Source organism: Xiphophorus couchianus, chromosome 12 (genome assembly GCF_001444195.1).
Source record: "Xiphophorus couchianus chromosome 12, X_couchianus-1.0, whole genome shotgun sequence".
NCBI lineage: Eukaryota > Metazoa > Chordata > Actinopteri > Cyprinodontiformes > Poeciliidae > Xiphophorus > Xiphophorus couchianus.
Genome location: NC_040239.1, coordinates 13,892,133 through 14,105,652, shown reverse-complemented (window position 1 = coordinate 14,105,652; position 213,520 = coordinate 13,892,133). Strand labels below are relative to the sequence as shown.

Genomic DNA, 213,520 nt, shown 5'->3' with positions numbered 1-213,520 from the left:
GGATTCTCTGAAGGAAAAAAGACTTTCACACTAAGACTCACACACTGAGATCCAGCAGACCCCGGCACACAGAGTCCCAGCCACAGGGATAGCAGTGTGTTTCTGAGCTTGTACACTGAATTACGTCTCTGCATGTATGTGTCAAAGCTGTTGGCACACACTGATATTTGTGCTGAGACAATATCAGCTCTCCTGGATACCAAACAAACATACTTGCTGTTTACGGTCTAGCATATAGGCAGTCTGTAGTTTCCCTTGCTTTAATGTATCTAACACACTTACTTCTGCATTTGGCTGTAATCTTGATGGACTGGCAAAGCTGCACCATAGATTACAAACCCTGATAGCTCTGGTCTCTTGGATCAAACTTGAGAAAGAGGAGTTATTTTTCCTGACTCGTCCAGGCTGCCGGTGCACAGAAACTTTTCAAAGGTAACACGTATTGAAGATTGTAGCTATTATTAAGCCAGGCTGGAACCCAAGCTTGAAAAAACATGGGAAGATATCTGTGGCAACATGGGAAAATGTAACCCCCTTTGATCCTGCTGTTCATGCCAGAAAATAGAAGTGAAATCCTTGTAAAGCCGAGGGACAGAGTTTCTTGCAGGTCCTTCGAGGTCTCTGATTGCATCTCTGTGAGGAATAGTTAAAGTCAGAATCAGAATATGTCTCTGATAATGATTCCTTTTCAGTGAGAAAAACCCCCCGTTACATAAGGTCAGATTTCTTCTGAATTTCAAGTTTTGCAGTCATGTTCAGTTGCCAGGTAAACGCCAAGTTTTGCATGTGAAATCACTGGACAAATTTACATCAACCGTTCTTGCAACATATGAGCTGAGATTTCATTGAAGTGAACACATCTGAGGCTGCAAGAGCAAACAGACTAACTATTTGGACTGTGTTAGACTCTTTTTTCCCCATTCAGAATGGCCATAACTCCTTGTGGTCTAGATTCAACAAGCTGTGAGAAAGAGACCTCTGAGATTTTGCCACCACTGCTTGTCAACATACCTTTTGACATGCAGTGGTGGTACAACACAATGACGCCCTGGGCCCGACTCTGCTTTTGCTGCCATCCTCCAACAGGTTAAAACTCATAAAATTATGTGTTTGTGTTGCAGGGAGGGACAAAATGCATGACAGTCCTACAGAGAAAACGATCTAGTCTCCCTATTCTTATCACCAAACAGGATGGATACTTACTCTGGATTAACTACATGTGCATAAAAGCAAGAAAACATGTTTAGGAGGAGATAACTAATTATCTGGTGGTTGTACACAGAATTTCTCTTTAACACTGAAGGATGTATTCATGCAAATTCCTGCTGAAATTGACTGACAGGACCAAGCACTGTATTTTTATAATTTTCGAAAGGCTGGGTTAGTTGTATCCTCAGTTTCCTTGTCTGCTCCCGGTGTGATTTTCTGCTGCTGGTTCAGTGTGCTGAACTCTTTGGTTGTAATGACTGATCACCACTACATGCCTCTGACCTCTGACATCAACAAGGCTTTCACACAAATGTTCGAGGTTAACGTCCTTCCGTCTTTTCCACAGATTTCAGCTTGGAAGATTGTGTAATATTGTACAATCTTTGAACTGTGAACGTTTCAATCCTTTCATCCCTCCTTTTATTTTCATCACTGTGGCTGGACTCAGAACCCAAGCACAGAGATTTGTGTGTGAATGTGCTTCACGAGCTGCTTGTAGATGGGATCTTCATAGGTTACGGTAACAATTTCACTGTCTACATGGTTTTGCTTCATCACATCATCTTTATTGTTTGAAGGTTTGTTTACTCATGTATAAACAAAGTCTGGTGAAATAAGAGAGTCCTACTGGTGGTCCTCCACCTGATGCAGGTCAAGATGCATCAGGAAAAATGGACTGCTTACTCTGCAGTCCGTTTTTCTTTTCCTCCTGAAGAGTTTGTGCAGAAACAACCAGCTGATTGGTCAATAAATAGTGTTTCATCTTGTGTGGGCAGAGGATGAATGGAAATAGGTAACGACCCGTGACTGTTCCATAACATCCTGTCGTTCAGGTGAGGTGGGGCTGGAAACACCTGGGCCCAGAGTTCTCACTCTACAAAAACACAGCTGCTCTTGTTGGCCCCACACAGCATGCAGCCCTGGGGTGGCTTTGATTTTTAATTTTAGTTTGGGCTTGATTTAGTTGGCCTTATTCCTGTTTTCTGCTTTACAACTCAGGAACTTTCAAGCCTGCGTAAAATTTCAATCCCTTTTGGTGATTTATTAAAGTTAATGCTAAATTTTCTTCTAAATTTTCCAACAGGCATCGGAAAAAATGCCTGTTAGAATAGCTATGACTTTATTTGTTTTTACCTGATGAGTCCAGATAATTTGTAAGAATGGCCCAGTCAAAGTCCAGACCTAAATCAGTCACTATTTTATCTCAGTGTAAATTGACAAAATTTAAATATCACTTTTGTCATTGAATCAATGATTTTTGATAAAATTTTAGTTGTTCAAAAGAACTCCTTTGGGACTTGGAGATGGTGTGTTCAGGTCAATGCATTACTAGTTTTCCTTCATATGTAACGTTTTGTATTTAGACCATAAAAATTCAACTTTGGTCTCTTTGAAGCACCTTTTATATTTATTATTTTAATAATTGGCATGGATTTTATTTATGGGTATAAGAGCAAAGCAGTTTCAGAAAGCGGTGGGTCGTATTTCTTACATTTGTGTCTTTCTCCTCTGCTTCCTCAAAATTTTTTGTTTCCCTTCGGATCCTTCCTAAAATAAAACGTCCAGTAGGATATTGTAATGCTTGTGTGCTGTTAATTAATATTTCTCTATTTGATTTTTGTCATTTGGGTATTTTGTTGAGGCAAGACCAAGCAAGCACAAGTATTAAGTTCATGGTGCAAAATCATCTCAGCCACTTTTTCAGCTGATGTTTGTTACTCAAGACATAGGATATATATTTTAAAAAGTAATACTTTATTGAGCTGATACCTATAAAACAACCCCTCCTGAGGCCATAATGGATTGGAAATATTTTCACACTGTTTCACCCATAAGCAACTTCACCAGCGAACAGCATGTAGCAGCAGTTTTTCCTGATTCAGTTTGACTCTGAGGTGCTTACAAATGTCCCAGTCATTTATTTTTCTAATCTTTGGGACATCAATCCAACAGCTTGGTTTCTGTTACCTATCAACAGCAACTCCTTATACTTTGAAATGCCCCACATCCTTGTTTCAGACTCAACGTGAAAAACATTTGTTGCTTTTCTGCTCTCTGACGTGCATTAAAAAAAAAACACAAAAAAACCCCTCAATGCCTCATTAGCAGAACTATTCTGGTCCTGTACTTTGTTTTTGCTGAAATAAGTTTTAGTGAGAACAAAATGAAGCCTTCTCATGAATGATCTTATCATTTATGGTGTTAATGAGGTGAGGCTCAGTGCCTCATTTCCTCCACATGTTGGGACCTGGAAGTATTTCTGTTCTTTACTTCAAAGTTTCTGAGGATTCTGCTTCAGCAGGTCTAAGTTTTGTTGAAATGTGAGGAATAGATTCTTTGGGGCCAGCAGAAAGACCTGACTGAGGGATTAGGACTTGATGGTCGTTGTAGAAAATTATTATTTATATCAACCAGGAAGAGATAAGTCTGTACTACACAGCTCTGCAGTAAAACAGGATTTTATTAATGTTTTAAAAAACACAGAATGATTACAAAGGCGACTTAACCGCCTTATATGAGCATTTTGCACAATTAGCATGAGTGGGATGGTTGAGTATATTTGATTTAAACATGTTTTATTCAAATAAAATACATTGTTTTTTATCAAGCCTACTGTGGGAAATGTTTAAATTTTTAAATGAAAGAACAACTTAGATTTTGTTTGCAGGCTTGAAACATGTTCTTCAATGAGAAATTCATTTTTTTTTAAAGAACATTATGTCAACACAGTAAGTGGTTTGCATATATTGCATTAAAAAACCTAGGTAAAATGACTACAGCTGACATTTTCTAATTATCTTTACAATTGAAATCATTGCTCAATTCTTTTGTATTTTTGTCCAATGTTATAAAGACCCAAAGTGGATGAACTAAAGAGCCCCATACTGTGTTGGAGCTGCTGGTTGCAGACCCCTGGTATAAGCTGAATCATCAGCTCTGGCCTCCAAACAAAGAGTTACACAGAGAAAGCAAAGGTTTTATTTAGCAGCAAATGTGTTCAAGAGACGCCTTTTATCTCAACACATCCAGCATCGATTTTCTTTTAGGCTTTGATCAGTTCCATTTATCTTGACATCATTTTTCCATTCCTACAAGAGGAACATAAAACAAGAGAAAAGGAGTTTTAACAAGTACAACATCAATGAGTGGTTGTTTTATCCCAGAAAGTCTGACTGAATCCTGAAGAAATAAAACTCCTAAACCAGGTGAGGTCTCAGAAGAACTGAAAATGCTTCTCTGTTCATGTCTGTGCATTATGTCACCAATACAATCTTCTCTTAGAAGTTCTTTAAAATGGGAAAGACAAGAGAACGTGGCATTAAACTAAGAGAGTCTTTCATAAATTCATAAATAAGGAAATTGCTAAAAAAAAGTTCAGCAAACAGAAAATGCTTCCAACTCTAATGTTACCAATCTACCAGATCAAAGTAATAAATTCAGTAGATAACAACCATAACGAAAAGCTTAACTTACATGATACCTAAACTAGTGATATATTTACGCCTGAAGCGCATTGCAGCCATGCTAATGATGCTGACATCTTGCTGCTTTATCAGGACCCTTCCTCTCTGCTGCTTTTAATATGCAGGTTTTGTTCATATTCCCCTTGAAATTCACCTTCACTCACCTCTGTTGCTTTGTTAACTGTGGAGCTGTTAACTCTGGCTTCTCAGTGTCACTTCCTCTCTCTACAAATCCCCACTATACACACTTTACACACCTTTGTCTCCACACTGCATATGTGCTCAAGTAGGTAAGACTCGTGGATGTTAGCTGCCTTCCACCTACAAACTTTGAGAAAAAGAATAAAATACAGTGTAACGTTGTTTTAAGGGTTTGTCCTAATTGGCACATCTAACGGGCCAGTTGGTGCTAATGTGAAGAAAATAATTCATCAGGAGAAATTATTTATAGGATTTATTTAGGACAATCTAGAGGTTGTCCAAAATTAAATGACCAAAGACGGATGAGGAATTGCCCAGAAAGAATTAGCGTTACTCTTAAACATTTTATCAATCTGTGGTTGAACTTTCCTTTTTCATTCTTCCTTCTTCTATGGAGACTCAAAGCCAAACAGTCTTCTTCTGAAATTTCTCTTTCTTGTTGAACCAAAGTCTTTCTAATTTAGCCTTATTTTTGTGAAGCTGCTTCTCACTGACAGTGGGAAACTTTTCACAAAATAAACTGGATATTTCTCTTCTTCTGGCTGTGGAATTGAAACGGTCACACACAATTCTGGTGGCGTTCGGTCTGCGCCAACTTTTCATTTCCAGCAGAGGAGCCACATCACAAATTCGCCACTGCTCTGTGTTTGTTTTCCATCTAAAATTATTATTCTGCCTTGAGTCCTAATAAGCCACCTGTGGTCAGTCTCTGTGCAAACAAATCCTCTGCAAATCATCAGTTTCTGCTGCTGTTCTAAATACAAATTCTTTCAATTATGCTCCTTTCTGTTTTAGCTCCTTCTATGTAATTATTTTTATGTTGTGTGTCTTGCCCGACAGACACTAAAACAAGATGTTCTCCCTGCATTCTTATGTAGCGGTTGCTGACTTTCTTGGAACCGATGCTCCCATTTTGTTAAATTAAACTGGGACACTGAGGTTTTCTCTGAAAATCATCACCTCTTCTTCCAGCGTTATTATCCTGGAGACACTCCTACAAATTTTCAAGCCCACTATCTGCTCTGCCAAGCTCTGAGCCCCACTTGACCCAGTAGTTTCCAGTTCCTGCACAGATAAAGACCCTTTAACCTCAGCCCTCCTTAAGCTCTTTTTCTCCTCTGTATCCTGAAAACCAAAATATTCCTCTGGGCAGAGGTTCTAACGGAGTGACTCCGTCTGCCTCTGTCCTCATTAGCCACTCTGTTCCTGACTCTTAACTATAAAAACACACGACACTAAGCTGCTTTGACATACACAGTTATGTCTTTTTATGAGCATTGTTTTATCTGTTTAAGATCTGCCAGCCTTACAAACCCATTTCTCTGAATTGTTGAATATGTCACCAGAATAAGTCATCATCTCCATTTGTGGATGTCTGCCTAACTTCCTGTGACATTTCGCTTTGTGCTGCTGTCATGTCTAAAATTAGTCCAGGTCTTTATTTCTGTGGGCCTCAGGAGCTTCTTCATGTTCAAGTTAGCGGTAGCAGGAAAGTTAAGACAAATGCTCAACAACGGAGTCATTGATAATAACATAAATCACCACGTTAATCAAATAGTAAAAAAACCTGCAAAACATGAATTCAGCATGCTGAAAGATATGTTTTTCTTTCAGAAGATATGTGAGAGAAAATCTTTAGCTACTTAACTTTAATCGAAATACTTTCTGTTTCTGCTTCACTTCTTTCCTGATTTATTTTTGAAGACATTGTATTTGGAAGCTAACTTACTTTCTGTTATTTTCATTCATTTCTGTACTGCTGAGAGTAAAATTGTTGGGTAAATTGTATTATTAGTATTATCAAATATTTGTTGTATTATGTAGCCTTGTAGTTACATTTAGATAATGTTTCTGTGTGTTCATTAATTCTGATTTCTTCCTAATCCCTCCTTGGAAGAGGGAGGTGACAGATATTCTCAGCAGGACTCCCTGTGAAGTGGAGGTGTTAGTTGTTCCTGGCTGAGTTTTACAACCCTAGAGGAAACTCTGCTTTGTTCTTTGTGATACAAAGCCGTTGCTTTGAAGCTATACAACGTGTCCCTTTCGACGCCGTGCCTGGAGCAAGAAGGATTTAGATTGTAGATACCATGTGTTTAGTTTAGTGATTGTCTTGTAGCACTGCAACTAAAATGCTTTGACCCCACCCCCTAGAGTTGCAGCGCCCCGTGTGGCAGGGTTCCTAAAATCAATAAAACAGAGGAGCGGGAGATGTGTTTTTCAGAGCGGTAGGAGATTTGTAACTGAAAGCACATCTCTGTCCGTTCTCCTCGCGAGAAACAAAGAATATAACTCTCTTGTCTTTCCTGTGTTTGTTAAAATTGTCTCTAATAGGTATTTAGACCTGACAAAAATAAAATCTCCTTGTTCTGGTAGTATTCCCACAACTTTAAACCTTTATGGTGATATATAAGCATTTTCCATACATTGGTTTGGAATTTAAGCAAATACTGGTTTATCTCTTGTACCGGTGAATCTTGATTCTCCCATTTGTGTTAATGTTTTGTTGATTTACTTTGCAGTAAATCACTCTGATTTCTTGTCCAGCTGCTTAGCATTCAAAAGCTTTGACATTTGCCGCTCCTCTCCCAAAGGCTGTTTGATCGCCTGCACTTGAAGGAAAATCTTTCTCCATCACAACTTTATTTAATTATGTATTTGAAATATGCAAGAAAAGAGAAATTACTGCTACTCATCCTATAGACATAAAGGCTCTTTGCAAACTGGATCGCTTCCAATTCTGTTGTTGGTGTTGACCAAATTACTGTACATCCAAATAATGCTGATTCTTCTTACTTTGTAATTTGTCAGTCTGAACTCATAGTAGCTGGACTCAAGTGGAGATATTCTTTTTTTTGTCAAATTGGTGGCTAAGCAAATTTCCTCTTGCCTTTTTATCAGCTTAAATGGTGCTTGTGTAATCATTTTTCATTTTTCAGCATCATACGCACTTCTTTAATCAGGGTCTTCTTTTGTCAGCTGTGCAAATGAATTTACAGATTTTTACTAAAACTTCAGTCTATGAAACTATGTGCATAGATTTTCAAATGGACATTATTCTGTTAGGGATATCAATGCATCCCTGTTTGGGTTCAAGGATTTTTCACTCCTTAGATTTCTGGCTGAAAAGTTAAAAAGCATTAATACCTTTAGAAACAAAATTTAAAGAATTTGTATCCCTTCACAAGTAGAAGCACTGACTAACTTTAATCAAGTTATAGAATTTAATGCTTAGAAACCATCAGTAAAGCTGCATGAGAATCTCTTTGTGAAACTGTTGGCAGGACAAATAAAACCTACTTGATAGTGAATAAATGATTACATTTTGTTTACTGCATAGTAAACACAACTGCTTTGTCAATTATTCTCACTGACCTGTTTTTTAAAAATAATTATTGTTAAAGACTCTTGGACTTTCTCAACTCTCAGCTTTTATTTTGTTAAAAATGTCCACTGAGTTTGTTGTCAAAACAACTCTGATCTTATTTTAGGTCCAAGCAGGCCATAAAATGAGCTGAAAGGAGAGAAACATCTGCCTTCAAATGTCAAGGTCACAGTTCTTTCCATGTTCTTTAGTTAGGACTGGAAAACAGAAGAGGGTACTTTTTGAGAACCAGTCCAAAGTGATTAAAAGTATACAGACTACGATAAATGTATACAGCCAGCCGTGGCTGAGATGTGGAGAGATGCTTCTGCTAACTTCTTACTAGAAAGCATAAAAAATGCTTCTTTGTTCAAAGGTAATTCCTCTGCTGTGCACATTTCTTAAACTAGATGCATTATTATCACTCTGAAACCCTAGTCTCTCTCCTCCTCCTTACTTTTCCAACTCTTAACTTTTGCAAACATTTCCAGCTGTGAACATTATGTCTTCCTCCTACTGTCATTTTTCTCTTCCGCTCTGCCACCGCTCTGCTTATCTGGCTGCTCAGTTGGCATTATGTATGGGCTCAGTCATTCAGCTTGTGCATCTCTGGTCCACTGGCCTAGGTGACAACTCTGGGCTTGCGGCCTAGACTGGCTCAGTGGAGTCTGGTTTCCATTATAGAGCCAATCGGGACCTGCCAGGCCTTACTCATGATTCACATCGTTTGCTTTCCCCTCATTCCCCCAGCATTACTTTAGTGAGTCATCTTTTTCATCTCGCTGCCAGCCGTGAAGCTTAGCCAGATGGGCAGATTTTCCAATAAACAAGTTGCCATTTTGATCTTGCAATATGATTTTGTGGAGTCGTCCTTGGCGCAGGCAAAGAGCACCTGGTCCAAGAAAAAGGAAGCTTGCTCTGTGGCATAAAATGTGTTTATTTTTTCACAGATTTGTTTTGATGTATTATTCTGTTTATACCGTTGGAGGTTAGAGCCACATGTTTGGGGAGGCTGCTCCAGTCAGTGAAAAAGAAAGTTAGATTCCTGATGTTCGCTTTGCTTTAATGGAGATAGTTTAAGCTGAGAGTCTAAACTTTTATTTTTGCTGTAGCTTTGCCTTGGCAGAGCGCTCCTCGCTTACAAACTAAAGCATTAAAATTTTTTGACTGACATCTCCTAGACATTATCAGCTCTCTTTCTTAACATGTGTTTCTAATAAGACTGGAAACCTGAAAATACTTTACTGAAATCTATTATCGGTTGTTCAGAAACCGCAATATTTCAGAATCGTTCAAGGTTATTTTACCATTGAAAGAGATTTTCGGCTCTGCATGTAGTTAGGGTTGGAATATGTGTTTTATTAGTTGTTATTTCTGTGGATATGCCAATTTGTGGCTGTAGCAAAGTTATGTACAGTCAGCACTTTTACCTCACAGCAAGAAGCTAAAATTCTGTCAAGAGAGAAGTTTCTGTGTTCGGACAGAAGGATGGATGGATAAATGGATGGACGGACGGACAGACGGACAGATGGACGGACGGATGGATGTCAAAGTTAAATGTATTCTTTAGAGTGAACTAATCGTCTCAACCCATTGATGTCAGACTTTATTAATTAATCATTTCATTATTTCTTAGTTTATTCCTTGGAGGAAGTTTAGTTAGGACTGATACGTTTGTTCTTCTCTGGAGAAAATTTAGACTCACTTTAGTCTCTTTTGTTACCCAACAAACTTGGATACAGATTTGACCCAGTGTGTGGTTGAAACTTTCCAGCTTCTGTCCCAACAAAACAAAACAAACAATTACCTTGAAAGAAATTGGCAAATTTATAAGAATATTTTGAAAAATACCTTTTATTTTAAATTCAAACTACATTTTTTCTTTTGCAGAGAGCAATAACTAAATAAGATTCCCAGTAATCATGTTTTAGGCACTGACACAGTATGACAAATTTAGTACTTTATTCATGTCATACTAAAACAGTATTTGGCCAAGTACTATCAGCAGGAGTCCGCTGCTATTGCTAACACCTTCTGAACTTATTTCTGATGAAACTGCTGTTGTGTATTATACAAGTTATTTGTCACAAATCCAGACTGGGAGGTTAGATTACAGTGAAAAAAACCCCCCTCACTGACACTCATGTATTTGCAAACCTTTAGTTTTAACAACTGGGCAACCAATGAATCCACTCATGTTTTATTGATAAACATATATTGTGGTCTAATTCAGCAAAAATAAACCCCCAACTCAACATGCTGCTCTGCTTCATTGTGCTTGTTAAGCTATGATTAGTCATTCACTGCCAGGGACGAGGGTTTTGGTAAAGGTCAGCTAATGGTAATTTTTGTATTTATTAAATTCTTTAGGGGAAACTTGTGCCTTTATCTTCCACCAACACAATTACCACCAGACTCTCAGTGGACGTTTGCTCTGTTCTGGTTCCACACAAACAGCTCCCATCCTGAGCTGCAGTGCTGGCCGAAGACGTCTCCAGACTCAGGCTGGCACCACCAAGACACAACAGCCCTGTCAACTCCTTGTGCTCATTCTTCACTTGTTCTCTCTGTTTTTCTCCCACTCGTTAGCATCTGTCCTCACAATCCTCATCTTGCCTTGTCTTGCCCTCTCCATCCACATGTGTGACATCATCTCTGTTTTTCTCTCTTGGCCGTCTCTCTCTTTGTTTTCTGCAGCTGTAGTGGACATTGTGGCTACTCTGCTTTCCTTTGCTCTTTATTTTTTTGTATCTGTTATATTTTGGGATTCTATGCTTAATGACAGAAGTCATTGACCCTCTGTGCCACTCTGGAAAATGATTCTGTAATTTCATCCCCTCTGCCATTTTTACAATTGTTTTTATGAATAAAAAATATATATCATATCTATCACTTTGAATTACAGCCCAGCAATAAGGTGATTCATCACATCATCAATCACATGAGGCGTTAAGAAAGATATGTTTCATCTAGAGGTTGAAAAACTGGATTTTAGATGAAGTGGCTGCAAAGAGTGACACAGAGAGAGGTTCAACACATCTGAATATATATATGACAAAAAACAACATGTTCTGTAAAACATATAAGTATTTAGTTGGGTTTATTTTTACCCAACACAGTTATAGAAATTTGATAGTGTAGAGTGTAAAGCTGCTGCTCTACTTGCTCCAAGACATTATAAAATAAACTGCATCTGTATTCCTGTAGCAAAAATAGTAATTTACCATGAATTGGTAGCTGTATATTATCATAATACATAATTTATGTCTATTCATTGTTTTTTCAATAATAAAAAATTATGGAAATTCAAATCTATTGTGTCAAATATTGCCACTTCATCAAAACCTAATAGCTCCAATTAAATAGTTACAAATCTCTAATTAATTTAATGTTTTGTTTTTTATTCTGTCCAGTTTTTAAAATTTTTAATTGCACTTTGCCAATAGTTTAAATCTCTTTAGGAGAGGCACAAAAGCTCTTTTTTTTTTTTTTTTTTTAAAAAGAGACATGGCGTTCATTCTTTAAGGTTCCCAAAACAGACAGCAGGAGAAAGTAGGAAGGCTGAAACAAGCACAGAAAGGTTATTCTATTTTATCTGTTGAAGATGTCAAGCTCTCTGTCATTGAAGTTGCTTTTTTTTGTGGAAATGTCAGCATCCGCTTTGAAATCTCAGAGTTAAAGTAATCTTCCTATGTTCTGTAGAAAATACACAGAGATTGCTGCTAATACTAAATGTGCTAATGACACTTGTTGGATTCACTCCTCCCATTCCGCTAGGGGGCTCTGTAGTTGTTTTGCATTGGTAGTGGAGGGGAGGTGAAACAGGAGAAGAAACTTACGGCAGGCCAGTAATACACTGAGACTGCCGTTAGCTGAAGCTAACAAGCTGACTCTACAATAAAATTACATCCTACTGGCGTTCATGAATGTTGCCCAACGTAGTGAGTTATATTAATGCTGTAAGCTGTGGGGAGATGAGTTTTGTTATCTGTTCTAAGCGTGAGCTTAGTGAATTTGCTAGAGCTAATTAGCAGAATGCTAGCTGTGTTTGCTGCACTGTGATATTTGAATGCAGATGTTTGTTATATTACGAAGTTTTCTAAGAGTAAAGTCAAGCCTAGCTAATAAATCTGTTTAAGTTTGTGTTTATTGAATACTGCAATACTAAGTATTGATGTTATTTTTTTACTTTATTTACAGTTTAACCAGATGGCACGTCCGTGTAAAGGCACTCGGCAATAAAATTAACAACAACAATAACGACTAACTTATGTTCTTTGTAACAACACTTCTCTGTTTTATGATGTATGACGTTTTAATGTTATCTGAAAACAGGTTGTTGTTGAAACTGAGAATGTGTTCTCAATCAACTTACCTGATGAATTAAAGGTTAAATAAAATTTTAAAAATTAACAACAAAAGTGCAACCTCCCTCAATCATTAATCATCTTTAGTTTAAAATATTAGTGGTGGCCTAGTTATGCAGGAGATATGAGGCTCAGAAAGTGAGACTGGAAATGTACCAAATGAATGCCAACACATGGGAACCTCAATTAAAATGTTTTAAATACTGATAATTAAATTTCTCATTCTATAGTATTTATTTATTTTACCATATCTTATCAGACTATCATTTTCATAGTTTTTCAATATTTAAGTTACTTCCTCAAATTTACATTGGTATCATCAGGTTAATTTTCTTAACTAGTACTACCTTACAACTAAAATCTTTCTTCATGCATTATGTAACCTGTTGTCATGTTTGTGGGCCCCTATGGACCTGGCCTTCAATTTGGGTTCACAAAATGTTTCTCATATGAGGAAAACCTTTCCTGATGTTCTTTCTATTCACATCTTTGTCTGCCCTCAAATGTGTGTTAGCAAAATTAACTTAAGATCTGCAACACATTTGGGACCCGTATGGGTCCCACGTTTTGCTACAGGTTCAATACCAATGTAGGTAACTGACATGGTTCCATTTTGTAACTTTGGTACAGTTCAGTCTGGATCCCATAGGTAGAAAAATGGGCCCAAAGAGCAAATGTTTATCGATTAAGATGCTAGTGTAATGTCTTTGAAAACAAATTTCCGCTATGAACATCTCCATTGTGGCATGCGTAAACTTTTTAAATTTTGTTTATCATTAGACATATGTCGTCATTTGTTATTCTTGCCTTCAGTGCTGGAATGTTTTTTGTTGCTGTTTTGATCGCTGTGGTAGGCGAAGCATGCAGTCGCCCTGCCCTCTCATGAAGTAGGTATGGTGGTATAACTGATGTGTCTGTGGGTCTAAAGCAGCTTTGTCTGTGTTACATAAACAGCTTCAGCTCAGAGGGAGTTTCATCATACCGCTACACTTGGCAGGTTCTCATATTACCATCCTGAGATATTCGTGTCTTATTTTCTCTGTTTTAAGTGTCTGTCATCGCTTCTCACTCACCGTATTTCCTCTTTCTTGCCCACTTGCTGCACCTGTCCCTCTCTGCCTTCATGTTAGCCTGCTTCCTCTCTATAGTGTTTGCATCCTGTCATGCTCATCTCCACTGTGAGTCACAAATCCCAATTGCTTCAAATTCTTTTGGAGCTTTAAATGTCATTCTCTTCCTCAGCCTAATGTGTTTATTATTATCCCATAGCTTTTCTCTAGAACTTGTAATTAGAGTACAATCTGACAAAATAAACAACAAGTTAAGTTATTTGGCTGAGAGCTATGCTTGTGATGAGTTTCTTATTCCTGAAGGAGTATCAAGATTCAAGCTCGATTAAAACATCAACCTTTCCTGTGATGCTGATGCTTTTTCTTTTTTTCTTTTCATTGATCATCTGTAAAATCATATTTTTATCTTTATTAACTAAATTTTCAGTTAAGCTATTAATACGTATGCCAACTTTGAATCAAAGGAAGCAGCTTCCAATGAAAAGAAGTGTTTTATTAGCAATAAAGGAAGTAAAATGAGGTAGACAGCTTAGTATTCATTATTCATTATATGCAGTTTTAGTAGATTACAATATTGTTCATACTCTGACTGAATTTTATCTGTAATTTTGCACAATTAATCTCCTCCGGGAAGGGTCGCGTCACACATTGCACCAACATTAAAGGCCAGAACATTCTCCACTAGAGTAAGGACATTTGTTCTTTTTCTAGACAGGACATTTAATGCTTCACAAGAACTTAGCCGCAGAACTCTTGGGAACTCGCACTGCAACATTTCCATAAAATAACTGCCGGATAGCATGCAAGAGCAATAGGTTTTGTCCTGATGATGTGTCAAGAACCAGCAACAAAAACTCTCAAACCACAGCTGAAAGAAGAGAGTGACATAATTTTGTTTTTGCATCCCTCTGAAAGATGATAAATGTCTCTGGTCTTGTGGAATATTTATAGGCTTTAATTATGGGTTTTCTCATAATTGGTCAGATAGTTGGTGAACTAATCTTTAAAAAACTTACTACATTTGCTGAGTTTCACATGACAATGAGTCATGAGTTCACTCAAATACTAAGTCATCCAAGCAGAGAAATCAAAATGAAAACGTCTTAAATACTGATAGTGATCACATGTTTTTGCATTGGGATTGTTTCATTAAATTTCTGCCATTCAGCCAGAACCAAATGGTTAAAATGATGCCGCTCTCCTGCTGTTGCTGTTAGATTTGGTGTGCAGTGCCATTCATCCCCAAACAGGGTTTGTGCATTTACATGTAAAGAGTTACTGTTCTCCCAGTATTTCACAGTCATTTCAAATATTATTACTTTATTCTATACTTGAAGTGCCACGTCATCTGCTAATTTAAGGTCTTTCTGAAGTTCTCTCTGAATTGTTCTCGACTTTTAGACAGCATTTCTGATTTTACTTTGACGCCTCTGTAAGTCATTTCAGTTTGAAATCTTCTGAGGAGCTGGTTATGAACAGGTTATAGTAAAAAAATGTCTTTTTTCTTCTAGATTATGGCCCTAAATGTGCTCAGAGGAGCATTCAGAAACTAAGAAACCCACCTGTATTGAAGCAATCATTTGAATGCTTTCCACCATTCAAATGATTCCTCAGGAGTGAGAAACATGTGTCATAGGTCATCGATGTGGGTGAAATCAGCTGTAATGAATTTGTGTTGATTGGGGAAAGAATTCACTTTTATGCATGAGTTCAATTTTTATTCCCTGTCATTCCCCTTTATTGCACATCTGTTCATTGAGTTTCTTTTTTATTTTAATTTCTTTGTGTTTGTGCATCACTTGGGCTGTTAGCAACATCTGGTCTGGTATTTTAAGTCCTGACAAGAATATAATTTATTTTCTGTGAAAAGTGTTGATGTGCTTGAAGCTAATTTTCCCTTCTGCTTGTTCCTTTCAAAATTAAATTCACATACTAAGGAAAGATGTTGTGAAGAAATAAATGCCGCATGTCTCACTTGCTTTCCATGTCCTCTTATATTAGTTATGAAAACCGACCACAACACGCAACAGAGGCATGGCACACAAAGCTGCAGATACATTTTTATCAGAAAAACATTTATTCAGTCAGCAGAACACATGAAGGAGATTATGTTCACAAACATAATGCATCTTAATGCAATATTATACTTTGAGTGATGTCATACAAGTCTCGTCTCATAATTTCCCTGATAAATTATTCGGATATACTTGATTATAAGATTAGTTATTACAAGATAATTTTTTTTGTCCTTTTGATGGCCTGTCGGAAAAAAAACCAACATTTTATTGTTAATCATAGGTCTCGTTTGGATGTTAATTATAACTATAATAGGTTTTTAATTCAAAATATTAAGAAAGGTTTTGCCTGTAAATGTAATTTAAACCCAGAACTCTTAACAGTCGCTCTTCTATCACATGCTTACATCTTAGAACTCTTTTAATTAGGAATATTTTTCTGCAGAGTTCTAAAAAATTAATTTACTGAAGGAAAGTTGTTTGTGCTGTGAAATGTGTTTTAGAGAAAGTTCATTTAAATGTGCTGCATTACCAGTTGAAATCTACATGATTACCCTTTTCATGCCTTGCGGGCCTTTGCTCTCAGAGCATTTATTAACTTTGCTGCACTTTCTGCTGTGACGAAGAAATAAAATAAGAAAGCAGGAAAATCAGAAACTGGTTCGTTTTTTCCAGCCTGATAACCAGGGATTCCTCTCTGCTCAGGTCATGTTTGGTTATTGTTTGTGCTTGTTAATGTATGCATCTTATTTTGCATATCAAACTACTCTGCATATAAAGCAGGAAGCGGATTTGCTAAATCCAAATCTCTCCCTTTTAGGTGCATTTCCTCGGACCTAACAATCCACCCAAGCCAGAATTTTCACCAGAATTTTCCCCAAATCTCATCTAATCAATTACACTTAAAAGCACTCAAACCCGTTTTCTGTGCTGCAGGAGCGAAACGAAGGGATGGAGTTAGAGAGTGGGAAGATATGAGAGGAGGAAGATAAAACGAGGGAAAGTAGGCCAGAGAGATGCCTGACTGGTACTTCCTCCTGGGTAGTTTGTAGCCAGGCTCATGTTGAACCTGATCTGCTCCCCGGTTCACTGAACACGATGTGTTACAAACCAATTCAGCACAAGTACTCTGAAGTTACGGCTGAAACTTCAAGTTTTCTGGCAAATTATTACTTATTAACCATCTAAAGAGTCTGATTTGATCGTAAAAATCATTTGTCTCAGTTTTAGTTATCGTGAAACAGAAACAAAATGGAGTTATTCTGCCTTCTGTAAACAGTCTGGGATAATTAAAACCAATAAAGCCAGAACAAATATGAGCTTTTCCTAATAATTGTTTCATAAAAAATGTGAATTATTCATAATCTACAAGGCCATTTTTCAGAGAATAAAGCAACAAACACACATTCGACCTTGTTTAGAGGTTCACCAAAGAGAATAAGGAATTCACAAAACAGAAAAATGGAATAAAGTTATGAAGAGTTTTGTTTATAGTCTCCGAAATACTTTAAAACATAAACTCCTTTCTAAAGTCAGCTATAAAGCCAAAAAGACCAGAAAGCATTTAAATCTTTAACTTAATCCTCTCTTACAATTTTTCGGCTGAAGGCAGATAACCTGACCTCTGAGTTGAGGTAACATATGTGAGGTTGCTGCTGTAAACAAACTTAGGAATCTATGTATTACTTTCTGTCAGTTCAGATTTGCCTTTTGCTGAGCAATGGTGCAGCTCTGCAACAATTACTAGGGGAAAGCAGAGATACAAGCAAAAGTAAAGCAGGGTTGATTCCAGGACATACGCACTAATCAGAGTAAGTTTTTATTTATTCGTGTCAGCCACCTTTTTCTTTTGGATGCATTTGTTAATCTGAAGCTACCTTGCAGTGAAATATTTTAGTATAAAATCCTTTTGATTGTGACAGTCTTCCTTAATAATGTAATAAACATATTTTTTGTTATTTCGAGGAATGAATTACTACTGTGTTTTATTAGGTTTTAGTCATAGAAAGAAATATGATGTTGTAGGGATGTTGTATTGTGCAAAGGTCCAAAGCTGGACATGTACCCTTCACCAACTGGAGAACAAAATCTTGGCCTCCTCTTTTGCTTGAATCTCAAACTTACGTTTTTGAGAATCACAATATTTATCCGCGCATCAATTTTTAGACATTTCACGACTTTTTAAAATTAATCTCTTCAGCATAATGACAGTTTTCACTCTTGGAAATACAAAGAAAAACATGTTCAACACTAATTCATAACACATTTAAGGAAAATGGATAGATTTTAATCAACATTCCTGGTCAGAAATAATACAAGTTTAACAGCTAAATGACACTTCAATTAAATAGTTAAACTAGCTTTTGAATGTACTAACTCAACAAAGTTAGTTGGATTTAAATATTTTATTTGAATACTTAATATTTTTACCATAGCTATTTAATTTTTCTGTCTTGTGCTGACTAAAACATTAGACACAACATACATTATCTGTACATTTATATGTGCATGGCATCTACAAAATGAACAGTTCATAGTTCTACCCAACAAACTCAATAAGTGTTTACATACATGTTGGTATTTGCACATCATTACTCATTCTGAATAACATGTCTGCTGACAGATCTCAGCTGTTAAGCTGAAAAATTAATAACACAACCCATAAACACATCAGCATCTTCTGGGCATCACACATGGCGAATGAGGAAATCTAACATGTGATGAATCGACATGTTGAGTTATATTTTAATCAAAATGTTTAGAGAGGACTTGGTATTAATTTAGAGCAGATCATTTCCCTACAAAATATCTGTTATTGAAATGTTAAATGGTTAATGTGCAATAATTCCTCTTTAGAAAGTGCAGTATTGGTAATTGACTTCAGTTTGCTGCTTTTTGTTTATATTTGAATATTTCCACAAACTACACTACTTGTGGTGAAGATTTCTTACCAAATATAATCATCTGCATGTATTTCATAATTAAAAAGGGGAGATCCTATAAGGTTATGTTAGAAAACAGTAAAAAAAAAAAACTGGTGAGAACACAAGAATGTTTTTGCAATAAGACAGAGCACAGGTGAGTAGAATAAGGTTTAAAAAACTGGAACAAGACAAGAAGTATTTATTGTTTTTATGCTGATGTAGACTTTATCTTAGTGAGGAAGGAGACCTTTACTCAAACTGACTGATCTTTCAAGAGCGTAAAATAGGACTGGATCACCAGTGTAGGATGGAGCTGAGCTATTTTTAGATTTAAATACAGTAAGACGGATGTTAAAATCAATTCTTCGACTTGCTGGAGGCCAGAGAAGAAAAAGGTAAAAATAAGTGATGTGCTTAAGCCTGTTGGTGCTGCTATTCTGGCAATTGGGTTCTGAATAAACTGACATTTCGAGCTGCAGATATGAAAGAATATATATAGGAAAAAAAAGTTGTTCTCCTGAAATGAACAATCAGTTATTCTTCTTCAGAAGAAATTCCCATCAGTCATGAGAGGTATAGTATACTCAGTCCATTGCATTGCCAACACTGAGAGACTCTCTCTCACTTGTAAGAATTGTTTTTATGGATGTTTTTCAACTTCTGGTTTCTGCAAAACTTTTGTCTATACCAGCATCCTTTTAAGGTGACTCATATTTCTCCTTAAGAATTGTAATATAAAAAACAATAAGAACAACATTCAAATTGTTGTTTCTAGTCTTCCTGCTGTGGGCAACCATTATGTTCTCGCATTAAAAGCAGAGGCAAAGTAAAACCTGTGTAAGATAGAGAAGTGCTGTAAGAGATAAAAGATTCCAGTTTTAAACTTAAAGTTTTCCATAATCTGGATGTTTTATAGGTCATGTGTGTGTGTCCTGAAAAACGTCTACTTGAGCTTTGACATTTCCAAGATGCTGCTAACGCCTCCAAATGCAGCATGATCCATGACGAACAGAGGTTAAAATCTCTTCTATAGAGGTCCTGGAGGGCCGGAGTCCTGCAACATTTGTTTGTGTTCTGGTTCAACACATCTGAATCAAACTGATGAATTACCTGCTGATTCAAATTCTCCAGAGTCCTGCTAATATTTGGCTCAGGTGTGTTGAAGCAGAGACGCATCTAAAAGTTGCAGGACATCAGCCCTCGATGTCTGGAGTTAAAAACCTCATGAATAAAACACTTTTTTAAAAATTTATTTCTCCCTACATATAGGAGGAAATAAACTGCTTCCTCTGAACCTTTATCCTGTTTGTCCAAAAGTGTTTCCTCTTTCTGTATGAACTTTTGTCATTAATGGTGACCTTTATGCCTCTCAAAATTGGTATTTTAATGTATCATAACATGGAGAACTGGAGTAAGAGGAACGTTCTTTGTTGTGTGGTGCTCACAAAGTACAGATGTGCTGTAATAAGAGGACTTGCCTTCCATCGCCAGCAGAGTGGTTTGGAGGCTTTTAGGAGAACACGTCAGGATGAGAAACGGAAGGTTTAAAAGATTCTGTTTGTGAGGCATTAAAATATGTTATTTCAGACTTCAATTATTATGTGCTTACTCATATATGTCTGATGAAAAGTACACGCTGTAGATTTCTTAAAAATGCATTACTTTGAGACTGAACATTTTTATACTTTTACTAAAGCATTAAAGTTGCTGGCTACATGTTGCAGTGAAATATAAAACTTACTTTTAAGTACAGTTGAAACGAGATTTTTATATTCACTGTGTAAAAATAAAAAGTAAACCCCTTCTTCCTCACTTTCTAACTTTAAATCAGACTAAAGTTTTCCCAAGTTTGGTCAGTTGGGATTGTGAAAAGTATTTATTTTTGCTTACTGCCAAAAAATAAAAAAGTCATAATATATATTTTTTTATGTTCTCTTATATTCTGACATTTACATACATTTATTAAGTATTTAAGCTACTTTTAAACTGTGTGTCTTGGATCAAACATTTTTGATTATCTTTCTATAAGCTTTTCACAATTGCTTAGGCTGCCATTTAAACTCTGCTCAGAAATGTTATTTGAGGCTGAATTTAATGTTTTGTGATGGACACTTATTGTCTTTTGACCTATTAGTAACTTTGCTTAGTCATTGTTCATTGCAAACACCCATTTGGGCTCTTTGACTTCAGGCCTGATTATTGGTTAATATTTGCACATAAGTAGCATCAAGGCTTAAGGTTGGGTGAAATAACAAATCCTTGATGTTAAAAATGAGTTCCAAGTCTGGAGTGATTTCATCAGGCTGAGTCTAAAATCAATACATTTGTGACTTGAGTCTAAGTCAGATGACTTGAGTTCAACCCGGAGATGCAACAGCAGCAGCACCGGGGCTGAGACACAAAAGCAGGCAAGTCTTTTAGATTAGATAGTCAGAGTTTAGGAATGTGTAGGACGGGCCTCAGCAAAACGCTGGTGTAATAAAATAAACAACCCATCTGACTCAAGAAGGCTTCGTTTCTTAACCCCATTGTGTTGGTTCTGATGCTTAACGACAAATGATCTTAAATTCATTCCCTCTTTTATTTTTGCTACCGTTTTAATGGAGAGATCAGGCTAAAATTTAGGTAGTAAAACCCCTTTTTCTTAGATCTCTGGAGATCGATAAAATCTTCATAAATGTGAGATCATAATTAAGTTTAGATAATATTTTAAACATCTGTCGTGTGTCTAGTCTGTTACTGTAGAGTAACATTAGTGTTGCAGAGTGTCATAAAAAGCTTCTATCCCTGTAAAGATTAATTTTGTTTTGTCACACTGAAATGTTTCAGATCATCAAACCCATTTTTTAATTGGAAAAGATCATTTGGGTTAATGAAAAAAAATCAGATTTTAAATTATGATTACATTCATAAAGAAAAAAACAATTATCTTAATCATTTTTGCAGTATGTAAAAATGTTTTTACATACTACATAAAAATGTAATTTCCTTTCATACCTAAGAATGGGTTGGGTCACCGTTTGTGGTGACGAATGTCAGAAAGTGTTTATAATAACTAGCAGTGAGTGTTTTAAATGTCTGTGGAGCCATTTTGACCTACTCTTCTTTGCTGAATTGTTTAAATTCTAGTGTTTGGAAGGTTTTCAAATGTGAATGGCCTGTTTAAGGCCACAACGCTGCATCTGCAATCCGCTGCATCTGCAGAGGATTGGTTTGGCGATCCTTTCCATGTTTTCTCCATTTCTGGTTAACGACTCTTATTGTGGTTTGTATGATGTCCAAGGACTTAGAAAAGGCTTTGTAATAGAAGTCAAAGACTTTTTTCATCTGTTCTTCAATTCTTTTATCCTTTATGTTGACAGACATCTACAGGTGTAGCTTCTGACATTGACCACAAAAGGTGTAGTTAATTAGTTTATTCGTCTTGAGAAGTGAGATGATTACTTCAGCTTGTTGTTCCTTAGTAAATAAAACCATAACTTTCAAAACTACTTTTCGCATTTACACAAGTTCTAAATCTATGATATAAAATCAATTTGATCTGAAATATTTAAATGTGACAAAAAGAAAAGAATTAGAAGTACATTATTGCACAACTACATCTGTGTTTGTGTGTTTGGTAAGTCAATTAATTATTAACACTCATTGATTTTTTAAAAAATGTTAATTGAGTTAATAAATGAAGTCAATCTTAATCCTGAGAATTTTAAAGAAATATTTTAGTTTCTTTTGCATTTGGTGAAGAGGCTGCTTCTGAGGTAATAAAGTGATCTACTTTATATAGATCGTAGAACTGATTGGTTTTAAACATTAAAGTCATTTAACACAACTTAGACTATAAATTCATTTAGGTTCCAGTGTGTCAATTAAACGGTGTAAAAGTTTACACACCTGCGGTTCTGACTTGCCTAATTCAAAAGCTGCAACATATCTTGAAACTCAACCAAAAGAAGACAAAGAGCAGCATTTCGCTGGTGGGACGTTTTTAATCCGTACCACTGCTGTTTTCCTGCCGGTCGCTCCAGATGCATGTAAACCTACAGCACAAGGGCGGACTCCTCTGAGCACGCTGCCCCATCACGTCCACATTATTACACAGCAGCTAATCCTGTTTTCCAAATCCCAGCACCTTGGACTCCATGGAGAAAATCCTATTGCTGCTGCACATTTCTCTATGCGATTCAGCATACAAGAATCCACTGCCCTCGAGACTTCCTTTGTCTCCTTCCAGCCGAAGTCACCCACTTAAATCCCTGCGCCGCATTCATAATCAGAAATGTCTCAAGTTTATAATTGAATGCATTGTTGTGCAGAGTATCTCAAGCAGGCACAAAAACCTACAGGAAAATGGGACACCCTCCATTTTTCTGTCTGTTGTTCTGCTCTAACTAAGTTAGTGGTTTATTTATTGCTGCGTTTGTTTGTTGATAAAGTTAAAGCCCCATTGTGACAAAGAAAGAGAGGAAGATGGATTCACTCATGTGTGCATGCCTCCCTGCAGTGCACAAGTAAAAGGATTGTCCATCTGTCCAAATATGCAGCATCTGACAGACATCTGCAGCAGGATGATACTTTCTTCATTGTGTGCAGAGCAGTAACCACCAGAAAGGATTAAGTTGTGTCCATGTTTTTTTTTTTTTTTATGAGCTGAGAGATTTGTGATGAATATCCACTGCTTTCACGTTAACTGAATACCTGTAAGTGCTTTAGTGGCATCATGGGATTTCAGTGCGGTTGCATGTTTTTGGATGTCTGCAGGCACCATCTGTCCCTCAGTGTGTGTGAGCTTCGGGTTGTTGAGGTTTTCATTCTGCATCTGTTAGTGAAGATATGTCAGTGGGGCTATTGGAGTAAAGAGGTGTGTGTTGGTCACACGCCTCTTTATGTCCTGTGACTGGCAAAAAGCCCATCTTGCCATGTTTCATCCACAAACTTCAAACTGTTTTCATGTGTCAGACTAACACAAAGTACTTATACTCATTCTAAAAGATGCTGTGGTATTTAAAATCACAGGCTCTAGTTGTTATATTAGCTCTACTTTACTGCAGAGAGATGAATATGAGTGGATATTGTAGGACAAATGCTGAGTTAGTCAAAAAAAAGGTCTGCATGTCTCCAGGTGAAATAAATACTTCATCCTCCATGAAAGCATGACTAAGCACAGCACTGAGACGTGTTTTAGCTGCACCAGGTTGTTACACATCTCAGGATGAATTTCTAAATCACTCCACTTGCAAAAGCTCTTTGCTAATCCCTGTGTTTTCTTGGCTGCTACTCAGCAGTTCAAAGCTTCAGCTCCCCCTTCAGCAGGGGTGTCTAAAGTGCAATTCAGGGGCAATTAGCTGCTTATGGAATAATTTTGAATCTGTTCTCTTTGGTGGGGAGGCTGGATTTGAAGAAATGCAGATTGGTATGCTTTACACTCATATTAGGAATAGACCAGGAGTGTGTGCAGTTAATAAAATGACTGATTTGTGCCCAACAGCCAGAATTCAAGTCGTGTTTTAGAGGATCAAGATATAAACAGCCTTTTCAGTTGTTCTAAAGCTCAGTGATGCCTTTTTCATTTTGTAGCTTAAAGAGTAAAATCTTCAAACATGTGTCTTGTGCATATCTGTGTTTCCTATCACCTTTCTGTCATTGAGCTAATATTTTCCTACCCCAGAAGGAAACCTCTCAACATGTGGGATGGGTTGAAACTAGAGTGTGGGTGGTTTTAGCGACAAAAGACATGTTAGCATCATCACATAGTGACGATGTGATGATGCTAACATGTCCAGCATGTAACAAAGTCTGGATATAATGGCTGCAAAACATGAAAAGATTTAAGAAGTGTGAACGTTTTCCCAAAACACTGTGGGACAATGCAGCTGCACAATAAAGTGGGAAAACACTTGGTTTAGTGCAGAATGTTTTATTTCCCCTACAGGGGAGAAAGTAACACCTCATGCCCAAAATGCTGGATAGTTTGATCTCATTGCTCCCTTTAAGAAGTCTTTAGAAGTAGTCATACTTATCCCTTGTCAGAGTTGCTTTAACAGTAAACCAAAAATACAAGCACCAATTTGCTGCTACCTTCAGTTACATGTAATTACTGCTGAACAGTTTCATATGATAGGAACAAATTGTACCAGAGTGTTCACACCAGTTTCTAATAAGTGCTGATCACCCAGGCTGCAGTCTTAATTTGATTTAGAGGTAATTGTAAGTCCAATTAATGGGATTTTATCTCTTCCACATTTCCTTGATTCCAGGAAAACTCAAAGATTGGTCATCAGATGCTCTTTTAGCAGGACCTTTAAAATTAAATTTTACATAAAACTTGTGAAATGATCTTAAGAGAAGACAGCATAAGATAGGATCCCAGATGAGAGTAAACCTTTATCCAACCCTGTGAGGGGTTGTGTGAGTAAAAGGCTTTCCACTCTACCCTTAATAAACTAACATCTGAAATATTAATCAGTTGGGTGTTTGGCTTCACTGGTGGTAAACTGATGAAGATAAATTACAGCTTGAAGTAAATTGTATTAGGCAGATTTAGCATCTCTATCAATGCAACACTTGCTGCTGTCAGCTATAATCGAGTCATCTTTTGACTCGTGTTTTGGTGGCAATGGATTTATCGCATGTGAAAGGATCATCCTGTGGTTTACGGCGCCGCGGCTGTATTTGTGTCTTTATCGAATGTGAGGTGTTTTACCCCATTCATCAGCGCTACCGTGCTACTGTCCTCTTTGCATACTTGTCACAACATTTAGATGATTATAAACTATGTGAGAAATGGTGAAAGCTGCTCAGTACTTTGTTGTTAATGAGCTTTACTCTCTGAGGTAAACAGAACCGAGCCTCTGTCTGCATGCGTGTGTGTATGTGTGCGTAATTGAATATTTCAGACAGAGCTGTTTGTTCTCTCAGACTCGGCAGATGTGTTGTGTGTAAGTAATACGGTGATGAGAAGCATTTCGCAACATGCATGATTACCACCCATTCACCCGGTGTGAACTGCTGTACTCGTGTGATCCACTGAATCATGAGCAGCAGCCGTGTGTGAATCTGAAAGACAAACAGATGCTCAGTACATAAACACTAAAAGTTATCATCAGATGAAAAATGGTATAGGCTTTTATTTAGAAGCTGTGTCAGAAAAGAGTAATGGTATTTGAGATAGATGGACTGGAAACACTTATAGAAATCATTGAAAGTCGCATCTCCACTCAGAATCAGCTGATGCTGGTTCCCATCATAGGGTAACGCTGTAAGAGAAGTCTATTGAGGAACAAAAAGACTTCCTGAACTCTAATCTTTGGCTGCTGACCCTGAACCATGTTGCTCCTTCGTGGCCTTGAGCCCAGAGGTTAAGTGAAAACTTTAAAACGGTTTCTTCCACTTCCTTCCTCTGCTTTACCACAGCTAACAGCTGCAGGAATTTACACCCTGTATAACATGAACATCCACAAAAATCGTCTTTTCATGTCAGACTCAAAACTAAACCAGTAGATTATTTGTTTACTTGGTAAAACATAAATATACAGAGCTGTGCAAAAGCTTTGAGTCATCTGTTATTTTTTTTTTTATTAATTGTGAGTCTTTCCTAGAGTGCCAGGACTCTCCTGGACTTCTATGGTTCCACACTCTATGGTATGTTGTTGCTGGAAGTTGTGTTTTTCCCAATTTTATCTGCGTACTTTAAGCAGAAACAATATCTTTCTCACTTAGATAATAAAATGACTTAATAATCCCTTTTACTTTTTTAGCAAAATACATCTTATAATAGAAATTTTTAAAGAAAGTATAAAACAACACATCAAGCAGATTCCAACTTGGAAATGGAAAGACTTTTTATTCTGGGAGACATGTCTTTTGCTCTGAGGAATATAAAATATAAGTGTTTGACCAAAGCAGAAAGGGAAAAGACTCTAAGCCTTATAACATTTCAAATTTGAAGTACTGCGGTGGCAGCATCATGCTGTGAGGGCGTTTTACTGCAGGAGGGATTTTTGCCTTTCCCAGAGTGGATGGCATCATCCATTTTGGGAAGATGCCAACCCTCTTCGCAAGATGGATGATGTCAACCCTCACATTGAAGCAGTGTGAGGGTTGACACAAACTTTATTGGTGTTGGTCAATAAAGTTTTATTGACCAAAGTTTTAATAAAGTTTTATTGACCAACAACAAACTAAGTTACAAAATGATCTATAGGCCAATGTCAGTGTTTTGGAGTGGCTGTCATAAAGCCCTGATCTCAGAGAAAGTGTTCGGATAGAGCAACAAAGCAAGCCGGCCTACAAACCCAACTCAGAATCATCACTTCTGACCGTGGGGTCAAACTAGTGTGAGAAGCTTGTTATTATTTAGGATACCTAAAATGTTTGACACAACCCTTGCAGTTTAAATGCAGCAAAGCTAAGAAAAATGTCTGACTATGAGGAAAATAATGGAAAATCCTGTCTCTCATTATCCTAGCATTTAGCAAATTTAAGTAATCATGGTAATCCTAAATGAACTAACAGGAATATTTTTTCTGACTTAATTAGAACAAATGTGTTTTCCTTATCCAGTGTATGTGAATATCTGGTGAATATCTAGTCTTCAGTGAAATGAAAGATCTGTCAATATCCACATTTGTGTAAGTATGTGCCCATTACTTGATGCCCATCTGAAAAACTACAGCAAAAGTATTCTGGAAATGTACATGTTTTCATTTTAGTTCTGATTTTGTTCAGAATGTTTTCAAAAATATCAAGAAACCTGTTTGTGTTTGTGTCAAAAGGGTTGTGTTACTGGCACAGCTGAACACCATTTGCAAGACCAAATTACCCATAAAGAGCCAGAATAGCTGCAGGATTGGCCTAATGAAACAACAGAATGCAACAACAGAGAAGGAGAAACTATTTTACATTTTTGAAACGAGTCCCATCTGAGGGAGACAAACATTTAGAAAGCTAATAAAAGTCCAAATTGCTCTAATCTTGACTGTATTTCACATCAATCTGCAACAGCCTGACTTTAAAAACTCTGAAGACAACAAAAACCTGCAGACCTCCAGGGTTCTGTGTTTCTGGATACTTTGGGTGTGATGTCTCCCTTGTCTCCTTCCTGTCACTCTTCTCTTACCGAAACCAGTGATGTCTCAGGACTGTTCTTCTTGTGACATGAAGTCTATTCCCTGGATGTAAATTTCTTTTCTTTTTTTTATTTACTGTAAAAAAACATCAGTAAAAAATGTTGGGATGATGACTTCTGTTTGACATAAAGTCAAACAGAAGTCATCATCCCATGTTTTATTCATTGCAACTTTGCAATTGTTTTCCCTTCCATTCCTGTTTTTTCTGAGAGCATTACATGCAGCATTTCATGCCAGTCACTTCTTTGTCCTGCACTATCTGCTGGTTCAGGGTGAGTGGAGGATGATCAGAAAGTCCAGATGGAGCAGCGGTTTCTTCCGGGGCTTGAGGGCTGCCTGTGGGCCACCCAGACCAAACAGGGTCGCCAAACGGCTACCCGAGATTGTCACAGAGCCTAAAACACACTCACAGATCATCATTTAGAGCAGGAGTGCCCAGTTCAGTCCTCGAGATGTATTGTCCTGCAAATTTTAGATCCTGTGTTTGAACTGGCCAGAGAATCGTTAAAAAAAAATCAGCTAGAGGTTTAAACTTTTCTATGAGGTGACTATCTAGTGTTATGAAATCTGTTCAGTAAGATAAAACATCTGATTTGAAATCTTTACATTTTGTTTCGTCCCACTTTAAATACCAACTCTTTGACATAAAGAGCCCTATAAAACCTGTTTAATTTGTCTCTGTTTTTCTAAGATATAACCATAGTTTTGCAAATCTAGGATCTCCAACCCTTTTCTTGGAGAAATACTGGACCAGGGTTGTATCGAAAACTTGCAGGTCAGTAGATCTGGAAAACGACGGTCGAAGAAATAGTTCCTGATGTTATGAAAAAAAACATCATGGAACAAAATAAAAGAAAATTTCACCTGGATGTGATTATGGATTATTTAAAGAAAACATGGTGAGCATCATTGTAAATGTAAAAAACAATCTGATTGGTTTGAAAGAACTTATTTGCATAAAAACTTTAACAAATTTCTAGGCACCCATGTTAAGCTTGTCTATAAAGAATTACTAAAAAATGTGGAAATTCCAGCATTAATTTAAATAAAGTCATGTTAGAAGATAATTGGTTTAAAAAAGCAATTGGAGCACAATTGCTGTTTGTATTTTTGAATCTTGAAATCTTTGATCAGTGTTATTCTTTCCGGTTTTAGTCTTGTTTCAACCTCTTTGTATTTATTATTCACCTTCAGACTGATAGTTTCCTCCCTTTCACAGATGTTTTCTATCATCTGATTCTCCTCTGGCTTCATTCTCCCTCAGCTGTTCCCATTTGCCTCTGATTAGTCCTTCTGGTTTAAAAGTATAAAACTTTCTCTTTGTTCCTTACTGGTTCCACTCATTTTTGTTCTTGGATTTATGCCGTCTGCCATGTGTGTTTCTTGCCTCAATTCAACCGCTAGTTACCTTGTGATTTCCCCATGTAAGTTTTCCTTTCTGTTTGTTATTAAAGAATCTGCTCTTTACCAAGAGCCTCTGGCTTTGCCTGCACTTGGCTCCCAACTTAACCGCGTCATGGCACAAACAAATCTAAGGAATGTCAGAAGCAGGAATTGGGCATCTCTGAATTTGTCAGTTATTCATGAAGCTGAAAATATATGCAAACACTCCTAATATTTTGTTAAATGTCCTCAGAGGGAGTTGCAGAGAAATGGCAGAATTTCTGTATTCAACTCTGAGCTTCTGGGATACTGTAACTGTGCTGCATGTTTGATTTGATCACTTTTTAAGATAATTTATTCAAACTTATTGGTTTCCTGGTACACACAGGACTTCCAAGCACAGGTCACGTATTTTCACAATTGTTTTGATGGGAGTCATTCCAGAAGCTTAATGTTATCCTGAAGATCACCGGATCCCAACTTAACGCCAGAAAGGCACAAGCAACTTTAATCATTTTTAGAAACAGGAATTTATTAATGTTTGTGTCAAGCTTTCTACCACCTGACCCAAATTATCAAATGGAAAGAAATTAGTCAAGATGTCCAAGAACAACCCAGAAACCACAAACTAGAAGCTGTTTTAACACCAGCTACACAGTGAAGCCAGATTTATATCAGCATCGACTGAGAATACACTCGTTCCAGTTTAACTGGATATGAAAATTTTATCTTCAGACAAGAGAAAGTTTCACTTTTTAGCCACAGTGGCAAGAAGCATATATTAAAACGGCAATATGAGTCTTTCTAACCTAATTAAACTGAACCAAGTGTCAAGTCTGGTGGTGCTAGCATCATGTTAAGACTTGGATTATATTCCAGTTGTAGCTAGTGGCCATTTTCCTTCGATTTAATTGCAAAAGATGGCCTCTTTGAGATTTTCTTTTGCCTTTATTCAGGGAACTTCCTGGGATTTTAAAGATCATTCATTTGACTGGAAGCAGATGTAAAAGGCTTCCTTCTCAGTGAAATGCTGGAGGAATTTTATGATTGTTCTGGGCAATAAAACATGCTCAGTTTCTGTGAAACACAATAATAAATCCTGTAAAGATTAATTGAATACAAAAACTACCTACAGTATGAGAGTCATGTTTGATATATATACTTGCCATATGTAAATTCATGATGTGTGATGAGATGTGCTGCCTGCAATGTATATCAGTGTGAAGAATTACAGGTAATCCTTATCTAATGTGAATGTGTGTTCAGGTGTGCTGGGTTTCTCGATAAATTAGCTTTTCCCTCACCATAAATCTATTTTCTCCAGATGTGTGTGTCTGCCTCCTCCTGACTATCTCACCTGGCCAGGAAGACGTTCAACATCTGGAGAGGACCCAAGTACACCGTGATAAAAGCCTCTGAGGACACTGTGAACACAAGGTGTGTTTCTGTTGCTTGTGTTTTTCTGTGTGTGCAATGGTTTTGTGAGTTCATCTCGATGGTGAGGGGTTTTTTTTGTTTTTTTTTTAGAAATATTCATAGATACAGACACACTAAAACAGATCAGAGGCTAAATAATAAATAGATAAATAAATAAAGGCACATTGCTTCTGTATGAATGGTTTTCTGGTACCCCAACCCGGTCACCTCCGGTGCTGTCAGCACATTAAATGGATGTGAGCCAGCAGGCAGGTAAATGGACGGACTAGATGAAAGGCAGGGGGGCGGATGAAGAGGTGAAATGTAGAAAAGGAGAGTAGAAGGTGAGCAGGAGGCAGCCAAGAAAAGCTGCAGAAATTGGGAGGGATGAAGGGAGAGGAGGTGACCCCTGGGAAGCCTCATCTCCCACATCAATTATGGAAGAAACGTGCATGTTCGTGTCTTTGTGTGTCCGTGTGGTTGGGGGTGGTTGTGCAAGAGCAAAGAAACACTTTAAGCTAGAAAACACTTTGTCCGATGGACAGGTCATGTCCATCTAGACCTCAAAACGGAGACACAAATTTAATCCTATAATCCTTCTTCTCTGGCACCTTTTTGGACCAGTCATAGTTACAGTCCCCCACTGCATTTACTGGCACCAGTGCAATTTGTGTATGCAATTTATATTTCAGTTTCTATGTTAATCGAAGTGTGTAAGAAATTTAAATTGGTAATCCAGAATTATCAACCTGTCTAAGACGATTTGAGCTTTGTGACATGGTGGATTAACCTGCTGGAATTAGCTGCTAGAAGATGAGTTACTGTGGTCACAGTGAGGTTGACATGGTCAGCAGCAATACTCAGGGTTGTGGTTCAATAGTTCCTATATTTTTTCAGATCAGTGCAAAATAAAGATGGTTTTGCTTTTATTAATGTGTACTGGAACAAAATGAGATGTGATGAGATACAGGTGACACGTGGCACTGTAAACATGTGGTTACTGACAAATGCATATTGCCTGATAATGTCAAATAAATCTTTTTCATTCTGAATGTCAGTCTGAACTTCACCAAGTCAAGTGATTGACTATTTGCGTTGATATGCATTTGACATGGTATACCTAATAAAGTGACCAGTAAGTCAAACGAGGTCGGCGCAGACATTGATTAAAAGTCTGTACATGAAGTTAAATTATGTTTTATGTTGCATTCAAGGTATCTGCAAGAAAATCTGTCACTTTTATTGATATTCATTTGCTTTGAGTTGACATGTCATTGGAAGTAGGTCTGAACAAGCCATAATAGCGGTCTGTGCACACAAGTAATAATTAAGCCCTGAATAGCAATGCAAAATAATGCTTTTAAGGCAAACATTTGAGCTGTGGGTGAAGCCAGACATTTGCGTCCATGTGTGGGCAACAAGTTAGTGTTTTTGTGCATTTCCATCCGTCTGCACCTTTTTCCGAAGAGCTGTCAACAACTCACACCGCCCTCACGGCTTCCAGGCTGCACGACCTGAACGGAGGTCAATGCAAAATGTCAAGTGTGACGGATACTCCCCTTCAAAGGATTCACGACCCCTGACCTCCTGTCTAAAAAGGCCGAGTCGGGATGGAACCCAGAATAACATTTAAAGCCCATCCCGAGCCAACGTGAATGCCTCTCATTACAGAACAATTGGTTTCTTGGTTCGATAATCTCAAATAGAGATTAGTACACACATTTGGGTAATTATTCAAATCTCCTCTCATGAATATTAAGCAAGAATCAGATGGAGGCTGTCGCTCCATTCATATTCATGCAGTAAGATTGAGAAGTACCGGCGAAGCTAGTCATTTGAATTTCATTAACATGTCAGACATTTTAGATTCAGGAATTAAAAAACCACGATGAAATGGTTCCCTATAAACTCATTTGACAGTTCATCCAGATCCCAGAGAATACATTTCCAGCCAGCTACGGAAACCATTGGTGACCTGCCACAAACCACGGGCTGATCCTTCACCTTTTCACTGCCCACTCTGAAATCATTCATTGGTTTCAGGATGATTAGTTTGAGTGTGTGTGCATAAGAGATAGAGAAACTGACGTTGGTGTGTGTGTGATGGGTTCGGTCTGGTATACACTATGTATTCCCATCTGGAGTGACAGGAAATCAATGTGGAAGTGCAGCTGTTTGTGCTTCAAACCTGGACACAGCTGAAGTGTAATCACCTCGCAGATGACCTTCAGGGCTTTGGAGAACATACCAACAATCCGCTCACTCACGTGCACACGCAGATTCCCATATGAACACAGCAGCTGGGACACATGCTACACACACGTCTACCCAATATGAGGGTACAACTACCAAAAGATACATAAAAATTACTGAAACATTGTCTCTCTGATGTTGTTATGGTATGTATGGTCTGCTTTTCAGGATTGATGGGTGGAAAAAAATACATTACTATAAAGAAGGAAAACATTTAAAAAAATCTGATGGGCACATCTAGAGATTTTTGGATACAATAACAACAAAAAATCCCATCAAAAATACTCTATTCATCACAAAAGGAAATTGAGCGTTGTTGTAACTCATTAATTCAAAATTCTTTAGAGTTATTGGGGATGGGTCCGTCTGCTGATGGTATTAAAATAAAACAGGTGATGGTGAACATCTGTTAACATACTTTTTCGCAGATTCTTGATTGGTTTTTGGTCTGTACTTTTCCCAACAGATTCAAATGCTTTGAGCTAATTAGGTTTCCTGTAGCTTTCCTGTGTATGTTTAGTGTTATTGTGCTAAGGTGAACCTCAAACCCCAGTCTCAAGTCTGTTGTAGCCCCTAACAAGTTTTTCTCCAGAATTGCTCTCTATGTTTGCTCTATTCATCATCCCATCAACTGACTCTCATTACTATTGCCCATTTAGTAATAGGCAATAGTTTTTTTATGCATCCTTTGAACAGAACTCCTTCTTCCACGTTTTCTGCATCTCTGAACTTCACCCGGCACTTTTTATGGTTTTTTTTCAACAATGGCTTCTTTCCTTTCACACTTCCACAAAGCTTAGATCTGTAGAGTGCCTGGCTAGCATTCAACAATAGATCTTCTGACATGAGGTGTGAATTTCTGGGCCTCTTTGCTGCTTCTCTGATTATTGCCCTTCTTGCTTGTCTGACAGTTTAGGTGTGTGGACATATCTTGGTGTTTGCAGCTGTGCTAACCTGTCTTTAAACGTCTCATCACCCATATTCCTGATCTGACTGGTATGTCCCTCTGTCTACTCAAAACCTCTGAGATGCATAACATGACACAAAATGGTCTTTAAATACACTGGCAGTTGTGATTTGTTATGTGACAAAAATGCTTGAAAAGTTGCATGAATACCTTTGGAAAGACATTTGAGCTGAACGTAAACTGAACATGTCCTTGCCGTATTTTAAATTCTGCCTTTTCCTTAAATTTTTGGATAAAAATCTCTAGGTCAACTACAGAAACGTACTGTATATGTCAACACAAGTCTGAACTGCTGCGGTGACATTTAAGGACAGCACTGGTTGCCTAACCTAGAGGAATTTGACAAATTGCATCATTGAATAAATAAGTAAAGCCGCAGTCTAAACTGTCTTTCTCCATGGTTTTACTTTCGATAATCACCCGAGGCACCTTGTCATTTTTTCTCAGCATATGAGGCAAATAAACTCGAGAAAACTCTATCCAATTTCGTGCAAAGGGCAAATACTGTGCACGCACGATAACTTCAGTTTCCATGAAAAGATCTGAGTAAAGACTGAACAAAAGTCTTAACAAATTGATGAATCTATCAATGTTACATGGAATGAGACGGGCTTTTGGCAGCAGAGAGCAAAAGGTAAAGCAGCTCCTGAATAAGCAAGGTTAGCTTATCAGGGCTGAAAAATGTAACAGCTGATGAAATTTGGATGTTCTCTACAAATAGTGAATGGAGACACTTTACTGTAAAAGATGTAAGATTTTGTATCTCTTTTTTTGTTTTAGTGCCTTACAGAAGCATTCACATCCTTTTAACTGTTTAACATAATGTCCCATTACAGCCACAATCATTAGTGATTTTCTATGATATGTGATAGATGGACATACAGTAAAAAAGTAGCTTTGAAGCAAAGGGAAATTATAAACATTAGATTCACAGGGGTAAGGGAGCACAACCACCGTGAAATCCACAAATACTTAAATACATTATAAGTCAGCGGTGTCTCGTTCTGCAGATTCACATATGTTGAGCCAAGGCAAAATCTAACACAGACAGGGAACCAGCACACCTTGCACATCACTAGTTTGAATCCAAACATATTCTTGAATGGCCCAGTCAAAGTCCAGACCTAAATCCAGTTGAGCAACTATGCCATGACACAAAAAATAAGATGTATGTCATCCGGTTTGATTGCGCTTGTGCTTATTTGCATAGAAGAATGGGAAAAAGTTTGTTTCGAGTCTAAAAACCAGTAGAGACGTATCCCAAAAGACCCAGATGCCAGTGTGTGCCGCTTAAGACAAATATACACCACATTTTTCACTTTTGCATTTGTAAATGATTTTTTTTCTTTTTATTTTTAAAGAAAACCTTAGATCCTTTTCCCTTTTGTTACATAGTGACACAGGAGTTTGTACATTTGAAATATTGTCATGTTTGGGAAACGTACACTTGAAACATTACCATGTTTCAAGTTCTTACTGTGTTTAAAGGTTTAAAGTGTGTTGATACTTTTGCAAGTAATTGCAACTGTAGCAAATCAGCTCAATTCAGCTCATATTACCAATTCACTGCTTTGTTTCACTGCAAACTTTGAACATTGTGCAACCATGGCATCAAAGCCGGTTTGCTTACATCCACATTATGATGCATCTTCATCTTTTGTCTTTTGTCTTAATGAGACAGATTTTATGGCCTTACCATTTTGAAAAAAACATGGAAATATTTTGGGGTCTTTTGATTTTAAGATTCAAGTTTTAGATAATTTCACAGATCACATCTCATCCACTTGTTAGAAATAATAAAATCTCCCCCCTCTGATTTAAAATCCAAACACAAACACATACAGTGGAAGCCCACATGCTGCCATCTCCTTTGAGAAATGACTGATCTCTGTAGCCCTCAGAGAAGAGTGCTCCGGACCTGCAGCTGAGACCTCACTGATTATAGTCCACAGAGGCAGCAGGGGGCAGTCACGTGTTTGCCAGTATGTGTGTGCGCTTGTCTTTGTGGGGATGTGTGCACTGAGGTCACACATATACTGCAGCTCCATCCAATGGCTGCCACTCCAGTGACGTGCTGGTGGCCGAGGTGATGGGCAGGAGGAGGTTTGGGCATTGGGGATGATGTTAGGGCGGAAGAACAAAGAGGAAGAAAGAATGGACAGAGATGCTGCTGAAGAATGAAGGGGGTAGAAAGATGAAATATGCGAACAGATACTTTCTGGGTTTCAGTACTTTCAGTTGGGGTGTCTCCTGCATGACACATTCATGCTGCTTTTTCTTTTTTACACTATAATATGTTTTATTTTTTTGTTTTATCATAATGAATGTGTTGCTTTGTGGTCTGGGTGAGTGTGTTGTTGCTTGGCCACACCCTTGCAGACCAGATGGCCCCTGCTCTACCTTCTCATTGTCAGACATTATTTAATTATGGCTCCTGGTACTCCACACAGTTAATATCAACCCTGAGTGGTACAGTCGGAAATAAATATAGAGGCTCAGCGTCATGTGCACCCTACCGAGGACCACACAACGTCAGCATGAGGTGGGATAAAGGTGAACCTGAGTACATGAGACTCTGTGCTGCTTTCATATGTAGAGCATGATTCAGTACTTATAGAAAAAGGAATCAGCTGCATCTGCATTCATAATATAGGCGTGTAAGAACAAGGTGAGAAATAATTAAGCAGAAGAATATTGCAAAAATAAAAGCTTGTTGTCTTCTGGTAGCAATCATCAGAGGAAAGAGGGAACATAATCTGCTCAGTTCTCTTTGATTAGTAAGGCTTACAGCAGCCGGCAGGCAGTTTATGCAGTGAAGGTCCTTACCTTGGGCAGGTTTTTTCTTTACATTTTAAGTTTTCTCTTGCAAAGACCACACCCAAAAATTAAGACAATTGCAGATGTTGAAGAAGAATGGCTTAAGCCAGACACAGTTTAAAGCCATTTCTCCAGATGCAGGTAAAGGTGGTGGGATTGAGGGAGATGGGGATAAAGCAGGTAATGATGCTGGGATGATGAATCAAATAAGTAAGGATGATCTATGAATGGAGTAAGCAATAAAGGTTGTAGAAATTAAGGATGGGTGGAGAGGAGGTTTATTGATAAGGGAGATGGAGAGATGAGGGATCAAAGATTTTCTGATGGAGATAGTGACATAGGAATGAGGACATAAGGAACGAAGGGAAAGGAGATAGGAATGAGAGATGAGGATAATGCAAGAAGGAATTATTAATACTGCGACAGACTGGCGACCTGTCCAGGGTGTACCCCGCCTCTCGCCCGGAACGTAGCTGGAGATGGGCACCAGCAACCCTCCCGACCCCATTAGGGACAAGGGTGAACAGAAAATGGATGGATGGATGGATGGAATTATTAATAATCATGTCTACAAAGTGGATGTATCGTTTAGCCAGAGTGTGGCCTGTATCCAACAGAGAACATGTGAAGAGGAAGCTGAAGATTAGGGTAGTGGCAAGGAGGCACTCCACCTTCCAAGATTTGAGTCATCATCACTTGAGGTCATCATCAACAATAAATCCTCAAGATAACTGGTGAAACATGCCAAAAGTGATAAGTTTGGAGCTGATCATTGATCAGGCTATTTTCAACATCTTAACAAAATGTGCATGTATAAAAAACATTTTTTAAATTATTCTTATTATATTTTCTTATTTCTTGGTGGAATAAAATAGCTATTCATCTAAATCTGCCAGGGATATGAATAACTTTTTTCTTAACTGTATATATTAGAAATGGATGAATACTGGAGTTGAGAGTCTGTCCTAAAGTGCAAAACTGTGAATAAAGAGACTGCCTGCTCTCAACTCTAACTCCTTTAAGTTTGTTAAGGACTGAGAAACCTTTTATATTTTTCTCCACAAAGAACTGCCAGTCTAGATTCTAGAAATGTATCCTAAATGCTACAGCAAATGTACGGTACCAGTGCTCTTGGGTTTTTCCAGCCTGTATAGAGGGACAGTTTTTCTTTCAGGCTGTGTTTGGTGTTCCTTTCTCTCTCTCTTTTTTTATCTTGAAGACAAAGGCACCAATAGTCCCCCAACCTCTTCCACAAAAAGTCTCAGCTGCTGAAGGTGCTTCAATTTGACGGACATTATGGCAGAAAAAAATCAATTTTGTTCAGACCGAGTGGAACTTCAAACTTGGCACAGAGCGGACAACAGACTGTGCTGAAATAGAAAATTGGGGAAAAGTCATATAAAATTGTTATTCTGTACCTTGTGCACTGACTTCACTACATGCACCAGTAAAACTGATAAATAAAACAATCAATAAAAACTCTGACTGCAAAGAGTAAGTTAACAGTGAACAATCCATGCTCCTGATAAAATTTCTAAAGTCACTTGTTTTCCAAAATTGTTTGCATGGAATTTAGCAGATATGACCAAAATGAATTTGTTTCTGGTTTGGTTTTGCCAAGTCAGCCCTCAGATATGCTGTGTTTGTCCTGAACCTGTCTGTGCCAGGACGGTCATCTGTGTGTGTGTTTGTGTGAGGCGACCTTGACCAACCAGCAGAGAGACAGTCCTGGATTTGTGCTGATAGATTGTTTACAGCTCTGACAGAGACAGACGGTAAACACAAACATCTGTACACACATAACCAGTCAGTAGACAACTGCAGTGCTTTGATGTTTTAGTCCTGCATTTGAAATCAAGATGTAAGTGATTATTAACATTTATTTTATAGACAGTGGTTAATAAAATTGATGTTTTTGCAGTTTTTCTGCCTCCTAACTTTCATGCATCTCAGAACAGGTTAATGACTGACTGCAGTAACTTGAATCCTCGGTATTTCCTTTCGCATTTTCATCTGTTAGGATTTGAAGCCAACGGCTTATGTTTGCTCCAAGACAGAAGAACTGACGCTAAAGCCGATAATCTGTTTAAAAAGAAAGATAGGAAAATAAATACATTAGGTCAAACAGTGGTACTAGTTCTAAAGGCAAATGATGGGGCTTAGAAATATACCCCTGACAGATTGACCATGAAAGAGGGGAAAAAATGCAGGTGAAGACAGAAAAATCCTTTGAGAGATGAAGAATAGTGAAGGACACAGCTGGTGACATCACTTCCCGTCTTTAGAGTGCAGCTGTGAAAACATCACAAAAACCAGACATCAGGTGTACCAGGAGAGTCCTCTGTTGGATTAAAAGGTTTTTTCAGCATAGAGACAGAAAATAAATGTGGTTAAATGTCCTCCTGGGGGAATGTAGGTGTTCTTTTATTGCTACTAGTCAAATATTTTTTGTGAAGCCATGAAATACCACCATAGAACATGTTGTTAATCATAGAACCACGTCATGGTCTGATTTCCCATTTGGTTTTCTAGTTAGTTGATTAATTTTTTTTAAATTTTTTTTTTTATGAGGATAGATTTAAATCGCACCACCTAAAAACGAGCTTTAACATTCAAATGACTGGTGACATCACATAAGGCAAACAGCAGCTGATGAAAATTACTTTGAATGGTGAAAACTAAACATCCTACTGTTTCACTGGGAAAATTTTCCTGCAGAGCTTCATATTCTGCTATTTCCCCAGAAAATAAACACCAGATAGACTTGAAATGAGTTCAGTTCTACCAGTTAGCCCCAAAATGCCTTGATATAGTGTGGCCTGTACCATTAACATCATTCCAGAGGAATACAGTTGTGAAAAAATCATCCCATATAATAAAAACTGGATTCTGAGTTGCTCCGGTTCTGCTGCAGCAAAGCATGCTAACTCCATGATACTTCCACCTCTGTACTTCATAGTTGATATGATATTCTTTTCTTGGAATGATAAATTTAGTCGAATCTAAACATATCCATCAATTTGTTTCCAAGTGATTTTATTTTAGATTTATTGAGGCATCTTGGTCGTTATCTATGTTATCGCCGCTACACTCTAATCTGGATTTTACTTCTTGCTTAAAGAATAATGATATCGCTAATGAAAATTTAACTTCCATAATCTATTTCAGATTGTACAGGCATTTACTTTCATATTCATATTTGCAAGATCCTGCTGTAGGTCCTGCAATGACATTTTAAAATATTTTTAAGACTTTGTATCTTGTGGTCTGTCTGTAGGGTGAATTAGCCGTCAGACGTTGTGAGACCGTCAAAATGTAGAACGCAGTATCATCTGCATTGTTGCAATCAAAATGTCTGTCCATCCTCTGCCCAATCCAAGCATTATGGACCAGACTGGAGTCTGTTCCATCTGCAACCGTGATGTAAAAAAAAAAAAAAAAAAAACAACTAAAAAGTTGGTGAAAAATGGCTTTATTTGACTGAGTCTCTGTAATACACTTCTCCTTACACTTAAGGTTTGCGTAAGAAGCAGCACGAGGACTATTTGTGACATGCAGGTATGATATTTTTACACACTTGCTCCCGCACCTACGCGAACACGTCTTTATCCCTAAATTTGTCCGTTTTCTGTCTTTAAATCATCTTCCAAAAACATTCGATGACTTTTCGCTCTATACAGTAAAGTAAGGGCGATTTCGTGGGCGCGTTTCATCATAACCTCAATCCGACAACGACTCTCCTTAAACTGTGTCAGAGCAAAAGATGTTACACAAGCATCCTTTCGTCCCACATACGGTACAATCTGCCTCACTCATGCTTCCTTTCTACTACACAGAGCTGGTGAACTACTTGTCTCTTCCATTAGCTCTAACTCCATTCAGATGTGCTAAAGAGATCACTTCAGCACCAATACCAAATCAAGAGATTTTGATCTCTACCACATTGGCTATTTTTTCTATCCAACTAAATGTAAAAGAAGAAATGTAGAGGTACATTTTGCCTTGATTTACCTTTGGCTGCACTGCAAGAAAAATAATTTTACAGATGATTTCTTCTTCTCCCAGTGTAAAGTGTGACCAAATACCAACAGATGATTCAGACAAGCCTTTTATGTTTTACCTCTAATACAGAAAATCAGAAATCTCTACAGAAAAATTTCTTCATGGAGTAAATTTAGACAATTCTTTCTTTTCAGTCCTTCCAAATGGTTTAAATACACTTTTCTCATTGGGAAACCAAAAACGTCTGATTAAAGAATAAAAACAGTGTTTCTTTTTCTTGAAGTTCTGACTGACCCCTTTCACTGTCAGGAGTAACTCAGCGGTGACGGAGCGTTCCTGCGATGTTGTGTTGTCAGTTTCGTGTTCTTGTTTCTAAAGCAAAAGCTGCTGAAAGAACGGTGCGATCACACTCACTGTGCAACATGTTTGTTCTGCTTTTGGTGTCAAACAAGCCCAGGCAGTCCGGACCATCAGCAGCAATCATCACAGCGCTGCGTGTTTCCAGTTAAAGTCCTGCATCAATGACCACCAAGTGAAATGGATGAGTGCATAAACCCTTAGGGTGAAAATGACATGTTATCTCTTCCAGTTGCAAGTCTGTCATTTGTCATTTTCTGTTGTTTTACTTAATTCCAGTCTCCAGATATAAGTCGCTGGTTCTGAAACTGATTGTTGATTTGACAGCAGAACCCGTCATGATACCACTGAGTAATTCAGGTGTTCAGAAACATCTTTGCGAAGAATTTCTCAAAATCCCCATTATCTTTAATAGCTAATAAAGTAAACAGCCTTGATTTAAATTAATCTTTTATTGGATTGCAAACATCCAACATTACCAGTACAGTCATTGATCAATCTATCCATCCGTCTTACATGAGTTTTTGCAGAAATAATTAAATTTCTATTTTTAGTTTGAAAATAAATAAAAGTATTGCAATTTTACAAAAGAATTACAGAAAAAATTACTACTTAGACATGTTAATATGTGTGGAAAATTATAGTTTCAAACCTAATAATGATTAAAAAAATTTTTAAATTACTGATAGTTTTAGTGCCATTCTGTTATAAAAGGTTGATGCAAATATTCAATGATGCGAAGCAGCAATCATCAAGAAAATAAGAAAATATCAAAGGAAAAATCTTAAAACCTATATTTATTATTACATCAATGTTTGAAAACATTGAGTGGTTCTCATTTTACCAAAATTTACTTTTAGGAGTAGTTTTACTACACTGTACTTGTATTTGAACTGTATTATGACTTATTGCTACTCAAACCATTACTTGAGTCACATTTCTAGATATTTCTAGATACTCTAGAAATGTACCTTGAATGAAAAACAAGGTTGTTTTAAGCAGAATATATGATAAAGTGAGACTCGTTCACAAGTTTTCTTGTCCTGATGTTTTCCATCTGCTGAGCCTTTTTGTGCTATGTGGAAATCGAGTGAACATGCAGTAAACAGTAGACACTGTCACTGGAAGTACTTTACCTTGTTCCAACAACACAACAATGGTTCAACAGATGTAAAAACAACCTCCGTACATGTCCAACTCAGTGCACAGGCCTACATCCTACAGCTGAAGAGAAGAGAGCATAAAAAGGGATCTGGGACTGTCCAAGGAGGAAACCAGATGTGAGGGAGGACTAAGTGTTCTCCTGTTGGCAAAAGCAGCTGAAACAACAGTTCTGTCAATAATGTTTTATTAAAAGACTATTTGTTATTGCAGATGCATAATCCCCCTTGCAGAATATAAATAACCAAATTTAAGGTTAGATTAAATTTTTTATTTATGCTTCTGCGGGGAAAGAATACTTAAAATTTTTTACACATCTTTACTAGGAGGTCAAAAAATGTTAAGGGGAATATTGCATTTGACTTACAATACATCTGAAATTTTAACTTTTCGACTTATTTTAAACAACTTTATTTACTAGTGGTAATATTTTTTTTTTGTGAAAACCACATTGGGAGCCAAACTCTGTTCACTGACCCCCATTTATACCTCCTCTGTGACAGGGCACTTTGGGAAAGGCGTGAAAGATAAATAATCTTGAATCTTCATTAAACTCTATTGCTGATGACACATTCATTAATTTTCAATGCTCTTGCTCTTCTGAAAGCCTCTTTAGAAGTTTTGTGATGCAACACTGCAGAAGAGAGAAGCATTTGCTAAATAAATATATATGATAAAAAGATTTGAGCATGAAGAGAAATGACAGAACTAAAATAAACCCTCGTCAGAGCGTCAAAAGAGCTGATGAAACTCAAATGTTGCAGTGTGGGATTTTCACAGGATGGGAGGAGAAAACAAATTGACAAACTCTATTCCCTCATTCAGTGTGGATGGATGAAACCCTGTAAGCAAATTAACAAGAATGTGACAGATTTCACACATGCAGTAGACTCCTTCGCTCCTGTCCTGGCCTACAGGGGATGGGAAACAAGTGAGACTTTCAGCAGAACACTCTCCTGACTTCCTCCTTGTTTTGATCACGGCCACACTTAGGGATGTTGCTTCTTAAGATGAAACTTAATACTAATATACATAAAAAATAGATTTGGGCTGTAGCTAAATTAGCAAATAAACAAGATTGTTGTCTTGAAATCAGTAAGAGATTTATTCTTCTTTTTGTCATAAAATTGCAACATGTTTCCAATGTTTTCTCTTTTTTTTTTTTTTTTTTTTTTTACAATTTGTTTGCATGTGGAATAATCCAATGTGAGAAAATCTTCCTTACCTTGTTTTCTTTGAGCGACTTCAGATAATGTTGGTATATTGTTCATGGCACTCTTGACAGTTTCAGCCAACATCTTCACAAGCATTTTTTGGGTTTGTTTTGGAGTTGAGACTTAAATCTCTGATGCACAAAAACCTGTCAACATTCTCATTATGTTCGTACTTGTACATAATTGTTTGATCAGATAAAAACGGCACCTTCAGACATTTGACATTGACCCTGAGGATGAACAGGAAATCCAAAATTGTCTTCCGCATATCTTGCCTAATTTCTGCTCATTTTCCATAATGTCTTAGAAGGCAGCAGTCCACAGATGTGTCACAAATATCTTTGTCCTTTAGTTCCCAAATTATTATATACTTTAGTCCACTGAAAATTTGGTTAAGAGAAGGTGTAGGATAGGGGATAGTGTTTTAGCAGATATGAAAAACTATCTGCTAAAACTGTAATGATTGTGATAATAACATGTCTAAAGGTGTGATTGTGTGCATGTACATATCTGAGGGCCCCGTGTTGAACTGCTGATCTGTCCAGAAAAGCAAGCCTTTCTCACTCTGCTGGAGAGAAAATGTGAATAGATGGTTAAAGGAAGTCAGTGTTTGGTTTATCTTAAGCTTGACACTGTATGTACATGAGGCCAATAAATCAATGATGTTCATAATCTGCTTATACTGTATTTGCACATATACTCCCCCCTATTTGTTTTCAGCATATTACAAATAAATGCTTGTTTGAGGAATGTGCAGACCAGCCCTACAGCAGGGATAATTATTGGTCCACCTGCTATATATGTGTGTTTGTCTAAATATAAAAATAGACGTGCATCAGCAATCAATATCTTCCTCTGCATGAGAGGCTTCAGAGACGTACCTGAAGGGAGGAGAGTGAACCTACAAGCTGGTTTAGTCTCAGTTTCGTCTAAATATCACCATGTTTTGTCTTTAAATGACATTCATGCAAAATTAATCAAACAGAAGTGCTGCACCTACAGGGTTGGGAGTCAAGACTCATATCCCATGTTTTTGACTCAAAGCAATTTGTGTTCAAAGGTTCTTTAAATGTGAATATGATGGTGAATCTGTTGAATGTGGTAAAGATTAGGGTGAAGGCAAGGAGTCCTTTCCAACTTCAAAAACTTGGAGGTCATAAAAATAAATTAAAATGTGAGGCTACGATTCAAAACATAGATTTCTGAGATAATTCTGATTACTTTAATCTTTAAATGTCGTGTTTAACATCAACATGCATCATAGCAAAGCAGTTTTCATCGAGCAGATATGTCATTCTACATAGATATGTTTATTTGGTCCTACAGAAAGAAAACCTACATGCAAAGTCATAAATCAAGTGCCACATCCTATTTCCGTTCATATCATTGTTGTGATTCTTTATTTGAGAGACAGATCACTTGTAAATTCAAACTTTTTCATCCTCTTTAATTTCCAGAAGCATATTCCATCTCGCTCCACCTGTCTTTTTATGTGTCAAGTCCCCATGCTAACACACATTACACCATTTGTTTCACACAATAAAATAAGCACATATCTGTCACAGCTTTGAACTTCTTGAGAATCCAAGCGGCATGAGCAGGAACGGACTGAAGCAGAAATGACTGGATGTAGCAGTGTAGCTGTTATTTCCTTCCTTATAGCTGCTGCATTTAGAAACCAGGTCACAGATTGCAGAGGCATGAACTTGACTGACATCTTCTCTCCTTACTTTTTTTTTTTCTCTTTTGGCCACTGAAAGTAAGTTTCTCCACGCATAAACAGTTTCATAGGATTACCCTTTTCACTTCTGGCAAAACCAGCCAGTTAGAACCTTGTGCGGTGTGTAACTGGGTGCATGTGCGCTTGTGAGTTTTAGTTTTCTTTCCTTCCGGCGTCCCCTGTTTTTTTCCTGGGTAATCTCTCTTTTTATGGCCGATATGCTCCCAGTGTCTGTGAATACAAGACATGTGCGCGACATCCAATGCTGCATATGGCCGGTGGATGAGGAGCAAGCTTCCCTCCAACATAACCCACAGGCTTTGTTTTCATCCCCATCCACAGCCATCTCCTAAGCCCCCATGCATCCTGTGCTCTGTGCTTGGTGTGTGTGCGTGTGCGGGGTCACAAGGATGAGTGCACAGTGCACCCTGAAGACTTTTCTGCTCCACATTTACACCGCCTTGCCCTTATTCCCACTGCCAATTTCTCTCCTGCATGCTCGTCAGTGTGTGCAGTGCAGGGCTTATAACGGCAGAACAAGGCTTGGCTCTTTTCCCCGCTCACTCTGCCATCAGAACTCCCAGAGGTATGCTCCTCTTACTGCTTCCTCACAGCCCAAGGCTTTTTTTTTCTCAAAGCACAAGAGACACTTCCTTTCACCCTTGTTTCTGTAAATTCTTACTTTGAATCTTCTGCTGGATTTTTGGAGACCTCTGAGAAGTTTGAGCTGCATCTTGAAGTTATTCCGGTATGCTAAGTATAATAAGGTCATGGGCTGTTACTCCCATGTTAGTGTTCATGATGCTTCCCATGATGTCAGAGAGTCTTTGTTTCTTTTTTTCTTTATGAGCCATCCACTCAAAAGACCCATTAGGAAAGGTTTTATTGCATTCCAGGTCAAAGTTTCTAAAATTAATTTAGGCTTGCTTCTAAAGGGATGCTGATCTTTTGCAGATAAAGATGCATAAATTTAAATGTTGAGTCATTTATTTCACAGTGATTGGCAGCGCTATTCAGCATGCTTTATTATACTTGGTGAAACAGGGAAATATCATAAATTAAGTCAGTGTTGTAATATCTTCCAGTTCCACATGTGCCTTCTTTCTCTGAGGCTGCCAGACTTTATGACACACAAGCTGCAGCAGCATATAGGCCTGTTTTTATTGTTTATGCTTCTCCATGCTTCACAACTAAACCCACTAAATGCCTTATAGGTACATTAAGTGCTCTTGAAGTGTTTGAGATTGTTTTATTTAGTTTATGGAGGCTCCTTTGGCAATGTGACATAGTGGAACAATGTCTAATATACTGATTCTGTACAAATACCTGACAGTAACTTTTATATCTGATTATATCCATACAAAACAAATACAGTTAATGTGTTGACTTAGGTTCAAGTGAAATTTCTTGCCAAGTTCAATCTATTCTGTTCTATAAATGGTTTTATTTTAACCCATTTATTTAACTAATCCATTCTTTTAATACCAGTCTTCCTTCTTTTCCATCTTTAAACCCCCTTTTTGGGTCACATCATTGTTTATGACACATTTTCATCCCGTTCTATAACTTGTCTTCATCCCTCTCATCTTCTTATTTTCTCTTAACTCATTCCTCTTGCAGGTCATTTTAATCACTCTTATCCTTCAAATTCACATTTACAGCCCCTCTTTATCCCTCTCATAATCCTTTTCTGTTTTTATCATGCTTAAGCTCCTCATCCCTCTGTGTCATCCATTCATCCCACTCATTTGCCTCATCAGTCTGTTGAACCCCTGCTTCCATATCTTTCTTCCTCCTGTCCATCATACTCCTCCTCATTATCATCATCCCACTCACTTTCTCTTCCCTCTCTTGACATATTTACACCTTTCATTTTTATTTATTCGTCCCGCATATACACTTCATCCCTCTTTATGACTCCTCTTCAACCCACTCATCCTCCTCATACCCATTTAAAATCCATATTTATCCCTGTCATCCTATTTATTCCTATTTAGGACGATCTTTATCCCATTCATCCTCCTCATTCCTGAATTTCCAAAGTGAGAAGCAATTAGGTCTTTTCTTTTGCCTTTTTCTTTTCTCTTGCAGGATTATATTTGTCCCTCTGATCCTCCCTTATCCCTCTTTATAACTTCTTTTCACCCCTCACATCCTTTGTCTGTCTTTGGCCCATCCTTTCATCCCACTCATCCCCATCATCCTTGGTTGAAACCTTTTCCATCACTTTATATGGCCCTTTTAAATTTGTTTCCTCTACATATTTCCAATATTTACTAACCAGTAACATCTGGCAATGTATGTCATTGAGACCTTTGAGAGTTTGTGTATTTCTACAATCTACAATAAAATACCCCTTGTATATTTTTAGCTGTTGAATAAAAATACACTCATTCTTACTCAAAGCCCCAAATTTCCTTAATGCCTATTGTATACAACATGAGTTTCCTCATTTGGTATGACCCCCATCAAACATAATCACATGGCGGTGACCATCATGAATCTAACAAGTACTTATGCGATGACGCATTAATGAGAGGCCAACCAACATGGCAAACAGCCATTAAGGGGCCTATTGACTCCCATTAATGGCTCATGGAGGACCATATTAATACCCAGGAGACACATCATTCAGGATTGTGATAATGTGTCTGTGTCTGTGAGAGACAGACGGAGCATAAATGTGCATGGCTGTCTGCCTTCCTGTCTATTTTGACTTCATTTAACTCTCTGCAGGCTTTTTGAAATCTGACAGATAATTATCCCCTCCACTGGCTGATCGGTCTGTCCTATTGTGTCTGTTTCTTTTGTGTCTGAGTCACCGGAGCAACCATATTTTGACAGAAACATGCATGAAAAATCGCCAGTATGTTAAGAGTCATTAAGAGCAGTGACGGATGCAGACAGTATCAGCGACGGGGATAATGATTGCTGGATGTGACAGCGTGGATTAGCTCGCAGATAAACTTGTTGTGACCACAGATTGAGGGGCACTCAAAATGAGTACTGCCAAGTCCAAAGCCAGCCAGGTGGATTAGAGTTATGAGGGACGGGTGGATACTGGGGCTTAATGGCTGAATGAACGACTAGATGGTTGACGTGAAAGGCTGGCTGGGAGGCTGAAAGCCTGGCTGACCAACATTTCTGTTGCTGCTGCTGTCAAGGAAAAGTGCCATAAGGCTGGCAGGTCATATTGCCAGATCATGAGCGATGTATGATTGATTTCTGCTGATTTACACAACAAGGATTTTCAGCACTTACAGCAATTACAGCTTAAAAAAATACATATTTACTTGATGCATTGTGTATCAGTGTCTATGAAGCACATGGGATTGTATTTTATATTACAGAATATTGAATAACAAGAAATATTCCATCATGCTGAATAAAATAGACAAGAAAATGATCAAAAGATTTTTAAAAAACACAAGGAAGTATATCAATGTGAAAACAACTCAAACTTGGTTAGATTGGATTTACAGTGTCTGCAAACATCAATTTTTAAGTGTTGCTATGACAAAACAAAACACCTCTTTTAGACACTCATGTATGTTAGCTTTATCCTTTACATGCATTCCTGTATGTCTTATTTGAAAACCTTTTGACCTCGAGTCGTGACCTTTTGAACACTCTGGCTGTTTCTGTAGCAGATACAGTAGTTACCTGTAGGTTCAAAGACTGAATGAAATAGACTTATCTGAATCTTGATCTCTGATTCATCACTTGCCCTGATGGGAGCTACACAATGCAGTATTGTAAACTCTGGCTGGCCTCATTATCTGAACCGTGCCGTGGTTATCTGATCGCCACACTGGCTGATTATAACTTATGACTCCACTCTGCGGTGTCAGAAACAAGTGATGAACAACTTGCTAAGCTTACAGGTTATGGCAATTCAGTGCCAACGATGTGCTAACATGAGAAACTAGAGACGGTAATCTGAAACGGGAACCAATCTGGCTGCTGTACGGGATGTGTTTTTTTTTTTCTTTACTTTAATGTCATTCTAACTTAAGTGAAAAATGTAGACGTACCTCTTGGCATGTTTTATTAGTATTTAAATCATGGAGATGAGAGGAATTTATTTTAAATTTTTGTACAGTTCTCTTTTCAATATGTAAAAAGATTAAATTCTTGAAGTCATTTCTAGATTGTTCTCAGGTATCTTGGTATTTGCACATTATTTCGTAACATCTTCATTCCACTGAAAAACTGCTTTTGCCCACCAGAAAAAAATCAGTCCAATGCTCTTCTGTATTAATCAGTACCTTGGTTCTTAGAAGTTAACCTTGTGCAATACAGAAGTCAAATTTTTATTTACCTATTTATTTGTTTGTTTATGTTTTAAAGACAGCTTTCTAATATGTGGACGTTTATGCACTTTTTTTTCATCAGTCTTATGCACCTCACATGGCTCACTAGATCAATTTCTTTGTTCTTGTATGTTGCAATTGTTTTGTTTGTAGGCACAATAGTAAAGTTTTTTGCTTGAATGTTAGAGACAGATCATTTATCAATATTTAAAATCACACTGGAAAATAATAAAACTAATTGAACATTTTAAAATTATTTTATTATTATATGACATAAATTGTGATATAATTAATTCTTTGCTAAACGATTGTTGCCATATAATAAGTGCAGTTCCTATAAAATAAATGCAGCTGAAGCATTCTCAAATGTTTTATTATATAAGTTGATCGGTGCATCGGGGAACATACAGTATGTCTGATAATTTGTCCTTTGCTTTCTGAGACAGAGGAACATTTATCTCAGTCCCTCATAAAAATGGGAAAGACAAGAAAACAAGATATTCAAGTTAGGCTGACGTTAGATAATCTTCAGTATGCAGTCAGAGGAATAATTAAAAAGTTTAAAATTTGAAAAACAGTGAGAAGGAAGCATGAATGAGGAGCCATGTTTATCTTTTCTCCATAAAAGTGACATGTAGGGGTGAAGGATTATAATAATTTACCCGCTGGACCATTAGCAGTGAAATGTGTGCAGTTTGTTCATGCCGGTTATCCCATCAAGCTATTTTTGGGGGTCTAGAAATAACAACTATTTGAGGAATAAAAGAGAAGAAACTTTTGCTGTTACGCAGTTGTCGTCATTGCACGACGTTCTGACAACACGGAACCACCAGTGGGGACATATTTTTGAAATGTAATTATAGAGTTTGATTGCCTGTGTGGACTAATGGTCCATGAGGCAGTGGTGGGTTGAAGGAGGGACTCTGGAGCAGACCACAACACAAAGGTCCTGTAAGCATAGAACATACAGTGCCAATGTATAATCATTTAAAAAATGATTTCAGCATTGTCACCAGCAGTGTAAACATCTTAGCTCACTGCCTTGGAGACTAATAGGACTTGTTGGGATTGTTTCATTCACTGACTGGTGAAAAACTAACTGCATGTCATCCCATTGCATGCGGTGCTGGTATTTGGTCTTCCTCCCAAGTCCATCTGAATGATGTAGCACATCACTGAAAATTTGATTCAGTAATTCAATTTATTTTGATTTGTCACACAGTGTGGTGTAATTCAAGCATTTATTTCTGCTGATGTCCTACACCTCATAAAAAGCTAAAATAATGTTTTTCAGTCAAATTTAATGTTAGAAAAGATCCATTTAAATAAAATAATCTTTAATAAAGAACGGTTGTCCCAGTCAAACATATCTCTTTTTACTGTAAAGCATAGTCTCTCAATACTATGATGGGCCCATTTTGAATAAATTAGTTTATTAATGCATTATAGCATTAAGGGGATCGACCTGAGGCTCTGCTCTTCAAGAAGCCAAGGTCGTTTTTCAGATTAAAGGTGCCTTTTAGCTGGTATTAATCATACTTTTCATTAAACCCACATTTCTGTATTAAAATGTTTTTTTTTATTGATTTAATGTAATATTCTAATCTTAAATGTTGTTTTCATTTGCTTTAAGCTAATGAAAACAAAGCAACTGTGAGTAATGTGTCCATATAATGTGTTTCACTTTGTCAACTGAGTTACTGAGATAGATACATTTTTTAATAATATGCAAATTTATTGAATTGGTCTGTAATAACGGCCTTCAGCTTATCTACATTACTGTCTCAGGTTCTTTCATCATCTTAGCACTGTCCCAGGGGTACAGTGGTATCGGTGTCTTTAGCAGTGTGGGCAGGTTCCAAGTACTGCTGGAGAATTAAATCAGTATCTCCATAAAACCTGTCTGCAGAAGGAAGCATGAAGGCTCTAAAACTTCCTTGTAGACAGTTGCAGATGACACAGCTTGTCAAATCATCAGTATCGGTGAGACGGTCCCACTGGATCTCAGGCAGCTTGAATTCAGACACTCTATTCTTCCTCCACCCTTTTTGATCTACAAAAGGTTCAACTAAAGAAATACAACAGTTGAAGTCCACTTTGTTGATGTATTTGTGTGTTGTGTTTCTTGAAGCTTTGATTCACCTTATCAGTCTCTCCAAAACTCTTACATAGGTTTTGGTTCTCAAGCTCTTTAGCGCTGCAGGTATTTTGTTATGTGTGCTCTTTTTGTCCTGCCACACTTTTTCCTTGCAGTAAACTTTCCATTAATATGCTTGAATACAATACTCTGAATATCTAGCCAATGACCTTTGATAACGACTGTCTGCATTGAGTAGACTTCCATGAGATTTGGTATGCCATAACTTTTTTTTATTTAGTAATTACTGTCTATATATTTTCTGGGTTTTCATAAGTTTTAAATGTAGATAAAAACTTAAAATATATTGGCGTGTGTGTAATGAAAACATTTTGAATTGAGCTACTGAAATAAATGATCTTTTCAATGATATTCTAATTTCCTAAGATGCATCTGTAGATTCAAAAAGCTTTAATCCACAAACTCGCTTTGTGTCTCAAGTTTAAGGAATGCTTCCTCAGATCTCATGAGATTTTCTCAAGGAGAGAAGAGCTGAAGGTCACAAAGTGAAATGTTTTTCTTACAATTATTCTCTAATGAGTTCAGATCCTGTATGAAGCAAGATTTTTATTTTTATGTCGCACAAAAGGTAAATGTTAGACAGCCTCCAGCAAAGAATCAAGCAAGACAGCAAGGACAAATCAAGTTTTCATGACAAGAATTTTATTTCCTTTTTTTTCATTACATTTTGCATTAAATTAAAGAGTTTTTTTTCTTTACAACATACATTAAGCTGTGAATCAGATGTTAAGGAAGTGGAGAGAGAGTAGGGAAAAAAACTTTGTGACGTCACAATATCTTACAAGCTTACAAAGTTCAAAAGTTTGAAAAGTCGATAAGAGTTGATTTGCATCTAACAGCAGTGAATTATAACAAGGGTGAAAGACAAAAAAGGCACACACTAAAGAACCTCACTGTCCACAGCGGCAGTCACAGTCAGTCCTAATCCAGCCTGTCGAAAACTCCTCCAGTCCTGCTGACATCGAAATGCTCGATGCTCAAAATAAACGCCCAGATTTATTCACGTGTCCACACAAGACGGTGGATGTTTAACCTTCTCACCCAGACAGGGGTGTTGTTCTCTGTCTGTGTGGACGTGATGATTCATGAATCAAAACGTTTACGAACAAGTTGTCAGTTTCATTCCAGGAAAACGTATTTGAAATATAGGCAGAAGGGATGGACTTGTGTGAAGGATGAAACCATGTTATTTTGGACTACGTATACCCATCCAATGGCACCGCTGATGGCATAGGAAAGGCTTCAAAATAAATTCATCTTTCTTTGTGGTAACATAACCTCACCCTGTAATTACAGAAACATCCAACCTTTAAATTGAGCACAATTATTTAGAAGCGGGGAGGAGGGAAACACTTTTAAGAGTGAATTGTTCTTAACAAAATCACCAGTGGCATAATTATTGGTATCTATTTTAAAAATATTTTTAAAATTTTTAAGTCATTTAATATGATTTTATAAAAATTTCCAGTTTCTGCCATGACAGCAATTATTTAAAAAGTTTAAAACAACTTGACTAGAACTAGACCAGAAGAAGATCCATATTTATCTTGCCATCATATCTGGGAGCAGAGTATTGTGGGTGGGCGTCTTTGGGGTCACTAAAACAACTTTTAAACATTATCTAGATGTTTGGAAATGCCAGCAAAAAGGCAAAATGTGGAATGTGCTGAAGTCTATTGGGATTTGAAGTAGGACTCTGTACTTTAGTCATGTCAGTCTCTGTGAGTTTGACATAAAACAACAAATGAGTGCAAAAAAGCCTCTCATGTCCACTGCTAGGATGTGTAATGCTGTGGGCTGGTTATATCTGAAAACTAGTTAATGTACTGGTGGAATATTCCTGGATGTGTTGAGCTTGATCATTTTGTGACAGCAGAAAGAGAAATGGTCAGGGATTCTGTCTCTGTTTTTGAACCAAACTTCTTAAATTGTGTAGAAGATCTTTGGTAAAAAGTGGTTGTCTTAACATTGGTGATTTGTATTTTTTTTTAAATTGAACAGATTTTTTCCAAATGTAGAAGTTGAATTTTTCAGGACTTTGCAGTGCGAGGTTATGCTTTTACAAATACTTTATATTTTATTGTAATTTTAGATTTCACACAGGTTTTAAAACAAAGGTGCCAAAAATTTTTCTTAATTGCTTGTTTTGTTGCTATTTGTAATTTTCTTTGTGTTATCAAAACAGTTCTATCTTTTAAATGAGATCTTGGATCTCATTGAGACACTCTGTATAAATAAAAGCTGCAAATAACAACAAAATATAAACAAACATAATCGACTGTATTTCCTGGAAAAACTGTTCAACATGTTTTAATAGAAAACCGTTGAGCCAACTCCTGCCTTGAGGATATTTTCGACCAAATCCTGTAAGCATATAGACAACACATGAAAACCAGAAACCCATTCACAGATCCTACATATCCCTCTTAGTTTAGCTGTGGATAGAGACATTTTGGCTTTCCTCCATTGAGAAACGAAAAAAAAAACAACTGCTGGACATGAAGAAAACTATGACCTATCTACACGTACAACAATAGATGAGTGCTCCACTGATTTAAGTGTTTTGGTGAGGGGTGATCGAAGGAAACATAAGAGGTCATATAAGTCAAACTCTCAGGCCTTAATAATAAGAGTCAGTGAAGCAAAAATAAACAAGCATCACTAATATTTTTCAAATAGTTTTCTTACAAAAAAAGGGGTTAAATAGAGAAACTTCTTTACTATTGTTTTAAAATCCCAGCTTTCTTCACAGGAACCAGCCTGTTTATGCAACTGCCTAAGAAATGAATGCTTATAAGTAGCAGTGAGCTCTTGTAGCTCACTGTGGGGCTATTGTATCTCATACTAATAGCTCGCTATGGTGCTGTTGTTGCAGTATTATTGCAATGCACCGGAAAGCTACCTTGTCCTTCTCAACTCGTAAGAAATCTTAACTGCTCTGGTTATCACACCAAACAACATAAATGAATAAAAACCAACATCAGAAACGTCTAGCTTGTATAAAAAAAAGAAATAATTGTGGACAATGCCAACACAACATGAACGGCTGCTCGAAGCGCGTTAATGGCACAGTCAGAAATGAACCACAAAGATGATAGAGTGAGTGTGTGTGCAGAAAGAGTAAAAAAGAAGAAAGTGATCGCTCCTTCCTCTCCTCCGTCTGACCTGTTAACTGTGTTAATGTCTAAGGGACCAGAATTACAACAATAACACCTACATTCTTTAACTGCATTTTTATCAAACAAGGGAAATATCATGACATAAGAAAATAAAACCAAAAAGGAATACAACAAGGACACAAAGTTAACAACTTTTAAAGAAAAACATTGTCACTACTTTAGGGTGTAAGGCACAAATTTACATGTGGAAAAATAACCAGACGATAAAAAGTTGTTTTTTTTTCTTTTTCTTATTGTTTCCATTTTTTTCTCCGCCTGCTTGTCCACGTGGCGCCGCGCTGGACCGGCGTCGCTCTGTCGCAACGTTTAGCTTAGTTTTGAGCACTGATTCCTGCACTGTTGCTGCGCCTCTTCCTTTTATGTGTAACATGCAACAGTGAGTTAATCAGGACGAATGTTTTGGACTCAGATGAAAAAAACCACAGTGCTGATTGGAGGGGAGGGTCAAGGGTTTGCCTGGTGGAGGAGTGAAAGGGGGAGATTTCTGAGATTTTTTTTTTTCTCTTTTTGCTCATCTTGATTGGTTGAAAACAATGGAAACTCTGGTCTGAAAAGGTAAAAGTCTGGTCTGGCACAGTTTAAATAAATATCTCCACCTCATCGTCGTATCTCAAGCTGCAGGTCCCACTGAGCACGCAGTAAGACCTTTTTTTAAAGTCTACAAGAAAAGTTCTACTGGCTCCAGTTTAATGACTTTAAATATTTTTTTCCTCACTTGATTAATTAATATTAAAAGACCTCTTCTTTGTCTCCTCTCTCTGTCCAAGCCTAGAAAGTCAGTTTTTCTTTTAAAGCACTTAATAAAAATAAATACAACAGGCTATTAGTATTAACAGTCACGTATTGTTCAGTACAGTAGGAGATTCTTCTGGCCGGGCCTCAGCAGAACCCGCCCAGGTGTTGATTGCTGTAACACTGAGACTCTTTTCACAGTTTCCAACAGGACTCAGTCTGAATCCAGTCTCTCTGAGTGCTTCTGTACATTGATTAATCTCCGTCTCCTGACCCCTGTACGCTCACTGTCCATCGGCACGATAATGTATGAAAAGTCAAGTCCAAGTGGCTGAAGACACTACAAACAGGAGAGCCACCGTCTTGAATGCTACAAGGTGCCGATATGTGAAATATCAGGACAGGCTTCACTTCCTCTCTCAGGAGTACATCTTCCTCTTTGTGTTAACAGACAAACTGGGAGCTGATCTGAGCTCAACAACAGACAACATCCATTGGATATTTACATATTTATATAAAAACAAATTATTTAAAAACAAAATCTGTGAATTTCCACCAAAAACAAACAAATGCACTAAAAGGAGATGCAAGTTGTACAGTAGTCCCTGTTTCTTCTGTCTGAAAACACCTTTAGCTTCTGTCTGTTCAGTCTGGGTTAATGGGGTTACGAACTGACTATGTGCCGGAGTCACTGGACTTTGCTTTTGTTGAGAGAGAGACTACGGAGGGTTTCGGGGGAACGTCGGGTTTGAGGTGTTTGCTGCCCGTTCGAGGCAACGAGCCGTAAGTGATCATCCCAGGCTGCCGAGACAGCGATATGCCCTGCGTTGTCATTTGTATGGAGTCCACCCTCTGGGGGGCGGGCGGCGGGGTCTCCACACGGAAGCTGTGATGTCTCGACAAGTGGGAGGAGTTGGATGAGTTGGTGTTGTGCTTCTTCAGTGCTGAGGATCCAGAAGCAGAAGAAGCCGATCCTTTCCGGAGGCCGTATACTGAAGAGTGGACCTCCAGACGTTTGCCCATCTGTGGGACGGCAGGAGGGACGGTGAGGGATGCCTCTCGCTGGGGAACGCGAGGTGGAAGCATCCCGTCTGGATCCATCATGTGGCTCTTTCCTGGTTTGTACTCCAAGGTAGCACCTTGGTCTTCCATGACGCCGTGGGCCATGCTCAGGTCACTGTGATGGGGCTGCTCCACATACTCGTGCTGGTAGGACTGCTGCAGGTGAGGCGGAAGCTGATGCTGATGCTGCGGCAAAGGCAAAACAACAACGCTGGGGATGTGACCAGGTGAAGCCCTCAGGGGCAGGTCCGTGGAGATGACAGGAGACCCGATAGGCGGCATGTCCTTGGTACAAGCGTTGATAAGGTTCTGATTTCTTTCCCACTCACGGCTTCCACGGCTTGGCTTGCGACGCGGCTGCATCGGCGTGGATTCAGGCGTTGGCAGAGCAGCGAGGTCCAGGTGGTGCTGGTCGGCTTTTATCAGCATCTTGGCATTTGGCGTCAGTCGCCCATTGTGCATCAAAGGGGTGAGAATCGCCTCCGGGCGACCATCTTTGGCCTGCGTCTCAAACAGACCGGTCAGCTTGGTCACGCTGTTCATCGACCCGCGGCGGGAGTGTAGGTGCAGGCTGTCCTTTTCCTTGCGACCTGTCAGGTCCAGATCTCGCCGCCGGTGGTCACAGACGCAATAGACGATGAGACCTGAGAAGATGGCGCCCATCGCAAAAGCCAAGATGACAGCTATGGCCAACAGGGTCACGGGAACCAGCTGGTCACGACCCTTCTGGTAGCTCTCACGGATCACACCTGCAGAGAGACACATTGACAAACAGAAGTCACTCAAAAGGGCAAAATGGCTGACTTTTTCAAAAAAAACAAAACCTAGAATTATAGATGATTTATATGTGTTTTCAGAAGACAGAGCAAGATTAAAAGGTCGAATCATTTTATGGAAAATATGCAAATGAAGGAAGATTTATCCTATTATTGCAAAAAACTATTTTTCATAATGACTGCAAATGGTAGCTTCAGGTGTGAAAATTCAATATTTCCCTAAGACACAATCTCAGACTGAGGATGTTTTTCAGAGGTGATTAGGATTCCCATTTTAAATCCCACATAAAACCTCCTGGTAAAATGAGAATGATTCGAGAGCAGATAAGGGAGCATGAAATACTCAAACCCCTTTTCTTTTCACGGCTGCAAATGTGAGACTTTTCATAAAGCTTGAAACCAATCTCGTGAATCCTAGAGAATACATTGAAAAGCCTCTGATTAGGCACTGAATCCAATGAGCTGTATCATTGGGGATTTGAATGATTCTCCAAGACTAAAATAGGAGATACATGAAAATAGATAATTTAATGGAAGCAGCTGTGAATTATTGTAACATTTGGAGAGTAGGATCAACGTGTTTCAGGATGTAAACCAGAATCAAAGATAACTTTGATTTCAGTACATAATGTATTGACAGGGGCCATAACAAGAGCAATATGACTCTCCACCCAGGGCACCATGAACTGGGGTCGCCTATTATATGCATATAAACATGCAAGTTTTCTATTGCTTATTTGATTTCCTACTCAAATATGAATGGGTACCCTTTGTGTTGTGCACCATTTAAGTATTGTAAGAAAATATGTCTGACAAGTGAAGTTTGTTTTTGTTTTAACTTCCTGGTTGATGCTAAATTAAAGAGCTATTTCTGTGCTTTTGAGGTGAATCAAACATCTCTATATGTCAATTCTGAAAATCTCACCTGAACAGACCTAAAATAAGTTAGCTGACTCAGAACATTTTAAAAAAAAAACTAAGAGGTATGAAACCTTGATTATATTTATGAACACACACAAAAAAAGCATTTTAAATGTCTTCATGTTCTCACAACCACTTCAGATTTGAAAACAAGGTGGAAATTAGAAAGACATTTCTACAGTGGCTGCATACTCATTATAGGACAGTCTGTGATTTGTTAAAGAATTACTCTGCAGGTTACCTATTCGCACCTATTTGTAACTCTAAAATATTTGTGGAAAAATTGCCTATTTGTATCTTTTCATAGACCATATCTAAAATATTTGAAACAAAATGCAGTTTGGAAAGTTGAGGTATCTAGATGCAATGCTACTTCGTGCAGTATTGACGGGCCTTTACAAAGCAGCCAGTCCAGAAACACTATTTATTTTCCTTACCACTAATTGGCTGAAAACCCAAGAACAGATATTAGCTTCTGTGGTAGAGCCAAGATGGTGCCCACTCTGCATGTTAATGCATATTAAGGTATAACATGTTTATTACTATTAGTACAAACAGTGGAAACCATTTAAGCACTACTGCCTTCTTATGTTCTTTGATTGTCTTCTGTCCATCATTTAAACGATTAAAGTTTTTCCTCTGATTCTAACTATGGACATGGTTAGGAGAGAAGCTATTTTCTTGTAGCTATTTTCTTAATTCTGAAGATCAACACACATGTTTGTCTTTTCTTTAAATGCTTGTTTTCCTGTTTTTCACATTTTTAGGAGTGGTTGGGAGACATTTTACCCCTGAGTCATGTCATATTTGTACAACCTATTCAAACTAAAAGACACACTGCTCAACTGAAAAATGTGTGCATAAAAAAGCCCTCAATTTTAAGCCGTAGTGACTTCTTTGAGTAAAATTATTTCTTAACATCAGTTTTTATGAATTACTATACTGTACTCAAATTAAAAGGTTGAGCCTTTCAGCATTTTTCAGTGGAATTTTTTTCTAAAAAGATTTATTTTAAGGTATTCTATCTATCTATCCATCCATCCATACCAAGGATACCATAAAATGTTCAGCGGCTTTATGCAAATGTATCCACTCAACAACTGTTCTCCAAGGAAACCCGAATCCTAAACAGTTTTGTGCCACTACTGCACCATAAACTGTGTTTCTTGTTGATGTAGAGGAGAGCTTCACGAAGAAAAGACAAAACAAACAGACGTTTTTGGTTTCCCCAGTAGCAGCGTGTTAGGGGAGTGCAGCCGGATCGTTCTTCAGTGCCAACAGAAAGCCGTGGAGACGGGTCTGGTTGAGCAGCACAAAACAACTCTAAGATTTTACTATTTTTAAGCTAGACCACTTTTTTTTTTTTTTACCTTTTTTAAAACAGGCACCAACAAAAAAAATTTTGGTGTAAATTTTTTTTCCAGTGCTGAAAATAGAACAGTTTTTAAAGACAGTGTCAATTAATTCTTAGGGGAATTTGTGCCTTTAAAAATGAGCTTTGTGTGTCTGCTGAGGTTGGAATATTTGAACTATTACATGCATTTTTTAGTAATTTTAGTAATTTTTTAGTAGCATTATCTAATACATACTGCGGTGATGCATCAATCAGTCCTTGATTGAAGTTGGCAAGTATTATCCAGCTCTTAAGGTAATTTGTTCAATAAAATCAATATTGTTGGAGAAAGTTTAGTCAGAAAAAAAAAAACATTTAGGAGTGCGAGTCCCAGGGAGCAGGACCTGGAGACACCGATACAGGCTTAGTTAAAGCTTTGGTATTTCCTGCAGCTTTCCAGGATGCAGTGATCTGCTTGAGAGATATATATGATGCTCAGAGGAGTTTGAGAAATCTGTTTTCACTCCACAGACAGTGATATATGCCGTACTATTGGACTAGAAGGGAAGTACACACCTGCATCAAGGCTATTGAATGTGCCGCGGCTGCTTTTTCTGTGATGAAGTCCACCTGCTCTGTCCTCTGTCCGCAGTAACCGATCTGTTCCTTCTGCCACTCAAGTGTGGACATGTCATAAATCTTTTGCATTGGACTTCGACATTTAACCCCAGATGTCTATGTTTATGATTAGACTGGAGTTTCTTTTCTGTAACTGATCAATCATCCATCTTCCAGATATTTTGAGATAAAGAAATTTTTTTTTATACATTTTCCCTTTATAATCTTTGTTTTCATAAAGACTGTGGACATAAAGACCTGGGTTTGGAACCGCAACTGCCCGTGAACAACTAAGATCAACAAATATGTAACATCCTCTCTAAAAAATTGTTTTAATGCATATTAAGGTATATTTGGTATTTGATCTATTAAGATAGGCAGTCAGGTATTTGTGTATTTTAGCTTTTTGCAGGTGGTTGTGGTTCCTAACCTATTTGAATATAACATTTTATGGCCCAGTCAAAGTCCTGCCTTGAATCTAATAGAAAATTTGCGGACAGAGCTAAAGATTAAGGTGATGTCAAGGAGGCTATCCAACTTCATAGACCTGAAGTTCATTACCCAAGGTAAATTGGTAGAATACTAGCAGAAATATGCAAAAAGCTGGTTAGCAATAATAATAGTTTTATTGATGTAATTTCAGTGACTTTTGAATAAGATGATGAATTTTTAAATTAAAAACATAAGTAGTTTTTGTTATGTTGTTGAGGGGAGACAATGGACTGTCTCATTCCTTTTTGTAAACATTACCTCTACCTCTAAATCTACTCCTGGGATGTACTTTTATAATTTTGACTTTGACTGTATATTAAAATATTTTTGAATAAAAGTTTAAAAAAGTGAGTGGAAAGGTAAATAAACACCCAATCCACACATATTTAAGTTGCATCTGTGATGCACATTAGACATTTTCAGTGTCTCTGCTAGTTTTTCTGTTGAAGTCGAAGGCAGGAGCTCCTGAAGAAGCTAATTAGTAAATACATCTCAAATGTTGACATCCGATAAACACCTAATTTCAGTAAATTTGCTTTGAGTGAGCATATTTTGCTTCGTTTAAACTGGAAAACGTTCTTCAAATATTTTCTCCTATGAATGTACAAATGCAATACAGTGTAATCTCTGCTTATGTGTGCATTTTTGTCTGTTGATTCTTCATGTTCTTGAGTTTTTTTTTTTAAGTCTTCATTGCTCAAGTTGTAGGAATTCACGTTGTAAAATGGCATTTAATGTTGAGTTAAATAGAATATATCTGAATTAATTAGGCTGGATCGTTGAGTTGATTAAAGGTTTCATCTGCTTTCATGAGCTTTTTTATCTGCCTATAGTACTTTTAATATCTGTACTATGAGTTTCAATATCAATTTAGCTTGAAGAAAAGTATTTCAAGCCAAACTGGATGCAGTAATGCTTTGAAACCCGAACGTGGTTGGGTAATTCTGTTTGTTGTTTTTTGCTTGGCTGTGTCAGAATATCTTCTGTGTCTCCTCAGCGAGACGCAACACAGACACACAGACACAGCCTGATAATCTGTTCTCATGAAACTGAAATCCAGACTCTGCTAAACCAACATCCATAATCCTCACTTACTGCAGACATACTTCATTAGTCCCCCAACGTGACTTTAAAAGCTGTTTTCAAGGCTGAAATCCATCACTGGGAAATACTTCAGTCTGTGTTTGAACTTTAAAGTTCAACCTGGATAAGTAAGAAAAAAGTTTTATCTGATTATCGTAAAACTAAAACTTCTGATTTATCAGGAGAAAGCCGACGACATGCAGATTTTCCATCTTTCATTTGGAGTCAAACTAAAGAGGTTAAAACTTCTTTTTTTGACAGAAGGGATGTTCCTGCTCTATGGATGGTGTGAGGAGTGATGAGCCTTATCTGCTGTGAGGCGTTGGGGTTTGACAAGTGTTACGCTGAGAACCCGTGTGACCAAATGGCCTGTCTGTGGGGTGAAACATCTGCTTCCCTTCTCATGCATTAACATCTGAGTCAGAAGAAGATACCTCTCTTCACTGCCATATCTCATTTTGTTGAGTTTCTGCTCTCATATCTTTTTATTATGGTTTTCAACAACGTTTGACTTCCTTGAGCTGTGAGACTGTTTTCTCTTGCAGTGCTAAGTTTCTGCATTGAAAGAGGGAAGGTTGTAATTACAACCATGTGGTCTTCGTGAGTTATCATCTTTTGGCAGAAAGGAAAGGATAGTGGTCACAGTGGTGATGGGCGCCTTATGAAAGCATTTGGGGTGAATATTTCTGCTAACAAAGAAGCGATGCAGGAAAAATTCAAGGCTCACTTGAGGCAAGAAACCTCGGAAATCTCCAGAAGCCAACTGGAAAATGAAAGTGGGAGCGTAAACATACAGCTTGGCCCAATCCATTAGGTCCTTTAATCCTTGTTAAAAGCAAATAGGTCATTCATCTCTGTCCTTCTCAGAATATTATTATTAAAGTTAATTGAGATGGGATCTTGGATTTTACTTTAAATGTTCTTTCAACAGCTCAAAAACATGCTAGTTGAGTTTAATGGAGACACTGAAATGCTGTTGGGCGTAAATGTGAATGAGTCTCATATAGTATTTTAATTGGTCGCAACCACAAATTTCAATTACTTTTATGTGATTGGCAAACACAACGTAGCTCAAAGCTTGAAGAAAATAGATTTCTGTTTGCAAATTTGTTTTCTGCAAATAAAAATGCAGAGTTGCATTTCTCTCGGGCCACTGAATTAAACTGCTGGCAGAAAAGTGTTTTCAGTATCTACCCAATATTTCGAAGGAGATGAAACTGGAATTCAACTTTTTGGACTACATGCCAAATGGTATGTACTCCATTTGGTAGTTAGTTGATATTGTGAACACACCATGAAACAAGGTGGTGGAAGCATCATGCTGTGGGGATGCTTTTCCTCCCCAGCAGAAACAACTGGTCAGATGATGGGAGGATAGTCAGCGCAAGAAATAATTTAATCCTGGAAGAAAACTGGTCACCTTCCAGTAGGACAATAACTCCAGAACATGACATGAAAGTTAAAGTTCGAAAGCGCCTTTTGTCTAATCTGACTGAGGATGAGTCATTTTTGCAAAAAGTAATGGGCAAAGATGCCAGCCTTTTTTTAAAATGTGTAAAGCTGGTAAAGACAAACTCCAAAGGACATGAAGTCATAATTGCAACATGAAAAAAAACAAAAAACATATTGACTGAGTGATGGTGAACACTAATGCATGTCAAACTTTTAAGATTTTATTTGTTAAGAAATTTGCAATACAGTACATTTATTTTGGTGGTTGGAAACTGACAAAATATTGAAAAATTTAAGTGGTATAAATAATTTTGCAGGGTCTGTGTTTCCTCTTAGAGGGACTGGTGACCTGTTAAAGGTATGCCCCACCCCTTGCACACTGACCACTGGAGAAATGGCCTCATCACCCTGCAAGGAGTACGAATGTATAGAAAAAGCAGAGACAGATTGGACAAGAAGTAATGCATCCTTTTAAACTTTAGACTTAAATATTTCTCATTAGTTTTTCATCTAACAAGCAAAGTCTTATTGATCCTGCCCAATACGTGGGACTCTGTTTAGAAAATCTGTACTTTGCTCTTGTTTTTACTTCTTTCTGCTCCTCTAATAATCCCGTACCTCTTCTGCAAGCTTACAGTAACACAAAAACACAATTTCAAGGCCTTGGGTAAAACAAAAATAAGAAAAAAAAGGTGAGACTTTAAAGGCTTCTATCCTTCTTGGGAGTTGTTTCTCTCACATCAAAGCCAGAAAAGTTGCTGCAGAAGACGCCTCAGCTGTCTCACTCAAATTGCATGACTTCGGGCTTTTGAATCTAGGTGGCAACACGTCTCTCTTTTCCCATTTGCACTCAGTGATGCTCGGAAAACTTTTCAAAACTGATACAACTTGACCTTCGAGTTTCAAAGTTCTGCTAAAACCCACAGAAACCCTCTAGCCTCATCCTGACCCACAATCTTCTGGTTTTAAAACTCGCTACTTCCCCCAAATGAATTGCAAAGCATGCGGCGGCTCGACGCTTCTCTGTGTGTGATTTAGTTTTAATTTCACTCTGCCTCGGGTCTCGAGATTCAGATATTAAACACACAGCTCTGATGCTCCGATACGTCTTCATGTCAAAACAGACTGGGTCCGCAGCTGTTGTAAATCAGAAAAATTGTAATCTGCTGTGACTGGAACATGCGAATCCTCTCTATCTCTGTCTGTCCAACACACACAGAGGAACGCGTACACTCTTTTGATCTCCTCACAGGCACTGTCTGCCGTAAGCCCACAGAGCCTGTCTTTGTGTTGGTGTTGGGGAAACTTCAAAGGCGGTTAAACATCACAGAGGGGTTTTGTAGCGGGCCCTAACCTTTTGACTACTGTGTGCAGCACAGAGACGCGGTATGAGGAATGATAGAACCTCTATCAAACTCAACTGGGCTCACTCATGTGTCATGTGCTGAAAAACAGTGCAGCAGACCCTAATTATGGGAGCAGACATCTTAAATTATAATCAGTGTTTTTGTTGCTGTTTGCAGCAGATTAGTAAAACAAAGGTATCTGACATAAAAAAGACCTTTGGAGCCATGTCACTCTTCCTTTATGGATGAGAATGCAGAGGCAGAGGACATTTTCATAAAATTGAAAGGAAGGAGTGAGTACTTTTTCTTTCCACAAAGATATTTTGTGCAACAAAAGTTGGTTGTATTTTTAAAAACAAATACGTGAAGAGGGAGGGCAGATTTAAAATCTTCCCACAAGGTGACAAAACATTTTTAATCTTGGCTATAAGAGACGGATCAACCCAGAGCTCAGGGATGAGATTGCAACAAAGTAGCAAACTTTAAGTGTTGTTTTTGAGCATAAAGTGTCTCAGGTAAGAAAATGTCTTTTAGATAGGTTTTTACTTTTTATTTGCCCTCTGAAAGGACAAATGTCTGCTGACATCTATGAATGGCTTTAGTACATCAGTAACTGCTACTACTCAGTGATGTGCGGTCAGGGGAGCCAGGTAAGGTTCTGCCTCACTTGTCGTCATGGAAGAATAATATAATGATAAGATACATTATATTGCTATTTTCACCCTGTGTTTTGTACTATAAAGTATTTAATTTTTATTTAGCTTATCCAATTTTGATTATTTTTTCTTCAAAATTGCTGAATTTTTGCATTATCCTACTCAAATGCTTGGAAGCGAAGCTGGTGAGGCAGCAGTGAGCTGAGCCTCACTTGGGATTGCGCAACCTCTGGCTAACTGCCATTCTATGACAGCATGTTCTTCCTGTCTGTAGATCGCCAGTAAAATGGTTAATAAACATTTTATCTATGAACTGATTTCTGTGTTGAACAGTGTTTGTTGTCATCAACTGTGTGTGTAACGTGTTTCGTGTGCTGAGGAGCGATCAGAAACGGCAGAGAACAGATTCGAGGTGAGGCAGGCAGTTCTCCTGCCTCATGGCAGGGGGCGCTCATGATCCCAGACATTGTGACTCCACAACTGCAGAGTAAGAGACAGCAAGCTAGCTATACAGTAAATAAGGGAAGCTACACGCAACGAGTCTACCGTACGTGTAGCTTGGCTGATACAGAGAGAGAGAAAAAGGTGGTTTGAGTTGTACTTCAACGGGTTTCTCCTTTGCTGTGCAGCATAACTCTAAATTAATAATATCTATATTTCCAAGTTTGGTTGAGTTAACGGAATTATTCTACCTTGGCAGCGCGGCTATGGATGGCATGTGAAAGTGTAGTTTTTTTGCCCTTCAATTTTGTCTGCATGCGCGAAATTTCCATATATAAACAATAACATGCAGGTGGTTTTATGATTTTGATTAAGTTGGTGCCTCACCAGCCATGAATCTCACCGCACATCACTGCTACTACTTACATGTAATACTTAGCTTCAGCTGGGACTTTTGATGTGAGCCAGATGGTTGATGGATTTTATGTCAATAACTTTACAGCTCTTCCAGCTACCACATGTATGACAATAGCTTTAAGTGACCAAATGTGTGCAACTATATCAACCACACATCATATGTATAAGTGAGACTTTTAGCTGCTCAAATGTTTTAAACAACCATTGGTAATATAGTACTCTGTTTTCAAGAATAGATGCAGGTTTGTGCATGTTGTTGACAATGCTGGTCAGAACTGGAGCACAAATTTCAGCATTGGGGTGAATAATCCTTTTTTTCAGCCTCCAAGCTTTTGCATTCATGCAGCATTTATCTTAATTTCCTTCTCACTGGATAAATCACCACTTACATTTCAACTTTATAAGCTCACAATTGATTTGAAACTTTCCTACTTTTGTTTTGGGTGGCATTGTGTTAATCATTGATGCTTCAATATGGTGTTCTATTTTCTCCACTTTAAAAATGGTAATTCGAACTAATGTGAGCTATAAGCTCCCTGCCAGATTTTGAAATTGATTATATATGCCTTTTAAGTGGTTCATGCTGCCTTTACTGAGGGGAGTTCTGCAGGAGAATTTTCTGTTTAGGACAAGTTTTGCTTTGCATGTCTTCCAAAAAAGACACTGGTCCTTATACGGTGACAGCATTTATGAAAATCTCTGTGATCCTCCTCACTGCTCGGATATTATCCCATTAAGTCTTGTGTATGTTTGTGTTCAAGAGGCACTTGCATTAATGGTATTATTCAATATTAAAGCCTTCATCAGACAATTCAGAGTTGCAGCACAGCATACTGATTAGCTCGTCAAGATATAATTAAATCTCTAATTATATCATTCTGCACCTCAGGTATTAAAAGTGATGTACTAACCTTGTAGCCAATTTCCTGCATGCAGACTGTGATATGTAATATTCACAGTACATCGGGGTAATTCAAATATCCATGGGAACAATCATAAGCTGCTGTTTGATTTCTTAAACTGACAATACTAAAGATTAAGGACTGAGTTGTTACAATATATGGCTTAGGATGGCATAAGTAAATAAAATTATAGAGCTAATTATTGCCACAGTGCAGGAATATCACATATTGGCATATTGAATATGGAGTTGGCAGAAATTGTTTTACTCAAACTACTGAATTCTTAAAACAATAAAAAAAATAGGTGAGAAAGTAATTAACATTGATTCCTGATGTTGACCTGCTTAGGTGTATTTTATTATGCCATAATTACAGAGTAATATTTTAATAAACAGGAAGAAAACCACCAGAGAACAAACAATGAGCTTGTATTTTATTGAGTGGTACGCTCTGATGAATATAATTAATATGAGTGTTACGTAAAACAAAAACTGACATCTTAATGTGGATGAGAAATTTGTGAAGTCAAAAGAATGACCAGTCTTGGTTTGACTGATTTTTCTTTTTTTTTTGCTTTCTTTGTGGGGTCCAGCAAAGGCAAAAGCTCTTCTGGTGCAACAAAAACATGAAAGCTGTAAATGTGTGTAGAAAACAGAGGCGGCCTTAGAGAACAATGAGCTAATCAGCCGAGGAAATTATGGCTTGTGGGTTGATGTCAGTCAAGGAAGTGCGTAAATGCTGCGGGAAAAAAACATACGGCCCATTGTCTTTATGACTCAAAATGAGCTGCAAATAATTTCTCGGCTGCACAAAAGCCTGAACACGCTTTAGCTGAAAGGAGACACAAAATAAAGCTCAAGTAACACAAAGGTGACTGTTTTAAAGTAGAAGGGATTTTAGTTTTACAGTTGGATCTTTTAACTCATTCTTGTTTCTTTGAAACACTGAATTTTATTTTTTTCTTTCTTAAAGGGACATTACACCAATCTTTAACTTAAGTCCCACCATGGCTTTTTATACAGGATTAGAGTAAATCCAATCATTCAGCTAGTGGGACATAACCCACTAGGCACAATATTGCTGAAAAGACAAAAAACTGACACTATCTAGCAAGGTATTTTCTGTTTTTGCTACCATTTTCTGTACCTTGGAAAATGGTAGACATTGCTCTAAACTAGCCTGTTTGGTGCTAGGGTTGAACTTGAGCACCACAGCTAAATCCAAATGAATTGACTTGCAGCCATGTGATTGGCTGATTCACAATTTGTGCTAACAAGCAGTTGAACAGGTGTAGAAATTAAAACATAGACTTCTACATCAGTTGGAAAATAAAATTAGATTTTGATTTCTTTGCTGTAGTGTTCCTTTACCAACTTAAACATTTTAACATTATATATTCACATTGCATCCTAAATGACAGTGGGGAAGTATTCTTTCAAATTCTGTTTCCCACAGAGTGAGATGAAGAGAAATCGGAGACACATTGACAAGAAAGAAAAAGAAAAAAGTGGTCCTTCGCCGTCTACACGAGGTCACAGTCCTGTTCTATCATTGCAGCCTCACGTTGGCACACAGGTGTCAGAGAGATACCTGCAGCTGAAAATAGCCCTTGCAGAGCAGCTGTCAGTTGACAGGTCGTATTACTGTGAAATACGAGTATGGAGGGAAATCATAAATTACATTAGCACTTGATAAGCACATCTGATCAAAAACATTGTGGTTTTTAGTAAATAAAAGCAAGAGTCTTTTCTGATTATATTTGCAGAATATAAATGGAAACATATACTGTCCAAGATCTTGTATTTTCTACATAAGCCTATATTTTCAGATATGCTTGTCTCACATGCTATCAGAAATAAATAGCTTAGTAGAATGGAAATCATTTAAAATTTTCAGGGGTATGAATAATTTTGAGTGTAACATTACATAAGGCAAATATCACTAAAAATCTTTCTTTCTCTAATTATCATAACTTAGAGATTAACTAATTTATAACCACCACAATGAATTAACTTTGAACTGATAACAGTAATCCAGTTTGTATGGCCTTTCCTTCAAAGGAGGGATGCACAATATTATCGGCATGGTATCGGTCGATATTAAGTGTAATATTTAATACCGGACATCGACCATTCCGTCAAAATAAGTATAAAAGATGTTGTTTTTATATGACAAACCAGCGACAATAATGCCTGTAGCACAGCGTCATAAGAAACTGTTGAGTATTAAAGCACGACTGATGTGCTTTTCACTTGTTGCTTGTGAACAGGTTGAGTTTAGTTTTGTGAAGATTTACAAATTTGCACTGTTTGAGAACATATGTCATAAATAGATTTGACAATAAACATAACTGGAAAGTGTTACATAATTTTCAGCCTCCCTTTTAGCATTTGCATTTGGTAGCAGGATAAATTGACAAAGATAATGCAGTATTTTTATTCCACAATAGAGAAAGCCATATAGTTTCATAAGTAGGTATAGAAAAAATAGAAATATTGGTATCACTTATCAGCCAAAAAATATCAATATTAGTAACACTTTAGTATATCGGCATATCAGATATCGACCAAAAATCCAATATCATGCATCTCTACTTCAAAAAAGATGGTTTTGAGGAGTACATTGTTTCTTTTATGTCATTACTTAATATTTAAGTAAAGATAGTCTAGGCTGACTCAAATTCTCTGTCACTACAGAAACAAAAGGAGAAACAGAGAAAAGCGATTGTCCACTCTGCAGCTGTAATATCTCAGCAGATTTTATATCACCTCAGATTCTCATCTCCTTTATTTCGTCTCCTTGTATCTCTTCCCCTTATCCTCCACATAACCTTCAGTGCAACATTATTGTTCTATTCTCTTTAATAAATCTTCATCACGTGACTCTCCATTCGTTCATCCCCAAAGTCTCTTTCCTTGAAGTCTCTTTCCATCCCCCTACTTTCCTTCCACCTCACCAATAATGAACACATAAATTGGAGCAACACAGCAGTGGTTACAGGTCGAGATTGGGGGTGGGGTAAAGGGTGGATGTAACAGAGGGGGAGGAAGAGAAGAACCAGGCTCGAGAAGAGGCGACAGGTATCTGAGAGGAAATGGAGCTAAGGAGAGGCAGGGAATGGATTCATTCCTGCAGATAGGAGAACTGATATGACATCAGCTGCCGAAGAGACAGACTGCAACGGGAAAAACAGTCGAGAAGGTGCCAAGATGGAGGAGAAAGACAGGGACAGGGCAATGAGGCTCTGTAAAATTGGTTTGGGAATTAATTTGCACTAGGTAAGGTATAGCCTTGGAACATGCCAGCCTAGTCAGATCAGAGGTCCTGTGGAAGGGAGACTGATCACAATGGCAGCAGATGGTGGAAGGAGGAAAAGGCTGCTGATGGCTTATGGGGGAGGTGATGGAAGGAAAGGCAAGATGTGTGCTACAGAATAACATATACAATCCCATGAGAAGTATTTGCCACCTTGCAGATGTCTTTTTTTCCCCTTTTGTATTCCACTTATATGTTTCCGATCATAAACAATATCAGACTTGGTTAAACTGATTAAATACAAAATGCAGATTTCAAATTATAATTTAGTTTTTAGAGCTAAAAGCCTTTCAAACCAACAATTTAAGAGTTTTCAACTTCAGGCAGTCATTAGGCCTGGATGTAGCTAGTAAAATTAATCAACATAACTCCTGACCAAGCCAGAGGTTGTCTTGGATAGATTTATTTCCCTAAAAGATGAAATCATCATTTGAAAAATGCATTTTCTTTGTCAAAATCTGTTCGATGATCTGAAACATACACGTGATAAAAAAGAAAAAACAGAAGAAATCTGTTAGGGGGTACTTACTTTTTCACAGAATCTTAGCAGAGAGAGATGAGGCCTGGACAGACAAAGCTCAAATGTACTGTGAAACACGAGCAACAACACTGGTACTGCAGTGGCCCCGCTGGAATGCCAAATAATGGTGCTGCTGGGTGTTGAATATAATCATTTGTCTGTGAATCATCACTTTGCAGCATTACTAATTACTACGGTGGTGTTGGACTAATACATATTGGCAGCTCTGTAATATTCATTAGCAGATAAGATTTCTGTCTCAACTGCAAATGAAAAATTTAAGGGGTAATTTTAATTTCTTTTACATCATAAACAAGCTTGCAAATGACTTTGGATATGAAATAATATATTTTAGCTGAAGCATAAACTCCAGATTGATGGTGCTGCTGAATGTTGATTCCTCATTTCTGCTGCATAAATTTATCCAAGTCATTACAATGTAGATGAAATGACTTATTTGCCTGGTTTCAGACTCTATAATCATTTCTCATATGTATATACCATTTTCCACTTTTAAGTTTTCACAGTACAGTTGACACCTGAAGCCAGCGATGCTTAAAAACATCAGGAAGGAAGAGGAGGCTGGATGGGTGGAGCGGGAAATGAGTACTGTTGGCTGTGGTGCTCAATTTGCCATGCTGAAAGAGCGTTAAGCTGTATGGAGGCAAAACTGTGCTTAATACCATCAAAGCAATCAACACAGTGGGGAAAAAAAGCGAATATATAAATAGCAAAAAGAGGTAGTCTCAAACCAAGCCATGCAAAAACATCAAGAACTGCTCACATAAAGAAAAATAAAAGTCAAATCTCATCAAAGCTGATTTTTAGAGAAAAAGGAAAAAGAAAAGTCTGCAGAGCTGAAATTGAACCAATAAACGGTGAAATAAGCTGCAAAGGTGCCCCATAAAAATAAAAGATAATAATAATAACAATGATAATACAGAAAAAACAGCAGAAAGCATTGTTTTGACATATGAAGCCACGTTGCCATTACCTGAGTGTAAAACTCCAACATTCCCCATTGAAATGAATCTAAACCCTTTCAGGTAATTTAGGTGTGAAATGGATTTTGGCTTTTGTTGAGCCAAGTAATTCTGCATCTGCTCAGGTAAAGGCAACTGGAGGCACGACAGCATGTTGTGATGCTGGCTGTAGGCATGCTGTCTGAAGTCTCTGCCACCATTGTGCTTGGATCTACCTACTGGTGCCTCTGCTGCTTCCAGCTGCCTCTGCTGTGTTTCCATAGACAGGAAAGGCAGAAATTCCTATCACAGAACCAAAGTAACGCTTTATAACTAGGAGATGGTGTGATTTATCTCTAGTCCTAGATTATCGCTCTCATGCGGAGAACCCTCACATCTGATTCGCATCGTCAAATACTTTTGAACTCGATGAGGGTATTTTTTTCTGCACAGGAACAATTGGCCTATCAGTCCCGCTTGTCAACAGTTGAATTCTTCAAAGACTCTTACAAGCTTGTGAATGAGATGGCTTCCTGTGTTCTCGCTCAGGTTGTATTCACTCCCCAGAAGGCTGCAGACGGCACAAATCTCTGTGTGAAACCAAAGCTTCCAGTCTGAGCTCAACAGCTGCTTTCTTATTGCTATGCCTGTTTTTACACTTACAGCATTTTCACTATTGAAGGAGCCACCTCTAATAAATAACATTACCTATTAATTAAAGTTTAAAGTTTTCAGAACCCTTCAACCTTTTCAGATTTTGTCAGGATTTGGAAGGAGTTTGTATAATGTATCAATGCTAATCAGTACATTTTGGTGAAGTTGAAAAAAAAGTGACATAGTTTTCAGAAAAAAAAAAAAAAACTCTGACCAAATTCCCTGACCAAATCTCCACAGCATGATTCTTCCACTATCATGTTTCACCACAGCTAATTTCCTACCAGATACGGCATTTTCCATACAAGCCAGAGAAATTCTGTTTGGTCTTGTCCTTTATCCACATGCTTGGTTTAACCCCTTCATCACTTCTCATGTCTTTCCTTCAATATTTTGCCGTGAGAGAATTATGAATAACTAAAAGTTGCTCTTTAGAGAGTCCTCAACCTGAGCTGTGGATGTGTTTAGCTCCTCCAGAGTCACAACAGGCCTCTAGGCTGCTTCTTTGATTGACGCTCTCCCTGCCCCGCCTGTCAGTTTATTGTCATGTATTGATAAGTTACTGAATTTATTTAGTAAATATTCAAAGCTGGGGATGTTGTTTTATAACCAAACCCTGTTTGAGCTGATCTGCAACATCATACATTGATTGCTGTTTGTTCACAGGACAGCTGAACTCAAACTGACATTAAATTATGCACAGCTGGGCTCTTATTTTCTAATTAAATGATTTATTGAGATAGTTGGTTGCACTTTTATTCATGGCTATCAAAGTAAAAGGCTAAAAACAATTGCGTAGTGTAGTTTCTATATGTATTTTTTAAGGTATAAAATAAAAAACTGCATTTTCCTCCATTTAACTGTAATGTTCTTTGACTTATGTTGGTCAATCACATAAAATCCATAAAAAATACATTGACTCTTGTCAAATGTTCAGTAGGTTTGAATAAGTTGGCAAGGGACTCTATTATTTTATTATCAATTAATTTTTATAGCCTATATTTTTAACAATGTTGAAGCTGGTTCTAATTGCAGAACCATAAACAAGTGACGTGTTGCTTTAATAGGGTGTGCTATACATCGGTCTGTCCCGTCATAATGAACTGGCGGCCCTCCAGAGACCTCTAAATTCCCTCCTTCGATTGGTCCCTAGTCTCTTCCTCCTCTATCCTTTTCTCTGTGACTCATTTATCCGGCGAGCTGCCCTTGAGGCGGCACAGCATTAGGCAGGTTGTTAACACAGGAGAAAAAAGGGCGTTCAATGTCATGTCACTGTGTCGCTAAGGATGGCACAGCCGGCGACCGAGGCATCTTCTCGAGGAAATAAATACATCGCCATCTTCCTTTTCAGAGTGTAATGGTCTGGATATTACATCTCCTCTGGGACATTACAGTCCACAGATAATAAATCCACACTACTGTGTGTGTGTGTGTGTGTGTGTATTTGAGTGTGCATCCTAATGAGCGCTGAGTGTCTAGGTGCACATGGGTGAATGTGTGTCATCTCGCTTGTTTGCTACTTTTCTGCAGCGGGTTTTTCGTGCACAGCATGAGGCAATTTGTCCCCTAGAGAGAAAACCATCCACCATCTATACACCGCGTCAGCTGGAAGCAGCAAGGCAGCCGTAAATCTCAATTACATAAACCTCCTCTACCCCCTTCTACTTTACATCCCCACCCTTCCCCCTCATTAGCCTGTTGCCACAGGCGACAATGGACCAAACTGACTGATTTCTGTTATGTTCCAAGGCTTACCAGTGGCTTCAGGTTGAGTCTGAGAGGGCACCGCCACGTAAGGGTCCTCCCCTTTGTCTGAACTCATAGGGGGGTCCTTCCGCCCCAGGGGCCCCTCGGCTGCCTCGGGGAGGGCCGAGGTGGGAAGTGAAAGGGTGTGGTGATGGTGATGGTGGCCTGTCGGACACAGCACAGGTTAACTTTTGCTCAGAGCAAACAAGCTCCAGTGCACAGGCACAGGCAGACCAGCTAGACTGCTCACAGACACACACACATATATATACAAGCACATTCACTCCTCACATGCATAAACACACACTCAGACAGCTGCTGGGCTGTGTGAGGGTTAACAAGGTGTTTCCCTCGAGACCCTCTGCAGCTCATTACCAATTACATGTGTGTTTCTAAGGATTGACACGTTTCCTCTTCCTGTCATTTCCCTGCGTCTCTGTCTTCCTCATTCTCCCCCCGTCTTGTTCTGATTGACATGTCAGATCTCTGCTGGGTCTGTCAGATGATAATTTCTCCACTGTAACCACAGGGTGCCCTGCTTTCATATGTAGGACAAAAGACAAACTTTCTCCTCACTGGTCCTGTTGAGGATTCTGCCTGTAACTGCTCTTTAACTACAAAGGAGCCTTTAACTCAGAACATTTTCACCCTGCTGTTTTTTGTATACTTTTGTTCATTTCAAGATTTTGACCAGTTTTGTAGCTGTGAAGTTAAATGTGCAGAACTACAAAACTGACCTGGAACTTGGAGTAAACTTCTTGAACTTGCAGAGTAACTCAGATTCAACGCTTTGCAAAAGCAATGACACCTCTTAAAGTGATATTTTTCCTATGTGTCTGGATTTTATGTGATAAATCGGCACAAAATATATTAAAATTGGGAATAATACATTGTCTTCAACTAAAAATAAAAATCTATAAAGGGTGGTCCACATTTATATTCAGCCCCCTGAAATTCAAGTGCAATCAATTCATATCTGTCAAGTTTTAGATTTAAAAATATGGGAAATTCCTAAGCCAGTGCTACCGTAGGAGCAGAGGATGATATACAGGAAATTTACAGGAAAATACTAATATGAGAGCATGGAGGGAAAGAGGGATAGTTTCTGGGCAAAACAGGAGACTTGACAGTTATTTCAATTGTCAAAACTTAACCACATTGGCCCATGAAAACCATATGTGTGCTGGAAAATTAACCTTGTACGTCCTCCTGATCAATCAATCACCTTTTGATGAAACATGGCATCATGACATGGGGATGCTTTTCTTGAGTAGAGAAGTGATATATTCAGAGTTGACGGGAAAATAGATGGAGCTAAATGAAGATTAATACTGGAAGAAAACTTGGTATGTCTTGATGCCTCCCTAGTTCAACTGATTCAAATTTCTAGATGACGGTCATAAAAGAAAAGGATCCAGGTAATAAACCCATCGTTTGTTCAAGGTGTGTTGAACATGCTGGAAACTGATCCTTGAAGACCAAAATTGGACAACTCTGGTTTAGATCGAAGCATGTTGGTGTGTTAGAATGGCCTAATCAAAGTACAAGCCAAAAGTAAATTGAAAATATGTAACAAAGCTTGAAATCTGCTGCTCACGGGTTCATCCAAACTGCCTGAACTTGAGCTACTTTACTAATATGAATGGGTGAACATGTTCATCTGTAAATGCAAATATATTTGTAATGAATGGTGGTTTCACAAAGCATTGAATCAGAGGAGGTGAATACAAATGCACTCCACATTTCAGATTTTACTTTGTCAAAAAGTTTGAAAACACTCACTCATTTTCCTTCCACTCTGCTCTACGTGTTTGTTCATCCCAACAAATCTCAGTGAAATAGAAATGTGAGATGTGGATATGAACCTCTTTACAAGGCACTGTGAGGTTTTCTGTGGGTGATGGATCATGCTTATCTCTCTCCTGTTTACATTCAGACATTGCTTACGCAGACAGTTTTCCTCCACCCCTCTTTCTTATGCTTCTCATTGTTCTTCATGAGCAGAATTTATGCATAAGCTTTGTTTGACTGTATTTTCGAACCGTGACAATCACATTACCATCCCACATGCTAACAGTTAAGCCTCCCTACACAGTTTTGCTCCTATAAATGGGATATACCATGATGTATTTAAGCCACACGGCAAGGAGAGAAAAAAAAAAGAGAGCCCTCGATTAAGAGCGACGACGCTTTTATCCACATCGGCTCTGCAGATCTCTTCCCCCAGTTACCGCTTTTGACAAGCCCTCTCCATGGAGGAGGTGACAGCATGGGAGTGTGTGTTTGTTTGAGGACGTGCACGTTCAATATGTGTTTACGCTTGTGTTTGAAGACGGGGAGGCGACGCCAGGAGACTGTTCACAACAGACCCCCCTCGCAGAACGCCACTCAAGGCCTCCTCCTCTTCTGTGTGGCGTGGCAATCATTAAAATGATTTATTTAACTATTGGCCCAAGGCTGAGAGATTAGTGTGACAGGCCTATTTTATAATTCATACCCCCACCAACAGGGGAAGTGCAATTCAGGCAGATGACACACATACAGGGAGCCCAGAGACTCTGCACTTCTTCCGAGATCAGGAGGGGGAAAAAAACTGCCAACGGATGCACATCCCTCTCTTTCTACAGATTAAAGAGAGGCGAGGGTGTCTCGTCTGGGGTAAAAAAGATGAGGTTTTAGAGGGTGCAATAATTTATCTTAAAATCCATATCAACCGCCAACAGATAGATAGAGGGTTTCGGGAAATGGCTGGGACCGAGTCTGGATGCAGTAAACTGGGTGTGAGTTTTTGTCTGTGCACCAAAACACACATCTCTAAGCATATTGCACACAAGGAGGGGGAACACACCAACACAGATGCTTTTTGGATGACCCTGGATCTCCAAAAAGAAGGGAAAATCACAGTGGGAGTACAGTCACATGGGGGTGAGTGAGAGGGCTTGCTGGAGAGACTTCAAAATATCTATTCTCGTCATTCTGCATGGATCTGACCGTTTTGATCTGGCAGCTGCGAGGCACTCTGTGTGTATGCGTGTGTTTGAGAGAGAGCGAGATGGAGCTGAGAGGGATTCACTAAAAAGAGCTAATTTGTCCTGTGATTAGATAAAGAATATCTTTGTAAGTTTACATGTAGATGAGAGTGGCTTTGCTTCAAGTATCAGCTACTCAGGGATGATTCTGATATCAGGGTCCCACACATTTTTAAAGCCCAAATTGCAGACGACTTTCTCATTTTTCATCCTGTAGATACAAAAATGAAAATGCCAAAGTTCACTACTAATACCTCCTGCAAAGGTGATAGATGTATTTATGAATAACCAGGTGTATAACTGTTTGGTGGATGGGTGAATAAATGAATGGATGAATGTCTTAAGACAACGCTGATAGACTGTGGTGGATAAGAAAAGCATAGGTATGAATAAAGCTGCGTGATGATGTTTGGTGTACATAAACACGCTCTCAACTGGCCGGGTTAACATCTCGCTCTCTATCGACACCCACCTAATGCACATAGCGAAGAACTTCCTCACCATCAAAGCCTTTAACCACTGACAACCAGATCCATCCAATTAACAAAGCAAAGGTCATAGCTAATCAATGCTGCAGCACAAGCGAAAGAGGAAGATAGAGCTACTAAACAAAGAGTGAGGGAGAAAAATGTCTAATAAACTAACGGAATCAGTATCAAAGATGAAAGACTTTGATCTCTTTCACCTTTAAACACCAAAAGGAACTACATAAAAGCGTTAAAGTGACTGACTTTCTATTACCTTCATAACCGGAAGGGATGTCTATCAAACAGAAAGGAATGAAATCAATTTGGTTAAAACCTCGAATCATTAATAATCTGTCTTTACACATGTGGGAGGAGTTTTTCATTTGCTTGAGAGGGCAAGACTGACTGAGCTGATGAAGAGGTGTGGCTGAAGTTAAAGATTTAGGGGGGTGAAAAATGGAGCTTCAAACTCTATTCTTTTTTAGTTTAATTGCCGTGAGGTGGATGAGGAACACTTACCATTCAGTGCCACAAATGTATCTGCAGAGAAAAAGAAGAAAAACGAAAGGAAACCTGTTATTGTGGGCAATAAAAGGGAGCTTATATGCTTTAACACGATGGAAAACCATGACTTTTAAAGTAATTCAGAGTTGGCTGGCCGCTCAATATTCTCTTTTCGTCCAATCAAAGGGAATTTTTCAGGGCTCTATGGCTGATGAAGGTATAATGCTCTGGGTTAGCTCATAAACGCACAAATGAAGGCAAAGGATAAAATTATAGCCTTTCTAGAGTTATTTACTTATTTGATTCAATATCAAACATGTTTTAAAGTTTCAGGAGATTATCAACGGGGGGAACCATGTTTGCAAGTGCTAACAGAGTGCATTTGGTCCTGAAAAGAACAAATATACTGTCTCAAAATGTGAAGAATAAAAGCCCACCTTTTAAGAATAGAGGCTGGCTTTGAATAGTCTTGTTTTTTACTTTCAATATAACAGTTCCTGTGACTTTTCACATCTACAAACTGAGTGTGCTGCTGAATTGTTTGTGTTTGTGAGGAAATTCTCAAAAGGAAACTCAGTGTTTGCCCAATGGGATACAGGACTCTATTGACTAGGAACAGGAGAAACAGCGGGGAAAGGACACAAGAGGACAAGAGCTGAAAGGGACAGATGGATGGAAGAAGCTTGAAAGAGGGAATTGTAGGGCCAGAACAGAAGGGAGAAGAAAAAGTTGACTGTAGCAAAGAAGGAATCGGCGGGCTGAGAGGTGAGCAGAGTTAGAGGTGGTGAGGGAGGTATGGAAAAGAGGAGGAAAGATAAGAGTGAAGAGGGTTTGCTTACTTTGGCAGTCTCCCAGGCCATCTGTGTTACCGTGCTCCACGTCCTGCTCGAAGGCTGATCTGCAGGGAACAGAGACATCATGGTCAGTGGCGGAAAACGGGGCATGCCACACCCAACAAAACTATGGGAAAGCTAACACAGAAACACATCAGAGATAGCATGAGCTGGAAACACAGATGCAGAAAGTCCTATGCTGTGCTGGAAGCAAAGAACACCTGGCAGGCACCCTGGAGACCTGAATCAGTGGTAATGCAGACACCAGACAGTGAAGTAAATATCTAGAACAAGAGCTGTTGCTTGGAGTGTTGAAAATAGTCTTTCTCTATGATTTATGTTGTTGGGCTTGTAAAATGACTAACACTTTGTAAGGTTGTATTTTTATGGCAGAGGAGGAGATAACACACAGCAACTTATAGCACATTCCATCTAACTTCAAGTCATGTAGAGGCAACGGTGGTAGGAGTTTGTCCCGTTACCAGTGGTTCCCGGTTTGGACTCCTGCTTCAGTCAGTGGTCAGAGGCTCCGGTGGCACCTTGCTTCTGTCAGACTACCCCAGGACAGCTGTGGCTACACCGTAGCTTACCACCATCAGCATATAAATGGATGTATGAAGAACACTTTATTAAGTGTTACAATTACAAGTCATTTACCATTTATAAGCTAGAATCTGAGAAATGCCTGAAATCAGTGTTTCAGCTGCAAGTTGGAAAACAAGTAGGGATTCTACTTCATGGTGCACAACAAGGTTATTTCTTCCACCCAGAGGCTGGATTTATGCTGTTTAGTCAGAAGGCAGTTTTAACCAAACGTTGGCAGATATTATTGCTTATTGCTTACTTATGCTAAGTAATTACCATTAGCTACATTCAGTTTTCACACTCTGACCAGACAACAGGACATATTATTAAAATAAACAGCCAACATTTAATGTAGTGCTATATGATTTTATTATGGCGCAGTAATGATGGAATATACCACTATCATCAGCTTAGCTTGGCATTAGTGGCTTGCTGAAAGCTCATTAACTTTCCTTTGGCATTTTTATCAAGTCAAAAAGAGTATAAACTCTTATTTATTTTAGATTACAACAATACATTGCTTATAAATGAAAGAGCCGATGGGTGAATGTATTATTTCTATATCTTTCACTATTTATGCTAAATTAAACAGGACAGTTCTGCTGCTTTTAGTTTCCTATCCAATCTATAAACATGAGGGCATGATCAATTTTCACATGTAACTCCTTGCAAGAAGAAAGAAAAAGTCAATTTCCCAATTTATTTTCATGAGTTCTTCACATTGTGCAATCTTTTCCCATCTATGCTCCATCTGACTTTATCTAGCTTGAGAAGTAATGTGAGTGTGTAGTACAATCACATGGGCTGAGAGGAGAGCAGTGGGGGGTAACCGTGCTTGAGAGCCATCATATGACAGAGTAAGAGAGATTGAGATTGGGATATGTTATTTTCTGATGCAGTCTGCACCGAGACATGCTTTATCCCTGAAAGACCACCAAGCAAGCTGTAAGGAGATTGGTGAAACAGAGCGAACCAACTGTCGACCAGGATCACGGTCACGCATGACAGTTTTTCACGGCCCACCTCGATTCCTTCCTCTGTACTACTCCTCCTCTGTCCGTCCACCCGTCTCTCATCTTCCTCACCCTCCACTGGTCACAATCATAGCATAAAGGAGATTATTTTCCAAAACACCGTCACCCTTCCCTTGTGTGGAAAAATGTAGACCTCACAAGCTCAGGTGATTTTTGTAAGACAAGTAGAGCTTTCCATCACTTTAAAGGAACTTGAAGCCACAACACTGAAACTTTACAAGAAGAATAACATGTTCTGGTATTTATGTAAATACCTCAGCCTTTACCGTCACCCTATAGGTAGCAGAATGAGACTGACAGTCATAGCTCACCCTGCAAAGGCTTTGAATGCTAAAGCATCACAAAAATGTCAAAACAAAGATGGAAAAACTATTTTGCTTTTAGAAAAGAAATCTGAAAAATGTTACATATATTCAGCTTCCTTGGGTCAGTTCTTTGTGGAAGTACCTTCTGATGCAATTAATGCGATTCCCTTGACTTCCACTGGGTCATTCTCACAATATTAATTTGCTTTAAACTAAATCATTCTGCTGTAGCTCTTCATACCTTGGATTTCGTTTTAGAACCTATAAAACATCTCCTCCACTTCCTCACTAACATGTTTGCTGTGCTCATTGGTCCTCATGATGGTCTTTGTTCACCAATGTTTAAAAAAACCTTTGAGACCTTCTCAAAAGCAGTTTTATTTCACAAAGTTGACCTATTATTAGGTGACTCCCAAAACCATGTGGCTGCACTGGATTTTATTTAAGGGTATCAGCATAAAGAATGGAGACATACATGCAAACCACTCAAATTTAAAACCATATATAAGTCCTTTCCAATTTACAATTTTGCAGTGAGAGTTATGTATGAATACAACTTATTAGTCTTCTATTAAATAGAATTTCTTCATTAACAAATTCCTTTTAAAATCCAGTACTCAACAATAAGAGTAGCGTCCTATTTTCGTATCTGAAACATCAGTTGATCTGTTGGTCTGATTTTCTTATCGTCCTCAGGCACAAAGCAGAGAGAGTGATAAAACTAACAGCACAAATAGTCAAAACACTCCTGATATCTGACGAATGCTCATCATAGGAATTTTATCTCTGTGCCTTGAAATGCTGTGTATTTCCAAGAGCCTTGTTGTCATGGTTCCCCATTTAGGTTGATTTTAACATTATCAACTGTGGTAAGATGAGGCTTACATGGTATAAATCCCACTTGATTTGAGATGAATTGAGTTTACAGATGTGGCGTCTGGGGTTTGCTTGGCACATAGAGTCAATGAACCTCAATATGATCCCTCAGTTAAGGAGGTCATCCTCATAGCGGCTGCATTACAGCTACTGAAATGCAGTGTGTCTGAATGCAGCACTGCAGGCAGTCCATTCAGGGTTAAGAGCCCACTGCAACAGTACGATGTAATACATATTTAAATCAGACTGGAGATGCGCTCTACAAATCTGGAGGGAACCAGGAATGGTGTTTATTATTTATCACCTAGCATCAGATATGATTATTATACTAGATGAGTGGTTGTATGAAGGGGACTTGGTTGCTGAAATGTGGGTCAGGCATAATGGTATCAATTATTCATATCAGAGGTAAACTGAAAAGCTGGGAATTTACTGTACGTACCGTATGATGCAAGTATGCAGATTGGTCCCATATAGCTGTCATTTACCTTTTTAATTTATAGCTTTCACTTCATTGGGTCTCAAACCAGCATATGGGCCCATAATATCTGCATCTGTTCATGATAGGCTGATTACAGCAACACAACCGTGCAGCTATTTCACAAAACACCAACCATTCAGAATCAGGTGCAATTATATGCATGAAAAAAGGGGGTGACTAGGGACCATATTGCAAAAGACTAGAGCACAAGCTGTTTGCAGGCAGTAGGTATGAGAGGCATAACTACACATGGGAAAGCTGGCATGCTACCATTGGGGCCAGATGGAAGAAGTAAAGGAGGGGAGGGTTGCAAGAGAGGAAGAGTGTGTTGGAGGAAAATAGAGGGATAAAAATAGATACACAGGCAGGAGTGGACATAAGCAGGTAAGACAAGTTATTTGGAAGAAAATATAAATCAAACCGCTTTAACAACAGACACCACCAGGATAAACACTATTTATCTCTCACTTTTAGATATTCTACTATATGAAGCAAGAGTGCAACAAGCGCTCAGTCCTAAAATGGATTATTCTACATTAAATAAGGAGTCTTTAAAATTATAAGTGAGATTCACGAAACACAAAAATGAAACCTTCTTAGTGTTTTTTTGGCATTAGGATCACCTTAGCATTAGACGAGTATAAAAACCGCTATATATTATTCTTATCTTTATTCTGCAATCATCAACTAGACTGAGGTTTCAACACTTTGTGTGTCTTCATCAGTCACAAGTGAACACTTCAACAGGGCGAGTGATTATAGACAACAGGATACAGGTGTGCATTATTCATTGGAAGTCTATAACAAGCAATGTTAGAAGCATATTGGTCAAAATAAGGGCAGAGCTTACTTGTCGAAACATTAGTTTCATAAATGTTGCACAATAGAGCTAATAAGTGATTGGTGAGATCCAATAATTCCTTCCTGTTGCAGCTGATTTGGCACCGTTTTGTTTGAGAAAATAGTCTTGAATTTATTTTCAAAACATAGTTTAAATGTATGAAACATTTAATTTGTCTATGAAAATCACAAAATGGGAATACTTTCCTTTTCTGAATTTGCTGCTAAAACCTTTGTCTTGTATCATCTCATGACCATCAATGCCTCTCTTAATGCACCTTTTTTTAAATCCTGCAGCACAGTGGAAACTGTCAGAATTGTCAGGGAATAATGACCGGATGGGAAGCATCTGTTGGTTTATGCGTGTTCTGTGTTTATGAGGCCTATTAGCATGCAAAACCAGTCAGTTTTGAAGGAGAAGAGTCAAACTCATTCATCGTCAAAAAGCCAGTGGAGCAGCGGTCCCTTTTCATGACTTCATCTGTTTAATGTTTTTTCCCACCACAGACCTTCTCATGCTGTTTATTCAGAAAGTATAATCTGGTTCTGTGTCATAAGTACAGCCACAAAATTATAGCTGCAGCGGCCATCAGACTTTCCCCAGCACTGTACCCAACCCGAGGCTTTGGGCAAACAACACTTTCCATCCATTCATCTTTCCAGAAACCCTGCCGCTGCAGGCAGCTGCATTTACACACCGTAAAATTAGACAAATTGACAGAGGAATGGCAAGTTGTACAAAAAAGAGTGGAATTTGACCAAGTCCAGAGGTCTGGAGTAGGTGAAACTGATGGTTTAGAGTAAAGCACTGACACTCATGAGCCCCAGTTGTTGTTTCAAGGGAGAAAAAAGAGGCCATGTACCTGAAGGATTAGGGGTAAATGTTTGTTCAGGTGGAATGAGGAGTAAGAAATTATTCAAAATACTGTTGATTAATCAATTAGTTTGTTTGAACCGATGTGAAAGATTGCATTGGACGCCTACTATTACTTCAATAAAGTTTGAAACTCTACTATGAAAATCAACATCATTTTATTTGATTGTAAATTGTGATAATTCATGTTGCATTAAAAAAATTATTTGGTGGAAAATAGGTGAATTTTTACATGAGGAAAGACATTTAAACTTTTTTTTAAAAAGCACTCCAATCACAATTTTTGAATAATTCCCTGGAAAGCTTCACAAAAAGCCACATTTTATTAAAGGTTCAGCAGCATGTCAGCAAGACAAAAATATGAGGGGCCAATGGTGTGGAAACGAAAGGAGCTCTTCCGATCATTCCTGTTTAGGTACTGTTTTGTCACTACAGTTGGCAATCAATGAGCAACATGTGTGTTAACCACAGGCGATGACTGACTAATTAGCCAGCTTATATCAGCTTGCTATATTCCCAATATTAAGCTATAAAAAGCAGAATGGAAAAATGTATAATATTCTGGGGAATAAGCATTTTTGGATAAAAATTACTACTTGTACAGGAAATATTAATAAAATACTAATAATTAGACATGCAAGAATCATGCTTTTCATGACTGATTCATAGTTTTTCTTCAGGCCCTACCTGCTGATTCTGATTATTTGACCTGCCAATCACCGGTTAGATAAAGGAGAAAATTGGCCCATGAATTGGGAGTGCGTCTTATTTTAGTTGCTGTAGTAATTCCTGTAATTAGATATTTAAATATCATAAAACTGTCATTTTACCTAATAACAGTTCTTCATAGAATGACGTTGTTCTAATAGTCCATCCCTAGTTTCTATAAGGCATTATAGATCTGAGGCCTGGTGATTTGACATATTTAACCTCTATAATGCCACTAATTTTTATGTGTTTTTCAAAATCTTTTGCACGTTGCATGTGATTTCACCTCTCTTTACTTACTTGGTGTTGGTAGTCACCTGTCGACAGGCACCTTCTGACACCCAACCACAGTACGGGTCCCTGGAGGCTATGCAGGATCTGAAGGACAGTCACATCAACCATTATTAACATCACATATTTTACAAACTGGAATTATTCACAATTTTTTTTCAACAAACAGCTATAAAGGGTGGAATTCCCACATACTTCTTGCATCTTCCATGCCTTTCACAGCGAGACAGCGGCACTTTGACCACACAGGAGGTGAAAGCCACCCACAGAGCGTTACTCTTGCTGTCGATCTGTATCCCGATGATGCGCTTGTCTTCCACACCTTCTATACTGCACCTACAAGAGCCAAAAGAGAGGGTCATATGTATTTAAGTGTTTGATTTATATTCTAGTGCAATGAAAAAGACCAAAGAAAGGTCAGGACAACACAATAAGATTAAGAGGAGATTTAAGAGTTGGTTTCAAGAACAAAATACGCAGATTAAGATGTAGCAGACAGACAAACTGTGGACTCAGCAAGAAAACGGATAATGCTAGCCAAGTGTACATGAGGTCAGGAGCAGAGTGGGAGATAAAGAGAGATAAGGAAAAGGGTGATACGGATACAACAGATAAACAGACAGATGGGCGCTGTGAGCAGTCAGCAGCACTTAAGTGTAAAATCCACCAACAGTAACTCAAGCCCATCCATCCCTTCCGCACGCGACCATTCCTCCACCCCTGTTAGCCGACTTTGTCTCCACAGCCCCGCAGGAGCACGCTCTAATCCCTCTGGGGTGTGTCGAGCCTCCTTCTATCCTGTCTCTCCCTCCGTCCTGCCATCCCGCTTCTGGGATTTAATCTCCTGTTCACAGAGCTCTGGTCCTGCATTATCGCTCGCAATTAGGGTTTAGAGTCGATCTACACTGGGTAATGCACAACAATCGGGTCTGCGCTGATCTAGCTGGCCAAGCAGGGAGGCAAAGTCACTTACTGTACGCGACTGAAGCCAGATGGCCAGCAGCCGGTGAATGCTCTGCTGCAGCCAGGAGGAGAGAGGAGGGAGAAGGAAGGGAACTAGTTGGGAGAGGAAGAGACATGGAAGCAAGGAAGGGACCTTCATCTCCTTCATAAAGCTTATCACATGGTCTCTGAATGCAAACGTGTTGACCTTTTTTTATCACTTACCTTTGTAACAAAATCAAAGTCTAGTGCATTTAATTGGGACTTGTGGAGCAGAACTGTGAAGTGGAGTAAAAGGTGGAAAGTGTTTTAAAAATGTGGATTTATCCCGTTTCCATATTGACTCATTTGAAGTACCACATAGAGCTCTAATAAAATCTGAAAGTCTTCCAGATTTGCACCACCAGACTGAAAGCTTAGCTCAAACTCATTGGAAACAATTTATATAAAAGTCAAGTCACTTAAGATTCCTAATTGTTTTTAGTATGCACTTTAATTGCGGCATTCTGGACCAAAATTTGTATTTTCTTCTCCTTCGACCAAACTTTGACCTGTATTTCTTATGACTTCCTTCATGTGACTTTAATAGTCACTCAGTCAAAACATTCTCCCACCTCAGCTGTGGATCTCTTTCAGATGTTCAAATTCAACTCAACAAAGTTCAATTCAATTCAGTTCAAAAACACTATATTGATCCCAAAAGTAAATTAAACCGATATGTTCAAAGCTTAGAATATTGTTTTCTAATTATAGAATAGAATAGAATTACTTTATTCATCCCAGCAGGGAAATTATTTTGCAGTTACAGCAGCCTAGAGACAAGACACACAACAACCACCACTGAGTAGCAATTGTAGACAAATAAAAATAAAAATAAAATATAACATGCTGTCAATATAAAAAGCAACTTAGAGCAGTCCTTGCAAAGATTCAAAAAATGCAGATACAGTATGTATATGTAAATATATGTATATGTAAATATAAGTGTGCCACGGTGCAGTTGTGCAAAATTGGACTGATTAACCATTGCTTCACTAACTTGTCTGCTCTATTCCTTAATATTCATGACACCATTTGCTGCACAAAATTTAGACAAATATTTTACCTAAATGCACTGAAATAATTTCAAAATGCTTGGCATTTTCCATGAACATCTTTCAAAAGGAGTCTATCTTCATCAACCGCCTGTGCTGACATAGAAAATTTATACCATTTTGAAATTGCAGTCGGGGTCCAGAAAAAATCTTTCCAACGGCCGCGAACAGCCCCATGGCTATAGTTTGGTACTTATTATGCTCTAACCCTTCAGTTTCTCGTCTTTGGTTTTCATGGCTGTTTTCTCTCTCCTTTATCCGTACTGCCACCCCCGTCTCATTCATTACCTCTCAACCAAATATTTGCTCTGGCAGGACTGCACTGCATCAGATTTATTTTTTTTCTATTGCACGACAGATCTCTGCTCACCGTTCTGAGTAAAGTTTAGGGTTAGAAAAGGCTCATCGGTACAACACAAACCTACAAAGATGTGATAAATTAGTGGGACATCCTATGCTGGCTCTGAAGACAAACGCAGCCCTGTGCCTGAGCATGTATGTGTGTGTTTCCTTTAATCAGCCGGCATTTTGGAAAGAACTCAGCTCCAATGCGGTTGGGAACCGCACTCCAATGCTATCCAGAGCTTTAGTGTCTGTGTCTTTAATTTAGAAGCTGTGGTTAGGCAAAGTGTAACTTGATAAAACTCCTTTAAATGATAGAGTAGCCATCTGGGTGACTGGCTTCACTTCAGAGCTTGGGTCGGGGGAACCGGCGGGTAGCGGTGGAACTAGTGGGTTGGCTGACTTGATCGATGGTAGAACAGCAGAATGAAACACTTCTGAATCACTTAACGCATACATACAGAGATTAGGAAAAAAAAAACCTGGCCCTCTTTTGTTTGTGGCAACTGTATCCATGTGTTCCCTCTATTGGACACACATGCTCACATAGTTACATACTTGTCCGGGTTGTAGACGTTGAGCTCCTCAAGGAACAGGCTGTCATTGAGGAAGCCTTTGTTCATTTTGGCCAGAAATTTCAGGATGATGCCCTTCTCGGATCCCAAGAACACGACCGTGTGGTTCCTGTGGGGGCCTGCCTCGTTGTCCACCACGATCCGCGTCAGGCGATACCTGGAAGTAGGATTACCGGGTAAAGTAAATCAACCAATCAGTTGATTAGTGCAATTTCCAAACACATATAACAATGTTTGAAAGAGCAATAAATGGTGACGCACATCAAGTAAATGTTTTGAAGCGAAGTCCAGATAATAACTGCAGAGCCAATCAGTTAATCACTTAATGGACTTTTTATTGTGTATATCAAGTGTCTAAAAAAGACAACAGAGCAGCAGGGGGCTGTTATCTTGTTAATTAAATGTTATTTTATATTCATCAGACTGTCATAATGCCTGTAGGGGGTTAAAGGGAGAACAAAAATATGACATCAAAGTGTCTCAAGCACCCGGAAACAAGCACACATTTATTTTCTGACTAATTGCTGAAGTTGAGACTACAGTATTTGACTCTGTACCTCTTCCTTTGAAACTGTTAAAGCAACAATACCAATTAACTCCTGCAAAATATATTTTCTTTTTATGAGTCAAATCTCAGTTTTTAAGTTCAGGGACAAATAAATATTCTCCTTAACAAAAAGGAGAATAATTGCACATTGGTTTATATATTTTAACTGTCTCCACATTGGAGTTTGCATCTATTGGATTGGATTTGTTATAGCAACAGGTGCCATTTTCAAAGGTTCTGCAATAAATGTGCTTTTTATTGCACTTCATTCTTGTTTGTGGTGTAGATGGTAATATTAATGACTTATTTTTTAGAAAAATAATTGCATTGTATTGTACTTATAATTGTACCAAGTGCGGTGACAACTCCAAAACAAAAATGAAAAATGTCTGTTCTACTGCTTCATGGTGTTTCACTGGTGGTAGCAGTGGGATTTCAACCCATTCCCTGTATTACAGTACCATTACTAAAGGGTAACAAGTTTACCAAAAACAGCCCAGACAGCTCAAAGTTTTTTTAATGAGATGTCAGTGAAGGTTCTGGAATGACTGAACATTTTTCTACATGTATAGGGCATACAGAAGCACACAACTCCCCTTCACAAAACTGTTGTTGTACACATTTGTCAGCTGCCAGAAATAGAGCTACTATTTCTGTAAGGGAAAAAAGAAATATGAATTTAGCTTTTCTGGCTGCTGAAAGCAACCACAGTACTGTTTTAACAGCCTTGGCGTTTTTGCATGCAGTGTTGGACGGACATCTCTTGAATGAGTTTATGAAAACTACTACTAAATGTATCAAAATATAAAAAAATAATTAACAAAATGTTTATTATTTTCAGATCACTTTCATAACACTAGTAATTACGTAGTATTAGTACATAGTTTATATGTTAAATGTAATATTAGAAGAAGAAGCTGTTGATCCGGAAGTAAAATAATTTGTTATACAGTACATTGTCTTAAATATTTCTGTAAAGACGATGATATTGCGTAACTGGGGTATTTTTACTCAAAAATGACTCAACCCATATATAAAAATTCAAAATTTTGTCACCTTTACTTTAATGTTGATCTGCTGGAATTCCTGCACCATTCACCTATAAATTTATTACCACGGCATACATCATTTGATAACCAGGCTGTTATAATTTTTGATGAGTCATTAAAAGATTTTGCTGCAACTTAAAGCCATTAATATTGCATATATAACCAACAGCTACTTGTCAAATATTACAGTGATGATTTAATAATAACTTCATTTATGTACTGTCGTGCAAATTCTCCGTTTACACTGAGGAAGATTCACTCACATCGAGATGCCAAAAGCTTGAAACTGAAAGAGAAGCTGACTGTGTATTAATTATAATTGCCATAAAGTCTTAAATTTGACTGACAATTATCATGGTAATATATGTCATTCTGACGCAGTTGATCACAACCTTATTCCCAACACACATGTTCTATCCAACTCTGCAATTGACACATATTCTTGAAAGATGTTAAAGTACTGGATGTTCTGCTAATTCCAGGTTATTTTCTTATATTTGTGTCTTGCATGCCACACATTTAAGACATGTGGAACATGTTTTTTTTAATATAGCAAGACATGTTTGTAAAGCACATGGAGTTTATCTGCTTAGATTGGGGCTTTTCAATTTAATTAAATCTATTTCAATCAGAAAGTACTGACACAGCTGAGTGTCGGTTTACACCCCTGCCTGATTAAAGTGTCAAGATATAAGATATGGAGGAAGCTTTGTGATTTAGCTTTACTGTATTTCAGGCCTCTTTGTGGCATCTTGTATCCATAAAGCCTGAGGTTGTTCCGTTTGTTCTCTAAAGTTAAGGGGTTGTTGCTAACTGGATTGGAGAATCTTTCAAGATGGAAGCTTCAAAAACACAGATTAAGGCTTTAGGGGTCAATAGAACTAGATTGGATTTAAAGATTACCAATGAAAGCTTATCCGGAAATCTAGGAAGTCCACTATTGCCGTCATTAATGTTGACTGAGTGTTCCTTGTGTAAAATCAGGTTAAAAGTGATGCACTAGTACGCAAATGTTCCTCTAAGGATATAGTTTACTTGAAAAAGCACTAACCTACTCCTGCTTGCTTAAAGTTTCCCCTAAAATGGTCAGTGTCAACAAAGACAAAAATACGAAGATATTATTAGGTTTTGATTAATTCAATCTTAACAGGAGCTCCAAAGGGTATGAAATTAGGGTTTTAACTCACTAAAATAATACAATCTCAGTGAATAAGGCAAGGTCTGTCTTTCCAATTTTGATCCAGATAACAAAAATCACAGTGAGTATAATTTTTCAGCGTGTGTCTTCCTCTTTGAAGTGATTGGCTGCGTCCAGCTAGCTGAGCTCCCTGCCAAAATGCTGCAAATCTCAAGATAAAAAAAAAAAAAAAGCGTCTTCATATTGAGCAAAAAGCCTGTACTTGATATTCGGGTGTCCTCTCTGGGGTGTGACAAGGATCAAATCCTATTACTGATTTCATTTCCAGTTGACTTCAGCTCAAAATAGTAATCCATGATAAAACCCCAACAGGGGTTTTATATCCACTCCACATGCCTTTGTGATACTTTTCAAGCTTAAATAATTCTTTCAGCAATTGGCCTGCATGTTAATCGACATGTTCTGCTGATTGGGTGATATTTCAAATCAGAAACATTAATGAGCTCTTTCATACTAAGCTGTTTATATTGTAACAGAGGCAACACAGCAACTCAGGTCTGGAACAAAAAAACCTTTTATCAAGGAATCTTTAAGTAGCGGCTTGATAAAAGAAGGTCCCGCCACTGGGCAGTCATGGATCTGCCCAGATCTGCTAACTTCAGAGCAGCTGTAGGTAAGAAGAAGAAATGTGAGAATATAATTATTTTAATTAGGAATATGTTGAAGTGCTTGAGTTCAGCTTAAATGTGTAAGGATTTTTCCACCTAACCAGTTCCAGACCTAAATGGAGGTCAGTGCACCACTAAAGTGTCGCTGCTTGCTTTGAAAATCCAGTGCTATCTTGGCACCATCTCTTAGCTGGACCTGAAGTAAAATCTGCCTTTATTGGGGCTGGAGAGCAAACTGCTGGAGACCAACAGTCTGCATGAGTTTTAAACATTACATTACATGTGAGGTAGTTTTTTTTTTATTTAGACCAGAACAATAAAAATACAGAGATTCTGTCCATTATCTGTCATCTTTATGGGGTTTTAGGTGGTTTTGAATAGTCTGGAATATCATTTAAACATTTTTCAGGTCTGGGTGAGTATGTATGGGAAAAGCCTGAAAGGAATATTTAGTTTTCCATGGTTTGTTCCTCTTCCCACTGTTTAAAAGATCCATCCATTCATACACATACATACAACACGACAGAGCTGTTTAAATGTTTCCTTATCGTTTAGTGTATTCTAGTTAGTATACCAGATGGACTTAGAAACACAAGCAATGTTTTTAACTGATTTTATAAATGCTGTTTGCAGCTTTTCAGGCTTATAACAATTAAAGATCTGAAATGCTGGTCTTTGTGGCAAAACAACGATAATCAGACTGTCACTTAAAACATCCATTTTTTTAGACTGATAACATTTAATGTTATCAGTCTAACATATAGACTGATAACATTATAGCAAACGGATGGGATGGATCATCCCATCCGTTTGCTGGGATGATGAGAAAAAACTGTCTCCCTGCAGGGCAGAGATATGAAGAAAATTCACATGAAGTGTTGATATAACTTTGTCATCTAAGAACAAATCAGTTCTTAACTGTTGATCTTACTATTAAGTTTAATGTTAAACACTTGAAATGTGGGTTTGATCAAATCTTTTGTGCATAGCTTAAAAAAATCACATACACCTTTAAGATCAAACAACAAACATGGTGCAATAGGTTTTAGAAAAGCTCCAGAGCACAGGGAAAAAGCCACATTAACTAAAAAGAAGTTTGCACTCCAGTATACTGTCTTGGGAAGTTTCAAGTCAAGAGAGGAAAAAAATGTCTTTAATAAGACCTTATAGATGTTTTCAATGAGCTAAGGATCAAGATAAACACCAGTGAGTATCTTAAATACTCACTCCAAAGATTACTACTCTGTTGTGTAAGGAAAAAAAGATAGTAAGGTCTGAATTAGTGTTTCCTCCACTCCAAGAAAAATAGGTCAGTGGCGGGTTTGTAATGGAGCACTACTGTCTTTTAATGAGTCTAACTCTCTGAGCAGCACTTCAGATAATTGCCGGCCTGAGCTGAAGAGGCTCACGGAGCTCTGACGACGGCGGGCTTTTTGGAGTGCAATGTACTCACCGCACCATGGTCTTGAGAAACCAGGGCCTGTGAGCGATAGAGGGCACAGCCTCGTCCATCAGGGGATGCATCTTGATGAAGTTCAGAGTGTCGTCAGGGAACTCATTGGATACCTTGTACCTCTCCATGGATGGAGTGCCGGCACAGCTGCCAGGTCTGCAAATGCAGTGGAGGGAGATGAAGACAACAAAATGTGAGAAACGGGGAAAGAAAAGTGTAATAAGGAGGAAAAGTTTAAATGAAAAAAAGCAGTTTATAACGAGAAGCCGCCAGAAGACAGAAAGTCTAATTCCCTTAAAAGCAATAAAAGTTAAGTCATAAATGGCCAAACACTTATTCCTAGAGCCTTCGGTCAAACAGGAGGACACATGATGTCTTCATTTCCGAGTTTGGGGTAATGCACTGAGACATTCTATCAGTGTGATCCGTTTACAGGAGCTGGTAAAAAAGAAGCTGCTTTTGATAGCATATCCTCTTTGCAGGCATGTCACCTCGGAGAGCTTGTAAAACCTCTTTACAGTGTGCTCTTTGATACCCTTTCACAGCACATAATACACACCAGGTCCCTGAAATGTCAGACAGCTGGCCTTGCACTGTAAATACGTAAGGACCAAGCCTTAAAATGCACGTTTGAGAGTCATCCAGAGAAATGTATATAGCTTTAAAATGTGCATATCTGGTGCTGCTGGTATAGACATTTCAGTCAGATTTGCTCCGTTTTCCCTTTTTTTTTCCACATTTGAGAACTGGAAGTAATTCTACGAAAGCATGTGGTTTGACTCGGATGATGAGGCCTCCTCCCAACATCCTGGGACGACCCTTCAAATGGGTTCAGAAAACTGGCTAAATCTGAGAGTTTTTAAATACAAACGAGATCCTGCAGAATGTGAGAGAGCTTATAGCTTGGTTTATAACAATAAACCAAGAATTGTTAATGTTAATGAATTGGCTGATTTTCAACTTTGTGGTCCTGATCAATCTGAAGCATTTTCCAATCTCATTAGGCAGTCAAGAGGAAGCACTAAAGGTGAAAAGATCTATGTGAAACATGTTTTTGCTATGGAGATATACCACCTCTTCAGGCTGGAACAACATAGTAGGACCTATAGCAAGATGGAAGAAGGCTAAATTTGCTTTGTTTTATCCTGTTGAGCTTTCAAACTTTGCCTGTCATAGTGAACATCCTGAATGATTTGGAAATATCACAGATTATCTGGTAAAGATCAACATTCCTTGAAGTGGTGGTTCAAGATGTTAAAGACAAGTGAAAATGTGCAGTCTTTTTTTAAGTATTTTTAAATGGTAAAATCTGCCTGATCAGCAACTTCTTTACAATATAAAAATACTTTGAATTCTTACATAAACATCAGCAGATTAAAGCCTTACAAGAACCAAATGTGGGAAACTGGCTACAAAACTCTGATCATTGACTTCCTGCTAAAAGAAAACACATTTAACTGTAAAATCTTTACCCTAAAGTGGATTCTCAAATCTATGAGGCTGCTGAAAGGGGCTACAGAATAATATCTGCTGTTAGTTTGCAGGGTATGCACACACACACACACACACACACATGCAAGCATATGGATGGCAGAACCGAAACAGACATGTATTAAATATGAAAATCTGTAAATGATTGGGTTTTGGGAGTCTAGCACATGGAGGAACAGACTGCCACAGGACCGGACCTTGGTGGCATTGTTGCAGCTCTCCATCTGCTTGCCTGTAGATAAAAAGGGTCTGAATGCAGCAGAGAGCATAAATTTAATCAATCCCATCAATTACTGCAGTAAGCAAATGTGAGCACATCTGCTTCTAGAAATGTCTGACCTCACTCAGGGTAAACAAGTCGTTACATATACTAATCAAGGTAAAAAGGGCGGGCTCACTCATATATATTTATTTATGCATTAAATTAGCAATGTAGCGCTTGTGTTTTGTAGAAGAATCAAATCCCCTGGCTTTAAGTGAGGACCTATACACCCACCAACAATTATCATAGCCCAAATCTTTGTAGTAAATCAGGTTTTTTCCCCTTCAGGATATACGAAAAACTCTCAGTGCTCTAATTAGTGAGAGATAGATGGGAGATTGATCAGGTCGGTACATTTGTGGAATTAGCCAGCCATATTTAAAATGATCTCATGCTTCATTTGCTGATGCTTATGAAACTGCGGGTGGGGAGCAGAGGAGCTAATGTGTGCAACTATGAAAAAAGATTTTGTTTATGTGATTGAGAGTGGATATTTGCACAGTATTTTGCAAAAGTTTTCATACCTCTTGGACTCTTTGTCAAATTACAAGCAGAAACATCAGTTTTTTTCAGGATTTTATGTGGTAGATCAACATAAAATGGCACCAAAAGGTAAACACAAACAGTCTTCAAGTAAAAGAAAATAAAAATATGTGGTGTAAATTATATTTAACCATCATTATTCTGATGCCCCAAAATAACGAACACTTCTGATTAACCTGAACACACCTTTCATCATGAAAGATGGTGGTGGCAAAAAATGCTTTTCTACTGCAGGGACAGGAAAAAAATATCACAGTAAGGGGCAGGATGGACAAAACCTAATTCTGGGGAAAACCTCAAAGACCTGAGACAAGATTGTTGTCCAGCAGGGCAGGACAACAAGCCTAAACATGGAGAGATTCTGTAGCAAGACCTGAAAAATTGATGTTGACAGCTGTTCTGCATCCAGCCTAACCCAGCTGGGTTGTTTTGCAAGGAAGGATGAGCAGAAAATGTCACTCTGGATGTGCAAAGCTGCTGGAGACGTTCCTCAAAAGGTTTTTCTACAAAGACTCAGGGGGCTGAATATACATGCACTCCATGGTTCTCAAACCTTTCTCAAAACTTTAAAAACCAGGAATCATTTTCCCCTTAATTCACAATTATGAACTACTCTTTGTTGGTCTATCACATAAAAATTATTCTTGTAACCTGAATGTGAAATGGTTGAAGCATTGGAATTGTAGATGATGTGCAGTGGATGTTTAAAAGATACCATTAAAATAACAGAAGTGCAAGTAGTTGATTAGATAAGTCATTTTCAGTTTTCTAAAGAAATGACTTGCATGTTTGAGAGGAGTGTTTGAGAATAATGACAGAAATAGAGTCGATTCTGTATTTAATGCATTTACCATGTGTGCAAGTATGCGTTTGGGCGTGTGTGTGTTGCTTGTGTCCGTACCTTGGCTTGGGAACCCTCTCTTCAGGAAAAGGCGTCCAGGTGGAGTCTGGGGATTTCTGCTCTTTGAAACGCCCAGTGAAGGCGCGGGCCACCTCCGCCATGTCGTAGGCACACACTGCTGAACCTGGAATACTGCCATAACACAAAAACACACATTAAAGTAAAGAAACAATGCATAAACAAGCCACTGACTGAACATTTCACAAGGAAACATCTTGCCAATTCTGGACTATCACTAAGAGACAGAAAAATGGATTTACAATCCATTTACAGAGGCATTTAAATCCCCTGGCTTGTTTAAATGTTGAAGGAGAACTTGTTGCATTTCTAAAAGCAATCATTTTTTATAGCATTTTGTACATAAAGTGGATGTAAAAAGTCTACATCCCACCAGTTAGCGCCAGTTTTGTATCATCTGAAAAAACTAGACCAATGTAAACCTTTTCAGATCCACCTTTAAGATTGATCCAAACCTGCCCAACATTTCCCTGGAATCCTTTAGATGAGAATAAAACAGCTGCATAATAAAATTATCCAATTTAAACAAATGTAGGGTAGAAATCTGACAAAACCCAAATGAAGTTTGGCTGACATTTTCTGACAACTTCTGGGTCACATCACAACAAAAACCATCAGAGACACTCCAAACCATACCACAGCTCTCTATCAAAGGTTTCAGTTAGGAGAAGGGTACAAAATAATTTCCAATGAATCAAAACCAATCGGAGAAAATTATGGCTTCTGTAAAAGTACATTTGGAGATTGAAAATCTGTGGTGTGAAAAATGTCTGAAAAGGTTTATCTTGGATATTGCACCATAGAGACCTGATATTTTAACATGTTTATGCTGCATTTTTAATAATCCTTATCTCCAATCTTTGGCCTTCAGACTGGGTTTCCCCAAACTCTTTCCTTATGACATCAAAGTTCATTACAAATCCACTATTGAGCTCCATACATGAACAACAAATAATTTTATTACTGCCTCTCTTTTTTAAATGGGGAAAAAAATCCTCATCCTCTAATAGCGGCGCGGCAGCCGCCTAGTGATCAGCTATCAACGCATAGCTGATCACTGACTCATTTCTCTATTTCTTTATCCAACTGTACTCAAAAGTATATAAAAAAAACTTGAGAGTATTCTTTTTTCTGTCATTTTTCCTGGTTGAATTTTCTCGGCGTTGCATCATGAACTAAACTTGTCTCGTAGACATCAGGGAGACGAGAATACACAAGGGCAGCATTATAGAGAGCAAGGTCAGAAAGCTGTTAATTCTCTGCTCAGCTACTAAATTACAGTAACTGCTGTCTCTATTGAATATGTACAGAAAGCGAGACCATTATACTCATGTTTTTACCAGACAGCTGACGAGGAGGAGAGACTGAGCACGAGGTGGGCAGACAGACAAACTCTGAGTCTTGTCTGCACACTAATTTCACTCCCCAACTATGAAACAGAAAATTAATGCTGGAACCTTACAGAAATTTTTCAGAGATGCTGCTTCATTGGGTGTCCATTAACCATGCTCAATTGCATTGTCACAAGTAATTGTCTTATCCGCTTAAAAAGCGGCCATAAAATAAAGAATTACAATATGTATGAGCTATCAGACGAGCTCTGTGCTTTTGTGGTAATTTTCAATTTAGATTAAAAACTCCCATGGCCCTCTAGAACAGTTACGAACATGAAACAGAAACGGAAAATAAGCTTTAAGGCCAGCAAGTCAAAAGGGCAGCGAGACTGTTTTGACAGGAGATGTAAATGTGGGCCCTGTAATGCTCAGAAACTGTGTCGCCGAGAGGCGCAGCAGCTCTACCAACGTTAATAAAGGTCAGGCTGTCAAAATGTTTTTAGAAAGTACTTCTAACTGAAAAAGATAACCAGGATAAGAGCTGGAACATGAAAATCAGCTTCTGGCATGTTCACACAGATCTGAAATGAACCTTCTAGTTATTCAAGATACCTGTTGTAAGGGGTGGAGAAAGTGGCCATCACCACATCCCGCCCGTTGATGTGAATGACGTCCGTCACAGCCTGCAGGATGTTGAAGTAGAAGTGGGAATCCCCGGGGATGGAGCAGTTCAGGCGGGACTTTAGGAATGACGTCCACTGCTTCTCCAGGACGCGAGGAGAACCTCCGCGGTCGTTCTTGCAAACCCTCGCCACCCGGGGAAACACCACCTGATGGAGTCATACATTTAAAACGCTGTGGCATCTTTGTCAGTCACATCTTAATTTCTAAGTGGTGTACATGGAGACTTGTAGTCATGTAAGAGTCATAATTGGTAGGTTTAAGTAAGAAGGAAACTTTAATTTGCGCTGCAGAGACACTCCAAATTTTATGAACAAACCAATGTTCATAACCATTGTTCAATAACCATTGAACAATGGTTATTGTTCAATGGCTACAATTGAATAATAACCATTCCTTGTTCAATAACAATAACCAATATTGGTTATTGTCCTATTTTGGATTGAAGCACAATCCAATTTCTTCTGCTTGTTCTCGTTCCACTAGTTGCAAAACTTGGTCTGCAGGTTTCTTAGCATGAATAAAATAAGCATTATGCTTCTATAATACATAGTTGATTGGATTTTACAGGAAGAAATAGAAAAAGATTTAAAATTAAGAAATTATGCAGTGTTTGTGCCACTTTATCCTTTTTTCTTGGTAAAACCTTTATAGCACACCCAGCTGAAGCTTCACATTGGATAACACTGGGAATAATTAGCTGTACTTTTCAGCTCCTCCTTAGCAGTTTCACAATACAATTAGATTTTGAGAAAAAACATTGTTAATACTTGATCCCATGTCAGATGACGCTCGGGTCAATGCTAGCATTCATTGAAAAAGAGTGAGATAAACTGGCAATGGTGGTTTCACAAATATTAACCCTTTTAAAGAATCTTTTGTCACAGATGAATAATTAGGTGCAGGATTAACTTTTACTGTATAGCCAAAATACTCACTCAGCCCTCTATCATTTAATTCAGATGTTCCAACCACTTCCACAGCTGCAGGTGTGTGAAATCCAGCACCTTGGCATGCAAACTGCTTCTCCAAACATTTGTGAATGGGGCTACTAATGCTACAGCAACATACTGGACGATTTCATGTCTGACTTTATGGGCAGAGTTCTAACAGGAACACCAGTGCACAAAGCAAAGTCCATGAGAATATGAACAAACGAGTCTAAGGTGGAGAAACTTGACAAGTCTACACAGAGTCCTGACCTCAACCATGACCGCACACTTTGGGATAAATTAGAGCAGAGACTCTGAGACCGGCCTTCTTGTCCACCATCAGTGTCAAAGCTGATGGTGGAGGAACAATCAAAATTCACCATAAACTGACTTATAAGCCTTATAAGCATCTGTCCTTGAAGAATTGTAGATGTTGTAACTGGTAAGGCGTTCCAACAACATATTAAAAATATTTGTACTAAAAACGGGATGTAATGAAAGTTTATACGTGTGTCAACGTAACCTAAAACTATTAGCAGTATAGTGTACTGCTAATAGTTATACTTTTCTTTATCTGTTGTGGTCCTTAAATCAAAACAGAAATGGAAAAATTTAACTAGAAAAGTATTTTTAATTTTCAACAAGACTATTTTAGAGATTCCTTCAGAAAAAATTGGCAAGATCAGGAATGTTGAACAAGGAAACAGCTTCGGCATAATTAGTCAGTGAAATTCAAGAGGCCCTCCAAAGCATTATTGTTATTGACATGACAGACAGCAATAGAAAATTCACTTAAGACACCAAGCACAAATATTTTTATGCTGTATTTGGTGCCACCCTGGTTGGTGAGCCATAAACCTATGAGTGTTGCTGTTTCTGCCCCTTAAAGAACTCAGTATACACCGTGATGAAAAATCTTCTAAGGATAGCCACGTCTTAACCTGGTGTTTTATTGCAGTAAATTTGTGCACCATATGTTTAGTTAGTCAGCACCTGGCAACAGAAAGTTTTAACCATACAGCATTAAATCAGAGCCAAAAACTGTAATTGGAACTGTACTGTTAGATTTGGTAGCCAGTGTTGTAATTAGCTGTTGTCACACTATAGTTAACAGCTATAACTCCAACCATGGCCCAAAATTGACAGTGTGAACGGGTGCAAACATGCATTTAAACCAGACCCTTAAACGCACACACCAGGCTAGGCACACACCAGAATACCCTGTTCTCACGTTGACCCACATACAGATATATAAATGAGAGATTTGGCCGTGCAGTGAGCCTCACCCACGGCAGCTTCAGCGGGTGGCAACAAAAAATGCTGAACAGGTGAGTGTCAAGCTGGAGGTTGAATTATTCCAGATTTACATCCTAATTTCTTCACCCCAAGCTAATATCTATGTTAAGAAATATATTTCCTTTTGTTTTACTTTTATTTTATTCCTCCACAGCAGATTTATCAGTTTGCCACGTTGCACAAGCAACTCCTTACATTGTCAGGGAAGGCCATTCTGTTGGGAAATAATGGGGAAATATCATCCACTGAATGTTAAATTGCTCTCTGCTCCATCAGATCTCCCACCACTTGCATAATTACACTGACGCTGCTTTCAAAACACCCAGCAGATTGAGAGGCTTGATCTGTATTCATGCTCTATATAACACATGGCTGTCGTTTCTGGCACTGAATCCATTACTTCTGTGTTTTGCATCGCCTCAGATCTGCTCTCATACCGTTCTCTCTTATATTCCCTTTAATTTATTTTGCAAAGTACATGCTCGTCTTCACTTCTACCTGCTGCTTCATTAAACTCTCTCATTGCTTGATCCAAAACTCAAATGAGATGATTAGAGAAGAAATTTCTCGTCCCGCTGGTGTAATACCCCGAGAAAAATCTTCTGCTGCCTCTTCTTGTCCTTCTCCAGCCTTTTCCTGTTCCTGTTCCCCTCCAGGGTTTTTCTCTGCGGCGCTTGGGAGGAATTTCTCATGGGAAACATTGAGACAAGAGGTCAAACAGGAGCACTGCAGAGCGGATGCGGGCGTGCAATCCGCTCTGCCTCTATTTTTAGCCTCCAAAATAGATCCTGCAGACATCGATAGATTTAGTTTTTTCTGGTTCTATTTTAAGTTCTGTATTCTGTTCGTTGTTCCTAAAATAAGTTCTTGCCACTTAGCAACTCCTGAAAGCCTCCTTCCCAACATGTGATACACCCATATCCTTTTAGCCTCCCCAGGCACTTCCTCATTCTCCCAGTAAATAGGAAGTCACCTCTGATTAGAGTTCAAACAATAGCAGAAGAACTGGCTTGTGCTTACCTTTCCCATTGTGTTGTACTCCATTGCAATTTCCCGAAAGAAGAAGTAGATGAAGTCTCCGTAATTGACTGCCTGGACAAAGTATGGTTCTGCAGGGAAGCAAAAAAGGAAAAGAAAAGAAGTCAGTGATGTTTTACCACAACAGAATAGTTCTGGCACCATATTTCACAGCAAACAGAATATCTATCGTATTATGAGGAGAAGCACTGATGGTCGGTCTTGAGAGCCTCACTCTATTATCCTTTATGCAGGCAAAACAATTTGCATGTGAGAAAAGACTGCCTCCCTGTTGGGTTTTGACAGACTGGACTGGTGCTTGTTTCACCCTGGGGGCAGAACAATTTCAGTCGAAGCAGGATGGCAAAATGATCGACTTCAAGCAGATTGAGGAGTATCTGCATAAGTGGTTCTGCACTGATCTAGTGTCAGACCTGCAGGACGATACAATAAACCTGAGCAAAAATATAGCAGTTTCATGGCATGTACGCCAACACTCAAAACAGGTTACTGTTGAAAATGAGAATTTGTTCTCAGTCAGCAAACCTGTTTAAATAAATGACAAATAATGAAGAAAAAAAATTATTTATATATATATATATATACACAGTATATGGCTATATAAGACAGCCATATATTTTTTAAATGGAAAAATGTGTACGGAAAATAAATATTAAAGGTAACATAATAACTAAATAAGAAAAAGTCATGCAAAATTACCATTCTGCTTTTTATAAAGTAATTTAATAATTTGTTAATGGTTTAACAATGTGATACTTACAGGTCCAAAAAAGCCACAATTTTGTGAATAAGTAAGTAGATAATCAAATTACACTTTTCCCTTAATAGTCAAAATGATTAAAACAGACATAGTTAATAAAATATGTAATAAGTTAAATATAAAGATTACAAAATGCCATCTGTAATTATTCAACTGATCATTTCAAGGTTGCAGTGCTTACTGATTTTATTCTATTTCTTGTCAGACCTACAAGTCCAGTCAGTGGGTGGAACTTCTTCCTATATGGCTGATCTGAAGCTAATTTGCTGGATTGACCAGTCAGATGTTTGAGTCTATTGAGCCAGATTAAATAATTTTATGACGCGGTGTAGCGCAGGAACCATGACGACATAATATTTTACTTTCTCATCCAATTTTAATGAATGTTTTTGATATAAAATATATATTACTCAGTTTAAATCTCTGCTCTTTACATGTTTAAGCATTCAGTCCATTAAGTGCACTGATTTTTAATTTGAATAATTTCAAGAAATATGGGGGAGCCAGCTGACTTGCAGTGTGCAACAAGAGGAACAACACTGAATTACTTTTCCAAAGAACTTTGATATAACAGAAACAGTTTTGCAATCTTTAATTTCAAACATTTAAACTTTATGATGTATTGATATGTGAAACCTGCCTATGCCTATTCTGCAGTTTCAACACACATGGTGAGGCATCTTTGAAAACATTTTTTTTTTTCTCAGCAACAAGTGAGTTTCCATGTCCTCAACTCACCTTTCAGCCACTTGGAGTCATGTTTGACAGTGCGAAGAGTCGGGCTGTCGCCAAGACTACGATAGATGACCGCATCGATCGCTAGGAAGTCTGTTACGGTGGCTGAGTACAGCTTGCCATCTGGACAGGGAATGCAGAGGTAGAAAGTGCAATGAGGAGGAAAGATGGAGAAGAATAAAGAGAGTAAGACACAGAGAGCCATAAAGAAGAGAGGAAATAAAAAGCGTTTAGTAAAGAGATTTCTGCCCTCTGTGGTTGGATACACTAACATATTTCAGAAGCCTGAGACCTGGAAAATGGATGAGTCACACAAACTGAAGGAAGTCCTCAACAAACAACAAACAAAACTTAAACATGTTGCACATCTGTGAATAAAATACAGAATCCCCACACTCCCTTGTTTAAGCCGCAGTCACACACTTTCATGGACTCGCCAACACACACGACTGCCCAAACACAATGGGCCACCAGAATGACCTCAGCCTGGCTTGGTCTTAACCACAGTGGAAACTCAAACGACATAATTGAAAGGATAGCAGAGAGAGGAACCCTCATGATTACTCAGAGCTTCCAGCTCTTTTCCAAGTAGCTCTGCTACATATTAACTGCTCCGGCTTGGCATCTATCATGTGTTCGAAACCAGAAGGGACAGATCATCAATAGTGTCATAAATCGGATCATAATAAACATGAACAAGGACTGGATGTCTTTTGTAGCATGAGGGTCACATTCCACCAACAAAGAGAGCTGACTCATTCTGGTTTCCTCCTTTCATAAATCACATTCATATTGAAAGAAACTAAATAAGAAACAAAAGGAATAACAGAAAAGTCAGAGGCAAATTATTATTTCAGTTACCATAGTACTACTGATGCATTTCCAAAGATCCTAATAGGAAACAAATTTCAGACTCGAAGCAAAAACAGAGGCAAGTCTGGCAATTTTCCTCTGATGGATCTTACACACACTGGCTTTGCTTTACAAGATGTAGTCAGAATGCTCCTTAAAACCACAGGGTATTGATTTTAACCAAGTGTTCTTTTTCATTAACAGGGTGTGTCCAAATTCAGGGACTGCAACCTTTAAAGGTTGCATTTGACTATAAATCATGTTAAATAAGTAATAAAAAAAAGAACTCAATTTATTTAACAGCTTGTGTTTAGCACCATCAACTAGGTGACAGGACGTACATCAAAGTACGGGGCTAAATCTGAGGCATAGACTATCCACTCACTTCCAGTCTTTGAGGTCAATTAAGGATCAATGAAGATCAAGTCCTTTAAAGGGGGACACACCCAAAATCTTTGGACACACCTGAAGTCTTTATTGCCCGACTTTCTCACCACAAACGGCTAATTCAAGAACAACTTCCTTTATTACTTAAATTTATCTTAGTCAGATAAATTGTCAAGCTAATAGCACAGCCCTTCATATCGAGGGCCTTTGGTAAAAGCTTAGTTACTTAACAAACAGTCACATCTTTACAGCAACTTGCTGACTCCAAGCTTAGATGAGAAACATTTTTAATATTGCAAGATCTTGGTAAATCTAGTGAACTGCATTATTGAACAGCTTGTTTTTTAATGTCAACAGGATATGTTGTTAGAGTGTCTGGATGATTGATTTGCATAGAGAAATTTAGTCTTACCAGCAAAGAGTGCAACATTAGCATGCTTGGCATCGTATGGACAGCGCGCCATCCCGCTGATCTCTTCTCCTAAAGGCTCCAAGGAGTCCATCTGCGGGACAAGAAACATCAGAAAGGTCAGGAGCAAATCAGAAATGTGTTGAGTGTGGCATCAATAAGACCAGCTGCACAGCCAGTTGAAAGTAATGATCTTGAAAAATGTTCTCAAAGACGGTGGAAAAAGCCAAACATGTTATCATAGGGAGGGTGACTTAATGAAAACACGAATGTCTTATCCAACCCAGCAGTGTGCTCATTTAACTAAATAACCTCTGGATGCCATCCTGGTGCCCTGCTGAGGTTTGTCAAAGCCGCCCATGTGGGTGTATCTGGGAAGCTGTCGCCAAGCGAGAAAAACAGACACTTTCTGCAGAGATGTCTCAAAATAAGGATGAATGGATTTTTTCCTTCTCCAACTGTGCTGATGGTGAAAAAGAGTTTTAGCTACCCTCAACCAGATCTTCAACACAGGTCTAGGCATTTTTTGTTTTGCTGTGAAGATGTAAAAAAAGAAAATGTGTGGAGAAAAAATGCTAAATGTTGTGAGCATGCAGCCTTAAGCAGAGGTTGTAAGAAGTTTTAGTTGTAGATTGTGTAATGGTGACTGTTTTGGCTGCATTCCCATGGTCTTGTGCTGATGCGCCTTGTTTGGGAAGAACTTGTTAAAGATTTTTTAATATAAAAGGAGACAAATTCTGTTTCCTTGAATAAATTAGGATAGGCTATCCAAAACATCTTCATTAAATTTTTTTAGTAAAAAATCCTTCTCAGATAATGAGACCATGCCTGTTTTGTTGCTTTAGGACTGTCACTTTATGCAAATAAGCTACTGCTGGAAGCCATGCCTCCCAACTTTGTATTTACACTTTATACATGCATAGTTGAACAACATTACATCTGAGTCAGACCCAGATTAACCCAAATGTACAACCAACAATGATGTAGCTATTGGTCGAGTGGACCTGCATGAGGAGGGTTTAATCTGCAGGTTTGCAATGAACTTGTTCTCTGTTTTCAAGAGAGTCCTTCGAGAAGTGATTCGCACAAACTACAATTTTTCTTGGCAACGTGGCCAGAACATTGTCATTAAAAATAAAATGGCAAACTATAAATATATAGAATCATTACTGTATACATAAAGTGACATATTCTAAGCTTTCGTAATTTTGATGATTCTGGTTTACAGGCAGTGAAAATCCAAAATTCAGTGTCTCAGAAAAAATGTCAGTAATGTAAAGTCATCAGCTAATTAATTCAACACTCCTGCAAAGGTTCCCTGAGCCTTTAACCGGTCTCTCTCTGGGTCAATAGGCTGCACAATCATGGCGGAAGGCTATGGACTTGACGGATGTCCAGAAAACAGTCCACATTCTTCACAAGGAGGGCAAGCCACAGAAGGTCATTGCTGAAGAAGCTGGAATTCATATTGGCATATTGACAGAAAGTTGAGTGGGAGGAAGAAATGTTGTAGGGAAAAGAGGCACCAGTAACAGGTAGTGAGAGAAGGTCCAGCCATGCACTCAGTGCAAATAAATGTAAATATTTTTCAGAATAATGCTATTTGCGCTTAAAACATCCATTTTTTGTTGGTATAATGTGATACTCTAATTACCCGAGACACTGAATTTTGGCTTTCGTTTACCTCTAAGCTATAACCATTACAAATGAAAAAAATAAAAGTTTTTTACTCTATGAGTAATGAATCTCTCACTAGTGAGAGTGTCCCATCTGGTCTAGGGATGCCCTGGGATCCATCAGAATGACCTAGAGAGTGATGCTGGGGAGAGGGAGGTTCAGGTTTCCTTTCTAAACCTTTTGTCCCTTGAAACCTGATCTCAAATAGGTGGAAGACAGTGGCTAAATGGATGTGATGGAAAATATTGGTATTGGCAGATATTTAGATGGCATCCTTTATATAAGTAAAATATGTCATTTAATATCTGTATTAGTTGCTTGTTAAATGAATCCTATTATGTTGCCAATTCCAAATCTGTTTAGAGTAATTTTCAAGGCACTGAAAATTAGTGTTTTCATTCTAGCCGACAATCTATTGAAAATGGAATTAAGACAAGTTTTTCCAGTTTTGTTCCAGTGAAATTGGCAGAGCATGGCACATAATCAGACATGGATGAAAGGTCACTATCATCCCACCATGGGATAGCTTGTGTTGCCCAGCATGTCTCAGGATGCTCTCTTACTCTGGCTAATGACCAGAGGTGTGCAAACTCACAGATGAGAGAACATTTCACTTGCAGTTTACATTTCATAGTCCTTTTTCCGCCTGTATCTCTTTCTATCTTGTTCTTGACAAACAGCTCTCACTTTCTCCACCATCTCTTGACAAAGTCTTGGGGGGGGGAACGCCACGGCTTACTAAGGCTGCAAACTGCTTACGCCGCCCTTTCTGGTCTCGAAACAGGTCATTTTGTCTTCTATTCCTGTCTCGGCGGAAACGGTTATCATCTGCCCACTAAAAAGGTCACACACTCACACACACAAACCCCAGCGCAACGGTGGAAAAGCTTGCCAAAGAAATTGTTGAGGCTGATTTGGCAGGGAAAATTATAAGTGACCTTTTACAATAAACACAGAAGCACCAGTGGCATGCAGGGCATTGCACAGACTCTCATTCTTTCTGTTTCTGCAGCAATTAAAGCAGGATAATACCAATGCAAGACGGACGCAAATTGTTATAAGACAGGAAAGGCTGTAATTATAGATTGGACAGATCAGAGCAGACATGAGTAGCTGAAGGTCAGGTGTAGTTACTGAATCTGAGTGCAACGTCAGCATTTTCTGTCGTCTACGTAACATAAGCACCCCGTCCGTCTTTGACGAACACTAACATATCACTCCATACGCCTTCCATCTTCTCAGATGATTCCACTGATGCAGTGACCTCTGTCCGCTAGGCCTGGCCGGCTGTCACTAATCTGTTCCTGCCGTACAAGCAAAGGAAGACACTCCAAGCCCCACTGCCGCAGATACGCATACGACTCCAATCTCCTGTTGAGTTGGCATGTGTGGGGAAGCAACACCTTAACGCTCCCTCACATGGCGTTAGCCCTGTCAAAAGCAATATTCAGTGTTTTGAAATATGGCAGGCAGAAAAGGATAAACCTGCCACACTCCACCACAATGTTTTTAAGCAGAAGGAAATTCAATATTTGAACTGGTTGAGAGAATTGTAGCATTTTTCCGCCATTAAGCAGACAAACATTATTATGCTGTCAACCCTACTGGCTGCAAAGAAGACAGACGGGTTTCAGCTTTGTGGAGACACCGTTCAGCATAATGAGAGCTTTGTCACATGTTGCATTAACAAAACATTCTAGTGCATTTTGGCAGGCTGAATGTACAGTAACCTTGGCTTAAGGTACAATGCATCTAGATGAATTAATTACTACAACAACTCATTAGTGTTTTCCATGGGCTATATGCTAATTAATTAGACAAACACAACATGGAGCCGGAACATGCCCATCAGGAAGATTATAATTGGTTCTGAATTAAAAGTGAGGTTCTGATCCTACGTTTGTGTGGTTCCGTAAGGACGACACATCAGATGTTATCAGGAGATTTCTTATTCAAAACAAATTTATGCTACTTGAAGAACCATGGGACTCGAATTGAATAGCTTAGTGAACTTTATTTTTACATTATTTGTTGACTGCACCAATATGTAGTGTGCCAGGGTCAATATTGTTACCATGTTTAACTACAGATGTGCATAAATCCTTTCTAAGTCAAGCCTCAAGTCTTTGATGGGCAAGTCCAAGTCAAGTCTTTCAGAGAAACGTCCAAGCCAAGTATCGAGTCTTTTTGGGGCAAATCTTTGAGAAGTGAGTCCAAGTCATCTCAAGCCTTTAACTTGCTTCTTAAAGTCTTTGAGTAGAAAGTTCAAGTCAAGTTTCGTGTCTTTTGTGAGGCAAGTCCAAGACGCATGTCAATTCTTTGAGGAGCAAGTCCAAATTGGATCAAGATCATAGCGAGGAATATTAAGAAGCTACAGAAAATGTGAGCAGATGGTAACAAATCATTAAAACGCACTGCCCAGAAACATCTTGGGTATTAAACTGAATGCACCCTTTGACAAAAATTATGTGCTTACATTGCTGCATTAGCTGTCTGAGCTCCAGTCTGTATGCATACCAGCTTGCCTTCACTCATGATTACATTAAACAAAGATTGCCAATCAGACTTGAGTCCATGAGCTTAAGTCAAGTTCGAAGTCTTGGTTTTACAAGTCAGGTCTGAAGTGCCTCCACCTAGTCTGACTGAAAAAACTGCAGTTTGTGGGTATTACAGGTTTTTCTGAGGTGGCGTGTATCATTTACTGGAAAACAGTAAAGCTTAATGTTTCATGGACTATGTGCTGCATGTTTCATGGGGTTTATTAATATTGGAATGTGTCAGCCCTTCCAAAATAATAAAAGTTCTCAGTAATTCATGACTATGGCTTGGTTCTTAGAACCCAAAAGTCCCCACTGTCTTACTCCTTGCTTGCTGATTAATTTATAGATGGTTGACCTACTCTTTGCAGCTGGGTTAAGCCTCGGCAAATGTATTCTACTGCAAAATATTTTTCCACCTGAAACAGCTCTCTCCATCCATAAAGGTCAAGTGCACCAGTTCGCACCTGTCCTGGGAGAGGTGGTGCAATCTAAAAACAGAACATACTTCCCCGGGAGATTAATAGTCACGGCCCATTTCTCCGTAACCAGTTTCTGAGGAATAGAGGGATGAAAAATGTATGTTAACACATTCTGGACTAGAAATAGAAACTAGAGTGTTTGTGGCTGTTAAAAAAATCTTTTCTACCCTGACTCATCAAAATCTTAACTTCTCTTGTCTGTTTGAGAGTCATTTTTCAACATGTAATGGAAGCAAATGAGTCCTTTTTGATGTAAAGTTACTTATAAGTCAGCATTTTATTGTGTTTTTACAGGCTTACTGTCTCAATAGAATAGACTTAAAGAAAAAAATGGGTAATAGTATTTTTTCAAAAACAGCAAACTCTTGAGTGTGCACAAATAATTTCAAGTGCACTAAAATCAAGTCCAGGCCCCATCACCTGGGAGTCTTAGAGACTCCCCACCGACCCCCACTGCTGCACCAGGCAACAGGCGATGAAACTGACTCCATTCATATATCAACCCAGCTGGATGGGGCATTTATTATGGCAGCGCAGCAAGAGAGTGACAGAGGGAGAAGGCAACAGAAGGAAAGATGGTACAGTGATGGGAGCGATGGAGGGAGTGAGGTGTCAGTGCTTTGCAGAAAGAGAGAAAGAAGAGGGAAGAAGAGATGGGGGGAGGGAAATAGAGTTTAATGTTGCAGAGAACTGAACAAAAAGACTGCATCATGCTGTCAAGGTCTTTTAACGTATACTTTCTAGAACACAAAGTGGATGAGGCAAATCAATATTGAAAGCCAATAAAGAGAAAACCTTGATCACATTCTAAAACAGACACAGCAGAAACACAATGGGGAGTTAAAAATAAAGAAATAACTAGGTGGGAAAGCCATTGAAGCAGAAAACAATGTGGGTTGGTGCTAGTTTGGGCTGGCGCCTTCAGTGGTCCTTCTTTCTCCCCTCCTTTCTCCTCATCTATTCCTCTCAGTCCCTCCTGCTTGCCCTCGCAGCGTCGTTGATTAATGTGGGATGAGGCTGGCCGCAAAACAGAGGCTCTTTTCAATGCTGTCACACTGGTGAGATGGAGAGCCAAACTGTGGCCAAGGTGGATTTAACCACACACACACACACACACACACACACAGAGAGAGTTTTGACCAGGCTGCCTGGATAAGCCCAGCAGGCCATCAAAGGCCTGGTATCTGCCCTGAGAGTCTGCCAGCAGAGCAGCATGGGAGAAGCTTTGAAAAATGTGTGCTGTAAGGTTGCATGTTTGCAATGGTTTCACTGCAAGCTGCTTGGGTATACGCATACTTTTTAAAATCATTATCCACTCACAAAAATGACAGCTTCTTTATGAGAGAACAAAGAATTAAAACTGTATTTCAAAATTGTATAATTGTAAAGTGGAAGAAAAAAATCATGGATGCACATACATTTATCCATAATAACTGGGGAGGCTGAACAGGTCTCAGGGTCAGGTGAGAGAATTTGTTGACACTACGGCTTTGTGCTGGGCAAGTTAAGGGAAAAGTGTTGAACATTATGATAGTGGTGGCAGCATTTTGTTTGGGGACATTTTTGTGAAGCTGATTAGAAGTTGATTAGAAGATGAATGGAGCATAACAGAGCAAAGCAGGATTAAAACCTGACAAATATTTCAAAACAGGGGGAAATGTTCACCTTCCCACAGGACAACAGAGTTACAGTAGAAGAGCTTATCAAAAGCATATTTATTTGTATGACCACCCTGATCAAAATCCACATTTTAAAACTGATCTTCACATAATGCTCTCCATCCAACTGACTGAGTCTGAGATATTTTACAAAGATAACAGGCCTTAGATGTGCAAGGCCAGTAGAGACATAATCCAAAAGAGGAATATGACTCTATTGACTTAGAGTGAATGAATACAATCAAATTTTAATCAAAACATTTCAGATTTTTCTTTGCAAATAAAAATAAACCATATATTATTTTGTTTCCACCTTAAAAATGTTCAAGTGAATACATCTGCAAGTCAATGTAAACTGAAGATACTAAACTACCCAAACAGATCTAGCTAAACAAAGTTCATCTGAAAGATATATTGCACAACCATAAATAATACTTTTTTCTGATTGCTCCCCCAAAATCAATAAATCAAGTGTCCTAATTTTTCTGTCACAGGCAGCCTGCTTTCTCCATAGGTTTTATAACTCCTCCCCCACGCATCCCAGTAACTCCAGCAGACTCGCAGCAATATCGGTGCACTAACTGCTAAAACAAACCTTGAAACCATAACCAGAGGCGCTATAAAAGCTAACCAACCCTGATAAATTCAGAGACATAAAATCCACTCTCCCTGCAGGAGGAGTCAGTGAATTGAAAGACGCTCACTCTTAGCATGCTGAACCACAAAGCCAACGGAGTGGAAACATCTTCCTTTTCTGATAAACAGACCTAGTGGACCAAAGCAGGAGAGTGTTCCCCCACAGGCTACACAGATAAAATCTCAATGTCGCATCGCATTCAGACATGGAGAACAGGAACACTTGTAGGGACAAAAAAGCCCTTCATACCTTATATATGTCCCTTCAACTTTGAATGTGAAAACAATCTTTAGGTAGTTTCTGTAAAAAGAGTATATACCAAATTTGGGGGCTTAAAATGAAATAATTTAGATTACCACCATCTACATAAGTTTCTTTTCACTGTTCAAACTGTAAAACTCCAAAAAATGAAGTATTGCTGCTTGGGAAGCAATATAATACTTCAAAATAAATTGGGCAAAATGTAACTAATGCTGGAGCCCTTCAATAGCTTCTCAAATAGAGCAGTAGAAAAGATCACAATGGTTGCAATTCCACTGAATGCCAACATATTTGGACTGTTGGATGGCCTTTCACTGTCTTTTATATCCAAACCTAATAGAGTGTAAGAGACATGATGCCATTGTAATGATGGAAAAGATGGGGAATATTGTGGAAAATGTGGTTGGATCCAAAAAATATTTTTCACTGCAATTATATGGTAATTTAATGTTTGTTGATATCTTGCAGCCCTCACCTTGTTTCTTTTCTTTTATTAAGTGCTTTATGTACTTTACAGACAAGAAGCAAGCTTTTAGGTCAGATCAGCTTCTAGCTGTTCAACAGAGTAGAGAAGCTTGAGCACAATTTTAACTTAACATGGATTTTTATCTGCTCAAATACCCTTTATAATTCCAGTTATATTTTCAGGATTTATAAAATTAAGATTTATTCTGATGCCATTCAGCGTTGAAGTGCAAAAGTAGATTTTTCTGAAAATGATCACATATTTCTTTCCTTACCTTCACGGTTTTATGTCAACCTTGTAACCTGATTCACTCTAGGAAAATTGACAATATGAATACTAAAGTTTTTTTTAAATTCTCCAACCAAATATTTTTATATGTTTCTGAAAAGTTGCGTTCATTATTCTGTTTTTTCACTAATTTTCTCCAATACGTGACACTTTTTAGGAATAGTTGGACTTACACGAGACTCTAATATTTAGTTGACAACTAAACTTGCTGATACTGAATTTTATTTAGAGGTGTCAGAGTAAAGGGTATAGACAGTTTCTTCCAGTTAGGATAAAGTGCTAAAATATTCTGTGGCTCTAAAGTGACTGTGTGAAAAAATTCATCAGGTAAAGGTTGGATGTTGTCCACAGCCTGGGTTACCTTGTGATATGAATCTGGGTTTATTTCCGATCTGGGATATTCTTGCCTGGAAACACATCTTTTCTCCTTTATTTCCCCTGTGCCTTGTTTATTTGAGCAGCTATGATGTTGGTTTCTATTAGCATAGGTAGAGAGAGTGACTGAACTGGTTATGAGAGTACATTAATTGAAATGACATTTTTTTTATTTTTTTTGCACACCATAAAAATGTAGGTTTCATTAGAAAAGATAATCCCTCCTGTCTGTACATATGCCTTCCTATAGATGTCTCACATGTCTATTTCTATTAACAGCTTTATTTTTCAAGTCAATTTTATTGTCCACCTGCTCTTCTCTTTTTTTCTTTTTTTTTTTTGGCCTGAGGTTAAAAAATAAATCACTTTCTGTGCTGCTTTCACTTTTCCTGGGGGAATTATAATGCCTTCCAGACACTATGCCTGCATGAATACAACCCCAAAGAAGTTTACAGGAGATGGCCGAGTTGGATTTCAGGACTGTGTCATCACCTCCATTTCACAACATGTGTATGGTGGGCATGTGTGTGTTTGTGTGTGATTGAATGCAGGTTGATAGGTTTCTGTGCTTCTAAATCAAGCACATCAAACTGGAGACAAAGACTTCAGAAGACCTGCTGACTGATGAAAGTCATTTAATCCATGACACAATAGTTCATACAGGTGGACTCAAAACATACTGAGGCTTCTTGTTTTTATATAAACTTGGAAAATGAGTTGAGTTAATCTTGCTACTACAAAGGCATACCAAAAATTGTGTTGTCCCATCTTTGAAGACTAGTGTGTCCCTTTGGAGGCTCTGAAGCTTTGAATGGTGCAGAGTTCAGTGATCAGACATTTCAGGGGTTGTTTTTTTTTTTTACATATTTAGGGATCCGACTGACTGCGAATGACATTTCAAAGCTGTACAAGTTGTCAATTATCAGTCAAATCATACTTACTGCTGCAATATTTGAGGCCCACTGATTTTTGTAGCATCTAATTTTGGCAAACATGTACAGAGTACATGACATCTGAAAGCTGTCATTCTCATGTAGCTGAACATTTTCACATAAAATTTGTGATGTATCAAATTAAATATACAAGAGTCAAAAGACAAAGAAAGTAGCTGCAGGATCATTTTGGTATCAACCAGCATGCAATAGTGTGGCAAGTACAAGAAAGAGAAAATGGGGAAAGACAAAACAAGGGATCCTCATTTATGAAAACTGCTGAAGATTTGGGCGCAGAAATTATCATAAGACAAAATACATGTGATTTATGATATACGTATGTATACAGGTCAGTCCAAGCACAGGAAAACAGCCATGTGTTGATATATTTAGGAGAAAACAATAGCCATTAAAATAACCTGTTGTGTAATGTCTTATTTTATGATCATATTTACCAAATAGAAACATTGTACAGTAAATTACTGGAATTGTGTGATGAAGTCCTGACAGTCCTCAGACTAGAGCAGCACGATATTAGTAAAACATGATACTGAGATATTATTGTTCAGTCTTGTGATGACAATACTGATTGCAGTTAACTCACATTTTCCTCTTTTTCATCCTCATGATTTCCTCATTATATCATTAAGAGCTACATAAAAACTGGGCATTTAAGGAAGTGATACATCATCTAACTGGCCAAATGTTTGATGGACTATCATGATTCAAATGCATTAGGCCTGGATTATAATAACCTTCTGAATATGTAATCCAAAGTGTCTTTTGTGACTATGAGTTTGCAGACACTAAATAATGCAAAGAAGATTGCTGTTCCATATATTGCGCAGCGTCAACCCAGGTCAATATTAGTTCATCGCACTGCAGAGCAACAGTTTTACACCCAACGATCCAATGCAACATTGTGCAGATGTGCACAAAGTTATCTCCCCATTAGTGCCCTTCGCAGCTGCTTTCCACTAACATCCATATTTGAAAATGTGCATCCTGTCCAAACCACAGTCTGGTGAGGCTCATGTCTCTAAAGCAGCAAATTCTCCACCTTGAATGCCTTACTAGAGTTTGGCACACTTTAACTTTCAAACCTTAAATCAATTTTATAGCCTCTGATCACTTTGCTCTAGTAAACCTTTGCCTCATATGCCCAATAATGACATAAGATGTTTGAAGTAGCTTCTGTTTATTGTTCACTATCTGTTTTGTGCAAGCAATCAGCAATTAATTACTCAGCCAGTTCAGATTTATAGAGTAATATTGTTTAATGTACATTTTCCTGAGAAATTCTGATCTCAAATCACTGCTATAAAAATGTTTCCAATTCGAAATACAACCAATTTTATTCACAATAGTTTTAATATTTCATTCTTAAATGTCCTACAATATTTAGGCAACTACACTGACACAAATTTGCAGAGCCGATGAACCACTCATACAGTCTTCTTTTCTAAACTTCAAAGTAATATGATAGAAAAAGCCAATAAAAAATTTAAACCACAATAAACAAATCACCTGAAATCCAGCAGTGTAAAACATAAATTGGCCATAAACACATAAATCCACAGTCAATACTTACATTCACAATACGCTACCTGCAGTGGGTTTTATCTGGGTGTACCCTATGCTCACATTCAAAGTGACAAATCTCAAAAAATGTTTCAAAATTACGCTGCAACTGTTTTTCTGCTACATGCACTTTTGATAAATGAGGCCCAGAGGGTGCAGCATATCTGAGAACAAATGTGTCTACACGAAGAGTTGCATGCTTCCCTACCTTGTAGGTTCGACAGGACGGATTGAAGGCGTTTGTTCCACAAACAAACAGGGTGTCACCGTTTTGCTGCAGGAGGACTTTGATGAAATTGTGACACTCATCCTTCAGGGAGCAGAGAGCAGGATAAAAGAACAAAACAGAGAGAAAGTGAGCGGTGACATTTCTGTCTTTATACTTTCACACTAATAGCAACATTTGACTCAGATCAATAAGCGTGTTCTTCCTTTTTTGCTTTTCTGGTAAAGTACATGTCATCCATGTGTAACAAACACTAACTTTTCGTCAGGGGACGCAATGTTTTCAGCTGATTTTAATGGCCTTGTTTTTAATCAAACAATAAATCTTTTTGCACAACTGAAAGATATGAAGATTCCCACTGATGAACTTTATAAATTATGTAAACCATAAAAAAAATAAGTTGATGCATCTTCAGGGTCATATTTCAATGTCTGTGTGTGTGTGTGTGAAGAACAACAAAACAGAGAGACTCAGTTATTAAATCAGATGTGTACTTGTGTAAAATGTGACATACTCGTAAATTGTGATGAATGTGTTACCTTATGCTTTCCTTTCATTCGGCAAGTGTCCACGTCTGCCTGTCTGGACTTCCAGGTCATTTTCTGAGAATAAAATAGAAATAATCGATGTAAACAGGACACAGAGAGAAGGAGAGTTTCTGAGAGTAAACAGACTCAACATTTTGGCGGGAAAAAAAAGCCCAGGCAGACAGCTCAATATCCATCCATACAGGGATCAATAATCATCATCTGAGATTCCCCATCATTGATTCCCCACATCAGGAAACTGCTCTGAGACCAACTTTATTCTGAGCACTGATGGATGATCTGTTTACCGCTCTGAAAACCTAATTTCTCTGCCAGAGAGGTGGAAGCACAATGCAGGCCACAGATCAGAGCCGATTCTAACCAAGGACAAATTCCACCCTATAGTCCACACACTGATTAATCAATGCTAAGCCACATGCGCAATCATGCACCAACACTAACACACATACAACATTCGTTGTGTGGCCTGAGGGTCAGCGCTCAGCCACGGGTTCAGACCACCATGTGCCCCGCCGCCGTTGTGAAGCATGTTTGGAGCTCAGCCGCTGATTAAAGACCTTCGGTCATCAATCAGTCTTCGCCTCTCCTCACCAGCCTTTCATCTGCAGCCCGCTCTCATTAAGACCCACTCACCGGGCTTTGACATTGAAGTGGAGGAGACGGAGGGTGGTTGTGTACAAGAGAACGCCCTTGTTTTGAGCTTTGTTTGCATCTATTATGTTGAGGCCAATGGATGCCAGTGAGGAGTGGGTAAAATGAAAAAGAGGATGGACATTGCAGCAAAGATGTGGTGAAAATATCTGATACTGTTTAAATATTTTAAATGTTTGTAATTAAATTCCCCTTTGGTCAGCATTAACAGCACTGTGCAGAAGTTTAAAACCATCCTTTCTTGAATTCTTGATAATTTCTTAACCAATACCTTTGCAGGCCTTCGAAAAAGCTACAACAGTTTTGAGTGTTTGGGTGTTTTGTTTTTTTTTTTGCTGATTTTTTATTCCAGGCCTGGTACCTGACTATGTTAGCATGTTCTGCACTTTAGATTGCACCGTTGATAGTTTCTCGAGCACTTGAACAGCCTAAAAGACTGTTTTGAAAGCATAGGATAATGGACCAGAGATATGCATCATCTACTGTCTGCAAAGTTTTCAGCTAATTGCTCATCAGGAATCAACTCGGTGGAGCTAAAACAGATGTATGAACACAAAAGTCTGTTATCTTCAGTACTGCTTTGGGACATGCTGCTGACAAGAAAGTAAAGAATCAAATTGTAAAAAAAAAATTGCAAAAAGACTAAAGAAAACAATGTTAATTTGACATTTGAATCCTGAAGAAATACTGATAAAGACCATTTCAAAATATTAAAATAAAGTCTGACTCTTTGGAGCCAAAATATAAAGATGTCTGCAGTGGCTCCTTAAGCCCCAGAAAATGTCTCTGATAAGAGTTGTATGGCTCAAGCTCCAACACCATGGCCATCCAGAAGTAAGAGACTATGTTTTTGTTTTTGATCATCTCCATAGAAACGTCTCTGAATCCAAATGGACTTATTGGCGTGCTGACAGCAAACATTTTGATTACAAAATGATGCATTCACTCTGAAACATATATCTTGATGCTGTGGTGCGTGTGTGACTTTAACCTGTTAGAAACTGAGACAATCACTAAACATCATGCAGAACTATTTGGTTGTCATGGAAACTGAACATAGACTGGCTGAGAGACATTGCTGTCCAAGAAATCACCCTAACCCTTCTTCATTGCTGCCCTGTGGATAGCAAAAATCCATGATTTTTTTTTACATATGAGAAAAAGCAACAACAAAAAAATATGAATAAAGACTTTCACTCAGCTTTGTAACATGCCAAGATCCCTCCATTTAGCATCTGCTACACCTCTATTAAACTTCCACCGTCCCACTGATGAGCAACGCATGACGCAGGCGGTTTGTTAACCGACTGATTGGATAATCGTCTTTGCAGGGTCACCATGGCAAGCTCACGTCTTTGAGCAGGTGTGTAAGAGTGCTGACGAGCACATAGATGGAAGAATGCACACAACCACGTGCTCACGCAGACACACAGAGCGAGGAGGGCTATTAGGGTTACGCTGTCAAATCGCAGCCCGACGAGAATAACCAATCCTCAGAGAGTCCCACGTCTCACTCACCTTACTGAAAAAGATCTCGTCACCGTTGGCAGTCTCCGTGTCCACTGTGTATATGTGATCCCTGCCAGAGGAGGAGGGAGGAAAAGAAACAGAGAGAGAGGGAGAAAAATGAGAAGATAAGACTTCAGACAGCAACACAGAGTCAGAAAAATCTACAAATAATAAGCCTGTGTTCTTTTTTCTTTCTCTATTTCCCCCCCGCAGGCAGCAAACAATGTCACAAAATGGGACTTTGTATAAACTATGTTTAAACTTCAAAAAATTACAATAAACAAAAGGAGGCCAGAGCTATTTGCTCTGTCAGACAGAAACAGTCAACAAAGCTTTAGAGCTCTGCGGCGCAGGCCTGGGGACAAAAGCCTCTTTGTCCAGAGGAAAGGTCCTAATGGGGGGGCGATGGAGGAGGGAAGGTTGAGACGGGAGGTGCCAAGTCACTCAGGGCTGTTCAGGTCAATTAAGTCTGCTGTTTCAGCCACAGGAAATCTATACTAACACTCATTATTGCTCGGACGAGAAAACGTATGCGTGCTAGCCTGGAAACATAAAAGCCTCTCCTGTGTTACGCAGTCCTGCCATAAAAGCCCCAGCAGGGCATATGGAAGACATAAAACTCTAAAAGGTTAACCAGCTCTCAGACAGACCAACGTGTGGCTACGCCTCCCTTGGAGATGGAGAGTCGAAGGTGTTGAGGTGGTGAGAACAGAACAAGAACAAAGGAAAAAAGGATTCATCTAATTTTTGAGGAATAAAAAAAGGAGAAACAACAGTGATGAATGATGTATCTGTTTTAATTTTGGTGGAGATTAGTTGCTGAGTGAGTTTTTCTTTTTTATATCAAAGTGTGTAACAGTGGCATCGTCGGACTCGAGGTTTAATTACGTTCCAGCTCCCCAACCTGCGCTCAGACCGCCAGCCAGCCCTGCTCTCTCTCATTAACTAAATCTAATAAAGTCTTTGGAGTAACAGGCACCTTGAAATGAATTTACTTATATCGCCTTCTTGGGGAGGGGGAGCTGCCACGTCTGTGTCCTTGCGGACAAAACCCAGTCTTCACTATGACACACAAGGCTCCATTTGAATAATTAATCTTTGGGAGAGGTTGGAATTAAGAAAACAGCTTTTTATAGGCGAAAACAGAGATGTCAGAGCTGTGGATGTAGGCCCAATATCCATCATGTCGTGTGTCCACAAACTGTGTCCGCGTCAGCTCCATCAGGGAGATTACTCATTAGGAAAGCAAAAATCTAATACTTCTAAAGTTTGAAGGTACAGTTAAGATGCAGGTTAAATTGAACCAAATATATTTGATATCTTAAATTCCCCCAGAGGGTTTTTTTTTGGCCAAAACATAAATAAACTAAAACATCAGAAAAAGTTACCCTCTCATGTTCCAAGATGTGGACCTTTTCAGGTTTTTTGTGCTTCTTTGCACATTTGCATGTTAACGGTGTGCCAGGGATGCTAGTCGGTCCTTGAACAATAAATTCAAGACGTATTTCTTTATTATCAGCACAAACATTGTTGTCAATACGAGTTGGAATCTGATTGGTCCCTTGTCAACGATCCTTTTTGTGGATCCATGAACTGGCTCTCAAGGTCTGGCCTTGGAGAGGAGGTGTCTGGTTTGCAAGGCTCAAGGTCTCATCTTTGGTTTTTGCAGTGTATGTGGGCTTGTTGGCATCCTAAGCACACACTGGACAGATCCACAACTGAGTTTGAAGTGGTTGGGATGACAGTCAACTCAACCAAGTTTGAAGCTGTGGCTCTGAACTGGAGGAAGGTTTTGTTTGTGTTGGATCTGAAGAATGGTAAAAACCAGATCCATAAACACAATTTATAGGGAAATCTGAAGGAGTATGAGGAGCTGGAGTTCCTTTTATGGTTATTTGGTTCTTTTATAACCAAAGTGAGAGCCAAGCGCGAGAGACAGGATCTCAAGGCGTAGTTGTGGAGAGGAGAGGGTGTCTAGTTTGAAAACCTCAGCGTCTGATTTTTGCCAATGATGGGAATCCATTTCTAAGTCCCAGCCCTAACCTGCAGCAATCATTACAGAGGTTCATAACTTTGTGTGAAGCAGCTGGGAAGAGGATCTGTTTCTCCAAGTGTGAGGCTTGGAAGAGCTGACCTCCAAGAGAACTGCTTCTTCATGAGTTTGACGTTAGTCTCTGCCTAGGTAGAGGTTAATGACTGGCAGTAGGTTGGAGAGGCTGATATTGACAGTGTGAGACAGCACAAACAAAAAGTGAAGCTCTTGCGGCTCACTTGTGGTTTGAAATACAACCAAAAGAACAATATCCTTGATAGAAGAGGATAAAATGTGCTTCCTCCTTTGGGAGACAAAGTGTGGAACCCCAACACCTTCAAAGGGCTAACAGAAGAGCTACTGCTCCTCTGCACTGAGAGGACGCAGTAGAGGTAGATAGTTCAGGCATCTAATAATGATGCTTATTGGATTCCTTCATTTGGAGGTTTTCTGCAGGGAGACCCCAAGCCTCATCCAGCACTTGCTTCACAGACTTTATATCCCTTATGGTGTGGTAACATTTTGAAGTTTCCCAGAATGAACTGGAACGTAGTGCTGGGGAGACGAATGTCCCACTAGACCGGTTTCCTCTATGACAAGGTCTCAGATAATCAATAATAGATTAATGAGCGATCATTTCCTTCTTTATGGGGCAATTTTGAAATATTTTACTCTAAAATTAAGGCAAGATTGAGCAGATTATGATCACCAAAGCTGGTATCTCATTTTCTGCTATCATTAAATAAATATAATCAAATAATTCACCTGCAAAACATGTTCATTAGGAGTACTTCAGCACAGTTTTACTTAGTTTATTATTTAACATGTTCATGAAAAACATCACAAGCAATGATCTAATGACTGGGGTAGTACTGAATTTGATAACAGCAGCTAAATGTTTGATGTACTAAATTAAAACAAAACTAAACTGTCTTTTAAAACACATTGAAACTTGTGGAAGAAGACATTAAATGTGTTCAGTTTAAGTGCTTGAAAGTCTCTTAAAAGTTATTCATTGAGTTTCACTTATATATTTATTTTAAGAATTCAAACACTATGTTCAAAAAGACAAAACTAAATCAAAAGCTATTAAATCAAAGGATTACTTGGTGGGCTCACTGCCTGGAGTTTTAAAACAGCTCATGAGTAATCTGTAATTGACTGCTCCACATTTTCTCAGCAGTAACCTTCCCTGCCATACTGTCCCAGCGCTGACAGCGTCCCTCCAGGGCCGAAGCCTTCCAGCTGCAGGGTTTTTGGTTCCAGCAGAGATTAGAGGAAGCCAAGCGGCAAGGCATCCCTCAAACATCCTGACCAGAGATTGAGGAGGACAATGGAGCGGCTGTGTCTGTGTCAACACCGGCTCTATAAACACACACATGTGCATAGAGACGTCCCCCTTCCCCCTTCTCCCATACGTCGTACCCCAACATGGCGGCACAGACTCCCTCCAGAGCCCTTTTAACTTCTACAACTCTGCTCCTGAACTCTTCTTACCCCGCGGTGCGGGTCACATCTGTACATTATACCGTACATCCTCTTAGTAGGACAAGAGAGAGGCAGCCAGACATGGAGTTTTCATTACTCTCATCGTATGAATGAACATTATTGACAATTCTGAGAATATTATCTTTTCTTTGAATGATTATTAAACAAACAACCTCAATGAATTCCTTGAGAATCAGGAACCTGGTGCACAGGTTTAAAATTACAAGTTAAATCCCAGCAAATATTCCCACTATTTGTTCAAATGGCCTGAACAATCTCACAGAATAATTCAGTCTGGATATTTGACCTCTTTTCTTAACAGAATTTCTTGACTCAGCAACTTCCTACTATTTTTCAAGTTGGTTGAGGTCAAGCCTTTATAAAATTCTAATTTTAGCCTCCTTTCTTCATTTGTGGGCTAATACCATTTTCAGACCACCTATTGTGTCTAAGTTATAACCATCTGACTTAAACCATCCCCCTCAGATAAAGGTACATAGGTTAAAATATTCATCAAGGATTGAGTCTAGTTTAACCTGAAAGAGGCTGGATTTCCAGCATCACCGTTGGCAGTGACGCTAGCTTAACATTTAAGTTAAGCTAGCTTGTATAAGGGCGTGCGTGAGCAAAAAAATTTGCGGCGCCATATTTTACGCACAAGTCGCCATGTATAAAAATTAACTTTGCATCAAAGTTTGAGTAAATATACGCACACTTTTTCCCTGGCGTGAAAATGTGTGGCAGCCACGCAAATTTTTCCAGTGAATATCAAACTACAAAGCATCAAAACTCACCTAAATGCACTGAAATCTGATTACATTCAGTGTTATTTAACCCCTGCGACAGACTGGCGACCTGTCCAGGGTGTGCCCCGCCTCTCGCCTGCAACGTAGCTGGAGATGGGCACCAGCAACCCTCCCGACCCCATTAGGGACAAAGGGAGAACAGAAGATGGATGGATGGTTATTTAACCCAAGAAGCATCAAACCCGATGTTTTTTCCACCTCATTTATTTTTAAACAATAATCTAACACGCACACAAAGTAAAGAAAACAAAATAAAAGGATGCGAAAACCTCACTAGAATGTAAAAAATACATTTCCTGAGTTTTTGTCTCGTAAAGATGTAACGCATTGGTCTGTGCGCCGAAGCGCATGAAATGCATCTATGGGGTAATTTAGTTGTCACTGAAAAAAGAAAACAGGTTTGGATCAGCAGATTAACTCCAAACAGGTTTGATTGTTCTTAAGGTGATCAAGGTGTGTACTGTATACAATCACACATATATAACCTGCGCAAAGGTGAGCTGCACAATTGTGGAGCTTTGGCTCTGATGGAGAACATCGCCAATGGAAGGATTCAGACGGAGCGATTGATCATATCGATCTGCTGGGAAATGTTGATAATGGTTTGTCAGTATAATCCAGACTGATCATCATGGAGCTCTGAGCAAGACTAAAAGAAGGAGCGGTGCCGTACCAGTACCAGTCCAGCTGCAGTCATCCTTCAGTAGAGTCGCCAGCTTTGTACCTTTAGGGACCGAAAGCATCTCTATTCTGTAAATGTACAACTTATGCACATGATTCCGCTATTTAGAATAAACGTCCAATTTACCCACTCAAAGACTCTCTGACACGCTGTCTGTCTTTAAATCCCGGCTGAACGCTCTCCTGTTCAAACAGGCATTTGAACGATGTCCTTATTTTCTTTTTTTATTATTTGGATTTTTTATTCTTTCTTTAAAATGTATTATTTTTATTTTTGTGAGGTTACCTTATGTTCCCTGAAAGCATCTTTTAAATAGAATATATTATTATTTTATTATTATTATTATTATAAATACTTATACTGCTATAAACAATGACGTTGCCATGGTTATTGCCCCACGTGGTGGCAGACTTCCGGGTATTTATACTCATTTACATATGTATTTATGGGTAGCGACTGGCGGACCAGCAACTGCTCTATTTCTCACAAATTGGGATGTATAAGGGAAAGATGCGCGACCACATGCATGCGTACGTGCGAATTTCTTTGTGAGACGCACTTTTCTACATTTTTCCATACGCCAAGTTTTAGTGTGAAAACTGTGCACTCTTTAATGCTTGAGGCCCCAGATCTATTCAAAGATGTTTTGAAAAATAGGAGTTTAGGCTTATGAAGCTATTTCACATTCTCTCGGTTCAGATAACTTCAAGGCTGGAAAATTAACGCAGTGTTTATTTTCAAACGGTAGATAAATTAAACAAAAGACAGTGGCTGCCATCAATCAAAAACTCTTCAGTTTGTGTGAGAAAATGTCAGCTGTGATTTTGAGCACAGAGGGTCGACTTTACAATAACGAGTTTGTATGGTCCAACTAAACCGAGTTAATTTAATAGAGTTCTTTCTTTGATTAGTTGTGAATTTTATTTGAGGCTTTAAGTGTCTAACTGTTGTGATGCTTCACAAGTAGAATTAAATGGACTGTGTTTCAAGGCCTCTCCTCCCTGCTGAGAACAGCTTACACACAAACTGCTGCAGATGAAAACACAAGTTAAAGCAAAAGCTAGTCTCATAACGTCATTTTATTAGTGGCCTGTTTAATTTTGCACTGAACAGTTCAGGAAGGCTTTCACCCTAAAGTTAATCTATTTATGTCAGTCATCTTGAATTTCTCTCTTTCGTATCCCTGACTTTGAACTGTAAGATTAAAGCTGCCAAGCACGATGTTAAACTTTTTACAAGGTTTAGTTTGAGCCAATTTCTAGGAGTTGGCGAATTTAAAGATCTGGAGCCAAATGAGATGCAACAGCACCCAGCAATTTACACAGAAGAAATAAAATCATCACTTCTTCTCTACTTCAACACAGAACCTAAACATGTATTAGTTAAGGCACTTAAGGTTTCCTGAGCTTGAAAATATCTATTACAGAAGGTTGTTCACATTTGCAGTGTCAAGGTTTACTCTACTTGATCAGAGTTACCCATTCCAAATAGGAAAAATTAAATGAAATAACCATGAGATGAGGGTCATGACTCTTTTAAAACTGCATAATTTCTTTTCATAAACAGATCTGTCATCTGGTACTTCAGCTCATCAGCTAATGTCACTATAACGGATCCAGTGCATTAAATCAGATTGTTTTTTTCCAAATAGCAACAGGAAAACGCTTCAATTGGGAATCAAATTTATTGTAATGTTCACACTTCCATGGCAAATAAACTGCAGCAACATGTTTATATAAAATTAATTGATTGTTTCAGCATCCAAATTTAATTTCCCATTGGGATTGACAAATTGCTTTTCAAATGAATTGAATGAAATATCTGTATCCCCTTTATCCGATTGAGCTAAATTCACGGTGCCTTCACGGTACCTACACTCGTAGGAAAATTTAATTACACCCATAATTATTGGGTTTTCTCTTTTGAATGATCTGGGGCCTCATGCATAAAAAGCGTGCGTGCGCACAACAAATGTGCGGAGCCATATTTTACGCACAAGTCGGCATGTATAAAAATTAACTTTGCGTCAAAGTTTGCATAAATATAGGCACACCGAAAAAGTGCGGCAGCCAGGCAAACTTTTTTCTGTGGACAATATCAAACTACAAAGAGTCAAAACTCACCTAAATACACTGAAATCCGACTACATTCGGTGCTATTTAGACAAGAAGCATCAAACCCGAACCGCATTTATTTTTATACAATGAACTAACACGCACACAAAATATAGAAAGTAAAAATAAAAGTATGTGAAAACCTCGCTCGAATGTAAATAGTACTTTTTCTCAGTTCTTGTCTCGTAAAGATGTAACGCATTGGTCCGTACGCCGAAGCGCATAAAATGCATCTATGGGTTAATTTCATTCTCACTAAAAGAAGGAAACGGGGTTGGATCAGCAGATTAACTCAAACCTGCTGATTAAAAATAATAAACAGGTTTGATTATTTTTAAGGTGATCAAGGTGTGTATGCAGTCACACGTATATAAATAAGTAGCTGCGCAAAGGTGTGCGGCGTAATTGTAGCAGAGCGCTTTGGCTCTGATGGAGAGCATCGCCAATGGAAGCATTCAGAGGGAGAGTTTGTGATGCTTATGGACATAAAGCATTCTAGTATTTAGAATAAACGTTCATATTCCCCACTCAAAGTCTCTCTGACACGCTGTCTGTCTTTCGATCCCGCCTGAACGCGCTACTGTTCAAACAGGCATTTGTACAATCTCTTTATTTTCTTTTTATTTGGATTTTTTTTTCTTTAAAATGTTTTTTTTTTTGTCAGGTGACATTATGTGTCCTCAAAGCACCTTTTAAATAAAATATATATGTATTATTATTATAAATACTTATACTGCTTCGAACAAGGACGTTGCCATGGTTATTGCTTCACGTGGTGGCAGACTTCCGGGTATTTATACTAATTTACATATGTATTTATGTGTGGCGACAGGGTGGACCAGCTGCGCTCTATTTCCCGCAAATTAGGATTTATAAAGGAAAGGTGCGCGGCTTTATGCGTCCGATTTTTTTTTTTTTGATTTTTTTTTGTGCGCCGCACTTTTTTAAATTAAGTTTTTAAGTTAAGTTTTAGTGTGAAAACTGCGCACTCTTTTATGCATGAGGCCCTAGGTCTTTACCAGAGTTTAGATCTATTTGAATCTAAGTTCAAGTGTATAAAACACATTTAAGGATGGGTGGTCAAAATCTGCAAAAACCAAAAGGTTGTCAACTTTTTTTTAACAGCCAAGCGTAATCCAAGAACATGACAGATTTCCAATAATGTTTAAAAGAGTCATAATTTTTAAAAAAAAACAAAAACTTTCCATGGTTTGAAGGCATTAGAGACTGGATATGCTTTTATATGAAACAGTACTGCTCTTCCCCCACCTGGTTCTGCAAGCCTGGTAAGGGAACATTACTACACTTTTCTCATGCTTAGTTTCTTGTCTGTAATTAAAAAAGTCAGTTAAATTAGATGTTTTAAAAGAAAAGTGAAAACAGAATTTCTTTCCTCAATAAAACACAACATATAGGTCAATTATTATGCTGATTCTCATTAACATTTTTACTTTATCTTGTTACATCTCTTCCTTTCAACTATCATGTCCATGTGCACCTTGCATTTTAAAAACCACGTTTCACTTGTAAAGCGAGTTGACTGGTGGATAGCGTAAGTCTGAGAATTTGCCTGCTGATGCATTTTTCTTAATTTTATGTCCAACTAATTCACTGGCACAATGCTGTTACATAAAACATAAAGATTTAGAGTCTGCAGTGCCAAAGATGAAGCTCTAAAGATGAATGAAGTAAATAATGAAACACCCACAGCCTTTGACACCAGATGAGAAGAGAACATTGGGTGTCAATGTGTGGGCTTTCCATTTCCCAAAATTCAGTGACAAATATGTGTGAGCTGTATGGAAGGTATGCAAATATTCTGCTGGGCACAGATACGAAGCCACTGTGAAAGAATGAGTACGCAGGAAGAGAAAGGAGCTCAGTGATCAAGTCAAGACAGAAGAACAACTGAGCGTGGGCAAGAGCGTGAGACTGAGTACAGCGCAATGACAGAGAGGGTCTTCGTCGAACATGCAGCCATGAGAACACAGCCTCTTTGTGAGGAAGAATGTCGTTTTCATAACAGCGAATTTCTTCTGGGGCGACTGTAGGCCGGCTCGGTCCGTCTGCTGGGTCTTTGTCAATCCATCTCACTCTCGGGCAGCAGAAAAGACGAGAATGTGATTAGCATGCATCCCTGCACCTTAAGCCACCACCCCACTCTCCACACACTAAATGCCTGCACATCCAGGCTCCTCTTTGCCTCCCACCCTCATCCCCCATATTCCTTTCTCTTCATAACTGGATCATGGGTGGTAGATGGAGGGGCCCATTGTACATTGTTTTGGCTTTCTTTGGTTCAAATCCTCTTGACAAAGTGGACGGGAGGGAACCGGCAGGCACCTTTGGGATGTGAAGGGAGTTGTTGAGGTTCTAAATGAGCCGAGGGCATCGAGGGGCCCTCGCTGACGTGGCACCATGAAATGCGACAAGCCAGGGTTCAACCACCCCCAAGCTGAGGCAGGTTGTTCATTTTGAAGGTTAAAGTTCTTATTATGAATTTCAAAATTCTCACCACATTTGCTTTTATTTGTAGCTGTTTTAGTGTTTAGCATTTTGTAAAAATGCAAATTGCTGCTAAAGCTTCAACAACAACAACAAAAAATTCAAAGCTACCAAATTGGTGTCTTGAATCCATTTGCTTGTGTTTTAATGAATCATATACCGAGAGGCAAATGGTGAATGAAATCCAAGACTGAAAACACTTCATTTCCACATCATCACCTTCCTAAAATAATGGACCAAGTCATTTTGACAAAAGTGATTAGGAAGTACCCAACATTAAGTTACAAAACCAATAAAAAACAGTTTTCCTATAAACCAGTAGTTGTTCTTACCTTCTTTGAGTATTGATGGTGGCAAACATTTGGTAACACTTTAATTGACAGGGTGTGCATAAAACTGACATGACACTGTCATAAACATGACATAACACCTGTCATGAACATGAAGGAGTCTTTGTGAATGTTTGTTGTCATAAAGTGTCATTCTGTGAATAATGACATTTTTTATGCAAAGTTGCTCTAAAAGTTGCATTGAAAGTCCATTAAGTCCACTAAGTCCATTTTGTTACTAGCATCTTTGGGGGGGGTTTCTGGAAGCCAATTAGTGTGCTGTCATTTGAAAAGTTACTTTGACTGGAAATGGACAAGGCTAAACCTGTGAAAATAACTTACTACCACATTTCAGCCTTCTTATAAAGAAAAAAGAATTATCTGTTATCCTAGAACATAATTCCCCTGACGTAGTCACAAATGATAAAGCAGGTTGATGACATTCCTACACCGTTATCCTTTGAATTAAACGTGATTTAGGTGATTATAACTTCTGGATCTGCAATCTTTTTGTTTCAGAGTGTGGACATGGCTGGATGTCGTTGGTTCTGCGAGGAGAGAGAGGGAAAGAGAGGAGGCAAGCATGTAATCCCAGTCATTAGTGGGCTTAAAAAGGATTTGGTGGAGCTACAATAATGGAGACTCCAGTGGCCTCCACTGCAAGACCCAAAGAGACCCAACAGGGAGGAGCGCCATCCACAGAGGTACAACTGTTTTAGTTGACTCAACTGAGAGAAAGTAATCTGGATTTTTGAGTGAAGCTGTCTGTCTCTGTGTGACTGCAAATGGCAACCACAAAATTTAGTCCTTTTGCTCTTGGTCTCACACGGATCTCACACACACATTCTTGCTCTGATTCCCATGCTTCCCAGCCCCATAGAGGGGTGTAAACACAGTGCGGCTGGTGTTGCCATGGCGAAGCCTGCTTGCAGCCCAAGAATGGCGACTATGCTCTGCATGTGGAGGGGCAGAGGACATGAATGCAAGGCAGCGTATACAGTAACACATTCAGACATACCCTCATGATGCTGATTAAAACTGAGCTGGACAGAATTTCAAATTTATAAAACATTTGTTTTGCTTGTATGGACTAGTCAAACTACAATCAAACTACAGTTTCTTTAAGACGGTCTAATCATAAAAACAAAATAAACTGAGTTCTTAGTTCAGTTTTTTCCAGAGTCTTTTGTGTTGCTTTTGTAAACCCAGTATTGTGTTTTGTCTCGTCATGTGAGCTAACTATGATGTTTTACCAACATAACAAAATCTGGCGCACTACCTAGAAGTGGAGATCATTGAAACTCATTCACAATTTTCTTCATATTTAATAATCTAATAAAAAGGTGAATAGCTAAATAAGCCCTGAATAAGTCACTGCTGCATCACAGAGCCACCACAAAGACGAACTAGAGAAAGCCATGTACGTTCACATAAATTACTCCAACTATCAACTTAACTCAGCAGTTAACTTAAGAAGTCTGAACTGCTTAAGGAGACCAGAAAATTACAGCAAAGCCTTTGTTCTGTGTGCAGTAAATACATATTTAAAAAAGCAGTTACCACACACTTATCTTCAAACGATCTAAATTTGTTTGAAAGCATTTGCTACCAACAAGCCGCCTCTTATTTTGTTTCGTGCAATTCAACATTTGCTTTTAATAACTGGCTAAACCAACAATAAAAATAATTTCAGGCACAGCTTTGTGTTAAGTAAGGCGTCATAGGGTTTGGCTATTGTGACCAGACAAGCCAACTAAATCAAGGAGTTTCAACTGGCCTCCTTTAAACAGAAAATTGGACTTTCTCAGGAATGTATTACTTCTGAGATGTTTGAACATGTTTTTATGACTACTTAATTGGAACTGGCTTTAATCAAATTGCTTTACAAGCAAGAGACCAGTCACTCTGACAGTACTGCCGTATTTGCAGGTGCACACGGGTTCAGGCCCATGCATAGATATTTTCTGGCAAAAGTAAAATCATAAATATTCCTTTGAACTTTGATAAATTCCCTCTGAATGCAGCACATAGTGTACCCTTCTCTTGAAATATGGACCTCTGGGACAGAAATCATACAGCTCTCCTCTCCGTGTACAGTATATTGCTTTGATTAAACATGACTCTGCTACTAAAATACACACGCTGGAAGATAAACGAGAACCACCAAGATCAGAGTTTTATGCTCCTCACCAAATATTATTTAGCTGATCCATTCAGGAAAAACAGAATTAAACAGCAGCACAGAACGTTAAATGTGCCTGTTGTGCCATCCTATAGAAGATGTGGCTTTTGCAAAAGAACCTAAGAAACAACTTTTATGCACCATCTGAGTTACGAAATAATGACACCATTTTGACCTACGCAGTTTGGCAAAACATTGTGCAGGAAAATTTGATTTTATTTGTTGTTCTGCATTTTAATGAAACAATATACATCTGAGGGTTTTGGGGACTTTATCAAGCATGAAATGTAAATACTTAATGTTTAAGTTTACATTTGGCAAAGATACAAAAAAAAAACAAGAAATTACATAAACTATGCAGAGAATTTTTTAATGTGGGAAAATAAATTTTAGGTTTTGGTAGGGTATTTTAGTGTGTTGATAATAATCTGTTGTAAGGCTATGTTGCTTTTATTGCAAATCCTCTGCGTTGAGACAACACAATGATAAATAGGTATGTGTGTGATATCTAATTGAGGACTATTTCTAGAAATCAGATTTACAAAAACCCAACTCTGTACTGTGGAATTGGCGGTTATACACTTGTTGTACTACAAGCTAGTAGAAAATCATGCAACTGTGATGTTATTAAATAATTCAATGGTGAGATTAAACCACATTTACATCCCTTTTTTTCCATCACCACAATTTTCTCGCTGCTTTCTGTAAGCTTTAGTATTAAGGTCACTTAAATCTAGATCAAGGGCCGTAAAAGTCCAGTCGGCTGGCCATCTAAGTTGTTTGCATGCAGTGTGAATCCAAGGGCTCAAATAAATGTTCAAGTAATTCTTTGCATACTGATATTGTGAAGACAGCTGGAATTTCTATGCATCATTTTCTAATTTGCAATTAAAATGATTTCTAGGCTTCTTCAAAAAATGAAGAAGCACAAAATGGAGTTTCTCTTTTTGGAGAGCAGAAAATAAAATGTTTGCTCAAAACTTTTAACTGTTTTGGCATTGGAATGTTTCATTGTGATAAATTTTAGATTTATGTTGCAAAACTCCTTTGATAATGCTAATAACAAAAATGACTTGAAGAACAGCAGAGCTGCTTCTCTGTATTAAAGGTCTTGGATAGTATAACTATATATTTTCCTGTTTTTATTATTTATGAAGGTGGTTAAAAAAATTGTGTTGTCTCTTCTGATAAGAGCAGATATGTGAGGTCCCAAGAAGGGAAATGTCATATTCAGTCCAGTACCTGGCTTACTGAAGCTGAACAAACAGAGTTGTTGATGAAATGACTGCATTTTGTCAGCAGTCCTGTCTCTCTGGATGAACCACTTGATGGAAACTGAGCCTCAGAATGAGATTCAGAATATTAAAAAATCTAAACTTGCCAAGAGCTGAATTCATATTGAACATTGAGTACCTATGAGTTTCAGAAGGCTGATTGTATCTTACAATCCAGAAAATCGGAAGACTTTTTCTTCCTTACATACATAGACAGAAACAGGATTGAGTGTTTTCACTGAAAAATGTCTCCATTCACGCCGGAGAGCTGAGGACAAATTATCAATCACTTCATCTGTTGCTGAGCTTGGTTCCTGCCAAAGACTTTGACTCATTCTCTCTGCGGATTAAGCCACTTTGTCTGTTTACAATTTCATCAGTTTCTATGTTTGTATGCATGGCACAGCTTAAAAATCTTGTGATATTTTTCTTTTTCGTTCACTTTGCCAATGTGGAATCAGGAGCCAAAGGGATTTTATACACTGAACAGTCATTCAAAAGCAGGCCGAAACAGTGCTGGGCTTTGGACGGCGTTCACAGAGGCCATCTGCAAGCTGCTGCGCACCAAGAACTGAGGCGAAGCTAGTCTAGAGGCATGATGGCAGAGCAGTGTGGCGCTGGCCCCAGAATAAACAGGCCATTTAACTGGACAACCTTCATAAAAGCAATTATTGATGCAGCTCAGATTTTTTTTTTGTCTCGATTTGCATCCTGCCTGTGCCGAATGTTGGCTTGCTTTCAAATTGATCCCTGAGGTGGTAATTGTCTCCGCTGCTTGCCTTACGCTGTTGCTTAACTTTTACATGTCTTTATCGATATCCCGTTAGAGCCGATGGATGTTCCTGCCCACAGCTGTCACTCGGGTGCCCATGTAATCGACGCTAAGTTTCCTCTGTGTCTGAGTCGGGATCAATGGCAGTCATCCGACTCTGGTCTAATCTGAAGCAGCCACCCCGCTCGTTTAGGGGTCGCATGCCGCGACCATGTGTGAAAATTCCTGCCTGCTTTGAGTGGGCAGACGTGACGGGGACTGACGCGGCTTCAGGAAAAGGAACACATGTGCAGACAGGATCTTGGGGCTCCGACGCCCACCAGGGCTCATGTTCCCCAACTCGTCCACACATGCAGGCGAAGAAATAACTTTTAAATCCACGGGACAACTGGTCAGCACACAAACACACACACACACTCCTCCAATAAAGCCTCTGTGTCTCGTTTCCCTCCTCGACCCTTAAGACCTGTGCTACCCCATGTGGAGCAGGTGGGCGACAGCCTCCCTGCCTTTCTTTCGCTCTGCTTCCTTTCACTTTCCACACACCTCCTCTTAATGACCGCCGATATCTTAAAAAGTTCTGCCACTTAAGGCAGCAGACTCTCTCCACCGCTTAATTTGACATGCTTGGGAGAAAAATAAAGAAAGACCCCCATTGTGTCTTTTTCAACAGCCTCCAATCAAGCCCGCCACTCAATTAGCCATAATCGGTACAAAAAAGAGAAAAACTTCACAATGATCCATTTTTCTTCCATTGCTGCAGTTTTTCAATATTATTCCGCACTTTCAGACCTCAGCATAAGGTTAACCTGCCAACTGAATATGGATATAATCCCTTTTTGGCTTGCTCACTTTGCGGAAAGAGGAAGCAGCATGAGCATAAAAAAAGTACCTGAAACTAGATGAAAAATAAAAGAAAAATGGATTTTCTCCACGACTCCACATGGTGTAGCTGAGCTCTATTTTCTGAAAAGACAGACTGACAGATGGAAACAGTTTCACAAAAGCAAATAAATGTAGGTGACAGACAGGAAAACAAAATGTAAACCAAGCTTGAGAGACTTGAAATCGATTTGTTATGTTTCCGCAAAAGATAGTGGAAAAATAAAATTTTGATTATATTCTCATATCTGTCGGTTTCAATTTAAATGCTGTCGCAGTCGTTCAGAAAGGAAAAAAAGAGACAACTCCATCTTTCAATGTTATCACTCGTCTGTAATTTTCTGCTACGTGATTATGAGTGGATGTTTTTAAAAGTGCGACATGAGTCCGACGGGACCTTGTAAGAGGTAAAATGAGCTTTGGCTGAGAACAAGCTTAAAATTGAAAACAACTATAATGCAATGAGAGCAGCAGTCCTCACAACCAAGTCTGAGAATTTTCCTCACTACATTATCAGCAGATTTACCCAAAAAGCCACATTAGCATAAAATTGAAAAGCAACTTTAGACTTAGTTTGAGAGAGTTACGGTGATGAGTGCATGTGATACGACTAGAGATGCACCTGGCCAAAAATCAACATACGATTTTCTCTCAGGACAGAAACGCCCAATGCAGATTTTTTTTTCTTTATTTGAACCAAACCAAATAAAGACGGAAGAAAGAATGCTCTAGGTTCTGTAATAGAGGAAGTAGTTTTTAATGCATGTAACATTTTACTCTGATCAGTAGCTCTTTCTATTTTAGACAGACTTTCAAACATTTTCTCTGGACTAATTGTACTTCCTGCTCTCAAGATGTTTATCTTTACAAATATTGAAAATGTTTTCCTACATTTATACTACAGTTTACATGGTAACAAGCCGACCAAAGCAACTTTCTTTGAAAAACACTTGTAATAACAGGAAGCACTTGCCAAAACACTGAACCGAATAGAGTAAAAGAACAAAAACAATAACAAAACTGAATAAAATTGAGTAATATCAGTAAGATAATGCAACAAATGAATTGTATCTAATCATATATGCCTAAAAAGTATGTCTTAAGATTGATTGGTTAAAAAATTATTAACTGAACTAAGCAGGTTATAGGTCCAATTCCCCTGGTACACTACATGCGTTTGGCATAGTGAGGAAACTGAATCTTCATTATTAGAGGCATGAAGTCTGCATAGCTTAACATGAAATTATGTGAAATTAATTATTTGATCACTGCTGTGGAATATGTTTTGCTTTGATGTAAATTTTGAGGCAGCATGTGTGGAATGCTATGCGTGTACAAAAAGTCTGAGGAAACACTGAACAAATCCACCTTAAAAAGCTTACAATGTCTGTCCCATTGAGAGGATGAATAAATGCTGCATGAATGAAATGATAAACAATTAGACATCAGGTTAACAGACTGAACAGTGATTATGACATACCTGGCAGCGATGTATAACGTCCTGTTCATGATCAGGATGAGCTGGATGTCCAGTTTGTGCCGCTGCGTGTTGTTCCTCCCAGGTTTGTGGCCCACGAATGCTGGATACTGTTTTGTGTCTGTCAAAAGGTAAAAATTAAAATAAAATATCCCCTCAGTTAAAAAAGTTATCAGATATTATGAATTTCTGGGCCTCCAAAGTGTCTTTGTTTAACGAGGGAATGCAGTCAACCTTCTGGGCTCAACTTCCTGTGCGATAACTTTATTATGGCAGAACTATTAATGATTTTTTTTAAACATTTAACATAATTTTAACAATACAGAATAATTCTAGTAACTGAAATGCACAGTAAAAGCAGAAGATAATACTTTTTAAGATTTTCTGTAAAATTTACTAAAAGATGCTGTTTCAGTTATGGAATAATTAGGACAACCCCACATGTATTTCCACTTAAAATGGTTAAAATTACACAAACGTGTATCATTTCAGGTGCCTCTGACAATAAGGTATGCAGAATTTACTACATTGCTCAGCATTTTAAAGGAGGTTTGCCTTGTGGGGTGCTCCTGACTGCTCAAGTGAGAATGATCTAAAAAAGCGTGAAGGTTAAACAAAAATTTGCCATAAGCAACACAGACGAAGGCCAAGACCGCTTTAATTGTGTTTTTTAGCACATGAGGGTAAAATATTGTTTTTTTGACGTGACAGTGAAAGACATGCTTGACAAAGACCAAATACAGCAGTCAAGGAACTGCTGTATAACTGGTGAATAAGCCACATAACAACTGTGAAGCAAAGAGGGGAAATGTCATGGAGATGCTTCACTGTAGCAGAACCTGGTCAGCTCATCATCACAGAGTCCACCATTAATTTTTCAATGTCTCAGAGGGAGCTTTGGGAAAATGCGAAAAATGGAAGAAAATCCAAGTGGACAACATGACAACATGACAATGAGTCATGGAAAGCCCAGATCTTGATCTCAATTAAAACAGACCAAACATGTTAGAACATCTCAAACATCTCACACCTGACAGTGAGAGTGAGACAAACTTTCCTCAGAATATTGGTCACTGGCTGCTAGATGGCTACAAAAAGCATCTCAATGAGTTTGTTTCAACTGAAGAGGTTGAGAGGAATTATTAAAGTCTCTTGACTTTTTCCTGAGCTGGAAAAATGACATTTTGCTCATATGTTGTGTAATGACTAAGCTACCTTTATGGTTTTTGCTTTATAGATCCCAAGTTAATATATAAAGAGGTGTCCTAATTTCTTTCATTTGACTAAATATGCCACTTCGCTCCATGCGTTCATTCTGCTATTGGTGGTTTTGGATGACAGCGCTTGGTTTGAGGAAACAGTCTGAGTAACACAGGTCCGCGTGAGGCTGTCTGGCTTGAGTTCTGGTTTTCTCTGCCAGGACACAGAGCATTACGCCCACAGTAAGGAGAACAGGACACGATGCAGAGAGGAACACTGGGAGAAACAGAGAAAACAATGACCATATCTTTACAGCTTTCCAGAGCGTGCTCTATCAGAGCAGCACAAGCACCCTGACAGCGGATTATCCAATCATGTGAGGTGGGCTCAGTTTCAAATGCTGCCTTAAGTCTTTTATTTTAGTCCATGTATAGGGCCCATCCTTTGGTGCCAATTTGTACTCCAGGCCTGCAGAAGGAGTTCATTTTTGTGGGGAAGGTAAGTGCTGTAGAGGAAGCACTAGTTGAGAGGGTGTCAGAAGAGTAAAAAGACTGAACCAATGAGACACATACTGAGAATAGAGAGTTCTGAAGTACAAGACAAAGAGGGAAAAGAGAGAAAGCAGAGAGACTACTTCTAATGAGAGGATGGATTGTGCACAAGAGAAGAGATAATAACCCAGAGAAAAGAAAGAGAAGCAAGGAAAAAACACTTACAGTTGCCATGTGAGATGCTAATAGGCTCACTGTCCTCAGGGAAACCCGCCCCGGCTATTTGCAGTAGCGTGAAGTAGAGTACTAAGGCCTCTGACCTCATGGTCACTCCAACACCGCCGCCGCCGCTGCTGCTGCTGGTCCTCTGCTAAAGATGTGTTTTCGCCTGCATATGAGGAGACACAGGCAGAAAGGCGAGGATGAGATTCTCAGCGAAAATAACAACAAAGTTCATGTAACATTTCTTTCACCTGGCTGCAGAATCAATATTCCCCGTGTTCGATTCCTGCATTTTAGGTCAAAGGCCACTTCACACATCCCTCCTAAATTAGCTGTTTGAGCAGTTTGACCCAGCTTCTTTCAGACAGTCCGAGTTATATTTATAAGCATTTTCGATGACTCAAGTAAGCCACCATGCAAGCAAAACCAAATTAATTGGATTAGGGAGGTAATATGCGTCATAGATCGATGTCAGGCAGAGCAGATCTCTCCCTGCAGGAGTATGACAGGGTCTTAGTGAAGCAGGAGTGCTCTTGTTGAGATTAACCTGCTGCACAGCGTCGGCCATGCGTGGAGATGGGGCAGGGCAGCATGGCAGGTCCTTTATTTCATACTTTGCACTCTCTTACAAGGGTAGAACAGTCCTGTACACTGACTCTTACATGTTCAGGGACATGATACACCACCTGCTGAATCAGAGAATGGATAACAGTTCGCTTTATATGAAGCATTTTGGTTTTTATGTTGATAAATACTAGGACTGTGAGCATTAATGCATGTGATTAATCTAAAAAGTTGAACGCATTAATATTACGTAGTACAGATTAATCACAGTACCTATTTTGACCTAAAAGCCTCTGTGGCCCCCCAGGTTTGCGTAGTTCAAAACAGTCCTTAAGACTGAGATTAACAATGCAGAATCACAAACATGAGTGAAATGATAAGCAAGGAGAGTCAGCTTGGAGGCAAATTATGCTTTAAAAAACATCCCAGTTAGAGCAGGCGTCCCGTATACAGGAGCTATAGACGTTGATGGAGCTATCCCAAGTTCGAATCACATCCTCATTTCCTTTGCCGCATGTCTTTCCTTCATTCTCTCTGCTCCTTTCCTGTCAAATTACTATCAAGTAAAGGCGACCAGTGCCTAAAAATACTTAAATGGATATTTAGATAAGCACAACCAGTTTATATTTAACATTAAGTTAGAAACAAAATCACTTATTTTAAACCTTTCTGAATATGAAAACCTGTAAAACTGAGAAGTTTGGTTTGAAACAATAAAACATTTTCTTCTACATTTTTGAAAATGTGCATTTTTACATTTCAAGCTTACAAAGGTAAGCATAGTGATTAATCATGGTTATTCACAGCCCTGGTGTGATTAATCTGATTGCATTTTTTTAATCGTTTGACAGAAATACAAAGTATTTGTTTTATAACTTTGTATAAATCTTTGTGTCAGACCACAGAAGAAAGACCACACCAAAACCACCCCGAGTCATACGATACGTCGCATCATTGAAAACTTTTACTCCTCCTCCTCCTATTCCTTCACCTGCATCTGTCCTTTTCTATCAGTAATAACATGTAGGAGGGGGTCCAACCTTGTCCATGGTCTGCATCCCAAACCATCCCACCTATTCCATCATGTCAACCTTTAAAGAAATCATCTTGTTTTCTTACAGTAACAGTCACGTGAAAGCAAGTTTTTTTTGTCCTCAAAGCGAACGCTGAGCTAATGCAGCATTCTCATAGCTCAAATGGAGGCATCTGGGATTAGCTTGCTGCAGTTTGTGTGCACACAATTACACCCATAAATCATCCGAGACAATTATTGCATCTGTAATCTAATCAGGAATAAAGCGTTTAATTTGCATGAAGCACCTTCAGTTTTTTTTTTCTTTTCTCTTCTCTTTTTTCTTCTCTGCTGGAGCTGGGAGGATGAGACGTAGCTGTGCAGAAAGAGCATGGGATGCTTCAGGGATGAGGAATTGAATAAAATAGTCGATTTCATTTGCCTCAGCCTGATAAAAGTTGTTTATCCCACGCTGTATTTTCATTCGCTATTGTATATCTTAGAGGGGGAGCGACCAGGAGAGAAGAAGAAGATGGAGGAAGAGGAGGAGGAGGGCTTACTTTCTCTTTTTTCTCTGTCATGTCCCTCTGCCTCTCTTCCCCCATCTCTCGTTCTCTCTCCATGCTCCTGTGAATCTCATTCAGGAGAGGAATGAAAACACTATTCAGTGGTAGATTCATTTTAACACTGAGGAGAATACCAATACTAAAGCCTGGATACGACCTTGATCTCAAAAGCTTCTCCCTTCCCCGCCATCCTTTCTCACTTGTTGGTCTGCCATCTTATCCTTGCATAGTGAAATTATTTTTTCTTTTTTTTACATTTTAATAAGACAGCTCTATTTCAAAAATAGATGTTGCTTCAGTCCAACATCATCTCCTAGTGAAATGCATTCAGGCATTTCCAAGAATTGGTTTCTCTCAACTCCTGAGAGATGACAACAGGCTTTCTTTGGATTGTGTTGGTGGGTTATCTATGCTGAATTTAGAATGAATGTTTAATTTTTTTTATTTCGTCCAAATTGAAAGTGGATTTTTTTCTCTCTTTTTTTTTGCCTGTACAGTAGAGCAAACCTCACTGGGGGGCTAAGATGTGAATCGTTTTTGGACCTTGACCCAGAACTCTTCCAGTAATTGACTGATTGATGAGCAGGAAGTAGAATAAGAAAGAGGAAGTAGCCCTTAGGGAGTGAAAGTAGTCAGTGATGGATGGAGGCCGCACCAACCAACAAAACAAGACACGGCTCAGATGAACGAGGGGCGATTCTGAAACTCTGCCTCATTATGTCAGAATCCTAACTGCGTCCTTCGCACAAACGCAGACGATGTTGTTTTTATTGTTTGTGGGGAAATTTCAGACAAGTTTTCCAGACATCTCACTGGTGATCAGCTGTGACTGGAGGCAGAGAAGCTCCTCCATCCATATCAGCAGGTTTTAATTGGATGCTAAAACCCCTCCCATGATACACAAAATAAATTGAGCACAAAACATCTTACGTGAAACCTCTAAACCTTCCAGCGACCCTTTCATTACCGGCTGCAACACAGGAGTAAAAGGGACGAGGCAAGACACAGCCTGTCTTTACCGAATTACTCTGTGCGTGGAGGAGCCAATTGCTTCCTTGTGTGTTAAGTATGACTGAGTGTGTAGAGCTCTGATCTAAAATGCTTCTTTTGTGTGGCAGTGTTTAGACACACATACACTGAGGACATAAGGGTTTGGGAATCAAGGATCAAAGGCACGCCCACACTTCTGCAATAAATTACCTGCTACCAAAATAACACAGTGGAGGTGGAACAGTGACGATTTCAACTCTTTTAGAGCTTTCACTGACGAAAACCAAAGGAGAACATCTAAAGAGGGTTAAAGTTTTAGAACGTTGTTCTTCTGTTGTTGACAAATAACTTTGGGCTGGGCAACGAATCAATAACAATATATATTGTAATAGACAATCAATATCAATAGAAAGCATGTCCAATGGAATGTTCAATAACCGCAGAGCATTACTTTTCTTCCCGTTTCCACATATCAGGATGCAGAATAGTGACTTTTGACGGGTATTAATGATGTACAGGTCAGATGAATGCGACCTGGCAGTACAGCGACAAGTCACATTTGAAATATCAGATACGCATCAAATTTAGGTCCAATTGTAAAAATCCAATCTGTGTTGTTCAGACTGTCGTGAAAAGATCAGATACAGGTCACAACAAGGCAAAATAAAATCGGATTTGGCTCACTTCAGGCTGCAGTGTGAACACAGTCTAAGTGTCATAAAAGCTCCAGAAGGTACCTAATGAATAAAAGTGAAATCAACAGCAGTCTACAATACTCAAAGTTTCAACAAAGTCCTAGAAAAAAGCGAGCAAGTTCCAGAATTTTAGTTCTGCGAATGTATCCAGCAAGTTTAATAACATTTTCCACAAATACACTATAAGTTCTAGCAAGAACCTGGCAAGTTGCGGAAAGTAACATTTAAGGTTTAGGTATAGTACAGATTGTATTCTGTAGTGATTCCATAACTTTTTAGGGAGCTTTAAAGCACAAAAAGGAAAAGGTGGAGGACTTAAACCTTGAAGAAGGCACATGTAGGTAATAAAAAGACAAAGACCCCTCTACCCCCTCTCTGAAACACACACTCAACAATCTCGTAACACACACAGCTCCGAGCAGAAAAATACGCATAGGATTCATGACTATAAACAACATCCGTGCAAGTCAAAGCAGACAACCAATCAAGGCGGGAGAGACGCCCATGGGGGCCACCAGGCTGAGCTGCATTAGCTTTAACAATAAACACATTAGCCAGCTTAATGATGTTGTTCCCGCTCTTGCATCAACACGTTAGCTATGGGTGCACGCTCGTGATAACACATTTATTTTAATGACAAGGTCGGTCACAGTGGGCTTCAGGTGAGGAAGGGGAAGGAAATGTTGGCCAACATTTCTTCTCTTTGACAGCTTCGATGACAGCACAAACAGATGAATGTAAAGCCTGGTTCTCCAGAACAACACGGCATTTTGTAGACACATGCACAATTAGCTAATCTTCAGAGGGTCCCAGCTGTTCATCTCTCAAAGCCCCCATGGTGCCCAGACACAGTGTGCAATGGAGTGAGAGATGGCTTTTTGATTACATCTGAGTAAAACCTGTTGCTGATTAACTGATGCTTCTGAATGTGTGTGGCGCCAAGGAGAAAAACAAGTACACAAATATAGTTTTACCACAAAGAACATATGTTTGCTGTCAATTGGGAAAGTGCTCTGGATTCCCTTGATTTCAGAAGAAACAGTCTGATATCACACAAAAGAGGTCTTTCAGGATGAATAACTCTGGAAAATGTGAGAAAATTAGTTTCCTTTAATCTTCATTCATGAGGCTGCCATTATTACAACCATGATAACAAAGGTTTCTTTGACCTAAGAAAGGATCTGACTCTTACTCATTCACTGACTCCTACCAAACCATTTGCTGCCTAAATTTACCAACTGTTTGAATAAAACATGTAATCTTGTGAAAACTGGCGTCAGATGTACGAACCAGATCAGAGGCCAGTTACAAACATAATGGAGTAGTTCTTGTGTGTTTGAGCGAGCTTAACAGCTAACAGACATTTGTAAAGACCTAATTGCACATTTTAGATGGGACAAAAGGCAACAATACAAAGATATTTCTAAAGAACACATTTATCTTTTGTTGTGCTTGAATTTCAGTGTATTTAATTAAATCCTAATTTTATCATTTCTATTGTGGAGGAGGGCCATAACACTAACAGGAACAAAGAATTAGCTCCTTCCCCTACAGATGTATCATCCAAGGACTCGTTCAGTGACTATGGAAGGAACGCTCTAATTGTGCCATTAAAAATCATAATTTAAGTAATAAAACTTTATATCTCAAACTGACTAGACTCAGGGTCACTAAATAGTCCTTGGAAAATTGTAAATATTAAATAGACGTCGACGTTAGAGATAGCTCTCATTGGAGCTGAACTCCAGTCTAACTATAACGTAGTTAAAATTTCACAGCATTTACACTGTAAAGCTAAATTATAATCTTTTCAGAGTTAGAGGAAATTGGAAACATTCACTTTGTTTTAATTATCAACATATTCATTTAAAAGCCATAAAACTTTATTTAAATTGAATGATATATCCTCTCTTTTTCCACAGATGGTTAATCACTTAAAATCATATTCACTTAAAGTTATGGCAAACTTTGAGCTAAATACTTGACCATTTAGAACATATGTCTGAAATATAATGTTGAATGAATTTTCCTGGTAAGCGCTGCCTCAGAATCAAGACTTTTTTGTGGGTAAATGCAGCAGAAAAATGACAGAAATCTCAGCTTTTCTGATATTTTTACTCAACTTTTTGCAAACTGATTATGAGTCAACAGGTAGTTTTAGACTGTAAATGTTACCTCCATAAATGTAATGCAAAAAAGAGGCAAGTTTTCTTATCAATTCCTCTAAATAGGAAAACAAGAAGCAATGACAATCAGATTAAGTAATTTAGGTGTTTTCAATCCAAGTCTAAAACTTGAATTCAGTGGGATTGAAAACTGTTATTTTTTTTATGTTAAAGAATTTCACCTGTAAGAATCGCCTTGCAGGTGTTTACGCTTGTCATTCCTGGTCATTTTGTTTTTATTCTGTCTTACAGAGGTATTTCAGAGGAAGATTTTCAAGCATAAATGTCTGCCTGGATCAGATTCGAGCAGCAGTTCCTTCAAGGATGTCTCCAGCTGGCCCTCACTGAGAGCGTCTATAATCAGAACTGTGACTATAATAATAATAATAATAATAATAATAATAATAATAATGGAGGAAGTGGGTTGCAGTCTAAGAAAGAAATTCAAATGATTGACTTTATATATATATATATATATATATATATATATATATATATATATTACTGTGATATAGATGTGGGGTCTCTTACTACTACAGCCACCACATTTGGGAGAAGATTATAAATGACACTTGCTGAGTTTGTGCTTTTCCAACACAAACCCAACTTCCACCACATATAAAAGAGTCGTATTTGAACCTGTTTTTATGATCACCCAAGGATGAGGACCGTCTTTTTAGGGATGTGGCTGCAAATAAAAGCATCAAGTCATTTTTCTGTATTCTTTAGAGATCAGAGCCTCCCACAGCGTGCTCAGGCGGAGGCAGAACATTTACTGAGAGAAACAGGAAATAGAAGTCTTCTTGTGTAGTACAAGAGATAAATTTGTCCTGTAAACATTGGTGATAAGAATAGAAGAAAACATGCCTGAGTGGGAGTGATAGAGGAGTGATTTTCTTTTCTTGGAGCTTAATAATAAAAAAAAAGGCTATTGAACAGGTGAATTATTACAGTGCAGTCATTTTAGCTCCTTGAGACGTTTGTGTTGCATGTCTCGCAGCATTAGAGCAGAAATAGACCTTTACACACAGGTGCGAATGCAACACCCATTAAAACACCAGACAACACCTTTGCAACACAGCATCCTTCTAAGGAGCTCTCGACCACTCTCGGTTATGACACCTGTTGACGGGTGAGCTGGAGGAAATTGTGTCTGAGCTGATGTGTGAAAGTAGAAGAAGATTAAACCGAGCAGCATTAAAAAGAAAAAACCCCAGCAAGACAGAGAACAATCCTGATCCGACAATAAGGGAGATAAAAAATGGGCCGCATCCCAACCACCTACGGCTCCCGAATGGGGAGGATCGCCTCGCAGGTGTTTACGCTTGTCATTCCTGGCCTGATAAATACGCTGAAAAAAGATAGCCGAAGCCCAGTAGGCTGTGATAAGAGGAGGAAATGGAGAAAGTGCAAAGGGAGGAGACCCGCCCGTTTTACTGGGAAAAAGAAAACCAGCAAGTCTACCATCCAACACAAACACACATGCTTGCATCAACGCCCTTTTCCTCGCCTGTTTTTAAACCCTTTCTCATCGCCTCCAAATGAATATCTGCATGGAGGCAATCCATCATGGTTTGATTATTAAAAGACAAGGAAGTTGAGTTGAATGAGGCACCCCGCAGCTGTTAGTCAGCTACTGAAATAAAAGCCTGAATGTAAGAAGTGAAGGATTGATTCTGGGAACGAGCCAAGGACCTCTCAAAAACAAATGGGAAGGAATTACAGAGCAGAAAATAAAAGAACGATGCATACAAACTGCAAAAATAAAAGCCTAACAAAGACATTCAAGATTGGCTGTAACCCTCTATCTACATTATACTGACTTTATGATCTAAAATACCTTAGACTTGGGTGTATTCTTGAGGTTCCTAATTATTAAAAACAATTATTTAAGAGTGAGGCACATTGTTTAGTAGAACAGGAGAACCATATACAGAGGTTCGATTCCCAGCCACGGGTCACTTACTGCCTGCTTTCTCCATCTCTCACTGCCCTTTTTCATGTCCAGCTACAAATAAAAAAGTCAAAAACAACCAGAAAAAATTTTAAAAAACAATTATCCACCACAAATAAGATATGAGTTTTCAGGACTGACCTCGGTGTGTTTGAGTGCTCTGCAAAAACACAAAATCTTACCACGTATTATTGGTCTGGCTTCGAATCCAAATAAATTACTACATTTAAAATAAGACAAAACTAACATGCAAGTAACTCTTCAGGGTGATCTATGAGCTTGTTTTAAGTCAATAATTACTTAACATTGAAAGAAAAAGTACTTGTTATAAGTGAAATAATCTGCCAGTGGAACAAGACATTTTTCCCATATTATGTCTTTATAATATGAGACAAAATTGAAATGAAATGATGAAAAGGTAATGGAGAAGAAATAAGGAAAGAAAAGAAGTGGAAATAAAAATAAGAAAATGATAGAGGATAATAGAAAAAGGAGAAGTAGGAAAAGGAAGGGAGGAGAAATAAGGACAACAAATGACAGAAAAGCAAAGGCAGGAGAAAAAAGAGGAAAGAGAGGGCAAATGAGGAAAGGTAAAAAAAAGATGAGAAAGGTGGTGTAAGGAAAGGAATTGAAAGGAGCAAAGAGGAGTTAAAAGGTAATGGATGTTCGTTGTTGAGAAAAGAGAATGATCACAACTAACGTCATTCTAACCTCGTTTAAAGCAGAAACTCATGTGAAATAAATGATGAGAGGAGAAAACTACCTCTCAGAGTATTGTTTTCTAAACTAGGTCAGGAGGAAGCAACATGCTCCCAAATCTTCTCTAGAAAAAGCTTTCAAGTTCAGCCAGGAACAAAACAGAAATCGGTGCAGAGAGTTAAATCAATCTAAAGCATCTCTAAAAATAAGTTAAGCTTTAAGGCAGCATGTCTTAACATACTAAGAACAGCTCTAAATAAAAAAAAGCAAACAGTTTAACTTTCTCATATCTGCAAAATAATCTGCAATACAACATTATTACAGTTGTAGATTATAATACGTAGAACATATTGAGTCGTGTTCCTACTCATATTTGCCCTCCATGCTCCCTCATCAAGTCTCACTGACTAAGTGAAAACTATTTTTTAATGTTTTGCGATTTTTTTTTTTCTCCACCTTTCCTTTAGCGTCACTTTAACTCTTTGAGAACAGCAGCCTGACTAAGAAGGTGAGAATGTTTCCTGCTTTGAGGTGGAAAAGCTTTCATGAATCAAAACAAGCCCCCTCTGTGCGCGGCGCATTTAAGCACACAAACAAACACAGAGCTCCAAATGTGAAGCACACACACGCAGCTGCCGCCAAACAAAGAACAAGGTTACGTGTTTAAATATCAGAACCTTTCTCAGGCCCGTCACTCACTGCTTGTGACGACACCAGCGGTGAAGCTTAATCAATCTGGATTCAGCTGATACCGAGCTGTGTGGGCAAAGCAGAAAAAATTGCTGCTGATAAGGCTGAGCTTGGTAGCACATGGCCTTCTCCGTCTCCCTTTTGATCCAATTATCTCTTTGGTCAACTCTGTCTGCCTTTTTGATGCACATTCTGTTGTACTGCCCTCGGATTATCGCTTTACTCTTCATGTGCTGCATATTAACAGGGCATGCTTTACATATAGCAAGGTGGTGATTTAAAGTGAAATTCACCTGCATGGAGTTATTGAACCTAAGCCCTTTTAAAAGGGCAAAAAGTGTCCATGAAATAATAAAGGAAGGGTCTGTTCCTTCCGAGAGGAAGACAAATATTGGCGAAAGCTGGCAGGATGTCACAGAGATAAACGCCACATTAAGTCCTCAGAGACAGATGCTGGCATGACGGAGGCAGAGCCCCGCCGAGCAGCAATCACAGTGTTCAAACTGTCACTCAGCAAAATGCACATTTTAGACGGAAACTCGCTTTATGGAGGCCAACTGCAGGGTGCCTCCAGGCAGCGCTGAGCAATTTGATGCCACGCTTAGTCATGATACAGACCTGGGAGCTCCAGCCTGCCAGGTTGGTGAGTCAAGTGAAGCTCGACGTTCACGATGCCTGGCGTTAGGAGCAAATGATTGTATGTTTAGAAATGTTTTTGCTGGAGCAAATGCACAATCTACTGTTTGTCGGGAATCATCGGCTTTACCACAAACTGAGAGCAAATTACTTTCCAGTGTATTTACAGTTTTGACTTCCAGATTTAATTTGTCACCTACATTGTAGAAAGTAACATATCAGATGGGAAACAGTGATGGACACGAGGAGGTATTTACAGTTTCTCTTTGTCTCCACCCACCAAAGTAAAAGTTTTTACATTCATTACAAAATAGACGGAACTAAGTAAGACTGGATGATAGATTTAGGTCTGTCTTTGACTAGGCCATTCTTACACATCAACATGCTTTTATCTAGCTGGCTGTATGTTCAGTGTAGGTGTCCAGATGTAGACATTTTGTAGACTTTTTTTTTTTTGCTTCAGTCATCATCTCCGACCATCTTACATGTCCCAGTTAAATAAAAGCAGCCCCCTAACACCACAGTGTTTCATAAGTACACAGCTGATAGATGTTTTAACAACACTTTCTCCCATTTGAGCAGTTTGTGTTGATTTATCACTTTGAATCCAAATAAAACACATTAACATTAATGGTTTTAAATTCACAAAATGTAAAGAGGTTCAAGAGGTAGAAGTAGTTTTGCAAGACTCTGTAAAAGAAGGAAAACATGATGGGCTTGCAGCCTTTCATGCCTCGGTTCTCTGAATGAAAACAGAAATTAGTGAGGGTATTAGAGTATGGAGAATGTGATACTGGGGCTCTTTTTCCCACAGCTAAAAGAGGATTGGTCAAATCAATAAAACAATAGATGTAATTCTCACAGAAGAGTTATATGGTTAGAAGCTCTTCCAATAAATGAGAAAAGCCTTCACATCAATATTAAACAGCTGCTCATCCATTTATTTTTTATTTTATGGATATAAATGTCTCAAGGAGACCTGGCAAAAGGATTTCAGTTATATATTTATATTCAAATGTGCTATGCATGTAAAAGAAACGGGGGAAAAAAAATATGCTTTATCTCCATAGTTTAAGCTCTTAAAATTCAGACTCAAGCTGTTATTGTGAAGAGAGCCATTTTCAGTTATCTAGACTTAAATGTCAAAACTAACATTTTATGAGATGTGTTGGAAAAACAATCACAGTGCTGGAAAATTCTTCACAAATTTGTTAAATTAAAACCAGACACATGGGTTTTACATTAGCTGAATGAAGAGCAATCCTAAAAAACTGTTAGAAGCTCCAGAAAACCTGAGACTCCTGCAGAGGTTCTGCCTTCCAGCATAAAAACAATCCTAAATTCACAACCAGAGCTACGGAGGGACGATTCAGACCAGAGCATATTTATCTGTCGGTTTGGTCCAGTCAAAGTCCACACCCTAATCCAACTGGGAATCTGAAGGAAGGCCTTAAAATTGATAATCACAGATGTTCTCTGTCTTGATCTTAAGGTGTTTTACAAAGCTTGAGCAAACATTTCAGTCTCTAGAGGTGCAAAGCTGGTAGACTAACAGCTGTAACTGCAGCAAAAGTCTTGACTCAGGAGAGCTAAACACACACACATCTGTCTTTCTCCTTCCACCTCACAATTATGCAATATTTTGTGTTAGTCTGTCACCCAAAACTCATGAATTTTGTAGGTTTAGATGTGGCAAAATGTGAAACGCTTCACAACACTTATTCTGGATTTGTATTTTTAACATTTCAACTCTGACTTGCAGCTGTTTTTCTGGAGTTCTTTTTGTCTCCGAGAGCCTTAACTGGAAAAGCAGGCGCAGGATATAAACAGGTGGCCTGCAGTGACTGAATAAGAGGTGTGATGGTTTTCTGTTGTTGAATCCATCTGGTGCAGTTTTCACATTTTGCAGCCTCTCACTTACACATAATAGGTGTGCCTCAGAGTCATTCAAGGTGTGATGCAGTCTGCCTGTTCCTCATTGAGCACCAAATTCCCCGATCGTCAGCGGGTTAAAGACTTTTTAATCCTAAACCTTTTAATAATGAATCCAAACATGCTAATCTACTGTTTATCTAGTTGTTCTTAAATGAAATCCTGAAAACAGACAAAAAAAAAACATTCAGTTCTGTTCAACAAAATCAAAATTAACATTTAGTAGTAAATAATGCAGCTGGATATCACATCAGGTGCATTTATTTCAATCAACAAGCCTGCAAATGTAGCCTGATTTAATTTACTGCTTTACCTCCACAGAAAATCATTTCTATAGCCCTGTTAATGTCATTTTTCTTGTTGAGCTCCCGGCTCATTTGAGGCAGGTTCCATTATGCTAAGTGACTGAGCCTGCGTCCTCGCTGATAACTGGCTAACTGGCCTTCTGTTCCTGGGCAGCAGGCCCATCAGATCTGACTTAGCATGATGCTAATCTCTGTTTAGGTGGCCCAGGATTGGGAGAGAAAGAGTGACTCACGCACACAAACACAATTTCAGTCTTCCTCTATGTCTCTGATTTACTTTCAGACATTTTCAGTGTCTCTGGATAACAATTTACCTTCTCTGGCTCGACTTCACTCCCTTTGCTGCATCTAAGTACCAAATAAATCCTCAAAACCAAATAAAGACTTATCATACAGACCCCGCTTCTGTCCATTTTCATCCATGACAGGAAGCATATATTTATTACTGAGAATGGAACAAACTCAACACAATTACAGTCAGTGTCAGCTTGCGATACTGCATTGCCGATAACAGAGTATCTTGTTCTCTGTTAGTACATCACATCCAAGAGTGTAAGGATAAAAAAAGGACATTCAATCCTGCTGCTGCATGAAGCCAAAGTCACTTACAGACAGTGCATTGTCACAGAGTGGGAGCTGTACTGCTATTGTACAGAATGAATGTGGTTATCTCCAGAGGCCATATTGTAGGAATGATGCAGCCTGCTCTAAGCGAATGAATGAGGTGCTGAAGCAGGCCGATCATCGAGGCGTCCAATCAGTATGCAGAGCGAAACTGTACACAATACAAGGCAACAGGTTGCAAATTACATGCTGTCAGTCGGCAGCGGCGTGCTCACTGTCGTTATGTTATTATGTCAGAAGATGAGGTAACACAATACAGTAAGTGCAGTGATTTGTGCTGAAATACGAGAAACATTTGAAGACTATTTCTTCTTTTTTTTGTCTCGGTTCAACCACATTCAGTCTGACTAGACATGACTTGATATGAACCTTGAATAGAAATACCAGCGTGCCAAAAGATTTTAGTACATACAAAGGAAATCATCTCATTTCTGTTTCTCAAGTATGTTTTCAAGAAAAGCAATATTGTTTTCTATGTATAATACACAAGACTGGTATTTGTAGTAGTAATAATAACCAACTAATATTAACAACTAACACATATTATTTAAATTTTGAGGGACATGCTTGAAAAGACATTTATATTTGGAACTAGATTCCAAGCACTATGCAGAATATTTCAGCTGCTGCCACTGTTTCCTGTCTTGCTGTATGTGCTGGCATATTAACAAAAGCATGTGCCATGAATTTAAATGCGGGGAATTGTAGAGGATTTTGTCAAACATCAAGTTGTGTCACATTTTTTTCACTTCTGATGCACTCCTGTTCTGAATAATGCATATCCAGTAGGATCAAGAGTGTGGAATACAAAGTGTTCTGCTGTCTCAGGACAGGGTGTGTTACGTTTTCTGTGAGGTCACTCGTCATTTCACCGTTACAGTAAATCTACTCATCATTGTCAGTTTTAAACAACCATCATGTCAGAGTGAGTGAGAGATTGTCACACATCTGTACGATGACGCGCGCAAGCAGAATTGTTGGAGATGCTGGAGAAAAAGAAAAATCTGACAGGCAAGCTTTATTGAGTGTTTAAATTAGGCATTCTTCAAAGTCAAATACATACCTTAGAGATATTTTCTTATGGCATCATGTCTTCCACTGACATCGAAGGCAGATATTGTATAATGTTATGTAGGTATTATTTACCAGATCAATCCATTCTCAACCAGAAATACATAGAAAAGTGTTTTTTTTTTCTTTTAACGAAAGGAAAAGTGTTGTATCCGTCTTTGAGGCGACTGACCAGCAGTTCACAGCAACAAGTGGGTGAGGAGCAGTTTTGAATCTGAGGAATTTTAAAACTTTTGTGTGGCTTATTGCTGTGCCGTGCCTTATTCCCAGGAAAAGAAACAATGAAGCTGAGAAATGGAAAATAAGAAAAATATATGGCATTTGTCCAGTTTTACCTTTTAGAGACACACAGGCAGATTGATAAAGGGGATGTACGCCTTGGGGAAACCAGTGTCTCTGTTGCTAAACCTTATTAGAGGGAAGCTGATCAGCTCAATTAGTGTGTCACTACACTCGCAGTGCCACGTACGTTCAGACATGCTGCCTGTAAGACACGCTTCATGACAACAACAACGCAAATGTAGCTCCAAGCAGGCCTCCAGAGCATCCATCAAGAAATACTAATAGTATTTTATCTTAGCAGTCTTTAAAATAATTATTTTTTAAAAACTGCAGAAATATAATGTAACAGCTTTATTTATTATGAAACAGCAAATCTATTAATAATAAACACAGCTAAGGCTTGTTATCCACATAATCAGCAGAGAGCCTGCTAACAGAATCCATTTAGGTTTGTAGCGAAACATACAAGTGGATTATTGGTTAACCTCAGTTAGTGCTATGTGCTATGTGCTTTTGGCTGTTGTTTTGCAGCACTTTTTGAGGTCTGAAAAGAAATACCCCAACAAAAATAATTTGGATAAAGGACTAGCTTTAAAACCTGGAGGATTTGCAGGACATGAACTGAAGTCACTTTATTTATCACCAAATCCTGGCATAGTGTAATGGACAGCATTAATCCTGCTGCTGCAAAAAAAGAGTTTTATTCCTTTGCACTAAAACCAGCAAATATATCCATAGAAAGCTGGATTTAAGACGTGATGTGCAGAGAAAAATACAGTATAACACAATGCAAACATTTCTTTTGCTCCATGCTTTATGTAACTGCAATGCTTTTATAAAGACAGCTGGAGCCTCGCTTAAAATACATGAATACGCACATCGCAGTCATCTTTTACCCACAACTCTTCACAGAAAAAGAATATTTAAATGAGGCAAAACATTCAGAGATAAGAAGTACGGTACTCAAAACGATGGTGTAAAAACAACAATAAATTCAAACCCTGTTTGTTCTACAGCTGTTTGAATTGAGACTGCCCTCGTTGTTGCTCATATGCACTGTAATCACGCTGTAATTATAGTGTACGGTTACAATGAACACTGGTATATCTTTACAGACTTAAAAATCATGTCCTAACTGGTTTAAAACTGTATGAAATTACATCCAAATCACCGCCTTTCCGTTGACTTTTGCCTTGAAATTTATTTCAGAAGGGAAACGGCAGACCATCGCCGGTATGTCGGCCTTTTCCAGAGGAACATAGAGAAAGCGTATCACAGCCTCTGTCTCTGCTCTCCGTCACAAATTTCAACAAAGAGCGGATGACGGTTCTCCGATAAGCAATTTTTCATGGTGTGTTACAGGGTCTTCGTGATCACTAACTTCTTATATCGACTGTGTCAAGCAATTTTCTAATGGAAATGTTGCATTAATTTGGTGGCTGGGGCCATACATCATGCTGCTGTAGATATTTGCTTGGAAGTGGTGGTGATGTGGTCGAACTGACTGACTGCAAGAACTGGTTTATAGGTTTTCTCTTTTTTGGACATATTTTGGAAAATATGTTACAAAATATTGTAAAAGCTTCTTAATTTTTGCCTTCTTATCATCTTACTATGATATATTTGGGGGAAAATTGACACTTGTTTTGTCTTTGGATAAAAATATTCATCAGCGCTGGTCTAAAATAAATTTGTACTCAAGGCTACTAAAAGTGTTACAAAGTTGTTGTATTTTCTTATACATTGTTTTCTAAAGAATTCCGAATTAAATATAATTGTATGGGCAGGTAAAAGCTTTACAAAAATTAGAGATCTGAAATTGTCCACAAAAATGATTCTTGCATCTTCATTGAAAACAGATGGATCAATACGTAGTGAATCTAACTTAAAAGTTTGAGGACATATTTACTCTTTATTCCTTTACTCTTTTCTTGCTTTCACACCATAACTCACCAAGTGTTGTTCCTCGCTAGTGTTGAAAACTGTAGCTGTTTCACACTGTCTTTGCTTTAGAGCACCAACTTATTTTTATTCTCGCCACATGCCATAAGGCAAAGGGTTTATATGAAACACAACACACATTTGAGGTTAAAAACCTCAAACAATTCCTCCTCCTTTCATCTCTGACCTTCTAACCTACCCCACCGGCCCAAACTGGCCACATCTAAAGACCTGCATTTGCAACTATCTTGGTAGTGTAAGTGCGGAGGAGACTGGGAAATAACAGTGAGTTGAGCCAGACCGAAAGTGGTGATAGCTTCGGCCTTGAACTACTGTTCTCCATCTGAGTGATAATGAAAGATGGGGTGTGAAGCAAAGAAGAAAAGGCTGTTGTGAGAGTCTGCTCTCTGTGTTTGTGCTTGCTCGTGCAGGTGTTGTATTACAGTCAGTCAGACGGTGGGCGTGCTTCTACCTGCAGCTCCCAGGGCTTTCCACTCGGGAAACAAAGTAGGAAACCTGAGCCGGTCGAGACCACTCACTGCGATGTTAAGCTAATTCCAGGATTACAGCCTCCTTTCAATCAAATCCCAGAAAAAAACCTGTCTTTTCTTTGTCTGCCCTGTCTTAGCGTCTGTAAGAAAACAAGACATGCATCAAGCAGCCTCACTTAATCGTGCACCATGACGAATGTGGAAAGTTTCAGCAGGACTCTAAGGATTTCTCCCAAAGTGTTTTAAGAAGGTGTAGAGTTGAAAGCAGTCACATCTGTCACGGCTGATTAAGCAATCAATGACGACTTATCAAGTCATTGCACCTTTCAGGAAAGTTTAATCAATCAAGTGGAGCGAAGTCTGCGTTTTGTCTGAAGCACTCCTGAGTCTGAAAGAGAGAAAAGAATAACAATACTCTATCAAGACTGAATGACTGAGACAGAAGACATTGATTGAAGCCTTCAGCAGTACATTTGTGCCCCTTTTTGTGCCATACATTTTAAAGACAACAGTGTTCAATGAAACAAGCAGCAATGATTCCCCACCCTCAGGTTGGGATTCCACTGCAGGTTCTAAAACTTTAACAAGGACGTCTTAAGGAGATCAGATGGGTCAGTGTTAGTGTGGATGTCTTTTTAATAGAGGCTATTGAATGTCCACAGCAACAATGAATGAAAAGTTAAAGAAGCCCTGGTTCTACGTCCAGATGGACGCTGGTCACCTCTGCAAACCACAAAGCACAAAGCGATTAATATCATCAACATTACCATCAAATATGCACAAAGTAAGAGAAAATAGAGATCAAAATGCAGCAAAGAGAAGACAAATTGCTCAAAATACCAACATTTTCAAAAGTTTCAGGCTTAATCTGTCAAAAGAAAATGGGGTTTTGTCATATTTGCAGCAAAAGGTACACACTTAATTGCCCTAATCCAGAAGTCTCGTCCTCAAGAGCTACTATCTTGCAGCTTTTAGATGCATACCTTTATCTGAATCAAATAGATAAATTCTCTCATCAGCATGTCATTTGGCTCTGCAGAGGCCTGGTACCGAGCTATTGATTTGTTTCAAGTGTTTTAGAGAAAAGTGGCATATAAAAGTTACAGGATGGTACCTCCAAAGGATTGGACTTCGGCACGTCAGTCCTAATGCATCATAACTAAAACTAATAGTGAAATAAAAAAGTAAAAAAAAGACGGACCGTTAATGGAAATCATTTCTATGACAGATTAGAATGAACAATCATCGCACCGCGTCGTGCATCACTGAACAAATACCAGTGTGACATTTCAGCATTAGTCAGAAGATGCATCACTGCTAAGTAGGCACAGTTTCTCAACATCTAGCACCATTAGAGAAACAGAATGAAAGAACAGAGTTTGCATAAAGTTAGCATCTAAAACTTTTCAATTGTTTATGACAGGGCAATCTGACATTTAAAAGCTGAACTGAGGAGACGCTGGTTCACCATATAAATGAATCCCCTAACCACCAAACATCCTTTCACAAACATTCACACCTGCATGTACATAAATGTCGGGAGAATGTGCGTCTATTTGACACATTTCATTCCTCAGAGCAACATTATAGAGCACACACGAACGGGGAGTCTGGGAATAAAACTTCCACTTCCTCCGGGATTTGTTGCGCGGCTGTACATCCAAGCAAATACGCGTGCATCTGAGTGTGTCTGAGTGTTTGTGCAGTCTAACTAACCATTTCGTTTCCCCATAGGAGGACTCGGTCAGGCTGCGACGGCATCCGCTGGCACACTCGCATTAACATTTCATACTGATTGTCTCTGTCAAAGTAATTCATCATCATCAGCTAAAAGACTGTGACTGGAGCCTTCCCCTGACACCACATCTCCCTCTGTCCATTTATGCTTTCTCTCTCCATGCCCAATTTTCTGGCTTGTGCTGCTTCCCTTTGCTTCTTGCTTCCTCTGTTGGTGTTTCTCGCTAATGTCTGTCTGGGTTTTGTGATAAACATGAGTCTGGATCTTTTCATTTAGATGATATTTCCACAAGGAACAGTGGAGTCACAGCTAACTGGAATGGTTTGGATTTTTAGTGTAGGTGACTTTAATCCTGCTTTACTTTTTCTTAATTAAATTATTCATGTTTTTGAAAGATGCACAGATGTGAAGACAGGGGAAAGAAAGTTAGCTGTTTTCACCATTAGCCTAATGTTGGAATGTTGGAGACATAAAGGGTGTAAGAAGTTACCAGAAAGCATACAAGAGGCATCTTGGTTGTTTCTTTAGGCTGCGAACAAACATAGAAAAGTTAGCAGATAACTGAAAACTGAGAATTTTACACCAGTTTAATTGTTTTATCTTTTTAAATAATGAATTTATATCTGTCATGCTAGATTTAGAAATGTTAATCTATTGGAAGCTTCTGTTAATGTACTTATTCTACAACAAACACACTTAGAGATTAATGTTCACACCTGGCAGAGCCAACTGCTAAAGATACAAAAGACAGTTTAAAATTTGGCCTCTGAACTTATTTTTGGTTACTTTGAAATAATAGTGACGTACTGCAGAACTGTGTATCACTAACTGCTGTCTCACTCACACAGTGTGACGTTACCTCCAGTTTTAATATAAATTATTAATGTTTGATTACCAAAAAGCTGCTTAAAGCGCTCATTCAGTTGCAATAAGTGAAGAAATGATTCATATTCTTTGAAATAATAGTTAATCTGGCCTTTTTTCTCCAATTGGACACAGTTGTTATTTATTTTGAACCCAGTGTTGCATGAGAAAATGATGAATTGTGAAGGTAGAAAGATAAAAACATTTAGAAGATAATGATATATGTTGTAAAATGTCTAGTTTCTTTTCATTTTTGAATGCTGCACTTCTTTTCCTTTCCCTGGAGAGACACAGATTTGTAACTATATCTGTGCTTAAGAAACTTTTTGTACTATTTCACTATGACGTTTTAATATTAAGCCAGTTACATTAGCAAATTATAGAAAAAAAGTATCTGTTACTAAAGATAAAGAAAAATCAGCTAAAATTATTTTAAAAAAAAGATAGAGCTTTACAAAATTTCAGGACAATTGTTGTTTTAACCTCTTCTGGATTCAGACTGAAGAGTAGACTAAAATCAGGGAAAATGCGATTAATAGGTTTGTTTGAATATAATGGAATTGGCGAAAGTACAATATGAACCGAGGAAGGGGCAGGAGTGCAAAGGAGATAAATGAGGAGCAAGTCAGGGGTTGCTCAAGGGTCAAATTCTCGCTCATCTGAAGGCAACAACAGTAAGCAGACCTCCGCTGCTGTCACACAAGACTTAGAGAGAAAAGGGATGATAGTCAATGCCCTTTGGTCTTTTTTCTTGTTTCCCTCATTCTGTCTCCCTTTGATGAATCTCTGAAGTACCCTGCCCCTCCTTCTCTTCCACCCCTTCATCAAATCCTCCTTTCATCCACCCAGATATGATCCCATCCAAACCATTATCACCAGCGGTACTGCCGTCTCTAATCCAAGGACGAGCCCCATAAAGTCGCACAACAAGCACGAGCATGCACCTTCACCTTCACATGCACGCAATTACAGAGACAGCCTACAGGGCAGGAAGACAGTCTGCTGGCCACAACAATGAAATCAGCGCTGCTCTGACAGAGTTAGGACCCCTAAAGACATAAGAGGATCAAGTTGCTCCTCCAGAAACTTAAACCATTTAGCTCTTTGTACATTTAATTCCAATTGACATTGAATTTTTAAAGGGAAATATGCAAAGTAGACCATGCTGAGGCTAAAGTACTCAATCAAGCTGGGTTAAAGGAGAAACCAGGGCTGAATGTCGGAGGACTTCTAGAGTCTAATTTCAGATGCTGATTTCATTTCATTTCATTGATCTCACAGCAAATTTTAAATTTGTGTGTTTTACATCAGAAATTGACTGAAAGGTAAAGTTCAGCTGTATATATAAAGGAGGATTACTGCTGTTACCTTAAAACTCAGTGCAGAGTTAATACACCAGGAGGATAGCTCCAATTTTGTTAATACGTTTTTATCTGCCTTACCCAAAAGTGCAATCCAATACCGGAATCTCTCCTTTTGTTTCTGTACACAAACAAACTCATCAGCTACGTCAATACAATCCCTGTAATAAATAACATCAATCATGATGTGGAATGCAATGTTCTGCCGGGAAGCCTCAATACTTTGTCTGGTGTTTACATTCTTTTGACTCTCTCTTTTAAATCATCCTGTGACATGTCCGTATTTCTCTACCTGTTACCATGGATCAATCAGGACATTGCAAGACAATATGTTGAACAAAAATGTTAAAAGTTTGAAGAGCATAACAAAAAAAAGGCTATAATCTCTTGACCCAACTGAATGCCTGCGGGATACTTTTTGGGAGATGTAGTTATAATAATAGAGTTAGGTTGGTTATTGGTAGATATAGGTCAGAACCACAAACATTAAATCCTGAACTGCTAGTATAAAGTCATTTTGATGAAATTGTAGAGAATCTGACTGAGTGACAAGGTATTTCTTTATCTGTACAGAGCCATGACCCTTTTCCAACCTAATCAGTTTTAAACTGACTGGTTAAAATAAGGCTGCAAAACCAGTCACAGCAAGGAAAGTAAAAACTAAATAAACTGTACACCATGCTCTGTTGGCTTTCACTAAAACAAATGAGGCAACAACACTGAATTGTATTCAGTTACAAGGCTGCCTTGAACAAGCAACCCCCATATTTGCTTTGTGCCACACCAGCTTCTCTACAGTGCGTCCAAAATCTGCTCAGAAGTTGGTAAAAATAAAAAATAAATAAACAAAAGTTTTCTCTTATGCTTATGGTCCTGGAACAATTTGCAAAAGTCATTAAAACTCCTACAATTTATTCCCTTGAAAAAATTTAAATCTGAAAATGTATGTGTCATTCTTAAAACATTTCAAATTTATTTTATAGAATTTTAATTTTCTACTCTATTTTTAATTGCTTTTATTTTGTCTGTACCTTTTAATTATTGGTTTGTACAACTGTGTGCCTCTTTGCCAAAAAAGATTATTTATCTCAAGGAACATGCTGGTAAGAAAAAATGGTTAAATAATTAAAGGAAAAAAAACCCAGCTCACTTCTAATAAAGTAACACTGTTTCAAATTTGTAGCTCTTCAGCCTAACATTTCAGGCTGCTAACATGAACACATAGCCCAACGTTTTTAACAGGATAAGAAAATAAACTATTTTTAAAAAGTTGCACAGTAAAAGGAGACCGTATTCTGCACATTGGGAAAGTTTACACGAAAACTGTTACAGAAAAGTACCATGTTCAAAGATTCTAACGTTGCTGTTTCTTTCTTCTGAGATGCGTACAGGTCATAGCGACCTAACAGATATTTATTTACAGGTCATGTATCCAAAGCTACAATCTGAGAGACATTTGGGATAAGATTTACCTTGTTTAGAACAGAAATGGTTGCCGATATTGTTCCTTAGTTTTCTGCGGAATCCGTGGTCAAGCTGTTACACAAATTTAGTCCTTTCTGTTTCAAAATGTTGCTATTATAGATGTATTTTTACTGTAAGAATTTGGACTTAGGGACTCATTAAAATTCATATTTTTACAAAATATGAGCTTCAACTTTGCAGTCTTAAGAATAATCATAACATATTCTTAAATATTCAACTCTTTTTGCCCTTTTGCAACAATGACAGAAAAGTTGAATTGAAATACAATATTTGAGGAGATAAAATAGTCCTTGTTGTCAAAACTTATTGTAGAAAATCGGACTTTATAAAAGAAACAAAACAAACAGCAACTGGTTTACAATGAATATTAAATAAATCCAGTTTAATTTGGTTGAGCGAACTGCAGAATACTACTTGTGTATTAGTTTAGGACCCAGTCCAAGTTTCAGCTTAGCTGCTAATATCATTTCACTCTGGTTCTGTTTCACAAGCAATAAAAGCTTCAGCTGAAATACCCAGAGTGAATTAGAGATTGTAAATCATATTTATGCGCCATGGGTTAAATAAAACATTATATTTGTTTCTTTCTCAGCTCAGGTTGCCTACTGGCAGTCTCTTGAATCCAGGAGTATGTAAGTTAATCACTTTAGTGCGCAACCTAGAAGATTTCATGTTTCATTTTCATTTTGTCACTGCGAAGATAAGCCATCTGTGAAATGATACAGTAGGGAATCAAACACCTGTGGCATATTAAAGTGATTAAAATTGCTCACTGACAGGTTAGGAGGGAATTGAGACGGTATTTAGGTGGAAAATGATCAGGGAGGTTGATATTCCTATTTATTCACATAAAAAGACCTTTTTAAGGTTTATTACTTGACATTGTGGATCCACATAGGAACTCTAATTTACCTGCAGTCTGGGGATTGCTGTGTGGCTCAGCCTTCAACTGGCTTTGTGAACAGCAGTCATGTAGAAGGACAGTTTCATGTTGAATCGGAGTCATTTCTGTTGAATCCATCAGGGCTACGAAGGTATGCCGGCATCTGACATGTTTCCAGAAACACTCAGTCATCCGCTTTGCCCTTTGACTCTTTCTCTACATCTGTCAAAAGACTGCGGCTGACAACCATAGTGCTGTCAGAGCTGCTGCTGTGAAGCAAAGGGGCCCCTTCTGGATTGCTCTATAACGAGTGCACAGTGGCGTCCTTTGTGTCTGTTTACTGGTTGAGGTGAGTGGTTGGAGGTGGACAAAACAACAGCAGCAGACAGCAACAGCTAATCCCCCTCGTGCCGCAGCGTCAGAGCACCTTGAACAGCAGATTTTCTTCAGGGCGGCCGGATGAGGACAAAGGTTACTACTTTGGCCTCAACTTTCTCCAGGTGAAGGTTGATTAGACGTCCACATGGAGCAAACTCATTTACCGCAAAGCAGAAGCAAACCCTCTGCTTCTGAAGTAATAAATACAGCTGCAGAAAGGAAACGTGATGACCTCTTCTGACTTGTGAACAGTTGCAGACAGATAATGCTTCCTGGGAAGCCTAATCCATTCAGCAACTCACTGTTCATGACTAAGAGTTCTTGGAAAATTAGCAGCTAACAAATACAATTTGTTAGTGTTTGGGTTGCATAAAGGCCAGTTGAGGACAGGACCCATTGCAGAATATCCACATCCAGCCGTGCAAACATATAATGATATTAAAATGGACAAAATGCATCAAATTAATTCAAGCGAAAGCGATAGTCCTGGAGGTCAAAGCAGATAAAGTCTCTGGATATGTTGGTACCAATCATTTTATTATCCTGAGTAATATTAGAGTTTTTCTGATGACGACTAAGTGCATTAGAGTGTGGTAGTATGGCCCAATCATAATTTTGCCAACTTCCAATTATCTGAATTTATTCAGAGGGAATTATTTGAAAATTTCCACAATATGCACACCCCTAAAATTTTTGGACATTTTGTGATATTACAACCACAAACTATATATTTTAACCTCCTAATGTCTTCATGGATCCAAGGTCTGATATGTGAGCATTTTGAAGTGACAGTTTTAAAAACTGACACAAAATAGCACAAAATTATGAATTGAAAGAAAAGGATGCACGATGTTTCCCTTTTTAGGTAATGAGCACTTTTGGATCCTCTATCAGATTTTCTTTCTGGGTTGTCCTGTTGTTTTTTGGTTTTTTATTTTAAACTGAACCCACCTCTCCGATCAACTCTGGCTATCGCACCCTGGCCCTGCTGAAGAAAGTAATTCCCACAGCATGAGGTCACCCCCATTTTTCACCATGGCTGCGTGTTTAGTTTCCTCCCACACACAGCCTTTTGCATAAACACCAAAACATTAAGTTGTAGTCCAATCTCACCGGACCACCTTCTTCCACGCTGCATACCCCACATGACTTTTTGCAAAATGCAGACGGGATTTCTTTCAGCAACCCGTTTCTTCCACAGAGGTCGGATTTGTGGAGTGCATGAATACTTGTGGTACTTGTAGGAGGTTATTGGATTATTTTTCTAACAGAAGTTTTCTGAAGTGGCTTTTTCCACTGGCATCAGAGTAAAGAAGAGGTTAAATAAAAATGAGCCTACAGACATGTGAATAAAAGTGCATTTTTATGCAAAACAAATTTTAAAAATAGGATTTATTTTCCTGCCATTTGACCATTTTGGGCTACTTTCTGTTGGTCTACCACTTAAAATCCCAGTGAGACACATTGAAGCTTCTGGTTGTGATAAAATATCAAAAAGTTCTGAGCATTCTTTGCAATACATCATGTTTTGGAAGTAACACCTTTGCATACTGAGTTTGACCATGTTATTCACCATCAGATTACAAAATTTTAACCCTTCTTTTATCCGCAGATAAGCACCTTACATTATGCTGAATGAGTGCTGCATTTCCAGCACCCATTTGATGCTATGTAGCGGCAGAGATGCAACAACAACAGAAGCTAATCTGAGCAATGTGCCTCGATTGGGTTTATCTCCAGGGGAGGGACTTAGAAGAGCGAGTAGGAGTGGGTGGGGGGGCATGCAGAGAGAGCGACTTGAAGCAGCCATTGTCCCTCTAGGAGCAGATTAGCTGTTTTAAAAGCAGAGGTGACGTATGTCGCTTGCTCGCTGTGATCGCTGGCCAGTGTTCTCAAACTCTGCGTGAGATCTCGTTCCTCAATCTGAAAGTTTTTTTTTCCATCTCTCCTCTGTTTTATCTCTAGTGAGCAAATATAGATTTTTCTCAGCTTCTGTCTCTATTCTTCTCACCTATTTGATCAAAAAGAGGCTAGCATGAGCTTGCACTCCCAGCTGCTTCAGCAACAACCAGAAGTGCCGGTTGCCATAATGAAAACACTGGACGTACTGGGAGAACTGCCAGTTGTTGTTATTATTATTATTATGGTGCTGCAGCAATGGGACCCATGAGGGATTGGGTGATGTAGGGCCATGGGGGGTGCGGTGGCTTAGTCCACAAGGAGCAGTGTAAACATATGTGGGGGGATACTGCGGATTATTCTGTTTGAGAAAAAGTAGGGCACAGCAGAGTTGGATGTAAATATCAAGGTTCTTCAAAGAGTGTAGGATGAGGATGAGTGCAAGAGAACAACAAAAACGGGAAAAACCCATTACCAGAACATAGTGCTGCTGCAGTGTTGCATTTCTAGAGACCACAGCTACTTATAATTACGGTGTTATGCAATGAGTGCTCCAATAAAATTCACAAACTTCTGCCTCACAAACACACAAACAAGTAAAGTGCGGGGAATAACTCCTGAGTTTACCATCTGTATTGTCATCTTCAGTGTGAAGTTTTTCCCTCTTATCCTCAGAAAGAGCAGCTCTAGTAATGTGTGAGGCTATTGATTTTTTTTCATTCTCACTTTTTGGCTGGACCTTATTGATTTAATTTACTGGCTTAATTTGGGCATACAATGAGCTTTTCAGAGGAACGGTCTTTAAAAGTAATTGAAAAACCACTTTGAGACACAGTAATGCACACAAACCCATCTTCCAGATGATTTTCAACTAATGTGATGCTGTAGAAAATCAAAACAAAAGTTGATATTTTATTTCTCTGAATGTATATACATATTCGTATAATTAAAAGCTCCGTAGCTATAAAGTGCAGTGAAATAAAACACAATGTTCATTAGACAGCAGCAGATATTTCGGCTCAACTAGAGTTTCTACACAACATCTCTGACATGCTGCTCCAATTCGATGTTATCTGGGTCAAAAAAACAGAATTTATTTCAAAAGGAAGATCTACTGGTGGCACTCCTCCTGATGATGCCTCCATGCAGAGCAGTTTGCTTCTAGTTTAATGTATGCATGTTTGCTCCTTATTTTAATATGACTTGCTGATATTACAGTGCAGTTCCAGTGAATTGTGTGCAACCAAAAAATCGGAGCTGATTAAGGAATAATAATTGCCCTGTTCAGTTCTCAGGCCAACTGATCAAAAATCGACTTGATTAAAGAAAATGTCCATATTTGGCTTTGATTCATTTAAATAGTAAGATAAAAGTAGGAATAGGGGTTTTTTTTCAAAGCACGCATGTGGAAATGTATGCTCCAATTCAGTGGATTCTCTTATATGTTTACTTAAAGGCAAAGAAAATTCAGCGCAGGATAGGCATTCAAAGGAATGCAAATAAATTCCCCCCTGATACCAACATGTTCTATCAAACGTCAGAAACAGCATCAGGGATGGAGAGAATCAGGGGAGAAGTAAAGCAAAAAACAGAATAAACATGGATACCTCCACCATTTGATTCGCCCTCCCTGTTTCTTTCTGAATGTTTAAGAATAAGCTGTGTGTGATATAATAATTCTCTATGCAGTTATATTTCCCTCTCTCCAGTCACACGGTAAACCAGTCCTCTTGTGTGATCTGCATAATGCACGAAATCTCTGTATAGACTGTCTGGGGGGGAAACGAGGTTAGGTGGAAACCAAGCAAGCAAACTCCATGCATACGTGTAGAACTTGAAGTTTTAATGAATTATTACATAAGCCCACCGGTGCTTTCCTCGAGACTAAGCTGGGCTCCTTCACAATGTAACCTCTAAGCAGAGAGGGAAACATCCTGTTGATGCGTACAGCAATCCGATAAAAAGGAGCATGACCGCACACACAAAGACACACACTGAATGAGCACGCCACACTTGAACGCACATGATGCTGTTTTTTTGCGGTTCTGCCTGTCACTCTCCCTCTATCTCTTTTTCTCTTTCCTTTCCCAGTTATTCAAACACACACAACCAGAGCGGCACAATTCAAGTCCGTCATAATGAGGCCGTCACGATGAAGGACATACAGAGGTAAGAGACGGCCATTCAAGGCGCAGAGCCTTAGAGTCTCCTCAGCCCTCAATCTGGCACCGGCACCAGTGGGGGTGCACGTGTGTGTGTGGTTGGCCCAAAGGAGATGCCTGTATGGCATGACCTCAGCCAGAGACTTCCCTCCTCCTGGCTCTGACACACACGCACACACACACCCACACCCACACACAAAACGCAGAGTGCTCCCAGCATTCCTGGCAGCACCAGTTAAACTGAACGGCTCCTCCACATCTTTTGGCTGCTGGGAAACTTTCTCCATGTTTTCCCTTATGCTGCTTTCTTTCATCCTGTTTTTTTTCCACAAGACTTTTTTTTACTCATATCATGAACACCTAACTGTGAAACTGACCTGGTCCATGTCAGTTGTACCTTCACAGCCATTATTCTGCTTAGATTAAAAAGTTTTCAAGCTTGCTAATTTCCTAACAAAGGAGTTCGGAAAGAGAATTAGGACCACTGAGGGGAATAAAAACAAATTCTGACAATTTTCTCTGAATTCTGATTTTAATCTCAGAGACTTTTTGAATTCAGGATTCTGGTGGGGAAAAAAGTCTGAGATTAAAAGACAAAATTCTGAAGAAAATGTCAGAATATTTTTTCAGTGACCCTAATCCTCTGTTGTACGAAGGGGTAAGTTTTAGTCTGGAAAACTAAAGTTCACTCAAGGCATTTTTTTAGTACAAAATATGTTCAGATAGATTCATAGATAGACAGACAGATGGATTAACACATTGGATAGATGGACGGATTAAACAGACCAAGAAATGCAACAAAGACAGAATTTGAAACGAAAAAATTAAGTTCATAAAACCCAGACAAATTTAGAAAATCATAAAATATGCAACAATGCAACGTCAAATCTCACAAAACCCCAAATACCTTGACAAATTGCTTCTGATCCAATAAAAATAATTTCCTTTCATCTGTGCTCAGGTTGTCATGAATGCTTGCATCTTATGCATCATCTCTCCTCCAAAAATTGCCTTAAATATACAATGAATCATTTGCTTTGAGCTTTCGCTAAAGGCAGAATCTGAAATTTGCATGATACATGGCAAGAGATGTATTGTACAGTTCTGTTCATGACTGCTGCATAATTTATCTGCATTACAGGATTATATCCCAGCATTGCAAATATTAGATCCCTGAAAACAAAGTATATGTTAAATTTGAATGAGCTTATCTTGTACGCAGCAAGGAGGAAAGCTTAGACACTGGAAGAACCCTGATCTCTGTTTAGCACATCTGATGAAACAGTTATTTCCTTTCTGTAAGGACATTCGTCATAATGTAAAATGTCAAACTCAGAGCAGAACAGACACCTGACTCACAGATTAATGGGGCAACCTTCCTCGATAAGAAATGAAAACCTGCAGGAAAGGATGCCCAATGGTTCCAAAGAGTTGTTCCAAAATGGATGTAGGGATGCCTTGCTAAATGAATGATAGATCTCTTGAATCCCCCCAGCCCTTCTTCTCCACGTCTGTCTCCTTTTCTCTCTTTGTCTGTCAAAATGTGATGAGCAAAGAAACGTAAGAAGCAGCTTTGAGTGTGAAACCATATCCCTCTCTGGAGGTTTTTTCCATTTTGTTGAATTTGCATCTTAACAACCTTTTCCACGTAATTGAAAAAGTGGTGTCAGAGCCCAGAGTCTTGATCTCTGATATGGTAATTACCTTCCATTTATGTGAAAGACTTTCAAGGAATCCTGAAATCCAGAGGCAACGGATGTCTTTGAGGGGAGAAGCATAATGACCTGCATATGTCTCGTTTTTGCAAAACGATCAGAATGGTGTTTTTTTTTCCTTTTCTTTTCTTTTAGAGCCGTGGTTCACATCTTTGATTATAAAATCCAGTAAAGTTGTCTAATCTTCTAACAGAAGCTGAGAGAAAGAGTCACTGATTAAAAAAACATATGGTGAAAAGTCCACTTTTCATGTGGGTTTTACCACCACTCCAAAATGATTTCCAGAAGCAAGAACACAGCACTGGAGCTTTAGCCTCTGAAGAAACGCTGCTGGTTTGGCTGGGATGTGAGCATCTGTGCTGAAGGTGCAGAATTGCTCAGGACCAAAAAAAACTCCCCACTTTGTTTGTTTTAGAGATGCACCAAGAAGGCGGCTCATGATCAACATGTGGCACTGGAAACAGAGTGAGGTTACTCCTGCAGGGAGCAGCGGGAGCACTGGGGTGTTCAAAAGTCTGTTCCCAGATAATTCAGGTTGTGAGAGAGCGAGAGAGAGCAGACTATCAACAGGTAACATGAAGGCTGAAGGGAGAAGAGTGGCGATTAGGGACCACAGTCGTCTCTGAATTGCTAAAATATGTCTAAACTTGAAAACCCTATAGTTCAAACAAGAAATATGCCTAATATGCATTAATACACACACTGGAAACTTAGATAATATCTACAGCGTTCTTAATTTCTACCATTAAGGGTACAGTCAGTCAGGACCAAGACAAATAAATGGAGTTCTTGGACTGGTTGCCTTCAAACTCCAGCCAATAGTGAGTCAGGTTGCGTTGTACCTTAATATTTCAGGTTCCCAAACTGCATTTGGAAAACTTAAAGTAGACTGCTGTTTCCTAACATTAGCTGCAGTCACAGTGCTAACTGGTAGCATACGACACTAAAGCCCAAAAAGATTTTTTTCTTTATTGTAGCCCTTAAGGAGAAATCTGAATCTGTGGAAATTATTATTGCAGATAAAAGCTTTGCAAAAAGTTCTGATTGGTGCAATCAGAACTTAAAATAAAAATTCCCCATAAAAGTGCCAATAAATCAATCCTTGGCATCACATTGTGTGGTGTTACAAGCAATTCACTGCAACACAGCGTTGAATGCAGAAGTCTCCCTTAACAGCTTCACAGCCTTAACAACCTCACTAACAAGTGTTTACGCTTTGCAAATATACCAAAAATATGAGAGTGGGACCTCTTCTGGATCTGGCAGCTTTTGTGATTGGATAAACAACATCTCTCATCTGTGGCTATAGATGCCAATACTGCGAAATATCAACACAGATAGATGAGATAGAGTACTTTAATGAAGACAGACAAATTTGTCTGTCTGTCTCAGTTAGTAGCAAACATTAACATAGTGCATTTTTACCTCTGGAACCATTTCACTTATCTTCAGGCTTCAACCACCAACTTCCATTATTTTATTGTGATTTTATGTAAAATAGATCATACCTGCATCGCAGTCAGGAGACGTTTTTGCCTATTTTTATTTTTAATATTGCTCAAGCTCAGTCAGATTTGAATGGAGAGCCTTTGAGAAAAGCAAATGTCAAGTATTGCAACAGATTATCTTACTTATTTCGAGGATAACCTCTTGAGATGCAGCATCTGATTTTGGAGTGTGTCCTTATAAAACATAAACACAATCAACAAATAATAAAAATCCCAGTTGTAAGTAAATCCAAAATATAATCAAGACATTTAAACACATAAATTCCCACACCATGCTCAAGTAGACTCACACTCTCAAAATCACACACACTTGATGGATCAAATTTGTATGTGGACTTTGATTAGGCCATTCTTACGCATGATTATTCTTTGATCTAAACCAGAGATTTCAAAGGACTGGTCCTGCATCTTTTAGATGCATCTCTGCTTCTACACACCTGACTGAAATGATCATTAGCTGGACTCAAGAGAACTATACTGAGCAGTGGCGTCCCCAAAGATGGGTTAAGGGAGCCATGACACCTCTGGAAAAATGCTGGTCCCTTTCTGTCCCCCAACCTCCTAAAGACAATCATATCAGCTCCATACAAAGGCATACAGTCATCTTCTTCAATTAAGACATAAATGTAAAACACAAAAACTAAGTAAATAAATATATAAAAATATGTATTTTGTTTTAGTTATGTCACCCTAAAATCTATACTGGCCTGATCTGGCCACCCCTGTGAAATGTTTCTGGGGGCTCCACTGATACCAAGGAGTTAATTCAGCCTTTTTATTCAGGTGTGTTGTACCAGATACACATTTAAGAGTTGCAGGACACCAGACCTTGAGGACTGGAGTTGAAGACCCCTAATCTAAACCGTTCTGTTGTAGCTCTGGTTTGTTTGGGGTCGTTGTCTTGGAAGGTGAGTCTCCACCCCAGTTACAGGCAGCTTCTAACAGGTATTCTCAAGGAATATCGTCTACATAGCGCCATCTATCTATTCATGCTGATTAAAAATATTCCCGCATCATGATTCTGCTACCACCATGTTTCACTGTGGGGTTGGTGTGTTCAGGTCGGTGAGCAGTATTAGTTTTCCTCAATGCAAAAAGTTGCATTTTGGTCTGAGCTGACCAGAGTACCGTCCTCTGCATGTTTGCGGTGTCACATATATGATTTGTAAACATCTCCGTAAATTTACCCCGATTCTGCCTTCTGAGTTTTATGATTCTGTTTGTTCACAATATTTTCCAACAAACTTTCATTGTACAGCTGTGTTTATTTAAGGGTGTCAGATTGAAAGGGGTTTCCTACAAATATGCCACACTTTTTGATATTTTATTTGTAAACAACTATCCCGTAAGAAATACAATGTGCTTTACTAACTCCTGATCATTCAGACCACAATTTTACCAAAAACAAATATTTTTAACTGTGTGGTTAAGACGTTAAAATAAAAAAAAAGGCAATTACGTTACAAAAGAAAGCATTTTTTGATTTTCTGTGCTTGACCCGCAGCGCTGCACATGAGCCAACGCTTTTACATGGCAGTCATCAACACAATCACTTGATTAACTTCAGAGTGATTTTTCAATTAAATTGCTCATTTTGAGAGCCAGTCCAGCCACTAATCATAGCCAGAAGGAGAGGGGAATAATGTGGGGGGGCAGCTAAAGGAAAACTGAGACAAATTAAATGATCCAAAACACCTTTGTAGCTGCAATTCTCTAATTTATGTTCTTCATAGCTATTAAAAACAAACTATTAATTTTGCCTCTTCAGCTGTTTTTGGCTGCCTGAGATGCCTGAAACTAGATTAAATATTGTTTGGGTCAAAAAGGCTAAAAGGCTCATAAAAGCTGCTGGAGGAGAGAAGTGATCAAATGAAGCCTTTACTTACTGCAAAAACACACAGACGTTGTCCCCAGTAGTACTGATAGTTTCTTCCTTTATGTCCCTATCACAGCCATGGTGCTAATTGCGTTCATGACACTACCCCTTGGTATACATGTAAGTCTTCCTCTAAGTCCCAATCAATACAGTTTGTTAAAGAGCTACTAATGTCTGTGGTTCCATGCCTCGCAGACACTAACGACCTCACTCTGGATGCAGCTACGACAGCTGAAGACACTCAGTACACACTGCAATCAATACTTTCTCATGCAGTCTCTGTGTTTTTCCTGCTGTCCGTCTCACTGACTGTCTGTTTTTATCTCTCATGCCAATCTTTCCCATTCCTTTCACCCCTCATCTCAGCATCTTACCTCTCACCCGTCTACTAACAAAGTAATCCTTCTGTCTTTTACCCCACGCGCTTTCCCTCGCTATCTGCTCTCCTCATCTTTTCCATTCCTCTCTCAATCATTCACTTTGTCAATCCCAATCTTTTTCTGTCTGTTTTTTTATTATTACTATTCTTCTGTCTCCCCTCCCTCTGTCTATCTCAGTCCAGCCAACAGCTTCATTGTCCTCGGGTCGGGGTGAACAATGTCGTCCCACATGGGGCCCCACAGCGGTCCCGGCCGGGGCGCACCAGAGAACACCCATAACTCAATGTTTCAGCGGGGCCGCCGGATAAAGGGAAGCCTCACACATGGCTGATTATGTGGGTCAGCCTTGGATCATTTAAAGAGGAGGAGGCCAGCAACTGGCACCAGAATCCCCTACTGAGTGTGTGTATATGTGAGCGTGTGAATGAGAGAGTGGGTGAGTGAACGAGTGTGTCATGTTCCCTTGCAACGTAGTGGGGAACAAACCCCCATCCCATACTCCTCCACCTACCCAACTCCAGTTCATCCAAGCCAGCTATTCTATGGGAAACCTGCTCATCCCCATAGCCGCTTCCCTGCACCCCCTGTCCTCCATGCAGTTGCACCCCAATGTCTTTGTGAGCAGCGGGGACAAAACAGGGGGCTGTTTGGGGCCACCAATTAGTCCTTCCCCATGGGGTGACATGACCAATGAATAGAAGGAACCCCCAAACTGTCCACGCATATAATCTCATCCTCCCTTTTAGAGTCATAGTCACACAGATTCAACTTTGTTTTCAGAAAGCTCCTCTTGATTTAAAGGCACGGTCCACTGGTCCAAAAAACGAGCATCCGGAAGCCACTGAGTCACTTTGTCTGAAGAATAGGATGGGACTTGTTCTCGGCTCTGTCTGTGTAAAGATGGCTTTGGGAGGGACGGGGCAGTGGGTTAAGAGAAGGTGAGTTTTTCCCATCAATCACCAAATGACATAAACAACAATAGCAACTTAGAATCCATTACCTAAATAAACAATGACATAGCAGGAGAGTCTGCTGCAGCAACTTAAGACGAAGGGGCAGACTATGTAAACTAAAGTGCCGATTGAATTGACGCAGGGGTAACAATCAAATGAACAATCAGACTGCTGGTGAACCGAAACGCATGTCACAGTGACGAAATGTCTCAATAGCTGCTTTATTGCTTCAATGGGACCCTCAGTCCCCATTTCTGAGTGGTGCTAAATTGGTTTTAAAGGAAGAAATGAAATATTTTTAAAGCACTGGGATGCTTTTTAATTTAGCTTCTAATTTCTTCTTGTGTGGAGTTTGATTTCATAAATCTAAATAATTAGCATTTAATGTTTTTTTTAATCCAATAACAGTAATTCACCATTTCAGAGTGAGTTACATGGCAAGATCAGAAATACAGTTACTTTTACACAACTTGCTATGATCGGTATATTAGCTGATATTAACCTTGTAAAGTTTGTAAATGTAAGTTAAACCAATAAGGTGGTCAACATGCTAATAACAACATATCAGTTAGTATTTAGCCAGTGATAGCAAATAAGGACATGATGGAAGTGAGGAGCAAAACAGAGAGAGACTTATCTAAGACTGACAGGAAGGAAGACAAGTGTAAGATATGACTGGACACAAGTTTCCTGTGGAAATCTCCTCTTGTTATTTCCTATACAAAGTTGAAGGTTGTACAGCAGCCACATAATGAAATAAATGCAAAATAAACATGTAGTCAAGACTTATTGGGACATAATTCCAATGTGAAGTGAGATCATGTTTGCTCTGATGGTGTAACATATCTAACATTGTTTACTTTTGCTTTTAATTTACCATAGAAACAAACCACAGCTGTATTTATTCCAAAACTAATGCACATAAAGAAGTAATTTTATTAAAAGAAATCCAGGGTAAGGGTAGAGATAGGGTTAGGGTATGGGCTCATTTCTTATTATCATCAACAACAGTCCTCCATCGAGTCATTTAATGCTTAGTTGCAGACACAAGCTGCATTTCATCTTTATTCCAGCCAACATACCTGAGGAATGCTTTTCCATTTCCAAATGTTGCAAAAGGGTAAGGCTCCCTGAGCCTATAATTTACGGACAACAATTCACTGCCTTAAACACAAAGCAGAATCTTCTGCTGAAGGTCGGGGCATTGCGGTACGAGGCTGGCAATGTCACTAAAAGCCTTTTCCACTGATCTCCCTGCACACTGTTATTTGTTTTGTGCCACGATACAGCTGCTAGGCCATCTAAAGGTGAAATCCGCAGGGTGGAGATGCTTTGAGGGTTCCCGCTGAGGAAGGGTGGAGCAGTGGATGCTGCTTGGCAATAGATCAATGACTAAGTTCCCACAGAGAGATATAGGGAGAACAGGGGGGACACTGCAGCTGGGGTCTTAAAATAGCTCCCCCAATTTCAGCACAGCGTCAGTCCAAATAATGACCCGCCTATCCAAGATCTGCTGAGGTCCTTTCAATCCGGACTACCTTATGACCTCTGTAGCGAGTGGAAACAGAAGGAGACATCTCAGCGTGAAAGATGGACATGACTGGTGTTCATTTCAGCAAGAAATTTGGGTGTAAAGTAGCTCAGGAGCCCACGCACAGCTTGTGTGTGTGCTGCAAGTTCATGAATGTGCAGAGCGTCTGCGTCATCCATCAAACTTGTCAGATTAGAAGCTTACGGATAGTGACTTCAGGGGAATGTCAGGCAGGCAAACAACCTCCCACCCACGTTCTTTTCGTTCTTTTCCCCTCTGACACACTGTCCACTTAACACAGTGTGTTTGATAACTATGTGACAGGAGCAGTTTGCTATTATTATCATTATAAAAGCATAGAAAAATAAGAAATTATCAAAGTTTTAGAGCCCACATGTCATGCAATGATTAATCCTTATTGATCTCAGTCAGTATAAATTTAGCTGGAAATTATTCACGCCAAAAGGTTATGATAGTTTGTTTTCAACAGGGAAATGTTTCCTTTTAAAGGGCTGCACCTATGAAATTATTTAAAACTTATCCACTTTTACCTGAAAATAATTGGGATAAGAAAGCTAACAGATAAGCTATCTAAGCTTTGAGGTGAAAATATTCACTTTTTAATTGGATTATATTCAGAATAGCTTTAGTAATGTAGTAAAATAGGTACTGTATGTGGAAAATCTGGTTTAGTTGTATCCAGGTGGTGTGGAAAAACTAGTGGCATATTTTAGCTTTTTATCTAATTGACCAGGCTAGTTATTACTGCAAACACTTCACTTAACAATAGACTAGTAAGATGTTTTTATTATTATGTAATTACTTTGATGAGCTTTAAAGTGTTGGACGATAAATAGTTTATTTTTGCTTAATTTAATTGTAGATACTAGGGAGCCATGTTGGATTTTGGAGTCCAGATAACATACCACAACTTCTGGCTTGTGAACCAACTTGGAACTTGAGAAATTCAACTTTCAAATGTAATTTTTTTAAAATTGTTGCTACTGCTGAGCATCCATCTACAGTTTTTTTTGTGCACCAACATCTGGACATTAAAGTGATTTAATTTAAGTAATTTTCTGGTTAAAGCACCAGTACCTGGTACTGGTACTTTGGTACAAAAAAAGAATTTGCTTGCAGAAATAAATTGTTTACAGTAAACATAACGTCATAATTTGTCCATCAGAGTGTCTTAAACATTAGGTTTTGTCCTGTGTCTATATTTAGCTTTCTTCATTATCTCTGAAGCTATAGCTCCCTTGAGGACATAAATGTTTCTCTCCACCTTCTAATATATATATAACTTCATATTATCTGCCTTAAACAAGGCAGATAATATGAAGGTGGACTTTGCTACAAAGTATAGTTTTTTATATGTAATTGTGATGCAGTCAAATGAAAAAAGACTAGACTCAGTTCTTTCCATGACCCTGAAAATAAAACAGCAAATCATCAACCAATGAGAATATAAATGGAAAAATAAATAAAATTTGACTAAATAATTAGAAATGTGATGATTCTGGACAAGTCAGCTCATTAGTAAGAAGAACTTCAAGTAGTTTCCATGTTATTGTGCTGTGCATTCACCAATAAGGTCTTTTTTTTCTTTTCATCTAGACAGATTCCACTGCAGAAAGCAACTTTTCCCAAAACAAAGCATCGTCCCTTTTTCTTTCTCTCTCTGTCTTTATTAAAATTTCCTCTAGTTTTGCCCCCTACTGCTCTGAACATTTCTCCTGTCCTATTTCTTCACTCCTTTCTCCACTAACCCTCCTCCCACCGTCTTCGGCCTGAGCTTTCTCAGGGTCAATTAAACTACAGTAACTAAACAGCTTTGCACCCTGTCACATTCCATCCAGGCGTCCTCTGTGAGGGACTACAACTTTCTCTAAAACAAACGGGCTCTGAAGGAGCCAGCTTCTGTGGCTATTACCATATGAACAACTCACTTCCTAAAGCACAATGAACTACCTTGACAGAGCTTCTTTGGCCTCTGGCTGTCCTTCGTGGAACTGTGTTATTAATGGGGCATAAAGGAGGGTCTGGCTGCCCTGGTTTTCTTCTTCTGCTCTGGGTTGGTCTACCTGGCTCTGCTTTCCCAGCACTGCAAGACTCTCATCATAAGAGGACAACTAAGCAGCACAGACACTCACTTTCCCTCACCTAAAATACACACAGGCGCACAGCAAGGGTAGACATAAAGAACATGAGGCAGCAAGCAAAAACTGAAAATAATGTAAAAGTTTAAACTAAAAAGAGACTATCCCCTGCAAAAAAATCATCCATCTATTTCTACACCCATTTAAGTCTTTTCCAAAGGACAATAAGCAAGAGCTGAAGCACAATCTAGACAGGTTGCCAGTCATTACTGGACTAAAAAAAACACACATTGGACTTGGTTTTTAATTCAAAGTGGGCAGCCTAAGTTGCATGTATGGGAAAACAAGCAATGAAACATATGCATATAACAAGAGCATTAAAATGCCTCACCGAATGTCCACAACCCACAACTTTCTTGTTGCAACAATTGTGTCCCTATGTAGCCCTAGTCAGTGAGAGGAGGGTGTCTTCTATTGGAATCTCTTTGTGTTTTGCAGATGAGGTGATAACTTGTACAGCATGTATTGGATCAGGGAACAACTGAGTGTGAAGTAATGAGAGTCAACTCCTCTAACTCCAATTTACTACACACCCAGTATTCGACAGGTTAGGGACCAATAAGGAAAACCCATGAATACTTAAAACCCCTCCAGAAGCAATTATAACTACCTGTTAATGGTTAAAATGCCAAATATAACTTAATATGCATTAATAGATACACCTTATCTACCTTTCAGTCTTCCTTATCTTTCCTCCTTGTGGTACAGCCAATCAGTGCCAAGTAAAATCAATATCTCTTCTGAATTGGCTGTTCTGGAAACACCAGCCAATAGTCTTAAGTTGTATTGCATGCAGATATTTCAGCCTCCCAAGCCCCATTTCTATTTATGCTGTACAAAAAAATCCATGAGCAGGTGAATCTTCTCCAAATAATTAGAGTAGGGGAATCTGCAAATACTCAAACCGCGAATAGGTGGGGTTCACTGAACCAACTCTTACATATGGTTCTAAAATATGGACCATAAACAATGAACAACCCCAGTTAAATGATTTGCTGAAAGGAGCTTCCTCTGTATAGTGATTGGATTCAGTCTAGGAAATATGCTGAAAAGCTCCATCGTTAGTGGAGGCTCAGAGTATAGCTGTTGTGGTTGTTTAAGCATTGGATCAGTGTGCTTCCTAGTTGCCTCATTTTGGAGGTTTTTAGCAGATTTTCCACTGGGATACAATCCGTTTGAAGATTTTTGTAAACCTTCTGGCCTGCGGTGACACTGGGATCCAGAATAGCTTGGAGAATGTTGATGGAAGGAGATACTTGTTACCGATCTCTGATAGCCACAAGACAAAGGATGGGTAGACAGACCATCCTTTTCTCCCCTAAAGAAACATTTAAGACCTTATGAAATGTCAGCAGTTAACATTTTAAAAAAGAAAGCAAAAATGAATATTTCTTTGTCCTAGCATTCAGCCTGTTACGGTTCTTGCATAACTGTATGCTTCTCTTACTCTCCACTAATACACAGTTCTAATTCAGGGTATTAAGTCAAAAGCTTTTCAATGTGCCTTTCAAAAGACCCACCGGAAGTAAGAAACATCCTCTTAAGCACAATAAACTGCGTGGGTTTCTCAAAGGGTTTGTAAAGACTGCATTAAACAACTAACAAGAACATTAGCAAAAGCACCGTACTGGTGCCAGAGAGCAGAAAGAGAATGATTGCTACAGTAATCCAGTTCCAGGAAACCAAAGAACAAATCTGGAACAGTGATTGTTCCCAAAGTGACACTAAAAGCTGCTGTCCTGTCTTATCTTTGCAAAATAACTGTGCACAAGGACAAGAGTAATATTTCCCAGTCCACCTGCAGGAAAGACAATCAGGCTTTACCATAATCTGATCCTATTTTCTGTATTTCTATACCTAAAAGACTCAGAAAGCAAGCTTGCTGTGGCACGGAGTGAACCACAGAAAGAGGAAGTATCACATGCTTTAGTTGGGCAGCCAACATGAGTTTGTTTGTCTTATCTTTACATTTGATCTGTTCAGGGGGAGGACGCTTGGTTGAATGGTTCTTTGTGATTTCCCACCACAGCTTATAGCCTGCATGCTCGGAGCACAGACTGGGTGGGCAGAAATACAATCAGATCTGACTGAACACTAAACAACGGTGGAGAGAACAAAACCAGATCTATAGCATGTCTGTTGATTTGACTTAGTGTTCATAGCTTGGCCACTCTCTAACGTTTGCTTTCATGAACTTATTATAATTGAAAGAAGCAGCAGATGGTGTTGTAAAGTGTTATATTATGCAGCAATATTGTAACAAGCCTAGTTTTAGAGCTCCCAGTTGAGCTGTAGGGAGAAATGGTGCCAAAAACAGTCAAACCAGGAAAAACCTGCATTTATGGTAAATTAGGTTTACTTGTCTTCTGTTGGCTAAAACATTGGTTTTCTAGTAATATATAGAACCTTGCAAACATACTCACACGCATTGAACGTGTTCACTTGAGACAATTTTTTCACCATCTTCAAAACATGTTATTATAATTTGATATGGTACAACAACACAGCGGAGCACATGACTGTCAACTGGAATTAAAATATGCATGTTTTTCTTATTTTTATTTTTTTTAAATACAAATATGAAAAGTGTAAAGTGCATTTGTATCCCCTTAGGTCCTTGCTGGCTTGAACCACCATTTGACGTCACTACAGCTGCAAGTCATTTACAGCAGCTTTGCACATCTACAGACTGAAATGTTACCCCATTATTTAGCTCAAGCTAAACCAGACTGACTGGGGAATATCTTTGAAAAATAATTTTCAAATCTTGCCACAATTCTCAATTGGATTTAGATTTGGACTTTGACTGGAACAATTTTTTATATTAATATCCTTTGATCTAAACTACTCAAATATGTTAGCTAACCTTATGAAAAAGGCAACTTATAATAAAAATAAATACATCTATTATAGGACCTTTGTTGTCATTTTAAAGAATCACCATTTTACTTCTATTGTTAAATTTTAAAGAACAGAAAATAAAAAAATGGCCTAAAAGAAGATGTTTTCCTCTGCTGGAGGCTGATATTTATCAAAAACTTTGTAAAAAGAAAATTATATTACTGTTATTAGTTATTGAGTCTTTTGAGCCATGTAACCTTACAACATGATACTGCCAAACCACATTTTATTACATGGGTTTTAGTTTTCCTACATACATAAAGTTAAGGGGTATCTGAGTAAAACAAATCCAAGCCACAGTTTTCAGATTTATTTTGTTTGAAAAACATTTTGAGAACATCTTCTTCCTTCCACAAAACAAAAAAAGCTTTTCTTTGTTAGTCCTTTACATTCTAATTAAAAAGTGAGAAGATGAACAAAAAGCTCAGGGCGTATGAAGACTTTTCCTACATATTATATGAACAATTATATAGTATAGTAATTATATAGTATATAGTATTACTGGGAAGTATGATGAGACTGCTACATAAAATAATTTCTTTGTTCTCAAACATGACTCAGACACTCATCACACCCTCCTAATGAAGACATTTGATCCTGCCTCTTCATCAGCCTGACCAAGCAGCTTCAGGAATTACACAATCATTTGCTGCCATTTAAATCCTGGTGGGTCACCTAACACATTAATCCATTAACCGCTTCAGTCCTACAGTCCACAGGTCCCCGCTGACCCCTCGTTAAACCATGTTTCTCAAGTCTGATTCTGGCGAAAGCAAATAAAACCCGAGTCAGAGAATCCAGCTTCTCGTGGATCACATCTTCATCCGATCACAGAGTCATCCGACTCCCCGGCACATGTCCGAGTCGCTGATACGTGATACGTGGAATCCAGTCCAGAACCCTGATCGTAGATACCGGACAGGCATGACACAGCGTGCCTCTAACCTGAGGCAGCATGAGGCTTCGGGAGCTTTTATCTTGAATTTATGTCTGCCTGTTTGCACCAACCTGGCTGTTTGTTTTATTTGATTTAGGATATCTTAAACTCATAACCACTACATTGCTGTCAACATTTGCCAAAAAGTATTTTATCTCATACACTTATTTGTTCATCTACTATGAAACCCCTCAGAGATGGATAAAGTTGCATCCTCTGCAAGGAGGTAATAAAATCCACTATTTGTTCTCTTATATAAATGACTGTAATACAGGTGTACCTCTCTTTCTGTCCGTTTGAGAGATAGCTATCAGTTAAAAGGGTAACCAAACCCCCTTCTCTAATCAACACACACTTTTCCCCCCTCTACGTCCTGCTCTTCATTACATCCCTCTGTGAATAACATCTCCATTTAGCTCTGTTTACTAGAAGCATATGGTAGGCCGCGCCGCAGTCAGCAAGCTGTTTCTATGACTAACCTTTCCTCTGTGGGCTCACTGTTGCTGCACTCCCATGACCACATCATATGATGACGATTTGCGAGCCTATCTGAACCATGAGCTGAACCCATGATAAAAGTGGTTTTGTCCAGAAAGAGGAAGTGTGGAAATAGGGAAAACACAAGAGGGAAAAAACAGGATTTATGATTCTATTGATCACAATCTCGCCATCTGCTTCTGCACCCTCCTTTTAGATGTAACACAATGCATCCCTGGGAATTAATAACCACATCTAATGGCTATAAAAAGCTCCAGAGAATCGGTTAACATTCTAGCCACTAAAATCAATATCCACCCCAGCCACAATCTTTATTTAATCTCAATATGGTGGCACAAGGAATTAAGGATGAAAAAGCTGATGTGAAACTACTCAGTTGGAACAGAAAGGACAACTGATCCATTTAGATTATCTTAAATTGACCAAAGCATTCTTGTTCCTATATCCTTTGGATAAAAATAGCACCTTGCTGTCTATTTCGGTATCACTAAGGACCCCAAACAGCAATTTATCAATTAATTAATTAAAAGCATCTCTTGTGTGCTCATCCTTTCCACTCAGACGGATGCTGTTGTCATCTGTGGTAATTAGTCCAGCCTTAAAAGCATGGAAATCACTGTGAAGAAGGAGTAACTACCCAACTGCCCCAAGGGTGGGACAAGCAATGAGAACATTAAAACTGAAAGTCAGACCTCATTATGCAAGAGGGGAGAGAAAAAAACCCTCTGCAGGTAGTTGAGGCAATGTAGGCAGCGTCTTACAATCACTGTGAGTAAGACTGAGAAGCTGATATGAAGTGGAAGGGAAAATAACCGAAACCCTGCAGTGGTCTGCTCCCTGTAATCAGCATGCCTCTCAGTTCAGAATGAAAAATGGGGGCTTATGAGTGAGTGTGTCTATAAAAAAAAAGGCCTCTGCAAAATTCAAATAACGGTGCAATAACAGAGAGTTACACTGTCACACTAAGATTAAAAGTCAGAGTAAAGTGTTTTGTTTTGTTTTTCATAATTTGTGTTTTCAGCCCACTGAGTTAAAACTTGATCATTTAAAAATCATGTTTCACTGCGATTATAGCTGAAAGTCTTCTGGGATGTGTCTCTACCAGCTTCATCTAGAAACTGAGATTTTTGCCTTTTCTTCTTTGCAAACTACCTCAAGTTCAGGCAGCCTTGATGGAGAGCTTTTATGAAGGGTGACAGTTAAGGGGTTCATTTCATTTTGCAGCTTCTAACAGGTTTTCTCCCAGGATTGTCCTGTATTTTGCTCTACCCGTCTTTACATAAACTCTGACAAGCTTGCCTGCTGCTGTTAAAGAAATGCATCCCAATACCACGATGCTGCCACCGCCATGTTTCACCAGAGAGACCGTGTGTGTTTGGGGTAGTTCGCTGCCTCGTTTTACACCCCGTCCAGGTTGTAACATTAGGTGGACAGTCATGGTTTGGCCTATTTGCAGTTGGCTCATAGGTTTAATTGAACTGATCTCCATGAGATGTTCAAAGATTTGGATATTAGTTTATGACCTAGCTCAGCTTTAAACTGTCTCCAAGATGTGTCTGCTGTGTTCTTTGGTCTTCGTAATGCTATTTGTTCACTAATGTTCTCTAACAAACCTCTAAGACGTTCATAGAACTGCTGGATTTACATATCCATTCAATAAATTACAATATTATCAAAAAATCCTGTAGTTTCATCACCTTTATCACCAAGATAAACATGTTCTATTGATTAATTGCACACAGACTGTTTTTTTTCTTGCGCTTGTTTATGTTAATTATGGTTATTTTCCACTAACAGTAAATGAAAACATGACATTTAGAATAAGAACATTACGTCAGACCAATCAAAAAACATTTTATAATAAAGAAATATGTTTTTTTTTATGAAAAGTATGCTTAATACCACCTTAAAGGTTGTTATGTTTAAAAGGTACTTTTAATCAAACAAATTAAACTAATCAGAAAGTGGAAACAAACAACTAGATTCTGCTTCCTAATTAGGTTACTTAAAAACAATTGCTTCCATTGGATTTTATTTAGGGTATCATAGTAGAGGATGTCTGATCTGAAAAAGAGTAAGTAATGAAAGGCATACGTTATGTTCCTTTGTTTGACCTGTCAAGGTTTGTGGTTATAACTTGACAAAATGTGAAAAATTTAAATGTGCATTAACACTTTTGCGAGGCTGTATATTCTGGTGCTAAATGCATTTCAAGCTTGTCACCTCACTGCTCAGATGTCACCAGTCAGCTGCCTCTAAGCCTTGATTTATCGAGTCCAAATATTTGAGCATATTTGTGTCCAAGGTTGAGTGAACTCCAGTGTACACAAAGAAGCTGTTTATAGGCAACCACATCCTCGTTCTTCACGGTGTTGCAATGACACCCCGATGCATGTCTCGGTCGTCTGTCTTATCTGTGACTGTTCATTTACCAAAAGTCTGGGTCATCCAGAGTTAACTACAGAGTACCCACACAGCGAGCACAAGCGCACACTGAGTCCTTCACCTGTTAACGTGTGATACGAATGACTGCTGCAGCGGCGCCACTGTGAGCACACCACCGTGTCCCGTCTTATCAGCTGGCTGCATGAAAAAAAGCCTGTTTGTTCTCGATAGAGTCTGCAACAATCAAGTAGTTTTGCTACAGGGAATTCAGCTGGGCCCAGGATGGCAGTAGCTCACAAGCCTGAGCAGAAAAACTCAGCGCAGCATCAGGGGGAGGATGAAGATCAAAGACAGGTATGAGCTGAATGACAACAATAGGCCTACGCCACAGAATCGGCTTAACTCTACAAACTCACAATCTTATCTAGGTCAGAGCTGCACCTCTGAAGAATCATCCCGCCTCTCTTTCCTGCCAGCTTGATGTCTTTGTTGTTATGTGCCATGATGTAATGTACTGTAATTTTGCAGAGTAAACTCAAGATGGAGAGCAGATTGCTGAATTTATTTTCTACAGAACAACCAAGGCAATGGGGACAACCGTTTCTTTGAAATGTGAGCAGCGGCAACCAGAGAAAAATCTGTTTGCAGCTCTAATTGACCTTTAAATCAAAGTTTAAACCAGCTAAAAATGTGTTTACACTCTTCTAGTACAGATCTAAAGTAGAAACAGCAAACGGAAGAGCATTTGATGAATTACAATTAGCTGGAAAAGCTGAAAAAAGAGCCATTACGCATCAGTGAGACCCAGCTACTCCATGTAAATGATTAAGATGTTGTCTCACTTGTCTCTTGGTGCTCCTATCTGGTTACCAGGCTAGTATTACTGGAGTAGCTAGCATTACTAGCTCTAATGCGTGCACTCTTATCTCAAATGTGCTCCGGCCCGAAACAGAGCCGCACAAAAGGATAAAAAGAGACGGATGGAAAGGAAGAGAGAAATTTAGGAGGCTGACTAATGGATTGGCCGTCTTCTGTTTTTCCGACCTGACGGACTGCTGAGAAAGTCACGTTAAAGCCTTCATGCAAACAGGATTTGATGCCGAAAAAGCACGCACACATCAGACTAATCTGTCAAAATGGAGTTAATTCGCTGTGATGATGTCCCACCAGTTTTGACTCATCTAAACTGTCGTCACAGAAGCCGGGCGCCCGGCCACGCTTCCTCGCATAAATTGCAAATCCAATTAAATAATCAAGAATGAAATTGCTGTTTATTACTCATAAAATAAACGGAACATTTAAATGAAATGAAGCGAATATATAGGGAACTTATCAGTGCGACAGGTGAGATTTAAAAGGACAAGACAGAGAATAACTAAACCGGCATTCTTACATGTTTTTCATGTAAATAAAAAGACTTGTCCAGACTCATCATGATCAATCACTTTATTGATGATGATAAAGTGATTGATGATGATGATGATGACTTGTCCAGGCTCAACTTTCTAGAGTTCACTGTCCTTGTCAACTACCTTAATATTTAGGATACTAGAAATGACAGAGAATCTATAGCAAATATTTATATAGCAGAGGTGACTTTAAATATCTAAAAGGGGAAGGAAGGACAGGGAAGGACACAAAGAATAAAAAGGAAGGAAAGTAACTACAAAGTACAAAACTACAAGAAAGGAAAGACAAAAGAGAGGAAGAGAAGAAGCAAAAGAAAAGACAGAACTTAGGGACAGAATGAATAAAAAAGGGAAAGAGGAAGGAACAATTGAAGGAGGGAAGGAGACATGGGAAGGAAATGAGGAGGGATAGAAAGAAGGAAGGACAAGGAAAAAAGACAGGCTACAAAGAAGGAAGAGGAAGGAAGGTAACGACGGAAATAAGAACTACAAGGGAGAAAAATAGAACCCAAAGTGAGAAGAGAGGAAGGAAGGCCACAAGGAAGAACAGAAGGAACATAAAGTAGGAAAAAGCAGTGACAATAGAGCCCTAGGGAGGCAAGAAGGATTCAAGGGGGAAAAAAGGAACATTTTTAAAGGATGGGGTAAGAGAGGAATCTGGAAATACTATTCCCCAACCGTTTTTCTCATTTCAGACTTTCCAGACTTGGAATATACTGAAATCAAATTTCTGATTTTTCCAGACTGTGTTGGAACTATCCTAAGCAACTAGGGAGATAACACTGGCTTCATTGCAGAATATTCAGCCTCAACACACCCTTGTTAACACAGAGATGCAAACAACCGAGGTCCAAACTCAGGTGGACTCACGCAGCTTCACACACAAGAATTTACGTTGCAAATAATCCAGTGAGCAAACCTTAACGGTTTTAAAAAGCTGAGATGCTTTTTTAACAAATAAAGGACCCCAGTAGACTGTGATGAATGAATCAACCCAAGCATGCTGTGAACATTATCAGAGTGGGGGATGAATGAATACATTATCATGCAGAGCACAACTTCAGTCTTCCTGCCTCACAGCTTGTATGTCCTCTTGCCTATCAAACCTGCTCTCCCGATTACCTGCACTCATACAGAGCACCTTTTGTCCATATTAAAGGAGGAACGGATGGGGCGAGGTTGAAAATTATTTCTTTTCACAAGAACTCATTTTGAAAGAGAGATGTCTTGAGTTTCTTTTTTTCTCTGTGTGACTCAAAGCCCCGCTCCCTGCCTCCTTTACTTACTCTGCAGGCTATTTCCACTGCCCCCTTTGACAGGCTGTCTGGCTTTCAGCTTGTCTTCTTAAATATCCGAGTTAGCTCTTTGAGTCTGTGCATTTCTCGGTTCCCCCTAACCTGGATATCTGCATGGCTGTCAGGCTGACTGCGTGGCTCTGTCAGTTGCTGCTTTCCAAACATTTCCTTCTACCTGCCACATTTCTATGTGAGTAATTACTGCTAGAATGAATGCTTAAAAGAAGCACACTGACAGTTGAGTCTTGTTTGTTTCGTTTGAACAAAGATCCAGAGTTTTGCGGTCAGAGTGCAAAGTCAAATTAAAACAATAAGCAGGAATTCCTCACATAGTTAGCGTTCCATTAATAGGTATTAAGTGATCAGTGCATGTTGACTCTGACTTTATGATCAGAATATGGAATGAATTAGACTTCATATAACAGGATCTGTTCATACTGTGCATTAGGTGGTTAATTTAATTAAAAATAAAATTTTAAAAAATATTGTTTTATTGGTTTACAGCTTTTATAGCTATTTCCCATTTTTTAAAAGCTGTATCCATAAACAAAAACAAAAATCTCAGTCAAAAGCAAAAGAAAACAAAAATCATATTCATATTTAGTTGACTCAAAATATTACTCCAGAAGCATAGTCTGTGTTCAAGTTGCAAGCCGGAAAATCTGTCTGATCTGCAATTTGCCATGGTGCTAACAACAAGCAGTGCCTGTTCTTGCATAAATGGGGCCTTGGGTGAGCCACACACCTGGATGCCAGCTCCCCACTGACTCCACATTCACAAAAGAAGTAGAAAACTTGCTCTGTGCACAACTGATATATAACATGCATTATGTTGCTATTTTCTAATGCTGCCCATATGGTGTAAGTCATTACTGATTGTTATTAATGCAAACCAACATAATGAATGACTCAGTTTCATGCACTGTAATAATAAAGGTGCATGCTCACAAATAGAGATGACGTCATTTTTTGTGCCCCTGGTCATGGTGGTTTGTGATATGGGCAATATGGCTCCCTGCACAGGGTGGCATTCTGCCACGGAGCAGGAAAAAGCCTAAAAAATCTAAACAAAACTCCTTTCCTTTCTTTAATGGATATTTGCATATTCATTAAAAAGTTATAGGCTGAAATTTGATACAACACAAAAGGGTTGTTTAATAATTTTTCAAAGATTAAGGAAAAAAGTGGGAAAATTCAAATACATCGACAATGAAGAGTTTATTCCTGCAAACTTTACAACACTTTAAACGTGGAGCAGCAATGTAGCGTCTGAACTCTGAAATGGTAAAAGTCCACCAACTTTCGAAGTCACCTGCACTGAATGTTCTGACTTGAAAATCAGAAATTTCAATATTCTGAGTAGAAATACCAAACAAATGGTAAAAATACCAATGGTAAAATAATGATTAGTTAGGTCAAATTTGATTCTAACTACAGTCACCATTGAACTGAAATATTTCACAACCTTCACGTTGAAGGTTCAGTATTATTTAAGTAAAACCTGCATTCCAAGAACAAAGTATTTCTCCAAACAATGGTTGTTTTTTAGTATTTCCATGGATGTTACGGATCACCTCACAGTGCTGTGTCTGCCTGCGAGTCGACTCGTTTACCTATCAGGCTTTCCTCCCAGTGTCAGCTCAGGCTGCTGTCACACCATACATTTAATCAGCCGCAGCAGCTCTGAGCACGTCCAACAGCCTCCCGGTGCTCGCCGTACTCTTTGCACATGCGTGTGTGTGTAGATGTGTGTGTGTGATGTGAGGGGGGCCTTTGTGAGGCCTCCACTCAGCAGAGTGGTGATAAGTACTCCCAGCCCAGCACTCTGCATGAGCTGATGGACAGACAGGCCAAGAACACTGGGAGCCTTGTGGTTTCAGTGTGTGCGCACATGGGGGTGTGTGTGTGTGTGTGCATGATGGTGAAGGGGGGAAGGCAGTGGCTGGGGACTGGGGAGTGTGTGATGTGTGTGCTGTTTTTTCACCATTTACGCCACCAGACCATGCCACATGGCTGCAATTTGTTCATTAGCAATGTAATAAATGTACACACACACACACAGAGGTAATATTGTTCGGAGTTCTGCCTGATTGGGTTTTGAAATGGAGGACCCTCCAGGGAAGCTCTTGTAGTCTGCCAACCACTGTGACCGAGAGGATTTCTTAACAAGGCTTGAGACAAACTCAGAGGTTTCCAGCGTTTGTCTATTTGTGGAGAGAAACGCTGTGAATGGAAACCAGTGCCGGTTTTTAATATGGCCAACATGGCACACCACCCAGGGTGGCAAAGTGTAGGGAGCTACACACAAAAAAAGAACAAAAGGTCTTTTAACTGTGCCACAAGCAAGTTTTATTTTATTTACATGAATTACATTTAAACATTTCTAATACTTAAGACTGGTCTGAGCCGAATAGTTGAACATTGACTCAAAACAGCAGTTGAAGATTTTCTTCAATTTACGAAAACATAAAAAGTGGTTTAAAAGCTTGTTTTGGAGTTTGAAACAAGAGTTAAAGAAACATGAAGGTATCGTCACTGCTCCTATCAGACTAAATCAGTCTGAATTGATCTTTTTAGCTCTCTGTGTGGCAGGTAGAGTTACACAGAAACTCATTTTTTGCAGAATGGTCTTTAATTTTGAGGTTTTTCTTCCAACACTGGACATTTATCAACATTTTAATAAAGGAAGTTCTTTTCCTTCTTTAGCCCAGAAAAATACATAGAAAATGTTAATGTTACTTTTTATATCTGCTGAGTCTTTACAAAGACAGATAAGCTTTGTTAGTTTTGTTTGATCAGTGCTCTTCAAAACAATTGGCCATAGTTAGAAGTCCCCGTCTCAGTGTCTTGTTTCACATGTTTCTCTTGTTTCAAACCTGTTTAAATGAAAGGTAATGCTGTCCTCTTGATGTGTTTTCAACAAAATCCTGCTCAGGGGTAGTTGTTTTGATCTGTAGCAAATTTTGTTATGGAGATGTGGCTCACTACCCAGGGCGTCATTCCACCAGGAATGGCATAAGCACTGAAAAAATGTAGCAATTGTTGTTTAGGGACTGGCTTCACTACTGGGTAGTGATGTGAAACTTGGATTTTGTATCAGCCCTAATTTAAAAGACTACTTCACTCTTTTTTCCCTAAGTATCTGATCTGAATTATTATTATGTCTGATTCAAAAAATAAAATACAAAGCAGACTATTTTCACTGAAAAGAGACAATTAAAAACAGATTTAGAATTGTGAAACTTCATTTTATTTGAAAGAAACAAGAACTGTCTCTGGTTGATTGTTCTAATCCAGATGAAAGTTTTTTCTTTTTAAATTTAAGGGTTATACTTGCAGGTCTTTGTACGGATTTGTAAACCATCTGGAAATAATCAATATTCACCAAGGACCAATTACAACAATGATCATCATCAGTGTGTCAGATGAGCTGAGGAAGGCTGCTCCAATAATTACCTCGTGTCTAGGGTATCCATTGACGGTTGTTTGAGCAGAGCTTGTCCACTTAGCCTCGTAAATGTTTACATCATGATGTAGTAAGCAATATTAGATCATGCGATACCGTATCTCCTCTGAGAGATAATCTGACCAGGAGTGTTGCTGTGGAGAAAGTTAAGAAATGTGCAGGATAAACTAAATCTGTCCGGCCTGGTTTGGCCCCCGTGAGGAGACCAGCAGCTGGGCTGCTGAGAAGAAGCTGCTTCTTCCAGATTCAGCGAGGCTCATAGCCTCTGGGAGAGAACGACTGCTGCTCCGCTATGAGCATACAGATCGACTTACACACTGGCTTTCCTCTGCTTTGATGACGGATGCACACACTCATCCACACATGCATGCCTGCCTCCACTGATACCCGAGCGCATTTCGGATTTGCACACACACACACACACACACATCCACCTTTACCCCCATCCTCCACCTGGATTAATTCACCTGCTGCACCTGAGAATGTGAGCGCTATGATGTCATCTGCAATCCCATCACTTCAAAGGCTCAAAAGCACTTCAGTACCATCAGCACAGAGAGCAAACGCGACCTCTTGCTTCTTCCTTTGTCCCGCTGTCTCCTAATGGTAATTCCCCCGCAGAAAGTCCACACATGGATGGGGGAGAATTACAGCATTCTCTTCAGTCAGATATTCTAAGGTTTCTGCCCACTGGCATCCACCGCATGAACCACAATACAAATGACAAGCTTTCTTTATTCCTCTTCAGTCTTACCAACTTGAAAGAAAATGTCCCGTTGCATGAAACTGAGTGCACTTAAATGTGCCGATGTGTGTCCATGTCCATTTTGTGTGCACGCATTCAAGTAAAAGGTGGTTGAATGCAGTTGAGAATCCCATGATTGCAGATCTGGCAGTCACCCACTCTCCAAAAAGCTCGCAGTGGAAACACTCAAAAGCAGGGTACAATGTGGAGAGAAAAAAGCGATAATGCAAGCAGCACATTAGGGCAAGGTTAGACATCAAATGAGATTATGAGGTCATATTCTGAGAAAAAAAGCCAAAGAGCAATTAATAGGAAAGTGACATCCTATTATATCAGTGTTTGAGGCTCTTATTTTGAAGTAATAAAGAAAGTTGTGCTTTCCTCGTCCCTTCATATTGACTGAGTCGGATGATGAGCTAATATCAACGCTCAGTGCCAAAAGTAATGACGAAGACTCCACCATTTTTAAATGGTTTGTGCAGTAGCATTAGCAGTGCATGGCAGGAAAATTAAACGATGACAGAGAACATGCACTCTAAGGATACTTAGACCGGCTAATCGTTAGCCACTAAAATTAGCGTCTGTTGTGTAGCATCCAGCCAGTGCTAAATATCACCGATATTTCACAGTTTTTTCTGAGATTGCTTTTGATTATCACTAGTTCAAAATCCAAAATACTTGAAATGCTTAAACCTGAACATTTTTAAATACATTTTCTTGAAATATTTACTCTATTTGTGAAAACAGGAAATGGAGGTTTTGTCTTTCTCAACAGTTTTCTACTGAAAGCATCACTTTTTATCTGTTTTTGTTGCATGATCTTGAAAATTCAATAGAAAACAGAAAACTACACAGTGACAAACCAGATGCAAGCAACGTGAAAATAGTGCTACTGGTTAACTGTTAGCCACTAACCATTTAAAAGTCAACATCTCCTTTGTTGTTTCTCATTTTGGAAACAATAAAGAATCCAATTCCAACCCTACTCTGTTTATAAAAAAGGGTATAAACAAACAAACAACAAATAGATTTAAACATTTGTTTAACCAGACCATCACACTTTAAAATAGACCCAATCAATACATAAGTAGTAACAAACAAACAAAAAACAATAAAAGAACAAATCAAAACGTGACAAAAATGCACTGTTTTTAAGAACGACTTAACAACAAGAGATGAAGCTACCTTGTTTCATAAAGATAAAACATGTTTATTTAAGCAAAGTATCGCTCAGATCTTGTTTTTTTTTCCATGAATCCAGTACCACGTATCATATCATCCCATCTCATGACCTGGATGTCTGGTTCTCACCCTAATCTCATCTGTACAGATAAAATCTGAATGTAGAGAAAGAAGAACACATCTTGATAAAAAAGAAGAAGAAGAAGAAAAAATATTACGACAGTGGTGAAAACTTGATAGCAAGAGGTAATCTCTGCCTTGAAAATTTTCATAGTGGTTGATTCATATAATCCACAACCAAATAACACAATAATAAACACACTTCAGCATGATTTAACATCAAAGCATCCAAACGAGCATAAAAGTGGAGACCCAGGCCCGCCTTCCATCTCAGCTCAGTGGAAAGAATTTCCATTGTAAAGTAAGATAAAATAACAGCAGTTCAATGTACTGTGTCAAACCAAGATGCACCAGCCCCACGAGCGTGCTGTTCACAAGATGATGCCTACTGTGAAAATATTCTTCTGGTGTCTTTAGGAGGCAGAGAGCACAGAGATGGAAATAGTTTGTGTATGCCTGTGTGTGTAAGAGGGGGGAGAGAGTGAGTGAAATTGAAGAGATGCACTCGCAGGGGGAGATAGAGGATTTACTGCCGAGATAAAAATGGAATCCATTTTGGTTCTTGAAGCACTCACATCCACAGTGTGAAGACCTGCTCGGTGTGTTAGCCTGCCATTGCTCTGTCAGTCACATCCCCCCCTTTTTTGCCTCCTCAGCTGCGCTTTAGACTCTTCTCCCTTTTCCAACACTTTTTGCACGATTTAGCTCTTCTCTAAACTTACATCTCTCCACTTCATTTCCTTTCCTCTCTGTTCCTTTCCTTTCCTTCTCTTTCCCTCACTTTTCCTCTCTATAGGCACCCCAACACTGTCTCAGGTCCTGAAACTATGGCAACCGAGTGAGAGAGCAAGCGCTCTCTATGATTAATAGATGAGAGATGCAGTGCCAATCGCTTGGGCCTGGGGAGGAGGGACAGATGCACTCAAACAACGCCACACAAACATTCACAGCAAGCATGCACACCCAAATCCACACCTCCACCGCCTCCATCATTAGCCACCTTTCGTCTGTTTGTCACAGATGCCTGACTTAAACATGGACACAAGCTATCAGTAGTGTTAGGGGTGGAGAACCAAATCAGGACACCGATCTGCATGACATAATTTTCCTTATTGGCTCCGGATAAACAAACTAACCACAGTCATGACCGCAGCCACGGCGGCGGATGTGGCCTAATGAGTCCATGCACACAGCTTGGTTGTCCTTGTGACTCACACCTCGTGTTTAAAGGCAAAGCAAGCATGTTTAAAGGACAGGAAATAGGACATCATATTTTAACACTGCATACCGTGTTTTACATTATCTGGTCTGTGCGGTACATGGCTAGCCTCTTTTTAAGGCTAGACTTTCAGGCGTTCCCGTTTAAAAAAAAAAAAAAAAGCCTGCTGCTTTCGGATTATCCCAGCAAATGCATTTGCTTTCATTTCCATTTGGGTAATGACAAACGAAAAAAACCCATCATCTGTGACAAAGGTATTACAGCATGTTATTGTTGGATATGCTTAAGCGTTTGAAATAGGAAAAATCCATGAGGTATAATCTGATTTTGCTGTGTTGTCCTATCCAACATGCAGGCTTCTCAGCTGTCTTTCCCAACATCAGAAGAGGTGGTGGGCTGGTGATCGCTTTCTAATTCACTTAATTTCCAACAACAAAGCCCTGCCAAGGACCCACAGCCAACAGCAGACACCCAGTTGCCTGTTTTTTTTTTTTTCTTTGGCAGAGTAAAAAACACGCTCAATCAATTATGCAAATGTGGAGAATATGAAGGCCATTGAACACATGAATGGTTAATTCAACAGTCACTCATGGACTCAGAAGGGCTAAGGCTAAGTGGTGAGAAAGTAGTCAGTTAGAACAACATGATAAAACTTGGAAACCATGGCATCCATGCGGGTGGTTGTGTTTGTGTTTATGAGTGAAGGGCAGAACGAACTGGAGCCAGACGCCAAAGCCCGAGATACGACAGTGATTACATTCTCAATGAGCCATAGAGTGGATAGAGAGCATACTGGACTGTAACTTACAGAAGGCACACCAGTCTGTTGTTACATTATGAGCTCTACAGCAACAATTAGAAACTCATGTGGTTCAGGCGCGTGAAAACAGGCCAGATTCCCAATAGAAACAGTAAAATAGCCTTTTAATTTGACTCCAAAATCAGATGCAAACTTCATTGCAATAAGCCACCAATTATTGCAATCAACTAGTCATCCGAATAAGAAATAAAGTATATAGTTTTAAGTGCTCAATGTAACCCCACTCCTAACCCTCATGCCATGGCGCCCTGGGCAGGGTGCCATATCCCTCATAAGACCACTACTGTTCACCAAAGATGGTAATCTGACACTTTCCAGTTGCACTTAGCCCGCCTTCTGTCCTTCCTACCACAACAGAACCTCACTGTGCACATTAACAGGATAAACTAAGGATAATTCAAGATTATTTTTAAGTGAGTTTCTGTGAAAATATTAGAACCAGTTAATATGTTGAATTGAGTGGATAATTCTCATAGAATCTTCATTTTGTGTAAATTCAGATGGGTTGGCATGCAGCTAATCTGGGAGGAGCCAGACTTAAAATATTTCCAATCTACAAAATATCATAGAAGTTTAGGATGATGCTGTTTTGTGAACCCTTAAGCTGTCTTCACATTTGAATTTGCTGGTTATTTTCAGACTGAATATTATTTATACAGGAAATTGAGGTCAGAGGCAATTTCTGACCTGCATCCACTGTTTCCAGTCAGAGTGACTGGTTTATAAAAAAGTACATAATGCATGTAAAAGAAAGCACTATTTTATAGATTTTTTTATTAGTATTATTGTGAATTAAATATCTACTCTGCCTGGAAACATGTTCAGTGTTCTCAATCCACACTTTAAGGTCATTTGAGGCAGCACAGCACCTTTTACCCTCATTTCCTGTGTAAATAATCATCAATTTCTTTGGAAATACACACATAATAGAAATCTAATGACTGTTTAATAGTTCGTAAATAAATAAATTATAGATGTTAATTTTTTTTTAATTAAAGCTCTTTAAGACTGAATGAAATCCATTTTGGTCTTTTGTCAAGTAAAATGTTAGCTGTTTATAAAGTCGTAGAAGAACCTCTGTTCAAAAATCATTAACTATATCTATAAGGTTTTCTCACAACTTTGTCACTCTGATTCAAGTCCAATTCATACAAACAGTGTTTAATCATTTAAAGTGTATAGTGTCTTAGTCACTAAACTGCATTTTTTAATATATATTTTAGGTCCACTCAGGTGTCAAATTATCACCACACAGAGGCAAAAATTGCATCATTTCTTAGTGAAAAATCAATCACACTGAGCTCATCTATTTGCCTTTAATGCCTCTATTTCCATTGAACCATATGGTGCAGCTGACCCTAAAAACATTCTGCATCAGTAGGTCTTTGTACACAAAGTATGGTGAAATTTTCAAGGTTCCTGCAGCAAAGACCTAAGGGTGTCCCCCAGATGTTCTCTGTTGTTCATTTCCAGTAGTAAAAATTACAATTTTATGGCTGATCTATAGTTACAAATAGCTACAAACAAGCAAAGCCAAAATGTTCTGGCTCAACTTGAAAGCATGAGGATGTGAGTAAATAAACCTCTAGTTCTGAAGAAAACCCAAATACACATCAGACTACTTCTTTTCATTCTGCTAATATCCTCAGCATGTTTTCCTTAGCAAAAATGAAAGCCATTTATCAAATAATGAGTTTGACTTCAGAGGGTTGGGGAAAATCATAGCAAACCTAAATGAAAGAGATGGAGCAGAGGAGGTTAAGTAGAAAAATGTTTATCTGGAAGGGGACTAGTGTAATGCAGGTTAGGAAATCGTCCTCTTTTAGTCTTATGAATTACAGCAGAATAAAGTCAATTTGGACACAGCTAAAATTAGCAAATGAGCCATGTCACGCATGTAAAAGACCAGTCCATCAACGTGTTTTTATTACTCCGACCTGTATTTCTAAAATCAAAGTGTGCCAAATTTCCCCAGCTGTAGAGGGGGCTTGTCACTCGCCATTAAAGCGGGTAATTTAAGTGGCAGCAATTTAGAGAAATGTGGAAGCTGGAAAATAGGTTAAGCATCAATAAATCACAACCAGTGGAGGAAAATGGGTCCGATGTTTCCTTGTACTCTAATTGTTATAAAAAAAAAGGAGCCCACACACCAAGGATGCGCATCAATAAAACATGGCTTTTATAAAATATGCATAAATACACACTCTGCTGAATACTGGGTATTGACACTGGCTGAACAAGGAGCAGTAGTTAACAGCAGTTGGCTGCTCTTCGTGTTTATAATAGACGGCCAATTCATTTGAACAGGAGCAAAGCCATTTATCAAATATTCAGTACCTCCGTATTCAGTATCCGCATGTGTCCTTAACTGGCAAAGGTAGAGACGAACTCCCTCGGCCTCTCTCTCTCTCTAACACTCACACACACACACAAACACTGTGACAAATTCACATCAGTCACACACAAAGCCATCCCCACTGCTATTGTTAGGGGATCGGCGGATCAAACGCTCCACGGAGCATTGCTCCAAACACAAGCATCAGCCCGGGTCGCTCTGCTGTGTTCTGCTTCTCCGCGAGGACAACAGGCGGCCCATTGTCACAAAAGGTAATCATGCTGTAATTCATGTATCAGCACCTCTGCATGACAGAGTGTTTATATAAAAAGTGTTAAAGGCGGGATTAGCCTTCTGGGTTTGTGGTGGTGAGCAGCCATAATGAAAGGAACTGTTTGGGATTTCCAGACTGTGGAAGATCATAAGAAAAACTGGATCCAGAGCATCTGACTGCCTTCAGGCGGATGTTGTAGGAGGAGCAGTGCAGGCTGTGGGCAGATATTAAGCATTTTCGAGTCTGTCCCTTGCACGGTTTGCACAATGTTTTTTTTTCCAATTAGAGAAAATGTCCAAGGTACAAAAGTAGAGAAAAACTGAACCAAGACAAGCTGACGTCTAGCCCTTCTTTGTAGACGTCCCCATAACAAACGCAATTTCCTTTTAAATGCTTTCTTACAGCTTTTCTGCTTCCTCTGAATACTGATACTGAAAACACATCTTCACTCTATAACAATTTCAGCACTGATGATTGCTTTTGTCTACATGACTTGTAAGTATCAGATTTTGGACTTTCCAACCTGGCTGCCACCATTCAGGACCAATCAAGTAGAAAATAAGACATTTCCAGGTGCCATAATCTCTCAATGCATCTAATAATTTTTCTATTTCGAGTATTCAAAAATCAGACGAGTTGATATATGGCTGTTTTATTCGATTTTGTTAGAATTTCTTTTACCTTGGCTCAGATTTTTGAACATGTTAAAAAAATCTACTTTGAAGCAAGAATCCTAGGGACAAATGAGATAATCTGACCTACTTGCACTTTTTCTCGCTAAGGCAGACATACGTATTGCCAGGTCAGAGTCAGTTCAATCCAGAGTCTTCTTATGGCACTTTACAAGTCAAACCAATATAATTCAGTTATACGGGAAAAAAATATATCCAAACCAATCAATATAGCCAGATTGAGTTCAATTCAATCCAGCAGTGTGACTGAAATCCAGTTTATAAGCGCAGAGTTGGCCCACAGGCTGCAAATGCACATTATCTCTCATTTTACAAGAAGATAAGCCAAATGCTTCTTCTGTTCGGAGAGAAAAAACTGAAATGAGTAAAATGTTTTTCTTTCAGTTTCTCTGGGAAGAAAATCATTTTTTTCTGAGCTGATACCAGAATTACATTTCCAAAACACCATGTGCTGCTGCTAAAAATCAGCTGACGGGAGGCATTTTCGGCTGTGTTCGTTTCAGTCTCCAGCTTCCCCCCCCCATCTTTTGCAAACTTCATAATCTGTAACCTACATTTGGAGTTTTCAAGCCTTCCCCTTCTGGTCTCCCAGCTCTTCCCAGTGTCTCAGGGGGGAATCTTTAACACTGGACAAGGAGAGCGGAGGACGGGAGAGGAGAGAAGAAGAGAAGAGAAGGGGCAACAATGGAGTAACAGGGTGTTGGCAGTCATGCTTGTTAAAATAAAAAATCAGTTTGATGCTATAATACTGTTTTGGTCCTGTTTTTATTCTAATGTGCTACTGAAGCACTTTGTTTAATGGCAAACACATTTGGCTCCGGGTTAGAATTGCAAACATATGATTGATCCTTTTGGACAAGGGTAATTGTGACCACTCCACCGCCTGGTAGCTAGAAATCCTTGAACACACCCAAACCAGTGTGGGTGTGCGTGGGTGTGGGGGGGTGCGTGTGTGTGTGTTGGACTGTGTGTGTATACATGTGAAACTGTAAGCCAACATCCTGATCTGAATGGAAAATCAATCAATATCGACATCACTTTGATTGAAAAAAACTGTCAACATTAGTTGCATCATTAGAATTCCCACTGATAACAATTTTAATTCAATCTAATTTCAGTCATGTGAAAATAAATGTGCATTTAACCATCTTTTAAACTGAGCATGTAGCCAATTAAACTTACAAAATTTTAGCTGTAAGTTCCAGAAAAAAAAGTTGATTTAAAATTTAAAACTAATTTCTTACAAATAGGAAAACTGTCTGTGAGGTCATAAAAGTTCTCCCTTCATGTACCTGCTGATGCTTCACACATCGCTTTTCTTCTGTTTTGCTTCTATGAGATCCTCAACAGAACCTTAGAGACTACAGACCTCCTTTATTTCATATGAATAAACACCACAGTAAGGGGTTACGCACGAAAGTCTCCTCTTTTATTTTATCTTGTAAAAACTGTACTAATCCTTATAAAAATTCAAAAACAATACAGACTTGTGCTCGCGCTGTTTTGAAAAAAGTTTTTTTTTTTATTTTTTTACGCATCGGGTTAATAGAGTAAGTCCAGTGGAGCTTGTGCACTTGTCTCCCGGCTGTACAGACTGGTGGAAACAGACAGGAGGAGGCAGCTTTTAGCGCATAAAGTTTGACATAAATAACGGAAAATCTTACCTTCAGCTCATGAATGGGTATGCCAGCTCTGGTTTTTATTTTAATAATCCATTAGATCTGTCCTTTCAAGCAGTTCAGATGGGGGAGCTCGCTTCAGAATAACAATACGAGCGTTACTTTTCTCTTGCGCTTCTTTTTGTTACATGCCGCGCTCAAATCGGACCTCTTCAAATCGGAATATCCATCAGAAATCCACACTAAACAGATAAGCGATGTTCTAGTTCTTAGGTTCTCCTCAGGTGAGACCGGACGGACCGAACCGACAGGGTGTCCCAGAACGAGCTACGGAGACGTACGCAGTCCTCTTCCACAAAAGCCCACGGTCATCCTATTTGGAGAAGCTTAGACTGGAGCGGAGCGCAGCGAGCCCAGCTGTCACCCACCCGCTGCACAAGCACACACACATACACACACGCCCACAGGCTCTCACACATACAGGGAGGAGCCACGTCTGAGGAATGGGAGCTATTGTGTCAATGGGGGCCAGTTATGGACAACTGTACTTCTATTTTTACGCAGCAGCCTTTCAGGAAAAATGCGCACCGGGGACAGGGGGAAAATCTCGATGGAGCCAGAAAGCAGAGAAATATTACAGGGTTATTGGGAATCTTCTTGTTTCATCGCAGGTTTAGATCCTCCGTCTTATTACTTGCAGCACACTACTTTGCTACGGATGCGATCTGGACCATAGCTCTTCTTCCCTGATGGACCCTCCTGGTCTGGGGCTGGCACGCGCTAATTAGCGCACGCACTAAAGCACGTGCTTCCCGGTTACACATCAACCCTGGAGTCACCTTAAAGTTCGTGTCATCACACAAACTCTCAAGACCGCGAAGTTCACAGTCATAGTCTAAAAATGTTATTACTATTGAAAAGTTCATTTATTTCAGTGAAACACATTACACAGATTATTTATACACAAATTGCAAATTGATGTTTTTTAGACTTTATTTATGTTAATTATGACGATTTTCCGTTGACAGTCAATGGAAACAATACTGCTTGAGATTAGCATCTTACATCAGATCAATTAAAGATTTTTTTTCTTTCACCTATATATTCCAGTTTATTGAATATTCAATAAAGTAGAATATCAGATCGGATGAGGCTTGCTTGTGAGATTAAAAGTACCTTTTTTAAATCACCTTTAAGCAGGTACCAAAAATACATTTTATTAAGCCCTCAGTTCTGTGATGATTTTTTAAATATTATTATTGGTCTGTAGTCGTAAGCTTTAAATTGTTTTCATTAGCTGTGGGCAAAAAAACTCATCATATGTAATTAACAAAAATAAAGGCTTGAAATATCAGCCAGTTTGTAATTAATGTATTTAATGTGTCTCATTTAGTGAAATGAGTTACTAAAATGAATTAACTTTTCATGGGTGTGTGTAGCTTTAGCAACGCCTCAGGACTGGTTCACTTTCATACACTGCATATGCTGTCCACGCCAGAGGGGGGCGCCAAATCCCATTTAATGAGATGCAGATAAGCATCTGACTGACAAATAACTATTTTTTAAAATACTCTGGGGAAAAAAACACAGCCAACAACATAATAATCCTGTCACTTCTAGGTATAATAAAATGAATAAAAACCCAAAAATTACCTTATTTTGCTGAGTTACACATCCAGTCGCTGTTCTTTTCCCGAATTCCTTCACATTCCACAAAGGGATTTAGCAACCAAATGGACATGGTGGTGGTTACTTGAAAATACTGAAAATAATATTTATCTATACATAAAATTATAAATTTAGAATGTATGTGTTTGGATCTCTGACATTTCAGGATGGAGTTTGCATGTTCTCCCTGTGCATGGCTGGGTTCTCTACTGGTACTCTGGCTTCCTCTCACAGTCCCAAAGCAGAACTGTTAGGTTATTTGCCCTCAGATATGAGTGTGTACATGGTTATCTGTCTTGTGTTGCATTCTAGATGAATGAATGAGTGAAATTATGGATTTAAATATTCAAGTGAGTGGAATAAATATGGGTTAATTAGTACAACTAGTTCTCAAATTGGGATTTGCAACCAAAATTAAAGAGAATGCTACATAGTGAAAATCTCTGACTAATTGAACATGAAAACATCATCATCTACAATCCTTTAATTTCTGACAGAGGCAACCCATACAAAATCTGGTATACAAATGACTGGCAAAATTTGTTTTTACCTTAGGAAACCTTATAACGTATCATGTTTTTGCTGTTACTAGACTTAAATTAGGTTATTGGTCAATATTGTAATAACAGTTGCTGCACAGCCCCGGGTCATGGCACCCATATCAAAATCTGGCCACCGTTTACAATCAGATGCCAGTGATGCATGCTCCACGCTGGCTACTCTTACAAACAGTCGTTGGCTTAACCAGGCCAAAGTAAACATCAATTTGCCCGAATGAAAATTGCAAGCCTGCCACGAAGCACAAACACAAACTGCTTGCAGATGCTGTCAGACGTACAGCAGGCTGCACAATAGCAAGCGTCTAGACCACACTATATGAGCTCCAAGGGGACGAAGCTAATGGGGGTGATGGCTTATCATTAGAACAACAAGCCACCTGTGAAACAACAAATGGGTGCGCGCAGGCGTGTGTATATGTGTGTGTGTGTTTGGACCTAATTGTTTTCCCGAGAAGAGAGCTGTCAAACAAAATTGTTTTCTTGTTACTGTAACAGTAAAGTACAGTACTGCCTTCAAAGACACAATGCCTCATTTACCTCCATCTCAGTGAACCATCATAAGAGAGCGCAATGCGGGGAAACATAACTATAATGTTTCCATTCACTCAGATGTTGGTTATTTTCCAAAATATTTCATGTGAGATGGCATAAGAATCGGAAGTGCGCTCACTCTAAGGGAAACCATAACCCCAATCTGGACTCCAACATTTATTTGTTCAAGTAACTTTCTGGCCTTGCTACCCGTCCTGGGAGTCAGATGACTCCCAGGATACATTAACACCTCTTCACATATAAAATCACAAAAACCACAGATGTACGGTAAAAACAATCATGTCATGTCGGGTTTTTTTCACATTTCAGCAACAAGGTAGTTCAAAGTGCCTTAAACTATAAAAACATGAAACAGTAACCAAGCAATAAACATTATATTTTGTCAACCGCCATTGTCAACCAGATATGCATCAAATATATTGATCAATATTCCAGCTATTAATGACCAAAGGTAGCTCTGATCATCTGGATTTTAGCCTTGATTTAAAAGAACTCAGTATTTTGGCTGTTTTGCAGTTTTCTGGAAGTTTGTTCCAGATTTGTGGAGCATAAAAACTGAATGCTGGTTCTAGTTCTGGGGATACAAGGTAGACCACAGCCTGAAGACTATGCAGAAATATACAAATGTAAAAATACAGATGATCAAGTATAAGAGCTGCATATTTCCTTTTAAAGACTGAAAGCTGCATCAGGACCTACTGAGTTTTTCACAGAGAGGTCATGTGAAGAAATTATAAGAAGTAGACATCTGGAGACATGAGGATCTCAAGGTATAATAGCCTTAAAGATTATTACCACGGCAACACAGTACATGGTATTTCTGGAGGCTTTTTAGTTTAAAAGAGAAAACCAAAACATCAACACACAACTTTTCTAAGTTTGATGATTTTAAACATTAAGCGTAACAAAAAAGGAAAAACTGAAGAAATCCCATTAATCTGTAGTCATGAAGGGATAATGTTCCTCTCTTCTTCGTTATCAACTATTTAACTCAGTTCAGCTATAAGGAAAGGGAAGCTACAGGAAACATTTACATCAAGCTGTTGCTGCTAAACTATCCATCCATCTGTTTTCATCATCTAGTTTTTGTTTTTCAAAACCAGCTTTAGTTCTTTTCTGACTGATAGAACAACCACAAGTAGCATGATTTGCAGTGGTTTTGTCTGAGCTCATTAAATGCTCTGTTTAATATGTGCATGAGTGTGGGCTACACTGGTGGAGGAATATTGCCTATGCATAAGCAAACATCAGTAATTGTGCAAATTCTGGACGAATCAAACAAAATCAAATAAACATGCAGATGGATTGTGTTTTACACAGTGTGCCTTTAAATCCTCCAATTTAGCTCTCTCACACACACACTTTGAAGTGGAAGTGTTGCAAAGTGTGGGAGGCAGGCAGGGTATAATTTGAGCTCAATAATGTCAAGATGCACACCAGTTAGTTTGGGCTCTGGAAATATGCTCTGTGTCAGAGCTTATTTCACTTATCCTGCCAAAGTTTTCCCAGAAGCATTTGGGCTCGGTGCGCAGAGGAGAGGAGGATGAAATGGAGCAATCATCAGACCAAAGACGAGGACACTCAGCAGTCACACCACTGCAGATTTAAATCAGCTCATACCAAGTATGTACATCCGGAAAGTGCCTGAATCTCATAAAGATCTATTCACTTTAAACCCTGAACCCTCTGCGTTTCAACAGATAAGCTATTTTTTGTCAGGAGAATAACATTCTTGAACAACTTAATGCAGTTTATCTGTTAAATAAAACTCAGAGACTGGGACTCTGGTGAGAATCGCTTCCTCTTGACCTCCCTCGGTCTAGCTCACCTCCCTCCTTTGGCGCTTTTAAGTGAGGTACACCTCTTCTGTTAGCAGCCTTGCTGTTAGAACACTGTCCACTTGGGTAACCAGGCTTCTGTTCCTCATCCTTCTCCTGAGAGGAACCAGAAAGCGCCAGGTGGGGGGAAAGATGTAACAACAGGTAACGGTGAAAGAGAGTCTAGGACAGGCCCAATTCAGGACACAGAAGTCAGTAGATCCAACACAAACTATTTGGAAACTAAATGGAAATTCATAGAGAGAAAAACAACAAAGAGTCATCCATGGAGAGATAACTAATCCTAGAGCTTTGTGACGCTCAGTGGCAATGACAGAACCAGGGTCCACAGAGCAGAGGTCTCTTTTATGAACATGGCACATTTCAGTTTCCACCCAAAAGTTGTAATCTATTAAAAACCCAAAACTTGACTTATGCTTCTAAAATGGTGGTGGCGTTTTGTTCCTTTTATTTGTCATGTTGCTACTGTTACTACAAAAAATTATATTGTTTTTTTTACTTCACCTCATCCGCCAGCACATTGTTTTATGCTTTATGCTTCATTCTTTTCTCTGTGGCTGCCATTGTTGACTATGACATGACATTGATCTGCTGACTCATTTCAATAAGCCGTAGCATTCATCAATGGTCATGCATTGACCATTGATGCATGACCATTTGCGTACACAAACATTGAGGTGCATCTGTGATTCATAGAGGGGCTTTCAATGTGCGTGCACATGGCTTTATATATCTTTTTTTTCTTTTGTATGCCATTTTTAGTTTTGTGCATCCATACATTAGAATAGAACCAATATTTCATAAATGAGACCCCAGGTGTTAGTAGAAATCAGACAAAGGCAAAGCAAGGCACAGAAACATGGTCGAAGATCAAACTAGGTTAATGAGGAATCGCTTGTTATCTACCAAACAGAAATCATGGGTGTAATTATGCTGACTGCAGCAGCTGAGGTGTTTGTGACCAGAACTGAGAGCAGGCTTGCACACATGACAAAATCCCAATTTCCAAGGCTGTAGACGGCATTTGTTTGAAATCTAAAACACCTATAATACTCAAACCTGGACTGGATAAGTCAACAATGATCAGAAATTCATTAAATAATAGATATACACCGATGAAGAAGAGACTTGCCCAGGGCCCTATTTGTGCCAGAACCGCCACTGAATGTACCAGATGTTTGTTCAGATTCTATTATATATTGTATGTACTGTATATTTTACATCTGGACCTCTCTAGTCACATCATTTGTAAGTATAAATAATAAAATAAGTAAAAACTGCAGCATAGGAAATGAAGAGCACACTGAAATAGTGGGACATTTTGATCAATGGTCTCTCACAGGTGTAAGAGCTGTAATTTAGCACTTAGGCCTGATAGAGGAAAATCATTTTTGCTGTTGTTGCCGTATGATTTTTTTTTCTCATTTTAAAAGCATGAATTCTGTTTGTAACAGAGGTGTTTTAAAAATGATTAAAATAACATTGAACCTTGGAAATAAAATGGTTTCACCTTGTGTTTTAATAGCGTTATCTGAGGTAAATAATAGCATTTGAGGGAGATAATACCTGACAATCATTGCACCGGGTGTTACAAAAAATCCTTACTTCATTAAAATAAATGGGAAATAATTTTCTGTATCATTGGGGAGTTAAACTTGATTAATTTTTACATCTGGAGTGCCACCTTTTGTCCACATTTCTGGTAAATTTCAGATTTATTTCCTTAATACATTCACAAGTTATGTCAAATCTTTGATTAAAAAATAAATTCCACAGTTATATTAATTTCAGAACAGAAAAATTCAGTAACAGTAAGTGGAAGGTACAACTTCAGTTCTATGGTTTTAATATTCAGGTCTTTCCGAATGGGGTTTGTGCGTTCTCCCAGGGCACAGATGGACTCCCTCTGGGTACCTTGAAACATCGATGAGACAAAGCTAACTGGACTTGTCCTTAAGCCTGAGTTTATGTGTTCCTAGTTGTTTCCCTGTGATATGCTGACAACGTTTCAGAGTATACTTCACTCCATGGAAAGCTGAGTACAGACAGTAGATAGATGGATTTATGTGAATTCCAGGTTCTCCAGTCGTAAAAAATACAACATCTTGTCAACAGATTTCCCACAGACATTTTTTAATACCCAAAGATGAAGCCAAATCAGAGAAGGTGTGTATAAAAAATACTCAGTACACCCTTACTGTTTGCTAAAGGAATTAGGAGGAGGAGCAGTCAGATTGTGCTAAACAAATACACATAACTGTAAAGTGTGACAACACTTTATAAAAGCATGACTTCTTGGCAGCTTGGTGCTCTGGGGGAAACAGTTGAGTGTTGACACAATGCCAAGATGGAGAGACATCAGCGACAACCACAAAGATCCAGTTGTGGCTTCCCATCAATCTGCAAGGAGCTGCCCATGTCAAACAATGTGAAGTTTGACTTTTTACATTTTTAAAGAGTTTTGAAAGTGGAAAACACACAAGACAATTAAGAATCCTCTCATTAGTGGAGATCCTGCCACATTCAACCCAAGAACTGAAAAACATTTCAAAAACCTCCAGCGCTCCTTCTAAGAGTTCACATTTTGCATGATAAATGTTAAAGTTCTGGACAGGACAAGTAGAAAAATACTGGACATGTAGGGATAATTTTATAGATTTTCAAGAGGCAGTTTCTTCTCTGTGAAAGGAAAATAGCAGCATGAGGTTTCCAGTGATGAATTTCATTTTCACAAAAAAAATCAGTGTTTGTAGTACTAATTTAGAAATATTTGCACTTATGTATAATGGGAAATGCAACTTTTTATTACGCTTTATAATGGCTTATAACTGGACATCATTTTAGACTGAGGCAGCTGTTTCGTAGAAGTAAGAAACACATCCACCTGCAAGTGGGAGTAAAAAGTCACTTGGATCCACTATATGTCACCATTAAAAATCTGCAATAAACGTACAATTATGCATTAGCGCAAACTGAGTGCAGGGACTTGTTGATTTTATATGAATTTCCACAATAATTCGCAGGAAGGTGGAGGGACTGGTTGATATAATTTGAAAGTAAACAGATAAAAACTGCTTTGATTTGATTGATAAAGTAATATTTAGAGCCATATAAAAAGCTATGGCGGGCCATATTTGGCCCCCGGGCCTTGAGTTTGACACATGTGATCTAGGGTGTCAAAGGGCCAAATTGGGTACTCCTTTCTTATTGCAACCTGATACTTTAAAAATATTCCTACAGCTTCCTCAGATTTTCATCATTATAGTTGATTCCTGACGTCTTCTGTTTGTGTTCACTGCGCTCCTCGAGACACACTGACAGACACGTAAACACCCGTCAAAGGACTCTAAGTCACATTTGGGGCAGTTCCTGCTACAGGTGTCTCCAGGATTCCACTTTTCCGTCATTATTCCCAAAAAGAGAGACAGGAGGAAGGTGAAAACACCTTCCTACTGGTCTCTCAACTGGTCTCTCAATGAATGTTGCTGTCACCTGCCCATATGTGTGCGTATGCGCATTAACACACATGTTCATTCTTTGCATGATTACAGGAAACGCAGTCAGACTCACAGGAAGAGCAGAGCCATTTTGACACCATCTACCTGGCAGATAACACTCTCACACTATTTTAATTGGTCTGGAGGAAATATGTTTCTGTTTCTATCTTGGGTTTACTTTATGTGAATGTGTCGCTAAAAAGTTTGGGGAATCTAATTTGCATTCAGAGATAAGTCTTTGCTAAAAAAAAAAAAAAAAGGTTAAATAAATAAATGTGCTCTCATGCAGAAGCTTTAGAAACCAGAAGCACAAACCTGTTTTCACCTCTTTATGTTAACAGCCGTAAGTGACAAGTCGTCGGGGATATTTGAAGTGCGAAAGCTTTTAGCAGTTTGCCATTTTTTAGGATGTTTGAAGATCATTAATAACATTTAACCTGCAGGTACAAAGTTTCTGCTGCTCTGACTTTTACATGTTGGCTCACTTACAATCCTGTCTCATTTGACTATCTTAAAAAGATAGTCAAATCTTTTTATGTGCTATAAGTTACTGTGTACATTTGAAACCAGATATCTACATACACCAAATATTAAGACACATACAATTTTTTTCTCACTGTCTGAAGTTAAATTGGACCAAACTTCATTTTAGGTCAGTTAGAATTATAAACAATTATTTCTATTTGCCAAATGGCAGAACACTCTTATGGTATTTAGCAAATGTAAATATTTTTTTGAAATTCTAGCTGAACTAAAACAAAAGAAGTTTGATCTGATTTAGCGTCAAACAGTGAGGAAAAATGTGTATGTGTCTTTTCATTCAGTGTATGTAGACATCTGGCTTCCAGTGTACTGTATATATTTACTTCTTTACTTACTAAACACAATTCTCGTCTTGTCATCAATCTGCTGTGAGTAGTTGCCTAAAGTATTAAAAGCATCATTAGAAATTGGCTCTGACTGTAAGCCAGAGGCATCTGTGTCAGCATTTACTGTATATACAGAATCGGCGAGTGTGTGTTACAGTGTGTGTTGGTCCGTCTGACCTGTAATGGTACAGCTGACTAAAGTAACAGTAATAAAGCACTGTATGAGAAACCACACACACACACACGCATGCCTACAGCAGCCAGTGCAGCTCCACCCCAACCAGCTTCAGTTTCCTCCCTGCATCCAGGTTTGCATGAAAGCCATGAATAAGTCAGCATTTCTGCATGATAGGTCTGTAACTAGGAGTGACAGTTAGAGAGCATAGTCTTTAGAATCGCAGATGGGATTTTGTGTGTGTGTGTGTGTGTGTGTGTGTGTGTGTGTGTTGGAGGATGGGCGTGGTGGGACTGAGTGCCCCTGTGTCCTCCCTGCTCCCTCCTGCCGCTCCACAAATGGAAGCCATGCTGCTGATGATGCTTAAAAGCGAGGTTGTTGACGTCAGCGGCAAATGGAGCAGAGAGGTCGGGAACCACCATGGGCTGATCGTTGGTACTGGAAACCTTACAGATTTTTTCTAGTTTGAAATTTTTATTACACTTAAATGATCCAGATCATCAAACTAATTGTAATATCAGACAAAGATAACCCAAAGAAAAAGAGAATTCAATTTTATAATGGGGAAAAAACAATATAAACCATCCTGGTCCTTTGTCAAAAAGTAATTCTCTCCACTTAAATTATAAGTTATCTGCAAACAACCACATTTTTTGACAAATTTGGTTTAATTTTATTATCCACTTCCAGGCCTGGTTACTTCCTGACCTGTACGATTAAGAAATCGCTGAATCTTTCTGACAACATAAAGTAGTCCTAGAAGATCTCAAAAAATACTCTAACACAAAGAGTTCAATAACAGATATTTTCAATTGATGATTATAGCAGATTTTCTTTTTTAAAAAACAGAAGAAATACACAAGATGTAAAAACTTTTTACAGCCCTGTTGATATTTTGGTGATTTTTTATTATTTTTGTGTAGATGACGAAAAGACAATCATCTGTGAAAATCTAATGTGGAAAATCTAAGGGCGGATCAGACAAGCAAGTGAATGCTCTTTACTTAATAGTTAACACATAACTAAACATGTTGGTGTGAAATGGTCTAAGTTGTAAATGTATGTTTCACATATTTTAAATGTATTTTAGCTACTTAATCCACTATATCTGGGTTAGTGCATAGTGCATAGTGAAGTTTGCAGCTTGAAGGCAGAAAACCTACAGAGGTGTCCAAAACTTTCCAGGTGGAACAAAGTCATCTTTTGTCAGATTAAAGATAATCATGTTGACAAACTTTTTTATTGTTGTTCCTGAAGGCAGAGTTCTCACAGTCAAACCCAGATCTAAACAAGAAAAACTGCAGATTAAAACTGCATGAACAAATCCTTTTTCCTGGCAGTTTGAGTTCAGCTTCCAATGGGACTGATTATTTCTCTTAATGCCATACAAATACTCTTATTCTATCATAAAAAGAGGATCAAGAATGCATCCTGGGTCCTTTCTGCTAAATTGTAGGGAATTTAGCAGATATGGAGATAAAAGCAATTATCCTAACACAAAAAGTTTCATCTAAATAGTGGAAATAATAGCACAAGCGGTTCACAGTCACCAATCCATTCCTCAACAATCCCTATGCATGTACATCCAGGAAGAAATAAAGTTAAATGTAGACAAATTTCCCACATGCCTTATAGGCAAAAAGGTAGCTTGAAAACAAGCATAAACTTGTACAGAACCTGAGGTCAAAGGTCAGATTTTATCAGCAAGGGTTGCAACAAAACAGCATGTTTAAATGCTTTTCTAACCATGGCATTTACAATGAAGGAACAATGAAATTATACATTTTGATTGATGTTTTTGCCAGTTGCAGAATTTCATGCTCCTTTGTCTTTTGAATTAATACACTAATTTGACTGTCAAAATATATATTAGACTCATTACAGCATTAAATAACTCTCACTTCCCTCTTATTGATTGGACAAAGAAACTATGATCTGACTTGTGTGTTGGGGATTGTTGTTTAACAATCAAGATTGTATCTAATTTATCCTTTACACAAAGCATAACTGACCTTTGTCTCCTTGCTCTGCATCCATGAGTAAGCAGGTTATTTGTGTGCAGTACATTGTACTTTGTTGGACCTATGGATGCATATCAGGTGTTGAGCTAAATTGATTTTATGAGGAAACGATGCCGACTTGCACAGAAACGCTCTTGAATACTACAGCAGGATGGAGAGTGGAGCAGATTCACATCTCATTTTGTTCCCTTGCTCATTTTAGTGCTTTTCCCCTTTTAACCCTGGAACTTTTCCACATTTTAGTTCGTTTCAACCATAAACATCAGTGAATTTTATGTTGTCAATCATCATAAAGTAGAGGATTACCATAAAGTGGAAAGAAAGTATGAATGGTTTTGAGATGAATGCAGCCCCTCACAGGCAATTGTAGAACAACCTTTTGCTGCCATTATAGCTGTATTGCAAAAAGATTGGACTTTGACTGGGCCATTGTAACACACAAATATGCTATGCTATTTTTCCAGGATTGACCTGCATTTAACTCCATTCTACTTCAAAAGCTTCTCCCCACCATGATGTTACCATCTATACAGATGGAAATCTGGTGTTCAGGGTGATGTACAATATTATTTTTCTACCACCAATTCTGCTTCTGCATATTTCCTGTGTCCCCTACATAGATAAAACAGGGCTTCTAATGATTTGCTTTTAACAAAGTCTTTCTTCCTGCCATGTTTCCCTAAAGGTCAGAACTGTAAAATATGTGACTGATAGTTCTTCTGTAGTTAAATTTTCCCATTGGTTCTCTCTGATGGCAACTGATGGCAGCACTGGATTGTTTTTAGAAGTATCAGAGAAAAGGAGGCTGATCCCCAGTCGTTAAAGTATGTGTGAGTTACCTGAAGAAATAAGGATGAAATTCACTTTTACGAACACTTTTACAGGGCTTTGCAGATGGAAATCCAGATCCGGGTTTTGCTTTTCTCCCTGAGTCCCAGTTTGAACTTCACCTGCAGTAACATCTGATTTAATGACGTGTTGACACAGCCCCTACTGAATAAGTCATCAAACCTCAGCTAACACACCCCTAGGACTCATCTATTTTTCAGTTCAGTGGATTTCTTTCTTTCCTTTTCTCACCGCTTGCATTTCAGAGCCGTTCGATTTCTGTGTTTAAACAGCAGATCATTAGAAACTCATCTGGTATTATTGCATCTAGAATCCCTCTTATTTACAGTGCAGCCATGACGGATTGTTTCTATTGAATCTTGACTGTTTGTGGCTGGTTAGGGTAAAGTGGCATGGATCCATGTAACAGTAGGCGGGAGAAGAATTGAAACTGGACGTTGCCTTGAAAGACCACAGGATCTGCATTTCCAGCGGAGATCGCTAACTGCTGGTTGACTCCTTTAACTGACAATCAAAACAGTTTGCTTTGTGTCCTACAGCCACTTTATACACTAGGTGTTGCTAGTTTATCTGCTGCAGCACGTTGAGATGCAAAATATTTCATTTTTTACAGCGTCACCTGAGAATTAATGTCATCATGATCAAACCCTCTGAGTTCCTCCACAGACAGGCTTTAGCTTTGAACTGCTAAATGACTGATGGCTGAGATGAAAGAAAATGTAGGCCATCGTGGGTGAGGGTCGGCAGAGCTGCATAAATCAGACAGAGATAATAACCAGATATCGTGGAGGATAATGGTCTAACTGGGACCATTACAGGTAAATGCTACAGCCATAACTCCTCACTCTGCCGCAGAGCCACTAAATACTGGATTGCTCATTTTACTGCTAACAGATATTTTGACGTTGGGTTCTTGTGGTTTTAAAAATGAGGTGATTCCTGATTCAAGGTCAGATAGAGTGATGTGTATTCACCAAATAGGAGTTACAGATCCAGTAACCAGGTAAATTATATCTCACATAAGCTACGCTGACATAAAGAGGATCTTTAGTGCCAAAAATAGCTCTAAGCTATTTGTATAGACATGAAAACAGAATTTGAACACGCATGAGTCCAGCTTACCAAGACAGGAGATAAGAAATAAACATCCAGCTGCAAATATTTCTCATTGACAAGCCTTTCACACTGAATATGATTTGTTGTCAGATATTGTTTTAGAGATTTTTGTCTTAATCATGTAAAAATAAAAATATACTCATCTTCTCATTAAGCAAATTCACTCCATGTTTCCTGTTAAATAAAGAATGAAGCCAAAGCCTAAAAACAGAGCTGAGCTGCAAAAATTAAGAACATCCCAAATGCATGTAAACCAATGCATCTTACTTAAGGTGGAGGCAGTTAACACTTGCACTGTTTCAAGGAAAATTATAAAATATAAAGGTTTAAGAACTTTGAGACCTTTTAATGGAGTGGGTTTTTAATTTGTTTTGCAACTTTTTATTTATGAATTGTTTGCAACCTTTGCCTGTAGTGCTTCTATGTTTAGATTTGTATCTTTATTAGTCTTTATTAGTTATTTATCAAAAAATTCTATAAATCGAAGTGGCATTGATAGAGGTAGTAATCTTTTCCATGGAACGTACCTGGTAAAGTATTTTTATATTTATTTGTTTCTTTACTGGCCAAGTGTGGTTTTGTTTAACCATGCATATTTCCTTAGTAAGCTATGAGTTTTAATTTGACAATCTACTTGTTTTTTTTTCTTACAGAAAATACCTTTGACTTTGTGCGTCTGTGTTTAAGTGTCTCTTTCACAGTGGGCTAGTTTACTGTTTTTGAGAAAAATGAAAGAAAATGTTTCACTTTAAACTTGAGTGACACAGTTCCTGAATTAAAATTCTTTTCCTGCACTCATTTCTACCCAAACCCATCATGCTATGACATTACATGATTGTGAATTGTGAAAAATTAATCTTTAACATAACATCTATATTGCATTATCATTTGCCCCAGTTTTTGGCAGTATTCCTGACACACGTTTCACTGTGATGGGCTGTCTTTCTATCCTTTCTGAAACTCACTAAAACTAAGTTCTTCTGTGAGAGAAATATGGGTTCAGTCTCTGTAGCCTTTTTGTGAAATTACAGCCTCCATTGCATATCAGATGCAATCTGTAGATCTGCTGCAGACTCAAGAGAAACTCACAGCAGAGGGAGCCTTAATGGTTTCTCTGTATATGTGAAAGGAAATTGAGACTCTTGTCGGGCTATCAAAGAGCAAAGAGACACAAATAAAAGGCTGTGACAAGAGGAGAATTGAGGGGACAGATGGAGTGGGAAAAAGATGTGAAAATCATAGGGCCAGTTTCAGAAAAGAAGAGAAAAGGGTGGTGAGGGTAATAAAGAACAGAGTAAAGGGTGAGGAGACAGAGGAGAAACTTCTGCTGTCAGCATGGAGATGATGGCAGGTGATGGAAAGATAATGAAAGAGGGAGGAGCTCGTCTAACCCTTCCTGACCTCCTGGATCCAGCTGCTGGGAATAGCTGAAGGAAGCAGGAGCAGCGGGAGAACCCAACGTGATGGGATATCCTGCTGCCCTGGATCCTAACCCGTCTTCCTCTGACTGCTAATGTCTGTTGCCATCATTTCACAGCCACCTCTGCAGGATGACTGCACTGGCAAACACACACTCACAAACACCTCTTGGGATGACGCACACACACACGCATCCAGATGGAGGACCACACTATGATGTACGCATCCATTCGCACATGCTGACAGCCAGGAAAAAAAACTCACTCACACAAACACACCTCCACTTGACTCAATATTCACAGCCAAGGACACTTTTGCTCAGGTCACTGCATTACGCAGGCCTCAATGACAGTGTTGAAACTATAGAATGGAGGACATGAGCAGGACACAGACAGTCTGCCAAGGATGGCAAGAGGAAAAACAATATTAGCGTGATGTGCAGAAATGTTTGCTTTGCTGAGCGCAAAGAGAGCCTCGGATCTCTTTCAGTGCTCACTTTCAATCAAACATCCAAATAAGAGCTTATCGTTTAAAGTAGATTTAAACCCTGTGTATAATTGACTAGAGAGCCTAATAAATACCACTTTTTAATGACTTTTTCCAAATGCTAAAGAACTTCAAGAGTTCTTTAGCATTTATTTGTTATTACAACAATAGTCGATTACCCTTGTCTATGTCCTGCCAGACAAAGTTCAGCAACTTGCAGCAAGCTTCACAAACACCCCTTCCTCCAACAACTCCTATCCATCACCCACAAAACATCAAAGCAGGAGCCAGAGAGAAACTTCAAGCCGTTTTTGGAATTGCCCTCCTACCTCCATATCCAGTAATTACAGCTTATACGGGACATCAGCATTATAACTCGCCTAACCACTGTGTAATAATACCACAAAGTACTTCAAAGAGGCAACACTCATTTCTGGGGAAAAATAAAAACTCATGGATTATGCATGAGGGAGGATTGATTCAGCCTTCCAGAGCAGCTGGAAGCTCAACTGGACTGAGACCCTGAAAAAAACTTGATAATAGAGATTTATGCTGGTGTAATTTCAGTGTTGGGCATGAAAGGGTCCAGTAGTGAGAGCTGTTTTCACTAGACTGTGTTTTCGCATTAAAAATGTGGAGCCCATTTCTCATGCCACAATAGGATTATGCAGCAGCCAAGAGTGAATTTAGATTGTGAGGTTAAATTTTGGAGCTTCAACAGTTTGGGGAGAAAAACCAGACAAGAACCAGAAATGCATGTTTCATATGTTTCAATACTGCCCTCTTGTGTTTATTTTACGCACATTTCAACCAACTAGATTTAAACTTACCGTGTTCAGGATCAGGTGGCTATTAAAAAAACAACAGCCACTGTATAAAATAAAAAAAACTTCTGCAGCCACGTACTAGTAAATTGCACTTGCTTAACTCATCATTTATTGACCAAACCATGTAAATAAGATTTTTTTTTTACAGATTGCACATCAGGAGACAGTAGATGAGCCTGGCAATAATTTTAAAAGAAAAGAAAAAACTACAGTAAAGGCCTATGGGAAGCAATTCTTACTACCCATCAAATTGGGAAGGATTATAAGGTCATTTCCAAACAACTTAGAGTACACATTTATACAAAAAAGTGTTTGTTCACTTTGAAGAAAAATAGCTGTTAAGCCCATTGCCAATCTTCTCATTGGTGGGCATACCAGAAAATTCACCCCAAGGTCAAACACACAGAGTAATTGCTAAGACACCAGGAAACATTTAAAATTTAAGACTCTCCAGGTCTCAGTGTGTTAAACATTAAAGACTACTGTTACTACTGTTAGAAAAAGACAAAACAAGCATTGGTAGAAAATATTTTCTCTAAAATAAAATGGCAACAAAATAATCCACAAGATATTTGGTATGACTTGGACAATGCATAGAGCTATATCTATCAAAGTAAACTGAAATATAAGCTGCATGTTGATTAAGGCATAATGAGGTGTTCAAATAAATGCTTCATCTCCTATTTAAATGGCTTCTTCACTTGTTTTATTACATGGGTTAGAAGTATCATGCCTATAAATTGTAGCCACAACAATCACACTAAGAGGGTTGTGAAGGTCACTAATGGGGCCATTAAGACCACATCCATCATTTGCCCTGTCTTCCCTGTTCAAAATTGTCACATTGCTGTCTTCGACAAAGTGTTTCTTGTCCTTGAGATGTAGATGAGCTGCCTTTTGTTGTAAAGGGTCATTCTTCTGCGTAGCTTCTATTTTCTTTATCCATTGTAGAGGTCTAAATATTTCTCACTGCACTAGTATCCATATACTGCATCGCTGAGCTTGTGTTTGGGTGACAAAACCCTTCAAACACAAGCTGATGCCATGTCCAGGATGTCTGAGAATCATCACTGATCTATCATTTGGACTTTTTGCAATAATAGCACCTTGAAGTTGTTGAGTTGATTATGAACTTTTCTTTGTACCAAAGTACACTCTTGTGAAAAAGAGGAACACCCCAGACAAGTGACAGAAAAATCTGTGAAAGAAGGTTGAACTTTTTAACACATGCAAAACATACAGATCTATCTAAACGCACCGTTCCCATTGACAAACATGGAAGTGGGGATGCTCAAATTTTATCGGAATGTGGAATGGGCTAGATACAACAATAAAGGAAGAAAAGCCGTTTTAAGTTGTGAAAGACTTTAGACTTGGGCTAAGGTTCAGCTTCCAGCAGGACAACAGTAGTAAACACACAGACAGAGTTATAATGGAATGGTAGCGGAATGAAAGACCTAAGTTGAAAATGAATGTTCACAGATGCTTCCCATTCAGTTTGACTGAACGTGAGCTGTCTTGCAAAGAAAAAATGAAAACTTTTCAGTCTCCACTTGTCCAAAGGCTAGACTTTCC

General features: G+C 38.7%; 1 protein-coding gene and 1 long non-coding RNA gene across 3 annotated transcripts; one reads left to right on the top strand and one right to left on the bottom strand.

Annotated features, from left to right (window-relative positions):
* Positions 1-29,075: 29,075 nt before the first annotated feature.
* On the top strand, positions 29,076-130,698 carry LOC114154433 (uncharacterized). The gene is made up of 3 exons (XR_003597564.1): positions 29,076-29,160; positions 30,444-30,556; positions 128,682-130,698. It is a non-coding gene; the product is annotated as an uncharacterized LOC114154433 (long non-coding RNA).
* Positions 52,118-196,699, bottom strand: sema6a (sema domain, transmembrane domain (TM), and cytoplasmic domain, (semaphorin) 6A). 2 transcript variants are annotated; one of them, XM_028033525.1, is made up of 19 exons: positions 196,114-196,699; positions 136,666-136,828; positions 134,753-134,870; positions 118,216-118,276; positions 116,038-116,100; positions 115,481-115,582; positions 104,382-104,472; positions 102,734-102,853; positions 101,218-101,306; positions 97,901-98,118; positions 95,937-96,068; positions 92,740-92,895; positions 87,868-88,041; positions 85,127-85,267; positions 84,941-85,018; positions 78,944-79,002; positions 78,120-78,140; positions 74,114-74,269; positions 52,118-57,219 (listed from the first exon to the last, which is right to left on the bottom strand). In XM_028033525.1, the coding sequence occupies exons 2-19, from the start codon at positions 136,763-136,765 to the stop codon at positions 56,084-56,086; spliced, it is 3,015 nt and encodes a 1,004-aa protein (XP_027889326.1). In that variant the 5' UTR covers positions 136,766-136,828; positions 196,114-196,699; the 3' UTR covers positions 52,118-56,083. The 2 variants fall into 2 exon arrangements, with proteins under 2 accessions (XP_027889326.1, XP_027889327.1); XM_028033526.1 differs by lacking the exon at positions 74,114-74,269.
* Positions 196,700-213,520: the final 16,821 nt, after the last annotated feature.

Bases quoted from the DNA above. Each gene is read 5' to 3' on its own strand.
- sema6a (XM_028033525.1), bottom strand. From the start codon at position 136,765: ATGAGGTCAGAGGCCTTAGTACTCTACTTCACGCTACTGCAAATAGCC. The intron at 104,473-115,480 runs GTAGGGAAGCAT...CTTGTCCCGCAG, and splicing joins CGTCCTGTCGAACCTACAAG to ATGGACTCCTTGGAGCCTTT. The intron at 102,854-104,381 runs GTAAGACTAAAT...TTCCCTGTCCAG, and splicing joins TAATGTTGCACTCTTTGCTG to ATGGCAAGCTGTACTCAGCC.